Genomic DNA, 288,358 nt, shown 5'->3' on the forward strand with positions numbered 1-288,358 from the left:
TGAGGCTGTGGGAAACAGACATGTTCATTCGTTGCTGGTGGAAATATTAAATGAAGAATGCCCTCAGGAAGGCAACTTAGGCAATATTTAACTGAACTACATAAGTCATCCCACTGCTAGGAATTTATCCTGAAGGTTGCACCTATCATGATATGAAAGTACACAAGCAGAAGATTAATAATTGTGACATTATTTGTAACCGCAAAATATTAGAAACAATATAAATGCCCAAGCATAGAGGACTAGTTTAGTACTGTGATGCTGTAAAAAGATGGAGGATAATCTCTATGGACTGCTATAAATGGATTTCTGGGAGATATTTTTCAGCAAAAAAAAAAGAAATGTTTGAAAGTAAAATGCAATAAAGTACATAGATGACAGATAGATAGATAGATAGATAGATAGATAGATAGATAGGTAGATAATAGATGATAGGACATTCCCTGTAAGGAAAGAAAGATGGGGAATAAGATAACAACACATGTCTTGATTATTTTTACCAAAAGAAACACAGGAAGGATAAGAACATAAAACAAGGATAGGAGGGGATCAAGTGGAAGGGATAAAGAAGACAGGGGTGCTTATAACTGTATCTCTCTGTATAGTTTTGAATTTAGAACAGCAAAACGTGCTACTGCTCTAGATGCTAAAAAAAATCAAAGCAACAAAGATTAAAAAAAAAGATTAAAAAATGTAAAACCTAAAACTATTGTAAAAGCAAAACAAAATCATAAATCCAATTATATTTCAAATGAATACAATATTCATAGTGAACAGGGAAAGGAAAAGGACAACAAACTAATCTAAGAAACATGTGAGTGGAGTGTTTGACTTCAAATATACGGCGTCAGTCTTGGGCAACATTGTGGAATGGGGGAAACCTGCCCACAAACCCTAAACCCTTTTTCTGCAGGTTTTCTTAGTGTAGTACCAGGGGTAAAGTCATTCTAAAGCTATCTTGGAAAAACTATGGCAATAAAAAAATAAATGTGTCAATAGTTGGGAGCCTCACTATGAAAGGAAACTATAAATGTGGAATGGCAGAAGGTAAGAACTTCATGGAGATAGAGTGAATTTGAAAGAACTGGTGAATTCATGGTTTTGAAAATATGGATTTGTATATGCATGCATGTATGCATGTATTTATGCATACAAATGCACACATGTATACATATGTGTATCTATACATGTAGGTTTATTTTTTTGTATATGCGTACATAATGCATATATGTATTACCTTTGTCTGCTGAAGGGCCCTAAAAGGAAAGATACCATGGTAGCAATTAACTCTCCTAGCACACAGCTTTTCACTTTTAACACCATTCCCCACCTATCAGGAAACTCTGTACTCTTCTTATTCTTATAACATTTCCGTATGTAAAATTATTTCCAAATAACATTTATTTTAAAACAAAAGTGTGCTATCAACTTAATTTTAACAAATGGTTTAGGTTAGATCAAAATAGTATAGGTTGTATCAAAATAAGCTAGAAATTCATTTTAATCCAGATCTGATGAATGTTACAAACTAATTTTGATTAAATGACTTCATTATTTACATTTGTATGCCATTTGCAAAAATAGCTTTAATGCAATAGCTTACAAACTATAAAACAATCAAGAGTGTATTTTAATAAATAGCTATGATTTAGCAATGTGTCATTGCTTAGCATGGTATCTTCCTGAGAGCCTTACAAGGAAGACCAGCTTAGTGATCAGAAAAATATTGGGGCAGAAAAGAAAACTAAATATGGGACATCTCATCAGCTTTTATAGGTTTGAAATAAGCGCTTAGTTGCATTCATTATAAAATTATATCACTTTTTCCCCTTATTTCAAAGTGATGTCTTGAGACCCAATGGTACTATCTTTTCGATTTCACATCTTTAGGGCTTACCTCTCCTTAGATATTAATGTTGCGATTCCGAGGGAAAAGAATACAGAATCAAATATTTTAGGCCCTGTAAAAACTTAGTGTCCTTTAGCTCACATGGAGCTACAAAGCTGACATCAGAACATTTTTATTTCAATATTTGCTTCTTAAAGACTAAAGTAAATAGAATATAACCTATTGCTTACTCAGTGTTCAGACCGCTTACATTTGTGGGCCAGATACACCTTTTCTCAATTATCTGAGGTTGTTAGACCAGATGGATCCTAGGGGCTGGTTTGCATAGCATGACCACAGGCCTTATTTTTCTGTGGATTTTTGTTGTTGTTTGTTTGTTTTAAAGGAAACAAATTTGCTGTAAATCTGAGATACTGCCACTTTAAAAGCTTCCTGTTACTATGCCAATAGCAAGAGAGTAAAATTTACTTATTGATGCACTATCTGCTATTTATACTTGAAACAAATAAGCTAATTGTTGAATCCAATGAGCTAATTGTTGGCTTGTTTATTCACTAGGCGAAGTCTAAATAGCCATTAGTAGCCAATAGTATATAAAATAGTACTTGATGTTTTTAAATTTTATTTAAATTCCACTCTGTATTTTATTTGGGGTGGTTTTATGTAAATACACTTCAAATGAAGGCATGACTCTTACAAGTTAACAGTTAATTTCTGGTTATTGCCTGTATAAATAAAGGGAAAATTCATAATTTATAAATTTTCTGTGGTGCATATCAGACCCTGTCCTTGAAGTTACAATTTACTTGGCTCTACTAGCCTACAACGATTTCAACATTGGAAGGGAGACAAGAGTGAGAAGTGAAAGAATGGAGGGAAGAAAGAAAAGGCAAGGAGGGAGAAAAAGAATAAAAGGGAAACAACAGAGGAAGGAGAGCATGTCAACAGGAAAGAAAACAGAACAGATGTTAAGAAAGGGGAAAACAGGGGGAAACAGAATGAGGCAGAGAAGGAACAATAGAATATGAACAGTTCTCTCTCATCTGGAGCATTGTGGAAAAGATCCTGAGCTGGAACCACCTTTTTTTACATGTTGGTACCAAAGGAATACTGAGTTCTCAAGCAGAGAAGGCAGTTGCCTGTGCTACCCATTTCTTCTGTTTGTTTAATATAAATTTATTTTTTAAAATATATTTTCATTGATTTCAGAGAAGAAGGGAGAGGGAGAAAGAGATAGAAACATCAATGATGAGAGGGAATCATTGATTGGCTGCCTCCTGCATGCCCCACACTGAGATCAAGCCCGCAACCTGGGCATGTGTCCTGACCGAGAATCGAACTGTGACTTCCTAGTTCATAGGTCCGTGCTCAACCATTGAGCCACACCAGTCGGGCTAAATTTATTTTGTGTAAGTTAACACTTAGCTTGCATGAAAGTATTGTATTTCTTCAGACTTGAACAAACTTGAAGCATTTAAGAGATGGCGGTTAACTATAATAGATGGGCTGAGCAGAGACTATGAAACCTGCCTGGAATTGGTAAGAATTGGCAACTATTAATAAAGCAATTGTCTGCCAGTTGTCGCTGTGTGCCATTCTCCGAAGCATTCCCTGAGGAATATTTTTAAACCAGCTTAGAGAGAATGTAACTGCTGTTGAACTGCTCTGAGCTTTGAATCAGCCATGTATCCTTTGTGTGAAAAAGAAAAACAATCTGTCATGAAAGTGCATGAGAGTTGACAAGACTTTCTCTAATAGCTCTATCCTGGGAATACATATTTATGAAGGTTTCTAAACACGAGCTTGGTAAACACATACTGCATTCTCAGATGGTTTAAAATATGAACCACTGACCTTAACAATCGCTGCAACTTACTTTGCAGATAAACCTGTGGTCTTCTGACTATCGAGCAGCCTATAATGTCCTACATTAAAGAACATTTTTCCTCTCAATATTTTAATGGATGATTAAGTAGAGACATTATTCAAAATAACTGTCTCAACTTGTCTTAATGTTTATCTAATTTCCTTCCAGTATTTTAATTTATGATTAGATATGGACATTAGTCAAAATAACTGTCCTTGCTTGTCTTAATGTTTATAGAATTTTCCAGACGATATCATCTCTTCTCTAATATTCTGTGTACAATGAAATCTATGGGGTTATTTAAAGCTACAATAGATTAAGAGGTCAAATGAAGAGATCATTGTCCCCTCTCATCTAAAAATTACTTTTTTAGATTTTTCAAATCTCACAATTAATCCATATAATTTTTAAGTGGAAATTTGTCCTTGTTTCAAAAGTATTAAAGGATTGAATGGCAAAGCTGCCATGGAGTGATATATGAATGTTCTTAGGACACTTAAATTTTTAAATGAGAACAAATGAGAAATATATTTGGTTTTACAGAAGCCCATAGAATAAATGGTATTCTTGCTTTTAATTCATGATGGAGTTTATTTCCAGGATTCCCAGAATAAGCACACATAGACTTCTAGTAAAACACCTCACTGTGTTTTACCCTTAACAAGAGGCAGTTTGGTTCCAAGAATGGTCTTCACATAATAGTCCATCACAAATGTTACCTCTGTCCTTTCAAAATGTGTTTGTATTACATTCATAATTATGTCTCTCGCTATTCTTTCTTTGACCTCCAAATATTGTTGTCTGCTTTTTAAAGAGAAGTCATCTGAAGCAAAATGATATAAAGGTAAGTTTGTCACCAGTTAATTTAAGGTTCATTATCATTCATGAGTTTCTAATGCCTGTACTTAAGACACAAAAATTATATTTCCTCCCATCTCTGCTTGTAACATTACTCTTGAACAAGAGCTAAATACCAAGACTTGCTTAAAAATTAAGACCAGAGTCAAATGCATTAAAACACAGAAGCATAGATAAAGAACTACAGGCTTTCTGAGCTGATGAAGATTTGAAAGATAATGTACCATACATTTCTAGAGAAACGGAAGTCCAAGAGTGTGAAAAGCCCTTCTACATCTTGCATTAGCTACTTGAGGCATGAAGCTCATGTGAGAATAAGTAGAAAGGAGGCCAAGTACATTTGATAAGTACATAAGAAAGAGTGAGAAGAATTAACAAAGTCTTGGCAGCACAAGTAACTACGAGTATTTCACAATATTCCCACTGGGGCAGAATGGCTTGGGGAACACTGACCAGGAACCCCCTCCACCGGGACTGAGAGCTGTAAAGCTCTTCTGCTCAGGGTTTCTTCACCACAAGCAAGAGCCAACAGCCTTTCGCCATCACTCTGAATACATCTGCAATCCCATTCTTCTGGGAACACTTCCCCCAATAAACCATTCAGACAAGAATCCCCATCCCAGGCTTTGCTTCTAACCAACCTGACTTTAGGACGTAAGCAAGAAATTTCTCAAAAACAAAACAAAACAAAAACAAAAAACCTACATAACTGGGTCACCTGTGTGAAACCTCAAAAACAAATGTTATCCTAAGGTATAATTGTCATATAATATCATGTTTGTCTCAGGTGTACAAAATAAGGATTTGTTACTTGTATATGCAACATAAACACCACAATAAGTCTATTTGACATCTGTCACCATATATAGTTATATGACTGCTTTGTTGTGATGAAAACTTTTACGATCTACTCAAATTAGCAACTTCCAAATGTAGCATATAGTATTATTAACTATAGTCAACAAGCTGTACATTATTACACCCCCAGGGCTTGTATTCTGCATGTACTTATTTAATAGCCATAATATTATTTACTATCTATAGTATTGTTTAATATATAAGACATCAGAGGATCACAGAGCAAGAATGAGCTTCTGGAGATACTCTTGCTTTTTACTTTTTTCTTTTTTTTTAAATAGCAAAAGCTTTCACTCATGTATTTAGAAGAAGGCGAGGCAGAAAGGATGCACCTTTTAAAAATGCTCTGCTTTTAGGGAGATCTGGGGTAGATAAGAGATCAACCAAAGGACTTGTATACATGCATATAAGTACAACCAATGGACACAAAATTCTGGGGAGGGGGGGCATGTTTGGGAGGGGGGAGGGGCAATGGTATATGTACAAAGATAATAATTTAATAAAAAAATTTTAAAAATACTCTGCTTTGAGTAGCAGGTACTGTAGACAAGAGCAAGAATTTGGCTGCTAACCAGAGGATCAAAAATACATCTCCACAAAATTTTAAGACGATAGTGGTTTTCTTGGCTGTTCTTCAGTCTGTGTCTTCTAGCTGGATGCTGGCTGTCCAGAACATTTAAAAGTGGTTGTGGTGTCTGGCCAAGCCCAAGAAAACAGGATGATAATTAATCACTTGAAACCTGGACTGAATTCTCAATGTTGTTTTAATGGCTCAGCTCTCCTCTGAGCTATCAAGTCCTTTTACAGAAGGAAAGAAATATGTGTAGCCAACTCTCCATTTCCAGCTTTAATGGAAGAACTATTCATTCCACAAATATTTATTGAGTTCTTGCTGTATGCATAGCACTTTGTTAGGTACCGTGTGGCACCCAGAGGAGTAAATAGGCTCAGAGGACAGCAGGGATACGCACAAAACCAAGAGACTATAGTGTCTTGGGAGGTCATGCTCCAGAGGACCCCAACCCATGTCTGTCTGGGAGGATGTCTACCTTCTCTGCATTCCTCACTTGTCCATTCTCAGTTGTTTTTCTCTCAAAATGTGACATTATTGCTTGTTTTACTCTCTCTCTCTCTGCCAAAGTATAGAGAAATATTGCTTCTTTTTTAAAAATATATATCTTAGTGATTTTTTTACAGAGAGGAAGGGAAGGGGATAGAGAGTTAGAAACATCAATCAGCTGCCTCCTGTACACACCCTACTGGGGATGTGCCCGCAATCAAGGTACATGTCCTTGACCAGAATCGAACCTGGGACCCTTCAGTCCACAGGCCGATGCTTTATCCACTGAGCCAAACTGGTTAGGGTGAGAAATATTGCTTCTTAAAAGAGCTGTGTGACAGCCTGAACTCCTATTTTCCACTCATTCTATGTGTCCTCTCCATGACACCCCATCCCGCTCCCTCTTCCTTTTATGCTGCCTAAGATGAGAGAATAAATAGAAATTATGTTATTTGGTCTAAAAAGACATCATGGTGCTCGCTTCGGCAGCACATATACTAAAAAGTGGAATGATACAGAGAAGATTAGCATGGTCCCTGCGCAAGGATGACACGCAAATTCATGAAGCATTCCATATATTTTTTACCACAATAAATAAAATAATAATAAAAATAAATAAAAATAAAAAGACATCATGGATTCTCTAGCCAGAGATGACAACAGTGATACAATTAAGATTCAGTGAAAATCACCCATCTGCAAGAAATCCAAGTGCTTCTTTTGACATTCCTGAACTTGACAACTGTCAAAGACTGAGCTAGTGCATTTGCAGAATGAATGAGCCTGGGTAATGACCTTTACCTAGTGTTACAGAGTTTACAAGACTCTTTCACTTACATCACTCTATTTAATCTTCACAACAGTCTTGTGGGGTGTAGCCTGCTATGCCAGAGGAAACTGAGGCTCAGGAAGGATAAGTGGCTTTTCCAAAATCAACTTTAACAAGAGAAAATCTAGGGCTTGAACTATTTCAGCATTACCTCCCTGAAGCTTCTGAGAGCCCTAGATTCCTTAAAGGGTTTTCCCTACTATTCCCCTCCCACTTTTCAACTTCCTCCACTACGGAAATTAGTAATATAATCGTCTTCCTAAAAAGCTGGTTTCCGGAATATTACAACATCTGCTACTCTCTCTACCACCCAGTTCTTTAGAAGATTACAAGATTACATAATATATGGACCATCACTATAGGGACACTAATTACAATAACTACCTTTTTTTTTCTCTCTCTCTCTCCACTTGGCAGGTAATGATACTGCAATATATAGTATTTTACTGGCCCAAATCATCTCTAGGAACTACCAAATTTGAGATAGAGAAACTGAGTCTAAGCATATCTTGCTAGGATACATACATTGGTTGTTGTTTTTCTTTAACCACTCAGTACATTATAAGAAGAGGGAAAGACCTTACATAATAAAACATGTTTGGATCTCTGAGTGGGTGCTTTATTTTGGTATTTGTTCCACGACTTAACTGTTTCTCATATGACTAAGGAAGGGGAGAGAGATCAATGTTCTCATCCTTTTTAGTCATTAAAGTCACCTGGGCATCTTTTTTTGGGACAATAGCTTAAAATATTTATTTATAATAATCTTGTACATCGCATCAATATTCTTATGTACTACTCATTGTCTAGATTTATTGCTATTAATAACCATTGCCTATATCTATTGACTCATTAGGAGTTACAGAATGATGATATTCTAATCTGATATTCCTTCTAACATTGTTCAAACTACTGGAATTTTTTTTTTAATACACACACATAAGAAACGGTATGTATAACAACCAAACCCAAAATATTGCTACTCAGTTTTTTATCCTCACCTGATGATATGTTTTTATTAATTTGAAAGAGAGAGAGAGAGAGAGAGAGAGAGAGAGAAGGAAGGAAGGAAGGAAGGAAGGAAGGAAGGAAGGAAGGAAGGAAGGAAGGAAGGAAGATGTGACAGAGAAACATCCATTGGTTGCCTCCCTTACCAAGTATATTCCCCGACTGGAGATCAAAACTGCAACCTAGGTATGTGCCCTGACTAAGAATCAAGCCTACAATCTTTTGATGGACAGGATGACATTCAGCCAACTGAGTCACCCAGCCTGGGCATGAATTTCTTTTTAGGGGACATCTCCTTAGAGTACATGTGCTCTGACCCTAGCAAAGACCTATTAAATCAGAGTCTCCAGGGGTAGGACCTGGATGAGTTTAAATCTTCATGAATGATTCTGAAACATGATCTACAGCCCAGCCATTGAGAATGTCTAGACCAGATGACTGCTAAAGTCCACCCCAGCACTACCTACATATTCCGCAAGTTCATAATGTACAATTAATTATAGATTGCTGATAGCACTACTCCTTGTTCTCCTGTCTCTAATATGGATGGTGAAATGGTGCCAACCAAATGTTCAGAGAACATCCAGACAGTCTCCATAGCTTGGCAGCAAATTCCTTCCTAGAGCTGCACAGTTGGTCAGAGATCATTTCATTTCCCACCCAAAGGGTAGAGGTTGGTATCTGCAGAGCTCAGAATGCCCCTGGTGTTTTCTAGCTCCATACTCCCAGAGAGCACAGGCACATGGATGAATGTCTTACATTCATCTGCAGAGCCAGCTCTTCTTGTCATGAAGTATAGTGAAGACAATACTCAGAGCCAAGCCAACAAGCCATAGGGCACTCTGGTTATCTGCCCATTGAAACAAAGGAAATGCACTTATTGGCATCTAGGGACAAATCCATTCAAATTCTGCCTCTCACGATGTGACTCATGGCAAGCTACCTAATCTCCTGTGTCTTGGATTCATTACCTCTAAAATGGAATAACAATAACTATCTCATTGAGCTAATGTGGGAATTAAGTAAATTTAAAACACAAAATGCTTAAAATAGTGTCTTTCAGTTAGATTGCTAACCACTATTATTTTTTTTAGAGCTTGTATGGTGAATTAAAAATCAATAACAGGATGAATAGATAAAAACTGACCACACATTGTGGCTTTCAAAAAAAAATATGACTAATGTTTTAAAGACTTTGAGATCAAGAACAGAGTATAATATAATTCTCCTTTTCACATTATAGGGGTGATCATATGAATACTGTCACCTGGAACAAGAAGTCACAATATCTACAAATCTTAGTAAAAAGTAGTTTAAACCTCCACTTCTTCCCTAATTCTATAGTTTATGAAAATTCAAGCACTTCTCCTAACCCAACAATACTTCTTACAACTTTCTATGATCACCTCGGACTCCAGCCTCTTCCCTTTGAAGGTCATCCAAAATACCATGTCATATTGACCTAGGTAAGAAATGCAGCACATTCTTCAACTTATACTTCCTCTACAGAGCATTCATGAAAGTAACAGGATTGTGAACAATTTGAGAGAAAAATGAAAGTAAGTTTTACATCAAATGAAAATCACCTCCCACGCTTAGTAGATACAGCCATCCTTGAACTCACTATTCTTTGACTCAGTGTTTACATTTAAATAGCCATGTGTGCACCGAGACCGGTTTGGCTCAGTGGATAGAGCGTCCGCCTGTGGACTAAAAGGACCCTGATTCGATTCCGGTCAAGGGCATGTACCTTGGTTGCGGGCACATCCCCAGTAGGGGGTGGTGCAAGAGGCAGCTGATCGATGATTCTCTCTCATCAATGTTTCTAACTCTCTATCCCTCTCTCTTCCTCTCTGTAAAAAATCAATAAAATTATTTTTAAAAATAAATAAAAAATTAAAAAAAATAGTGACTAGTGGTTATTGTATTTACAGCATAGCTCTACTCTCTTGCCTTAGCCTCTTGGGCTTTTGACCCCAGAGAGTCCCAGACTCTCTCCATCTTTCTCACTCTTCTCATCTTTTCAGACCATCCCTTCATTCATGCCAAATCAGTTTGTTTTTCTACCAGGATGCCTTAGCACCTATTGACAGTCATGTCTTTCGGCCTCTACTTACCATGTAACTCTTGGCAAGTTACTTAATCTCTTCAGACTGTTACCTCTAATATGGGACTGATACTAATAACTATTGGGTTAACTATATTGAGCTAAACTGAGAATTAAATAAGCTAATATATGTAAAGTGAAATACATATCCCACATGGGCCTAACACAGATCACCCCAAAGAAAGACATTTTCGTACCTAAAGGAATTCTGATGATAAATGTTAAGAAATGAAAGTTTCACTCTGTTACACAATTGTAGTTTGCACTGTTTAAAGCAGTAGCCACTGGCCACATTTATCTACTTAAATTTAAATTTTCATTCGTTAAAATTAATATTTTATTTTTCAGTAGCACTAGTCATATTTCAAGTGCTCAATAGGTACACGTGGCTAGTTACTATCATATTGGACATGGCAGATGTAGAAAAGTTCTATTGGACAGTGGTAGAACATTATTATCTTCTTGCACATCAACTTAAGAAAGAATAATTTCCACAGTAGTTCAGAAAAATAATTAAATTGGGAAAAACCAATAAATAGCAGATATGTCCCCTTTATCAATCTTTCCTTCTTGCCAGCCAGTCCAAATTCACTTCAACTCATTTTTCCCTTTTACTGCTTCCTCTCCTATCTCAACAGTACTAATATAATGCATTTAATAAATATCTATAAAATATTGTAGAGCTAATCTTCAATGTTATTAAGAACACTTTCTTCAGGATTTATTTTCTTCTAAAGCTTCACGTCAGAGGAGATTATGTCTTTCTTTTTATTAATACTATGTCATACCTGGCAAAATACCAGGCATAATCCTATTCATTTTCTGAAGCCATAGCAGAGCTAGGCACAATAGATAACTTAATGAACATTTTTTATTTAGTCCTAGTTGCTTATTGGTTGACAGAGGCTAACATGAGATGGTATATGTGTGTGTGTATTAAGCACAGTGTCCTAATCCAGGCAGACCTTTTGTCATTAATTGTAGTCGACAAAAACCTGTCTGAAAAGTTAATGAAAGTTCTCCCATTAAACTGCTATTCTTTTGGGCATCTGCTTCCAAGGGAAATGTTATCATTAGTACATGATGGAAACTTTCTTCCAACTCACAGAAGCTTATCCTAAAAGCACACAGTGTTTCTCTGGCTGTAGTTCTGAGTATTGGCGGCCAGAATATTCCTGTTTTAGTCTTGGTGAGAACACAAATAAAGAAAAGTGTACTTGGTAGAGAAAAGGTTAATATGGTCCGTCACCCTGAAGAGTAGTTAGTACTTGTTTTCATTAGAAGAAAATAAAAATATTAGAAGTAAATAAAGTATTTTAATGTACTATTAAAATAAAAAAACAAAAATTTTAAAAATTCCCTACTGAGCCACATAATTTGAAATTAAAATTGAGCCACATATTTTGTCTGTTTTATGTGCAGATGAAAAGGGAATCCAGATTCATATCCAGGTGGTTTGAGTCACACTGCCAATCCTTACAAGCTATGAGACCTTGGACAAGCCACTCCTCTGAGACTCTTTGTACCTGCTGACATCTCTTAACCTGAGTTCAGGTCCCTCTCTCTGGGTTGAAGGATATCTTGAGTCAGTTTTCCCAGGAAATAGATTCCGACTCTGAAATAGAAATTTACTCACAAAAGTTTTATGGAAGAATGTCCTTAGGAACACCTGCGGGGAGTAAGAAAAGCAGGCATGGGTAGAGGAAAGAATAGGCTTATAAAGAATTGCAACAGGTCCTCAGCCCGCTGATAATTCTGGAATTGGAGTAGCTCTTCAAAGGTACCCCAGATGGTGACAAGGGGGCTTGGCCTTTGAACTCGCACAGTAAACAGCCACGCCATAGGGGCTGTCCTTTGACTAATCGCCATTCACAGAGAAGGATGTGAGCTGCTAGGACTCCCTGCAGTGTGGGATGTGAGGAGCTAGGTCCTGAAGGAGAGATGTGAGCAGGCTCCCCTATAAAAAAGAAAGCCCATCTCATTTCCTGCTCCAGGAGTAGGTAGCACACTTTAGATTCAGGTGTGTGGCTGACCTCCATGATCCAGACAAGGCAATTGCAAGGGTCAACAATGAGCTACATGTCTTAGGAGCGGGTTCCCTGGAAACAGACCTTAAGGTGAAAATTCATGTTAAATGATTTATTAGGAAACATTTCCAGAACAAGCCAATAGAGAAATAGACCAGAAATAGACCAAGGGTGTTAAGCTCAGCTCAATTCCCTAGGGGAGTTTTGGGGACAGTGTAAATACTTCCTCAGAGTTGTCTCCATCAAGGGACAAGGGAGCTGACATATTTACTATTGTAGTATACCCTCACACCCACCAAGCATTGGTTAGGGATTGCCTCGAGGAAAACTTAAATTCCCAGCTCTCTCCACTCCCCACGTGAAGGCAAATTGAATTTCAGCCACGTGGGGCAATGCTTCAACAAAGACACAGAGGCGGGCTTTTCTGGGACTAAAAGCACACAGGTAGCCTGTGTGTATTAAAGCGGTTGGAGAGGTTATGGGTGGAGAACTCATACCCCAAAGTGTGGGCTCATCAGTCTTTAATAAGCCCTCAGTGGGAGCCGAGCCCAACTGTTCCAGTTCCTTGTCACTGTCTGTGCCCCAAAGTGGGAAGAGGAGATAATCAAATTTGCTAATCACTCTTTTTTTTTTTTTTTTTTTTTTTTGCATTTTAACATGATAACACATTTTCCTATAAGTAAATGCCAGCAAAAGAGCACACATATGTACACTTCTTCTAAGGATAAGCAATAATTTTTTTATCAGAGCAATCCCAATGTAGATGAACAAAATACAACATCATTTTCTTAACTAGAACTAATCTTGAATTCATCCATCAGTTTTTTCAGAATACATCATCTTCTTGTCCAGATTGTTGAAATAGAGCACTTTTGAAATCCATGCATGGTACTATTAAAGAATTTATCCTAAATCAGATATGCCTATTTGCATAATATTAGGAAAATTTGTCTTTAGTTCACCCTGTAGCAATTTCCTCAACGCCCTTTCTGAATTGCTTTTCAAAGTGATTTTAAAGAGCTTTTTTACAATGCTATCCAATACAAGTATTTAGGAGGTTATACTCCCACTAATAATAATTATAGCTGTGTTAAATTTCTTTGTCTCCTTTAAAAAAGTTTAACTAATTTCATTGGGTGATTTCTATCAGCATCTAAGACTCATGTTAAGGAGGGTCATTCCAGGCTAATAACTATTCCCAAATAGTACTTTGTTGTTTAAAATTGAAACATTGAGATAGCCCCATAACAAGAGGAACACTGTAGGATTTGAATATTAGGCAACTCCCTCTTTTATGGGGGCAATTTAAGGGTACAACCCTTGCTTTATGATGATAAACAAAACAAAAGGAAGTCAACATTAGCCACCAGTGTTGGTGCCCATGTGCAGGTGGGAAAAGAGGGCTATTAGGCAGGCACATGAGCTTTATTAGATCTGCCGTAAATAGGCTGTTTTCCTCCTCTTTTTTCTTAGGGTCTCTTATAACTTTATTGATCCTTTCCACAAGAGCAATACTAAACGCATTTCTTAAAAGGCTAAACAAAGGGGCTTATTCTCTCTCCCTGTATGACAATTTTAAAGAAATGAGTTAGGTTTGATGGTAGCAACTTTGATGTCATAGTGAAAATTAAACACTCTGTTGATTATTTTACTTAATCCTTTTGACTATTTACATCAAAACATGTAGTATCTATGTATAAGCATGCAATTTTGGAAGTGCCTAGATAAGAAATCTAGTTACATTTTTTTTTTAAAAAGGATTTATAAAAAAAAAAATCATAGACCATTTAAATTAAAGGAAGTATATAAAACATTTTGCAACAACTGTTTTGTGAGGCCACCAGGTAAGAAACTATGAAGGAACTAGCGTTTTGCTTGTGTTGTCAAAGTGTGAAAAATATAAATAGATTTATCTTTGGTCAGGTACAAACAGTTTAATAGAATTCAGGGACTTTAAAAGAAAGATTACAATCTAAATTGCAATTTTGTAATCTGTAATTTGTAAGTTGTAATTTGTGGGGAATTAAATGTTTTGCTCAATTTGCTTGACATTCTATTGTTGGAATACTTGCTTTGTTTCTAAATATCTTATGATTAAATTACTGTGTAACACATGCGAAAAGAAAACCCTTCTAATCCTTAAAAAGCTACAGAGGGCTCGGACTATCTGGCCCTGTTATAACTCAAATTTCTTATCTGCAGAAAGGAGAGACACAATGTCATATTGCCCGTGTTTTATCTGATTTTGATTGGGAATTCGGGCTATGTTTCTTATTCTGTTGAAGGCATACTGAAACCAGACAAAGGATCTCAAGGTAAAGAACAGGAAACGGGTATTGATTTCCTTTATCCACCCCAGTCTCTTCGTATCTTTTTGTATTGTACTATGATGGATTAGGGGGACAGGCCAACAAATGTTTCACATTTGCTACCGATTTGATGGGCTTTGAAAAAAAAGGATTTGAGGGATATTCTAGTAAAGAGAAGAATCCTTAAAACCAGGTCTGGGTCAGTGTGATATGTACGGAGGCATATGTTTCCTTCATCAGAAGGCCCCAAGCTCCTATCTAATATATTTTTTTTTAATATTTTTTTTTATTGATTTCAGAAAGGAAAAGAGAGAATCATTGACCAGCTGCCTCCTGCATACCTCTACTGGGGATAGAGCCCGTAACCCATGCATGTGCCCTTGATCAGAATTGAACCCAGAACCCTTCAGTCTGCAGGCCCACTAAACCAAATAGCTAGGCCATCTAATATCTTACTTAGCTCTCTTACTAAGCACACACACACACACACACACACACACACACACACGCACGCACACACACACACGCACAAGCACACACACAAACACCGCTTACTGAAATAAATACTGATGCTCTTCTTAATCTAATATTTACTTTGGTCTCTTTGTCTTTCCTGTCTCTGGAATGAATAAGGTCATCAAAATGATGTTTTCTCATTCTCACCTATAACCTTCTAAGTGAGTATTTCTCCAAGTCCATAAAGAGAGTGTATCCAAACTATAGAGGGAAAAATGCAGATCCTAAACCCACTGAAGTATAGTCTTAGGAGGGGGCTTAGGTGTCTGCTTTTTGCCACAAGTCTTGCACACATTTAAGTCGGAAAACCATGTTACAGTTTGTTATATAAGATTTAAAGATTAAATTAAATAAGCTAAAGTACAGCCCTTCCTAGGGCTATTTGACGCCTGTACACACACACACACGCGCACACACACACACACACACACACACACACACACACACACACCTACATCATTAAGTCAAGATGGTAGCCCAGCTTCCCTGGCCTTCAAACAGCCCACCCCAACCCCCTTCTCCCTGCTCCACTAAGGGCTTTCCCATTTGTTTTTCTCAGAAGTAAATTATTTACAACATAATCAAGCAGTCATTGTCTGGATGTTTCCAACTCCTGTCCAATTCTACTCTACCTATCTATTTTCTCCTGACATTTTCTTTCTCACTCCCTTTAGGAGAGTGAAGTTCAACAAATTGAAAAACTAAAGACAAAGTAATTATAGTAGAAATGTAACAATAAAATGAATGGCTCTCAAATCGCTACCAAGAGGGGCACTGTACAGTGGGCAGTTTGTTTTAGCCTCCTTCCATGTCCACCCCCCCCCCCCAGCCCCCATCACACTGGCTACTCTCCCTCCAGCCATCAAGTCACCAAAGAATTTCCCCAAAAGAGCAGGTCACCCAAACTTCCTTCTGGAACAATGCATCTCAGAAAATCATACCTTATACTTTTTTTCATCTTCCCATAAAGTCTCTTCTGTTCTGGCATCTAGATGAACAAAAACAAACAATGAATTAATCACCAAGAACAGTTTTGATTTGGGTATTTCCATTATGCATATCATTTTTAAAATCAACTTTTTGGAAATATAATATTCACACAGTAAAATTTATCTATTTTAAGTGCAAGGGGTTTTGACAAAATACACTCATGCAAATATATTCACAATCAAGGAATATAACATCACCAGTCACCCCAAAATTTTATTCCTACACTTTTGTAGTTAATTTCACCCCACACCTGACCTCCCAGCCCCAGCCCACCACTAATGCTATTGGTTATTATAGGTGAATTTTGCCTGCGATATAGTTTCATTTTAATAGAATCATTTTGGTGTCTGGCTTTTTTTTTTTTTTTCCTCCCAATATAATGCTTTTGAGTTTCATTCATATTATTGCATGTATGGATAAGCCCAGTTCGTTTACCCATTCTCTTGTAGATGGACACTGGGACTGTTTACATGTTTATGAACAAAGCTGTTATCTCCATTGTGTCAGCTCTTACTTGGATCTATATTTCCATTTCTCTTGGGTAAATACCTTGGGTCAGAATTACTGCATCACATGGTAAGTTTATATCTAACCTTATGAGAAACTGCCAAATAGTTGTCTAAAGTGGTGGTATCATTTTACATCCCCACCAGCAATGAATGAGCGCTCCAGTTGTTCCGCATCCTCATGAACACTTAGTATTGTCCACCTTTTCCATTTTAGCCATTTGAATAGGTGTGTAGTGGTACCTCAAGATTTTCGTTTGCTTTTCTCCGATGACTAACAATGATCGACATCTTTTTGTGTGCTTTTATTTTTAGCCATACAGTTTCTTTTCTGATGTACCGGTTAAAATCTTTTGCCCATTTCCAATAGGTTATTTGTCTTAGTACATGAACAATACTTTTGATACTGAATTCGAAGGATTGATTCTGACATTAGGCATCAGATATAACGATAAAGGGGGGGGTCTTTTTTTATATATATATGGGAGATGAAACTTTACCCTATATAAGTTGCAAAGTACTGGAACCACTGTTAAGATTGCCTATTCTTCACGTTGGTATAGCACAGTGATTAGGCACACAGACTAGAGTCACTCGGCCTGGGTTCCCATACTGGCTTCACCATTTATTAAGTGCATGGCATTGGGCAAGGTGCCAAATCAATCTGTGCCTCAGTTTCCCCTGCTATAAAATGGGGCAATACTTCCCCCACAGGGTTGCTGTAATATTTAAATGAGATCATTTGAAACACCTTGAATAGTCCAAAGACAGAGTGAGCACTCAGTAAATGTTTGCTGTTATCAGGATAAAGAATCTGAGTTCATTAAAATGCTCACTCAGCCACATTCTTGCCAGACTCCTTATCTGTACAGTATCATCTCTTTCCTCCAGACCTCTATTCTACTTCTTTAACTTTTTTTCTAGATAAGGAGTATCTGGAGACATATTTCTTGCTTTCAGGTGATTCGAAGAAACAATCATAGAGAAGGAGGTAATTTGATGGTAGGTTTTACCTGATTGGGTTTAAATATTGTATCAATTCAATTTATACACATTTGTTCCTTAAAAGTCTAATGTCTAAATTTTTTGTTTTTAATTCTCACCTGAGGATACTTTTTGCATTGATTTTTAGAGAAAATGAGAGAAGAAACAGAGAGAGAGAGAGAGAGAGAGAGAGAGAGAGAGAGAGAGAGAGAGAGAGAGAGAGAGAGAGAGAAACATCAACATGAGAAGACACATCAATTGGTTGCCTCCTACACACACTTAGACTGGGGCTGGGGAACAAACCCAAAACTGAGGTAAGTGCCCTTGGGTGGGAATCCAACCCATGACCTCTCGGTCTATGGACTTACACTCTAACCACTGAGCAAAACCAGCCAGGGTAGACGTCTAATTTTTAAAAATATATATATTTTAACAAAGTTCTGAGACTAGTTAAAGCTCAAGAAATGGAAGAGAAAATAGAATCATGCCACTAAGAGGCTGGGAGTAACATTTGATGATCACATTATTTTATTTCAACCCAGAAAATTAGTTGCCTCCAAAAAAAAACAGAGGAAGTGAAACTTTAAAAATCTGGTCTTTGAACTTCAGCAAGCCCTAAAATTTCCTGAAAGCACACTTTAAATGACAAAAAGACTGAAAGAAAGAAAGGGGGAAGAGGGGAGGGAGGAAGGAAAGAAGGAAGGAAGGAAAGAAAGAAGGAAGGATTAGATAGTAGAATAAAAGAAAAACTGTCTCAATAGATAATCTCATTAGGCATAAAATACATTTGGAAAATCCAACCTTCATTCATAATAAAAACTCTAACTAAGAATAGAACTTCCTCAATCTGATAAAGGGCATCTATAGGAAACCACAGTTAACCTCATACTTAATGCTAAAAGACTGAGTGCTCTGAGTGCTTGTCTTCTAAAATCAGCAATAAGGCAAGGATGTCTGCTTTCCCCAATTTTATTCAACCTTGCACTGGAGTTTCTATAGTTAGTACAATCCAAAACAAAATTTCTTTTTAAATTAAGGGCATTCAGATTGGGGGGAGGGGGAGAGTAAAATTTATTTGCAGGATACATGGTCCTATATGAAAATCCAAAGAAATCCACAAAAATTCTACCAGAACTAATAAAGGATGTTAGCAAGATTACAAGATCAACATACAAAAATTAATTGTATCTCTGTCTGCTAGCAATGAATTATGAGAAAGTTAAATCAAGAAAACAATTCCTTCACAATAACAACAAAGAGAATAAAATGCTTAGGAATACATTTAACAGAAGAGATGTAAGACTTGTACAGTGAAAACTGTAACACATCATTGAAAGAAATTAAAGACCTACATTCATGGGAAGACATTTCATGGTCATGGATTGGAAGACTAAATATTGTCAAGATGATCGATAAATTCAATGTAATCCTTATCAAAATCCTTCCAGAGAGACTGGAAAAATGAGTATCTCTGTTAGCTGCTCCCCTCACTGTTGTGGGACCCAGGGACAAGGGTATAAGTGGAAGTCCCAGTCACAGCCTGCTGTCTTCAATTCCCATCCCCCTTCCCCTGTCTCATATTGATGGGGGAGGGAGGGAGAGAGAGAGAGTGTGTGTGTGTGTGTGTGTGTGTGTGTGTGTAGGGAGGGTGTGTGTGTGGGTGTGTGTGTGTGTGTGCGCGTGCGTGTGTGTGTGTGTGTGTGTGTGTGTAGGGAGGGTGTGTGTGTGTGTGTGTGTGTGTGTGTGTAGGGAGGGTGTGTGTGTGTGTGTGTGTCTTAGCCCTGTCACAACTAGCTTCCCCTTGACCACTCCTTTAGCCTAGGGGTGTGCACACTAGACACATAGGTAGTTTGCTTTCAGGAGGACAGACCCAGGACAGAGGTTGAAGCAGTTGCTACTGTGTTTCCCCGAAAATAAGACATCCTCTGAAAATAAGACCTAGCACATGGAAAGATAAGACATCCCCTGAAAATAAGACCTAGCACAACTTTGGGAGAAAAAATTAATATAAGACACTGTCTTATTTTTGGGGAAACAGGGTAGTAAAAAGCTCTCTCAGAGCTATTTGGGCGAGGAATTTTGCAATTCTTTTTACCAGAGGCATGGGCTCCAGATAGTCATATCCCCTTAGCCCCACAGACTACTCAGAAGGGAGCCAGAGGAGTCCTTCAAAGCAATGCTTCTGAAATTTCCCTATGCAAACAAATCACTGGGATCTTGTTACAGTGTAGATGTAGCAGGTCTGAGGTAAGGCCTGATGGTCCGCATTTCTAACAAGCTTCCAGGTAATGCTCTCCTGCTGCTGTGTGGGCCACACTTGAGAGCAAAGCTGTAAGGCAGTGGCCCAGTTCAGGAGCCACACTGAGCTGGTCTAAGGACAGAATTCAGTAAAGGAAGGGGAGTGACATCTAAGGGAGTGAAAGGTTGCTTTAGAATTCCCAACCCTTCGCCACCTAGGACTGAGCACATTGGCAATGGCTGGCTGAGGGCCAACAGTATTTGCAATTCTGGTCATGAGGAGCTCATCGTCTAATGGGAAAGTTAGACATAAATATATAATTGTAAGACATGGTATAAAGAGAATTGTAGGTGAAAATATGAGGCACATAGGTGACACAGCAGAGGTGAGTACTGGCTGAGCAGAGCATTAGTGGGCAGAACAGGACTCCACAGACAACATAGAGAGGAAGGCAAAGGAAATGAGGTATCTGTGACAGACTGTAAATTTCAAAGATGGTTGCAGCAGTATCTACAGTCTCACAGAACCCTATAGAAACTTTTCACTCCTCTATCAAGCGGTGAAGTCTAATTCCCTTCTCCGTGACTCTGGGTGGATTTGTGTTGGCTTCCTTGAATACAATGCGAAGAAATGACACAGTGTGACTTATGGGGCTAGATTAGAAAAGACCATGTAGTTTTGGTCTGGATTTCTTTGGAATCCAGCCACCATACTCTAAAGCCAAGAAGCCCAGGGAGAGTCCTGTTCATGAGAAACTAAGGTCCCTGCTCAGAACTCCCATTGAGTCCCTCTCTGACAGCCAACAGCACCAACACATGCTGGTCTTAGAGGCTCTGGTTAGACCGCTCCAGGTGACACAGGGAAGTAGAGATAAGCCTTCCTACCCAGCCTTGACCAAATTTCAGGTTCATGAGCAAACTAAATGATTACTGTTGTTTAAAATATATTTTATTGATTTTTTACAGAGAGGAGGAGAGAGGGATAGAGAGCTAGAAACGTCGATGAGAGAGAAACATCGACCAGCTGTCTCTTGCACACCTCCTACTGGGGATGTGCCCGCAACCAATGTACATGCCCTTGACCGGAATCGAACCTGGGACCTTTCAGTCCGCAGACCGACGCTCTACCACTGAGCCAAACCGGCTTCAGCTGATTACTGTTGTTTAAACTACCAACTTCTGCAGTGGTGTTAGGGAGCAAAAAGATTCCAGGAATAATACCTAAAGGTAAAGAAGCATGAGACAATCTGGTATTTTAAAATATGAAACAATTAAGGGCATGTTTATGTATAACTAAGCTATTTGAAATTAGAACATAAAAATATGGGAAATATTGGGGAAGTTGACTTTGTGATGTGGAGGATAAAAAGCTTAGTAAACAAACCATCAGTAGTGTAAATGAAATGAAGTTGTATTGTGTTGTCTACCCTGCTTGGATTATTATTCATGCCTCTGCCAGAAATGTTCTAGCTAACAATGTACATGTATTTATATAACAAAGTTTTCTTGCTGAAAAAAGTATTCTTATTGGAAAGAAAATACTAACAATCTGCTACTGTGCATACTTTATAGATTACACCCAGGTTGGCAATTTCTAAAAGGAATCAGTTTATAGTTTTACCACCCAAATGAAAGCAAGATATAATTCCAAAAACAAATTTTAAAATCCCACCTAAATTACTCTTCTACAAGGGATATGAAACAAAAGTACATAATTCTTCCCTAACTGGTTTGTCTCAGTGGATAGAGCATCAGCCTGCGGACTGAAGGGTTCCAGTTTCGATTCCAGTCAAGGGCATGTATCTTGGCTATGGGCACATCCCCTTTAGGGGGTGTGCAGGAGGCAGCTGATCGATATTTCTAAGTCTCTATCCTTCTCCCTTCCTCTAAAATGAATTAAATATTTCTTATAAAACACCTAATTCTTACCTGCCATCAATACCTTTGTTTTTCCCCCTGAACACATTTCTAAGAGAAGTGATTAAGAACTTCTGAAATGGGTAAAACTATTCTTTCATGCTGACAACCTTGTTTTCCATAGGCCCAAAGTGTAGTGGTACATGCTAATTTGAGAGATAAAGATTTACAAAGTCAGAATTGACTTGCCAAGATTGTTTTCTAGGCTGTGGGTCTCCTGAAAACAAATTTTTAAAGTTCTTTTGACCCAAATCTAATGTATAGCTAAAAAGCAATATCCCATGCAGCAAGGGCATTCAAATTACATTTAGGAGTTTGGAACCAGCATTTCTGGGATGGAGATAACAGGTGACAAATAGCTGCCTTCCGTTCTCAGCTAAACTGACTCCTCCTGGAATATTGTGTTCAGCAACTCACGCCAAATTTTAAGAGAAACACAGACAAGTTAAAGAGTGTGAAATAAATGGCGAGGGAACACAAACTTGTGTCACATGAGGGATAAAAGAAGAAAAGGGGATGTTTGCTTCAGGGAGGAGACAACTGGAGGCAGGTGTTAGCCCTTTTTTAAAAAAAAAAATAATGAAAGCCAAAACCGTTTTTGGCTCAGTGGATAGAGCGTCAGCCTGCGGACTGAAGGGTCCCGGGTTCGATTCTGGTCAAGGGCATGTGCCTTGGTTGCGGGCACGTCCCGGTGGAGGGTGTTCAGGAGGCGGCTGATCGATGATTCTCTTTCATCGATGTTTCTGGCTCTCTATCACTCTCTCTTCCTCTCTGTAAAAAATCAATAAAATATATTTTTTTAAATAAAATAAAATAAAATAAAAAAATAATGAAAGAACTTTCTTGCAGTGGAGCTGTTAGCATTATTCTGTATCCCTCAAAAGCATGATGAGAAAGGACCTGGAGGCAATTTAGGGATGGAGGAAATCAAAACTGCCCAAAGAGAGAGTCAGCTATCAGAGGAAGTAGGAGATCTCATCACTGGAGACATTTAAGCAAATTATTTTGAAAGAATTCTAAATCAGAAAGTGGTTGGATTGGGCATCCTACACCTTTTTTTCCATTATAGCCATGAGCTTTGAACGCCTTTGAGTCCCTCATATCGTCACCTCTGAGATGCTCCTACACGTGCTCAGGATCCAGCCCATTCTTTCTACTTCTGGCTCCTGTCAGAGATGACATTTTCTGAAGCCTCCAAAGCCTATGAAATCCCAGAGGTAATTTGCTGTCTACCTGTGATTGCCCCAAATAGCTCTCTGCCAATGCCTCCCTAGGCAAGAGCTGCTCCACTCTGCCAAGCCATTGTGTGCTGGTCCCACCGCCCCTGTCCTGTCAGCTCGCTCATCACAGCAATACCTGACTTCCTTCCCTTGCTTATGTTACACTGTGCATTGGTAAGCCAGGACACCCTAACGTCAGACAGATTTTATGGGCAAGTAGCTATTCATTCTTAGTCATAGATTTTCTTCCCCTTGGACTTAAGTGAAAGTCTGCAGGGATTGACTTGGAATAATCAGGAACCAACAGAGTTTGTGTGCTCAGAAGTGCTTTTATCCAGAGTGATGTGTTCATTGTCCTTTAAGAAATTTTCCAAGCCTCCCCATCTCTTTTTTCCCTTAAGGTCAGTTCTTCTCAGGACACTCATTGGTCCTCATTCAAATATCCCTGCTCCTCCCTAAGAGCTCGCTTTACCACCCTCATAAATACCTCACATTCTGGATTATAGGGTGAGATGGGTTAGACCAGTGGTCAGCAAACTTATTAGTCAACAGAGCCAAATATCAACAGTACAATGATAGAAATTTATTTTGAGAGCCCAATTTTTTAAACTTAAACTTCTTCTAATGCCACTTCTTCAAAATAGACTTGCCCAGGCCGTGGTATTTTGTGGAAGGGCCACATTCAAGGGGCCAAAGAGCTGCATGTGGCTCACGAGCCACAGTTTGCCAACCACGGGGTTAGACTCAGCTGTGGCCCTGTCTTCTTCACTCTCTTCCATCTTCCCTGACCCTATATGATTCTGTGACTGAGGGATGAAAGCAAAGAGTGAAGAAAATAAAGAGAATGTGGAAGGGGAAGGAAAAATAACTAAGTGGTGTGTGTGGCTTAATTACAATTCTTAAGTAGCTTTAAAAATTCTATTATGATGTTTACACTACTAAATTGTGTGACTGAAAGAAATAGTCATGTAATTTAGCAGTAACAATGTGGTTGATTAGTCATATATTCTAAGATTTCACTGATGAAAATCTAATCTATATATTGGGGAAAGGGGGAATCTAGCAGTTGGTTAACAGTATTTGCAAAACAATTTTTATTACTCAATGTTTATTATACATTTTTAGAGTCAATTTAAGAATAAATTGTATATACGCTACATAGAGATATTTATTAGGTGTACCAGTTAATGATGCGGATTTTTTTCAATAGATGGGATTCCACATATGTTGATTAACTGGTCAATAATTAATCTGCATTATGAACCAGTTAATGATTAATCCACATTACTAACCAGTTAATGATTAATACTGGTTCATAATGCAGATTAACCATTAACCATTTAATAAGGATTAACCGCTAACTGGTTAATAATTCGGATTTTGTGATCAAAGAAAACACGGTAATTTCAAGAGAAACATCAAAAGTGCTTTATTCAAAGTAATGTCCATCCCTAGCACTTTTCTTCAAAATAATTAATTAAAACTTCCCACAAATGCTCTGTTTTTGGCACAAAATTTGACATTTTTAAGCGTAAAAATATCTATGATGTGCAACACCTTCAGAAAATTTGACATATGAAGTTTTGAAGCTTGTTATCAATACAACAAAATAGCATACATATCAAATCACATACTTATCAACATATGTGTAACTGCATCTATTGAAAAAAATCCGCCTTATTAACCGGTATAACTACCATGTGTCTCCATCTATTAATACTCTACAATCCAGGAGTTAAAAAGCAGCTTGTTGTGTCTTTGGCAAAGTTATGCTGAGGATAGATGGAGGGGTGGGTATATGTCTGCCCTCCACTCTGACCAAATAGGAAAATGACTTTAGCTATTCCATCTTCATCTTCCTTAGCAGTGTGTAACTCTTTGGTATGCAGTTTTGGAACACATTAGGGGAGAAAAGGAAGCAAATGTTTGAATTCTTATGTATTCTTCAGAGCATACTTCAGTGGGCCTCTTTCTATTACTTTGATGAGAGAGAGAACAATCTTAGGCATTAATAAGAAAGGTAGGCAGTGCCCTCGGAGGTCCCAAATCTGTCTCTTGCTTCAACGTGTTTGGATGGAACAGACCCAGGGATGCCCCTTTTTTCAGCCTCTGGCCACCCTCCTGCATCGTATCCAGTCAACACCTTCAGAAACACCTTGGGTACTTAACTCCTTATTGCCCAATAACCAAATTCGTCAGAATTACTCCACCGAGGTGAAGGCTATAGCCAACCGCCTGGCCAGCCTGCATCTGCGGGCCTTGCACACCTACCTCTCTCTGAGCTTCTTTTTTACCTCAAGGATGTGGTTCTTGAAGGCGTGGGCCATTTCTTCCATCAGTTGGCGGAAAAGCTGAGCACTCCGTGTGTCTCTTACAGATGCAAAACCAGCGCAGTGGCCACATTCTCTTCCAGTGCTGAAACCTCCCAGGATGAGTGGGCAAAACTCAGGCCGCCATGGAAGCCGCCCGGGCCTTGGAGAGGAACCTGAGCCAGGCCCTTGTGGAACTGCAGGCCCTGGGTTCTGCCTGCACTGGCCCTCATCTCTGTGACCTCCTGGAGAACCACTTCCGGGGTGAGCAGATGAGACTCATCAAGAAGATGGGCCACACCTGGCTTACCACAGGCTGGCGGGCCTCCAGGCTGGGCTGGGCGAGTATCTCTTCCAGAGGCTCACCCTCAAGCATGACCAGGAGCCCAGAGGCCTTTGAGGGGCCCCTCTGCATTTCCCTGGTGTCTCTGGCTTTTGCCTGAGCCTCTCTCCAAAACCACTAGCCATTCTTTTAACCACCCTAAAGCCCTCTCCCATGCATTGGACCAAATGAAACAATAAAGCTGTTTGCAGCGATAGATAGATAGATAGATAGATAGATAGATAGATAGATAGATGATAGATAGATAAAAATTAAAAAAGAAAGAAAGCTAATACTCTGCTCTCTCCAAGCCTCCCAAGAAGAACTCAGGCATTTGTTTTGACTCTCTGAGGCCAGTCTGAAGAAAGTTTGGTACAGGATGGACTTGAACATATTCACTATCAAGCACAGGGAAGCATTAGCGGCAGGCTATCAGCCATGATCAAAGCACAAAGTTTATAGCCTGGGTTAAAGTGGGGGTGTTGAACAACATTATGAGCGAAGGAGGTCATTCAAGTTAGCAATTCCGTGGCACATATTCTGGTACACACAGAAGTCTAGTGTCCAACTACATTCCAGAATGTGGAGTTCTGATCACAAATGGTCAAGGGAGTATGCAACTTTGGAGATAACTGGCTTGGACCACTCTTCAAGAAAGAGCTTGTCTATCGGATGCAAGCTTTGTTAGCTGACAGCGGTAAGTGCTTCGGGACCCGTCTTAGCTTTTGAACCAAGGGCATGCTCTTCTTAGTCAGTCTCGGCAAATAGCCAGTCATAATGGAAAAGTAGGATCTGGCCACTTCTGCTCAAGGTGAGACCCCTTTATATAAGGGGAGTCTTTGTGCTGGAGCTTTTTGTTAGGCTAGGCGAGACTTCCTCAGAGTTGTGCTGTAGTCTGAGGTTCTGCCTACCCCATCCTCCTTCCTGCCTCTCTCCTTGCACAGGTGTCAAACCTTCACTGTAGCCTGAAGGATTTTCCTGCCTATGCCTACCCCCTTTCCTTTTTCTTTCATAGGTAAACAGATAAATCTCTTGCACTCCTAACTTCATCTGGGTCTGCTTCCTGGAAGACACAAGGAATACAGGTGGGATACAGTATCCCAGGATGCAACCTGAGGACCAGGCCAATAAGATAAACCACTAACTGGGAGGGCCTCAACCCTGGGTTCTCTGGTGATGCTACCATTTCATCTGACCCTGGTTTGCATATTAATCTCGGAGAGCCCAAATGAATGGTTACCTATAAGTTCTTCATAGTAGACTCTGGTCAATAGAAAAATAAGATGAATAGGCCATCAATGAAAGTAGATGAGTCTTTATTCTTCTTCATTCACAGAAAGTGCGCCTTCCCATGAATATGTGAATTCAGTCAAACCTCACTTCCCGAATGTCTCCCATCGGGAACAACTCAGTTCTCTCGACCAAGTTGTTCACAGAGAAAAATGTCTCCCTTGTGTACTAAAACTTCAGTTTTCTAACCGGGCAACCCTTTCATGCTGGTACCTCAGCATGACAAAAAAAAGTCTGGAAGGAAGCAAGCTAAGGAGAAAATGCTTTTGTTTTCTGGCAAAATGGAACATTAGCACCATTTTAAAACATAAAGAGGCCATCAAGAGTGCTAATGTTGCTAAGGGTATGAAAATGCTCACAAAGCAGCAATCACAGACAATTGAATAGGTAGGAGAACTGATGTTGATTGGGTAAAGGAAAAGCAGTTAGCTGGTGGTAGCATTTCAGAGGCAGTGATATATGAAAAGTCCCTTTAAGGCTAGTAGGGGGTGGTTCTATAAATTTAAGAAAATAAGTGTTTATTTATAAACTGGGCAGTACATTAGACATGAACTGTCTATAAGAAAGGTTGAAACAGGGAGTCACTTGGGGGTCTGGAGCAGATTAATTCAATTCACATTATTTCTAATTTGTTTGAAAATGGAAAAATGATTCCATTTTCAAACAAATCACTTCTCAAACAGCCTTCTGGAATGAATTAAGTTCGAGACATGAGGCTCCACTGTATACTAAAATCATTAAATTATACATTTAAAATTTGCGATTTGTGTTATATCTCAATAAAGCTGTTATAAAAAAAATCTGTACATTTCCAAATATAGACAGGAGTAGTAAGATGACTACTCTCATTCTGAAGTGTGGTCAGAGATAAATAAGCATTGCCTCTATCCCTGAGTAGCTTACAGCAAAGAGGGGGACAGGCTTTTAAACAGTGTAGACATCCTTCCTTCGGTAACTGACAGGAGACTATTTGCAAAAAAAAATAGTGGCAAACTTAAGTGAGAGAATAACTCCTAGGCTTGAGAGTGACATCACCTCCTACCAGAAAGAATAGCAACTCATTCTTCTATGGTACTAGTTTTGTTTCAAGTCCTTTATGTGTATGAACTCATTTAATTATCTCTCATACACTATATAAGTATTGGCTATTAAAATAAGCCTTGTTTGTAGATGAGGAATTTGAGTTACTAAGAAATTAAGTAACTTGTCCATCATCACAGTAAGGACGAAGGAGAGCCAGGATCATGAATCCAGATATCCCAGTTCCACAGCATCTCTGTGCTGCCTAAGAAAGGTGTGAATTAGGGCAAGGCTTTCCCTCTTTCTGTTTTTACTTGTTTCCCTAAGCTTAAGATATTTTTATGCATTATATTAAAAACAACATCTATACTGATAAAAGAGTAAGAAGCAAATTGGCCATACTGTAGTGATGCCCACTAGCCAATCAGGAGTGAGCAGGCTAATTAACCCAACAAAGATGGTGGGTTAATTTGCATACGTAGGTGCAAAGCAGCCGGTGGTGGGGTGGGATGCTTCTGTCACCACAGGGCAGCGTGGGAAGGTGGAAAGGGGGCTCCAAACCTGAGACAAAAGGTGGCTCCAGCCAGAGCGAAGGCAGTGCCGGCAGCCAGGGGAAGGAAGGCCCATTCTTGCATGAATCTTCATGCATCAGGCCTCTAGTAATGACTATAAAAAACAAAACAAAAAAAAAAAACTTATCTACAATCTCACTGCTGAACAAAGGTCTGAACTCTCACAAGTCATTATTCTTTCCTTTGTTCTGAAAAGCATCTTTTTCTGAGCAGATGCTTCCTTTCTTACTCCTTCGGGGCCCAAAATTGGCCTCTCTGAACCATGCTTCTTCTTTTCCATTTCTAGCCTCTGCTTTCTCTTCAGACCCTTTCCCCATAACTAAGCACCTACTTATCGCCTCTGTGCTTCTGGGCGGCTGGACCCAATAGCCCCTTTCAGGAGTAAGACTCTGCTCTACGGAAACATCCTTGATGCCTAGAGGACTCAAGGAGGGAACTTCATCACTAGAGAACAGAAAGCATGTATATTAATTACCTGCTGCGGCGTAACAAATTATCCTTCAAACTCCGCAGCTGGAAATAACAAACATTTATTATCTCAAGGTTCAACGGTGGCTTAGCTGGGCGTTTCTGGCTCAGGGTCTTTCATGAGGTTGCACCGAAGAAGCCGAGCAGGTTTCTATCCTCGGAAGGCCTGGCTGAGGTGGAATGACCTGTTTTCCAAGCTCACTCATGTGGTTGTTAGTGGAGACCTCAGTTCCCACCCACACAGGCCTCTCCGTGTGGCTGCTCACATGATGGTCGCTAGCTTCGGAAGTGCTGTACTATCCCTTTTTAGTATTATGCCAACCCTGGTATGATGTGGGAGGGGACGACACCAGGGTATGAATACCAGGGAGCAAGGATCCTTCGGACCATCCTAGAGACTGACTGCCATGGGCAGAGGTTAGGGGAAAGAGGAGCTGTCGGTTCTGGGTTTGCATCTCAGTTTAAGCCATCGGCGCCCCTGATATTTTGCAGTTTGCAACATATACAATCATACATAACAGCATAGGTAGTCCCTGATCAAGTGCTGGAAGTCTGGGTATTTGTCCTCAGCACTCTTCCATTCCCCATTAGGAATTCATTTATGCATTTTTGCAACAAACCTTTGTTAAGCACCTGGTGCCTGCCTCCCTGTTGGTAGGTAATGGGGATTCTTGGATCTTGGTTCTGACAGAGCTTTAAATTTTCCCACATGGATGTTGCCCTTCTTAGGTTTCCATGACATTCAGAGTAACCACAGGGTTTCCGAAACCGCCCTTCTCAAGCCAGGCTGTAAGCAAGTGATTGTTGTCTTTCATTCTCTTCTCTCAGGGTCTTAGTCTTTGGTACATTGAACCTAATGTGACATTTTCTCCAGGGGGTACAAACCAAATATTTAACAATCCCCGATGATTGGGTGTCTAACAAGAATAAAAGCTGCCTACACAAGCAGCAGCTCTAACAGTATGATGAGTTTTTGCTGAAATCTAGCCCAGTTATCTTCAGAGAAGTCTTTTCTATTGCTCTTCCGGTCAAACTTAACTGACTGTGACTCTACCTCTTCATGAAATTGGCAATAACAAAAGTTATAAGAAGCCCCCTCCCGCGCCCCCCCCCCCAAAAAAAATCCTATTTGCCAATTTTAGGGGAGAAAGTGTAGGCTCTAAATTAAAGCTCAGAAATAAGAAGTACAGGAAAGGAGAGAGTGAACTCATGATGATAGATTGTTGGACCAGAGCAGGAAGTACAAGGAAGGTGAGCTGTTTGCTTTGGAGACTAAATTTGGGTCTCGGGGGAAAGGAACTGAGAAAAAGCAAGTAAAATATATGTTTGTTAGCACTGGCTCATGCTAACGTGTCCTGAAGTTCACAGACTCCCGAGCCAAACTGCTGATTTCAAATCTCAGCTCTGCTATTCTCTAGTTGCGTCCCTGTGGGTAAGGAATTTAATCTCTGCACTCCAGTGTTCTCATCGGTACAGCAGGGCTGATGGAATGAAAGAGACCTTATGGATGTCTGTGAGCTAGTATATGTAAAGTGCTAGAACTCAGCCTGGTACAAATGAAAAGCAAAGTAAATGCTAATTATTATTATTGAAGAATTGAAAACAATGTCTATTATTGCCATCAACTTGAAAGAGATCAATTTCTTTCACTCAGCCAATATTTATTAAATATATATACCAAGGAACCTCAGCCAAAAAAAGACCCTTGCTCTCAACATGCTTATATGTGGAGGCAGGAAAGAGGGAGAAGTCGGGAGAAGGGACAACTATGATAAACAAATAAGGAAGAAATATAGTATATCAGATTTATTTTGATGATCATGAAAAAAAATAAAGCAAAGGAGGGGGACAGGAAGTGCTGTGGGGAGGGGTGGGCGGGAAGAATGTTCTAGAGATAGAAAATTACAAGTCACAAGTCTGGAGGCTGAGCAATGTTTGGTGGGCTCTCTAACAGCAAGGAGGCTAGCTGGCTGGAGGGAGATGAGAACCGGATGAAGCTGTATAGCCATGAGGTCCGAGGAGTCCTGGTGGGGGGTGGTGGGCAGATCAGGCAGGGCCATGCAGCCATTGTCAGGACTTTGGCTGCTGCTCTAGGATAAGAAGCCACTGGAGGTCCTGCTGAGAGACCTATGTTCATAGGATCTCTCAGACTGCTCCATGTGGGGACGAGGGGGCGGGGGCGTGCGGTGGGTGGGGAGTGGATAGGGGAAGAAAGAAAATCAGGCAGGAAATCATTGAGAGCTGGTGGTGGCTTAGGCCAGGGCAGTGGACAGCAAACCGCGGCTCACGAAGCCACATGCGGCTCTTTGGCCCTTGAGTGTGGCTCTTCCACAAAATACCATGTGCCGGCGGGCACGTACATGAGATTGAAACTTCGTGGCCCATGCACAGAAGTCGGTTTTCGGCTCTCAAAAGAAATTTCAATCGTTGTACTATTGATATTTGGCTCTGTTGACTAATGAGTTTGCCGGCCACTGGACCAGGGTATTAACTGAAGGGAGAGGTGGGGGAAGGAAGTGGGTACTTTCAGGATATGTTTTTGAAAGTAGAGTTAACAGCATTTGCTGATGAATTGGATGTCCTGTATAAAACAAAGAAAAGGGTCAAGGACATGGAGTTTCCTCTTTTCCTCAATGCCATATCTCAACCATCTAGTCAGTGTCTGTTACTCAATATATAGTCCTTGAACCAATGAAAAAGGTAGCTCTGATTTGTAGTGTACCTTCTTAAACTCAGTAAAAGAGGTTAATTTCATTCACTCAGGCATATAGCAGTTAAGACGTCTCCAGATAAATGAAGTACTGTAGCAACCACAGCTTCAGTATTGAAGCAGGGAAACCGTTCCAATCCTTCTTCATAAACTTGGAAGCTGACCTCGCTGGCATCCCAGCTGCCAGTGACCAGGACTAAAAAGCAACTTTGATACTTTCTGTAACAGAAGAGAACTTCCTTATGAAATATTCATTGTGAACGAGCAAAAACCAACGGGATATATATACCTAAGCGTATACGTAGAAGCAGTTTATGTGGAGAAAAGCATGGAGACTTAGGAAATGCTGATTCAGTCATTTATCCTTACCATACAGTTGCAAAACATATTGAAACACAATCACTGAAATGAACATATTAATGTGCAAAGGTTTCATGAGGTAAAATAAAGCATGCACACATTTTAGGCAGTCTATGAAATTCTCGATTTTGGACACATTTGAAATATGAAAAAGCAAACTTGGTGTGTTGTGTCATGTTTTCCTACTAATATATGGTACCATGTGAGAGGATAGGGGGCCATACAATTGATGATGATCCCAGGATATGCAAATTTCTAATCCTCCAATATATAATATATGTTAGAATTCAAGGATAACGGGGGCCTGTTCACAACCTTGAGTGATGCATCGAAGTGATGCACAGGAGCGCACCTACTTATTGCTCAGTGTTATTTATGGAGGCTGGAAGCCAATGCTTGTTTTTGGCAATTTCCAGGAATATTATAAAGTGACAGTCAATTCTTGAAGAAGGCATTTGACAAGAGGGTTTTCCGTTCCGGACACTTGCACGGATCTTGACTTGCTCCCGTCCGTCCCTGGGGTGTTGCTGCACTGACTTCAGTAGGCTGCTTGTGCTGAGGTGGACTGTGCGGGGCTGTCCTCAGCCCTTTCTGGGCAGTGCACGCACAGTGACAGCTCTTTCCATCCAGGACAGGGTTGGCAGCAGCCATAGCACTCAGCTGGCAAGGGGAGCTGGGGTGCGGGAACTTTTGTGGAAGCTTAGTTTGCAATGCAGGGGTAGTGTGTGTGTGTGTGTGTGTGTGTGTGTGTGTGTGTGTGTTTAAATGGTTATTTGGGGGTGAAGATTCTAGGGAAACTTAACATTCTCTGGGTCACCCACAGAACTGCTGCTGTTCCCATACTTTTCAACTGGGCATTAGGCAGCTTTCCATTCGCACTGTTAGTGTGCTCTCTCTCCCCACCCCACCCCCACCCCCAATATCCTAAGGCTAAATGGCTACTGTGGTCCATTCTGGGCCAGGCTCAGGCCAAAGGCAGAGGAACCTTCGTGTTGTGCAGTGCAGGGTGCAGAGAGAGAGAGAGGGCTCATCCTGGGCGAACTTCCCAGGCCGGTGCGAAGTTTTCTCTCATCTCGGGTGCATGTGGGCACCACGGGTCCGAGTTCTGCTCAGCGTGTCCACAGAGTCAGACCCTGCAGCCACTCTGGGCCAGTGCTCGGCCGCGGGCTGCAGGGGATCGGGGTGCAAAACTCCCCCCCCCTCCCCCCGCCAGCATTTCCCTTTAATGCGCGTGCCCGTCAAGGTCCCCGCGTCCCCTCCCTCGAGCCGCCCCGTCGGCCTCGGTGTCCCTCACCCCTCCCGGCCCCTGCGGGCCCTTGTACGTGGGGCGCCCCTCGCCCACCCCGGCCGCCCGCCCGCCCGCAGGACTCGGCTGTCACTTTACTTTTCCCTGCCACCTCCCCGCCCCCGCCCCCGCCCCCGCCCCCCCCCGCCCCGCGCGTGCGCGCTCGCCACGCCCCCCGCGCACGCGCACGCGCTGCCCCCGCCCCTCGCGGTCGCGCGCCGGGCAGAGGAGGGCGGGGCGGCCGTGGTGGGGGGGCGGCGGGAGGCGCGCGCGCGGCGCGGCCGACGTGGGGCTCGCGCTCTCGCGGTCTCTCCCGGGCGGGCGCGCGGGCACGCGCACTGGCGGGCGGGCGCGCGCGCGGACGGCCGGGCGGAGGCGGCGGCAGCGGCTCTGTCGGAGGCGGCGGTGGCTTCACTTTCCAGGACTCCGGGGGCGACCACCGCGGCAGCGCGGGGCGGGCGGGCAGCGGCCTCGGGAGCCGGAGGAGCTGGGACGGCTGGCGGCGGCGGCGGCGCGGAGGGTGAGTCCGGGCGGGCGCGACCGCGGCGGGGACAGGCGTGGCCGGGCGGTCCGGTGCGTGGTGCGGGCTCCCGGTGACTGGACGGTCTGCGGGGACACCCCAGGACTCGGGGCCTCCCCTGCCTTCTCCTCCTCCTCCCCACGCCTCCGCCGCGCTCTCTCTCCCCCCACCCCCGCCCCGCGCCTGGGATCGAGCCCGCGACCAGCGCGGCGCCCCCCCCCCTCAGGTATTCGCTCTGGTCGCATCGGAGGGCCCCCCCCCCCATCCCCCGTTGGGCGTCCTCTCTTTGGCGAGCGACCCCCCACCTCCCCTCCACGTCGCAGGTCTCTCCGCTCGCGCCGATCGCGCCCCAGTTCCTTCCCTGCCCGCTCCCCCGCGTGCCCATGCCCCGCGCCCCCTCCCTCCAGCCTCCCTCCTGCCCCGGTTTCTCGCCCTTTCCACCCCTCCCCCCTCCTTCCCTTCCCTTCCACCTCTGCCCCCCCCCCCTTGGGCTCCCCCCCCCCCTCCCTACCCATCTTCTGCCCTCTTCTGTTCTCAGTTCCCCATCCTTCGCCACCCTTCCAGCAGCCCCTTCCCCTCTCTCCCAGCCGCATCCTGGAACTAAGTCTTTGCAGAAAAAAAGTACAGGATAAATGTCACGGTGGAAAGTGCCCGGCTGGCTCTTCTGCTGTTTTCCCCTAATTGCATAATTGCCGCACATGGTGTCCCTCCTGGCCGCCGCCGCACCCCCGAGGGCCGCCCCGGGAGGACCTTGGGGGGTGGGAGCGAGGGGGGGGGGTGGTGGTGGGGGTTGTGTGTGCACTGGTGTGGAGTGTGTGTTGTATCGGTCTTTTGTGAAGCCCAGCGCTTGTCACATTTTGGAGCTGGAGCCCATTCTCTCCCTCCCCCCCCCCTCTTCTCTGCAGCCCCCACTGGCCTGGTTGGAAACTAGAATCCTTCTGCACACCCCCCAACCCGTCCCCACCCCCTCTTCTCCCCCTCTCTTCTCTCATAATGTTTTGATCCTTTTGCCCTTTACCATTTCTAATGAAGATAAAGCGAAGCTTCTTGTGGTTCTCTCCTCTCCCCCTCCCTCTCCCCCACCCCCCAACCCCTTACGACGAACCAGAAATGTCCAATCCATCTTCCCTTAAGGAAATTAAGGCCGCTTTAGAAAGACATCATCTTAGGCTCCGTGGCTGTTAGACTCTTCTTGCACGGTTTCAAGATTCATCGTTTTGTATCGTGTATACTTGAGAGTCTACTCAACAATTTCTACTTAAAAAGTACAAAAGCAAGTGCTGCTATTTACCTTACTTTAAAAAAAAAAAAAAAATCCATGGTTCTTTAAAAAGTACGTTTTTGAATAGGGGATAATTCAGTCTGGACCTTGGGATCTAAATATTTCTGTTTACTCAGACAGTTTGGAAGCTCCTTGGTGTATGGGCAGATGCCCTTGATGGAGGGTTTTCATATAATGTCATACCCCACTCCATCTTCCCCAGAATAGAGCATCTTCCTCAAAAAAATCAGTGTTCCATAATTATTTTCTGTGTATCTTTACACATAAGTTAAAAGCTGCATATTGCTAGATGTTGTGCATGTAATATAAATTATTTTACATTTTAGAAAAGTTTAGAAACGTGAGTAGGGAAGACAAATAGAGGGATATCAACTCACAAAATTAAGCGTTTTCCTGTTTCAAAAGCTCCAAGGAACACTTGCATTTGCAGTTTTATACTGCAAGATACAGTTATAAGGCTTTATCTGGACAGTAATCCGGATTTATGGAGTGAATTTAGTTGCTTTTTTGTTATCAATAATATTTATAACCAAATTATTTCATCTTTATGGAACATAGGAGTTTCATTCACTCTATGTTGCTAATTTCCAGGACTGAATTCCAACATAGATACATAGCTAATACAGGTTTAGGTAATTTGTGTGTTGAAGAAGGGACAATACCACTAATTTAGCACATATTTGAAGAAAGTCTACCTTACTATTTTATGTTTAGAAACCAAGTTTTGCACCAAGTCCAAAGTAAAAATATAAATTGAAATATCTTAATATTTCAAAACTATCATTGATCAGTAGCTCTATTTATAGACCTGGAATTTAAATTTATCTTCCCTCTACATTAGATGTTTGGATCAAAGTAGCTATATAGGAACTAACCTTAAAGAAAAATTTAAAATGATGCTTTTAGAAAACATTTAAAGAGTTTTTAAAATTTACTGATTGATTTTTTGAGAGAGAGCAACATCGATTTGTTGTTCCACTTATTTATGCATTCATTGGTTGATTCTTGCTGGGCTCTGACCTACTATGAAACCTGAAATCTTAGGGGATGAGGAGGCCTAACCAACTGAGCTACTGGGCCAGGGCAAAAGAGTTTTAATTCAGGAATTTTTATTCGTTTGCACTCTAGACAAACACCAACCTTATACTTATAACTAATTAAAATGCTTATAGACTATTGTTTTCATAAAAATAAGTTGCTGCTTGGATGGTGCAGTAGTTTTTTAAAACACTTTTTCTGTAATTAGTAATTCAAAAAACAAAACCAGCAGAAATTTTCCTTGCTCTCAGTATTTAATAAAGATATGAAAACTTTGTTTCTAAAAGGTTCTGTAGTGGTTATCAGTGACCTCAGATGAATTTACCATTCCTAGGTGAAGATTTGGATGAAATAAGTATCTTATGTCAAAAGCGGGAGGATTTTTTCTCTTTTTTCTGAAACTATATGTTATACATCTACTTGGGTATTATAAATAGTATTTTTAATAGTCCTCTGCTATTCTGGAGCAGTTTATGAAATTTGAGTTTCAGTTTATATATAATATACACATGGCATTGTTAGTGTGTAAATGCATATAAATAAGAATATTAAGCATATGTACAATAGCTTTATAGCTAATGAAATATACAAATATAATGAAACTCTAGGCATAGTGTATTAAACCAAAGCTCCAGCTTTAGTAACAAATGCTTTTATTTTATTTAGGTTTCCATATATTTATCATGTAATGAATTGCTTCTGGTTTAAGATGTATAAAGTGATTTCTCACTCATTTCACATTGCTTAAAATATTGCCGGTAGCATTTTGTCATATCCTAGGGCCTTTCCCTGAGAATTTTTCTCTTTCTGACTCCATGCACGTCTGCTCTATCTAATTACTATTATGTACATACTTACAAGATTTTAAACTTCTGATATATTGTAACTGAAAGAAGTAAGCTGAGAACAATCTCGAGTCCAAGGATGAGAATTAAGATGAAATAAAAATGAAGGAAAAAAAAGTGAGAAATGTGTTAGGACTGTTAGAGCTAGACGTGAAACATACTGATCTAAAATTTCAGTATTCTATTAAGTGACTTTAATAGATTAAAGTCTCATATTAAGTGCTCATAAAAGATGTCACAGCTGTGGAGACTGATGCTCTCCATTTACAGACGAGGTAGAAAAGCAGTCAGATTTCCCTGTCAGTGTGTTTCAGAGCTGCTTGGGCAGACCTATTTTGGTTTGGCGTGGGGGGTGAGGTAGGAGAGTCGAGAGGGGTGGTGGTGGTGCATTTGTGTGATATCTCATTCAAAGCATTCAATATTTTCTTTGGATTCTTCACCTCTCTGTGCTTCCTGAATTTTCCATTCTCTTGCAATGCTCTTTGGTTTGTCTTACCATAAAAATTTCAATCCATTAAAGGTCGGTAATATGAAATCTCTTTGATAGAGCAAGCTACAAGTTGAATCTTTGATGATGACGAATTTACATCATTGGCAACTAGCTATACATTTGGACTAATTATAACGATAAAAAACAGTGCTTTATTTGAGGCATCCTTTACATATTAATTATTATCCTTGATCAAATCAAACATAGTTTATTTCAAGTCCTAATTTGGTTAGGAGAAATACAGTATCTTTTGAAAAGGAATTTGTTCCATTTAATTGTGATTTTTAAAGCTACATTTTGTGTTGGTAAGGTCACTTCTTATAGGTATGTAGTTCAGTTTCTTTTTAAAGAAGAGAGCTTGAGAAGGTAGTTATATTGTGCTCAAAGTGGTTATTAAGGGACAGTAATGTGGTGAGCACAGGGCCCTTTTAGAGTCTAGACATCAGCTTTGTCAGTTTAGTTTTGGATTTGTCAGTACACTCTAAGCTAGTTGGGTCTTAAGGGATGTATTCTAGTATTCAGATTCAGGAATTAATTATGATAGAATGACAGATGAGAGGGGATATTCCTTTTCACTTACTGCAGTCTTTTTTTTAATGTCTGCTATTTAGATTATAACAGCTACTTACGTATCAAGGTACTGAGGAAATTGAGTTGGCAATCAGAGCTGCTTGGGGAACGTGAACTCAGAGCAAAGGGAATTTGAAAGCCTTGAGGGATATTTCATTCAGACTGGGGGGGTGGGGGGGGGAAGGAATCCTTCTGTGTCTTAATACAGTCTCCATCTCTTGTGAAACATGGTTGCTGGTATATTGCTGGATCAATGCTGACACCATTATACGGTTCAGTTTTTATTTAGAATCATGCAGGCCTCTGTGTTCTTCTGTTATCACAAAGGTTACTGAAAACCATCTATTAGTTGAAAAGCTTTTAACCTTAGCCCTGTCCTGAGCATGTGTTCATTGTATGTGGATGGGAAAGTGTCCCTCATTTTCCTGTTCCTGTAGCTGTTTTTTACTAACCTGATAGCATTTAGCAAGTTGGTGTACCCATTAGATAAAATTCCTCATGTTTGTGGGACCAAATTGCCTAGCACTGAGCCTAGCGTAAAATGGGCCCTCATTTTTTTTTTATTTTTTATTTTTTATGGTAATAGCTTTATTGAGTACTAGAGGCCCAGTGCACGAATTTGTGCACAGGTGGGGTCCAGGTGGCCCGGATTGGGGCTGGGCCTATTGGGAGGAGGAGATGACAGGAGGTTGGCTGGCCAGCCTGCCCTGATCAGGGCCCAATCAGGGCTGTGTCAGCCAGAGGGGAGGAGCCGTGGGTGATTGGCCGGTGGGCCTTGCTCCCGATTGGTGTGGGAGCCAATCAGGGGAGGGGCCGTGGGCGGTAGCTGCTGGCATTGCCCCTCATCAGAGTTGGGAGTGGTGATGGGGGCAAAACTGGCTGGTGGAAGGGACCAGGGGGGGTGGTGGAGGCTGATTGGGGGTGGGACTAGCCGTGGGGAGGGACTGTGGGTGGTTGGCTGGCTGGCCCTGCTCCCGATTGGTGTATGTGGGGCTGATTGAGTTTGGGGCCAGCTGGGGAGAAGGGCTGTGAGCCGATGAGATGGGGAACTCAATCAGGGGTTTGGGGGGCTGATGGGATGGGGAGCCAGTCAGGGGCAGGGCTGGTCAGGGGGAGGGCCCATGCAGGGGTTGACTGGCTGCCCTGTTCTTGATCTGGTGGGAGAGGCTGATTGGCAGCAGGGCTTGCTTGGGGGAGAGGCTGCGGGAGGTTGGCTGGCCAGCCCCACCCCAAATTAGGCAGGTTCACTGTCCAAAGTGGGCATCGTAGCGACCAGTTGTTCAGTCGTTACAGCGTTCCGGTCGCTGGCTTTTTATATATATATATAGATAATTCACATACTATAAAATTCATCCTTTTAAAATGTATAACTCTGGTTTATAGAGTATGTACAGTTGTGCAAGATCACCATTTTCTAATTTTGGAACATTTTCACCACCACAAAAGGAAATTTTGTATCTTTTAGCAGGTCTTCCCCATTCTTCCCTCACTCTTAGTCACTGGCTTCCACTCATCAATTTTCTGTCTCTGTGGATTTGCTTATTCTGGACATTCATATAGATGGAATCATACAGTTTAGGGTCCTTTGTGACTGGCTTCCTTTACTTAGCATATGTTTTCAAAGTTCATCCATGTTGTAGCATGTGGACACTGTGCTTCATTCCTTTATGTGGCTGAGTAGTTTTTATGATGCAAATATATCCCATTTGGTTTATTCATTCATCAGTTAGTAGACATTTGAATTGTTTTCTCTTTTTGGCTCTATGAATAATGTTGCTGTGAACATTTTGTGTATATATTTTATATGAAAACATATAAAACATTTCTCAGTATATTCAGTGGATGAAAGTTTTGTTAATTCCCAAAGCTGTTTTGTGAATGACCAATTTATTCATTTTATATTAGCTTTACTTTTTTCTACTTTGAGGCTCATTTTTTTCTCTATTTTCGAGGCACCTTGTTAATAGTTTTCCCACAACTAAATAAATGCTTTTTGCTTCTTTAAATTAGGATCTAAAATGTCCACTGAGGCCCAAAGAGTTGATGACAGTCCCAGCACTAGTGGAGGAAGTTCTGATGGAGACCAACGTGAAAGTGTTCAGCAGGAACCAGAAAGAGAACAAGTTCAGCCCAAGAAAAAGGAGGGGAAACTATCCAGCAAAACAGCTGCTAAATTGTCAACTAGTGCTAAAAGGTACCTTAGTCACTGAAACCTTTTCACTTTTAGTATCAGTTTATTGTCTTCACTTCCGTCTTTCTGTTGCACTTAACCATTTTTACTTTTGGGTGTGGACCATGAAGTTCATGATTTTTCTTCTTCAAGATTATTTCTTTTACATGGTTTTAGTTATAGGCAAGGTAAACTTTTTGGTATTTAAAGTCAGTGAAATAACATGGCAAATGTATTTGTGTGTGTTTATGTAGGTGAGTATAAACAGGAAAATGCATGTAAAAGTGTGATGGTTTGCTTTATAGTTACTAGATCATAAATATTTTATTCTGTTCAGTAATACAGAGTAGAGAGTAGGAACCTATTAGTTACTGAATGATTGTATGTTTTCTACTACTCTCTGTTCATAAAGTGGAAAATGCCAGAGTTTACAACAAAAGCATCTTGGTTTCATTAAGTTAGGCAGTAGGTCAGTCTTGATAAAGATTTTCTTTTTCTCCTGAAAATAGATACACTTGAAAGGTAGATATTTGAGTGATTCTCTATTGCCACATCAATTGCTTATGATCATTGGCATGTCAGTGGACTCAGCAGATGGAATCTGCTTTCAACTGTTTCATTATGGAATATCTCTTGGAAAAAAGTTTAAAGAAGAATTAAATTTAGTAGAGTTCTGATCCTGTGATTTAATATTCTTGTTTTGTTTTAATACATTTTCATACTAAAAAGGAAGTATACTAGTATATAAAATTAATCTGTAAATTTTAAGCGGTCTAAAAATACTGAAAGATAGCTTCCCATTTTATTGGAGAGTATGGATTCGGGGTAACTCCTTTCCCAAAGATCAAAAACCATTATGCTCTAATAGACCTTGTTTCCCTCTGGCCTAGTCAATCCTCAGGATTGGGAAGAGCCTTCTCAGGCCTCCTGGTGGAACATGACCATTTTAGGGAGAGAAGTTGGAGTGATGGTGAGGGGTCAGCATTCCACGGACCAGGGTGGTCAGTTTTCCCTTCCCAGAAGTGTATTGCTGATTCCTGACCTCTGTTGAAGGAGTTGTGTGAAAGTCAGACTTGAACTTTAAACCTCTATACTAGAACTTGCTAGTGTAGGGGAAAGGGTTCAGTTTATTTTTGCTATCACACCACAAGTCCAGAGAGCTTCAGTTGGCTGACCCTACCCCTCTGCTACTTGGCCACAACACAAAATGACCTGCTACTGGGAAATAGGGGGTGGAATTAGGATGGATTAGAAAGGTGGGAGTGGAGAAAATGTGAAAATTAGATGAGAGAAAGGAGTTTGGGGGAGGGTGGGTAAGAGATATTCAAGAACAGATTGAGGCCCTGCATAAATGAGGAAACTGTAATCCAGTCCTCAGCTTCTAGTGAGGGTTTTTACAGGCCTCTTCAGCTTGTCAGAAAAGGGAGAGGAGGGGCTGCAGGATCTGGACAGGGCTTCTACCAGGTCTGTGCTCTGCTTGCCCAGGAGTGCTAGTCGGCAAAGACGCCTGTCGGTGTTCATGAGGCCCTGCCTTTTCCCTTGGCTGGCAGCACCACCACAAAATACCTCAGAAATCATATTTCTTGGGTGTTGTAGCAAATACCAAATTCTGCTTAGGAAAGAGAGTAAACTGTATAATGTGTGAAAGTGAAGATTACGTGAGATTTTTCAAGTACATGGGTCATCTTTTACTTCATTTTATTACAGTGTGTACAAAGTGTAGATTATATATTGAAACCTAGTTTTTCTCCTCCTACCCTTTAAATAGGGGATAAAATGGTGTGTGTGTATCTGATTATCATGTAATAAAAATTGGTATTTTTACATTGGTGAAAGTAATACATATAATTGTTTTTATCCTCACTAGAGGATATGCTTATTGATTTTAGAGAGAGGAAGGGAGAGAATGAGAGAGGGGAAGAGAAAGAGAAAAATTCATGTGAGAGAGAAACATAGATCAAACATAGATCAGTTGTCTCCCATAAACTCCCTGATTGGGCACTGAACCCGAAACCTGGAATGTGCCCTGAACAGAAGTTGAATCGGAACCTTTTGGTGTACAGGATGATGCTCCAACCAACTGAGCCACCCGACCAGGACACATATATTTTTTGAGTTGCTTCTTGGCTGAAAGAATCCATTGGCAATTTCATTCTTATGAATCTGTAATTTTCAAATTTGATTCATTACCTTCCTCTAGGTGGTCTCTGGGTAGTTTATGGTGAATAACTAAGTAATTTACCATTTTTTTTAAATATAAAAATGCTGCTTCACTATTAATTTTTTAAGTAAGAAAAAAAAAAAAGCTTAATTCTTCCCTTTTCCCCAGTTTAGTTGGTAGTGAAGTTATTATTTTTTCCTCTGTTTAAGTTCTAAGACCTGAGAAAGAAATTGGGAATCATGAGGATAGGGTCCTACATCTTTATAATTCACTATTGTGTTCACAGGCCTGGTATAGTAGGGTCACAATATTTATTTACTGGTTGCCTTAGACCTTTGAATTTATTGTAGGGATTGGAATGACCATGGATATTAGGAACTGGGTCCTAATGTGTTCAGAAGATTCAAAATTAGCAGTCATTTCAAAATGAAATTCTAATTTATATTTTATTATTGATAATTGATTTTTATTCAGATGAGAATTCTTTTTTAGTTAGTGTCATTTTATGAAAGACAGATAATCAGAAGCAGTGCAGAGCTTGGACTCTAGAGATAGGATCTGGGTTTGAGTCTAGGTTCTGGCATTTAGTAGCCCTGTGATCTTAGAGACATAATTTAACATTTCTAAGCCTCAGTTTCCTCTTCTGTAAAATGGACACAATACACCATCGTCATAGGGCTGTTGTGAGGACTGAATGTGATAAAACATTTATTTGGTATGTAGTAAGGTGTCATATACTGATCCTGTCATTTATAGACTTTGTGCCAGCAATAATAACATTTTTAAGTCCATTTGATAAACCTTAGGAAAATGATAAACTTAATGCTGTTGTTAAACTAGAAACACTCAGATGCTATAATTATATACATTTTATAGTAACTCAAGAAAAGTACTTAGTACAACAGTGCTCAATTGCATGAAATGTACTGTATTTGTAAAATTAATAATTTGGTGTAGAAACATGTCTGTATCACTCTTGTTATATTTGCAGGTATGTAGTGGGACTATGTATGTCTGCGGTGACAAGTTTTGATGATATTAAATTGTTTCATCAATATCATAAAACATCTGCTTTGATCTCTTTATTGAATTGATTGTACTACTTCTTTTACGTATTGACACATCTGTAAATGTGAATTTTAAATCATATTTATTCCAGATTAACTTTGTTCAGACTAGACATTGAGATTGTATTGGACACAATATAATACTGTTCTAAGAATGATACTTGGTTTTAGGCTGTAAATTTTAGTTAGGTTGCAAGGTGGATTTTAGTGTATTCCGTGTGAACTTTTATTATATGGGCTGATCTGAGTTTGTTTTCCACATGAGAATGAAGTAGTATTCTTTATAGACATATTTTTCTAATTATTGTATTTTCTTGATTTTAAATGTACATTTAAAACTTATTAATGTTTCTGAAATCAGGATGCACCTTACAGTTGATGTACACAATCATTTAATTGAGAGTGTCTTAAAAATCAATGGTCTTGCCTGGTCAGCGTGGCTCCGGGGTTGTCAACCTATGAACCCAGAAGGTCACAGTTCAATTTCCTGTTAGGGCACATACCCGGGTTCCGGGCTCGATTCCTATTGGGGTTGTGCTGGAGGCAGCCGATCAATGAGTCTCATCATTGATGTTTCTCTCTCTCTCTCTCTCTCTCTCTCTCTCTCTCTCTCTCTCTCTCTCTCTCTCTCTCTTTCTCTCTTTCTCTCTCTCTCTTTCTCTTTCTCTTTCTCTTTCTCTCTCCCCCTCTGAAATCAATAAAAATATTTTTTTCTTTCATTTTGATATGAGAGTGGTCCTGGAACCAATCTTTTATGATACCAATGGAGGTTAGTTAAATTTTGGGGGAGTTAAAAGTTACACATGGATTTTTGACTGTGAGGTGGTTGGTGCCCCTAACCCCAGTGTTGTTCAGAGGTCACCTGTATATACAGTAGTTTCCTCTTGTTTGTGGTTTCTCTTCCTGCAGTTTCAGTTACCTGAAGTCAACCACAGTCTGAAATAGCAATTGGAAATTTTCAGAAGTAATTCACAAGTTGTAAATTGCACTCTGTTCTGAGTAATACAATGAAATCTGACTCCCATTTGGGACTTTATCATCCCTTTGTCTACCTGTTCTTTGGTCACTTAGTGGCCATCTAGGTTATCAGATAGACTGTTGTGGTATCCCAGTGCTTGTGTTCAAGTTACCCTTATTTTTCTTAATAATGGCTTCACAGTGCAAGAGCAGTGATGCTGGCAATTCCAAATATGCCAAAGATAAGCCATAAAGTGTTACTGTAAGTGAAAAGGTGAAAATTTTCAACTTAAGAAAAAAAATCATATGCTGAAGTTGTTAAGATCTGTGATAAGAACTACTCTTCTACCTATGAAATTGCCTAATTTATAAATTAAACTTTATCATAGGTATATATGTATAGGAAAAAAACTTAGTACATCTACACTTCTGTACAACCTGAAGTTTCAGGCATCCATCCACTGGGGTTCTTAGACAGTATCCCATTTGGATAATGGGGGTGTCTACTGTGTCACCATTCAGGATTCAACTCCAGGTTTATTATTTGCAATGGCTCTGTGTTTTCTAGGTTAATTCAGATGCTCCTATGATATTTAAAAATTTTTAGTAATTAGTTGCATGATGTTTTCTTCTTGAGAGTAAGTTCATTTTGGAAGCTTTGACTAGTTGATTCAATTGGTCAGAATAGGGGTTCTCAAGGGACTGAGAATGCAGTCTGTAGGGGAATATAGAAAGTCATCTGGGTGGGAAGGGTGTTTTTTGTTTTGTTTAACTGTCAAAAAAATCACCTTTGTAAAAATCCCCAGGTCCACATGTTCTACTTGGCCCTGAATGAGTTATTGAAAATATTTTAACCTAAAATATGTGTGTTTTAAACATGTCACTACATCTGCACTGCTTAATTTTTCTGAACTATTAGTCTATTATGTTGGTGTTAAAATGAGTACTTCATATTGTCTCCATTTTGTATAATCTATATATATATATATATAAAAGACTAAGCAACTGTCCTACTGTCTGTTAGGTATGACACCACTGACCACCAGGGGGCAAATGCTCAATTCAGGAGCTGCTGGTGCACCCCAGAACCAGAGAGGAGAGGGCCTGATTCTTCCCAGAGCCTGCAGGATTCCACCTTGGCAATGGGTTATGTTGTTGCTGGGGCACTGTTGTCCTGAATTTGATTTACCTCACACTTGCGTTTGCGTTCCACACCCTGTATGTCAGCAACTTTGCAGAGTGCCCTCTCGCACTCCAGGACTCCTTGGGGATGTCGGAGAGCCAGTTTCAACCTGATCCCCAGAGGCCAGGCTAAGGGATCCCCACCTGCCAGAGGGTCCACACTCAGTCTGCAGATGCCCTTAGAGCTGGTGGCGCCCTGCAGGAGAGGAACCTGGGGAGGTTGGCTTCAGGGCATGTCCAGCCCGTCTTGCCCACTCCCACTCAGCCACCCACCTTCTAATTATTTTCCTTTTAATGGGCATGAGTCCGTGCACCGGGCCACTAGTATTGTTATCTATTCTTCAATTAAGTCTCAATGAATTAAGATTGTTATTTCCCTGTCACTGTCCACTCCCCCTTCTTTTTTAGCAATGACATTCACAAGCAGTACTTTTATGATACCTGGAGTAGTTCACGTTTTAGGTGAAATCTTAGACACTGAAATTTAGTCTGTATTTTGCTTCTGACTTTTTTCAGAAACTACGTGCAGTTGCCGAATTCTGTATCGTAATAACCATATAAGTGGCACTGCCAGGTGGAAATGAGAAATTTAGGCAATTGTCTAGTTAGTTGATTTACATCTAAAGAAATAATTTTGTCCTAAAAGTTCGTTAAGAGAGAGGTCTTTTTGTTTGTTTGATTTAAGAAGATGATTGCCTTTCATCTTAGCAGCTTATAATAACTACCCTTAGTTTCCTTATCTGTTAAATGTGGACTGATAAACCAGTAATACTTAGAGAATTCTGTGAGATTAATTCACTTTTAATGGTCTAAGATCATCATGTGAAAGGTACACTATAAGTGTGAATTATTGATACTTTTTCATTTTTCCTCACTCTAACGGACAATGCCTAAAATAGCTACCTTCTTTACCCCTGAATGTCAAGACTGAGAAACTTATTATATACTATAATCACAACTTTTGAGATAGAATTGAATTGCTGTCGTTGAAAACAGCAGGACATCTTGCAACCATTTACATAGCAATTCTTAGTATAATTTTTTTTTTTTTGTCAAGAGAAATACAACCATTTTTAGGTATAATATATTATCTCATTGCTCAGAGTTGTCAAGTTTATCAGTTAATTGCTTTTTGTATTAAATAATTAGATTTGGAATTATAGAGTCTGGAGGGGTTCAAGTTCCAAAATAGGATTCTATGGCAGAAAATTATATCAATTTTTCTAAACTAAAAGGGACAATGCAAGCATAAAGCAAGATGAGTTATTTGAAAATTCCCAAAGAAGTTCTTTTATGTTACAAATAGTTTCCTTTGACATGCTCTTTTGAATGCCTATTCTTTTGTTCCTCTTAGTTTAAAAACAAATTGTAACAGTAATTCATGTTTCTGGTAACAAATTAAATATTACAGAGACATTTTTAATGGAAAGCAACAGTTTTCTGTCCAAACACCCTTCTATCCTAATTTTATTTCCTTGAAGCAAACTCTTTTTAGCTGTCTCTGGGTGTAATTTTTCTGTTAGTTTTCTGCAGAAATCTAAAAATACACTTATATCTATCTGTTGAATTGTTAACATGAATAATACGTTTTGACTCCTTGCTATGAAATTTGAGGATGTAGCTTGTTTACCTATTCCTCCTTCCTTTTCACTCCTCCTAGTTTAAGATAGTCACTGTTTCTTATTCCTTCAAATTTCAACAATTTCTTGGTTTCCTACTTTGGGAATATTAATATCTGTTCTTCTTTCCATCTACTCACATCCATCCTCCATCCACTTTTAACTGGTTTCTATTAACTATACTTAATTTTACATTATCAAGGTTAGTCACAATTACATTGTATAGTGCAATTACAACCCATCTTCTGTGCTTTATCTATAGTAAAAGACCAATAAATTGTCTGAACATTTATTATAACTAAATATTCAGTGCCAGATCAAACAGAATATTAGGATTAGATTTCCTACATGGCCAATGCCATGATATCTAGGTTACCCAGTGAGTCATAACATTTAAGCAAAATATATAAAACCTCCCCCCTTCCCTTAACACCTATTACTTAATTAAACTTATTTTACATTTTAGATAGCTTTATATTTGATCTGTGATTTTCTTACAGAGGTGTTTTTCTTCTGAGATTTCTGTCTTTTTTCCCTTTGAATAATGTCTCTTTAGTATATCTTCATGCACTCCACAGCCCCCTCTTGCCATCTCAACCTGTTTAATTTACACCATCCACTTTGTCTTCCAGAAATACATTGACATTTCTCATTTATTGTTGATCTCCCCCTTATTTTTTTGCTGATTGTTCTTTTTTTCACTTTCTGTATCTCCTTTTACCAGGCGTGGTCCTGAAGTAGTGGGAGGTAAATGTGTGTGTGCTCAGTTTCCTGTCTTTAACCTGGACTTACCCATTGTTGTATAAGCTTGTGTGTTCTCCTGTATCAGATATTTGAGATGTTGCTTGTTTAATCGTGGGCAATTTGTGCTTTATGTGCATGTAAATACATCATAGAATCCATATTAGGAGAAAATTATGTTTTTTAAAAATATATTTTTATTGATTTCAGAGAGAAAGGGAGAGGGAGAGAGAGAGGTGGAAACATCAATGATGAATGAGAATTATTGATCAGCTGCCTCCTGCACACACCCACTCACCCCCAACTGGGGATGGAGCCCACAACCCCTGGCATGTACTCTTGACCAGAATCGAACCCAGAACCCTTCAGTTAGCAGGCTGACGCTCTATCCACTGAACCAAACCAGCCAGGGCAAAAATAATGTTTTAAAAATAATAAAGATCATGCAATTTGTCCTGGAGAACTTCTTCATTTTATAGGACAGAAAACTGAGGCTGAGAAAGAGAGAGCAGTTTGAGCAGTTTCCCCTCTCCCCTCAAAGAACTCTCAATTAATGGCATGGCAGGATTAAAATGAAAAATGTTTTGACTTTTAATTTATCAGTCTTGCTCTACTTTATAATGCCTTCCCAACATCGAATCACATGGCTTAGAGAAGTGAAAATTATATTAGCAGCATGCGATTTCTTTAGGGAGTTGGTGCCAGTCCTCTTGGAGGAGTCAAATCTATTTTGGTAGCTCCATTTTCTTTGTCTTGAAAAATATGTAGAATGAAATTGAGAGTAAATGTTTTTGTTCACATTTTTGTTTTTTAAGGCACTGGAGTCATCTATCATCCCATATACTATCACAGTAATTACCAGACAGCAAGCATCCAGCAGTAGTGAATCATACTTAAAAAACAGGACAAAGAAGAAGAAATGCTTCTGAGAATTTTTTTTTTTGTATTTGGTTTAATAAAGCCTACGTTTAATAATGCATGAGTAATAGTTGAGAGCTTGTTAAATATAGCACTGTTAGCCTTTGTATATGTATATAGGGGTTAGGTACACTTAAAAAATCTAAGAAAATAACAGTTTTTAAAAAAGTTCACTGTTTTTCTTGCATGAAGTACATGCAGTGACATTAAAATGAAGGCTCACATATTAGTAGGATAGTTCTAGCAGAAGATTGAGTAGTCCCAAACTTGAAAGCCTCACTCAACCTGTTCCAACCTACGTGCTTCCGAGAGGTATACCATATGTATTTTGATAGTAGTTGCAGGTGTTGAAATGTGATCCTGATCATCGTTTCTTCAATTGATTGGATCAACCAGGATGGTCGGATTCAGTTTAATCTGATCATCTTTTCAACCTACATGGGAATGTTCTAGTACAAATCAGAAGCTGGAATGACCCTTATATATATAATACGGCACAAGTTTCCAATTTAAGCTAGAACATTTGGTTAGTGTTATCAGTTCAGTGGTTTGAAGACATTTTAAGTCACAGTGCTGCTTTCCACAGGCTGCATGAAGAGATAGTGGCCAGTCTTGTTACCCTTTTGTAGGTGCATTGTCAAAACTGGTAGAAATTTGTCCTGTTTTGTTATTGTATATAATGATTTATACAGTAGTATTATTTCAAATTAAAAACATACAAATGAAAATCTTAGTGTAAAAGTATAATATTTTTAATGACATGTTAAAAGAGTAAAGACATTTTAACATAACATTTTTGTCTTTATTTTAAAGAATTCAGAAGGAACTTGCAGAAATTACGTTGGATCCTCCTCCCAACTGTAGGTAAGTACTTGTAGATTTTTATTTATTCTCTCCTTTTGCAGAGTTATCATTGAACTGTTGGTCTGATGTGCAAATATTGCATTCTTATTATTAGTAAAAACAGTGGGTTTGGATTTAAGTGACTGTGGAAGACAGTGGTGGTTATTATTTCTGTCATGAATGGAATATTCAGCAAGTATGTCTGTAGTGGTAGAATGGAGTTGCCAAAAAGCATAATGCAATAACAATAAGATAATGAAATTATAGGGTAACAAATACAATTATATTTTACTTGAAGAGGTGTTGGAGCCTTAAATGATTTCTTTAATGATAGAATAATAGTGTAACTAAAATATTTGCGGTTTGATAATTATTCAGTTGTTACCTTGTTGGAAATTGATTTTTTAAAATGGCAAAACATTAAACCGTTTTTCCTGGTTTACATTATTTCTTTTTTTTTATTTTTTTTTATTTTATTGATTTTTCACAGAGAGGAAGGGAGAGAGAGATAGAGAGCTAGAAACGTCGATGAGACAGAAACATCGACCAGCTGCCTCTTGCACACCCCCTACCGGGGATGTGCCCACAACCAAGGTACATGCCCTTGACCGGAATCGAATCTGGGATCTCTCAGACCACAAACCAATGCTCTACCACTGAGCCAAACCGGTTTTGGCTACATTATTTCTTATAGTCATCAGTTGTGACTAAGTAAGAATGGGTGATCTGAAGCAATGATGTTAAATTTAAAACACTCTCCTTTCTGACCACATGTCATCAATTTTCTGGTCAGAATTTATTTATAGGAAGTACAAGTCCTTGCCTGGAAATGATTAATGATTCACAGGTACACAGAGGAAGAGGAGAAAAATAACCTCCAACTTTACGCTGTATCTTCAGTCTGGTGCAGTAGTTGGAAGATGGCTGTTTGGCTATTGTAAGACATTTCTTGCTGTGTGATCTGAGGTCAGTGTTGGAACCAGGCCAACACAGAGTTTTTATAGTTTAAATTGGTAGGTAGTCTTGTGGATTGAAGGTGAGAGGGTAGATTACAGGAAAGTGTTTCCAGTATTGACTGCAGTAGAATTTGGTCTGATTGCCGATTTCACTGGTCTTATTTTTATGTGAAAGTAAAGATAGAAACTATAGATATTAATGAAATGGAAAATTTTGCAGATGGCTATATTGATAGTTTGGCTAGTGGACAACTGTTTTGTGTAGGAAAAATTCTATTATGGCTTATTACGTTGGTGATGAATTTAATTTGGTTCTTTACATGAGAGTCGTATACAGTATATAAACTTGCAACCATGTTCAAAGAATGTTTCACTTAATAGAACATGTTTCTTTGTTAGGTAAGATCATTGAACAATTAAGACGGTTGTCACATTTAAGACATGTTACAGCAAAGCTATTTCAGATTGACAGATCATTATTTAGGCTTTGGTGGTCAATTCATGTAAATGGATTTCAGAAGAAACCTAAAATCTCATTTCTTAGGATGGCATTTGCTTTACTTGTTTGAATTTTTGTTTTTAAATAAGCTGTGTTTTACCACATATATTATTTTTGTAACCTTTTTACAAACAATAGATTTTGATAGGCAACTTATGACCTGCTTAAATTTCGACAACAGATTATTGGCAAAATAAACTACTTTGTTTAAATGAGCTTGTTAAAGACTTATTTTTGATAAATGAAATCCACACAATATATTATGTGATGGTTAGACTGCAACTTTGCTATCAGATATATCATTTTCTAATATTGAATACATTACTCTAACTTAGCCCTGATTTGTTACAGATAATAATTTAACTTTGATTAAACCAACATATTGTAAACATGCCTGAAACTTAAGTCTGAGGAAAGAAATTTCATAATGGTTATTATTTAAATAAAATAATTAAACCATGGTTCTATTTAAAGTAAAAAGAAAAGTTTACAGAGTCATCTTAAATTTGGAGATTTACTTTTTCATTGAGCCTTTTTAGTTAATGATATCATTACTGGTTACATAAGCTTTTTATAAACAGCGTTTTTAAATGTGAAGTTATACATAATAAGCTCTTCAAACAGTTTCAGGAAAGATACCCATTTAGTTGTATTTCCCCCTCTCCCAGTTTTATTGAGATATAATTGTCATATACATCATTGAATGGTACAGGCATACTTTGAAGATAATGTGGGTTCTGTTGCAGACCACGGTAATAAAGGGAGTGTCACAATAAAGCAAGTAATAATCTTTTGCTGGTAGAAGGTCTTGCCTTCAATTTGTAAAAGGCATGTCTGTGACGCTCAGTAAAGTGAAGCAATATAAAATGAGGTGTGTCTGTATCTACTTTGATTAATCTGTTTGCTTATGGGACTTTGCAAGGAAATCCACTTAATGGTATGAAGATTGGATACCAATAAGTTTGCTTTAGAAGTGAGGCTGAAGTTTATGGTGCAGTGGCTTTGGCTCCATTTATTGATCCAAAGTAGTTGATTAGACTGAATCAAGCAGAGGTAAAGATCATCCTGTCCACCACCTTCATGTATGTGGTGCTCCCCTTTGGCAAATAAAGGATCCTCTATGCTGTTGCTGATTGGTAAATGTGTTTAGTTCTACATTCTCTATGTGCTTGTGCTACTTGATACAGATGTGTTCAGTGTGTTTGTTAAGTGGATTACTGTGGTTTTTGTATTACTTGGTGTCAAATATTTGATTGTGGTTTATAGTAAATCTGCCTATCTGTATTTCATTGAGAATGTGGTTACTATCTTCAGGAAGAGAAGTTATATATAGCATACTTTTGGTTTGTTTCATTTTTGGCATAAAGTTTAACAGTGCTTTTGTAGTTGATATTTTTAAAGTTCTGTGCTGAATGCATACCTGACCTAATGGTTATAATGACTTAATTTCTAAAAGTTTAGTAAATTAAAGCTATCTATCTCATAGAAGGAGTCAAAATTCCATTCCCCTAGTCCTCCCTTTTTGTCTTACCTGGTATGCCCCTCAAATCCTTTTGGTTCCTTCGGTAATGGCAATCTTGCTATCACAGATAAAGAAAAGTTTACAGTGTCATCTTAAATTTGGGGATTTATTTTTTCATTGTAAATCTTTGTAAAAGATTATTTGTGAGGGGACATCTGTGGGTTTAGCTGTTTAGGCAATTGGAGTGGAGGAGGATTTTTATCAGTTGTCTCAGTGGGAGAGGGTGGGTGTCACATTCCACTTAAAGTGTGGCTTAGTGTTATTTTCTGGAACCTTAACAGACTAGAACAGCCCAGTTCTGTGTGTATGGCAGGTCCGAGATGGGACTTCTGAATTTTGGTGCACCTCTTACATGATGCCCAGTTAAGCAATTGTTGTAATCACATTGAAAGAACTAACAAGCATGTGTTGAAGTATTGAACTTGTTGTGGATATAAAATCTCCCTGAATTATATCAGTCAGTTTAGGTAGGTAATAATAAGACATTTTTAGAGGAAGTTATTGTTTAATTCTTTTTCAGGTTTTGAAGAAACCTGACCATTATTTTAAAAAAGTATCCTACTTTGCTAATAGATTGAATTATTTGTTTGTATAGGAAACACATGCCTGTACATCTTTCAGGGTTTTTGTTGTTGTTGTGTCTTTGGGGTAAAAATGAAATATAGTTTTTTATAATAAAGCTGAGTTTAATTATGAGTTTTTAAAAAATTACAATGCCCTGGCTGGTTTGGCTCAGTGAATAGAGTGACAGCCTATGGACTAAAGGGTCCCAGGTTCGATCCCAGTCCAGGACATATGCCTGGATTTCAGGCTCAATTCTCTAGTAGGGGGGTGTGCAGGAGGCAGCGAATCAATGATTCTTATCATTGATGTTTCTATCTCTCTCTCCCTTCTTCTCTGAAATCAGTAAAAATATGTTTTAAAAAATTAAAAAATTACAATGTAGAGATGTTTGTAAACCAAACTTTATGATACATCTAAGAAAAAGTTTTATTCATCTGTAGAGCCATACACATAGAAAATTATAGATAATTTGGGTGAAATTTGGTTTTATACTTAAGTATTTCCTATAAATAGTGGATATATTTGCTTGGCCTCAGCTCTTACCATTGATAACATAATTGGCCCATAAGATTTGCAAGGGCTCTGTTTTGAGGACTCTGTAGATTCATAAATGTTTTCATATTACCAGCAGAGTTGGAGGTGCTGAGCTGTTGGTTAGCATGGCTTACTAGCTACTTAGCTTAGCTGGCTTGAGTGGGTGAAAGTCATGCTGCACCTTTACGGAGCTCTAACAGGTGGAATTGCTGCCCCTTGTATATTTTGTATTAGTTTTATGAGCATGCAAATGGGACAGAGATTGTTACTACTTTTTGAAAGTAGAGACTACAATAAAATCATTGGTGTGGGTTTTGATTTTTTATTTAGTACTTGAGCAAGTAAAGGGAGGAAATACTAAAACAGAGGATGTAGTTCAGTTTTACTAGCAGTTTTCACTTTTTATTGCTATGTTTCAGTGATCTACAATTCATTGAACACAGGCTCTGATTTACTTCTTAAAATTATTGAAATAGCTTTATTGAGATGTAAAGTGTAAAATTCAGTGGCTTTTTTTTTTTTTTTTTTTTAGAATGTTCACAGAGTTGTGTAACCATCATAATCAATTTTACAATGTGTTTATCACCCCAAAAAGATACACTGTGTCTCTCAGTAATTACTGATTCCTCGTTTCCTCCCAACTCTCCCACTACCCAGCCCTGAGCAGCCTTCCACTACTTTCTGTCTCTTCTGGACATTTCATTATAAATGGAATCATGCAATATGTGGTCTTTTGTGACTGGCTTCTTTCACAAAGCATAATGTTTTTCAAGGTTCATGCATGTATAACATGCATCAGTGTTTTATTTCTTTTTACTTATATAATATCCTATTGTATGAATATACTGTATTTTACTCACCCATTCATCTGTTTATGGACATTTAGGTTTTCACTCTTTGGCGATTATGAATAACGCTGTGAACATTTTTTTATAGGTTTTATATGGGCATTCGTTTCCCCCCCTCCCCCCCCACATATGTGAGTAGCTAGAGAAATTAACTCAAAATTACATTTGTGATTCAATTAAGAAAAAATAAAATAAAAAATCATATGTTTCATTGGCATTTCAGAGTTTCAAAATTATGTTCTCATTTTCCTCCCTTCTTTTGTGATGTCCTGAAAACTGTATTTTTAGGCATATCCATAGCATATTTTTGTAGTGATTATTACATTTATTGACTTAAATATCTTTTATCAACTAAGCATTATAGGACATAACAAGTAAAACTATTTTTGTTAGTATATTTTATTTTGAAAACAATACAAATTTTGATTTTTAAGTTTATGTCATCAGAGTTTGCTTTTTGACTATGTTTTCTGTAAAAATTCATTTAGAACTGTTTATTTAGAATGTCTCCATACTTTAGGGACTTAATGGGGTGCTTTTAAAGATATATCTAAATCCATATTTGTGCAGAAGCAGCATGTTATTCTAAAGTGTATAATAGAATCAGGCAGAGCCATAAGCTGAAATTGATTCTCTGTTCCATTACGTAGCAGGTAGACTCTCTTTCCACTCTCACTTCTAATGGAAGATGAAGCCTAATAATAATTTGAAATCACCAAAAGGAGAGCCAGAGCCCTCATACTAAGCTAAGACTTCTGCTGTGGCACTTGCTGTTCACTAAAGCCTACTGCTCCTTCTGTCCCACACCACACTGTTTTCAGTTGTCCTGCTGCTTCATATTACAACCATTTTTTTTTTCTATTTTACCCAGTGGGTGAGAGCTCTTTCTTTAATCTCTATATTTCAAATCCAAGTATTCAGTTGATGTTCAATACATCTATGAATAAGTAGTTAATTATGCTAGGGAGCTAACAGCTATGAAAGCTTTCAGTGTTTGAGTGCTTTACCAGCATTATCTCATTTTATCTTCATGGCTATCATTGAGGTAAAGACTAGTTTTAGACAGTATAGAATGTTATAGGTGGGAAGACAGGCTTATAGAGATTCAGTAACTTGTCCAATGTCACATAGAAAGTAGGTAGCAGAACTAAGATTTTAACATTGATGTTTCAGACGTTAGAGCCCAAGTGTTTTGAGTCTTTGCTGTGCTTTCTTCCACTTGCAAGATATAGGTGAATCAATCTGGAATGGCACTGCCCCAGGAGAACTTTCTGTTATAATCAAAGTGTTCTATTTGTTGTCCAATGCAACTACGAGCCATTTGTGGTTATTTTGTACTTGAAAGGAGGCTAGTCCAACTGAGTTAATGAATTTTGAATTTTGAATTTTACTTAATTTTAATTTAGGTAGCCATATGTGACTAGTAACTACTGTATTGCATAGCACATATCTAGAAAAATAATAACTTATCAAGCTTAAATTGGTGCTTAATTTTAATTTGGGGTAAGAGTAAACTGCTAGGTCATTTCGGTCTTTTAACATGGTGCTTGTAGTTATTTAAGAATCATAGCACTATTGAATATAAGACAAATACTTGTTTTTCTCCTCACTCACTTCCCACCAACCAGGATTATCTAAAAGTCAGGGACTCTTAAGTACCATTCTTTTTTAGAGTGTAGAAGATCCTCATTAATATTATGAAGTATTTTTTTAAACTTCTTAACAAAATTAAAGCAATATTGCAAATCATTGTTTTTAGATAGACTCATAGAATATTGAAAGTGGAAAACTTACGAACTGGCACTCTCTTTAGCGCAGAAAAATGGTGTTTTCCCAAGACATATAGTTTTATGACAAAGCCAGAACTAGCATTCAGTTCTGCTAGTTCAGTGTGTTGCTAATTTCATAGAATGGGTACATTTTATACACTTAGGAAATTTAGATACAACTAATCTAGGAAAATTGGGAATTGTTATTTGTGACAGTGAAGTACATTTGAAAGGAATTGGAGTTATTTTATCTGGAGAAGTGAGGGGGCCATAATAGCTGTGTTTTACTGTTTTCAGAGCCATAGAATGGAAGAGAGATTGATTTCATCCTGTGTGATTTCAGGGAGTAGAACTAGCACTGCTGTGTTAAATTAGAAGGAGGTCATTTTCTTCTTGATATAAAGGCTTCACCTTCAGTCAGAACTGTCCAGAGAAATAATGGGCGGCGTCAGGAGGGAATACGTGCCCCTTCTCTGGAGAATTAAAATGAACCTGTTTGCTATTTCAGAGGATTTTAGATGCCAGATGCGAGGTTGTACTAGAATGCTTTTCTCCAGCAGCTGGACCCTAGACAAGTGATATATATTTTAACAGCTTTGTCCTCTTTACCCATGGATTATGACTCATTTTTCCTCTTTTTCTTTGCTCTTTAGGAGCCCGGGGTACATAATTTATATGGTTTAATGGCCTGACAATTTAAAGCAGCCTGTTTGTTATCAGTTCTATGTCTGAATTTATGAGACTTTTATTTCCTTCTATACTTACAACTTCTAAATTTATAAGAAAAGGATGTTACATGAATGACATGAGGAAATCAGAGCCTGGTGTGGTGGGCTTTAGACACATAAGTTAATAGCCATCAATTTGATAGGTCCCAGATTATTAAATATTATTTTATAGATCCCACTTATCTGATTTAGTTGAAAAATATAAATATTACTGTTAATCACATTAACATAAATTAAGTTAATTATCTAATGCAAATCGTTTGAATGTTCATTTGGACAGTTACACATGCCTTCACGTCTATCAAACTATGTAACAAACTGGAAATTTCCTGGTTTCCTCCTTTGCCCTTTGGTCTAGGAAAAAAAACCAAAAACATTGTTTGCATCCTTATGGTTTATTTGGGATGTGTTTCTTCTACATAAGTGTTCCATGACCCAAGAAATCTTAGAATTAGAAGAAAATTCACAGTTTTACAGAAACTACCACTGTTCTTCACATATACACGTGGACTTTATTTCGTTTATGATTTTGCTGATTAAGAGACATTAATTTTAAAACTTTTCTCCAATATTATTAAAACATAGCTGTCATATCGGTAGGCGAGGGTGAAATTCTGTGGCCTAATGCATCAGAGCCTACCGATCTGAGACCTGCATGCAAATGATGAACTGGAAGAAGGTGACATTCAGCTGCACGTGCGGGAGGAAACCCTTGCCTGAAGTTAGCGAAGTTTCTGAAGAGTGGCAAACTGCTTACTGCTGTAAGCAGTTACCGTTTGGTTTTAGGCCCATGGAGCCCACATGTGCAGTCTTTGGATTCCAGGTGGCCTGGCAGTGAGAACGGGGATCTACAGGAGGGAACTGGCACCAGCCCGAGCTTGGCAGGGTAGGGTAGGGTGTTCTAGAATCTAAAACAGAAGTGTAGTGGTTTGGGAGTCAGGCAGCCCCTTGACTAAGGTGGGATAGGACTGGATAGAAGGAGTCTTTCTCAGTTCTTTCTGAGTTAACTATGACATGCTCCAGTATAAGAGAAAAGATTTCCCTTCTTAGCCAAGCCTGTGCATTACTTATGTAAATGCCCTACAACAGCCTGGTTTATAAATGACATTTAGCAGTGTTATGATCCTACTTTGCAAACACCTGGGATTTGAGGTGAGGGAAAGGGCAGCCAAATTTTCAGAGGAGCAAAGGAATTTACTATTGTGTTGTATTGCTGTCAAATCCTTTAAAAATTTTGAGTTCGTGTAATAGATATTTTGTCTCATGTGATTCCTTAATACTGTACATGGAGAGAAATCCTTGTGCATTGTGCTCTAAATTTGTGTCCAAGTGGCTTTAGTTACTGCAGTGCCAAAAGAACCTTACTATAAGTTAGTTTTGCCTAAAAGGTTAAAATTAACCCCAAAGACAATATTAGAAGTAGCCTCCACTTTATGTAGCAGAGATACTTGTTCTTAATTATCTGCATCAATGGGAAATTAATAATTCACTTTGTACTAGAAGGTGAAAGTACATAGTATTTAAAAACCATGGAATAAGAAGTAAAGATAGTATTCTGTATGTATTATAATGGACAAAGTGTTTTAAGTATTAAATTCAGGTAGCCTACTCAAATATGTAGATATAGGTATTATAAAATATTTAATGCTTATAAAAGTTATATAGTTGTTATCTAAAATGGATTTTGTCTCCATCAAATGTGTGGGCCAGATGTGTCCGGTTTCAAGCAGGGAGAAGTTGTTACTAAGTAGTTTTTCCAATTTTTTAGTTCACTTGAGGTGTGGGTTGGGTTGGTTGCTGACAGATTTTTCTTATAGAAAAATAGTGTTATACATAGTGTCATCATTCTTCATACTTGAAATATTCTTTTGTTCCCTGGTTTGCCATCATTTTAAGAAGTTAGGTGTTCGGCCGAAACCGGTTTGGCTCAATGGATAGAGCGTCAGCTTGGGGACTGAAGGGTCCCGGGTTCGATTCCGGTCAAGGGCATGTACCTTGGTTGCGGGCATATCCCCAGTAGGGGGTCTGCAAGAGGCAGCTGATCGATGACTCTCTCTCATCAATGTTTCTAACTTTCTATCTCTCTCCCTTCCTATCTGTATAAAATCAATAAAATATATTAAAAAAAAAAAAAAGAAGTTAGGTGTTCGGACTGGAACATGACCAAATTGAGCACAGTTTTGTAATCAGCCAGCTGGGAATCTGACTGTGGATTTTGGAGATGGTAACTTGTGGTTGAACAGATTTTCAGTTTTTTATGTGAAGGGAGTCAGAGGTGGATATTCAGTTGGACACGTACATGTACATATGCACCTAGTGACCTTCAGCTCCTCCATGGTCAGGCCCACATCTGGGGATCCAGCTGGGAGTTTTGATTGTTCTACAAAGTAGGTACTCTATTTGAGAAAGCACATTTTTCTAGGTAAGAGATTAGGCAGGCTTAAACTGATATTTATGTATTTACATCATCAACTTTATAAGTTAGATATAATCAAGGACTGTTGGGGTTGATGCCCCATATAATCTACAGGCTTGCGACGCAGGGTGTCCACTGACACACTGACTCGTGGCTTAGAATGCATCCTTTCTAAGTGCTTATTAGAATTAGGGTAGGATAGAGCAAATATGCATTTTGCCACATTGTTAAGAGGTAGGAATTTGTCACAGGATGAGACTAGCCTCCATGTTTGATGAAGCAGCTGGGCAGAGATTAATAGAAAGCCTGTGAATAGGCTCAAAATGATATTGGGGCCTGGGAAACAACAAAATAAAATTACATTATTGCATAAGAATGCATAAGGGGCTGGTGTGTTCCGAAAATAACTATTACTAGGTTAAGTAAATAATAAAATAAGCTGAGTAGAGTGTATTTTGAAATTAATATTTACTTAACAACATGAAACAAACATTTTCTAAGGGCCTATTATGTGATCAGCACTGTGCTGGCTACTGGGGATGCAATTATAAACAAGACCAAAGGGATCTTCAACTTTTGTGGAGCTTATGTTTCAGCTGTGAAGACAGACTGGAGCCTGTATTTTTTAAAAAAACCAAACTACTTTACAGGGACGGGGAAGTAAACAGACATAACAATTGCTAAGAAGAAAACAAACAAGGGATGAGCTTTACAGTAGGGAATCTGCTTTTGTTTCAGGCTTGAAAGGCTTTCCAAGATGACATCTAAACTGAGAACTGGCCCAAGTTTGTTTGGCTCAGTGGATAGAGCATTAGCCTAAAGACTGAAGCGTCCCAGGTTCAATTCCCGTCAAAAGCACATGCCTGGGTTGCGGGCTCAATCCCAAGTAGGCAGCATGTAGGAGGCAGCCAATCAATTATTCTCTCACATCATAGATGTTACTATCTACCTCTTCTTCTCCCTTCCTCTCTGAAATCAATAAAAATATATTTTAAAAAAATAAACAGAATTAAATGAAGATAAAGTGATAGCTATATAAGATGTGGAGGACTCGGGGTACAAGCTGCATTTACTTTGACTCTCAAGCAGATACCTGCTCTGGTGTTCAGGTAGCTGAAAGGAGTCTGCATTGAAGGGGGTGGGCAGTGGGCAGGGAAATGTAATGGCACAAGGTAAGATTGCAGATGAGGTTGGGCCAAATATAGCAGTTTGGCTTTTAGGAAGATTGCTCTGGCTGCTAGACTGAAGTAGGGTATACTGGTAAGATTGGAGCTGATAGTCATCCAGGTGAGAGAGGATGGTGTTCTGGATTAGAGAGGTAGCAGTGGAGATGGAAAAGAGGGTAGTTAGAGGTATATATTTTAAAGGAGAATTAACAGGACAGCTCATGGCTGTTGATGGACAGATGACAGAATTGGGGGTTAATGTTAGAGAAAAGGAAGAAATCAGTTGGGTTTGAGTCTGATGGGGAAATGGTGCTGCCTTGGATGAGATGGGAAAGATTTGCAGGGGAAATGATTTGGCTATCAGGATCAAGACGTTTGTTTCGGATATGTTCATTGTAAAATCACTGAGACACTGGAGATATCAGACAGGCAGTTGAACATGAATGGAGAACTAGAAATATCAAATATCAATTTGAAATAGTCATCTTTATAAGCACACATGATGAATGTGTGCTTATAAATGTATGTATGGAAAGGGAAGGTATGTATGGAAAGGGAATAGAAAAAAAACAAACCCAAGACCAAGCCCTCTGCACCCATCACATTTAGAGGTGGGTAAAGAGGAGGAGGCAATACAGGAGACAGAGGAGTTTGCCATCCAGGGAGTAGAAGGAAAACCATAAGTGAGGTTTTATGATGTCGAGAGAAAAGGAGAGTACTTAGTTCTTAGTGAGTGGGTCTAACATTGATCATAAATGAAATTTTCAAGTGAATAAAAAAGTGGAATAAGATTGTAATTACTCACTGTCCTCACCAGGAAAGTAAGAAGTGTATAAAGAACATCTGGTTGCATCGAGATTTCAAGAGTAATATTTTTGTATAATTTCCCAAGATTATCCACGTTACCTATTTAATCAGACTCCATAATTGGGTTCAAGAGGGAAGGCTTTCCCCTTGAAGCAGGGTTCTGCCCATCTGAATGTTGTCCAGTCAGGCTGAGGGCCAACTTAATTAGGAACATTTTGAGAACTCGCAGCTGGACTGTAACTATGAACTGAACACAGCTGGTTGTGCTTGTGTCATTATTTATTGTCTTTTTGTTAATCTAGTGTATTTCTCACTAGAGAAAAAGTTGTTGCTGGTAGCATGTCAGTTTATATATATCTAGTTCCCATCTCTTGAAACACACAATTAAGTGTGGTCAACATATACTCTTCATTTTTGCCACTGGGAAAAAGCTGTCAGAAATGCTATACCTGTAGAATAGCAAAAGGCTCTTCTTAAAGCCAGAGTTGGTTTACACATCTCTCAAACACTTCCTGTGTGTGTGGATTGCATGTCTCTGCCATCACTCCTGCCTGTGTCCTATGTGTGCCGAGGCCAAATAGAAATCTCAGAGTTGGAAAGCCTTTCCCTACATATGTGCAAGAGGCAGCTGATTGATGTTTCTCTCTCATTGATGTTTCTAACTCACTATCCCTCTCCCTTCCTCTCTGTAAAAATCAATAAAATATATTAAAAAAAAATAAGGCTGATCCACTTGAAATAATTAGAATAAAAACATTGGATAGCATACAAAGGAAGTGTGGTATAAGTAGTAAGATAATAAATCCAGCAGTCCTGTTCATGTTTTCACCAAAAACCTGCTGAGCACCTTTTTCTCATTGGGCAAAATTCAGTCAGAATCTCTGAATTTTAATCTGAGATCTGAGAAATTGAACCAAATGCTTTTATCTTCACTGATTTTACTTTAACTACCTCATAGGATGATAAAAGGATCTAATGTAATAATGCAAATGAAAGCTTCTAGAACACTGAAGCATTGTGCAGATTAAATAGAGTTGTATAAAGTTAAATTGCTAGGGACAAACAATATGTATGGTAGCAATGAAAAGAAACAAAATGGTGAGGCTAGTTAGGGGGAGTTAGGTGCTTTTGAACTGAACCTTGAAGGATAGGCAGTATTTTCTCCCTAAAAACATCAGGGTGAAAGGCTGTTTTTAAAAGCCAGTACACAGGATTAATGAAGTAGTTGGAGAAAGAAGACATTTTTCAGTAAGATGGAAAAATTGTCCAGTTGTGTGTTTTTGGAAGATGAAGTGTTCTGCATGAGTGAATTTGTTGAACAACTGAAAGGTATCCCTTCAGGTTCATTTCTTATTTTTATCTTATCGTTTAAGATAAAATGTGTTTCTAAAATGAGTTTTGTGTTTCCCTCACCTCTGAAATAGAGTATACTGAGTTTAACATTTTCTTATTAGTTTAGGTCCTCATTCAGAACTTCAGTTATGATACTCTCATGTAGTGATTGATCATGGAACCGCTGAGTTATTGAGGTGTGTAAAGTTTTTACCTCAGACCTTATAAAGGACCTCAGGCTGCTATCTTTTAAAATAGAGATATAATTAAAATACCATAAAATTCACCCTTTTATTGTGTGCAATTCAGTTGGTTTAGTGTATTCAAAAGTTGTGCAAACTATCACCACTCTTAACTTTCAGAACATTTCATCAACCCCAAAAGAAAACCCTATACCTATTCACAGTCATTCTCCATTCCTCCTCTTTCACTAGCCCTTGGCAAGCACTGATTGACTTTCTGTCTCTATGGATTTGCCTATGCTGGACATTTCATATAAATGGAATTACACAGGTGTGCCCTTTGTATCTGGATGCTTTCACTTGGCATACTGAAAACATTAAGTTTTGTAATTTAAAAAATGCTAGTCAAATAAATTGAGTGGGGGTGCGCAGGTTTAAGAGATTTTGTGAAAGAAGTAAGGAGGGTGGCTGAGATCAGAAGTTCAGATTTAGCAAACATTCAATACCTATAAGCCTGGCAGTATGCTAAGTTATTGGGTGGTAAAGCAGGAGAGTTTCTAAGAGGTGTATGGTGTTTCATCCTTGGTTGATGATAAGCGAGGAATCACTTTGAGTAGAAAGAAAAGTTATGTTTTCTTAATGGGTAGAGTTGCAGAATGAGCTCTTTGGAAAGTAGTTAGAAAGTATATTATTACTTATAATCAACTTTTGACTAGAATGCTTTCAACTTTAGTACTCTTTTAAAGTAAAGTGTAAGATCCATTTCTTCCCAGTTTCCCTATGGCTCTTGCTCCATGGTGACAACCATGACTTTGGTTATAGTTTTCTATTTATCACAGAGCAGGCAGTTGGTTCGGAGAGTAGGCATCTCAGTACTTTCTTTACACATTTATTGTTTAATATTTCAGGTTAAACTAATTGGCTAAACATTCACATTTCATTAACTAGTAATTCCCATTTTTCATTTATTCCACTGACAGGCTTGCATCCCCCCATTTTCAGTTGTTTTAAGTTTTAATTTTTCAAATCAACAATTCTTAGAAGGTTTAATTAATTTGTGTTTTGTTTTAAAACTATGTTGATGCACTAGCCAGTTAAAGCATTTAAAATTTATTAGGTAAACAGCTCACTTGGGTAATACTTGGCATATGGCAGTGTGTACCTGCATAGCAGTATGCTTATTACCTTAAGTACTCAGTTTCAATTTTGCCATGTTATTCTTAGTAAATAGTAGTGATCCGGTTATTTTGTTTAGGGAGAAAACCTGTCATTAAGTAGTTTTGTTTCTGCAGTGCACAACAGCACTATTTATGATGCCATTATGAATCTGTGGGGCTTACTATGTCTGTAGGAAAAGCTACAGATGAAATCTGACAGGATCTTCAGGCATTTTCACCTCTAAGCATTATATACCTAATACAATGTAGGTGAATTGTAGAGCTGTGATTATCTAAGCCTAATAAGTATTTTCTCTGTTTATATTAACTTTAAACTGACTATTGGATCAAATTAGAATTCTATTAGAGTATCTTAGTATTCAGTGAGTTTTTTGGTAGAGATTTGTGACCTTTAATAATGAAGCATTGCATGATATACTAAGTGAAAATTAATAAATGAAAATTTATATTGGTCAGCCAGTCAAATAGATGTTAACAATTAAGGCTTAATTTTATTGTTTGAATTTTATTTCTATTCACTGTCTGTAAAATAAACTCATAATTTAAAATGTAACCTCTATGTCTAGCTCTCTATTCAACACTGTTTGAATATTTAATAGATACCTCAAAAGTAACAAGTTCAAAACTGAACTTTTGTTTCCCTTCCCAAATCTGCTTCACTCACATAACAGATAGCAAATCTACCTTTTCTAGTTAGGCAAAAAATCTTGGAATCATCCTTGATTCCTATCTTTCTCATCTGTAAATGCATCTGTCAGCAAATCCCTTTAGTCCTACCTTCAAAATATACCTCAAGTCAAATGGTTTCTCACTTCCTCCATTGTTACTATTCTGGTCTAGGCCATCTTCATTTCTTGCTTCAATTAATTGCTGTAGCTTCCTAAGAAGTCTCCCTGCTTTCCATCCTTCCTTTTCTATAGTTTATACTTAATATGATAGGGTGATCTTTTTCAAATGAAAATCAGATCATATTACTCTTTGGATTCCCATTACAATGACCTCTGAAATGGTTAGTGATCAAGTTCCTCTTTACCTCTCTGACCCCACCTCATATTGTCTTGATCACAGGCATACCTCATTTTATTGTGCTTCGCTTTATTGCACTTCACAAGTGTTGTGTGTGCTTTTTCTTTCAAATTGAAGATAAAACCCTCCACCAGCCAAAAGATTAAGACTTGCTTTATTGCAATACTTTATTACCGTGGCCTGGAACTGAATCCACTTATCGCCAAGGTACTAGTATGCGTATACTCTGCTCCTCCTACATTGGCTTCTTTCCTGTTCTTTTTAAACATGCCAGACATGCTCCCACCTCTGGGTGTCTATGCTGGCAATTTCCTTTTCTTCGATTGTTCTTCTTTTGAATAGCTTAACGACTTACTACCTTTCAGGCTTTCCCTCAAATGTCATCTCAGCAAAGCCAATCTACTTCCTTCCAAAGGACTTAAACATGTAACTTCTGTTATTTACTTATGATTATGTACATTACCTGTTCTCTTTTACTAGAGTGTTAGTATCTAAACACTACAATGAAGTGTTCAATAAATTGCACTTTATTGGCAACAGGACATGACTGGCACCCTTGAAACTTCCCTCATTTTCCCTTTTGTTAATATTTCTCCCTAAGTCTGATGGTTTTTCAAGTTGCTTTTAACATGATTATATATCACTCTCATATAAATAACGGTTTATTGCAGACTAGTAGTCTATATGTTGAGCTTTTTTCTTCAGGTGAGGTTAGAGTGATGATATCCTTTCACACTGTATTTTCCAGTACGATAATGAGCACTCCACAAAGCTCGGAACAGTAAGACTATTTGTTGAGTTTATGGAAACACATTTTAAATTGTTTCTACAATTTTCTTCACTTCTTACAAATACAAATGTCACAGGGATGACAGTCTTCACAGTCTATAATCTTTATGATTTAGATGATGATCATTTTATTCTGTAGAGCACTTTGCCGGTGAATATCAAGGTTAATTATCATATTGAAAAGTGAAGTAGTAAAATCTAACTAAGTCTTTTCTGTTGAGAAAAATGGAATTATTACCGTTAAAATTATATTAGGTTAATAAATTGGTTAATAAAAGCAATTAAAATCCCCAAATTTCTTATAACTTGCCATTCTTGAAAATAGTCATCACTGAATAGAAATGTAAAGGTAAAATAACTATTGAAGTTTAAACAAAGGGAACTGAAGGAAACTATCCTAGTTGTTTATTATTTTGGCGAAAAAAATTCTTGTCTTTCTGATCAGTTATTTTTGTAAACCTTAGTGAGAGAAGAAAGATGCTCTTTCAGTTCTTGATTGTGTTTTATGGAGCGTGATTTCAGTTTTTTCTGAAGAGGTCAGCTTTTTCATCTAGTGTTCAGCTGAATGGACAGTGGTCTGAACAGAGCTGGAGGAAAACTGCCGCCTAGGCCTTACTGAGGGATGATATTTTACAAGTTGATTTAAGAGGTATTCAAAGGTAATTTTGACTGTGTGCAATTTCTGCCTTTTACAATGAATTTAGAACCCAATTCTGGAATAAGATGTGACTTTTCTGTAATTTTTCATAAATTAAAGATTAACTAAATCAATAGATTTAGTAGCCAAATGGAAGCATTTGAGAGCAAATGGCTTTGAAAAATACTGGACATTCAGTAAGGTATACATAAAAAATAACTCTTTAATCATTTTTCTTTAAAGACAACTTAGTATATTTTCCACCTTTTTAAAATTTAGGCCACAGAGAATAAGTGGGAAGCAAGGGATTGATTCAGGACAGATGTTAAATTAGCCTAGATTAGATTAAGAATTCTAGAGACCTTGATAATAAGTGTCTACATTAAATAAAAATCTGGTCATTTTAATTAACTCTGATAGTTTAAAAGGTTTTTATATTAACCTAAAGTTTAAAAATATATATATTCTTGAATTTCATAATAACTGATGTTATATATATGTCAGATACTAACTCCATATAATCCTCACAATTCTAGGTTTGTCAATAGAGACTGTTCTGGAAGCTTATATAGATGAACTCATTCGATTCTCAACAACTCTATTGAGAGTAAGGACTGATTTAATCAAACCTTACAGATGAGAAACCCTTATCTGTGGTTTGGTGTTCCGTGGTTTCAGTTACCTGCAGTGAACCACAGTCTGAAAATATTAAATGGAAAATTTCAGAATAAACATTTCATTAGTTTTAAATTACAAGCTATTATGATTAGCACGATGAAAATTTATGCCATCTGGATTTTCCCACTCAATATGTAGTATGGATATGCTGGACAACCCCTTTGTCCAGCATATCCACACTACACTGTCTGCCTGTTAGTCACTTAGCAGGCTTAGTTATTGGGTTGACTGTCACGGTAGCACAGTGCTTGTCTTTAAATAACCTTAATTTTACTTAGTAATGGCCCCAAAGCCATTCACATAACTTTTATTGCAGTCTATATATATAAAAGGCTAAGTGACCAACCGTCCGACTGACTGGCAATTTAAAAATCTATGTTGACTCACACAGGCGTGATACATATACAACTCTCACTGGTGCCAATCACACGTGTATTTCAATTTGTCATTGTCAATCATGAATTTGGTTGTTTTTGTTGACATTTCTATTATAGAGAAACAGTGAAGAGCGATATTAAAATATTTCTTCTAATTAATTTCCTTTCCATGTGCACGAATCTGTGCACCAGGCCACTGGTATATTGTTAAAATTGTTCCATTTTATTGTTTATTTATTATTTTTTTGTTAAAATGTTTTTATAGATTTTTTTTGAGAGAGAAACATTGACGAGTTGCCTTTCATATATACCCTGAACAGGAATTGAGCATACAACCTGTGCCCTGACCAAAACTGGTGACCTTTTGGAGTATGAGACCACACTCAATCTACTGAGCCATACCAGCCAGGCCTATATTACTTGTTGATGCTAATTTCTTACTGTGTCTAATTTGTAAATTAAACTTTGTCACAAGTTATGTATGTATAGGACAAAACATAGTTTATGTAGGATTTGGTACTGTCTGCAGTTTCAGGCATCCACTGGGGGTCTTGGAATGTATCCCCTGCAGATAAAGAGGCATACAGCTATTCAGAATTCAAATTCAGAATAACTCCATTTCCTTTACTCTTAATCGGTCTTCTGTGCTGATTCTTAATTCTCTATTACATTATTGTGTCATATAAAATGTTTCAAGTGTTTACTTCAGTTTATAGAAAGTGAATGTTTGAGAATTCTAAGACTAGGTCTATACTCTACAAAAATTTTATCATTTTTGTATCAGAGGATGTACAAGCATGAGATTGGTGAGTGGTGGCATATTAAACTAGATCATCAGAAAGCTAGTTGGTCCTGTTTTTAGTATCATTCCCTCATATTTCATCAAATTTTATAAGATTCAGATATATGAAAAATATTTGTCTCTCCTGTAAGTATACACTGTCTCTATGTTATTCAGTGTTTGATTTATAATTATTAACATGAGAGCCCTGGCCTGGTGGCTCAGTTGGTTGGAGCATTGTCCTATACACCAAAAGGTTGTGGGTTTGGTTCTCTACTTCTTTATCCTTTCTTTTCTCAACTTAGGGCACATACCTAAGTTGAGGGTTTGGTCCCTGGTTGGAGCACATCTAAGAGTCAATTCATGGATGTTTCTCTCTTTCCCTCCCTTCCTCTCTCCCTCTCTCTTACTCTTCCGCTCTCTCTTTCTCTCAAATCAATAAACATATTAAACATATCCTTGGATAAGGGTTAAAAAAATTCACATGACAAATTCTTCAAGTATTTAATTTCAGAAAAAGTTTCCTTATGAACTGGTACACTTATATCAGCTATTGAGAATTACTGTGATTTCTATTTGCTTAGGCTGCAAGGAAGCTTGAAGTTATATTTCAGTTTTAATTATAGTACTTTTATTAGTCTAGGCTTTTGACATAGATAATTTCTTCTTTCGTTCTCTGTGGCAGGAGTTTTTAATTCATCTCTATGTATCAGCTTCAGGGAGTTTATGAACTCCTCTGAAATGATAGGTAAAATTTTCGCACATGGGAATCTGGGGAAGTGTCTTTTATCAAAATTGTCGTGACCTCCATATCACAGCCCCCCTTACCCCCCCCCCCCCCCCCCGCAAAAGATAAACCATTGTTCTCTGGGTTTACTTTTCATTTTATGTTTTAATAGTCTAATTGTATAAAGTCTCTTATTATAAGCTGTTGTTAAACTCCTTTTTGGCAGCAGTTGAGCTATAATTCATACCTTTATATTTAATCATTATCCTATTTCTCAGTTTTGTCAAAGAGTTAAAAAGCAACCTCTCTGTAATTTAGAAAAATAGTTGATGTCTTCATGCAAACTATGTATCTACTACATTTATATGCTATTAAAAGAGTTTGTCTTTTTTTAATTTATTGCCTTAAATAGGCAATAGTAGATTATTTGTAAAGTGATTATTAGCTTATACTTAGAATTAACATATTTAAATAATAAAATTCATACAGTATAAGAAAACAGTATTCCTACTTCTTTATCCTTTCTTTTCTTTCTTTCTTTCTTCTTTTTTTTTTTTTTTTTTTTTGTAAGCAACAAAGGTTATAAAGTCCTAATCATCTTTCTGATTATTTATATGTTAGGAGATATAACTCTTCCAAAATAAATGGGTGGGGTTACTAGCAATTATTTGCCTTGGCCATAACATTTATAGTTAAAAGCTATAACCATTAGAGAAAAATAAAGCTTGTGCTGCCATCCTTACTACTCAGATTAATTTCCACAACTGTCATTTTAACAATTTTATAGATTTTAAAATGCAAATTATATTGACAGGTACTTTACATAAAAGTGCTATAATCCATGGGGTACGTGCATTATGTTTTTTATTATAGTAGGCTTTTTGACCTAGTTGACTCTTTCTCTGCAACAAAATAAAAATGCAATTACTCAAGCTAGAAAAGAGGAATAAAGCTGTCTGCTTTTCACTAAGTGATATCTTGGTTGTTTAAATCTATAAATTGTGTTACACACATATTTTTTTCTGTTAAAGAGTTGATTACTAACAACAAAAAAACTACCAAGGTGTCATTGTAATAAAAGTGGTTGCATCTGTGAATTATTATATTGAAGTGTACATTATGATGTGAATTGTAATAAATTATTCAGTAGTTCTTCATTCTGTCATTATAGAATCCCATGAGTAACAGAGATCTGAGGACTATGCCTTAGGAAAGTGAATAACACACTGCTATCCAGCTTGCTGCTCTATAGGCCGTGTATGAGAAAAAACGAATTTGTATGACTTAATCACAGACACTAAAATTTGGTTTACCAACAAAAACAGATTTTCTTAAACAATTTGATTTGTAATTTCACAAGAGAAAGAAGCAAACCAGATCTGTAACATTGTCTTTTCCTTCATTATAGAGTATATTTTACTTTTTAAAAATCTATTTATTGGTTGAATGGCCAGCAAAGAGACTAGAAAGATTACAATAATGGGTAGTACTTTCTACATTTTATCTCTTAATAAAGAATATTTAAGAAACATTATCTAATGCTTAGCCTGTGAAAGGTACTGAATAGTTTCTGTGGGAGTATGTAGAGATAATATTCCTTATTCAGGTGTGAGAGGGTTAAATGTAAAAGAAAAATAAAATTAGGAGGAAACAGGTTTGGTGACGACTTCTAGAAGTGTAGAAGAAACTATAAAGAAAAAAACCACCAATGTGACTAGATAAATTTACAAACTACAGTGTTTAGAAAAAGTGTGTGTGGTGAAGAGGGAGGAAAAATACCCCAAAAGAGGCAAATAACGAACTGCAAAAACGTATTTACAGTAAATGAGACAGGAACAGGATGACAATCCATTAAGAAAACTATGATGACTGCAGTAGGTAAATGGGCATCATACACGAATAAGGTTCACAAAGGAAATATAGTTAGTAAACAGGCACATGGGAAATGTTTGACCTTGCTAGGAATCTAGGAAGTGTGATTTCAAATAAGAAGCAATCATACACAGGGCTGCTGAAACTACTGTTTCTAGAGAACTGTGAAAGATACAACTAATTGAAAGCATGTTAGCACTGTGTTTCAGTAGTAATAGAAATATTGTTTATAACCTTTAAGTCAATAATTTGACATAAGGGCTCTAGCTTATGGAAAATAATTAAAAACAAAGACTATTACATGTAGCAGTGAAAATGTGAAAGTAAACTGTTATTTGAAGGGAAATAAATGATTTATGGTTAATTCTAATTCTTTCATTGGATGGTTATGTATCTCATAAAGATAAATGAACAAAGAATATAGTAATATGAAAGCATGCATATAAAAATGAGTAGGCTATATCATTTAGTATATAATTATAAACTTATAAAATATAAATATTGAAACATTTGAAGGGAAAAGAAGAAAACAATTTATAATTTTGTGTTAGAGTAATGAGGTTGTAGATGATTTTCCCCTTCTCCTGGTCTCTCTAAAGTAGTGTTATACTACTTTTAAAAGTTACATGTAGATTTATTTTAAAGAAGTTCTAGTTCTTGTTCTCAAGGAACTGCCTGTATGGTGGGGTAAAACTACATAAAAAGAAATATGCTGCTGACATGAAAGAGAGACAAACAAATTATCTGGAGAAGCTTTTGGAATTAAGCTTTCTACATACTATGTTCCTGTAAAGTCAAGTGAACCTTAAAGTTAATGTTCCAATAAAATAAAGTAGATTTTTAAAAGCACTAAAAAATATGTATGAATCTAAAAGTGGCAATGAGATACTATTCCTTTTATTCACATTTCGATGGTAGATTTATTAGTTTACATTCTCTAATATTATGCCACACAATACTTATCTAGGTATTTATTTAAATAAATTTATGGAGTGGCTTATAAATTTTCCAGGCATGTATTTGGGGGTAGGAATGAAAGAAGATAGATAACTTGGTTCTCCCTCCAAAGGAGCCTGACTTTAGTTGAGGACACTCAACTTGGCATGGGATTACACCTGGACACCAGTTGTGCTTTAGTAAATACTTCAACTTCAATTGAAATTATGGGGAAGAGAGGTAATTTTGACTGAGGGATTCTGGGAAGACTCTTCAGAGATTGTGACAGGTGTCTGAGCCTTGAAGGATGACAAAAGATGATGAAAAAAGCAACATTTTTTTCCAGTTGGGCTTTAAAGGCAGAAAATAATTTTGAAGTAAATAAAAAGGAGATGAAATAAGATTCAAGACATAGAGAATAGCATGAGCAAAGCAATGGAGATATTAATCACGGCTTTAGGGAGCATCTGATTGCTCTGTGTTTCTGGAGATGTAAGTAAGTAAGTGTTTGGGGACAGTAGTACTAGAGTCAGTAGCCATTGTTGAGAAGCTGGTCTGTGCTAGTTTGTACAAGTGACTAGAGAAGCCTCTGTTCTCAAGGAACATGTCATCCAGTGTGGGGACATGTTTAAAAAATATATATATATATATATATATATATATATATATATATATATATATATATATATTGATTTTTTACAGAGAGGAAGGGAGAGGATAGAGAGTTAGAAACATCAATGAGCGAGAAACATCAATCAGCAGTATTTTGTGGAAAATTTTATATTAAAAAGGGTGGTATTTGATTTATTTTTCTTCATCTTCCAGAATTATAAAATTAATAATCAGAGATCTCTTATTCTTTTATAATTCCTTATATTCTGTATTTTTGCTTTTTTTCATTTAGATCTACCTGATTGATCTGTTCAGTCATTGCCATTAAAAAAATCTCTAAGAGAATGAGTGTTAGAAATGTGTTTAAAAAGAAAAGGTTAATGAGAAGAGATGACAATACAAATGTAGCAATGTGATTGCATTGTAAGGTATCAATTAGATATGCTGATAATGGAGACTAAGCCTAGCACAGGGATGGCATTGGAATGCTGGCAGGATGGAATGGCAACTGCACATGTAAGATTAGAGCATGTAATTGAACATATTAAAGATAAGACTAAGAAATTACATTTGATTAGAAATGTGGGAGGCAAAAGATTAAATGCCTGACAAGGGAAGCAAAGATGGTGACTAGTGGATGTATTTAGTAGGACAAATACATCACCAGTAGTTTAGAGTAGAATATGGGAGAGGGTGAGTCATGGCATTGGAAATTATTTTGATGTACGTGGGGTAAGGAGTGATGATTAAAAGTAGAAAAACAACTTAAACCTGTTTCTATCAACTGATTTATAGTCTGTTGAAAATGTGACCTTCATTTTTTAATGGGCTGCTTTTAAGTAGTTTGCCTTTCTATATCAGTTTTTGCCTCTCTATTTCAGTTTATTTATAATAACAGTAAAATGAGCTACCAAAAGTCAAATCATTATGTTGTTTAAAACAAACATGTTTCTTTTGGTAATGATCTTCTAAAAATCACTACCTCTAGAAAGAAGAAGGTATTTGTCATAATGTTTTGACTTGTATGAAATAACAGACTTTGTGAAACAGAAAATCCTTGGCAGCTTATTTCTTTAAGGTGACCATTTTTATACAAGTGAAATCTATTTTTTCCTCTTTTGTATCTGTAATATTTTTTTAAATGCACCTTATTTCTTAGAACATTTTAAGTTCCAGGAAAAACTGAGCAGAAGGTACAGATTTCCCACATACCCTTGGCCCACACACATGTTATCAACATCCTCCAACAAGTGGTATATTTATTACAATTAATGAACCTCTGACACATCATTATTACTCAGAGTCCATAGTTTACATGAGAGTTATTCTTGGTGTTATACATTCTTTGGGTATGGACAAATTTATGACATGTATCCACATTATAATAATATCATAAGGAGTAATTTCATTGCCCTAAAAATTCTTTATGCTTTACCTATTCATCCCTTTCTCTTCGTGCTAATGGAGGGTCTTGCCTTGATGTTGATGACTGCTGACTGCTCAGGATGGTGATTGCCAAAAGTTGAGGTAGCAGTGGCTATTTCTTAAAATAAGACAACAATGAAGTTTGCCACTTCTATTGACTCTTCCTTTCACGAACACTTTCTCTGTAGCATGTGAAGCTGTTTAATAGCATTTTACCCACAGAATTCTGCCACAGCTTTATAAGCTTATTTTAGGTGATAGTCTAAATCCTTTATTGCCATTCAACAATCTTCCCAGCATCTTCACCAGGAGTAGATTCTATCTTAAGCAACCACTTTTTTTGCTCATCCATAAGAAGCAGCTCTTCATGTCTTAAAGTTTTATCATGAGATTATAGCAATTCAGTCATACACATTTTCAGGCTCCACTTTTAAGTATGTAGTTACTTCCTTCACTGAAGTCTTGAATCTCTCCAATTCATCCATGAGAGTGGAATCAACTTCTTCCAAACTTCTGGTAATGTTGATATATTGACCTTTTTTTCATGAATCACAGATGCTTTTAATGGCACCTAAAATGATGAATCCTTTCCAGAAGCTTTTCAATTTACTTTGCCCAGATCCATCAGAGGAATCACTATTGAGGGCAGCTATCACTTTATAAAATGTATTTCTTAAATAATAAGACTTGATAGTTGAAATTGCTACTGATCCATGGACCGCAGAATAGATATTGTGTTAGGAGACATGAAAACATTAATCTCATTGTACATCTCCATCAGAGCTCTTGGGTGACCAGGTGAATTGTCAAATGAGCAGTAATATAGCGAAAGGAATCTTTTTTTTTCCTGAGCAGTAGGTCTCAACAGTGGGTTTAAAGTAGTCACTAAACCATACTTTAAACAGATGTGCTGTCATCCAGGTTTTGTTGTTCTATTTATAGAGTATAGGCAGAGTAGATTTAGCATAATTTTTAAAGGCCTATGACTTTCAGAATGGTAAATGAGCATTAGTTTCAACTTAAATTCACCAGCTGCATTAGGCCCTACCAAGAGTTAGCCTATTCTTTGAAGCCAGGCATTGACTTCTTGAGAACTCTCTGGCTATGAAAGACCTAGTTGCCATCTTTTTCTGATATAAGACCATTTTCTACATTAAAAATCTGTTGTTTAGTGTAGCCACCTTCATTATTTACCTTAGCTGGATCTGGGTAACTGCTACAGAGCCTACATCATCATTTGCTACTTCATCTTGCACTTTTTTTTTGTTATAGAGAGGGCTTTTTCATTAAACCTCTTGAAGCAACCTCTGCTAGCCTCAGACTTGTCTTCTGCAGCTTCCTCCCCTCTCTTAGCCTTCATAGAATTAAAGAGGGCCTTGCTCTGAATTAGGCTTTGTCTTAAAGGAATGTTGAGGCTGGTTTGATCCTCTAGTCATACCACTAAAACTTTCTCCATATCAGCATTAAGGCTGTTTCACTTCCTTATAACTTGTGTGTTCACTGGGTAGCACTTTTAATTTTCTTTAAAAACTGTTCTTTTGAATTCACAACTTGGCTAATTGGTGCAAGAGTGCTAAGTTTCAGCTTATCTCAGCTTTTGACATGCCTTTCTCACTAAGCTTAGTCATTTTTAGCTTTTGATTTAAAGTGTTCTTTTCACTCGAACACTTAGAGGCCATTGTAGGATTATTATTTAGCCCAATTTTCAATATTATATCTCAAGGAATGTGTGGGGGAGAACAGGATACTTGGCTGGAAAAGTTTATATGGAGGGAGTTCCCACTTAAAGGAGTGGGCTGAAGGCCACCCTCCCTGTTTATCGGAATTTCGACTTAGGGGAGTTTGGCCGAAGGCGGCTACCCCTAATTGTTCTTTGACCTTTCCAAACAAGTCTGTGCATGTGCAGACCCTGGGTGTTTACTAGAATCCTTATGCTTAATCTTTAGGTGTCCTTGTTTAAAGGACATTGCAGACACATGTGTCCTCCCAAGAATACTTACCCTACTGATTGTACCTAAAGGTAAACTTCATCTCAAATTGCTGTTACAATAAAAGCCTGAAAAGGCAGCCTAAAGAGTAATCATTCATCTGTTGCTCAGGATCTGCTGGTCAGCCCCGGCAGGAATAGGCCCAGAGAAAGGAAGAAAGATGGGGAATGGCAAGTTGGGGGAGTAGTCATAACACAGACAATATTTACTGAATAAGTCTTATAGGGGCATGATTATAATAGTAACATCAAAGATCACTGGTCATCAGATCACCATAACAAATGCTGCTGGAAAGATAGTGCAGATAGACCTGCTTGATACAGGGTGGCCACAAACCCTCAATGTGTAAAACACATCATATCTACGAAGCACAATAATGCAAAGTTACAAATGAGGCATGCCTGTATTTGAAGCAGAATATGTTGCCCAGCAGATCCAGATTCATTAGAAATCTGAATTTGAGCTGCTTTTTGTTCACTCTATCATTTGCCTCCACGCATTTGACCTCCACAGAACACATCAGAGAGGATGTCGCTTAAGGGACTTACAGAAAAATTGAGGTCTTGTAGATTGAAAAGATACTGTATAAAGGAGAAAAGTAGAGGTAAACTAATTTTGATTTTATATTGGTCCATAATTTCTATTTCTTTCTGCCTTGTGATGCCAATGAAAGTAAGACAGCTATGATATGTGCATTAGTTGGTTAGTAAAGAGGCTCCATGATTCTCAATTATTCATTTTTTTAGACAGCTTTTTCAAGAAGTTACCTACCTCCTACCTAAATTTTGTTTTATTTTATTCCATAATTTCTGCCTAAGGAAGAGATAAAGAGGTCTTTTTTTCTTGTATTCTTTAAAACAAAAAAAATAAAACTGAACCAATGTAAGCCATGGCAGTGTTCTAGGAAAAAAAAAAAAAAGATTTTGGTGTACATGCTTTTGATAGTAGACATTGTGACCGTATCACAATGCTTTCTTAATAATGTCTGACATTATCAGATTGATTAACTCAGCATGGGACCTAATCATATTTAACTATGGTTGGCAGCTGTACACCAGAATAGTAATATAGGGGGGATAAATTTAGTTTTTTAATAAGCTATATTAAATACCAAACAAAAAATATATCAAAAGTGCTCATTATTTCACAGCAACATGTATAAAAGTATTATGTTCACACAGCAGCCTTCTCAAATCCATGCTGACTTATATTTTCAGAGACTGGCAACTTTCAGAGGCTAGACATGTTGAAAAGATTTTCATTTGATAATTGATGGTATAGGTTTCAGGTAGTTATAATTTCCTGCAAGCTTTTAAAGATTAACATTTGTATCTATACATTATGTTTACTGTATAAACTTAATAAACTAACCCATCTAAAAACTATAACTAAGATTACCATTTACTTTTCCTAAGATGGTGTAGCTATTTCTCTAAGAAATTAGTCATTATAAAAGTGATTATTTTTCCTCCTTGCTTTTTAAAAATGTGTTATCATGCCAATGAGTGGGCTCTAACTCCTGGCAACTAATGAATGTGCACTATGAACTCTCCTTGGCAGCCCTGCTCGGCTCCTGTGGTTTCTTTTGTGGAGTAATTCCATCTCATATTTGGTCTTACTCTTCCCGCAATGTCTTTTCCAAAGAACCCTACCTTTTCCTGGTGTGTCGGAAGTAGGATAGCTTGTTTTAGTATTTTTGCCTTCCGCGATGTTTCAGGCTTTGTTTGCTCTAGGACTCACTTCTTCATCTTTCTGGAATTTCAGGGTATCCATGGAGCTCTCCTTTAACACCATATTTTAAAGGAATCAATTTTTTCCCATCAGCCTTTTTCACTATCCAACTTTCCCATCCATCCATACGTAATGGGTAATATGAGGGTAGGTATTGAAGATCTTAAGCCTTGGTCTCTAAACTAAGGGGTTGTGCTTACTTCTGATTCTATTATTAACTATAGCCTGGGCCTTAGAGGTTAATGAAATCAATATATGAGGTAGTATTTAGTGAGTGACTACTGTGTGCAGGCCATTGAGAGCTCTATGATTCTTACCAAAATGGCAAAGATCTTGGCCTCAAAAAATTATTTTGTTGTGCTCAGAAGCCCTGATTAGTGTAACAGTCGTTCCTTAAGCTTTGAAGACTCATTTTCAACTACTCTTGAGAAATATTCATGACAAAAACAGCCTGATTTTCTAAATTGTGTTGTATAAAATATATGCACAGAACTTTCTGTTCCACTGGGTGTGGTACCCAGATTTTAGTCAGTGTTCTTAAGCTATTGAACTAATAAAACTTAAAGTGAATATTTAAGTATTATCCAGTCAGATGTTATCATTTGGAATTAAGGTGACAAAATAGCTGATAAATGAGTGGAAAGGTATGCAAATTATAAGGAACAATTTTCACCCTCTGGGAAAAGAGTAACTGCATTTCAGAGAGCAATTTTCCAAATAAACATCCATTAAAATGTGCTTATATGCCTTGTATATTTATACATAATAATGTTATATGCATATGTGAGAAATAATATATATTAAATTGTGCATGTTGTTTAATATTTCTAATTTAATTATTACAGTGTCATGACTAGTTTGAATCTATATAGAAAATGGAATATATTTAATTTAGGAAAAAGAAGCAATTTTTGTCCTTACACAATATAGTAGCCTCTTTATTGTAAGACTAGAGGCCCGGTGCGAAAAATTTGTGCACTCGGCGGCGGTGTCCCTCAGCCCAGCCTGTGCCCTCTTGCAGTCCGGGAGCCCTCAAAGGATGTCCGACTGCTGGCTTAGGCCTGATCTCCATAGGAAGAGGCTCCCGCCACTGCACTTGCCAGGTGTGAGCCTGGCTTCTGGCTGAGTGGCACTCCCACTGTGGGAGCGCACTGACCAACAGGGGGCAGTTCCTGTGTTGTGTGGGATTGGGCCGAAACCGGCTCTCTAACATCCCCTGAGGGGGTCCCAGATTGCAAGATACCTTTGGAGGCCAGACTGAGGGACCCCACTGGTGCACCATCAGGATTGGGGAGGAACACAGGAGGTTGGCCAACTGGGGAGAGACCACAGGAGGGCTCCAGGCCATGTCCAGACTGCTCAGTCCCAATCAGCCAGACCCCAGCAGTAATCTAACCTACAGGTCAGAGTGTCTGTCCCCATGTGGTCAGTGCATGTCATAGCAACTGGTCGTCCTGTCAGCCTTATACCCCCTGGTGGTCAGTGCAACTGGTCAACCAGGTCAACTGTCTTCCCCCTGGTGATCAGTGCATGTCATAGCGAGAGGTTGAGTGGCCTTAGCGTATCATTAGCATATTACGCTTTGATTGGTTGAATGGATGATTGGATGACCGGACATTTAGCATACTATTAGGCTTTTAATAAATTTTTCTCAGATTGGGTAATACAATTTTGAAGGCTTGATAAGTCCCTGAAAATAGGAAACTAGATAACTTACTCATACTTAACTTTAACTATAATCTTGCAAATGAAAATGAGTAAAAATATTTTAGATCCAAGAGTTGTTTTGAGGAGTTTTAGTGCCAGTAAAATGAAGCTTATAATAAACATGTCTAAGTAGCTGTCACTGTAGGTTTATTTTAGTGTAAATGTGTCTAAGACATGTTGTAGGTACCCAGAAACATTTGCTGAATTGAATTAAATGCATGCTTCTTAGATGTAGCTTTCAAAAAATATTGAACAATTATTTAACTATACTAAATTATAAACAGTTAATCAAATGATCAATATTAATTTATGAAATCTGAAACTTACTTAGAATAAAAAGAATTGATTTGTGGTAGAAGTCAGCAATAAATTTTGCACAAATATATTGTTAAAACCTAAATTGCTAAACCCTAGCAGTATAGAACCAGACATAGCAACATTACATATGATTTATGACTTCTTGAGGGTTTATTTAAACTGATATTAACATGTTCATTTTGTGACTTGGGGGGATCATGTAGTGATAAATCATTCAGTATACTAAATTGTCACTTTGTAAGAATTTAATTGTCTAATTGAATGTAAATTAGAATTTACATATGCTTTATTGATCATGCACATGAGTCATTGTGTAATTTTTTACTGTCATTTTTAGTAATTGTACCATTCTTTCATTCTCTAATAATAAATTGACAGATTCTATTCATAGTTATGGTGTGAGTTCAGGAAATTCTTACTTACACTGTCTCTTCAACACCTCTATCACCATTCATTCACTGATGCTTAAAACTAATTAATGGTTGACTGCCTTTTATTCATCTACTAGAGGCCCAGTGCACAAAAATCCATGCACTTGGGGGAGTCCCTCAGCCTGGCCTGCACCTTCTTGCAGCCTTGGATCCCTCAGGGGATGTCCATCTGCTGGTTTAGGCTTGCTCCCTGAGGGATTGGGCCTAAGCTGGCATATTTTGTAATTTAAATATATATGTATTGTTTGGGGGAACCATGGAAGAAAGGTTGATAGGAATAATGGGAGTAAATGTTCTTCAAGCCACTCATTCTGCCACAACTATTGGGAGCTGATTACCTCTTTGTTTTTTAAAACACTACAGTTCAAATAAACATGACTATAAACCTCTACTCTGAATCTTGGAGAGCTTCCTTATTCTTATAGCTTCAATATTTCTAAATAAAAGGTATAAAACTAAATTCTGGATCTCCTGCAAGAAAGTTTTAGCTGGTGATGGGAGTCACAATTCTTTGGCCATCAGTTGGCTGATCTTTGAATCGGAGGCAAGTACGTATCTACCTCAAAGGGATAGTTGGGGCCTACTCAGCTCAGGGCCTTTCCAGTTCTAAAATTCTACATCTCTTTATTTTCTGACCTTATACAGTAGTTCTCATGTTCTATTTCCGACCAATTCTGAAACATTTCACTACTTTAGTTTTTCTTTTCTTTACCAGCTTAAAATTAGCATGTCTCAAATTGAACTTCTCCTTCTTCCCAGTCTGGTTCCTTTCTCAGCTTGACTTTGGTTATTTTCCTGATAATTCAGAGTTGTGAAAAGTTGCTAACTCAAGGTTGCAGGATTTCTTGAGGCTTGACAGCCAAATTTGCTCCCTAGTTTATAAGCAGGACTATTCTATCCATGTCCTAGTCCATTATGTCCCTTCTAGCCATTCCTAGTCTATAAACACAACTCTGATTACTTCACTTCTGGAAAACCCCAGCGGTTCTGATGAGGAGCCTGCTAAGTGTTTCTTTTTCAGATTTTCAGATACCATACATAATCTCACTTTTACCCTACCCAGCCATAATTTCCTACTATGAAGTAGTTATTACTCGAAGTTGGGAAGATGCTTTATTACAAATTACTGTGTCTCCTGTGTTTATTTCTTGTTATTTTCCCACCACTGAAATATCTTTGTCTTTTACTCCTCTAGCAAAAATCCCACACATCCTTACCAGCTCCATTTCTGCCTTCAGGGGTCTTCTCTGGTGAGCCTAGCTCATATCACTGCTTTCTCTGAATTTCTATTACACCTAGTGCATGCCACATGGCTTATCACTTAAACTCTCAGATACTTTTAGAGCTGTAAAGTATTTTAGAGATCAGCTAGTCATTTGCATTTTATTTGTAAATGATAGAACATTTGTGACTTTCCCTTGATCATTCTAGTTAATAGCAGAGCTCAAAACTAGACTTCGCACCTAACTTTCTATGTAGCTTGGCTGAGATAGTGAGAAAGCAGCTATAAACTAAACGAATGAGTGTGACTGTATTCCAATAAAACTTTACCAAAAACAGGCTGCAGGCTTTGTTTGGCTTGTAAGCCATAGTTTGCCTGCTCATTCTAGAGTATTACAACTGTCCTAGCCAGTTTTGCTCCTTGTTTTGATTTTAGAACCAACACATTAACACACAGAGAAGAGAAAGACACACACTTTTATTTAGAAATATTAAATATCTGTGCATTTTTTTTATTAGGTACAAATTTTCACATTTAATTCAACTTCAGAAATAATACAATACTGTTTCTTTTCAATAGAGAAATATTGCTCTTAGGAAGCTTTTAAATGAAATCTAGATAGTAGGCACAGGTTCTGCATGAATGTGAGGTGATGCCTTTTCAGTGATACTGTAGCACTTTAAATCTACAGAATCATTGTATTTCTCATACTTCTGGGACTTAGAATGAAACAAAGATAAAGTTATTGAAGCAGGGTCACAACAAGTTATTACAAGAGCTAGAAGTTGAATTCGGTAGCTTCACTCAAGTCTGTTGAGGTACAATAATTAGATTCTGACCACTCTTGGCCATTAAAAATCCCATGGCTCTCCTCATAGGAATTAGACTGTTAACCCTATATCCTGGCCAGTTCCCACCCAATGTAATTATGCTTTTAGTCTTACCTGAATTCCCTCAATAGAATGTAATTATCTGAGCTGGATTCTAGCCAAGGCACTGGGTTTATTAGCACACCTTCTCTAAAGGGGTCTTCTTATCTTACTCCTTAACTATTGGATAATTTCATTTCTGTTCAACAATGAACTACTATCCTCCGTAGAAGAATTGGCATTTTATATTCAGTGTAGTGTTGTGTTTGATTTCACTGTTTACTTTGTATAAGAATAAAACTGACCTTGGCAGGTCAAAGATATAAGCAAAATGAAATTGTAGTAAAAGAGGGTAAATATTTTCAAATAAAGGTATTGTAATTTAACAGAAATCTTCTAATTTTTGACAGTCAAAACCACTATATTATGCTGCAATATTAAATCAGCAGTTCTCAAACCTTTTGATTTTAGGACTTTTATACTCGTAAATATTTTTTGGATTATATCCACCAATATTTGCTATGCTGGAAATTAAACCCAATTTAAAATATGCTTACTTATTAATTTTTTTAAAACAGCAAACCATTCTTTGTCAACATTAATGTTATGAAAAATATATATTAATTTAAATATATTCTGAAAAATCCTTGGGAAATGGCATTGTTTTACATTTTTGCAAATGTCCGTAGTGTCTGTCTTACTAGACCACAGCTTCTGTAGTCTATTATGATATGTTTGGTTTACTTGAAATATGTGAAGAAAATCCTCACTTATTGGAAAAAGGGAGAATGTTTTAATAGCTTTTTCAAATAATGATGGAAATTTTTCTTTGATAATATACCAAAATGTGACAAGAAGTATTCTTTATAGGTTAATGGCAATGTGGGTCTGAAACTGTATCAATGAACTCTTCATATTTTGTTGCATTAAAGTCCATTGCTATATCTTATACTTTGCATGCATGCATTCTTTCACTTATTCATTGGGATTGTATGTGTGTGTGCATTTAACTTGTATTTTTTTTCCCTTGTACTTTAAATAAATCTTTATCCATGTATGATTTATAACATTAAATATTGGTCATTTGGAAATTATCAGCTCGCTGAGTTTCACAAACCTTCCAAATGTTTATATATTACATTATGCAATATCAAAAAATATAAATTCTCTAATATCATCACCGATCTCATCAAAAAAGGTTTTTAAATATTGGTGGTAGACATAACTTTTCCAAAATTCTGATTTTGGAAAGGGTCAAAGGTCAAATTTTTTCATTGACAACAAATACTTTGAATTGTAGGCTTATTCAGTCACTATTTTTAGAAAATACCTGCTATATACCTAAGACTGAATAAGCATAGTCATTCTTTTAAAAGAAAAATGCATTTCATGTAAAAAGCAGCTAATTCAGCTTGCAATTTTAATAGATACACAGGTGTTTTGCTTCAATACAAACGTCATATTTAGGTATGCAGTGGAAATGCTTTATGTATGTCCAAGGGTCTAAATTTAATGCTACTAATAATATTTACTGTTTTATCAAGAACAAATAAAAAGTTGACTTGTTTTAACTGTGGATAGTACAGTTTGGTACCATTGCATTAAGTCACAACAAAGCATCAGCAGTTTTTACCTATGATGTGTTTACATCCTCAGTATAAATGACAACACATTGAAAAAGGCAATTGAGGTCTTTTTAGGAAAATAATTTTGACTTCATTGACCCTCTGAAAGGATCTCTGGGGTGTTCAGAAGTCTGTGTGCTGCACTTTGAGAACTTCGCTTATAACCATCATAGAAGATAATATTTAATGTTTCCTTTCCTTTTGAGAGTATAAAATCATAGCCATTCTTTATCTTACCCATTTCATTTTCTTTGGTAGTCTCTAAGACTATTACTGTGAAATCTTTGTTCATTTTTCTACCACTAGACTTTCGTTATAGGTTTTTATTATGTTAAGTGATGGTATGATCATATTAGTTACTATTTTTAGATGGACCTTCAGAAATTAATGGTAGATTAAAAAGAAACTGAAAACTAAATGTTTAGGAATTACAGGAAGTGGCACATATGATAAACACTTCGGTTTTATATCTGTTCAACAAACCAAGGTGGAACTGAAATGAGACTATCAATATTTAAACAACATAAATAGCTTCTGCCACCAATCTGGACTAGTCCCTAATGAAAACTGGATCTGCTGATACAAAGTTAATGGGACGCAGGACAGGATAGGTCCTTATTTTGTATAAAGCAGACTTGAGCAGTTTTGTCTTCCAGTCACACATTCATTTTGTTCACTAAGAATACAAATATTAGAGTATTTTTACTTGTTAAGAAGTGAAGAAGCCACAATAGAGCTCTTTTATTTTATTTTCTTTGGGGCAAGGATTTACATTTAATAATAACATATTTTACATGTAGTAAATAATATGAAATGAAACAATATATGGAAAAGCAAATAAAAATATTCAATTTGTATACCTTTTCTACAGTTTCCATACCAGTCGATAAATGGGCAGGAAGATGGACATAAATTCCCCATGTATTCAGCTGCCAGGAATATACCATACTTTCAGAAACTCTTCCTTGAATATGTATTTGTAGTCCCCTCTTACCTTCAGGGACTACATTCCAAGACCCCCAATGGATACCTGAAACTGAGAATAGTACAAAACCCTATACAGGAGTGAGCAAAAGTAGGTTAACAATAATAATAAATTACACAATAGTTGATCTATATATCTATCTATATATATGTGTGTGTGTGTTTATATATATATATATATATATATATAGAGAGAGAGAGAGAGAGAGAGAGAGAGAGAGAGAGAGCGCGAGCGCGAGCCAGCGATCGGCCCTAGCCAGCTAGGCTCAGTGGATAGAGCATCGACCTGCAGACTGAAGGGTCCCAGGTTGGATTCTGGTCAAGGGCACGTGCCCAGTTTGCAGGCTAGATCTCTAGTAAGGGGCGTGCAGGAAGCAGCTAATCGATGATTCTCATTGTTGATGTTTCTATCTCCCTTTCTCTTCCTCTCTGAAATCAATAAAAATCTATTTTAAAAAAATGCCAGTGACCATAATGCCATAATGACTGGTCACTATGATGCCCACTGCAGCCAGTGAACCAGCCCGAACAAGGGTGAGGAAGCCAGCTAATCTTCCCCCTCCACAGCCCCTCCCCCTAGCCAGCTCCACTCCTGACCTGCCCCCCCCAGGCCCAGGCCGGCCAACCACCCATGGCCCCTCCACTAGGCTGTTGGCCCCTGATAGGCACCCCTACCCCATTCAGGGGTGGGGATAGCCAGCCCACCACACACAACCCCTCCCCATGGTCGACCCACCCCCATCAACTCCCACCACCTCGATCAGCCTGTGGCCCCTCCTCCCATCCAGCTCCGCCCTCTATCACCCCCCCACACTGTTCAGGGGTTGGCCCTACCAGCCCACAGCCCCTCCCCACTGCCAGCCCTACCCCAAATCGGACCCCATACCCCAATTGGGGCGGGGCCTGTCAGCCAGTCACCTGTGGCTCCTCCCCCCAGCTGGCCAACCTCCTGCTGTCTCCTCCTCCTGAGAGGCCTAGTCCTGATCTGCCCTAGTTGGGGCTGGGCTGGCCGGACCCCACCTATGCACGAATTTGTTCACTGGGTTTCTAGCAAGTAAATAATAATTCTATCTAATAAAAGGGTGATATGCAAATTGACTGTCACTCCAACACACAAGATTGCTTCCCCCATGTGGACATAAGATGGCCACCACAAGATGGCCAACAGGGGAGGGAAGTTGAGAGGGGCCAGGCCTGAAAGGGAGGACAGTTAGGGGGGACCAGGCCTGCAGGGGAGGGCCATTGGGGGAACTAGGCCTCCAGGGGAGGGCAGTTGGGAGGGACCAGGCCTGAAGGGAAGGGCCATTGGGGGCACCAGGCCTGCAGGGGAGGGTAGTTGGGGGCAACTAGGCTTGCAGGGGAGGGCAGTTGGGGGTCACCAGGCCTGCAGAGGAGGGCAGTTGGGGGTACCAGGCCTGCAGGGGAGGGCAATTAGGGGTGACCAGACTGGCAGGAGAGGGCAGTTAAGGGCAATCAGGCTAGCGGGGGAGCAGTTAGGCATTGATCAGGTTGACAGGGGAATTGTTAGTGGGTGATCAGGCTGGCAGGCAGGCAAGTGGGTGGGAGCCAGTAGTCTTGGATTGTGAGAGTGGAGAGGGTGCAGGCTGGGCTGAGGGACTCTCCCTCTCCCCCCACACACATGAATTTCATGCACCAGGCCTCTATTAGGGCAATAAAAGTTACGAGACTGGTTACTCATTTCAGGGAATCCTTTGCTGATGTCTTCACATAGATTCAATACTTTCTGGTTTAACACATTGCTGTCAATTAAAACATGTTTTCTGTCATGTCTTTCAGCCACAAATTTAATGTCTTTGCTAAACACAGCACTTGTCTCACACTGTGGCTGTAACTTTTGTAGTTTGATATGGTACAGCAAAACTAGCACTAATTTCTTTTTCTTCTTCTCAATCTCATGGGTAGATTTGTTTTTACTGTAGATCTTAGTAACCTCAGCCTATTATTTTTTATTTCCTTCCTGACTTGAGAACTTTACCTTTTCAATTGAAGAAAGCACTTTATATCTTCTCTTTGGCATGTCTAAATTGCCAGCATTACTACTCTTGTGCTTTGGAGCCATTACATGTTAGGTAAAATAAGGGTTACTTGAACGCAAGCACTGCAGTTGATCTGATAACATAGATGGCTACTTGAGTGACCTAATGGGGATTGTGTGTACAATGCATACGCTGAACAAAGGGAAGATTGATTAACAGCCTTGGTGGCACAGCAAGAAATTTCATTACAATACCCAAACAGGCATGCTTTAATAAGTTTAAATTTAATAATAATTATTTATTTATTGTGGGTTTTTTTGGAATTTTTCATTTAATATTTTTGAACCATGCTTGACCATGGGTAACTGAAACTGTGGAAAGGGAAAGTGCAAATAAGGAGGTCAACTACAATGGTAACTATAGTATTAAGATTTTACTGTTAGAATTTTAACACATTTAGATCCTTTTGTATTGTATAGAGGCATTAAACTGTATTTAATGTGATAGCCCGAATTACTTCCATTCCTATCCTTTTTTGGATTTTTAAGCCCAGAGCAGTAGATTTATAAATTAAGTCTTTGTCCAAAGAAAATATTACATTTTCTTATGCTTCCCTAAGCAGCTGTGAAAGTCCTCTTGAGTTTATCGTCCATTCATTTTTCAGCTAGTAAGACTTAAATGCTTAGTTTATGCAAGATAATGTGCTACTGAGAGAAACATAATAATGAATTTCCAATTCCTCCATATCATTGAGCTTCAAGTCTAATATAGGAGAGAGAGAGAATGATGAGAATAACTCAGGAGCCCATATGTCTTACTTTATGCCTCCATCCTGGCATAATTATTAATAGTATCCTCTTTTGCTTTCAGACGTCCTGGTTTGGATAAGTTATATGGCACTGTGAATAACTATAAATATCAGGCGGAGTTTAAGCATTAGGCAACTTCAAATAAAGCTTTATGGAAATTTAGAAGAGAGGGATATTAGCTCCAGTAAGGGTGGTGAAAGAACAGATAAATTTTAACTGTGATACTTTCTCTTAACTCATGTTTAGGTGGCAAGGTAATGAATGCCTTTTGGTTCTTAGAAACTCCCTAATGTGAAAGTAAGAATTTCCTCTCTCATTTCACTTCCTAGAGGTTTATGCTTTGTAAACATAATGTTTAAAAAAGAGAGAGAAAGGTACTAATTCCAGTATTTTTTTGAGGGTTCTGCTTTGAGTAGCTGCTGAGATTTTTATATTTTTTAATTGGTTAGATTAAAAGATAAACATTTAAGATATTTCCATTCCTTAGTTTTTCTAAATTACTTAATCTTAGTAGGAATGCTGATTAAGTGAGAGAAAGGTTAAAACTAGCGTAAGATATCTTCTTTAAAAAGTCTGAGGTTGGCTGTGGCCTGTGTGAGCATCGTCCCATGTACCCAGAGGTAGTTGGTTCAATTCCTGGTTGGGGCACATGCCTGGGTTGTGGGCTGGATCCTCGGTGAGAGGAGTGCAGAAGGCAGCCAACCAATGGTTCTCTCTCATCGATGTTTCTCTCCCTCACCCTTCCTCTCTTTCTGTATAATAAATTAAAATATGTATTTTTAAATGTCTGAGGTTGTATATAATTTTGGCTTCAGAATTTTCTGGAAGTCTTATAATGGCATATAAAGTTGAACTGCAATACAGAATCTAATCAAATACTCCTTTCTCCTACCATTGTCCCCTTCATTCACTAATGAGAAACTCTTTAAAAATTGTATTTATAACAAGTTTGTGTGTGGCTGTGATTAGTGTTGGGGACTGTCAGGAGGTTATTTTGTAATTGCTTTTTCTGTGTGTATGTTTTTTGTGTTGTTGTTTTTTTCAGACAATAAAGGTACATGACTTCATTCTCTATCTATTTTTCTTGTTGGTGAGGCAAATACAAGTGCCTAGTAAAATGCTTGTCTCCTCTTGGCCATACGAACCAGAAAAATAACTAATACTGAAAACTTGGACAAGCAACATTTTTTAGAAAAAAATTTTTAAAAATTACTTTTAAAGAGAGAGAGTAGGAGAAGGAGAAAGAAAAACATCAATGTGAGAGCAAAACATCCATCAGGTGCCTCCTGCATGCCTCCCTACCCAGGATCAGGAACTGAGCCCGAAACCTGGGCATATGCACTGATCAAGAATTGAAGTAGTAACCTCTTGGTTCATGGATCAATGCTCAACCATTGAGCCTTATTGGCCAGGCTGCATATTTTCTTTTTGTAGTTTGCCTTGAATTTGCTAAAAACACTTATTTTGCCAATGTACAAGATAGAATAGTAGACAGAAAATTGGTATATAGGTGGCAAAAGAGCAGATTTTCTGCCAAATGGCTCTACATTAATTGATGCAAGGAATTTAAATATTAGGCTTTGATGAGAGATTGTTTAATTTCTTCATTATTGTTGTTTCCTTTGGTATGCAAGCTAATTAGTCAACAACAATTAATAGGAGCTAGTGGCTCAGACAGCTTGCCTCTGTTGGCACAAATACTGGATGGTGGCACAGTTGGCTTTATTGCTGGCCAGAAAGACTTCCATCAAGGCTTAGCTGTGTTCATGCCTGCAGATTTCTCCTGGCCCTCTCTTGGAGAGCCTTGCCTTAAATAGGTCATTGGTAACAAGGAGTGTTCCAGAAGATCCCAACTACTTTTACTATCTGTGGTATTGGTACTCACCCTTCTTAATGAATTTTAGTAATCTCAAAGCTCTACCCCTGTAGAAAACGAAGAGATCCCCTATTGGGCAAGAATAAAAATTATTACAAAGCATCCTGCTTCTGTATTAAGTGGTAACTTACAAACAGAGCAGCTGATTTTTATCTTAATTGTGCATAAATTTAAACATCCAGGAATCTTGTTAAAAATTTAGATTCTTGTGGCACCACCTCATAAATTCTCATGGAATCGATGTAGGAAGAAACACTTGTAGACATCAGCCTTTCCCAGCTTACCCAGAGTGGAGAATGCCTACTAAAATATTCAGAAGTCAGAAATGATTTTAAAACCAAAGTGTTTATTAACAAATTTTAGCAAATTTGGCCTCTAAATATGTACTTCAGAGTTGAACTTAGTACTCTCTTTCACAGCTATAAATATCATACTTTCAGTTACATGAACTCAATAGTCTCTATTAGTACACTTACAGGCTTTTAGCAGTAGGGCTTTGAAAGAGCTCTTCCCTCATTTTATTGTGTGGAAGTAAATATTATACATAAGGAATCCTCAAAAGTAAATTTACATTGTTGGCTAGGATACATTTATCTTGAAAGGGTAAATGATAACTGTCTTTTAAACTTTGACACATACTAAGTACAAGAGAGGGTATTTAGATAGAGTTCTATATGTATGCATTACATATTGAATAGTGCACAAATTGCAAATAATTGGGTTTGGAGTGTCTCCTAATTGAGCCATTTGAATTTGGAAAAGGTCAAGCGCCTTTATTGGGGGTTAAGGAGAGAATCCAGATGACACCTCCATTGTCCAGCAGCTTTGTGCATTAGGATCGGACCTAGATAAATTCTGGGGTAAATGATCTAGCAATCTAAAATATTTTAAACTATTTAGAAAACTTATTTGAAGTTATAGTTTTTCCCAAAGAGCTTATTTATTCTTCCTCTATAATATATAAAATAAGAAAGGATTTACTGTTACTGAAAAAGGTTAGAACAGCATTGTTATAACAATTATTTCTAATTATACTTTTGTGATTCTGTAATACCTAGGCAGTTTATTCATATAATTGATGTTAGTTGGCCACCTTATAATGCAGTTAGTACTTGTTATTTTTACAGTAGAACATGTTAATTTAACTAAATGTTTGGCAAATATCTTTACACAATTAGTAAATGTTTTTAGATTTTTAAAATCCAATCTATCCTTCAATATTTGGGTATCATACATAGGATTAAACATCATTATGTTTTCATTTTGCATAAAAAATAATAAATCAGTGCAATTTAAAAATCCTTCCAAAACCTATTTAAATAAATAATGTCTGTTTAAAGGAAAAGTCCCTTTAGTTTTCTTCTTTTCAAATAATAGTGATAGGACTTGCTAGCATTTATTGTTTACTTTGTATCAGGCACCATGCTAAATTCTCATTGAATCCTTAATACTGATTTTATTATGAAAGAAGTTAAGATTCCTTCAAATATGTACCTTTATATTTCATTATATTTGCCTTTTAAATTAAACTTTTTAGTTTTAGATAGCTGTAGCCTCAAATGCAGCCATGAGAAAAAATATTGCAATTCCTTGAACCCTTCACTCATTTTCTCCAGTGACAACATCTTGCATAACTATAGTTCAGTATAACAGCTGTGGCAGTGATAAGGTTACAAGCCTTATTTGGAATTTATAAATTTAATATGCACTCATTTGTGTGTATATTTAGCTCTGTGATGTTTTATCACATGTGTAAATTCATATAAATATTACCACAGTCAAGAGACAGAAGTATTCATTATTACAAGAATGCCTTATGATATTTTCATATAAGACATAGCCATTGTCATTTTATCATTTCTAGGATGTTTATGTAGATGAAATTATACAGTATGTTACCTTTTGAGATTGGCACCTTTTTTTTTGTTTTTTTGTTTTTGTTTTTGTTAACTCGGCCTAACTCCCTGAGACTTCCTCTTTGGCACATAGATTATTTATAAATCTATTGTCTGATTTCTAAATGTTGAAGATTTTCCTGTTGTCTGTTTGTTGTTGATTTTTAGATTGAATCCATTATAGTGGGAAATGTACTTTGTAAGATTTCAATCCACTAAAAATTTTCGAGATTTGTCTTATGCCCAGGATATGATGACTATTCCATGGACTCATGAAAAGAATGTGCTGTTGTTTGGTGGAGTGTTTTATATCTTAGTTGTATCCTGATGGTAGATTTCTGTTCACTTCTATGCCCTTCCTGATTTTCTATCCGATAGTTCTATCACTTGCTGATAGTGGTGTATTGAAGTTCCCAATGCCCCACTATCAGCAATTGATAGGGAGATTTGCCCATTTCTCTTCTCAGTTCTATTAGTTTTTACTTGATTTTTTAAAAGTTTTTTTGTTTGTTTGGTGTGTACAGATTTAGGATTATGTCTTCCTGAAACAGTGAACCTTTTATCATTGTGTAGTGTCCCTTTTTATCTCTAGTACCTATTTTGCTTTGAAATCTACTTTATCTGATATTAATATAGTTATCTTTGCTTTTTAAAAAGTTAATGTTTGCATAGTATATCTTTTTCTGTTCTTTCATTTTCAACCTATTTATGTATTACATTAGATTTCTAAGGTAAGTTTAAATGTTCTAATGAAGTTCTTTTGAATTCTTTCAATTTAGTAGATTGAGGGTACCTACCTATATGGGTAAATGGCACAAATCACAGTAAAAAGCTATAAAGCGGGATATTGGAACAAAGCATAATAAAGAGAGCCTTCCTTATTCATTAAGTCAGTTTTTTGGTCATCAAACGAATGTCTGTTGAAAACTTCATATGTGCCAGGAATTGTTTAGGTGCTAGAAATAGTAATGAACAAAACAGAAGAAAAACAAAACAAAAGCATATTCTAGGGGAGGAAGAAGAAAGTGAACAAATAAACTATATTGTATGTCAGAGGTAATAAATGCTTTAGAACAAAGTCAAGGTGGGAAGGGGGCAGAGATAAGTACTACTAGTGATGGTGGTGGTGATGGATGGTGAGGTTGTGATTCAGAGGGGGTGATTAGAAAGAAGACCTCTTTGATAAGTTGACATTTGGCCAAAGATCTCAAGATGATGAGGAAACCAGCTATGTTAATTTAATTTCTCTGGCAGAAAAGTATCTCATGCTTGGCATGTCAGGGAGCCAGTGGGAGACCAATGTGACCGGAGCAGAGTGATCCAAGAGAAGAGGGCAGAGGGCGAGCAGAGAGGTCAGAGAGGAAGCAGGGGCCTCAGTTGTGAATCCTGAGGGCTCTGTAAGGACCTTAGCTTATGCGAGATGAGAAGTCACTGGAGAGTTTTGAACAAAGTAATGGCATTATTTAGTTTTCATTTCAAAAGGAACATTTGATAATTTGTGTATACTTGCCTAGTCTGTTTGATAAAAGACAGTAAAAAGGTGGGAATTAAATGCATTTGATTTTTAAAATATTTTTTAAAGAGGAAGGTGGACTAAATAATTTCAAAGAGTATTTTTTCTTCTAAAGCCCTTTCATTTCTTTACCTTTAATGGATATAAAGTGTTTAATTTAAAGTATGTGGAATAATTTTAGATCTGACTTTACTAGTACTGGTAGTAGCATAAGGTCGGGAGGTGGGGGACTCTAATTTCTGTAGAGCTGTTTGACAGGCCATTTTAAAGGTCTAGAAGAATTCATTAGAGGCACAGATGGTACCATATCAAGAATAACAAAGACTGGAACCTCTGCCACAACTGTAATTTATCTTGGTTTATTTTTAATGGACTGTCAGGCATTTCATATCCACTACAACAGCTGAGTGCTTAAAACAATATACCTAACAGCAAGAGCAAACACAAATAGCTAGGAATGGTAAAGAATTAAGAAACACGAACCATGGATAACATGGACTAACTTTACACAACTTTCAAATTGCCAGGCCATTGTTATATGTTTTCTGATAAGTTATTTCACTTAAAAATTTTTCGTGAAGATGAAAGACAAACATGAGACAATCCTGTCTGATATATATAAAGAAGGAAATCACAGTACTTAAAGGATATGTAACATGCACAATTGTCTTTTACAGATACAATAAAAAAAAGTAGAATTTGCAAAGGTGGAAAGTAAAGGATTTATCTGAAATATAATTAAAACCCATTTCAGTTACTCTTTGAAAATACTAAAGAATAAATACAAAGAACAAAATAGTACCTTGTGCTTTATGTGAAGATGATTTCACAGCCTGAACCAAAGTATTCTATAACCACAATCTACTTAAAACGTCATGAATACTACACTGAAATTTCCCGATAATTATAAAAAAGTTATTTCTGCATATGCATGACTTATACATTGCTTCATTTTATTTCTTATTTTATAATTGATATTAGAGGAAGGGAGGGAAAGAGAAAAAAACATTGATGTGAAAAACAGAGACCACTGCCGCCTGCACATGTCCCTCCCAGACTCAAGCTTGAAACCTGGGTATATGCCCTAACCAGGAGTTGAACCCACCACTTACACTTCAAGTCAAAGATGTGCTTGCTCTCTTTGCAACCTTTGACACAAAAGATAATCTTTTAAGGTTGTTTGGGTCACCATTCAAGCCATCTCTTGTTCCACAAAGTTTGTTTTGTGACTTTAGTTTGTTACTGATTATATACTTTTTTTTTTTTTTTTTCATGAAAATGAATACCAAAACCTCACTTACATAAAACTAAGTGATTTGGGAAAGTTGGATTGGATTATCTGCTATTTATTAAAGAATAATAGACCCTGTAATCTCTGGAAAAACACAAGTTTATTTTGGTCTGTTTTTCCCAAAGTAACCATTTGAGTAACAATTTTGGATTATAATTCTTCACCCAAGTTATGAAAGCAGTTAATGAAATGACTGTGGCAGCATGTTTTAATGAACTGCTTTCATCTATATTAGAAAGGTAGCAATGAGAAACACTTAGTAAGTGAATGGGTCAATTTGGTAATAATCTTGATGTTAACCTAAAGGTAGGAATCATTTAAGGATAGAATCAACTCTCAAATATTCAGGGCAAGCAGCTATTACTTGTAGATGATCCAGTGTCTTGGTTTTCTTCTTATCCTCTTTGTTGACAGCTTGTGCTACCTGCCTCAATAAAGTACAGATAACATTCATATTGGATCAGCTTGCTTCAGGTTAGAGTGCTTACAAAAAGTTTTATAGATTTCACTAAGTGAAAGGCAAGACCTTCTTTGTTCAATTGTTTATAATGCTATTCCAAATATAATGGATAAGTATTGGCTAAATACTGATAGTAACCAAAATCAAGCCACAGTTCTATAATCATTAAAACTATGATTATGGCGTCTTGAATAGTTTTGTAAATTGAAGTAACACATTGAGAGACTTTATGGCTTTTTTTTCAGCACTTCGAGATGTTTGTATCAATTTTGTAAGCATAGCTTAAGGCAACAATTTTTAAATCCCTGTTCCCATCAATATTGGTTAGGGTGCCAGGCAGAAACCAGTATGACTGACAGATAAACTGACTACAATGTTGAGAATTTTTTGTAGCTTTTAAAGGTCACTTCTATACATTTTGATATATAATAATGATATATGCTGATAGTGCAGAGTGTGTGTTAAATCATAGATCATATGTCAGTTAAATTCACCCCAATACAGATCAATAACTATATCCAGGAATCAAAAATATGAATGGACTGATGAATGAAAAAGATATATTAGACATTAAAAAACGATGCAGTTTTCTGAAATAGTGTATTTGTCCTGAACTTGATCAAAACAGAACCTTACCCTGCACATAAAAGTGAGATTTGGCTCTGCTAAAGATCATATCTGATTTCTTAAGCAATTTCATTAGTTCACCTGTAAGAAACACTTAACGTTAAATGACAAGGCAGGATTACAGTGCAAGCCTGGAGTCCAGCCAATTTATCATCCTGGAAGCTATGTGTGGGGTGCTACATAACGCTATTGAAAATAGATGAAAGAAGGCTATCCAAGCAGCTGCTACACGGTGATCTAAAATAGACCACAAACCAAGCGAACAGAAGAAATGCTTTAAGGGCACACTGAATCATGGTATCAGTGAATGATAAAACCCAGCTCAGGGCAGCCAGGAAACAGTTGTTTCTGTGAATGTAACAATCAGAATGTGATTCCTTTACATTAGAGCTACTGAAAATAATACGATTCTAAAACATTTGTTTGCAGAAAGGGACAGAATATACAAATAATAGTTGCAACTCAGATCAAAGGACAATGTAATACAAATATGAAAAGGATTACTTAGATCTTTTCTTTGAAGCAATTTCAAATCATTAAAAATATCTCTCAATATTAAGATGTCAGTAACCTTAATGACTTGTCTAAGACAGAATTGACATTGAAAAAGGGAGGTAACCACTATAAGTACATACCAGTAATTTAACACAATGAAAAAAATAATTGAAATAAGGGGATAAAATAATTAAAAATAAAGGGATCCTCTTTTGGCAAAGCCATAAAAAAAGAACTTGGTTCTAAAACAGTTGCTTGCAAACAAAGGGTATAAATAATGACTGCAACAAAAATCAAAGGATAATCCTATATAATAAATGCCTAATATGCTAAGTGTCTGGTCCTCTGTGCAACGAATCAAAGTGTAATATGATAATGATATGCTAAGTCTGCTCAACCACTTGCTTTGATGTGCACTGACCACCAGGGGAAAGACAGTCACCTGGTTGACCAGTCCTTATGACATGCACTGACAACCAGGAGGCAGACGCTCTGACCAATAGGTTAGCTTGCTGCTGGGGTCCAGCCAGTTGGGACTGAGTGAGACAGACCGGATATGCTCTGGAGCCCTCTGGCAGTCCCTCCCCACCTGGCCAACCTCCTGCATCCCTTCCTGCACCAGTGGGGTCCCTTGGCCTGGCTGCACCATCTCGCAATCCAGGATTTCTTGGGGGATGTCGGAGAGCTGATTTTGGCCTTGATTTCACAATCCAGGACCCCTTGGGGGATGTCGGAGAGCTCTTGTGTTCAGCAGCTGCCCTGCCCCCAAACTTTCAGTCTGCATCTTCCAGATCATAATGCACTAAAACTCTGGGAAATTGGCATCTAAAAAAAAAAAAAAAAAAAAAAAAAATGTGGACACAATCAACAACATACCAAAGAAAATCCCTTTATTTCCATCTAAACCTAAATTACATAGATGAAACAGAACTCTGAAATAATGCTCCTACTGACAATAAATTGACTGAAAACTTAATTCTCATCAATAGAAAAAAAAAATATTGGCAGATACTAAGTGATACTTATAAGAACGTATGTGGTTTCTTTTCATAAGTAATTTGCCCCACTGATACTAGTGTAATTCAGGAGGGTCAGAGATGCTCTATCTACCAGACTTTCAGTTAGCCAGGGGTTCTGGCAGGAAGGCCCTGTGGAGAAGTCCAGGACTCTGAAAGAATGACTAATACACACAGATCACCTTTAAAGATTTTCTCTACACAAAACTAATCCTATTCTTGAAAAAAAATACCCATAGCCTATCTTTTTTTAAGACAAATGCATAAACCAATAACATAATCATTTCACATTTCTATTTATTGACAATGAGATATATAGATTTATTGAAATATTGGATAGTTTTTTTTCATTTTGCTAAAGGATATATTTATACACATTTATTTTACATTTACTTAGAAAGAAATCCTATCTGGCCATCTGATTTGAATGCAGTGCCAATCTACACCTTACCTTACTTACTCTGAACCTATAAAAGTACCCTGAAAATACAACCTTCTGGTTGTTTTTAATGTGGAAAAACAAAAACAAGAGATCCAACAGGCAGTTTTATAGGGATATTACCTAAAGGTCTTCATTAGAAAAGGAGAATTAAATAAAATGCTCTTTTTCTAGTTAGGAAAACAGGAAGCATGAAAGCTCTAGTCACTAATCAATGACAACTCTATGGATTCTCAAAATGAATCATGGGACAGGATTATTAAAAATGAAAACACAGTTGAGTTCAAGCAGTTCCCAACTTCTCAACTAATTATATTTTGAAACTTGGTCTATCTATCTTAGTGCTTAGACCTTGGAATTCACTTACCCAATTAAATTATTTTTATACAATTCTTAAAATCCTGTGGTTATTCATATAAAAATATTAATGTAAGTCAAAATCTACCTGAAATACAGAATATTATTAGCAATACCTATTCTGAACCAAGGGAAAGCACACTCAAAAGTGTAATACAAGAATGATATCTACACCATTTATGTGGGCTGAGAACTCTCAAGATTAAAGTAACTGATAGTAGGTGAATAAACACCTTATAACAGAGCTGAGCAGGAAATAAGAAATGAGAAAATGGGACTACAGAGGATAAAGGTCAGGGAGACCAATTATTAGGAAGATTTCTTCTGACCCTAGAGCCTATGCATTAAATATAAAGAGAAGGCATAAAGCAGGGAGCCCTGCTAAGAAATGGGAGGCGCACAGTGTCTTCCTTCCTGTTTCTCTTCCTCCCTCTTTATACTCTCACCATCATGGGTCCTGCTACTCTAGACCCCGTTCTCTATTTCCCTCCTAGATTCAAGGGAAACACAGATGTGGCACTATGGCTTCAAGTAGCAGCTGGCAAAACCGAGAAGAGAGAAATTCAAAAGCTAGGTTAAATACTGAAGGGAACTCCTGTGGCACTTCCCACATGGCCATTTGCCTATAGTAACCCAGGGAGTTGAGCAGATACCCGGTTTACAGAAATTTCAACAAGGTGATATTTTGATGGTATTTTTTATTTATTTATTCCTAGTAGAGAATTTTAGCAATTTTATGGATTTTTAAATGATTTCTCAGTTCTCTTAGTATTTCTCCCTTTATATTCAAGGTAAGTAACAACTTTAGCTCTGTTGTGGTTCCAGTCAGTTAATACTAGATAATAAAAGCCTAATATGCAAATCAACCAAATGGCAGAGTGACCGGTTGCTATGACACGCACTGACCACCAGGGGGCAGGCGCTCAATGCAGAAGCCGGGATCATGGCTAGCGAGCACAGCGGCAGTGGCAGTGGTGGGAGTCTTTCCCACCACCTCCACTGTGCTAAGGAGCAGCAAGCCGAGCAGTAAGGAACAGCAAGCAGGTGGGCAGTAAGGAGGTAGGGGTCCCAGACTGCAAGAGGGATGTCTGTCAGACATTCCCTGAAAAGGTCCTGAACTGCGAGAGGGCACAGGCTGGGCTAAGGGACATCCCCCAACCCCCGTGTGCATAAATTATGTGCACTGAGGGACCCCCCCTCCCCCACACACACACACACATGCACACTTTCCCCAAGTGCATGAATTTTGTGCACAGGCCTCTAATTTTTTATAAAATGTCAATACCTAGGATAAAGACTGCTTCAGTGACTCCTGCCTACCTTTCCAAGCTCATCTCTCACTATACAATGTTCCCCTCCATCATTAAGTTCCTGCTGCATAAGCTTATTTTGAGTTTGTCTATGGACCAAACTCCTTTCTGTCCCCAGGTCTTTGCATATTTTCCTTTTGCTTGTACTTTACCTGCCCCACCCTTTCAGGTTTTCATCTTCAATGTCATCACTTCGGAGAGGGGTGTTTAGTTGGTTAATGTCTGGCTCTTACTAGCTGACTGGTTAAGGATGATGGGAACCATGTCTATTTTGTTTACTACTCAGAGCTTAGATGTAATTAGAATTTGATAAATTTACAATCATGAAGAAACAAGGGGGAGTTACCTGTGTGGAACATTTCTTTAGGTGTGAAAAGCTACTTTACATTATGTATTTTAAAATTTACAATGCTTTGCTTTACTGATCCACAGATATTAGTTCTCATAACAAAGATAGTCAATACACTTTTGAAAGAGAGCCCCTCTCCCAAAGATCTATAATATAAAAATGTAATATGTTAATGAGACCAGAGGTCCTTCTGGACAACCTTCCAGATGAAGCCAGGGCTGTGAGGAAGCCTGGGTGCCCGAGCGAAGCCGATGCTGGCAGCTGGGGGAGGAAAGCCTACTCTTGCACAAATTTTGTACATCAGGCCTCTAGTATATACATAAAAAGATAGTGTAAATTTTGAAGAAAACACTTTGTCTGAGAACTATCTAGTGTTGTTTTTTAAATGAATAAAGACAACTTGAATATAATACTGGATCATTAAAAGTACTGGTCTTGTAAAGGTTTGGAAGGACCAAACAGTACCTCCAGGTCAGCTTCAGCATCAAGTATATGCTTTAGAGCAGGGGTCCTCAAACTTTTTAAAGTAGGGGCCAGATCACGGTCCCTCAGAGAGCTGGAGGGCCAGACTATATGAACTACTGATTCCTACTGTAACACCTTGGCTGCGCTCACTGCCCAAAAAACCTGGCGGGCCGGATCAGACTCCTCTGCGGGCCGCATGTGGCCCGCGGGCCGTAGTTTGAAGACCCCTGCTTTAGAGTATAATCAGTATCACAGAAGAATTCAGGTGGGGCACGTATAGCTTTGAAATTAAAAAAAAAAAAAATTACAATGAAATTTCTATATACAGCATTAAAACTAAGATGTGTGCAATTTTAAAGTAAACTGTTTTGTGGGGTTTTTTTACTCCTCATTTGTGGTTAACTTTAGGCATATTCTGCTTATTGATTGTATTTCCTTTTTACATAGGAACATAAGCATCATGTATCTGAGCTTGCTTTGTATTCTTATTTTAAGAAACTTGTGTGGTTTCCTGTTTTGGTTTTAATCTGTAGTTATATATCTTACATTATAGCAGATTAAGGAAATATCATGGGAGGAATAATTAACTTTAGGACACCAAAAATTTATATAGTTATGTGCATAGTTGTTTCTAGGAAGAAAAAGTAAATCAGCTAACTACGTGTCTTCATCTTATACAAGTGTAAATATAAGGTTTGAAAGTTGTTGAAAACTTAAAATTCCAAATATCACCCTTATAATAAAAGTCTAATATGCAAATTGTCCCCTCGCCCGGGAGTTCAACTGCTCACTATGATGTGCATTGACCACCAGGGGGCGGTGTGAAACATGGCAGGCGTTGGTGACACAGCACTGGCAGCAGGTGGGAGTGCTGGCCCCGATGGGCCCCAACAAGAGCAGGACTGTGGTGGAATGGCGGAGCAGTTGAGCAGGCGGTGCCAGGCCAAAGTGGATGTGAGGGTGCCCGATCGCCACACAGACAGCTACCAGTGGCGGCAACGGGGGCCCTATGACCCAGGTGCTACCTAGGCCCAGGTGCTGCCCAGGGCCCAGAGGTCAGCTGGGACCTGCCCTTCCATGCCAGATGCTCACGTTTTGATTGCTGGCCAGGCCTAGGGACCGCACCCATTCATAAATTTTGTGCACCGGGCCTCTTGTTATTAAAGAAAAAAAGAAAAGAAAGAAAGAAACCCAAATAATATTTATTAAGCTCTAATCCTATACCAGGTACTATGCCAAACATTTTATCTTTTAATTTATTTAATTGTCTCAAAAACCCTAAGGTAGATAAGGAACTAAGGCCTGAAAAGTTTAAAGTAACTTGCTGGAGGTTACCCAGCCAGTAAATAGAATAGGTAAAACGCACACACAACTGTTGGACTCCAGAACCTGAGCTCTACACACTTTCAATGCCAGATTTTTAAAAAATACATATTTTACCAAGTCCTCCCAATATCCTGCATAATGACTTAATAAAGGGACCACTGACTTACCTAGTCAATGGAAGAAACCATTGTCCTGGCTGTGCCACTTGCTTTCAAATCAAGGCTTTTGTAAATTTTTGAACCCCCTAAAGGTAGAAATAATGTTGATTTCACTGTAAAAATAAGCAGGCAACAATTAGGACCATCAACAGTATTATTAATATTACTTAAAATTACTATTAAAATGAGCAAAGTCACATACTCACACACTTTCAATGCAGGTTGAAATATATGTACACAGCTACTTCTGCTTCACTGTGCTTGCTAAATGAAACTACTTTTTTCATTTTAGGTGGATGAGTACTGAGGCTTAGCTGATTGAGTACAGTGCAAATACATCAAGGTCAGGGATAGGATTTCCTTATATGCTAGTTGTTATTCATGTTCAGAGGCAGAACTTGGGCTCAATGCCAGCCACTTGCATGGAATGTTCAGGTGAATATAGAGAGTACAGAAAAGCATGACCAACTTTCAAATCTAGGAGATATGCATGAGATTTAAGTGGATAAGAAACCCCATAAAATGTCTAAAATAAGCGGCTTTAGAAAAGCTCCTTAAAAGCAGCACTTGTGATTTAAAAGACGAATATCTCAATACATACTTAAAATCAATTCAGTGAAGAAATCTATAAATATGGGTATTTGACCTAGGACAGGCATGTTATATATTTAATTTAAATAGGTATACTTAATTTGGTAAGTACAAATTTAATTTGTATAAATTTCTTTATGTAAGTACTTTTAAATTAAAACACTTTAATTTTGTGTTCAGATGAAATATTTTTTATTACCATGTTTTAATAAAGAGTATGTACTTATAGTCTCAAATACTGTTTTACAAAACCCATGTATACTCTAATAAATAGGCTAGTAGATTAATGGAATTTTTTAGGGCATGCTGTCTATAATGTTTGGCTTTTGTATTTAATTTTTGAATCATTCTACAAGTTAGTTGTGACTTTAGAGGACAGAAATAAAAGAGACTGATAGCCCTAGCTGTTTGACTTAGTAGATAAAGTGTTGGCCTGTGGACTGAAGGGTCCTGGGTTCAATTCCCATCAAGGGCACATAACTGGGTTGTGGGCTCGATCCCCAGTATGGGGCTTGCAGGAGACAGCCGATCAATGATTCTCTCTCATCATTTATGTTTCTATCTTTCCCTTTCTGAAATCAATAATCAGAACCTAATCTGGGGGAGTGCAAGGAGCCAATGGCTGCCTAACAGGCAGAGCTTTTAATGCTGACTGGCATAGAAACTGACCAATCAGAACCTAATCTGGGTGGACTGGGAAGGCAGAACTTAAGGTGGGGGCTGAGGGGATATTTTAAGGGCAACAGCTGTTTGGTATAAGGTGTAAAAAAGCAGTTCAATTTTTTAATGACTGGTTTGGCAACATAGTGCATATGACTGGCTATCAGTCCAGGTATAGGGATTATGTATTTTTGTCTGCCAAGAACATCTCCTCCTGCTGAAAAAGGCTCCCCACTCCCTACTTTAAGCAATCCTATCCTATATAATCTATACTAATAAAAGGGTAATATGCTAATTAGCCCAGGTCGACTGGACATCCAACTTCTTTCAGGACAAAGCCATGGTGGTGGGGGCTAAGGCAGAGGCGGTTAGGGGTGATCAGGCCTGCAGGGGAGGGCCGTTGGGGGCGAGATCAGGCCTGCAGGGGAGGGCCGTTGGGGGCAAGATCAGACCAGCAGGGGAGGGCAGTTGGGGATGACCAGGTTGGCAGGGTAGGGCAGTTGGGGACAAGGTCAGGCCAGAAGGGGAGGGCAGTTAGGGGCGATCAGGCAGACAGGCAGGCAGAGGGGTTAGGGACAATTAGGCAGGCAGGCAGAGGCAGTTAAGAGCGATCAGGCAGGCAGGTGAGCGGTTAGGATCCAGTGATCCCAGATTGTGAGAGGGATGTTCAACTAGCAGTTTAAGCCCGATCCCAAAACTGGCAGTTAGATATCAGAGGTCCCTAATTAGAGAGGATGCAGGCTGGGCTGAGGGAACCCCCACCCCTCCCGCCCCCTGTGCATGAATTTCATGCACCGGGCCATTAGTCTGAAGTATAATTGGTTTCCTAACAATGAAGGAGTCTTTGTAGCAGAGAAGGACCTCCTCTATACATCAGCCACTACATAACATTCATGTATTTGTAGTCTGGTTTGTATTTTATGTATTGTTGTACAAACCCTAATACCAGATTATGAACTCATTGAGAACTAAGTGTTTTCACATTTGTATTCATTGCAGTGCCTTCACTGAGAGTAGTGGGAACTCAAAAACATCAGGTGAATTCTTCTGGTTCTTGAATCAGGTAGCATTCCATGGTAAATTAAAAAGGGATTTTAATAGTTTATAAGTAAATCTCTGGTGAGTTTGGTTAGCATGAATTAATTTCCCAGAGTTTGATTCCCATGGGAACTGATAAAATTATATTTCAGTAGAATGGTACATATATCAGGAGGGTACAGGGGACAAAGTTTCTAATAAATTCCTATAAATGGAACTGCACATTTCTCCAGTGCATATATATGGGATTTTATAATAAATTAAGCCTTTTACTGTACCACATTCTGTAATTTTTTTTTTTTACATCTAATGATATCCAAATAGGAATAGGTATAGATGTCTTCTTATTTTTGCCTTTTTAAAATCAAAGAATAAATAACATAGCTCTCTACCTCTTAAATGATTTTTAAAGTATATAAATATATTAAAGAAAATATAATCTAGAGATTTTAAATATTGAATGATAAATGGACAAAATAATAATTTCATTTACCATTCCCTAAAGGCAGGAGACAGCAAGTTTCATCTTGAAAAATCCCAGCAGATTGGTGATCTGCGGACTGTGGATGTAGTTACAGACTGGTGTTTTGAGAAGGAAGATAATGGTTTTTAATTAGTTCATCACTGAAGTCTCATCCTGAAAGGAAAGAAATGAACTTAGAGCCAATGTTAACAGGTGATAATTAAATGATGGGTTCTGAATGCTTAATGTCTTAAACCAGTGGTTGGCAAACTGTGGCTCCTGCTCTGTTGACTAATGAGTTTGCCCACCACTGTCCTAGACAAAGGCAAAATTAGGCAACTGGAGGCCATAAACTTTAACAATTGGAGTCAGTATCTCTCTTAAGTAGGATTTTATAGCACATTAGCAATGGTTGATCAATATTAAATCAGAAAATAAACTGTTTTCTTACTAAAGCATGTTTTACTAATTCAACTTCAAAACTATACTTTTAAATGTGCAGAATAATTTAAATGAATACAAATATAATACAAGTAAAATATATAAATACAAATAAAGAAATAAAAGTAAAATATAAAATCTTAAATCAACCACTGTTTCTAAACATCATTTGCTTTCTGCATTTGATTGAGTTAAAAACAAATGTTCCAAATGAAGCCCAAGGATGGTTGGTTATAATACAATTTGGTTTAATAATAAAGAAGTGGGAGGCCAAGGAAGGTGGAGGTAGAGGTGCATGGAGGTGAGCAAAGGGGGCGGGGAGAGGGGCACCTGCAATACTGTCAAAATGAAAAATTTTTAATTAAAAAAACAACAACTGTCACCCTGGTCAATGTGGCTCATTTTGTTGAGTGTTGTCCCATGCACCAAGAGGTCACCAGTTGGATTCCAGATCAGGGCACATGCCCAGGTTGTGGGCTCAGTGGGGCATGCAGGAGACAACTGATCTATATTTCTCTCTCATTGGTATTTCTTTCCCTCTCCCTCCCTCTCCTCTTCCCTTATCCTTTCTCCCTTCCCTTCCCCCTCCTTTTCCCTCTCCTCCTTCCCCCTCTTTCTTTCCTTTCCTCCTTTCCCTTCCCCTCCCTCTTCCTTGTTCTCTCTCCTAAATCAGTGAAAATATATTTTTTAAAAAAGAACTGGGAACAAATAAAATGTAAAGATTTTATGCCATTATGTTTGACTTAGGTGTTTATTTCACATTGATAGTGTGAGTGATAAAATTGTATTTTGTAAAAATTGTATCATAGTAATGATAATCCTCTTTCCAAGTAATCTTTGTTTTGTTTTGAAGAACATGTAGCGAACATTTGCCTTTATGATATTTTTAAACTTCAGTGCTACAACATTACTTGTAATACTATTGAAATACTATTTAAAATGTTTTATGTATATACTAGAGGCCTGGTGCACAAAATTCGTGCACGGGGGTGGGGAGTTGCCCCTCAGTTCAGCCTGCACCCTCTAAAGTCTAGGACCCCTTCAGGGATTTCCGACTGCCCGTTTAGGCCCGATCCCACCAGGCAGTCAACATCCCTCTCACAATCCAGGACTGCTGGCTCCCAACTGCTCACCTGCCTGCCTTCCTGATTTCCCCTAACTGCTTCTGTCTGCCAGCCTGATAATCCCCTAACCACTCACATGCCAGCCTGATTGATGCCTAACTACTCCCCTGCCAGCCTGTTTGCCCCCAACTTCCCTCCTCTGCTGACATGGTCACCCCTAACTGCCCTCCCCTGCAGGGTTGATCGCCTCCACTGCCCTTCCTTGCAGGCCTGGTCCCTCCCAACTGCCCTTCCCTGCTTTTCATCTTGTGGTGACCATCTTGTGTCCACATGGGGGCAGGATCTTTGACCACATAGGGGCAGCTTTCTTGATCTTGTGTGTTGGAGTGATTGTTAATCTGCATATTATTCTTTTAGGATAGTGTACAGGTGGGGGCTGGCCTGGTGTACAGGTGGGGGCTGGTTGGTTAGCCCTGAAGGATGTCCCAGATCAGGGTGGGGGTTCCCTTGGGGCTTGGGGCAGCCTGAGGGAGGGGTCTGTGGTGGTTTGCAGGCCAGCCACGCCCCCTGGCAACCCAAGCAGAGGCCCTGGTATCTCGGATTTATTTACCTTCTACAATTGAAACTTCGTAGCCTAGAGCAGAGCCAAGCCTCCTGCTCCATCCTTGGCTGCTGCCATTTCTATAAATGAAACTTTGTATCCTTGAGTGGAGGCCTGGGCCTGCCAGAGTGTGTGGAAAGCTTGGCTTCCTCTGTTGCCGAGGAAACCCAAGCCTCCCTTCTAGTAGCCATCTTGGTTGGGTTTATTTGCATACTCTCTCTGATTGGCTGGTGGGAGTGCCTTGTGAGTGTAGCAGAGTGATGATTAATTTGCATATTACTCTTTTATTAGGTAGGATTTTGGGATTTTGTTAATCTCTACCCCTTCCCCTCTCCCAGACATGTCTATTTTTGTTACAATTACAGTGACCATATAATTTAGCATTCAAACATTTGGAGAGTGAAAGGGGATAGTGTTATTAAAAATAAATATACCAGGAAAATAGTTGTAAACCAGGATGTATATCATCCTAATAGAATAGTAGACTACTATAATGTTATAGTATAATACTTGGGTTATTATACTCCCTAACCACCAGAGCAGTTCGTCTCTGGAGAAATGCTTTCAGAATCCCTACTTGGATAACAAGAATGCATGTCTCCTGCTACATACAGTGAGACCTGCGTTTCCTTCAACTCCAAGCCACCAGAGGTGTTTTTGCTATTGTTTTTACTTTGTTGTCTTCAGCACCTCGCAGGGTGCCCAGCATGTGAAGATGAAACTAGTGGAATCTCGGACTCCACACTAGGAGAAGAGTGTATTGGAGTTTGACAGACCAATGGTTAGAAATGAAGAGAATTAGGGGCTTAGAAGCAGGGAAGCTGGGCTCCTTTTCCTGTTTAAACTCCACAGGAATATTGAGCATGTCTCAATATTCCTGTTCTTACGGGTTCGCCATAATTTGAGTCAGCCCTCCTGCCTTTCCATTTCCACCAATCTGGTGTTTTACTCAGTAGTGATTCTTTAAGTTTACCGTGATTCTGTGGGCTGTAGGGGGGAAGAGAGGGGATAGATCTGAGGTTTAGGCACCCTCTTCAGTTCTCCCATTTTTCCTTATCCTGCTGTGTTTTGAAATAGAAGGGCTCAGCCCTAGCCAGTTTGGCTCAGTGGATAGAGCATAGGCCCTCAAATTGAAAGGTCCCAGGTTCAATTCCAGTCAAGGCCATGTACCTCAGTTGTGATCATGGGCAGGAGGCAGCTGATCGATGATGTTCCTCTCTCGTCGATGTTTCTCTCTATTCCCTCTCCCTTCCTCTCTCAAAATCAATAACAACATTAAGAAAAAGAAATAGAAGGGCTCAGAATTTATAAGATTATAGGTGGGAGAGGGAGGGCGCTGTTGGGAAGCTGGGAGGGGGAAGGGGCTGTTGGGATAGTAGTGGATGTGATCCCAGGTCAGAATAGATTTTATACTTTTAATCTGAGGGAGGGCAAAAAAGTGCTCTAGTGAAATGCCTCTGTCCATGGCTAGCTGAAGGTAGAACAGTCGCAGAATAACATACAACATATAGACTTACATGTTTTAAACAGGGCTATTATCTTTTCAGAAAAATAACAGCATGAGTAGGCTTACTCTGTTTTTTCTTTTGTTCCAGTGATTTTCACAGCAATCCTTCTGTGCTGGGGGGAACGGGGGGGAGGGGGGGGAGGAGACGATGACGACACGATCCTTGTAACTTCACATTATCTGTAAATGTGCTTTTGTTGTGTGCTTATCTGCACTACAGTCTTTCAAAGTACGGATCCTATGGTGCATGCATGGTCTTTAAAATGGAGAATCCATGTAAAGAAGTTAAATGAGGAAAAAATTTCAAAACTGAATACAAGCAGCAAGGTTAAATTGAGTGCTATTAACCCCCTACTGACACCAACGAATAGTGCAGAAGCAGCAGCAGGAATCTGAAACCCAGGCTAGTGTTGGGGAATTTCAGCTCATGGCAGTTATAAATGAAACATATTGGCAAGTTTTTCTCCCCGGGTTATTACTTTAAAGGACATTTTAAAATTAACATCAACAATGATACTAAGTGTATATCAAATAATAAAAAGTAAATAATATAAAGTAAAATTATATTAGTCTGAAGCACCCATTTTTAGTCTGAAGCACTCATTAGAAGTGTTTTTCATCTTTAAAAATTAAGATATAATTTACATACATCAAAATTTATAAATACTGTTTTACTGATACATTACACAGCTCAATGACTTTTAATATAGAAATAAACCCATGTAATCAGCATTCTGCTCAAAGTACTGAGCATTATCACCACCCCAGAAAGTTCCCTTGTGCCTCTAAAAACCATGTCTGTTATTATTCAGAAGTTTTGTTTCTCTACTTAATCTCAATTCACCTCCAATTCTTTATAAACTATCATATTGGTTTCAAAATTACAGGCTTGTTGATTGTTTCTCACTGCCCTCTCTTTCCAATATAGTTTCAAGAGCAATTCTCTTCTGCTTTTGGCTTTATTCCTCATATGGAAAGCAGTTCTTATTTATGGATAAGTAAATAATTAAATAACAATGATATAGTTGCCTTGACAGAAAACTTGCTACTTTGAGAATATATATAATTAAGAAACTACAAGGAACCAATTAATGACATTGAATGAAAAATGTAAAATATTTCTAATGTTGTATGTAAGGTATAGGTATGTAAGAACTCAAAAAATCCATGAAAAATATGTTCACAACTGGTTGCAGATTTCATTATGTATAAAAAATGCTAGTCACGCTCTAATTATTAGTCCATCTTTAAAAAAAAAAAAAAAAGCTTTTAAAGTTTAATTTAGATGCTGACTTCCTTAACTATTTCTTTGTGTCTCTTCTGGCTGTGGGGTGGCTCAGTGGGATCTGTTTTGTTAATACTAACAGTTAGTTGTCTCATGCCCAGTGTGTAAGGCAGTGGCGCATGCTCATGGGTCTGCCCGTTCTTGGAGGTGCCTGTTTCAAATTCATCAACACCAGCAGCAGCAACAATCCTGGGCAGCACAGTCAGCCCGAGATGTACCTATAAACATGTTTTTTATAGTTTCTGTGACAATGATGACCTCATAATTTTCACAGGGAGATGTCAGTGGTCTTGAATTTTTACATAGCGGTATCAGTGATTATACCGTACTCACATTTAACTTTCAGTGTATCCAAGATCCAGGCATATGTGAAGTAGCCCTTTCCCATCTGAGCAGCCTCTTCAAGTTTTTGATGGTTCTTTGGTCAATTCAACCTTATTTATAGATCAGATGGCCAGTAGTGGTATACTTGCCCAAATCTATCTTTTCTATTAAGATGTTTTGATATGAGTCTTTTTCCTTTCCCATTTTGGCTTAGATTGAGTGGAGGTTTTCATGTTCTGGCAGTAAACCTGTTGCAGAGAAGCAAGAGGATTAAAAAAAAGATTATATAAAAGTAACCTAAAATTGATCTAAAATTCCCAGTGTAAAAGCTTGGTTTAGGGATTAGGAACCTATGTAATTATGACTATACCTGCAATTACACTTAGCAGGTTTGGTAGTTTTGAGACATGCTGAGTGAGAAATAGCAATAGAGCAAGTCTCTGGAGACTTGTGCCAAAAATATGATAATATGTATGTGAAACAATAATTTGAAAAAAACTGGCAGCTTTAAAAAGCGTAATCTCATTTTTCTTAGGAGAGACTGTAAGAAATCAAAAGATCTAAGCCTGAAAGACATCTCAGTGGCTATACATAAGAAATGTATCATTATTTAATTACAAATTTAAGCTTATAATTTTATTTAAATAAATAAATATTTATTTAATTATAAATGCTAGAGGACAACAGTAAAATACAAGCAAACAAAAAATAACTAAGGCAATAAAAGCAATAGCTTCTGACTTTTACTAATCGTAAGAGGCATTTTTCCAGGAAGGCTATCATTCTTGGGACCACAGAGTTCTGTGTGCCTGACTAATGGGCTAATTTTATTCTCCTTCCTCCTAAACTGTTTGATGTTGAAGAGATTTTTGTCTTAATAGTACAAATACCATCTTTGACCAAGGGCCATAATCAAAGCTGCTCCTGGAATGAGAAATGAAATTTTCAAACAACTGCAAATTCACCACAGGATGAATCAAGACTAATATCTGAAATTCCAGATACTATAGTTATAAAACACTATAAAATATCTATATATCCTCCAACTCATGCATGTATCAAAGCTGAATTGTGAATTCTAGAATAATGGGTTATAGAAAAATACACACTGTAAAATAGATACAATTTTATTTGCAACCACAGTTTTCCATTAAATAGACATTTGGAAATGGTGCATCATTCTCTTTGAAAATAATAATGAGCTGTTAGAATTGGATGTACGTCATGATGTCAAACAATTTTTTTAAAACAGTACTATATTTTATGAGGTTTATTTTAAAAATCTCATTTCATTAATTCTACATCTTCCATTTCATTTTGACTCTTGAATCTGTAGAAACAAGGTTATGTATGTATTAATGGAATGCTCTAATAAAATGGTAATATGCAAATTAACCATCACTCCGTGACAAAGATGGTGGCACCCATAGCCACAATGTGGCAGTACCCAGTCTCTCAGCCCCACCAGAGCTCCCCAGTCCCGGGGAGGTGGCCGCTGAGAGCAGGCAGCGTGAGTGGCCTGGCAGAATGCTTGCCCAGCTGTGTATGGGCCTCTGGTCAGGCTGGGGCGCAGATGGGCCCCTGGGCCATGGAGAGTCTGTGGGCAGCGGGCGCGGAGCAGCCAGGCCCCGCAGAGAGCTACTGGAGCACAGATTTGTGCGCAGGGCTACTAGTCTCTCAATAACAAACAAGAGGAAGAAACATTTTTACAATAGTCTTAATAGCTAATGTGTCAAAACCTAGAAATGTATATGTACAGCTATCTGGCCTAAGCAAATTTTTATTTTAAAGTATATACACACAAAACATATTTTAATTTATAAGAGCAAACTTTTTAAATTTTATTTTTCAATTACAGTTGATATTCAGTATTGTTTTGTATCAGTTTCAGGTGTACAGCATAGTAGTTCATATACTTTACAAAGTGTTCCCTCAGGTTATTTCCAGTGTCCACGTGGCACCATACATGGTTATTACACCTCCTTTACCTGACACCACTGGGAAGCTCCCCATGATTCTGAAGCTGGTCCTGGTAGGTCTCTCCCATGATGTTCCTTTGTCAGGAAAATTTCATTATTTTTTCTTCCTTGTTTGTGCATTCTAGAGTAATGGGTTGTAGAAAAATATGCACTGTAAAAATAGATACAGTTTTATTGGCAATCATAGATTGCGTTCTAGTAGTATTTAGAACACAACCAATAAAATACTGTATTAACTATGAATTACTTGCTTATACTTGCACCATTGCATAGCAAACTCTTTGAGGGGAAAAAAACAAACCACGTGTTTTATTCATCTTTGTATCTACAGCATTCAGCATACATAGGTCTGGCACACAGTAGAAATGCAATTTATCTTTGTCACATAAAGGAAGGAAGGAGGTGGGGAGGAAGGACTTAGACTTTTTTTTTTTTTAAACATTTACAACTTTTTTTAATAGAAAGCTTTCTACATCATACCACTCTCTTTTTATTTTTTCTTACTCTACAGAGTGAACTACTCATGGTTGTTACACTTTTTTGAACTAAGGGTCATAGTTTGGAACATTAATCACCACCATGTACTATAATAATATTGCCTTTACAAATAAAAATGCTTTTTACGAATGCTTAAGTTGATCTTCCTAAGAATCCATTATTGTGGGGCTTATCCAGGTGGAGGTACCTCTTCTAATCTGCAGGAAGAACTGAAGGTTGGTGAAAAAAAACAATTAAACAAGCAGGGTAAATTAGTAAGTGATCTTAGCACTGAGAACAGTCCTGGACCCAAGTCAGGGCCCTGGCTTTGTGACAGCTCAGAAGTATTCTCCATAATCCTAAGTAACAGGGACTTGTTCTTACATTCAGATTTTAGAAAGCTAATTCATATTTAACTTCATTATTTATGCATCTTAAGTGTCCCCTCTAAGTAGAGAATCACCCAGGTACACAGTATATATATATATATTTGTCACCATATATATCACAAAAAAAGTTTATTTGTCACTAGTGACAAATAAACTTTTTTTGTGTGATGATGTTTGTTACACAGCATAACTTAGCCTATCTCAAGTGATAACAGAAATGTAGTTTGTTTTTCTGCTAAGGGTTAGTTCCCAAAGCTATTTGAAGTTTATATGCAGTTTTCTGAAAGCAGAGAATAATCTTGGGCAAAATTTTAAAGAGCAAAAGGTACTGATGAGGAGTAAAGAAGAACTTTTAAAAACAAAGATGATATAGACCACATGTGTCAAACACAAGGCCCGCGGGCCAAATCCAGCCCTCCAGGCCTTGCAATGTGGCCCGCACCGCGATGTCATCACTGCACTCCGCTGTCAGTTTATGACATTGTCAGTTTATGACTGTTCAGTAAACCATTCGGCCTGCGATTTAGGCTGGATTTTAGATTTTGGCCCCTTCTCTGATTGAGTTCGACACCCCTAATATAGACTGTGGAATCTCAGAGGGGAGGCGGAGGGGGGTTGGGTGGGTGGGAAGAGATCAACCAAAGAACTTGTATGCATATATATGCATAACCCATGGACACAGACAATAGGATGGTGAAGGCCTGGGGTAGGGATGGGGGTAGACTAGAAGAGGTGGAAGGGGCGGGGGTAAGGGAATATATGTAATACTTTCAACAATAAAGATAATGAATAAATAAATAAATAAACAAACAAATAAATGTTAAAAAAAAAAAAAAGATGAGGGGAAATCAAGCAACATAAGAAAGGTAAATTCTGGAGAAGAGTTTTCAGGAAACATGAAAGAGAAGCATTTATCTGCAGTTAGCGTCAGAATGTACTGCCATAGGCTGACATCATGGTGTAGCCTTAGTCCTAACCTTACTTCCCTTTTTCACTTACCTATCAGCACCTAAGTGCAGGGTGAGCCTGTGCAATTCTAGCCTTTTGTTTTGGGGCAAGAATGAAATACTTGTCTACTTCCCAATCAAGAACTATTTATTACCCAGTGACTCTTTCTTGCTTTGTAGGTACCTGTCTGGGTTAAACTCTTGATTATCTGATTACACTTGGTGTATACCATCTGTTTCCTGACCCTCTTCCTAGTTTCTGACTCACCAGTTTCCCCTGGTGGTCAGGACAGTCCAGAGACTACCTCTGCTACTCATATACTCAGAACTGACAACTTCATGTGTAAAATAAAAACTTTAAGACATGGCAGAATATCTAATAAAATTTAGAAAATCCTAAATCATTTACATGAAAGCTAACTTTTTCTTAATGTGGTTATATAGGAATTTTACACACTGCATACATACACTGCTTTATATGATCAGTAAACAGAAACATGGATGATAGCATGGTATTTTGTGTCCTTCAAGGGTAATGCTGTAAAAAAAAAAAAAAAAAGGAGTCAGAGTTTTATTCAAGCAATATAGGTTATGTAGATAAAAAGTTTTAATTTCTATGGGGATTGTGAGTTTTAACTGGCCAATCCCCAATCTAGGGTGTTTAAAAAAAGTTACTTTATTTTCTAAACTGATGTCTTTCTAGTTACAGGCTGCTATTTCAAATCATGGCATAAAAATACTCAGCCGTATTTTTTAAAGAGGTATCTCAATATCTTCTCATTTAAAACACTTTATTTTGACAAATTATTCAGTATATAAAAATTTATCTTTTCTCCAGGGTTCTCACCTCTCTTCGTAATAAAGTTGGCATTGAAGTGCAGGGGGTGGTGGGGAGGGGGGTACTGCTCCTCTGTTGTCCTTCTGGGGAGGGAGGTGTTTCATGGTCTTGACTTCCTGGCCTCCGGGCTTGTCCGCACTGCCTCCGCTTGGTTAGTAGGAGAGCTGTGCCAGGAGGTGCAGAGGTGTGTGGTTCTCTCTGGTCACAGAAATCTACACTCAGCTGCACTCCCACTGTTGAAACCAAGTCAGTTTTAGTCCCGCAGGCTTCTCAGTGCTTCCAAACTCTTAAGGGGCACCTTGAACTCTTGGTTACTTTCTCCGCACTATCCTGAACTAAATGGAACATGATGGACCCAGCACTTTGTTCCAAACACAAGTTTCTGAAAGGCTTGTTGGTTTTGCATGCTGTTCCCCCAGAGATGCCAGGCATTAGCCTGAAAGCTTGGGAATTACGCATTAGCTTTTCTGAGGGTTCTATCTTATTTCACCTCGAGTGTGAAAGCCAGGGAAGATGAGGGGAACTTGATCTCTCCTCAGGACCCAGGCAGCCTCCTCACCTTCGGCTCACCCACCTCTTATAACCTAAAAGAAATGGGATTACTTTGCAAGGTGTCTGGAATTATTCGTCTCACTATGATTATAATATAGTTAATCCTCCTAATTTGTTTTTTTTTCTTTCTTATGTAAAACCACAGCTTTGGAAGTTCTCAGAAAATCTTTTAACCACTTGAAAGTCAGGTTTACAAGTTTTAGACTTAAAAATAATCTACTTTCAAACTTGACTGACGTTAAGCTTCCTTGTAGTAGGTGGTGTCCCTTGCCATAAGTTTCAGCCTCATTCCTCAATTAAGAATAGTCCTAAAAGGGGGTGGGGTGAAGGGTTTGGCAAAGCGGGGAGGGGAATGGGGGACATCTGTAATACTATCAACAATGAAAAATGTATCAAAAATACAGAAAAAGAATAGTACTAATGGCAGGAGGGGGTGGGGTTGACAGTAAAGTAAAGAGAAGGAATAGCATGATTAAAAAAAGAAAAGGGCACTGTATTATATTTAAGAAGCTACTGTGCCAAGACCGATTTGGCTCAGTGGATAGAGCATCTGCCTGTGGAATGAAAGGTCCCAGGTTCGATTCCGGTCAAAGGGCATGTACCTTGGTTGCGGGCACGTCCCCACTGGAGGTTGTGCAGGAGGCAGCTGATCGGTGACTCTCTCTCATCGATGTTTCTAACTCTCTATCCCTCTCTCTTACTCTCTGTAAAAAATCAATAAAATATATTTTTTAAAAAGAAGCTACTATATTATTATTAATACTAATTGACCACCAGAGAATAGTGCCACTCTTGTCAAATAGGCTTCCTCCAATCACGAACCTTATTGTTACTGACGTCAGCTAATACCGTAATTGGAGGTGGAGGTGGAGAATGCACAGATGCCACAGGGACTGGAGTGTTCTGAGCCCATAAAGATGTCAAAAAATCAAAAGGTAAATACTGGTAAGCGATTGTCTTACTCAGCAGAATACAAACTGAAGGTAATCAGCTATGCAAAAGAGCATGGAAATAGAGTGTGGTTCTCTCTGGTCACAGAAAGGCAATTTGGACCTCCTCCCACTGAGTGTATGGTCAGACAGTGGAGAAAACAGGAAGTACTCCAAGATGCCAAAAAAGAAGACCTAAAAAGGAAAACCAGCAAAATGTTTAAAGTATTCATTTCTTAATTTGAGGTTGGAAAAGCGGGGAGGGGGGCGGGGGGTCTTATACACGAAAAATATAGTATTTTAATTAAAAAAATATTTTTCTGTGTCTAACAGGCTGCCAGTTTTCTCTCACTATTAATTATTAGTTTTAAAAGAAACACATTGTTAGAAAGTACATATTAAGGAAAGGGAAACCCAGAATCTTAAAAATCACAAGGAATGAAATGTGTTCCAGTAGAACAATATATGAATCACACAGAACTTTTTTCTCTTATAGTACTGTAATCAATTAATCATCAATGGCTGAGATATGATTAGTTGCTTCAGGATGCTGTTGGTAAAATATTTTTCTTCCTCCTTGGTATTCTATTGTCAGTTTATCACTTTCCTATCCAAACAATGACTGAGACTCTATTAACCTTAATTAAATACAGAACTGAAAAGAATGAAAAATTATTTTAGTAATCAAAATGAGAATATCTGTATCTTGTTTATATACTTACAAACAGACAGCAGCAATTGCTCAAAAATTGATTGTGAAGAATATTTTATAAAGGTAATTTAATGCTTAACATGACAATAAACAAAATTAATCTAATGGCTTTTAATTTTTGATGTCTGTAATTATATTTTTTAGATTTCAGTGCATTATTCTTCCTATATCCATTTTCTTCCATGACTGAATTTTTTGAGTAGTTAAAATGGAATTCAAGTTCATTTGCAGTTACATTATGACAAAAATGTGTTGTTTTTGTGATGATTATTGTGATAAAATTCTGAAGAATGTTTTACCAGTTATTTTTTTAGCTATTTATAGTAAATGATAGGTAACAGAGTGATAAAGACAAACAATGTTCACTCTGTAAAATTTTTTAATAGTTTAATCCAAGGTATCCATAGGATGAACAATTCCCAGTCATCAAAAGTGCACTGACCTACTACTCCTTCCCAGTGTGTAGCTGTAAAATTCAATTTGCTATTTGCTACAGCCACAGTTATACTCAATTTACAAAGGTTATTTGCACTTGTAGGCAGGTAGTCTCCAAATTCAAATTAATCACAGTTGATTAAATCCCCATTCAGAGGTAAAACTAGACCTGTGCAAATGGGTGCAGCTATACTGAAACACACACACACACACACACACACACACACACACACACACACCTACCTGTTTAAGGGCAAAGCTTTTCTTCTTCTCTACCAGTATCTCATGGGAATGTGTCCATCATTCAAGATTACAGACTTTGGGGAGGGTCTACAGTTGAATTCAGAACAAAGATACCTTACATATGCAATGTTTTGAAACTTTTTATTTTTCAAAAAAATTTTTCTCAATTAATTTATTCTCTCATTCCTCAAACACTTATTGATCATTTAAGTGCTAGATGTTAGGTTTGCAAAATTTAATATTATAGTCTGCACCCTCAATAGAGCTCAGTCCAGAGGAAGCTGTATCGACAAAGTATTGCAGAACAATGTAATACGTTTACAAGACAAAAGAGAATTAGTTTTTTTCTTTAAAGAGATATCTTTGAAAAAGTATTTTTTAATATGCTTAAGTCACTTTTTAATAATTTGCTTAGAAGACTGCTGTGAAGACTATCTCCAAAAAAAAAAAAAGGGTGTATAAGTAGTTCTTTGCATTTCTTTACACTTTATCATTAACTCACTCCATGCTATCTCATTAACATCCATACTTTAATTCTTGATTCTTCATCCATTCATTCATTTCTCTTAACGGAATCTGCAGGAAAGCAAGAGAGACAGTGGGAAAAGATTACAGCTGTGGAGGTGATTATACTCATTTATACTTATATTAAGACAAACAAAAAGAGTTCTAAGGCATTGACTTACTTCATAAAATCTGCCCAAAATTATGTTAATTACTAAGGTACAAGGAGTTTTGTGGCTCTGAGGCTTTTTATATGAGCTTTTAGTTTATTACAGACAGCAGGAGGTGCCCAGTATGTGACCTCTGGGAAAGTTTTTTGGAATGTTTTCGACAAGGTTTTTTAAGTATCTCTGCGGTTGGAAAAAGGAGAGTGAGCCTACTGCCTCTATAGTGAAATGACAACCATTAAGAGGTAATGGAAATCTCTGAATCAAATAAATCAAAGTATGTTTGAAGAAAAATAAGTTGAATATCATGATGTGGTTAGACATACCCAAATTGCAGATTCCTGATAAATCAGCCTCATGAAGAAATCTAATCTGTCGGGATACTCATGGGAGGCAATAATTGATGTTTCTCACATTAGCATTTCTTCTCTCTCTCTCTCTCTCTCTCTCTCTCTCTCTCTCTCTCTCTCTCTCAAAATCATTGAAAACATATCCTCGGGTAAGGATTTAAAAAGTATGTTAGGTAGATTCTGGAACTATATCATGATTAATAACTACCAACAATACATAAAAACTAACCTTTGGAAAATTTTTATGGATGTAGAGACTTCTATATCCTTTCTACTGCCTTATATTTCCTTACAATATTGAAAGTATTACTAAGAAGCTCTATTCTTGCTGAAACCGGTTTGGCTCAGTGGTAGAGCATCGGTCTGTGGACTGAAAGGTCCCGGGTTCCATTCCGGTCAAGGGCATGTACATTGGTTGTGGGCACATCCCCGGTGGGGGGTGTGCAGGAGGCAGCTGGTCGATGTCTCTCTCTCATCGACGTTTCTGGCTATCTCTCTCCCTTCCTCCCTGTAAAAAATCAATAAAATATATTTTTTTAAAAAGAAGCAACTCTATTCTTAACTAGCAAATGTAGAATGTTAAATGGTTTATAGAGTCCAGAGCCATAAAAATAAATTTTTTAAAAAGCCTAAAATCCAAACATAAAAATATCCTCATCAACTCTTTCTCCTTCAAAAGATCTTTATTAGATTTTGCTAACCATCACTATTTTAAATCTAGCTGCTTCAAGATAGTCAATATCTATGTTAGCCTGCTGTGTACTTGCTACAATTTTACATTCAAGATGATTTATGTTGACATAAACACTAATACAAAGACCAATCCGTTTAAATAAGATAGTGATTGAAAAATCCAAAATGTTTTGTCATTGCCATTGATTTTGTATTCCCAGTTCAGTAGGCTCTGATACAAGTTTTACTATGATTGAAGAAAACTGTTACCAGACATAAATGGATCTTTAAATGCATTTTTCCCATCAAAATAATTTGTCTATAGGACTTTGAGAAAGATTACCCTTGGGTATAATTAAGTCAGAATCCCTTTTTTATTTCTCAGGTAGCATACAAGATGATATACTTTATTGCAATTGCTTTTTTTCTTCCCTTCTTTTTTCTTCTTTCTTTTTCCTCTTTAATAAAATTATTATTTACCTGTACCTTGTGATGCCTAAACCAACATATTAGCAAACTAATGATATAAAAACCATAATATTAAAGCTAAACAGTATTATTTTTTATGGAAATTTTAAAAATATGCATCTCTCACTTTTACTAAGTGTAAATGAGACAGTCTACTCTGCAGTGTATCGTAAGAGGATGAACCAACTTTGCTTTAATCACTGGTGATTGAGAATGATGAAAACAATGTTTGATATTTGAGGCATCAGGGAGGCTTATACTTCTTACTGTGTTAGAGGAAAGAGGGGGTAGAGAAAAAGAGAGAGACATTGTTTTGTTGTTCTACTTATTTATGTCATAATCATTAATTGACTCTTGTATTTTCCCTGATGGGAGATCGAACCCACAACCTTGGCATATGGGATTGATGCTCTAAACAACTGATCTACCTGACCAGAGTTTCTGTTCACCAGTATTTTGAACAAGCAACATTGAAGTCCAACTATATCATTTACCCTGTTCATAATAATTATGAAATTTGAATAAAACAATCATGTATTAAATTTAATATCACTAAATGGTAACTACATTGCATAAAATTAAAAATGCATTAATATATGTTTTGCTTTATTAGAAATAAGAAAACTACATGCTCACTTTTATTTCTCCAAGATGTAAACAAAATAAAATAATGAGCTTCAAGTGACAGTTTTACTATTCTTGATATTATTAATATACATATTTACTGTGATTAAACCCAAGTATAAAATATAAGTTCAAGGAAAGCCAAACGAACTCTACATATTTTTTTAAAAGCTGTAGAGATTTTTTTTAATTTAATAAATCTTTATTGTTCAGATTATTACAATTGTTCCTCTTTTTTCCCCCCTATAGTTCGCCTCCACCTGATTCCCTCCCCACCCTCTATCCTTACCTCCCCCCCACTGTCCTCATCCATAGGTGTACGCTTTTTGTCCAGTTTCTTCCCACACTCCACTCCGCTTCCCCCTCCCCGAGAATTGTCAGTCCACTCCCTTTCTATGCCCCTGATTCTATTATATTCACCAGTTTATTCTGTTCCTCAGATTTTTTATTCACTTGATTTTTAGATTCACTTGATAGACATGTATTTGTTGTTTATAATTTTTATCTTTACCTTTTTCTTTTTCTTCCTCTTCTTTACCTATGTCACCATCTTGGTTTCTCTCCTGGAGAGATTATTTTAAATGTATAAAATATATGTAAAATCATTAAGACAAGTAAAATTAAAACTAGATACACCAGATTGTTCAAAATGTTTTTTTTTCTATAGTTTCTTACCATTTAAGTCTTCTATAATAAAAATATACTTAAAAATTTTTTTTTTTAGTTATGGTAAAATACACAAAACATAACATTCGCCATTTTCATGATTTTTAAGTATACAACTCAGTGGCATTAGGACATTTACTTTGTTCTGCAATTACAACTACCATCTATCTCCAGAATCAGATAATTTTTTTAGTAGGCATTATTTTCTTTCTAAAGTATCTGAGAAAGTTTTTTTAAAAAACTAATTACGTTTTCTATATAGCCACAATATACATAGGACAAAACTGACTTGGTTTTTATTAATAAAATGAAATATAAAATTATAACAGTATTTAAAATACTTAAATGATCCATAAACAAAATTTAACTTTATTGCTTTATAAAGAAGCTTTATTGGAAATACATATGACTACCACTGCATGTGGACATTTATTAAAAGAAAAAAGAAAAATAACAAATTTTCATTTTGTTTAAAATAATTTACTTTCCAAGCCAATGTATTGAATACAATTATTAGTTTATTCATCTCATTTAAAACAAAAATATTTCCTATGTAAATGATTTTTTTTTATTCATAAAAAGTTTCTACTTTTCCTACCACTTAATTCATTAAAACCTCACAAATATAATCTGGGGGCAGTGGGGTTTCCCTTTTATGATTTTTGTTTAATTTTATTGATTATAAGTCATGGGCAGATGATTAATGCATTTTTAACAAAGCATTGTATGAAATACATTTATTTAAGCCTTATTTATGAACTTCACCTCAAACTTTAAAAAAAATATTTAGATTCATTCTATCTGCCAATTTACCAGTGAGCTACCTGACTTGCAGGTTGGCTTGTACAAACATTTTATTCATGCAGTCTGTTGGGATTTAATAGCATACTAGAGGCCCTGTGCACGAATTTGTACAACAGTGGGGTCCCTTGGCCTGGCCTTTGGGATTGGGCCAAAACTGGAACTCAAAGAGTTCCAGAATGCAAGAGGGTGCCGGCCAGACCAAGGGACCCTACTGGTGCATGAACGGGGCCAGGGAGGGACTCGGGAGGTTGGCCGGCCAGGGAAGAACCCCAGGAGGGCTCCAGTGCATGTCCAGCCCTCTTGCTCATTCGATCAGCCGGATCCCAGCAATAAGCTAACCTACCAGTTGGAACATCTGCACCCTAGTGGACAGCACACATCATAGCAAGTGGTTGAGTGGCCTTAGCATATTACGCTTTTGATTGGTTGAATGGACAACCAGACATTTAGCATATTAGGCTTTTATTATATAGGATTGCTTTTAAAATTGGTTTAAAAGGCAGCAGTTTCCTAATCTGTGAGAGGCTAATAGGTATTCCATGAAAAAGGACTCCCAGGTGAAGTGAATTTTTAAAAAAATCCTTTATACCATATCCCTTTCAATGGGCATTAACATCTGTTTCTATAAAGTCCAGTAGTAAAGACATCTGTTTCCATTTAACTCCCTGAGTCTCAGCTTTTCTAAAATGGAGCCCTATTTGTTTTTGGCATCCAGTTTGAAATCCCTAGCCTCAGCGAGTCTTTCAAGGCTGTTGCCTACTTCAGAAGGTTAAGGCTGAAACAATGATCTATTCAGTATTCAAGAACACCAACCCAGAGGTAATGGTGGAACCTGCAGATGGGGGTGGGAAAGAAACAGGAATAAATCACCAGCATCACACTTTTCCTAATTTTCCCCCCCACAAACCTCTGCTTAGAATAAACGCTTTTATCACCTGTATAATGAAATGCATAGCTGTATTTTCCAGAGCTAACAGCATGTACACCTGTCATCACTTTTTAAAAGTGCCAAAGGAGACTTTGTAAATGTTGGTTTTCTTTAAAATTTTCAAAGTGATTTGAAGCTTTAGTGAAATACATTTGGTTGGCACCTAGAGTGTTCCCCGTGGATACCTAAATACTAATATTTCCTGCAAGTAAAAACATCACTTGATAGAATTCCTAGAAAGAGATAGTCATATTTGCAAAACAAAACAAAACAACAACAAAAACTGTCTTCCAGGAAGCTCAAAGCTAAATTTTGTGTCCAAATGCAAACATTTCCCTTAGTCCAGTTTTCTCTCAGAACTGTTCTTCCTTTCCTTACCTAGGCCCTGTTTACTTTTCTTTCTTTAATGGTATTATTATATATAGTTTTCAGACTATAATGGTCACATGATTTAATGTGTTTTTTAATGATTTATCTGAATTTTAATAACTGTTATATACACATTTCCATTTCAAAAGTAACAAACTATAAATAATAAATTCCAGAACAGACATTTGGACAAAATAAGCATATATTTCCTTTAGAATAACTACTCCCTGGAGGAATAGTTAATAAAGGAGAAAAAATAGTTGAAATCCTGAAAATCTGAAACTGAGCTTCAAATGAATGGAATGTAACCTATGTGCAATTATTCTAAACCACCTGGTAATCCTCAGAAACTTAAGAAAAATTACCAGATATTTTTTCAAAGAAATTAAGGCTGTACAAGTCTGTGCTTTGTTACCATTCTATACAATCGTGATTCATAATCATTTATGAAGTAAACATTATAAAACTATTAGTAAAAAAGACTACTTACACAGTTTACACAGTATTTCTCAATATTTCCCTGCTTTTACAATTATATTGAAACTATTTTTTATTGCTCACAGTAAAATATGTGGCATATTTCATAGGTAGAATTCCCACTGTTGGTCTATTTTAAAATATTGGTGTTTGGGAGATACTCTGTATGTTAATTAACATTGTTTGTCCTGCCGAAACTGGTTTGGCTCAGTGGATAGAGCGTCGACCTGCGGACTGGAGGGTCCCGGGTTCGATTCCAGTCAAGGGCATGTACCTTGGTTGCGGGCACATCCCCAGTAGGAGGTGTGCAGGAGGCAGCTGATCGATGTTTCTCTCTTATTGATGTTTCTAACTCTTTATCCCTCTCTCTTCCTCTCTGTAAAAAATAATCTATCTACCTATCTATCTATACATGAAGAGCCAAAATCCGTAACGTCCAAAATGACCAAAGGGATGACTGAACACTAGGATGCAGCAGGCTCAGGTGGGTGGGGGCTGGTGAGCAGGCTAAACTGCTGACCTCTCAGAGAGAGGAGCCAATGGTTGCCCAGGAAGCGGAGCTTTTGACACTGACTGGCATAAAAACTGGCCAATCAGAACCTAATCTGGGTGAACTACGAAGGCAGAAGCTAAGGTGGGAGTTTAGGAGGAGTTTTAAGGGCAATAGCTGTTTGGTGTAAGAAAGCAGTTCAAAAAAAAATTTTTTTTAATTTTTTGAGTTTATTTGAACCAAACTGTTGACATATGCCAGAAAGCAGAACCTCAAGGAATTAAGATAATGCTCTAGAGCACATGTGTCAAACACAAGGCCCGCGGGCCAAATCCAGCCCGCCAGGCCTTGCAATGTGGCCCGCACCGCGCTGTCATCACTGCACTCCGCTGTCAGTTTATGACATTGTCAGTTTATGACTGTTCAGTAAACCATTCGGCCCGCGATTTAGGCTGGATTTTAGATTTTGGCCCCTTCTCTGATTGAGTTCGACACCCCTACTCTAGAGAGTAGCAGTTACATTTGTATGTATACATTGCAGTCAAAGGCGGGACAAGATAAGTTTCATGAAATTCATTGGTGATAGATTAAGGAAGTGGGAGAAAGCAAAGAGGGGAAACCCCTGGGATTGAATAAAAAGTAAATTGATGGACACATACTTAGGTGGGTGCAGGAACAATTAGTATGATAATGAAGGAATTTGTGGTATCTGTTCTGGTGCCCAGCACATTTGGTTGTGTCCCAGGGGGTCCAGAAAAAGGGAAAGTTACAAGTTACCCAGACATTTTAAGGGCATGTTATCATAGATGCAAAAAGACAGATAGGCTCAATTAAGGTAAAGATTGACCTTGTCAATGAAGATACCGGCCTAGGACGTAACTGCCCACCATAACTGCTTTTAGTTAAAGTTTAATTTCAGACCATTCTTTGTGGTGACTTTAGGTCTCTGAGTTTGCAAGGCTGCCATGCAGGCCTCCCCTGAGCTGGTCAGGTCAGCATGTGGCCCCTTTCTTTCACACATCCCCCTTTTGGTCATAAATCAATCCATAGGATGCATTGATGACCAACCTATTGGTTGGATAATGGAGTCTCACAGTGCTAGGAAGTCTCTTTCCTAAGATGTCTAAGTGTCAGCATGACTTGCTGAACAGGTGGACCACTGGGGATGGGGCAAGACCATAACCTTAGATGGCATTTAAGATCAAATTATTATTATTCAAAAAGGGCAGGTAAATAGGAGGCAGTCAGATCTATATGTCCTTGTTAAAAAGTATTCTTGATCCTTTCTAGTTTTCGAGCCACCATGATCCGAGTCTTTTTGCTATTTGTCAAGTTTTGTTTTTCTGTGTCTAGTATAACATTTACATATCAGGAACAAAAGTAACAATACTAAACCAATAACACTGATTAGGAACAGAAAACGTCTAATACTGGACAAGGAAAAGTCTAAGGGGAACAAGCATCCCAGCCAACAGAAAAACTCTTTACATGTATTATCATAATTTTTTATTATGCTAATTGTATGTTTTCCTCCTTTATCCACTGTCATTTGTACCTTATGATATATTTGGCCAGATGAATTTAGACTCTCTACTGTTTCATTATCTAGAAACTCTAATTTTTTTTCTGGCCAATACAGTCCAATTTTTTAATAACCAGCTTGCTAGTATGGTGATATGGCTGGCTATAAGTCCAGATATAGGGATTATGTATTTTTGTCTGCCAAGAGCATCTCCTCCTGCTGAAAAAGGCTTTTCCCCCCATTTAAATAATCTAATCCTGTATAACCTATCTATATTAATTAGATCAGATTGACAGGCCATCTTCCAGATGTCTGACTTCCTTCTAGACAAAGCCATGATGGTGGGGGCTTAGGCAGAGGCAGTTAGGGGCAATCAGGCCAGCAGGAGAGGGCAGTTGGGGGTGAGATCAGGCCTGCAGGGGAGAGCAGTTGGGGGTGAGATCAGGCCTGCAGGGGAGGGCAGTTGGGGGCAAAATCAGGCCAGCAGGGGAGAGCAGTTAGGGGCAATCTGGCAGGCAGGCAGAGATAGTTAGGGGTGATCAGGCAGGCAGGCAGGTGAGCAGTTAGGAGCCAATGGTTCCAGATTGTGAAAGAGATGTCCGATTGGAGAGGGTGCAGTCTGGGCTGAGGGAACCAATCCCCCACCCCCACCCCCACCTCACACAAATTTTCGTGCACTGGACCGTTAGTTTTAGTATATTAGAGGAGAAAGGATAACTCACTTGCAAACCTTTGGCACTATGATGATGCTTATTTACAAATGCATTTTTGCTTAAAAAATATGTCTGAAGAATTTCAAAGTTTTTCTTCAGTTTTACTTTTCTGGGATCTAGTAAAAGGAGTCCTGTGCCATTAATTGCCAAAGCCTTGTTTTTAAATCCAACCATGTGTTTTGTTTAGTTTTTCATAAAATCATCAGAGTGTGTAATACTATAGTAGGATAGTAGTGACTCTAAAAATAGAACAAACACGAAGCTCTTTCTACCTCCAGCCAAGAGGAAGAATCAACCCTGTCAGTAACAAGAGTGGACCATTATTGCATGTATCATTGTGTTTCCCTCTGCATCTCTTTCTTCCTGCTTTCTTTTACTGCCATATCATTTTCTCTGTAGTCATGAACAGGGAACTAGATGCAGGTACTGACTGTACTCAAAAAACAGACCCCCCGCCTTTATTCTCTGGATTATGCTCCTTTGACATTACTTTCTAAGAGTATGGTATTGGGTCCTTCCCTTCCTTCCTCCTCCCCTCCTTCTCTATCTCTGTCTCTCTCTCACACACACTGATAAATTTGTTTATTATAAACTCAATAGTAATGGAATTCTACAAGTTGGAATAGCATATAATGAGGGATAGCTATATTTTTTAAATCAAATATTGTCTTTTTATATGTCTGAAGTAAGATGTGATGCCAGTATTTTGAACTATTCCTCCTGCCTTCTCTCCCCATTTAGCTCTGCAACTTGACATCTATTCATCAAAAATAAATGCCCATATAAATGAAGTGTTTCTATAAAGGTAGTAATTACCTTAGACTTATTACCCATAACCCACGGAGGCTTATCATCATTCTTTATCAGATAATCTAATTGTTCCTGCATTAATAGAGATTGAGCTGTGAGTCCATTTTTCTTATTATTTGATGAATAGATCACTTGGACAGCTATTAAAAATACAGCATTTGGAATTGAACAAGTAATGGGCATGACTTTCTATTGGTTTTAATTTTTTATTGCTTAATGAGTTTGTTTATAGCAGCCCCAAGTACCTTCTTTTGCATAGATTTTTGTTGAAATGAGCATTTTTTGCAATTTAATAAGCACCTTTATGCTTAACAGTGAGACTATATGCTCTGAGAAGTACATAATTAGGCTATTTGTCTTGTGAACATCACAGAGTAAGTACGCTTACACAAACCTAAATGGTGCTGGTATAACCCACTATACACTTAGGCTATAAGGTAGAGTCTGATGCTCCTAGGCTGCAAACCTGTACAGCATGTGTCTGTACTGAATACTATAGGCAATTATAACACAATGGTAAGTATTTGTGTATTTAAACATAGAAAGGTACAAACCTGGCTGGTGTGGCTTGGTTGAAGCATCATCCTGTACACTGAAAGGGTTCGATTCCTGGTCAGGGCACATACCTTGGTTGTGAGTTCATTCCCAGTCGGGGTGCATACAGTAAGCAACTAGTAATCAATGTTTCTCTCTCTCTCTCCCTCTCTCTTTTTCTTCTTCTCTCTCTCCATCCTTCTTTCCTGCTCTTTAAAAATCAATAAATAAGTCCTTGAGTGAGGATTAAATTTTTTTTTAAATAAATAAACATAGAAAGGTACAATAAAAATAAGGTATAAAATATAAAAAATGGTACACCTGTATAGAATACTACTTTCCATGAATGGAGCTTACAGGATTGGAAGTTGCTCTTGGTGTGTCAGTGAGTAAGTCAGTGAGTGGTGAATGACTGTACACTATTATAGACTTTATAAATTCTGTTTTTTTTGGCTACACTAAATTTATTTAAAACTATTTTTTTCAATAATAAACAAGTTACTGTAACATTTTTACTTTACCAACTTTTTAAATTTTTAATGTTTTTACTCATTTGTAATAATGCTTAGCTTAAAATACAAACACATTGTACAACCATACAAAAATAAATATTCTTTATTTGCTTTTTCTACAAGATTTTCTCTGTAATTTTTTTTTTTTTTACCTTTAAAATTTTTTTATTAAAACTAAAACACAAGCACACACATTAGCCTAGGCCTGTAAAGCATCAGGAGCATGAATGTCACTGTTTCTCACCTTCACATCTTGTCCCACTGGATGATCTTCATGGACAGTAGCACACATGGAGCTGTCAGCTCCTATAACAACAGTGTCTTCTTCTGGACCACCTCCTGAAGGGCCTGCCTCAGGCTCTTCTTGAGGTAGTATCACTCTTTCCAGAAATACGTCCTTAGTGATTTGCTTGTTGTTGTTGTTGTTTTATCTTTATTATTGAAAGTATTACAGATGTCCCCTCATTGACCCCTCCATCCTGCCCACTCCTGCCCCCAGGCCTTCACCACGCTATTGTCTGTGTATATAGATTATGCATAACTTATTTAAGAAAAGAGTAATATGCAAATTGATGGTCACTCCAACACACAAAATGGCTGCCCCCTTGTGGTCAAAGATGGCTGCCATAAGATGGCCAGCAGAGGAGGGCAGTTGTGGGCAATCAGGCCAGCAGGGGAGGGCAGTTGTGGGCGGTTCAGCCAGTAGGAAAGGGCAGTTGGGAGGGACCAGGCCTGCAAGGAGGGCAGTTGGGGGAAATCAAGCCTGCGGGGGAGGACAGTTAGGGGTGACCAGACTGGCAGAGAAGGGAAGTTGGGGGCAACTGGGCCTGCAGGGAAGGGCAGTTGGGGGGATCCCAGGCCTACAGTGGAGATCAGTTGGTGGGGACCAGACCTGCAGGGGAGGGCATTTAGGAGTTACCAGGCCTGCAGGGGAGAGCAGTTAGGGAAAATCAGACTGTCAGAGGAGCAGTTCAGCATCAATCAGGCTGTCAGGGGAGTGGTTAGGGCAGGGGTCTTCAAACTTTTTAAAGTGGGGGCCAGATCACGGTCCCTCAGAGAGCTGGAGGGCCGGACTATATGAACTACTAATCCCTACTGTAACACCTTGGCTGTGCTCACTGCCCAAAAAACCTGGCGGGCAGGATCAGACTCCCCTGGGGGCTGCATGTGGCCCTCGGGCCGTAGTTTGAAGGCCCCTGGGTTAGGGGGTGATCAGGCTAGCAGGCAGGTGAGCAGTTGGGAGCCAGCAGTCCTGAATTGTGAGAGGGATGTCCAACTGCCCATTCCTACCTGGATCGGGCCTAAATGGGCAGTCGGACATCCCGTGAGGGGTCCCAGATTGGAGAGGATGCAGGCTGGGCTGAGGGATTAACACCCCCTCCCCCCCCAATGCACAAATTTTGTGCACTGGGCCTCTAGTATGCATATAAATTCTTTTATAATCTCTTCCCACTCCCCACCCCCACCTTCCCTCTGATATTCTTCAGTCTGTTCCATGTTTCTGTATCTCTGGATCTAGTTTTTTCATCAGTTTATTTTGTTCATTATATTCCACATGTGAATATCATGTGATACTTGTCTTTCTTGTTTTGTTTTTTTAATCATAGATTTGCTTGTAAGGCGACAATACACTATGAACATTCTTCTCTATTAATGAAAATCTTTTGGTGTAGGGGTCCATGTTTTCACACTTTTAAGGAGCTTGTTGAAGTCTGCAAGAACTGCTGCTAAGCCAGTGGTGCCCAACCTTCTTTTGGCCATGCCCCACCTAAGCATCTCTAAAATCCTGATGCCTCCCCTGTGACATATAATTCTTATTATTAAAAAAGTGAACTCCTATTCGTGTGGAGGAAGCCTAAAAGGCCATTAACTTGATCTAAAAAAGCTTCCAAAAAACATGGCATCCATGAGAGAAAAAAATAAAAGAGCAAAAGGACAGTTGAAGTACTGAGGAAGAAATCACTAAGAAATTGTTAAAAAATAATAATAATAATATGAAGTGATATGAAAAATAGCAGTTTCAAAACATATAATAGAGAACTGAAATGCATAAATATATCACAATACATATTTAATATATACTACTATATATGAGCCCCTAGAACCATAGGAAATGCAAAAAAATCACTGTTAACAATTCATTCTCGAATTGCCCCCCTTAAAAATCAAATTGCCCCATTGGGACATGTGTCCCATGTTGGGAACCACTGTGCTAAGCCCTTTACTGTGAATTTTCTTGGGAATTCTTTTTATGGGACCACCATCATGGATGTGGTTTATCATTGGCCAAAACGACCATGCTACCTCTGACTGCCAGTCACTCAAAAGAATAATTGCAACACGTGACTATAATTGCCAACTCTAGTATTCAAATATTTGCCACGCCTAATATATCTATTTGCTCATACTTCTATGGCAACAGATAGAGAGAATTTGCGTATAAATTTCCATCACTTTTCTTCTTTGTCAGATTATAGTATGCAGTTTTGGATGTATTGGGTACAGGAAAATCTAAGATGCAAGTAGTTTACCACAATTTATTTTATCACTATATTTATGGAGTTCAGTGACTTTTTAGCATTATGAAAATTGACTGTGACTCAGTGTTTAGGTGTTTTTCTGATGCTAAAATAAAGTGTGTGACAAAGCTGGCACTTATTTACAGTTGATGCTACAATAATCCGTGCATTTACAGCAACAGTTTCCTAAATAATATCCTTGGGCATTTTTATAAAATGTTTTATAGATGGGAAGTCACATGGAATAGTGGCAGACAGATTTAGGTATGAATTCCAAATCTCTTTGCTTTGTAAACTGGGGCCAGGCATCTTAATCTTAACCCTTTGGGCCTTTGTATTCTTTTAAAAAAAAGTGTATGATATCTGCCTCATTGTGATCTGCTTCATTGGCTTGTAAGAATGAAACAAAATTATTATGTAAAACACCTAACACAAAGTCTACTGCCTTTCTTTATTACTGAAGTCCCAGAGCTTGTTAGTGGCCAAGTAGCAATCAAAAGCTGGGCCTTCTGACACACAGAGTGATTTTCACTCACAGTACCTTATTTATTTTTATTGTTTAGTAGGGAATCTGGTTAGTGGAAAATGGTTATGCAGAGTTATGTTTTCCCTGTGAAATTCTGTTAAGGACTTTCCCTAGGAATTCTAAAAAGTTAGTAAGAATTAGGTGAAAAGAAAGCGAAAGAGTTGAGAGATGTGCAGGCTTTCGAGTGGGTGACTGTTGATGATGGGACCATCTTCTAATATGGATGCATAGGAAAAAGAAAAGCAGGTCCCAGTGAGACTTAGGTGAGTTCATTTATCAGACCTTTAGTATTTTATTTCATTTTTATCTTTAGTTAGGGACTTTATAGTCCTTAATATTACTCATTTTAGGGCATTCATAAATTTGTGTAACTCGCCTATTGGAAACTCCTTGGCCGTGCTACTGCCAGTCACTAAAAGAATAATTGACTTTTCTATTGAGTTTTCTGTAACTAGGACCAAGTTAAAATCTCAGCCTCTTTTAATGATACTTTTCTTCATGAAAATCATCTTAGTAAGAATCTAGTATTATTTTTTAAATGAATAAAGACAACTTGAATATAAAACTGGATCACTTAAAAGTACTGGTTTTATGATAACTGATTGGAAAGCAGAACTGTTAGTGATAGGCAGTCTTTCCAAAGTCATCAGTTCACAAAGATTTACTAAAGTGTATGCCAGTCCCCTTCTGTCTTTTTTTTCCACTGCCTTTCTGTTTAATTCCTTTTTTGTTTTTTTCTTTCTTCTTTGTAGAAATGATGAAATACAGTGAAAAGGTTCAGATCCTGGCTCTGTCACTATTTGTGTGACCTCAGACTGATTTACTTAAGTCTTTGAGCAAGCCTCCATTTCCCTAACTGTAAAATGATGACAAAAATAGCTAATTTTATGAGGTTATTGGGAAAACAGATTTAAAGAACTCATGGCGCAAGTAGAAGTTTTTAATATTATTATCATGCATCTAATTAAAACTACAGAGTAACAAGGTATAATACAGCTTAAATAAATCTGATGATTTATGGGTTGCGTGGTTAAAAGTTTTTAGTTAAAGGGAGATTGAAACTAACAGATAAAATGTTTTCTAAAAATATTTCTTGAGATTATCTTTGCTAACCTTCTCCTCTATGATTATGATAATTGAGTTGGCCGTAAGAAAGATGGAATGAGGAAACGATTCTCTTGCCAACCTAGAGAAAAATTGTATGCCCGGAGGCATGCATGTCCAGTCTTATTGGAGAAAGTGCTTTAAAATTCAGCCAGCAGTACTTGATACTTCTCTGATGATGGATTGCCTGCTAAACTGTGCTATGGAGTATTCTATTCAATTCACTTATCTCTTTTGGTATAGTTTCTTTATAAAGTCATTGTCCTATCTAGGGGGGAAAGGTTAGAAGGAAAGCCTATTCCATATCTTAAAGTAACCATACTTAGTGATATTTTGAATTTGTGGGCTGTTTTCTTTCCAAATTCTCCAATTGTTTTAGAGACTTTTTTTTTCTCTTCAGCTTCACATATTGAAGAGATTACTAATAATACAGAAACATGTAAAAATTTTGTTTTCCATAGATTTCTGATTCTATAGAAGCCACTTTAGTAATTCTTATTTGAACTTTATATAGAACCCGTGGTGGGTATGGGAATGTTCTGAAATTAATGCAGATATCTGCATGTATGTGTATTTGTGCTTTGTTTGGTAGAGAGATTTAGTGATATTTATTAAAGTTTCAAAGGAGTCCCTGACCCAAGCAGTCTGAGCCTCAGCAAAGAGTATGTAGGGCTTCCACATGATTCTGGTGTCGTGCATAAACTAAAGGCACTATTTTTAAGAGAGAGTACAACTTTGAGAAAAAAAATATTTAAAATATACTAGCACATCATGATAATGTCTTTGCAGCATTAACCTGAGCTAATTATGCTTATAATTCTATGATTAATGAATCAAGGTTATTTAAAAACAAACTATAAGTAAATATTTTACACTTTTGGGAAAGGATTATTTAAGCTAGAAATGATATACATTTATGGCCTTATGACTATGCTGTCAGTTTCACAATGTCTGTAATAAAAAAAAAAAAGTCTATTTTTAAAGTAATGTCTCATCTTAATCCACATTTTAATGTTATGAAGAATGCATCTGTTTTATGTTATAAAAGAAATATTAAACTCTGACTTGACAAATTGGAAGCTATTTAGGACTAAAATTTATTATATTTCCCATTGAGATTTATTTTTATTTTTTTCCCCTTGATAGAATCAGCTTTTCCTGACTCTTTCAATATGGATATTTTCTTTCATTCTTTTTTACTCTTCTGTATGCCAAATTTTAGTTCAGTACAGCATCTTATATCTGTATTTTGAAAAACAAAATTATATTAGAATATAGTAAAATCATTCATGAAATGAAACTGAGATAGTAGTTATTTTAGGGCCTGAAGAGCTATTTGCTAATGATGTCTCTCTATAATTCACAACATGTTTTAAAGAAGTGGTGTTTGATGATATAATGCTGATTTGTGTATTACATGAGAACTATATTGACAACAAATAAAGTAGACCTTCTCGTTGAAAATTTACCCCAGCTAATTTGATTCATATTTTTTTAGATTCTTTTGGTATCTGTCATAGCCTTGCTTCAAACGAACTTAAACCTCAGACCAAATTTTGTCCCACCCACAAACTTCTATTAGCAAGCAGAAACAAAAATAATCATTGAACCCTATTTCATAAGCCAGTAAATTCCTGGCGTTGCTTCTTGGACCAAGACTAAGCATAAATAAATAAATAAATAAATAAATAAATAAATAAATAAATAAATAACATTTTGATGGTAGGATCAGCTAACTTTCTAGTCTGATTAGGCATCTGAATCTTTTAGTTCAGGGAATGGTGTTTGGTGCAGGAATGAAACAAGAACTTTTCTGACCTTGGATACAACTCAAAAGGTGTTCAGCTGCTGGACCCACTCATACAAGGGTGCAGGAGCTTCTGTGATATTTCTAACCAGGCACATATTTTGAACACTCTTTATTTTACACTCATAGATAAAGCCTCTGTTGGAGATGTAGGTAAAGATATTGGTGCAGGTAAAGACTTTGGATCAAGCTGCCTTGGAGCTGAAATCCTGAATAAAGTTTTTCACCAGCTAACCAACCACACTCTCAGTGCCAAACCCATAAGCCCTTCAAATACTAACTTGAACATACAGATATAGCATATGGTCGGTGTTATCTTTATCAAATTTAAAATCTCATCAATTAGTGGTTTGTGAAGTCAAATCAATAGGACCAACATCTTTTGCTTACCATAGTTTAGGATGGGATGGTATCGGTATACATTGCATCTAATAAGTAATGTTTATGAACCTTTTCTTTTCTTTTAAATATATTTTTATTGATTTCAGAGAGGGAGAGAGAGATGGAAACATCAATGATGGGAGAGAATCATTGATTGGCTACCTCCTGCACACCCCCTACTGGGGATCGAGCCTGCAACCCTGGAACGGGCCCTTGACCGGAATCGAACCTGGGACCCTTTAATCTGCAAGCTGACACTCTATCCTCTGAGGCAAACCACGTAGGGCTGTGAACCTTTTCTTTCAGTTACATATGTATATATCATTGGGTAATGATGTAAAATGTGAGTCACAGACAAAAATGATTGAAATCAGCAGTTAGTATTTTAAAGAAAATTACAGATGAGATACAACCATAAATTTAGTCAGTCCTAAATTTATGATGGTATAGAATTTACTGGCTTCTCGAGGGTCATTTTAGTACAGGCATACCTCAGAGATAAGTGCGGGTTCAGTTCCAGACCACCATAATAAAGCAAGTATCATAATAAAATGAGTCATAATCTTTTTGCTGGTAGAGGGTCTTGCCTTCAACTTGTAAACACCATCTGTGAAGTGCAGTAGAGTGAAGCACAATAAAACAAGGTATTCCTATAAATACAAATGTAAGCCTTTTCTATGTTTCTGAAGTCACATTATTCTTGTACAGAATTGTCAGCTAAGATAGTAACTGAGAAAGACAGTGTTGTTTGTTGACAAGCAGGTTTTAAGCGAAGTATTCTGTCAACAACTGTTTTTGTGGCAGTGTTAAAAATAACTGTTATGATAGATCTTTCATGTTAGCATGTAGACAGACTTCCTGAATCTTCACAACAACAGTAGAGGAAGATGGGATGTGATGATTACAGCTGTAATGATTCTAACTGCCAGATTTAGCAGTATTTAAGTTATGCTGTGACTTTGCAAATGATACTTTAATATGGTTAAAATTCCCTTGGCAGTTAGGATGTTAAATTAAAGGTCTGAACACCTGTTCTAGTCATTCTGATGTTCACTCTCACAAATGTTACTTTTCTTTTTTTCTTTTTTTTAAAATATATTTTATTGACTTTTTACAGAGAGGAAGAGAGAGGGATAGAGAGTCAGAAACATCGATGAGAGAGAATCATCGATCAGCTGCCTCTTGCACACCCCCTACTGGGGATGTGCCCGCAACCAAGGTACATGCCCTTGACCGGAATTGAACCCGGGACCTTTCAGTGCGCAGACTGACTTGACGCTCTATCCACTGAGCCAAACCGGTTTCGGCACAAATGTTACTTTTCAAATGTACCTGTCCTAACTCTTGAGCTTTACTATCTCTGGCTGTGCAGATGTTTCAATGTAGAAGCACCTTCAGAATGTGCTTTCCGTTTTCCTACCTGGATAGTGGCAGGTTGTCAGGATGTGACACACTTCCTTCTGCCAGATCTGCCTTAGATCCAGAAGGTCAATGCCTCGAATGGAAGCCACTCAAGACTTGAGATAACATGGGGAAGTGCCTGGTCAGGATTCCTGGGAAGTTGTGGGAATTGCTTGAGAATCTGTTTTGTTTTGTAGTGAGTTTTCAGATTGTTCTCACTCACCTGCAGTTACCATGTTAGGGTACAAATGATTTCCTAACTGAACTCATTTATCTACAATCAGGCACTGAGAAGCAGTCAACTGAGATCTCTAAAAGGGGAGTGTGTCTTCTTTGGTGTAGAGGAAATATTAGCTGACTTGAATACTTTTGATTTTCCTGTATTTGCCTTAATACTGAATTTGATGGCTTTTTCTTCTAGTTTATAAGGGTGAAATAAATAAAATTTGATCCTATTGTTTGAATTACTATTCTTCTTAGGATCTTGTGCAAATTGTACTATTAATGAAAGTTTCTCTACTGCAGACAAAATATTTCATTTGAGAATGGAAAAGCAAATCGAGTTAATATATTGTTTAAGAGATTTGTAATCAAGTGTGTAAAGTGCTGTCAGTTTGCTCTCTGCTGGAGCTAAACTACTCTGATAGCTATGGATGTTAAAATAATAGAGAGGTTTAGAGCAGTATGACTGTGAGCTTTAAATACACAAAGCCATTTGATTTACAATTGGTAGGGTTTATGTTAGCTCAATGATTTGGTTCATGCATTAAGCCAAATAATTTTTAACTCAGCACCAACTTTCAATGCATGTTTACTTACAAGCCTTCTAATAATAGCACTGATTCTTACAATAATATAAATGGATAATTAAAGTTAAAATAAGTACTTGTTTCATTCTTTTCCATTTTACTATGTTTTTACCCGTTGACTATGGAAATTTTTAGTCATATACAAAGTAAGAGGCTAGTATAACACAGCCTATTTTCCAATCACATTTATCAACAGATCATGTTTTAACTATACTCCTTCCAAAACCCATCTCACCTCAGATTATAAAGCAAGTCCCAGGCATCACATCATTTCCTGTTAAGTATTTCTATATGTGTCTCTATAAGTAAGAACACCTTTTTGTTTTTGTGTTTTGTTTTTGTTTTTTTACTTTAAACGTAACTATAAAACTGTTAAAGTAGCTGGGTTTTAGTTGCAAATCGGAAGTAGGGAACACTAGGATCTAAACAAGTTCTGAAAACTTTAAGTAGCTATAGGTTCCTAAACCAAGTCATTTAACTTTTCTCTCTCCATGCTTTCTTGTCTTTTAAAAGAGGAGATCCAACCAGGATGGTCTCTAAAAATCACATCTTTCTCTAAAATGAGGAGACTTCGTTTCTTGTCCAGCACGTAAAGCATTTGCAAGTCATCGCTCCATTCTAGCAAGGTAAAAGCTGAAGAAATGGAAAAATCGAACAACTCTATTTAGATTTGTCTGAGAAGTGAAGGTCACAGTGCAAATCGCTGCCCCTAAAATTAGAGGGACAGACAGGTAGATACAGAGAATCACAACTTACCAAAGCAGAAACCTGTAGGAATCAGTACTGGTGGGAAAATCTGAACTGTATTCAGTGAATTGCTAGAGGTTCAGAACAGACAAATCTGAGAGTTAAAAACTTCATGGGAACCCAGCCTTTGACCCACACTTGTGTAGTTTTACCTCCAGGAGCTCAACTAGGTTCTTACAGTGAACCTGCATGCTTCTGGCACGGAGTGGGGGGGGGGGGGGGGGGGGGTATAGGTGCCATTTTTAAATACTCTAGACCATTCTGTTCTTCATAACAAGGGCTGTCCTGAAGAGAAACTATTTTACCAGAGCACATCATTCACCTAGTACCTCAAATCAGTGAAGGCTAGAATCAGTTTTCACCTCTCATTCATCCCCAATGCTATTTACCATTGAGTTCTCTCCTTTGTGCCTACAAAATAAATCACCAGTTTGTCTCCTCTCATGGCATCTTTTTCTGTTTGCTTTCATTCTTGCCCCCTGCCCTAGTCCAGTCTCTACAGACTAGTCTAAGAAATCTTCATAAAATATAAGTGAGATTTTATCTCTTGATTTCTCATAATGCTTGAAATTAAATCTTAACTGTACACTCCTTACCATACCCTCAAAGACCCTCTCAGCCCTCATCTTCTTATTCTTCTTCTTATTCGATTTGAAGGACCTCTTTCAGGTCCTTCCCATCTTAGTGATCTTGTGCATTTTGATTTCCTTCTTCTCTACTTCCCACTTTTGCATGGTTCCTTCTCATTTATAGATCTCAGCTTAAATATCACTTTTTTTTTTTTACTATTACATAGCTAAATACCTCCCTCTCCAAATCCTATTTGTATCTCTTATTACTAGAGCCTCACAAGTATTGACATGATATTGATATTTACATATGACTCTTGAAAACAAATTTTGTTAATATAAAGTCATACCTCTTAATTTGCTCAAGCTTACTTAACTTGGATAGGATGATAACATTCAACATGATTTTGATAGCACTGCCATCTCTTCTTTCTTCAACCCTTTCTCACCTCCTATCAATAGACTTTCATTTACTGTGTTGTTGTTAGTTATCTGAAGTATAGGAAATGTCTGTAATGTAAGGAAATAAATCAAGGGGAAAACAAAAGAAAGGAGAAAATCATCAGTTTGCAGATTGTTCGCAGTGTTTTCTGGTGTATTCTTTTTTAGCTATGAAATCCTTTTAACAAAATTTGAACCCTAACTCCAAATGCAGACTTATATATTTAGATCTTATATCTTATTGGCTATAATTTGCCAGAGTATGTGATATCTGAATGTTGAAAACACCATGTAATATTAAGAAATCAAGAAAATGACTCGATTGCTGGGCTTTTTAAAAAAGAGTCTTAAACACTGAGCTAAGTTACGTGTTGTTGTTTTTTTTTTGTTTGTTTGTTTTTTTTAAATACTTCCAAATGATTCAGCCAAAGGGAAAGATAAACTTAACAAAATGAGGATAAATGAAAAACGTGGCCCATGAGTGGTCTCCTTTTATAAATTTGTATCCCTTAAGAAAAGTTAATTAGAGAAACACATCCTATCTTGCTTTTCCCCCCAAGATATAAAATATGAGCATATATAGAGACTAGGAATGATAAAAATTTTTAAAGCAAATTTTGAGGATACAAAATGAGGATAAATGAAAAATGTGGCCCATGAGTGGTCTTCTTTTATAAATTTGTATCCCTTAAGAAAAGTTAATTAGAGAAACACATCCTATCTTGCTTTTCCCCCCAAGATATAAAATATGAGGATATATAGAGACTAGGAATGATAAAATTTTTTAAAGCTATTTTGTAAAGATAAAAGAGAGATTCCCCCCTCATTTACATTTAAGATTAATCCTCAATGTTATATTTAACTATTTTTAATATAGTGCAACCATTGTCTTTGAGCATACAAACATAAAGATTTCCAATAGGCTATAGCTTATATGCACTGTCTGAGCTAATAGATTGGCCAAAATATTGCTCCTGCTTGAATCAAAATTAATGCTTTTGAGCCAGCTAATAGACTTAACAATAGTGTATGAATAGTGAGTGTTCTGCTTATTTTTATCACAAGTTTTATTAGCTGTTCAGTTTTCTTAAATGTTAACAGTAATCCACTTTAAACTTATGCTTAAATATTTATTGAATGTGGGAGCCAAGGAATCTTGTTTAAAAGGTACATTAGAGATATCTCACTATGGAATTCAGTTGCTTCCTAGGAAATGTAACCTAGATTGTGGGTTTATCATCACCAAAGTGAAACAGTTATGCATTAGCTCTACTAAACTAGCCAAAATCTTATGTCAAAAACTCTTACTACAAAAATGATACTCTGAAATGATTACCCCATGTATGTTCAGAAGGATCTCTACTGCATTGTCTCATCCTCTTTTACAGTTCCAAATTTTACTTTATATTTGTAAGATCTGTATTTTCTAATTTCTCTCTTCAAATACATAAATCCACAAACATAAATTATATCATTACATAAAAATTGAAAGGCATAAGGATGTGCAACTAAATTCATGAAACATGGGTGCCTTGTGGTGCATGTTTAAACAAGTTGAGATGTGACAAGGAAGAAAAACCTGAAGGAAAGGAAACCCTGGCCGAGTAAAGCCATAATAACTTCATTTTTACCCTTGTCTCTTATCTGGAGCAACCGGTTTTTTCATGTGTTTAAAACTAGAGCATTTGCACACAGAATGTTAGCTTATTAAAAGGCCTTTATCACTATAAATTGCTACATTATTTGCATATTTGAAGTCACATAATCAAAGTACAGTTAAGCCTACTAATCATTATTTTAAAAGCAGTCTTAGTTTCATGGCTACTTTCATTATTTGCCTAAAACTCTTGTATATTCTCCTTATAGTTCTTTTGGTGGTAGCTGGAATTGAAATGGTATTATTTTTTATGAGCCAGATTGCTTTATAAACCAAATCTGGGTAGTCTGTCATTTATATCTCTACCTATTCCTTTAAACTCAATTATTATTAACCTTAATTTTTATAGGGTTTAAATCAGTAGAGGAGGTGACAGGGTGGGGGTGGTATGTGTTAACAGTAATAACTGCTAGACACAATGCTCACAATAACCTGCAAGGTAAATATTGTTAATCCTATTGTACAGATAACAAGGCTTGGAGATGAAAGTTAAGTGACTTGGCCTGAGGCCTGAGTCACACATCCACTAAGTGGTTGTTTTGAAGCCTCTTCTCCACTTTGAGGAGGAAAGGATTCCTGCCATGAGGTTGTGGGAAGGCTGAACATTATCAGATTCGATTGGCATCTGTTTATTAATCACATACACTCAGCTCCAGGGAGGAAGACGAATGCGAATGCGGGGTCACTTGGGAAGAGAGTGAACAGCCAGAGGCTGTGGGAGGCAGGCTTTGTAGTATTGAGGGTGCGATATCTCCTGGTTCCCACAGAAGGATGCGATTGGCTTGTTTGAAGAATTCTGCAAGCTGGCAGGGAATGGACACCTGTTACGCAGGGATAAGCAGGAACTATACCTGAGCCCTTTGATAAGGAGTGTTAGGGGCTCTTATCCACAGGAAGAGTGGAGAAGGCAACTTGCAGGTAGGCTTTTGAAGGCCTTCCTGATTTTACCTGATACCAAGAAGTCATATAATATTGAAGTTTAATTTTAGGTTTCGTACCACAGGCTAACTAGGGTTCTTATTGTGGACTTCCTGAATGCAGTCCATGTTCATTCCATGGCTCCATAGTATTTAAATCAGTAGAGGAGGTGACAGGGTGGGATGTTAGCATCCCTTGATAGCATCACATGTTAACATTTTATTAGGGACTCAGTCCTTTCTCTGGGCCTTTTTAGTCTTGTTTTCTTATGAATTCATACACTGTAGTAACTATTGTATTCTCATTTAAATAAAAAAACTGAAGCACTCTCATAAAAAAAAAATACTACAGCACTCATTTGGGGAAGAATTTGAAAGCTTGTTTTCCTTTCAGAGGAAATCTGAGCTGGCTGGCATGGCTCATTGATTGAGTGTGGACTTATGAACCAAGAGATCACGATTTGATTCCCAGTCAGGGCACATGCCTGGATTGCAGGCTTGATCCCCAGTAGAAGGCATGTGGGAGGCAGCCAATCAATGATTCTTGTTCATCATTGATGTTTCTATCTCTCTCTCCCTCACCCTTCCCTTTGAAATTAATAAAAATATTTATGTTAAAAAAAAAAGTAAAGGAAACCTGAGTATAAATCCTAATTGTATCTTGATTTAGAGTTTTCCTCCTTGAAAGAAAAAAACTTTTTCTTTCAAGAATTCTACCTTTTTCCCCCAAAACAAGATCTTGTTTCCTCATATTCCATGTTGTTAGTATTAGAACTTTGTACTTTCCCTTCACAGCCATGGAACTGGCATACCACAGTCTGGAATGCCCCCTTTCTCCAACTGCATCTCTACATTAGACCTTTCAACCACTGCTGTACACAGTGGCACCCACCCCGTTCTTCATCTCAGTTAGGACATTCTTCACAGGATACTTTGCATAATACTGTGGGCTGGATGCTGCGAGAGATATTTAAACCTAAGATGTGGCTTCTGCCACTGAGGCTCTTAGGGAGAAAAGAGATAAGGACTGCGCACTGTAAAGGTAAATCCGTCTGATAGAACTCCTTACTCAGGCCCACAAGCTGGCCTCTGCCTACTTGTGCAGCCTCATCTTCTGCTCTTCTCCCAGTCTTCCACTTGGCTCTGGCCACTCTGTCCTTACTACTTCTCAACTGTACTAGTTTTTTTCCATTTTGGGGCTTTCCTCCTTGCTCTCTATTTTGTCTGAAACACTCTTCCTTACGTGTGTCTCTTCCTCTTCTTTCAGGTCCCTTCTCAAGTGTCCCCTAGAAGGAAAGTGTTACCTTTCCTTGACTGTGCTGTCTAATTGAGTGTGGAGTCTTTTTTGACTGTTCCATGTATAGTAGTTTTTTGACTGTTCCATGCATAGTAGTTTCCAGGTCAACCTCTTAGAAAATACCCACAGTGTGATTTTTCAAGATATTTTTTAGTGCCACAGTTTGTTATGTTAAATAGGAGGAATTTTTAATAGATTAGGCTGATGTGAGAGTTAAATGTATCTATATATAAAGTGTTCATTATAATAAAAGTCTCTGGCATATAGTGAGTGCTCAGTAAACACAGTCAGTTTCTAATCATCATCATCATCATCAAAACTAAAAGAAGGTAGTGTAAACCATCAATGCTATAGGAGTTCAGAATGGGAAGAAATCCTTAAGGCCCTGAACCATTGCAAAAATCTTCCTCATGAGGACAGAACTGAACATCATTGTCTTTATGTAGTATCTTGATTGTTTCCCTCAGACAGGCACACCATCCTCCTCCTCCACATTTCCATGGCTCTTTTGATTCTTCTCCTGTGATACTGACTTTGTACTTCCTTGTATCATAAACTGTGTGTATGTGTTCTCACGCAAGGGGTAGTCCTATATCTCTATGTCCTGGCAGCATTGTGCCCTTCAAACTGGACCGGTGACCACTTACTTGATTAATATAGGAAAGCCTCAGATGCCATCAAGTCACAAGTTTAAAAACTCTCAGCATGGCAGTGGATGCAGTATGAGTACAGTGACTCCACAGACCAGTTACTGAAAAATTTCCTCTTCGAACAGTAAGGGGACAGACTATTTATGTGTCTTCAGTTGGTTCAAGGGTCAGTTTAATTCAACAGACATTTGATGTGTATCATTTCATGCCAATCTCTGAGCTAAGATGTGGGAGCACCAACATGAATTGATACAGATTCCCTTAAAGCATTTAGAATTCACATGGGACTTGAGTGAAGAGAAGCAAGAAGGGTGTTCAGGCAAGCTTCAGAATGAGCACAAGTAGAGGCAGAGTTGGGAAGGTTCAGGAATTCAAATTATCTAGGAAAAAAAATTTCCTTGTTCTAGAGCAGAGTGGGGAACCTTTTTTCTGCCAGGGGCCATCTGGATATTTATAACATCATTCATGGGCCATAATTTAAAAATTAGCCTGCTATGTTTGGTCACACATTTAATTGACTCACCCTTAATGTCTTGGCAGGGCCAGACCAAATGATTTTACGGGCCTTATACGGCCCATGGTCTGGATGTTCCCCATTCCTATCTAGAGGAAGAGAAGTAAGATTGAAGTGAGGGCGGGGCTTCACTTTACAGAGTACTTCGGGTACCAGAACTAGAACTTCATTTCAGGTTTTATTCTGTAGACAGTTAGGAGCCTGTGGAAAGTTTGAATGAAAGATTGACAGAAGTAGTAACAAAATTAGATAATATACTCTGTCTTTTCCCTGGCATTACACATTTCTTGAATCTAAGTTTGAAAAGGTTTGAATTAAAAGGGACAAATCTTCTCAACGTATGTGTCAGACAATTTTAGTAGTTGTACAATATTGAGTTTTTATTAGTTGGTACCAAGTAAATTTTATCAAGTGATAGGCAGTTGTTGGCAGGCAGCCATTCAGCTCTTAGTCATGTACTCTTCATTTGAGTAATGTTTAAAGTATTAAAATTTTTCTTTTCATTCTATTTTGTGCATCATGAACTTGATATATTTTTAAAATATTTATGAAATTAGCTATTGCTACATGTGACCCATGTACATGGAAATGGAAATAGAAACTTAACATAATGCATAAGTTGAAATATTTGGTTTCAACTGTACTCAGATTGAAACCATAAAATAACCATTATGGCTTGTCTCAGTTTCAGTTCTTACAGGGTATTTCTTGGATCATATGATCTCATACATCTAGTGGAAATAATGAACATCATAAACTGATGAACAAAAACAGACCCAGAGTAAGAGAAGCAGCGATGAGACTCTCAAACCTCAGAGGGAAAGTAGGGGAGGGTGGGGGTAAAGGGGAGAGATCAACCAAAGGACTTGTGTGCATGCATATGGGCCTAGCCAGTGGCCATGGACAACAGGGGGGTGGGAGCATATGTGGGAGGGGTTTGGGATGGGAATGGGGGATGAGGACAATTATGTGATACCATAATCAATAAAATTAAAAAATTAAAATAATAAATAATAAGAGTACAATGCTTTAAAAAAAATCAGAATGACTATAGGTTTATGATTGACAGATTTAGCACCATAGCTACAAATTTTCTGACAATCATATTCTCTCAATATTGTTGTAAGGTTTGAAGCTTTTTTGAAAGCATGTTTGACTACTCTCCATACCTCATCATGGTTAACTGTTCCTGTCTACATTTTAAGGAAAACATGAATATTGTTATATTTGTCCCCAAATAATTATCAGATTATTTTCATCAGCATAGAAATCAGAGTATGAGATTTGGAATAGAAACTCAATAACACTTATGACTTATCAAAATAAGTATTTTCTGTTTCTTGACATTGTGTTTGTGATGTTTTGCTTTTTATGTGGTTAAAAAAAAACCACACAACCAACCTAATACTTCTGTCTACCTCATGAAGGTAGACATGTGACTGAATTCCTCACTGGCTGGCTATCATATATTGTTACTTAGCAGATGCCAGGAACCCAAGGACTAAACGGATACAGAAGGACTAAACGGATAGCACCCGTGCCAGGAGATGTTGCCAAATTGGAGGAACCCTTCCCTTTCAGGTCTAAACCCTGGAATTGTACCAGGGATTCTCATGGATAAATGCTTGGATTAAAGTAGATCTGGAAAATGGAATTAGTGAGCCCTAGCGCTGAATAGCTGTCCAAAGCCTCTAAGGCCCCAGAGATTATGAGAGGGAATCTCGGGAGATCTGAAATAAATTATACTTATTTTCACAATGAATGTTCTCTAGCCGCTCCTGTAGCAAGTGTCTCTACCGCTCCCCTCAAGCAGTGTGAAACCCACATCATATGACACCAGGTTTTGGAAATGGAAAGATACACTTTTGCTTTAATGTGTTTTAGTAATTAATACCTTCAACCAAAATGCATTGCACCCAATTCATCTCCCAACGCAGAACTACTGGTATAACATAAAGTACCGTAACACTCAATGATTAGCCTGATTTATGATTAACCTGTCCACTCTGAGCTTCCACAGTCTTGAAATCTACCTGATCACAGCAGTTTATCTGGATGAGCCATCAGCGGGGCCAGAAAAGCTATAGGTATTAGCTGTAGACATTCCTAAGAATAAACACCTAATAAGATGTGAAATGATGTCCTGCATTCTCTCCATGTTAACATTTCCACCTCAAAGTCTAAACAGACCAAGGTTCATACTGTGTGAACAGAAATATTTTAGCATCAAAAAAACTGCTTCTTTATAGAAAAGAAGAAGTCACAGATCACCCCAGACAAGCAATCTATTAGAGCTTTGAAATACAGTCATTAAGTGAGGTGCTAAGATAAAGGATAAAATAAAATCAGCTTAAATGTTTCAGTTTAGTGAGGTTGATTCTTCTACTACATATAAATTTTGCCTTTAGGAGAATAATTTTTAGATTTTAAATAACTAAAGAGTTGAGTTAAGGTATTTTTTCTACTATTTTGTCCCCCCAAGTTCCTTTCCTGCTCTTCCTGTTGATACCCAGCACTGTAGCTGCATATTTCAATCCTGAGAGCCTTGCTATTGTTGGGCAGGTTGGTAGTCTGCTGAAACAAGTATAGGAAATTTGAAACACCTAAAGGCTATTTAAAAAAAAAAAAAAAAAAAAAGCTCTTGCTGCTGACATTTTAGTTAGAATTCTAAAGAGAGAATGGACTGTTTGAGTACAGCATTCTAGTTAAAATACTGGGATTTTTATGATGACTTTTAAACCTCTGGAATCATTTGACCTGGTGTTTCGGATTCTAAAACATCAAATAAAAACTAAGTCCACTGTGGTGTTGGCAGGCAGTCGTTGTGCCTGTCAGTGAATTAGAATTGTTGGAATACAATTTATCTACCTGAACATGAATCAGAAATTTGGAGAAAGAAAGCTTGATGTGTGGAGGATATGCCACCATCTCTGAATGTGGAGATAAACGGTTGTATTATTGCGAGGAAGCAAAGACTTTATTAGAGGAGCCCATTAAGTGGGTCCTAACTCATGTGAACAGATTCTACCCCCACCATTACTGATGGATATTGCTGATTCTATTTTTAAATGATAGGGTATTCAGTATAGCAATATGCTATTAATTTTTTATGCTATTGATTTTGAAAAGCAGTTGTTAATTGTACAACACGAGGCTAAACACTTTAAATATGCCATATTTTTAATTACCAAAAGCAGTGACAGAAAACTCTCCACTTGGGTCCTTTGTGACACTTATGTTTACCATTGCTGTGACCCTTATGTTCAAAATTTTTGCACTGGGCAGGGGTGGGGTTGGCGTGGGGGGCAAGGAGGTTCCCTCAGCCCAGCCTGCACCCTTTCCAATCTGGGACCCCTCAGGTGATGTCTGACTGCCAGACATCCCTCTCACAATCCAGGACTGCTGGTTCCTAACTGCTCACCTGCCTGATTGCTCCTAACTGCTCCCCTGTCGGTCTGATTGACACCTAAACACTCCCCTGTCAGCCTGGTTGACACTTAACCGCGCCCCTGCTGGCTCGATCACTCCCAACTGCCCTCCCCTGCATGCCTGGTCTCCCCCCCCAACTGCCCTCCCCTGCAGTTCTGGGTCCCCCCCCCCCAACTGTCCTCCCCTGCAGACTATCTTGTGACAATGTGGGGGCGGCTATCTTGTTACAGCCATCTTGTGACAACATGGTGGCAGCCATCTTGTGATGCGAGGGTGTGAGGGTTAATTTGCATATTACATCTTTATTATATAGTATGCATTTCATATTTATTTATAAACTTTAAGAATGTTATTACAAAGCATTGCTTTGTGATTTGAATTGAAGTTATCCAATGTTCACATTGTTGAAAATTTAGATTTTAATTCCCTGACTTTTATATTGCTAATTATAACTTTAAACTCAAATGTGGCCTACTGCAATACATACTATGAAAATAAAACATGTCTGGAACTTAAAAAACAATATAAGTGCATTTTAATAAAGACCTGACGTATTGTTAAAATAACAACAGAACTAGGAATATTGACGGAAACCAAGAGGAAATTAGCGTGAAAACTAGGCAGAACTGATTTTTTACAATGAACTAACAAAGAGAAGTTTTAGTGAACTAAAGAATACTAAAACATTTCTAAATTTATAAAAATTAAATTTTGTAACTGATATATAGAATTAAAAATTTTTAAGTGCTATATAGCTTCTTGTAACACAGGATGACATTTTATATCTTTTAGCCTTGTGATAAATTAGAAGCATTAAGGAATATTTTCTTTCTTATCCTGAGTGTTCATAAAGGCACATAAAGCATTTTTATGAACTCTCATGCCTCCTGTGTGTAAGGAAGAAAATCTTGCTATGAAATATAGTTTTAAGTATACTAATATTTCCTACTCAGAATACTGAGTTTTTTGTGTGTTTGTTTTTTTTCTTTCTGTAACATCTCCTAGTAAAAGTTTGTTTTATGAGCCTTTTTTCTTTTTTACATATAAGTTTTTTTAAATCAAAAACAATTTTTAAAAGGTAAAATTTTGTAAACTAATAATTTGGCTGCCAGATTGTTATCTACCACCAGTTTGCCCACCTCAGAGGCACAAAGGGTCTGGTTACTGGTTACTGGTTACTGATTCCTCCACTCTTGCACAGTTTGATAGGGGTTTCCCCACAGAGGTATGTGGTTTGAAAAAACCTCCTCCACCACACTTTTATTTGCATATTATTTCATTGCCTTTGATAATGCATCATATCAAATATCCATAGCAGTCAGAATCTAACCAAATGTAGTAATTAAAATACAACTCCTGAGATATACATTAAGTCCTTACCTAGCATCATAGGTAGGTCCTATGTATAAAGAAACCAGTTTATCATAGGCCAATTAATATAAACAAGGGTTACACTTCTATGGCATCTCTTCAATGTTGTAGCAAAATGATGTTGAACGAAATGAGGTTATTAGAGGACCTGCAGATATCTGTGAGTACTAAACTCCTTCACAATTATAATAGTATTTTCCAGTTTTCTACCCCTCTCTCTGGCCAGTTTGCAGTCTTCTTTCCTAGCTATTATCCTCCTCGTGGTCTTAATGGGCCAAGTGTTAGGTCCTCTTCTCACTGTATCTCTCTATCTGAGGGATCTTATCTCTGCCTGTGGTTTCACTACTGCCTCTGAGTACCAGAGCAATTATCTCTTAGATATTATAAAAACACATACTATGGGGTCTCTCTTCTTCAGGGAGAAGAGCCTGAAGCAGAGGGCTAGGGGTGTTTCTTCTTTAGGGGATATAATCCCAGGAAGTAGAGAGAGGGACAAGGAAAATGTTTGTAGGAGAATGAAGCCAATACATGGATAACCTATTGAATTGTTTGCCACTGCCGAATCCTATAGAATCATGCCCCATAAATCTTATACACTATATCTTACAACTGTGAGAGGAAAAGGAGGAAGAATTTTTTTTTCTCTAGTTCCTATCTTTAGTTGGTAAAAGATTTTCCCTACAATGCATTACCTCCTCCATCCACACTCCCAGGTAGTTAATAGGTGGTGTGCAAGTGGGGATCCAAAGCTGTGTCCACACAGACACTGTGGAGTGAGAGGCAAGAGCTGCCCGTTGGGCATGAGTCAAGGTGCTATCAGATTATACTGTATTTTTTTATGTATAAGACATACACCACTGCTTTTCCAAGCCGAAATTAAGAAATCAATATTTTAAACATTTTGCTGGTTTTCCTCTTAAGGTCTTCTTTTTTGGCATCTTAAGGAATTGTTCTTCCTGTTTTCGACTTGAGGAATGAATTGTTACATGGATGAAAGAAAGTGAGAGGAAGAAGCATTTTGCTCTGACATCCGGAGCCTTGTTGCTCTAGCTCATTAATTCTAAGAAGCCTTTTTTTTTCTTCAATATATTAACATTTCTATTATCAATTGCTTTTGGCCATGTAGCTATTGAGAGCTAGTTGCTATTGCCTGTGCATGCACACAAAATAACTTCAAAAGAGTGCCAGTAGCTTGGAAGAAAATTCCAGGGTCAGTAGTGGAGTAACATTTCAAGATACACTGCATCCATAATGCTCTTGATGACACAAAGGACTATATTTTATAGAAAAACACTCATCATAGGACTCAGAATGTGAAGAATTTTGGATAATAATCAATTTTTTGCCCACATAATCTTTAATTGGTGGTCAAGAGTGATATTATCATATCACAGTGCACTTATGAGAGCCAGTTCAGTAAGTATAAAATAATTTTTGTCATAAGAAATCGCTTAGTTTAATTTGGCAAGTTTTTTTCTTAGTAATTTATAAAAATAATGCAGTATCATTTTATAATCAATAAAATGAAGTATTATGCATTTGTCTTCAGGGCCTCTGTTAACATATGTAGCATATTGAGAGAATCAGAAAGAGGCATTCTTTTCTTTAGGCCAAAACAGCTTTACAACTGGTTGTAAGGTGTGATGAGGAGAGCACAGACTAGATCAGTCCCTCTCCACCAGATGCCTTTGGGTGGGGGAGAACAGCTCTACCATGTGGGACAGCTTCGCTATCCCTATGGTAATGTAACTTTAATAAAGAATACTTTTTTTCTTAGGATTTAGAAGTGAGCATTATATATAGTTTTAATCATTGTTGTCTAGCAGGATTTAATTTGGATTGAGTCTGTCCAGGTCAGTGACCTCATAATCTTTTCAGAATGAAGCTCTGGCCATGAGCATTCCAATCCCACTCCTAGGAACTTTGGTCAACTCCTGAAAGGAATGCCTGCCTTTGATGGTTGATGTAGATCTTCACATTTATGTTTTGGTAGTATTTTTATTTGACCATATACCCTGAGACTTCTTTTCACAGATTGTGTTAAAATTTTAATTTTTACAACCTTACTTTGTCCAGCAGCAGCTGAACCTAATTTACCCACTATAATTAAGATTATGAATACAATTAAGAATAATCTAAATTAATACTTTTTATGCATGACCTACCATAAGGAAACTAATTGGGAACTATATTAGTTCCTGTTGTGGGAAACATTTAGGCTTATAGTACTTGGATTTCTAGATACCTTCTATATAATGAACTGAAATGCATTTCTATTATGAATTGCAAGATTTATCATTTATATTCAAATGTATCTAATTTTGAGTCAAATATCTCTTGCTGCTTATGATTCTTTTCTTCATTCCCATCCTCATTGTTTTATAGACAGAAGTGCAGTTTGTAAGTAACCTGATCTCTAAATTGCTGTCTGGGAGCACAGGTAATTATAAGAGATTAGAGGGGAAAGCTGCAACTCAAGAGATTAGGAGAGGAAGTCAGGCAGAACCAGGATCTAGGTACCTGGTGGGAAAAATAATGTCTTTCAGTGCACACCTCCTTCTGTTTACTTCCTCCTGCAGCTTCTCAGCGTTTACCACAAACTTAATTTTCTAATGTTTTCTTAGAAGTGTGAAGTGTTATCCATCATCCAGAAGAATCCATAGTGTTCTATTACCTCTTACCTTACTACCTAAATAAAATACAAACAAAAGGAGTTTAAACTGGAAGAATTTAGGGTAACTTATCACAGAGTCCCAAAATGTCAGAACTATTCCACTGTAATTGGGTATGTTGCATAAAACAATGTACAAGTAGAAAACATTTTGTAAATGAAAGGATTCGTTGGGGATTTTTATTGTTAGCCACATTTTTAGATATCAACAAACTGCTTACATGGATTTCTTAAAATTTGGAAAAAACAAACGAACAAGATTGCTGTTTCTTTTGACCATTTCATCACCATTAATTAGTTATCAAATCACACAATGGTCAGGAGAAGTAAGTAGATGGAGTGCAATCATTTGCTTCTCATTGTCAAATCTAATTTTAAAAGCTTGGAGGGATGAGAATGAGCAGCAGTGGAACCTTGTGCAGTTTTAAAATATCTGATTAAATTTGCTCTTTCAACTACTGCCCATTACTGATAATTAAAAGACAGTTATCCTTTTTTTTTTCCCCCCTTGATTGGGAAAACCGTTACCTGGTTCAATCTAATCTTTTCAGATGATCTGAGATTCTAACAGTTCCTATAATGCTGCAGGTTATTTTCCTGGGACACTGAGGGGCAAGTAGAATCAGTCACACATCATGGTTAATCATTTCTAAAAGTTTATCTCATATAACCCTGTTTTGAATTAACGAAATAATCCAGTAAGCAGTGTTTTTAATATCTCAGACAGGGAAAGATTCAAAGCTGGCTAACAATGAAATTTCCCGTTTTTCACTGGCAGGAACCCCAGCCCCATAATGGGGAAGTTCCCACCAGTGCGAAGGCCCCACATGGGGACTCCTCCCCTAGTGAGGAAATGTTTCTCAGAAGAGGAGTCCTCCTGGCCATTGGGCCCACTGCCGCCCTGCCACGTGAGTACAGCAATGGCTCTGAGGACCTCAGCAATTTTTTTCATTTCTTGGTGGCCATTTGTCTGATGTGAGAATTAGCCACACCCTCTCCCTTTTCACCCCCTTAAACATTTCAGAAAAGGATAGCTAAACCTCCTTTTATCCCTTTGCTTCTTTTTTGCAAGTTTAATAAAAAGAATTTAGATAAGAGGTTGGTTAAGACTCAATCAAGTGTAATTAGTGCAACATTCCATTGCTACCTGGAGCAGTACAACCTTCTGCAGTGATGGAAGTGGTATACTAGTATGTCTATGCTTTCCCGTACAGTAATTACTGACCACATGTGACTATTGAGTACATGAAATGTAGTGCAACCAAGGAATTTAATTTTTAATTTTGTTCATTTTAATTAATTTAAATTTAATTCTCCACATGACTAGTACCGACGGAACTGGAGATTTAGTGTTGCATGCCTGAGATATCCAGCCCCTTTGAACAGTTCTACAAATGTACCTCTTTACCTCTATTTCTTTAATAACCCAGAAAAAAATCTCTTTGTATTGTATTATTATATTATAAATATGATTCTCTAATAATAAGGAGATACTTAAGTTAAAAATACTCATTTCAAAATTTATTCACCCATATTGCCCTTATGTAGTTTTAATTACTTTATGATATTAAGAAAATTTATTCAATCTTAAAATTATGAAGTAATATCTATTTAAATAATTTCAACTTTATTTCCTCTTTACATGCTTTAATTTGCAGCTTTAATATATACGTAGAAGTAATTACACACATTAAAATAGCTTTTCCACTTTATTATTCCTTTTTAATGAGACTATAAAATATCCAACATGAGTACAGTATGTGCAGTGCTATTACCAAACATTAAAATTTAGCATTTACACATTACAATACAGTACTTATATGTTCCTGAGTTTGTTTCTGATAGGTGGGTTACTGAAATTATAGATTTATAGTTTTAACTGCTGAGAGTAAATGCCCTTCCACTATTGGTCTATCATTAGAAATTGCCTACATCGTTGGGCTGTTATTAATTGCTTAACCACAGGATGTTAATCAGGAAAATTATAGGGGGGTGGATATGGGAACTCTACTATTTTCAAATTTTCTGTAAATCCTAAAACTATTCTAAAATTTATTTTTTTAACTTATCTCAAATTTTGTCATGTTCTCCATTTATTTTTTAAATTATTTATTTATTTTAAGAGAGAGAAACAAAACAAATTTGTTGTTCCGCTTATTTACATTCATTGTTTGATGCCTATACTGTATGTGCCCTGAGCAGAAATTGAACGGTTCCCTTGGCGTATAGAGAGGATGCTCTAAGCAACTGAGCTACTTGGCCAGGGCTTCCATGCTCTCCGTTTGTATTTCTTAACTTACCTGTGTGTGCATCCAAAATAAAAATTGGATTAGTAATGGACAGTATTTACATGAGTATTATTACATGGCATCTTCAAAATATCCCTGACAGACATTATTATAATTGTACAGATGAGGAAGCTGAGCCAGGGAATAAGAGTAATTTAGCCAGGGTTACCTAGCTAGTAGAACTAGGACTTGAATCCAGGAAGTTAGTGTTATTAACCACTACAGTATGTCACCTCTTAAGGAGTCTTGATCACACTATCAGTGTAGCAGGACTAACTTTCCACTATAAGAAATTCGAAATAGAGTAATACCCTGGTTATAAATCACTTTTACAACTTGAAAAATATGGAATTATGCTTTATTTCTGTTAGTGGTTCAAACTTTATTCTCATACAATGGTTAATTATTTTTATGAGTGAAGAATATGTATTCTCTTGACAAATGTCTATATTAGTGGTATTTTTCAAAATTTATGGCTTCATTAACACACACAATACAATACACAGATGATATATTTTAGAATTGTATACCTGAAGCCTGTATAATTTTATTAACTAACTGCTCCCCTGCCTTTCTGATTGCCCCTAACCGCTTCTGCCTGCCAGCTGATCACCACCTAACCACTCCCTGAAAGCCTGATTGATGCCTAACTACTCCCCTGCCAGCCTAATTGCCCTTAACTTCCCTCCTCTGCTTCCATGGTCACCTCTCACTCCCCTCTTCTGAAGGCTTGGTCACTCCTAACTGCCTTACCCTGCAGGCCTGGTCACCCCTAAATGTTCTCCCTGCAGGACTGGATCCCCCCCCAACTGCCCTTCCCTGCAGGCCTGGTTGTCCCTAACGTTCCTCCTCTGCCAGCCTGATCACCCCTAACTGCCTTCCCCTGCAGGCTTGATCGCCCCCAACTGCCCTCCCTTGCAGGCTTGGGCCCTCCCAACAGCCCTCCTCTGCTGACCATCTTGTGTCCACATGGGGCCAGCCATCTTTGACTACATGGGTGCAGCCATCTTGTATTTGGAGTAATGGTCAATTTGCATATTACTCTTTTATTAGATAGTATAGAGGCCTGATGCACAGGTGGGGGCCAGCTGGTTTGCCCTGAAGGGTGTCCCGGATCATGGTGGGGTTCCCTTGGGGCATGGGTTGCCTGGATGAGGGGCTGGCCACACACCCCAGCAACCCAAGTGGAGTCCCTAGTATCTGGGATTTATTTATCTTCTATAATTAAAACTTTGTAGCCTTGAGCGGAGCCAAGCCTTCTGCTTATTTTGTGGCTGCAGCCATTTTTGTTGGGATTTATTTATTTTCTATAATTGAAACTTTATAGTGGAGGCCAAGGAAGGTCAGGGCTGTGGTACCTTGGCTTCCTCCACCACCGGGGGCAACTAAGCCTCTTGCTCTCTCCAGCTCCGTGGCTGCCGCCATTTTTGTTGGGATTTATTTATCTTCTATAATTGAAACTTTGTAGCCTTGAGTGTAGGCCTGGGCTAGCCAGGATGGCAGGGAAGCTTGGCTTCCTCCATTTCCAGGGAAACCCAAGCCTCCTGCTTGCTGCAGTTTTGTGACTGTAACCATCTTGGTTGGGTTAATTTGCATACTTGCTCCTGATTGGCTGGTGGGTGTAGCAGAGGCATGGTCAATTTGCATATTATTCTTTTATTAGATAGGATGTCATTCCAATAAATTCAGTTTTTAAAAAGGATAGTAACAAAGACTGAATAAAGAGGAATACTTAAAGAGTAGGGAAAATTGATGTGGTTGGTTATCTCATAAAGATAGGATTTTTTATGGAGACTTAGGTTTATAAAGAGCTTAAATGTCTGGCATATTGTTTTCTTAAATTATTGTGGTGTTGTTTTACCATATGCCTATTACAGTATTTATTTTTTTTTTACCATGTGCCTGTTATTGTTATTCTTTCTGGATATTACATTATAGATTTTAATTGTTAAAATTTAAATTTGGGAAAAGTTGATGTGAGTTTTCTACATTTCTTTGAAATGTTTTCATCGAGCTTGAAAAGTTTTTGTTTTTGTTTTTGTTTTTGTTTTGTTTTGCCTGAAAATGGGAGAGAAAAAAGATGGAGTTTGTTGCAAAATTTAAAAATTGTTGCAGATGGACTATATTGGTTCATCTACTCATTTAATGAATACTATATGCCCATTGGTGTATTAACAGATTCAAAACATAATGTAACTACTGCTACATGGATTTAACATTCATGCGTTTACATGTCAACTAGAGACGTACTGCTAAATTCTCTAAGGGAACTTGAGTTTAAAGTAGGTGTAGACTATTGAATCTCAGAGGGAAGGCACAGAGGAGGTGGTGTGGATGGGTGGGAAGAGATTAACCAAAGAATTTATATGCATATATTCCTAACCCGTGGACACAGACAATAGTGTAGTGAAGGCCTGAGGGGTGGGGGTTGGGCTAGAAGGGGTCAATGTGGAGTAAAGGGAGACATATGTAATACTTTCAACAATAAAGATAATTTTTTTAAAAACTAGGTCATTTTTTACTGTTGTGCACCTTTTCTGTTGTGCACCAACAACAGAAAAGGAAGTGTTGGTTTATACTTGCAAACCAACTGACAATTCTCTGTTGACTCTTGAAAATTATTTGAATTTGGAGGACGGTGCTTTCTTGCTAAGAATGTATCCCATAATTAAGTAATTAAGATGTTATTAATACCTTCAATAGAGCGGAATTCCCTCCTGAGCTTATTACAGAGTTGCTGATTATCTCTTAAAGATAAACATCTGAGTAAATAGATGTCAGCTACAAAATAACCTAGAAGTACAGTTTTCTGTCTTTTTAGTTTCACATTTCTGATACATTTGCAAATTGTCCAGGTACTTCTTAGAATTATGAGCTACTAGAACTTTAAGGAGAGAATAAGAGAGACTTTTCTCAGTTTTGTGTTCTGTTTGGGTTTTTTATAAGCAAATAAAAATTTTAAATGCTCATTAGCAATTCTTAAATTTGATTGATTTTAATATTTTTAAACTAAATTTTATAATTTTCATAATATTTATATATAAAACTTACTTATACCATATATTTGTTATTAATTTATAGCAGAATTTCTATTATAGCTTATTAATTATAGAAGAATAAAGCTTTGATAAAGAACTGTTTATTTTAAATGGTGCTACCCACAAGGGAGTCCCTATTTTAAAAGGTGGGAGCTGAGTTAGACTTTAAGGGCATCTCATATCTGAATGCTTTCCATTTGCCTTCTGAAATCTGATTTAAACCTCAAGGTCTACTTGTGACTTCTGTAGTTCCATAAGGAACTTCAAGACGAGTTATGGAATAAATTGCCAGAAAACCTAAGACAATAGAATTATAAGCTAGAGGAAGTTAGCAAGCAGATGTAATGGGAATAACCATTCCTCATAGTGACTTCACTTACATACAGTACAATAGGAACTGCCACCTCATAAACTAGAAAACAGACTTTGCCCCAGCCTGCTATCAGGATAATCTGACAGCTCTCTTTCATGTATGGGTAATGCGTGGGTGTGTTTACATGAGAAATGATTCTGTGTAAATACACATGAACAACAACTTTTTTAAAGCTATATTTGAACTATGTGAAAGTCTTTAGATACTACACATTTTAAACTGCATACAAATGCAAACACTAAAATAAAGCACTACCTCCCTTTAAGTTGTACAGTATACTTTCTAACTGAGCTGCAATTAGACTGATTCTGAACATTGCATAGAAAATATTAGAAACTTTTTTTTTTTTGTCTGAAGAGCGGAAAAAGCTATTGCTTACATTTTGCAGTGTGCTTTGCTCTCTTATGAGTGTCAGATTCTGAGAAGTCATTGAGGCCAAGTATGAAGACTTGGTTCCAAAGAAGTAGAACTCATTGAGATGGACCTGTATTTTTGCCATACCAAGGCCTATCCTTGCCAGGAACAGTTCAATGCAGGTTTTACTCTCTCCTCTTTCTGAGAGAAGACCAGAAAAATTAGGTTTCCAAAGGCTTCCTAGCATGCAAAGTAATGGAGAACTGTCAACTGAAATATAATTAAGCTTTCGACTCCCCAACTTAACTGTCAGTACCTAAATGCCCTACTAACTCCCAAAAGGAAATGCCCTTTGTGTCTACCAAGCAAGCAAAAATAATGTCAGTAAATAAAAAAATAAGATAATTATGAGGTGTCTGTGGCTTATGTGCATTATCATTTGACTATTCTGATTCCATCTCAATTTTTGCAAATGGTGATCTCCCTTTGGATTCAGTTTTCCACCTTAATTATGTGTTCACACTCCTTTTTGTTTTTTAGATTAGCAAATCACCCATGGGAAATTTCATAAGAGCCAACCTTGCCTCCCGATAGTCTTGTTCTTGAAATTTATTTTTATTTGTTCAGTTAGATTGTTCAGCTAATAGAACAAAATAATTTTTTTCTTTCATAACATTCTTTTAATAAGCTTCGACAAGGCAGTGTAGTTAAGATGAGAGGTACTAAGAGCAAAATTTATGATACACAGTAGAAATACACCTAAAAGTATTTCCTTAGGCATTAAACACTCCTTAATGATAAATTTTAGTTCAACTTCTAATCATGTGAAAATAAGTTAGTGGTAGAAGAACCATAACGTTTTCACAAATGCAGACATGTTTGAAACATATGAAACATTTAAACCAAAATATGAAGAGGAGAAAAAACTATTGCTATTTTTATAGCAGGAGAGCTATGTAAACACCTCCAGGTACTCTGCAATAACCCTTGTATTGCTCTGAGTTCTGCTATGCAAACTCAGCGTGTGAGCAAATTATTCGTGCCTCGGGCCATTTTAAGTTGTATGGGAAGTTTCTGGAGAAGGTCCACCAGCTGGTGCAGAGAGCTATTTTGCCTGTTTTAGTTGCATATTCCTTAGAATTTTTGTGGTCTATAAAAACCACAGACCAGAATGAAGTCCCCTTTGTCAGCATACTTTCTATATAATGAATTTAAGTATTTGTATTAGTTTTTGGTTTTAACTGTTGAAAAGGAAAAGAAAAAATTTACTTTGTGCTAAACAGTTTTATTCTGAATAACTACGAGTTTTAATTGCCCTATAATTTCAAATCCTGTGAGTTTGGGTAGGGGCCGAGTGCTTATCTACATTTTCCAGATGAATCCCTGGCAGGGGGGTTAAATGACTAAGCTGGCTGTCACAGTACATGGTGGTGCTAGGTAGCTGCAACTCACTAGATGACACTTCGGGAGCTATTTTTATTATTTGGACTAGATGTGACTGGTTAACACTCTTAGCCATTGAGCTACCTCTCGGAAGTCCTTTGACACACAGTTAGAGTTAGTGTGGAAGCCAGCTCTACAAGATAAAGCACTTCAGAAAACATTGGAGTTCAATTCAGAAGACCTGAGTTCAAGTCTCTGCTAAGTCACTACTACTACAGCCAGGCAACATATAACGGGCCACATATACCATGGTGATGCCATAAAATCCTAAAGGAGCTGAAAATTTCCTGTCACCTAGTTATGTTATAGCCATTGTAATGTCATAGTACAACACATTACTCACGTGTTTGCGATGATACTGGTATAAGCAAAGTGCTGCTACTGTGCTGCTAGTCATATAAAAGTATAGAACATACAGTTAGGGTAGTAGGCTGCACCCTCTAGAATCTAGATCTATGTTAAGTGCAATCTGTAATGTTTGCACAATCATGGAATTGCTTAATGACTCATTTCTCAGCACGTATCCCTGTTGTTAAGCAGCACATCACTGTACCTCAGTGACCTTGTAGAAGTTGTTCCTTTTTGGCCTGCCATACAGAATGCTATTGCAGAGGTGGTTTATTTAGCTTAATGCTCAGGCTCAAATCCTGGCTCTTGCAGCTCTGTTTCCTGCTTCCTGAAGGCTCTCAAAAATCTATAGTAACCCCCGGGGGACATGTTCTAAGACCACTAGTAGATGCCTGAAACTGTGGATAGTACAAAACCCTATATATCATTGTTTTTTCTATACACACATATCTATAAAGTAAGCAGAGTAAGAGATTAACAACTAATAATAAAATAGAACAATTATAATAATTTGCTGTAATAAAAGTTTTGTGAATAAGGTCTCACAAAATACCTTAATTTTACTGTACTTAGTCTTCTTGTGATTTGATAAAATGCCCATGTGGTGAGATGAAGGAGATGCATGACATCGGCTTGTGATACAGTGTTAGGCTATGATTGATTACCTTCTGACAGTGGAAGATGATCTGCTTCGGCTCATCCTGGATCATCCAGTCATAATGATGTCAGTGGCTGGATGTCAAGAGCAGATGATGTTGATGGTTGGAGAAATATAATATTTTTGGACTCTAGTTGACCATAGATAACTGAAACCACGGAAAGTGAAACCATAGATAAGCGGGGACTACCGTCTGATTTTTGGTGTATGATAAGCCCCGGTCGCTGAGAGCAGCAACAGTAGCAGTAGCAGCAGGTAATGGTGCTTATTGTTGTTATTACGATCAATTAGATGTGTTTGAGAGCATGCTGTAAACTGTATTGCTATGTAATCGGGAGATAAAATATGTAGATAAACACCTTAGTATAAAGTAGATGAGCATAAATTAAAGTTCTTTGATACTGCAGGGTCCCTTATGGGCTGGACATTAAAGAAATGAGATTCTGGGGGGAGGGAAGGAGAAGTTCTTTGATAATTATAGAAAGGAGAGATTATTTCCATCTGAGTTGTCATAGGAGTGTTCTTGGAAGAGGTAGGTGGTTTTTGAGCTTGGCCTTAAAGGATATTTAAAATATGGACATGCCAAAGCTGAATTGAAAGTGTGAAGGCCATTTCAAGGAGCAGCAAAAGCATGAACAAAATTAAATGTTTTATTACTAAGTTACTATATTGATATCAAGGAATCATTAAATTTCATTCATCATTTGGTCATATACCTGTGTCTATATGACTATAGCCTACTGTTTTAGATACTGCCAATTCTTACAATATTATGTAATTCATAAAATACTCTTAATTTCCACAGACAATCAGTAAGATAGATTTTGTTATCCCATGTTATGGTAAGGAAACTGAGGCTATCTGAGCAGTGATTGATAGCAGAGGAGAACCAGTTTTTAAGCACTAAATTTCATGTATTTCACAGCAATACATTGCCTCTGTTACGGTAGAAACATTTTCAAGCCCATCAACCATATGGCCCAAGATGGCTTCTTAAAATGTGCCATGTTCATAAGGGCTAGAGAAACAGTTTAAGTACCCCATGTAAATCCCGCATCACTACTCTAAATGTAACCCTGAACCCACAAGTCGCTAGTGATAGTAGACAGCCACAAAGCAAGTGTCCTTATTATCACCATGTGTGGTCCCTGCTCTATTTGCCACACTGAGTTGAAGTTTGCTAGGTAGCTTTGATTATAGAGGAATCCGGTTCTTGATTCTTGACTCAGATATATTTGAAAAAAGAAGAAATAAGAATTTTTAATATATTGAAATTAGGATATTTTTAATTTATAGTCATTAAATAAGTAAAATAGGCATCTATTTATAGACCTTAGTACTCTGAAAGCAATTTTCTACTTACCCATTAGTATGATTTCCTTTTTAAATGACTTTTTTTATAATAAATCTTTATTGTTCAGATTATTACAGGTGTTCCTCTTTCCCCTCTCTTCCCCCATAGCTCCCCTCCACCTGATCCCCAACTCCACCCCATGCCCTTACCCCCCGCCCCTGTCTTCATCCGTAGGTGTAAGATTCTTGTCCAGTCTCTTCCCTCATCCCCTGAGAATTGTTAGTCCAATCTCTTTCTATGTCCCTAATTCTATTATATTCACTAGTCCATTTTGTTCTTCAGATTTTTTATTCACTTGATTTTTAGGTTCGCTTGTTGGTAAGTATGTATTTTATGTCTTTTTGTTGTTCATAATTTTTACCTTTACTTTTTTCTTCTTCTTCCTCTCTTTAAAGAATACCCTTCCTCTCCTTAAAGAATTGCATTTCATGTAATTCTGGTTTGGTGTTGATGAACTCCTTTAACTTTTTCTTGTCTGTGAAGCTCTTTATCTGACCTTCAATTCTGAATAACTTTGCTGGATACGGTAATCTTGGTTGTAGGTTCTTGTTCATCATTTTGAATATTTCTTGCCACTGCTTTCTGGCCTGCATTGTTTCTGTTGAGAAATCAGCTGACAGTCATATGGGTACTCCCTTGTAGGTAACTAACTGTTTTTCTCTTGCTGTTTGTAAGATTCTCTCTTTGTCTTTTGCCCTTGGCATTTTAATTATGATGTTTCTTGGTATGTCCCTCCTTGGATTCCTCTTGTTTGGGGTTCTGTATGCTTCCTGAAATTGTAAGTCTATTTCTTTTACCAGGTAGGGAAAGTTTTCTGTCATTATTTCTTCCATTAAGCCTTCAATATCCTGCTCACTCTCCTCTGGCACCCCAAAAATCTGGATGTTGGTATGCTTTAAGCCGTCCCAGAGGCTCCTTACACTATCCTCACACTTTTGGATTCTTTCTTTCTTTCTTTCTGCCTCTCTGGTTGGGTGATTTTTTCTTCCTTATATTCCAGATCTTTGGTTTGATTCTTGGGGTACGTTGATCTACAGTTGAGTTTCTATATATTCTTTATTTCAGATATTGTATGCTTAATTTCTGACTGGTACTTTTCCATTTTTTTGGTATTCTCTTTAAGGTCCTTGAAGGTCTCACCAAGCTTCTTGGTGGTCTCATCAAGTTTCTCAAAGGTTTTTAGAAGATTCTTGAGTAATCTTATAAATGTGACTCTGAACTCTGTGTCGTCCAGTAGTTTACTTTTCTTCATCTTTCGCATTTGTGACATGTTTCTGTGCCTCCTCATTTTGGCTGATGGAGTGGCTTTGTGTGGTAGGTGACCTATAGGGTCCAATAGTTCAGCCTCCCCAGTCACCTGAGGTGGTCGCTTTTGGAATATCCTTTTGTGGGCTGAGTGCAAAGTCTTGGTGTAATTAAGCCTTGATTGCTGTTGGTACACTGGGAGGAATTGATCTCCAGGCCAAATTATCTGTGAGGACCCGCTCTGTCTATAAAGGAAGAACTGCTGCGCTGGAGACACGGTTTGTTTCAGTGGGGCTTTGGTGCTCACTGAGTCCATTTCCCGAATGTGTCACTTATGGGTGTGAGGGGTTGAAATTGACCACTAGGAACACGGGCTTCAGGATCACCAATAGAGTACAGTTCATTTGCTTGGGACTTGTCTGTTTTGTTGCTGGAGCTGCAGTTTATTTGTTAAGCTGCCACAATACCAGCCATTCATATGTAAAAGCAGCTGTGTGGTGCCTAGAAGGGTCTGTAGAATCTGCTGGCGGGGCCTCAGGGCAGGGCCTCAGGATGGGGCAGGGTCTCAGGACCTCACTAGGTTGGGGCGTGGCTAACAGCAATGGCTGTCCCAGCCCCGTGTTTCTAAGTCCCTCTTCCCTGCGATCCAGCACAGTAAGCAATGATTGCTGCGCGCACCTCTGCAAGAGTCGCCATCACTTCAGACTGCTGGCGGACAGACTAGCTTCTCCCCTAGGCATCTGGGTCTCCCACGTGACCCCAGAAACTTGATTTCAAAGTGATAGGGAGCTTGTTTCCTTTCGGGTTGAAAAGAAAAGCCTAGCGCACAGTCGCCTGCCACCAGCCCGATTCGTGTGCCTCGGTACCTAGGCTCCTCAGCTTTTCAGCGCTTGTGCTCCTTTCTCTTTCAGCCAACCTTCCCATGGTTTTGGATGATAGATGTCCTTTATATTAGTTTTAATTTTTAAGTTGTTGTGGGAGCGGCAGACCAGTTGCTCACCTACGCCGCCATCTTGGTTTCTCCTAAATTATTTTTAATGTAGATAAAATATTATGACTTGATGTATTATTTATTTTAGTTGATGTAATAAGCCACAAAAGTTTGGGGTATGTGTTTTTTTTTTAACCAAATCTCCAAAATTAATATTTCTAATAGAAGAATAAAGTCTATTTCCTATGATTGTGCTATTGCATATTTGTTACATTTTAAATGTGAGGCTAACATGTTTCTGCTTGAAATGTCTTGATTACACTGCATATTCTGAAAACCCATACTTCTCCAATAAAACTGTTACTTCAAGAGTAATATGACTATAAGAAGTGACATTTATATTAAATGTAATTTTCATGTACTGCATAGGGTTTTCTGAAATTATAACAAACTGTAATTCCATCCAGTCTGGTTGTATTGTAAACTTGGGAGTGAAGTGAAATGATTTGTCATAAATATACCACTATGGGATTTATTTGGAATACATTGTAACATATTTTTCACTTTTAATAATACAAGATTAGCATCATTCAATATGAAGTATTATAGCATTATACACCATAATTCAAAAATGACTCCCTGGTGCTGTCACTGTATTTTATTGATTTTTAACTTGATGTCTTCATTGCCTAATACTTTCTCTGCTTTTTATGCTGCTTATCTTAATAGGGCTAAGAATTATAGGTGAATATATGCTTTTGTTTCTAATGTGTAGCTAGTCTCAAGAACATCTGTTACCATTTTGGAAATGATGTAGTACATTCAAGCTGCCAGTCTTAGAGTGCAAGCTTAAAATGCTAATTCTCATTATGTGGTAACAAATTTCAGAGATTAAGTTTTTACTTTAAAAGACCAATGAAGCCCTGGCCAATTGGCTCAGTTAGAGCATCGAATCATACAACCAAAGGGTTGCAGGTTCAATCCGGGACAGGGCACTTACCTAGGTTGTGCGTTCAATCCCTAGTCGGGGTGTGTTTCTTTCTCACATCAATGTTTCTCTTTTCCTCTCTAATAATCTATAAAAATATGTTCTCTGATGAGGAATTAAAAATGAGTAAAAGTAAAACACCAATGCATTTTCACCTTGACCTCTATTGATATGTCTACACACGTAAATGAATGATATAGTATGACTCAAAAAATACAGCTTCTCACAACTTTTATTTGCTATGTATGACCAACCTTGAGTCCTCAGGTTTCTCCACTCCAGCTCGTGAGACATTCTGTTCTTTACCTATTCCTATTTGCTAAGCACACACCAGTCTAGGGAGGCATGAGTGAGTGAGTGGGATTAGGGAGAGGACAAGAGTTAAGCGATACCTGGATATTCCTACATTAAGGAAAGGACCAGACCAATTCTTAGCCAAATATCAACATGGAAAAATTGCTTTTCATGCCTTGCCACCTCATCTTTTGCATCCCCCATTATCTCTTACTAGAGGCCCGGTGCACGAAAATTCTTGCACTGAGGAGGGGGGATGTCCCTTAGCCCAGCCTGTCCCCTTTCACAGTCTGGGGGCCCTCAGGGGATGTCCTACTGACAGCTTAGCAGGGAGCGGGCCTAAGCTGAAGTCTGGCCTCTCTCTGCAGGAGGCAACTGGGCTAATCAGGGGATCACTCCACCCCATCACCCCATTGCTGCTGCCACTGCAGGCCTCAGCAGCTGCAAGGCCTGAGCCCCAGGCCTCACAGCTGCCAGGGCTCATGGCTGTCTGAACCCTAGGCCTCACAGCTGCCTGCGCCCATGGCTGCTGTAAGCCCCAGGCCTCACAGCCACTGTGGCTTTGTCCGGATGGATGTCCACCCTTTTATTAGTATAGATACTCTTGCTTATCTCTCCATATCAAAAATGAGTTCTTTTATAGCATAGAATAATTGTCACGATCAGGGACTCTGAAGCAATTTAGCAGTGTGACCTTGAGCAGGTTACTTAACCCATCAGTTTCCTGGTTTGTAAAAGTGGGATGGCATTTAAATGTACCCCATCACAATTAGGATGTAAAGTACATGTAACAATTCTTAGCATATAAAAGACACATTAAAAATATTAGTAGTAGTGCCCTGGCAGGATGGCTCAGTTTGTTGGAGTGTCTGTCTTCCCATACACCACAAAGGTTGTAGGTAGGGCACATACCTATCAATAGATTGCAGGTTTTATCCGCAGTAGGGGCAAATACAGGAGGCAACCAAGTGATGTGCCTTTCTTTTTCTCCTCTCTCCCCCACTCCCCCTTACACTGTCTCTAAAATCAATAAACATATCCCCAGGTGAGCATTAAAAAATGAAATAAAATAAAATATAAAATGTTACTAGTAGTGATATTATAATAAAATATTCTTATTGAAAGTTAGATGGTTGTAGCTGTTTATGGGGGAGACTTGACATACATACCTAGAAGGGGCTTAATAAATGTTGCATTTACTGAATGTTCTTTTACTAAAAGACTTGTCTTTGTTTACAAGTGCATCTTGTTCATAATTACCTCTCAGTCTTTTTTCCCCTTAAAACTTGAATTCTTTCAGTATACACCCTCATAAGGATGCTAAGAGAGAAAAGATGATAAACAACTAAACCAAACCACACTAAGGCAGGAATGACTAGTGACCCTAGGAATGCTTTCTATTAAATCATAATAATTGGCAGAATCCTAGGCAACTGGGAACTAGAAAGGAAAATCTGAGCCTGAAATCTGGAAGCCCAAACCAGTTTACCTTCTCACATCAGAGGAGGGATTGCCATACTGTAAGCCATGAGATTTCCAAGACTCAATTTATACCCTGTATTGATTCTTTTTAATGGAAGAGTAAATTTATTTTATTGACTGATGAAAAACTAAAGTGATAAGATGTATGGATAGTAAACAATAATCATTGTGCTCTGCTGGAATTCTGCTTTTCTTCTTTTCACTTAAAGCCAAAGGACAAAAAATTATAGACTGCTAGTAAGCTAATTGTTTTACATATTTCTTCAACAAAAACTACATAGGTGAGCAGTTGTTAGGAATAGTCGTAGTCTTCATGCCAGGTCTCATGAACGTTTCGGCCATGACCTTCTGGGTCTCTAGATGCCAGATATCTATAGAGAGGGCCCCAGAGTAGCTTCTTGATTTGATGAGTTGCTTTACTATTGCTCATTGTTTCTCTAAAATTTTGAGGTGGCTTTTTAAAAATAGTAAAACTGCTTATTATTTCTCTTTAGTTAAAACCCAGCATGATAGAGTAACCATTGGCTGTAGCATTGTGTTTCAGATTTAACCCATTTTAAGTTTATTCCAATATCCTTCCTATATAATAAAAGCCTAAAATGAAAATTGTCCCCTCAACTGGGAATTTGACTGGGACCCTACCCATGCATGAATTTCGTGCACTGGGACTCTAGTAGTTATATAAACCCCTTCGTGTGTAGTGATTGTCATTTATTGTAAAATAGTATGGTCCTCTCCTTTCAACTCGAGAGAATCAGAGGAATTAATGTTAGCCATTTTCATTAAGCCAGTTTTAATTAATATGTTAAAGATCATGCTGTTCTCAATAAATTAAAATGTACAGAACATGCAAACTGTGACACTGAGCTGTTAGATACCTCTGTAAGTCATAAAACCCTGACTTACATTTAGTAGAAAATCAACAACTCTTGTGAGGAGCTTAGCCTGGTAACAGCACAAGTGAACAATCACCTATGATAGTAATGAGGACAGTTATTGAAGGGAAAGCCAGAACCCTACTGGTGAAATCAACAATTCTGTCAAAGTATTTTGTATCATTTATGGTAGAGTGGCTGTTTAATCTGTTATTTTAAAGTACTTACAATTTATTTCAAGGAGACAAAATAAAGCCAATATTTTACCTTTAGCAAAAACACCTAAGTTACCCTGTTGTATAACTGTAGTGACCTAGAAAAATTCTGCAGTAGAATATAGTAAGCCAGCCAAGAAAGGACATCTGTTTAACATCTGAATAACATCGACATATTGACATAAGTTTTTGCATTATTTTTAGGCCCTTCCAACCATAAGAAACTATTCTAGAGCCTAATAAGATGGAGATATAGATATAGGCATATATCTTTAGTAAAAGAACTAACTTAGAATTTTATTTTATTATGCTAAAAAATACTCTGTAAATTCTACTTAAATCCAAACCAAAACAAACTAATGATAGCCTCAAATCAAAATTTAATTACATAATATCCATGTCTTTATCTTAAAGTGTGAAAAAAAATTATAAGAGGTGGAGTTGCTGTCTTGATTATACTACTCCAGTTACTCTAATTGTGGGAAAACTAAATAATCTTTTTGAACTTCAGTTTCCTCATCCACAAAATGTGAATAATACTTGTACTGCTTATTTCTTAGAGTTTGTGGTGAGAATCAAATGAGATAATGTGTGAGAAAATGCTTTGTTAATTACCAAGTGTTGTTTAAATGTATGTGAAGTCTCATATACAAATTATACAATTAGCAACATAGACTCTAAGACTGCAGCTATGTATCTGTGTCTTAGAAAATCACTTATAGAAAGCAAGTAACCTGAACTTTCATTAACACTGAAATTTTCATCTTAATTTTTCTCAAAGGGATACTGCTTCAACTGATAGCTAACATTTGTTGACTTCATGCTATTATTTCTACATATCTTATCATTTAATTCTCATAACAATCCTGTGACATAAGTAATGTTATCCCCATTGAAGGAACTGAAACAGAATTGTTTCAGTCACACAGCCAATGAAGGGCAATGCCAAGGTAGAGTCCAGGCAGTTCTACTGGCCCTGCAATAGGTGGTTTGAATCACACTAAGTATAGTATAGTTTATTGCATATTAAAACTCCCCAAAAGCCGCCAAAACCAGTTTGGCTCAGTGGATAAAACGTTGGACTGCGGACTGAGGGTCCCAGGTTCGATTCCGGTCAAGGGCATGTACCTTGATTGCAGGCACATCCCCAGTAGCGGGTGTGCAGGAGGCAGCTGATTGATGACTCTTTCTCATCGATGTTTCTAACTCTCTATCCCTCTCTCTTTCTCTCTGTAAAAATCAATAAAATACATTAAATTAAAAAAAAAAAAAAAACTCCCCAAAAGCCAATAATTTCTAGAAGACCTATTGTCATGAAATAACTGTAGAACTGATGAAACTGTAACTTTTATACAAAAAGACCCATTAGCTTTTACTAATTAATGGTGCCCAATAAATACATTACCTGACTTTTGCATGAAAGTGGATGTCTCTGGCCTCTCAGAGACCACCAGTGGATATGCAGGGGCCAAACCGGAAAGCCTTTAGCCAGAACCAGAAATGTCAACAAAAGGAACCGGCTAACTCCTACCTTCACTTTTGCTGCTCTGCAGGCCAGGCCTGTAGAACTCTTTCCGTCCTTTTCATCTTCAGATCCTACTCATCCTCAGCTTTCCAGCTGAAACACAACTGGCTTTTTCCCTTAACTGATGGCAAGAGTCATCACATATTTAAAGAATTACTTTAGCCATTTTAATTGAACACCTATAAAAGCCCTCCTATCAAAGGAAAACATGTACTTGTTCATGAGGCATACTACATAATTGATATTTATGTAGTATGCCTCACTTTATAAAATTTTTAGTTTGACTGTTTCTAATCTCAGAGCAATGGTGTGCATTAATGAATAGGAGCACACATTCTTTAGAGTCAGGTAAGTTCATATAACAATTTACATAGTTAAAGAGGATTACTTTTTAACTATTCTCTTATTAGGAGTGTTTTACCATCAGAGGTATGCAGAATCATTACTGGTAGTACAGGGGGGAAAATTAATTTATGATTACATATATTAATTTTAATTTATATTGAGAAAAATGTTTAACTTTTATATCAAAGCCATGATTTTGTGATTTTTTAATTGAGGCTAACTTAGGTGTGTGTTTTTTTTAAAGGGCTAAAGTGTAGATATTTTGTTGTGTGTTGTTGTTTTTTTAAAGTTAATTTATAGGAAACATTAAATGAAGGATACTACAGACATTCAGTACCTGAATAAGCAGATGTATATATAAATGATATGTGGGAAATATTGGCCTATAATATATTCTATACATATAATTAGCTCACAACCCACTTTCTACAGTGAAGTACTCTATAAGCAAAGTCTTGATGATTTCTACCTTTGTGACAGTCAATAATAAAAACTATTCTTTGTGTTATAATAAGCTTTTTACAGAATATTTTATCCTGTTTCAAAATAATAGTTAATCTTTGAATCTTGTTTTCTTATTTCTCTTACAACAATGTACTTATTATCTGCTAGCTCTTTTTTAAAAGGAGAGGCTCCATATAGTTTACTATGATGTATTTTCAAAATGAGTGCAAAGCAGCAATTATTTTTCTTGATAATTTAAATAAGATCTTACTATAGAAAAGCTTAAGGAAAAAATAGCAGTCACTAGGGAGTAGTCATTAAAGCCTATTTAATGAAGGGGGTACCTAACTACCCAGAATGGAAATGCAATGGAGAAGAAGAAATATACAAAATCTCTGATGACAGAAGACCTGGATTCAAATGTTATTTCTCTAGTTGCATGATTGTGGGCAAGTCAGATAACATTAGGTGTGAAATTAGGGAGATGAAAGGCAATGGGGAGCCAAACCAAACAACTAACAAAAAATTAAAACAGACTTGGGCTGTAAAGATTTAACTCTTGTCTCTGGGATTAACTGTATATGTGCTGTGTTGATAAAGTCATGTATCACTTGATTTCCTCTTCTCTAAATGATCATCAAGAAATCCATCTCATAGGGCTATTAGAACATATGTATGTGTATGATGCCTGGTATGTTGTGGCCCAGAGTAAGTGTTGTATTTATTTTTAAATAAACCTTTATGCATCTATATTGCTTCATTAATAAAATGGACAACTTGAATTAGACAATCACCAAAATCACTTTGAGCTCTAACATTCTATATTAGTTACCTCTGAGAGAAGATAATAGGTGAAGGATGGATATTGTTATTTTTAAGCTCATTGGGGATTCCAAACTTACCTGTAAGAAACAGTTGCAGCTAATAAAAAGAAAAAATGGATACATTGAAATTGCATAAGGCACTGATAAAAAATATTTTCTTTATGGCTTTAGCTTTATAGTCATACCAGTGGATATTCTGCCTATTAAGAACTACTGTGCACTCATAGGATGATCAAGCACGTCAGTAATAACTTAAAGCAAAGTTGAACCTGTCAAGTTGACAGGCAATTCACTGGTAGAAGAAGAGCTATATTTTATAATACATATGTCAAGTTTGACTTCTCCTTAATATTATACATTATTAAACAGGTTCCAAGAGAATGTAACATTGATTCACTCCATTTTTCAGTGAAGAATTCTGCCGATTGGAAAAATATACTCTGAGTGGCCAGATTATTATGATCTTTGAATGCATAATAATCTGGCCACTCAGTGTACATCCTATATAATAAAAGGTTAATATGCAAATTATTCCCTTGACCAGGGGTTCAACCAGCAGGCAGGCAGGCCAACCACCCATGTCCCCTCCCCCTGGCCAGGCTAGCCGGACCCTACCCATGCACAAATTCATGCACTGAGTTTCTAACGCGCGCGCACACACACACACACACACACACACACACACTGAGTGGCCAGATTATTATGCATTCAGAGATTATAATAATCTGGCCACTCAGTGTATATAATCTGTGGGCAGTTCATGTTGTTGTTGTTGTTGTTTTTTACCTCAAATTCTCTGATTGCTGAAATAAACCCAAAATCAGTTTTCTTTTCCTTCAGTATCATAACTTTTCTACACACACAAATCTTTGAATATTATCTCTTCTGGCAAGTTTCTGAATACAGTGCCTATTTGTCTGACATGCAACCATGAAGCAAATGCTGCTAGACTTCAGTAGTACTAACCTGAACCCTCAGGTACAAAAGCTGGTATCTAGCAGGCAGGTTGGAAACTTAAGAGCATTACAGTAATAAGTGGTTTCCTGGGAAGGCCATATTTACCAGCAATCAGATGTAGAGATCCCAACTAACAGATTAGAACCCACCATATACCAGGATCTTAAAATAGTACATCTTTAAATGAGTTTTTGTTTCTGTGCTCCACCCTGTCTTTTTCTGGTTTGCCAGTATTCCATTATAATAATGGAATAAGCCGTCCATGCTTCCTGAGGGACTCACCATCTAGGGCACATGTGTCAAACACAAGGCCCGCGGGCCAAATCCAGCCCTCCAGGCCTTGCAATGTGGCCCGCACCGCACTGTCATCACTGCACTCCGCTGTCAGTTTATGACATTGTCAGTTTATGACTGTTCAGTAAACCATTCGGCCCGCGATTTAGGCTGGATTTTAGATTTTGGCCCCTTCTCTGATTGAGTTCGACACCCCTAATCTAGGGGAATGAAAATCTCTCTGCTTGCACAGAGTTACAGATGCTGATGCTGGTCTCTTGATCCAGGAGACTGAAAGGCAGGTCCATGGCTCTGACTTCATAGGTGTGTGGAATGCTGTGGTGTATACCAGAATGCCTGTCCTACCCAGGAGTCATGTCTTCCTCTACAAACACTAATATTTAGGGAGTTGCTTTTATTTTTTCTAAAGTTATTCTGTAAATATCTTATTTATAATATCTCTAAGGGAAATTGAAATTCTAAATAGGTAAAACAAAGTGGAAAAATCTAATTTGGTTGATGATTTCTGGTATTACTTTAAGCATGAGTAATTTTAGTTTAAATTTTCACATTTGTTCTAAGTAAATAGTTGGAAAACTTAAGGACCACATTTGATAATGTAGGTGAAATTTTGGCAGTGGATAGTGAATGGGAGAGAATGAAAACTAGTTAAACACCGTTAATAGAAATATTAAGTAATATAATATAGTCATGTCCTAGTACTTAAAAATGGGATACGTTCTGAGAAATGTGTCCTTAGGCAATTTCATCTTTGTGTGAGCATCATTGAGTGCACTTACATAAACTAGATTTTAGCATCAACTACACACCCATGGTATAACGTATGCTCCTGGGCTATAAGCCTGTTTGGTATATTACTGTACAAAAGATGAGATTAAATCAGATGCAAGAGAAAATGATGCAATTAAGAGACATGGTAAACATGGCATACTGTTTTACAGCAAACTTTTTTAGTAAGTAAAAATAGTATACTCTAAAATAATGATTAAAAAGTATAATATAGTAAATATATAAGCCAGTTGCAATTACCTACTATCATTATCAAGTATTATGTAGTGTACATAATTGTATGTGCTATGCTGTTTTATGATTGCCAGCACAGTGGGTTTGTTTATCCCAGCAACAACACAAACACATAAGTAATATATTGCTCTATGACATCGTTACAGTTACAATATGACTAGGCAATAGGAATTTTCCAGCTCCATTATAATCTATGGCAGCACCATTGTATATGTATTATAGTTCTTCATTGACTAACTATTGTTATACAGGGCATGACTGTAAATGTATAGTTTCTTCTAAAGCCTTTGAAAAACATGATTTTAAAACATATATATTTTAAAAATATATATTTTATTGATTTTTTACAGAGAGAAAGGGAGAGAGATAGAGAGTTATTGGGTCGGCAGCTAAGTAATTGCGGATTTTTTAAAGAAAAAGACAATTTTTTCATGGAACTAAATAACTTTATTCTGTAATGTATTGCCCATTTTGATCAATGACCTTTTGCCATCTTTCAGGCAGCATCATAATCCCACGTTCAAAAAACTTCTGGTTTTTATTAGCAAAAAACTGAATCAGGTACAATTTGACATCATCATCATTATTGAAATTTTTACCATTCAAGGAGTTTTGTAAAGATCGAAACAAAAAGTAATCAGATGGTGCAAGGTCAGGACTATATGGTGGATGTGGCAAAACATCCCAACCAAGCTCCATTAATTTTTGCCGAGTGACCAAAGATGTGTGTGGCCTTGCATTGTCATGATGGAATACAACACCTTTTCGATTTGTCAATTCGGGCCGCTTTTCTTCAACTGCATTGTTTAATTTCGTTAGTTGTTCAATGTAGACATCAGAATTGATCGTTCGGTTGGGTGGTAAGAGTTCAAAGTAGACAATTCCTTTGTAATCCCACCAAACTGATAACAAAACCTTCTTTTGATGAATATCAGCTTTTGATGTTGTTTGAGTTGGTTCACCTGGCCTGCTCCACGATCTTTTCCGCTTGATATTGTTGTAAACAACCCATTTTTCATCGCCAGTTATCAGTCGTTTTAAAAATGGATCATTTTCATTACGTTTCTTTAGCAAATCGCAGCTGCTAATGCGTTGCGTTAACTGTGATTCTTTCAGTTCGTGAGGAACCCATGTATCGAGTTTTTGAACATAGCCAAGTTGTTTTAAGTGATTTTCAATGCATGTATGTGATACATGAAGCTTCTCTGCAATCTCACGTGTTGTACTGTGACAGTCCGAATTGATTATTGCTTTGATTAGGGCGTCATCAACTTCAACTGGACGACCAGAGCGTTTTTCATCTTTGAGTGAAAAATCACCAGAACGAAATTTGGCAAACCAATTTTGACACTGCCGTTCTTTTAAGGCTTCGTCACCATAAACAGCACATAACTTTTTATGAGCTTGCGATGTGTTTTTCCCTTTGCAGAAATAAAAAAGCAAAATATGACGAAAATGTTCCTTTTGATTTTCCATTTTTCAACGAACACCAAACGAAACCTACAAAACAGATCAAAAAACTTTTTTTACTGATTAACAGCTGAATAGCCAACTATCAAATAACATAATGTGTTTTACATTTGTATTACGTCTGCAAACCTAAAAATTCAACTGAAGCCATATATGTGTGAAACACGCAATTACTTAGTTGCCGACCTAATAGAAACATCAGTGAGAGAGAAACTGATCAGCTGCCTCCTCCTGCACATACTGGGGATGTGCCTGCAACAAAGGTACATGCCTTGACTGGAATTGAACCTGGGACCCATAGGTCGACACTTTATCCACTGAGCCAAACCGGTTAGGGCAACATGCGATTATTTTTATAAAGATAGGGTTTTTTTTGCCTGAACTTCGATTATGGTTCTTGGCCCAAATTATCTTTCTGAATACTAAGTCGGTTTTATTGAAAGTCAGTTCACTTCACTTTGGTTTTACCAGTTTCAAAATACTGATTTTTAATGGAAGTACAGTGTCTATAGTAGATGCGCTTTGTTTAAAGTGGGGTGAAGAAAGGAAGACAGAAGTGCATGCACACACAGAGACCCACATACATATACACATTAGTCTTCCATGCTTCCAAGAACTGCCATTTGGAAATCACTGGTATTTTACTACCTTCTTGTTCGAATGACTAGAGCCCCAATTTACACTATTCTGAAGTAGACCTGGGGCAATAATTAGTTTAAAATAAAAAATACAAACTTTAGGAAGATTACTGAAAGATGGTGGCAGCCATGGCATTGTTCTTTAATCTCTCTATATAAAACAGAGCAACTATTGTAGTATATGAAAATACAAAACCTACAGATAACAACTACATCAAAACCAGGTATCCCCTACAAACACCCAAATATTAGCAGGTAAGGACAGACTACCAACAACTATCTGATTTATGTGGGATCAGTAACTGTGGGTGGAAGCAAGGGAAGGAAGCAGGGCAGCTGAAGAGGAAATTCCTCAAATTGCCAGCAAATGCTCAAGGAAGAGCACCAGCCAGTCAGGAGCAGCCATAAGACTAGGTGGGTATGTCTGGAAGCTCTAATTTATAGCTGAACACAAGAGGCCTGGGAAGTGATTCAGATTCATGGTGCTGGAGTAATCTGTCTTTATAACAAAGCAAGCAAACTAAACCTTCCTTAAAAAATAAATCCTCTCATGAGGAAAGCTGCTTGAAGTAGAATCCAAATTCAGCACAATATGGGAGGAGAAAGAAAATGTTCCAGTAAAAAGCAGTGGCAGTCCCACAAACTAGAAGGCCATTAAAAAAAAAAAATCTTTTTTGAAACAACAGAAGAAAGATTTCTGGAATCATGAATCAATCAAAAACTATTCCTGAGCTCTCCCTTTTATAATACAGGAAAACATGTTTCATTCAAACTTTAAAAAAAAATTTATCAAAATTTTATAAGGAAAAGAGGAGCAAAAAGAATGCCTTATAGTGAAAACATGCTCCCCCCCCAAATCTATAAAATAGATGAAAACTATAAACTATTACTTCAAAACAAGGTACAAAAATTCTTTTTAAATGACAGGATAGCACAAATTAGAAAAAACTCAAAAATTGGATGATTAGAGAAAAATTTATGAAGTAGCATATTAAAGATACTCATGGAAGGAAAGCGTGAGCTACCAATTTCTACCCAGTCAAATTTACCTTCAATTATAACTATCACAGACAAATAATTATAAACACTCCAGTAATCGAAATATTGTTCTCATGTGCCCTTGCTAAGGAATCTACTAGAGAATGAGCTTTAGTTATCACCCTCCCCCCGCTGTCCCCCCTTCCCCCCGAAAAAAAAAAAAAAAAAAACCCTAAACTGGAGAGACCTCAGAGTAAGAGCTGATGAAATGTTTTTTCCTAGCACTTAGATAGTGGTCGAAGGCAGCATTCTCCAACCGGTAGTCCTCGGGCTCCTGGTGGTCCGTGAGGTCCAGAAGGTTGGTGACCGCTGGTCTATGGGACTGCATTCTGGCCCCTGCCATGAGGTGGCAGGGATACAGGTTACTTCCTGGTACTGTTCTCTATACTTTCTTCACTAATTGGCCAGCTGGGTACAGAGGGTCCAAGAAAGTATTCTTTGACACTAACAGAAATCACATTACTGTTATTCTAGGTACTGCAAAATACTTGACTGCCTACTGCTTCAAAATTACAATAATTATTGGCTTTATCAGATTAGATTAAAATTTGCCATTTAATCCAATAAGTAAGCTAATCTGTAACACAAATTTTTAATACTTTGATAACTATATTTCTATATTAATGGCTTACAAAGAATAAACCTTTGTTGTGTTTAAATGAAAATTATTTTTTTTTAAAGGAAAGGAAAAAACTTAGTATGGAGGAAAGTCCTTACTTGGTTTTACTCAAATGCTTTTGTAGCAAGAACATTGCTTTTTTCTGAATGTTTTAGTAGCTTTCTATTATTCAGAATTACTTTTGAATAGTATTATTCCCAGGGGTCAAAAGAAGAGCCAACCTGTCTTTATGATTAGGCAGACTAGGCCAGAGAGAACCTTTCTGTTACATGCCTGAGCCACACAGTGATTCTAGTTCTCACTTTAAAATGCAAATTTGGTTCTAAGTGCTCTTTACCAAAGGGACTGTGTTATATCAGACACAAGTAAGAACATCCTGTACATTTTAGTACATTTTTAACAGTCTCATCACGAAAATACATCATGAGATTATAACAAAATTATAATAGTAGACTTTATTGCTGAAGGAGACTTTACTGGTAAAGGGTATCTAATCCACTGTTCTCATCTTCATGAGCATAAACTGAAGACTAGAAAAGTTTAAATTTACACATTTCCCCATGATCACACAACCAAGGTGGCAGTTTAGTCTTGAACTAGACTGTTTCAAATATGTGATATTAACATTGTATCATCCCAACTACAGTTTCCATCCTATATAATAAAAGCATAATATGCAAATCGACCAAACAATGGAATAATTGGTCACTATGATGCACACTGACCACCAGGGGGCAGATGCTCAACACTGGAGCTGCCTCCTGCTGGTCAGTGTGCTTCCTCAGGGGAAGCGCAGTCAGTCGGACATCCCCTGATGGCTCCCGGACTGCAAAAGTGTACAGGCTGGGCTGAAGGACTCCCATCCCCTCAGTGCATGAATATTGTGCACCGGGCCTCTAATATATACACTGAGTAGCCAGATTATTATGATCTCTGAACAAATAATAATCTGGCCACAAAGAGAGAGAGAGTATTAGAGGCCCGGTGCATAAATTTGTGCATGGGTGGGGTCTGGCCAGCCTGGCCAGGGGGAGGGGACATGGGCTGTTGGCCAGCCTGCCTGCTGGCCAAACTCCTGGTCAAGGGAACAATTTGCATATTTGTCTTTTATTATATAGGATATATACTGAGTGGCCAGATTATTATACATTCAGAGGTCATAATAATCTGGCCACTCAGTGTGTGTGTGTGTGTGTGTGTGTGTGTGTGTGTGTGTGTATACACACACACATATACATATATAGTAGAGGCCCGGTGCATGAAAATTCATGCACTGGAGAGGGGGGTTCCCTCAGCCTGGCTTGCCCCCTCTCACAGTCCAGGAGCCCTCACGCCTGCCACCACAGTGGAGCTGGGGGGGCAGGGTGACGCCATCTTTGAGGGCATGGTAGTCAATTAGCATACTCCCTCCTTATTGGCTTTGGGTGCTGCCGTCTTTGAGGTTGGGGCAATCAGTTAGCATATTCCCTCCTCCTTATTTCCTGTGGGCTCCACCATCTTTACAACAGTGTGGTCAATTAGCATATTCCCTCTTTATTAGGTAGGATATACATGACTTTCCAATCTGGGACCCCTCAGGGAATGTTCAACTGCCTCTTGAAATCCGGGACCACTGGCTCCTAACTGCTCACCTGCCTGCCTGCCTGATCTCCCTTAACCTCTCTGGCTGCCTGATCACCCCTAATCACCTCTGCCTGCCTGCCTGATCACCCCTATCTGCTCTCCTGCTGGCCTGATCACCCCTAACTGCCTCTGCCTTGCCCCACTACCAGGACCCAGAATTTCCTCTTCTGGCCGGCCACAGACACCCAGGATGCAGGTCAGTTTCTCCCAGGCCAGCCGCAGCCACGGGGGACTGTGGGCTGGCAGCTTCACCCAGGCCGCAGCTGCAGGGACCTGGAGCTGCGGGCAGGTGGCTTGTCCCTCTTCTGGGCCACGGACACAGCCACTGGTGCCCAGGACCGCGTGGTGGGTGGCTTGTCCCTCTCCCAGGCTATAGCCCCAGCCTCTGGCGCCCAGGAACACGGGGTGGGCAGCTTGTCCCTCTCCTGGGCCACAGCCTGGCTGGTCCCCTTCCTCTCTCCCCAGTGTTGAGCATCTGAGACTATACAACGTGACAGCATGATGACCATTTGCATATTAGCTCTTTATTATATAGGATATACACAAAAATACATATATTATTGATTTCAGAAAGAAAAAAAAAAGGGAGAAGGGAGATAGAAACATCAATGATGAGAAAGAATCATTGATTGGCTGCCTCCCACATGCCCCCCTACTAAGGATCAAGCCTGCAAACTGAGTATGTGCCCTGACCGGAAATCGACCCATGACCTCCTGGTTCATAGGTCTATGCTCAACCACTGAGCCATACCAGCTGGGCCACAGTCTTCCGTCTTCCTCCTCTGTCCTCATTGTTTCACAATTGAAGAGGTGTCCATGCTTCCCTGTATTTGAACCTCCTTCTTGCCATGTACTTTCTATTACATCCCTCTTGCCTCCTCCTCCAGCCACTTTCCTTGCTGCCCTTTCACATCCGGACTTCCAGAAAGAGAAGCACACTGTCTCCTTTGATCTCTTTATTTTGCTTGCATTCCTTAACCCACAACCCATGCCAGGAATTTCACTTAAACTGCTTTTTTCAGTCACTAACATTGATTTTTGCTGAAACTGATGGACTATTCTCAATTTTCTCTTTCTTCACCACTCTGCCATTTATGAGATGGTTGACCTCTTTCTTCCTCTTGAGGTGCTCTTCTTTTCCTTCTGTGAGGCCAGACCCTCCTGAATTGCCTGTCCTCTTGTCGCTCTTTCTCAGTCTCCTCATCTTATGCTCATAGTTCTTAGTATAGTGAGTGAGTTTCCCACAAGAACTCTCCCCGAACTTCTCTCTTTTTGCACTGCTGGTTCTCTGTAAACCACAACCACTCCTGGAGCTCTAAGCTTTAGAGCCTAAAGAGAACCACTGAGTACTGTCTCACAAATCTGCTCCACAACACCTCTCTTTCACCTGAATTTCATAACCAGCTGGGCATCTGCGCTTACATATCTGCAGGCTCCTAACCCTTGATTACTGGCCTCATGTCCCAAGTCTCAGACCCTTCCTCACAGCTTGTCGGAGTGATCTCTCTAAAATGAAAGTATGTTCATGTTCACTTCTCTCTCTGAAACCTGTCAGTCCCTTTGCCCCCATAAGTCCACCTCACCACTGCCTAAAAGGTGGTTTGGCCTCACTTCCTGGTCAGCATCACACAGAGCTTAGTTTTCTGAAAGGGACTTCCTCTTCTCTATTGCCTCCTGGGTTTTGTCTGTGCTCTTCCCCTGCCTGCCTGCCCTTCTCTCTCCACCCGCCTTCCACTTCCCCCTCCTCTTGGGTAACTTCTCCGAATCTTTCAGATCTCATCTCTCAGGACTTGGTTGAGGAGCCTTTCTCCTGCTCCCATAAGCACTCTGTATTTATTCCTATTACAGGTAACACTTAGCATAGGCATTGCAAGTCTCCCTTATCTCGCCTGGCTTCCCTCAGTAGATAGTAAACATCTTGAGAGGAGCCACCTGTATTTTACCATCATGTTCCCAGGATCTAGCATCTCATTTTCTTTTAATGGATGAAATAAGGTACTCTATTTGGCTTTAATAATGACACTTTATTCTCTTTACTATTGTGGAACTAAAGCTAGTACACAAGTAGTCTTTTGGGATCCATAAACTCTCTTGGACCTAACAAGTGAATAGAATAGTTGTTTTCCAGTGCACTGACTTCCTACTTTCTGGCGTAAGCTTATCTCAGAGCTTAAGTCTCTGAAATCATTTTTGTAACTGAAGTCCTTTAGCAGCATTCTTAGGAAGAATATGTAGTTCTCTTCTCAGTTCTTAATGCGTTTTTTGGTATTTATATTTTTTTAATATGCAGCATAAGTTGAATAAAAAATCATATTTTTATTGATTTGGGGGCCGGGAGAGATAGAAGATAGACAGACAGACAGACAGACAGACACACTTATTTATGCATTCATTGGTTGATTCTTGTAAGTGCCCTTGACTGGGGATTGAATCCACCACCTTGGTGTATCAGGACAATGCTCTAACAGTCTAATAACCAATCAAGCTATCTAGCCAGGGCCAATAAAATGCATTTCTTAAAATTCTAATTGATAAACAATCTGATGATTTTTCAAGAGTTTATTTTTAAGCATGATTAACTATAAAAGGGAAACAGGTCTCAAAATTTTTTTTCTGGATTTCTATGTGTAACATGCAACCTCTCTTTAAAATCCATGAGCCAAGTTTGCACATTAGCAAGTCTTTAGTTTTACCTCCCATTGAAACTGTCCCAGTAAAAGGAAGAATACACTTATGTCTCTTTATTCTAAGAGAAATATACTAATATGTGATAATATCATAACTGAAACATAAAATCTTTTTTTCTCTACTGCTAACTTCCCTTAATTTCCATACAAGATCACCAAATTGGCAAGCCAAGTGTTAAGGGTGAACCTGTGAATAATCATAGTCACAGAAGTTAAAAGGCATTGATCTGTCATTTGCCATCTGAATAAGAGTCTAAATTGAAAATTAGAGGAGTCAGACTGTGCTGGTGTAAGACAAGAAAATATTAAGAATATAATCTGTGAGAACAAAAAGTAGGATTTCTTTTCTTCTGTACTAGAAGCTGGTCTTTACTAAAATAGCAAATCCAGTTCTGTTCTCACTTAGTCATCCATTTACCCATGATGTGCAAAGAATCATCTCTAGGTTAGATATACAAAAAATTAGAGAAGATTTGGAGAACCAAAAGAAACACAAAAATAGGAATTAAGTGGCCATTTAAAAAATAATAAAATTGCTTAGTAGAGAAAAAAAGATTTCCACCTCCCTGACTTTCCAGTAACTGAAATGTAAACATTTGAAGGGCACTGACAAATGTTTAAATGGCAGTGTGTTTTATTTTAATAAACGTAAAGGAAAAGGCCTTAAATTTAGCAAAATAAGTTAAAGCATACTAAAAAATAAAATATATTCCTGGATTAAGGGAAATTAACCATAAATAATTTGAAATCAGCAAGAGGGGGGGAAGAACTGCCTTCTTTGATTTGGGGGGTGTCCTGCCCTTGGTTTGAGGTCTAGAAATAGAGATAATTGTTTCCAACTATTCAGATAAACAGGATACTCTCTGATTTGCATACAATATTAGATACTGACCACCTTGAATCAAGTATATAAAATATCAATGACCGTTTTGTGATCTTAACACATAAATACATCAGCTACATTTGGTTTGGGGTTTCCAAAGGAAAATTAAATTCATCAAAAGCAGAGAATTATCCCAGCTGCGCTGGCATGGCACTTGACAGATTCAAAGAAGATAGGGCTTTCCTGTAATATATTCTATTCTCAGCCTTTTGTTCTGGCTTTAACATTTCTATCCCTTCCAGTGGTACTCCAGCCAGTCCACCTGCATCAAGCGAATAATAGCTTTTTATAAGTAGTAGCCGTTTTTTTCTGTATGTAGACAATCAAAGGGCCCATCTTTAGAAGTACTTTTTTTCTTTAGAATCAAGACTACTCTTACTTTTTTTTTATTTGAACTAATTACTGGGTGCTTTCAGAGCTTTGCTTTTCATATATTACACATATTGTAGTCACACTATGTCCTTAGCATTTGTTTCACTTTATAAAGAACACAATTAGCCTTTTAATGCTTAGTTCAGTCACAATTAAAGCTCTCCTAATGGTTAGGGATTGGTCTTTCCAAGGCTGAGAAGGTGTTTTTAATTATTCATTCCTCGGTTTGTTTCTTACAGCAGCCTCAGCTGTGCTTTATTATTCAAAGGTTAATGCAAACGGAGAAGTGGGTAAATTAAATCTGCTTGGCAGCCAACAAGCCTGCCTATTTGCACATGCTGGAAGATGGGCTGGGTATTGCAGGTTATTTCCACTATTGCAGCACTGCCAAAAACAAAAACCACCACAACCCTCAAAGGTAGCCTCCATTGACAAAAATTATTAAGGGATGCTACAAATTGGTGATTCTTAAATAGCAGATCTTCGGTAAAAATCTGTCTGTTTTGCTTACAAAGGGAGAAGACAGTGGCTGAAATCTGGAAGGTAGTAATTGCTCCTGTAGAAAATCAATGTGGATACCATGACTAATGAACTTTGTATAATATTAAGTCCTTCTTTTCACAGCGCTCTCGTAGCATTTTGCCTGTGAATCCCATGGAGCATATACATCTCACCTTTGCTCGTGCTGCCCAGCAGGGAAGCCCCTTGGGGATCAGGACTGTTGTGGTTTTTCTCTCTTGTCCAGATCACAGTACATTGCCCACACATAATAGGCACTGCAGGAACTACTGAAATAAGTCTCAGCACCTATAGCCAATATTTTGCTCTTAAGTCCACTAAACACCACCTCTTACTGACAAACAATGTCTTTTAGTGCTGAGTTATGTACAGGGTCTGTTTTAGCCACATAGCATCTTTCTTCCCTCCTACAAGCCTGCTATTTAGCTTCTCTTCTCCTAAACTTGTGGGGAGAAAGTGTCTCTCTATGCTTAGCTGTCTTCATTGATGTGTGTGTATCACGGAGGTGTGAGCACAAATTTTAAAACTACTTAATAGTAGCTTAGAGCATATGGTAATTTTGGCCTGATAGTGTTTCAGATAGAGACAGAGAGAGACAAGACAGTAGCATGCAAGATGTCAAACAGCAGGTACAGAGAAGGGAAATTAGAGCCCTAAAGAGAAACTCTTCCTATTTTTCTGTCTTGAGTCCAGGCCTAAAGGGTGGGGTTTGCTTTAGGATCTGATTCACCCCCACTGTCTTCTCACTTACCTGATGATAACCATAAATGGACTAGGCACTGTTTTAAGCCCTTTACATACATTAACTCGTATAATGGCCACATAGTTCTATAATAGCCACTCTTTCAGAGATGAAGGAACTGAGACAGCAAGAGGTTAAATAACTTGTGTTAAGTTACACAGTTAAAGGCAGAGCCAGTATTCAGACCCTGGCTCTCTGGATCTATAGTCCACTTTCTTTATCACTATCCTACGTTAAAGATGCTTCTTTATTATTCTTCAACAGACTTTACTTAGTATCTGTGTGTGTAGTTTGCTTTTGCCATTAGTCCTCCAGTTGACTTGTTTCCTCTTCCTCCTCTGTGCTAACCTTGGCCGCTAGGAAGAGGACAGTGACGAGCCAGATAGCTGGGCCAGGGATACAGAGAAAAACATGCAGGTTGTAGGGTATCACAGCTGACCTTTTGGGAATAAATTAGGCAGGTGTATGAAGAAATTGTTGTTTAACATACTCCTATCCAATGAACAAGAGGTGTTCTCAGCCAATGGAAAGTGTATTAAGTATATCATATTGAAGGTATTTAGCTTGCTTGGAAAGCAACCGCCTTAACTCGGTATACAAATAAATAAATCTTAACTATCCTGTCTAAGAATACTTAAATGTCCCTAAGATCTGCTCCATCCTAACTCTGAAATGGAATGTTGACTTTGTATCATATAAATGTTAGAGAGTAAGAAAGCTGCATTTGGAATGCTACCAAAGCACTTTGCATTCTGTCCTCAATGAGGGGTAACATTTTCGAGAACTGAAACGTTTTGAGAAAGGTTTGGCGTCCTGAAAACTGGAGGGGCAGCAGTGGCTGGCACTCTTGTCAAAAGCTTGTTTAACCTGCAGGTAACATCAGCAGGCACATTAAAGCTCTGCCTCACACATGGGTGGGGGAGTTTTTAAATAATAAGGAAACACCACCTGCTCCAACACGCCCAATTGTCCTTTGAGTACAGCTGAGAGAGGCTAATTCTGGAAGCTGTGTGTGCCTGGAGATGTTTGTTTTATTTCTCTCCCGAAAGAGAGGAAAATGCCTAAGGGCTGGGGTGGGAGGTGGACAACAAAAGCAGTGTTGCAAGAAGTGGTAGATTTGCTAAAGAAATGAAGAAAATAGTCAAAGATCACTATTTCTAAAAAACGAAACAAAAAGAATTTGATAGCCGAAATAGAAATGGCTATTTGCCACCTCTGAATCTAGTCTTGAAACAGGCCCAAGATGAAAGGGTAAAAGGAAATCCAGATGTTGATCTTGGTCTTAGGTCTCCTATCTTAAGCAGGGCAGTTTATCATAATGGTAACCACACAGTTTTTCCTGTTGAGTCTTCTATCCACTGAGCCAAACCGGCCTCTCTTGTTGAGTCTTCTAAATTGGCAGCAATTGTGACAAAGAAAGGCTTTTCCTTAGGATCAGAGGGCTTAGGTTTTCTTCTCTGGGTGTGGACTTAGGCAAAGCATTTCACTTTACGGACCCTTAATTTTATCGCTTTTGAAATGAAGGCTTTGGACAGAAGCGATTCTCAATGGGAGCTTTTTCATTTTTTCAAATTATTTCTTTGTTTTTCCTACCCCACCCTCCATACTGTGAAAGTGGCTCATTTATTCCTGCAAGGAGGAGGTATGCTAGAAAGAAGGCAAAAGGCTAAGAATAACTCAGTTAACTTATTTCTAGAGTCCTTCAGCTAACTAACGGATTAAAAATTCTATGATTCGGCATTTTAAGTAATTCTGATTGACTATTTTTTTAAAATATTTTTTATTTATTTCAGAGAGGAAGGGAGAGGGAAAGAGAAATTAGAAACATCAATGTTGAGAGAGAATCATTGATTGGCTGCCTCCGCATGACCCATATTGAGGATTGAGCCTGCAACCCCGGGCATGTGCCCTTGACTGGAATCGAACCCGGGGCCCTTCAGTCCACAGGCTGATGCTCTCTATCCACTGAGCAAAACCAGCTAGGGCCTGATTGACTTCATGCCTGCTGTCCGACTCAATGGAATTATAGTCCAGTTCTAACCTTGCTTCTGTGTTAGGAAAAAGTTGAACTAGATGATTTCCAAAGTCTTTCTAATTGTAACCTTACTTTTAACAACCCACACATATGAAAATACTGGTTTCTTTTTGAATCCTGGACTTATCTGTGCTTACAAGTGAATGTGTCTTATAAAAATGTGAGTTAGAAGGAATAGAAAGAATATCGTTTTCCCATGCAGTTTTCCTTTCTGCTTCCAGTTTCTCTACTTCTCCTTGCTCACTGTTTAAAATAGTTGTATCTCTTAAATTTTTGTTATAAAGTTATGCGCTCAATGCAACATATCACATGTTGAGAAAATTAAATACACACAGAGAGACATCCTTATACAAAATATAGAAAGGAACAAGGAAGTCTAAGGTGTCATGAATTTTTACTAAGAACCTTCTGTCTTTAATAACTTATAGAAAGCTAGTTTAATCACTAACGACACTATCTTGCTAGCTACTACCTTCCCTGGGAAAGATTATTTTCTTAAAATTTTCTTTTCGTCTATCTTTGCTATGTTGTTAACACTGTTAACAAAAAATACAATCGCCCTGCCAGTCAGCCCTGATCACCAGCCAGGCCTAGGAATACTACCTGTGCACGAATTTCATGTACTGGGCCTCTAGTTTTATTATAAATGTATAAATATTTTATGCATAAGGCTCATCCATTGTAGGCAGCAGCATGGAAAGTTAGACACAATTTATAAAGTTGATTCCCTAACAGAATTTCTCCAAGCACCAACTTTGGGCATTTAACCAATTTGTAATTTGTTAACTGATATTTGCATTTTAACAAATTCATCTAATTGCATTTTATTTTGAAATTTAACTGTTATTGTGTTTATTTTTCTTCTTTAAAAAATAAACCCTAAAAGAGTAAGAATATTGCTTATTAAGAATACTGTAAATAGTAAAACATTGCTATGTTTTACTGATATTAAATAAAAAATCCTGATATTAAATAAACATTGTAGTCTGAAAAATTGGACTTCTTGGGAGGAGCATGAATTCTGGTAGGTTCCAAAGTTCTGCTGTATCTAAATAACATTAGCTTGCAGGGTTATGATGGTGATGGTGACAGTGAAGAAGATGATAATTTATATACAGTCTTGGTGGCCTGTTTTCAAGCCCTAGAATCTTGAAACCATTCTTATAAAATCACCAGGTAATTAAACTTTTGAATGTGTTAGTTATATATTATCCACAAGGCATGACAACAAACACAAAAACAGCGAACATTTGGAGGCTTACTAATTGGGCCCTTATAGAGCCCATTATCCAAACTCTGTGAGTACAGTTCTACTAAAATTTTACAGTTGCTCCCATAATTGCCCCATTTTACAAATGAGGGAACTAAGACGAAGAGAGATTAGTTCAAGAAGCACTGCTATAAGCTTTGGGATTCCAAGTGGTGTGGCTATGCCATTTCTAAGATGATAGAGGAGGCCAGAAAATATTTTCTTAAAGAGATATATTTTTGCCACATAAACCAACTTAGAGTAATAATATTGTTTGCATTATTTAACTTGCTGTTAACTGCATAGACAGTTGACTGACTTCAAAGAGCCAATAAAATTTGGAGTTCTGACTGAGAGCCAGATAAAACTTAGGTTAGGCAAAAATTGAATGTAAGTTATCTACAAACACTACTCACTTTTTGTGAGGTATCTCCAGCCTTCTTCTGAGTCTCTTCCTTGATTGCACTATTTGGTGACTCCTTATTTAGCCTAAATTATATAGCTGAGATAAATTATATCTTTGTTTTGGGGAAATGTGTCTTTGCACATTGTTTTGTGTCCATTGGTTGTACTTATATGCATGTATACAAGTCCTTAGGTTGATCTCTTATCTCCCCCAGATCTTCCTACCCTCCCTGCTGTAATTTGACAGTCTGCTTGTTGCTTTACTGTCTCTATATCTATCTTTTGGTTCATCAGTGAATAATTATTAATCCTAATGGGTTAAATCTGAAAAGAAAGAAACATTAATGGAGCTATCAGAAAAAAAGGTGTGTATACATTTTTGGGGGACATTCAACTTAAGTAGGTAGGTCCACATTTTTATCCAAAGTGATTGAACACATTCATCAGCAGTGTATAGGAGTTCTTGTTTTTTTATATCCTCATCAACACTTGGTTTTGTCAGGCATTAATTTTTGCCTATATGTTTAAAATAATATCAAATTATATTTTCCTTCATTTTTCTGATTTTAATGAGATTGAGCATTTTTATATGAATACTTAGAAGCCCAGTGCACAAATTCAGGCATAGGTGGGATACCTCAGCCCAGCCAGCGATCAGGGCCATCTTGCCCAGTCCAGATCGTGGACAATGGAGGTTGGCTGGCCAGGTGGGGAGGGACCAGGGGGAGGCTCCAGGGCATGTCCAGCCCTCTCGCCCAGTCCTGATCCGCCAGATCCCAGCAGTAAGCTAACCTACTAGTCAGAGCATCTGTCCCCTGGTGGTCAGTGTGCATCATAGCGACTGGTCAAGTGGTTGACCTAACGGACAGACACTTAGTATATTACATTTTTATTATATAGGATCAGTCGTTCATGTTTCTTCACTTTGAAAATGCCTATTTATGTCTTTTCTAATGGATTATTAGTCTTTTTCTTATTGGTTCACAGGATTTTATATTTTCTGAACACTAGAATTTGGGCAATTTTATATGATCCAAATCTCTTTTCTCAGTGTGTGGGTTTGTCTCATCAGTCTCTTTAGTCAAACTCTAAAACTTTTGACTTTTGCATTTAAGTACTTAATCTGTCTGCAATTGAGGTTTGTATATTTTTTGAGGTAGAAACCAATTTCTCTGTTTTCAAAATAAAACAAAACAAAACTGTTTTCCTAGCTTTATTAGTTCTGATATATATCCGATTTCCATATGTGCATGGAAAAGTTTGAGGAGTTTTGTTTTTTTCTTTGAACTTCTAAACAGGTTTTAGGATAAGCTTGTCAAGTTTAATTTTGTTTTTAAATTGTTGGAGTTTGTTTATTAGAATTGTATTGGGTCAATTTGGAGGAAATTGACATTTAGTATATTGGGCCTCCCTAATTATAAAGATTGTATCTCTCTATATTTAATTCTCTTGAATGTATTTCAGTAAGTATTATAATTTTCTTCATAATAATCTTATATTTTTATGAAAATTATTTCTAGGTTCTTTATATTTTTAATACTACTATAAAAGGCATTTTAAATACATTTTCTAATTTTGTTGGAATATTAAAATGCAATTGATTTTTGCATATTGATCTTATATTTAGCTATTTTGCCATATTCTTATATTAAGTTTAATAAATTATCTAAAGATTTGGGGAGTTTTTTTCTGTGTACATAAATACTGCTACTAAGTTTTATTTCTTCCACCTCAGTCCATATACATTTTTCCCTTGCCTTGATGAATATGATCTCTAATACAGTAATGATTCAAATTGGATGTAGTGAGCATCCTTGTCTTGTTTCTCAATTTTAAAAGGTGTGTTTTTAATATTTTACCATTGAATATATTAATTGCTCTAAGGTTTTTATAGATGCCCTATATCAGGTTAGGTTAAAGAGTTTCTTTCTATTCTACTTTTGCTATGAGTTTTTATCATGAAGGGCTATTAAAACCTATTGGGTATTTTTTCTGCATCTATTAAAATTATGAGGGTTTTTTCTATTTAATCTGTTAATAAGGTAAATTAAATTAATAATTTTCTGTTATTAAACTATCCTTGCATTCCCAGAATAATTCTGACTTGGTTAAGGTGCATGCTTTTCTGATATACTGCTCAAAAATACAATTTTTGTGGATATAAATTAATTTCAAAATAGAAGCTAAATCTCTGTTGTCAGTAAAATCTTTCCCAAACACCTTAATGGGGTTGTCCATTTTGCTACAGGGTGTGAGTTTAATTTCTGGCAGTTACATGTTGGTATTGGCTTGATATGGCAAAAACAACACTGGAAAGCTAAGTTATTTTTGCCCTTCTGTTCACCTGAGAAAATTAATACAGTTCAGTTGATTCATATGGGCCTGATCTCCCTCAATGAGTTTCTCTGAGACCCAGGGACATATATTTGTTGCTTGCAGCCATGTGGCTTCACTTGTTTTGCTGTTAGTCCATCATCATCCAACAAACATTTACTTACTAGGCCCTGAGGATAAGGCAAAATCTATTTCTTAAGGAACAACTGTTCTATTGAGGAACAGAAAAAATAAACAGTTACAAAACACAGTGATAAAATGAAGTGATACATCTTATCTTCTACCAACCACACTAGTGGGGATGTGTGGGGATGGAGGGTATGGATAAAGAGTCTTTGGGTACAGAAAGAGAAATGAAGCATCAGATGAGCTATGATACTTGAGCTAAGTTTTATGGATGATGGACATTTACTGATCTCCAAGAACCTCGTTTGTTTTCTAAGTTGTTAACAAATGATAGTAGCCTTTTTTTTTCTAGCTGCTCTTTTAGCTTTGAAATTTCATCTCTTTGGCCGTATGACCTTATTATCCTTTTCAGGACCTCATAAGTAATTTCATGCTTTATTAAATGTTTGTGTTCTCACCTGTGTCTGTGGTCCTTGAATCTTTTTCCCCCCGTAGATTTAGGATTGTGAATGACAAAGAGAATCTTCTTTGTTCTGTTTTACTAAGTAATACCAATATACTTCATATATAGAATACTGATGATATTGACAAATGAATCATCATATAAAATTAACCTATTAACTAGTTGTGTATTTATGAAAATGCTCGATTTATTGTCACCATATATAGATATTTTAAATTCCAGGCTTTTATATAATCTCTAAGCCCATTTCATTTGTATGTCTTATTTCAGTGCTGGACCCAAAGGAGACAACATTTATGAATGGAGATCAACGATATTGGGACCCCCAGGATCTGTCTATGAAGGAGGGGTGTTCTTTCTTGACATCACCTTTTCACCAGACTATCCGTTTAAACCCCCTAAGGTTAGTATGAAGTATTGATTCCTCTTTAGCAATATATCTTGTTGTAGCTGTGTACACATGTAAATATTCTTAAATATACGTATCTAAGAATGCTCATCTATCCTGTTAGCATAGACAATGTCCAGGGGCTGATTGTATGTAAAAGTAGAAACAGAATGCACAAAAGTATAGGTTATTTCTCCACTTCAGCCCTGTATTTCATATCTCATTGTTTTTTGCCATCCATTCTCAGTATCTCCTTTTTTTTGTTAAATATAACATTAGAAAGCATGTTATCGCTGAAATAAAGGAGTAGAATTGGGCTCATGCCAGCCTTTGAGCCTGAAGCTGGAGCCAGAGCCACACCCACACTGGAAGCCGGACTGGAAGTCCACCAAGGCAGGACTTACGGCACCAGCTGTGGACTCCGGGTTCTGGAGCCTCCATGGTTCAGCTGCTCACATGCAGTACACACATGCACTAGAATGGAAAGTGTGACCCACAAGGCTTAAAAAATCACACCAAGAAATTCAGTAAAGAAGTGTTTTCATATTAGTACAAATGAATAATTAATGAAACTCATATATAAATGACTAGAGCAAGTGCAGGAATGCAGTGTCATGAGAATGGGATAGAATTTTCATTTATTTAAATCAAGATTGTGTACTCTAAGAATTCTTCACATTCCTTTCTGTTGCCTATAAGCCAGTCGTTTGACGAGTGTAAGTTTGTTCTCTGCTTTGGAAAGGAAAAGACCCTGAGAACACTGTGTGTATTAACTATCATGAAAGAATTCTCATTTGATAAGACTTACCTCTTACTGCAGAGGGAAATAAAACTTATTTCACTTGTAAGTTGGAGTAAATTTTAAAAAGCAATAAGTCTACACCTTCACCATGACTTTTTATAATTCCCCTATCTTTCTTCTCTTTCTTTCTCTCTCTTCCTTTCTTCCTTCCATTCCATTGATGATTGCATGTTGTTTTTATTTCAAAGCAAAGACTAACAACTATTAATTTTTCCAAAGAAGAAACCAAGACGTAGAGAAACTAAATAACTTGCTCAGCATTATGCAGCAAACAATTAATGGTGTCAGGGCTTGAACCCATGTTTTTTATTATATTACACAATACATTGTATCCAAGCTGAGAGACTTGGTGGCATTAGTGAACAGCAAAAAGGCCAGTTAGCCGGTGTGTGGGCAGCACCAGGCCAGCCAAGGCGAGTGCCAGCGGGCAGAGTGAAGGGACAATAATTGGGAGGGCAGCAGCAACCAGTGATGGAAGGGCAATCGGGGGCAGGGGGCAGGGTAGGCGGCTTACCGTCTGGCGCCATCCCCTGATTGGCCCACTGGTTGCCTCCCACAGAGGGAGGCCAGATTGTGGCTTAGGCCCACTTCCCTTGCCTAAGCAGTCAGTCGAACATCCCCTGAGGGCTCCTGGACTGTGAGATGGTGCAGGCCAGTCTGAGGACACCCTGCCCCTGACGAGTTCATGAAACTTTGTGCACCAAGCCTCTAGTATCTAATAATTATTTTATCCATTTACTGAATTAGAACCTTATGTCTTTCTTTCTACCTTGGACCAGCCCATAAATCACCTGGAATACCTGTTATACCTCCAGTGATGGAGTACCTTTCTCTGACAGCCTCCTCAGTAAAGGAAGTTCAGAGCAGGGGAGAGGAGGGAAAGCTCAAGTTGGGCACTTGTGCTACTTGTATGTCTGTCTACATCTTAGAAAATGTATGGACTTATCCAAGTTCTGCATGACAGAAATGTATAGATTAAACAAAACTAGAAGGGAAAGCTAATAAGATAAACTACAATAGTTCCCTTTCCAAAAAGACATCAATGAACTGGAAGGATAGGCCAAAACTAACAAGATGGAATTTAACCTGGCTACATGTGTAGTATTTCATTGAGAATCAGAACAAAATCATGATATAGATAGAAAAGAGAGACCTGCTTTATGTTCATATAAATAAAATTTGTGGGCTGTTGGCTGCCTAAAATTCTATGAGGATATGGGGTTCTTGAAAGCTTAAGGAGACATTCTTAGGAGTATAATATTCAGGACTTGGAACTGGTTGCGTCACATTTCAAGTGCCTCATTCACTTTTAAGCTCCTCATTTTAAGGACAAATGAATAAGCTTGGGGAAAAGGAGAGTTATTGGCAGTCTTGAGTTTCTTCACTGGGTCGGCATTGTACTGAGCATGAGCTGTGCCTACTTCTCCTCCAGAATACCCAAGGAAGGCTAGGATGTTTCCTTTCACAGATGATGAAGCTTAGAGAGGTTTCCCAATAATGTACAACCACAAATCTACCTGAACCTCTGACTCCAGGGACCATGCACTTTCCACTGAATTATACACAGTTACCCTGAAGATGTTTACTAGTAAAAATAGGACATAGAAGGAATGTGATATCTGGCCTCAGATGTTTCAGGAACTCTGAGGTGTGAGTTGGGGTTAGACTTTATCCTGGATGGCTGCAGAGGACAAAAATAGAAGCAGGAAGGTGTCAGTGACAGGAAAGTAGATTTCAATTCTATTATACATGAGAAAAATCTGACCCATAGTTGGACAGTCTGGTTTTGAAAAGCTTTGCCTCTGAAATATTAGACTCCCCCCCCCCCCCGCTTTTTTTTCTACTACTAGGCTTCCCTTTACTGGAAGTGTGTTTATTTGTTTAAAGAATATTGCCAGAAAAAATTAAATCTCTCCACTGAATAAATTTGATTTGACGATTTCTTAGGACAAAGAAAAATCAAACTTTGGTAATGCTAATCATAATTTAAATGCACATTTATTAAAAACCGGTGGGAAGTTTTTCAAAGCATATTATTACCACCTAATTATCAGTTTTAGAAATCAAATTTTGTAGACAGATAATGTTACTCTAAAGGGGGAAAGTTTGTAGGTGTCTTGAAAACGATTAACTAAAACTATTACTTATTAATAGTTTTGAAGTATTGCTCATGCCTTCCTAGTCTTCTGTTACTCTGAGTAATCTATATTTGGGCTTAAACTTTGTTGTTTTCTCTGCTGCCCTCATCCAATGCTCTATTCCAATAATCTTTCCTCACACTTCGATTCATTCAACATTTCCCAATTCTCTGAAGAATGAACCCAGAGTAGGGTAGGTGTCAGGTAGAATTGTTGGTGAGAGCAGAGGCTCACAAATAAATCTGATTGGCTATCTACTGGTTATCAAATAGCCATACATAAAATTAGTCTGTAGCATGATTGGATCCATGAAATGAACTTTTCCTAAACTTTTCCTCTTGGAATGTTTACGTACTATAGTGCTCAAATATATCGCTTAATGGTCAGTAGAGCAATTTGGATGACTTGTCTTGCCACAGGAACTTTGTGGGAGTAGGGCTTCATCAATTCCACAGCCCCACACTTGAGCACCTAAATCCTAATAAGGCAAGAAAAACAATTTTTATAAGTAGGTTCTGCTTATTATACTTATTATACTAGTTTTAAATGGGTCAAGTACTAGTTGCACTTTCAAATTATCTCAGTACAGCTTTTGGCACATTGCTTTTCTTATGCATGGAATCAGTATGTTTCTGCATCTTTTACTAAATCTATAGCAATTTTGTTTGTATAACATTGTTAGTTGTATCTAAAATATCTGATGCCAAGTCTTCAGTTGAATTGTTGTTAACCACTAATAATATTAATTACCTGGGAAAATATTTGTTTAATGAAAATTTAGAAATGACATATGGACAAAAAGAAAAGCATATTATTATACTAGTAAGTATCAAAGTTTTTTAATACCTTTTTTTCTTTTTCACTGTAGGCATACATTTTAATGTTATAATTCAGATATCTATTTTTAAAGTAGATATTGCTTTATATCTTATTGAAGATTACATTTTCTTATTCATTTTATAGAATAAGATTTTATATTTTCTTATTCATTTTATAGAATAATTTATGCTCAAAATATGCACTTTTTATTTTAAAAGTCTAATGCATATTGTAATATTTTAACTTTGCAAAGTCTATATGCTTGTAATGGAATAAAAAATAATTACAGATAAACAGAAGGAAAAAAATTAAATAACCTGTAATCTTAATCCAAAAAGTAATTACTCATACCATTGCTTTTGAGATTTTTGTTCTCTGCATGCCTACATATAAATATGTTTTTATGCATATACAAATACACACACACACACACACAAAAAAAAAAAAAAAAAAATTGGGTCATATTCCTTCCCATGATTTTAGGATTAATTTTTTACCTAACATTATATATTCACCCACCACTACATATATTTCCAATAAGCATATAACTACATTACAATTATAGAGGCTATGAAGTATTCAATTATATCAATATGTCAAACTTAACTAATTTTCTGTGATTGGACATTTAAATTCTTGTCAAAATTTCTCTTATAACCAGTGATATATGATTGTGTGATGAACATCTTTATAATTACATATTTTATATACTTGCATTATTATTTCCTAAGGCATATTTGTTGACATGGAACTTCTGGGCAAATGGGATTATACCCATTTGTAGAATTTTGATAAAGGTTGGCAAATTGCCCTCCAGAAAAACATTATATTCATTTACTTCATTGTCATCTACATATGATGGTATAGAATTCCCAACACTCTCATCAGCTCTGAGAGTCCCTAGTCTTTTTTAATCTCTGCCATCCCAGTGGATGAAAACTGATATCTTCACGGTTACTTTAATTTTTATTTGACTACCAGTGAAATATGGAATCGTTTTTCTTTGTCCAATTATTTCTTTTTTTATGAATAATATGCAAGATTTTTTTGAAGTCCCACATCAAATAAAATTAACAAGTGTACTTGAAAAATTTAGAAGCAAAATCATGAAATATGTTTTATTCCTATATTCTTTTTATTTGACTGAAAATATTGTGACATCGTGTCTAATGTTTCACATCTCAGAGTTCTAATGACATATGTCAGATAACATGTCAGATCTGTGTTTTTACAGTAGAAATACACAGAAGAGCCTATTCTTTTCTGTCTCCTGTGGATCTGGATATTTTATTTGACAAATAATAATAAGGTTGCATTCTATAAAGATTTAAGGGTAGGTAAGAAGGAGGATCAAACATGTTTGTTATTTATTTGTTATATCTCAGACAGCCTATGCACAAGTTAAACATGCTGTCTCAATGTTCAAATCTATTACTGGAAAGAATTGTATTCTTTGGTAATGGAAGACAGTATCTACCAGTTGGTATTTTCCAAAAAGGAATGATAAACTTTATACCTAAGATCTTTAAAAATAACAACTACATGTATACATAGAAATATTCATGTGAGAAATAAAGCTCTTTAATGTTAACATCTAAAAGCTTTTTAATATAGTTTGTTCTTTCATTACAAATTTCATCAAACACATTTGAAAATAAATCTTAACTTGGAGGTCATTTCAGAGAGTATTATATGTTATATGGGGGTAATAAAATCAAACTATGAATCACTTACTGATTAAATGTCAGCTAATAGGAAAGGTCTCTTCAGCTTTCAGATGATGAAGTAGATAATTTAGGTTCGTCAGATTTTCATTTTGTTATCTTCATTAGATTTTAAACTTAAATTGACAACTAAGGCTAATAGTGAATAAAATAGCTAGTTAGTTATAATAAGAAGCATTGATATCCAGAATTTAAAAGCTAGAGACGGATCTATAACTAAAGTTCAACAAGGATCTCCACGATTTTATTCTAACTAGGTTATTATCATTGGCTTGTATTGGGTTTTTTTTACTTCTACTACTGTTCAAAAAAAAAGTAGACCTTGTTTGTCCCCCAGGATTTTTGGAAAGAGCCATAGTCCACATGTAAAAACCCAACTGCCTACATTTGCTCTGGCCTTGAGGAAAGAACACACTCAGCATGGAATAACATGAATTAACTTGTTTTTAACCTGAGTTCATATATTCATATAAAGCCTTGGCCACAAATCAAGTGCTTTCATACACATTGAATTGCCTATTTTACATCTCTAGTTGAACATCCAACAGTCACCTCAGATTTAACTGTTCCAAAGTAAACTATTGGTTACACAACCTTACCTCATTCCTGCCAAAGCAGTTCCTCTAATCTTCCCCATCTCATTGAATGGAAACTAGTTTTCTAGTTGCTAAAGTTAAAAACCTTGCCGTCATCCTTGACTCCTCTCACACAGCCTAGGTAGACTCAGGCTTACTGGCTCAAAGTAAATATTCAAAATAAATCCAGAATTCAACCATTTCTCATCATTTCTCTAGTAACACTCTGGCCTGAGCCACTATCGACTGCTCCCCTCCCCCCAATTGTATTAGAAGACTCCTATCTGGTCTCCTTGCTTCTGCCTTATTCCCCCTGCAGTGTCTACCCCTACCCATATGATTTTTTTATAATTAAGTCAGATTACGTCAATTCTTTGCCTAAAACCCCTCAATGATTCCCAATTCACTGAATAAAAGCACACAAAACTGTAAAGAATCACCCTGTTCACAATATACTTTTCAAAATCATTAATTCACTCTTGATTCAATACTCTAAGCATGCTCCTTCCACAGAGCCTTTGCATTTGCTCTTTGGTCTGCCTTTATTGTCTTCCCCCACAAATTCACCTGGCTCACTCCGTTTCTCCCGTCATGTGTCGGCTCAAATGTCCCATTTTCAGAGAGGCTCTTGTGTGATAGCTCCCAACCACCTATGCTCCCTATGAGCTACCCTCCGCCCCCCACCACACTTGACTTTTCTCAATAGCATCTCACCCTCCTGCATTATACATTTCTTCATTTATGAATTTATTGTTTCCCTTTCTCCCGGTATCATGTAAGCTCTAAGATCACAGGGACTTTGTCTATTTTGATGTCACTCCTGTATTACCAGCCCCGGCACACCCAACCCTATGCCCCTAGATGACATCACGGCCCTGACGTGATGCTTGGCCCTGCCACCATGACCCAACACCCCCAGACATATGGACCCGCCTGGTGATTCAGTAGGCATTCAGTAAAAATGTGTTTAATTAATTTAATCCATACAACTTTGCCATAAGACAGTATTCATTACCTCCCTCTCCACTTCATATATCAGAAGACTGAGGTCCAACAGAGTTTTAAGTGGCACACGGTCAAATAGGAAGGAGGTAGCAGAACTGGAATTCAAACCCAGTTCTCAGATCTTTCATTTACCAATTACAGAGAAGACTTAAATTGCTAAAATCTCTGAAAGAAGGAACACTGGTTCTTAGATTTTACATGCTGGTGTAAGATAATTATTTAGCATATCTTTCTCTAAAGCAGGTATGTTCAGCAGGAGACGAAAGAGAGAGGCGATGCAAGGAGGACAGAATGTTGGGAGGAGATTTTGAGTGCTTATCTTTCCGTTTTGCCAAGGGGCCCTCTTTCCAGAGGCACCTGGGGCTTTTCTCAAATGTGTCCCTAATTCACTAAGTATTCGTTCTGTGTCATGCAGTAAAGACAGATTTCTGGATTTTGCTCTCAGTAAGCTAGAGGATAAGTAGTTTCACACTTTACAGTTAATGAGGGCAAAGCCAGCCTTGTGTCCCCAGTATTGACTGGGCTATAGTATTGCTTACATAGCTTAAGTCAATTATTTTTCTTTTTAGTGCATTCTTCTTTGTGATAAAAACGCCATGCTACATCTTAATGTTGTGTGAAATTTTAAAATGAATGTGATGAATAAAAGTAGATCAAAACAGGGGTATTGTTTTCCTGCTTTTAAAATAACCTATTATATCCATTTATGTGTCCAGCTACCACTCCCAGCCACCACCAATTTAAGAATTACTAAGAAGTAGGATTGGATTTTGTTTTGTTTTTTCATTTTCAGGACAAGGCATACCAACTTTATTTGTTCTAAACCAAATTAAATTTCTATTAGTTATAAGCTAATAGAAAATCAGACATTAGGATAAAAGGAAGTTCTCCCTCTCCACTGCTTTCTATAGTCTGATGCAGTTCCAGATTTGGAAGAAAGGCCTTTATTTATCATTGTCTCCTTTGAAATGCTTATTGCCCAAGCCAACTTAATCTATTCAGGTTGAAGTAACCCCACCACCTGCACCTTTACCCAAGCTCTGATGGAGTAAGTGTGTAGTTAACCCCTCTGATATATGCTCCCACTCCCCCATCAGAGTCTTGCCATCCAGGTGGAGATTTCAGACACATATTTTTATCACGACCCTCTATGCTCTTGAGTTCCTTTCTCTGTAGCATGTGATCTCACTCCAAATATGAGTTGGTGTTTGTTGATATTACTGTCGGATATTACTGTGGGAGGAATGGACAGGTCTAAATTCCTTCACAAAGGGTCTTTTTAACAGGGAGGTTAGATGAACAAAAGAAACTGGAGTGAGACGTTGAGATGTTTGGAAAATGAGGAGCTCTCTAGCTGTTGGGGCCAGGGAAAAATGGCAACTCACTTATCAGAGGTGATTTTTCCAAAGAAAGATTCTCAGATCTAGACAAGTGGCACTCCCCCTCACAAAGGTTTTTTGAAGAGAACAAGGTGGGGTAACTTCAAGATGAAGTTGTCAGGATCCCAAACATCAAAGGGTAGGGACCCACTAGTACCAGAAAACAGCGAACACTGGAAACCCCGAAACACCGCAACTCACAGAAAGGTCAGGGACAATAAGGTGATGTTGAAGGAATAGTTTTGTAAAGAAGAAAACTTTGTGCGCTGCTGAGCTGGGAAAAGCTTCAAATTTGTCATTTTCCTAACCTTGTAGGAACGAGCCCCTGATGGTCCCACATCAAAACATGGAACAGACCCCTGTGTTCATTAAGTGTCTGTAAATTTGAAACAAATTTTGTCATCTACTTGAGAAATGAGATGGGGAAATGGTATTCTACATGTAAGAAAAGATTGTAGTATTCTCTATTTAAATGCATTACTTGTTTGGGTAGCTATATATAATGTTATTTTGTTCAAGCTTGGATATAGTAGGAAGGTCTGAGTTAATTTTTAAGACTACCAGCCAAATATTAATTCCTTTATGGAAATGATCAAGTTTCTTTGATTTTTTTTTTCCTTAGAGTTAATGCTGGATTTCTTGATAAGATAGCAGCCTCTTAGAGATTTGCTCACACAGGGCCAAGGAAAACTAGAAAAAGGAATGTTCTTAGTTCCCAGTTGACCAAGATCAGATTCAGTTTGTAATCACAGCTTGCCACTGAATTCGGGGAAAGATATGCTAGACTGGTCTATGCAAGTATTATGCAGATCTTGCCCTGCAGGAAGTAAAGAGAAACAAAGTTAGACAGAAGTTAAAGATTATAAATAAAATAGATCTAGAATCAGATAGCTACACGGATTTATACAGGTGTAGCTGTTCTAAGCAATTGTGTACATTTTTTGTATGATACCAGTATGTTAGCAGAACTTACCAAAAATTCTTGTAAGTTGGTTGCTCTTCGAAATGCATTTCAAGGATGATTTATAAAGCAGAGATTTATTGAGCCCTTGATACTCTGAAGTTCCTCTCTGTGTAAAGATGAATAAGATACAATCCGAGGGAGCATGAGGAAAACGGGAATAATAGGAGCTAACACTATAATCCAGGCTAGAAAAGTATGAAGTTTGAGTATTGGGGATAAAGACAAGAATAACAATATATGAATTTTTTTTATTTCTTTATTCAGTAAATATGTGTGACTGACATGCAAGTCCAGATACTGAATGTACAGAAGTGAGTCTTGTATAGAGTTTACATTCCAGATATCATAAAACATTCCTCAACTTCAGCGTGATTGACACTTTGGACAAGATAGACTTTTGTCATGGAGGGCTATTGTTTTCATTGTAGGATGTATCCCTGGCCTCCAAACACTGATGCCAATAGCAGTCTCTCTCCCCTGCTCCAATTTGTAACAGAAATGTCTCCAGATGTTGCTAAATGTTCCCTGGAGCACTATTTTAGAAGTATCATTCCTATCCAGTGGAGACTGATTTGAGACATCTGTGAGGGCTCTCTGGCTTCTCATCTGAATGACCTGGTAGAAACATGGGTGGAAAATGTTTGTTAGGCAGCTTCATATATCTGGAGTTCAAGTGAGTGATAGGAGCTAGAGATACAGGTTTGGGAGTTAAAATTCTAGAATAAATGACCTCACCTATAGAAATGGTCAAATTTTCAACACAAACTAGGTTTTGGAACTGTAAATTTCCAGAGGGGATTTCTTAAAAGAAAGACTGATCATTGAAAAGATTAACAAAATTTACCTTTTCTCTTTTTCATTCATTATGTCCTCAGTGTTTGGGGATTGGGGAGTTATTTTCTACATAGAATACAGAATAATGCACATTCTCATTTTTTAAATATATTTTTATTGGTTTTTTTACAGAGAGGAAGGGAGAGAGAGAGCTAGAAACATCGATGAGAGAGAAACACTGACCAGCTGCCTCTTGCACACCCCCTACCGGGGATTTGCCCGCAACCAATGTACATGCCCCTGACCGGAATAGAACCTGTGACCTTTCAGTCCCCAAACCGACGCTCTACCACTGAGCCAAACCGGTTTCGGCCACCAGCCATACTTTAGATAGCCTTGCATTCTTTTCTGCAGTTATTTGCAAATCATCCTTTTTACTTTTCTCTTTGTGGGGAATTAGGTTAAATGACGTTTTTGGTTTTAACATTTGCCAAATTTAAAGCCTGTTTATGTACAATACATTGCATATTTGTTTCCCCTATACTTGTCCACTAATTTATTTTAATGTCTATCCCTATACACCGAGTGGCCAGATTATTATAATCTCTGAACGCATAATAATCTTGCCACTCAGTGTATATCCTATATAATAAAAGGCTATTATGCAAATTGTCCCCTTTACCAGGAGTTCGACCAACAGGCAAGCCGGCTAACCACCCATGTCCCCTCTCCCTGGCCAGACTGGCCGGACCCCACCCATGCACAAATTCATGCACTGGGCCCCTAATATATATATGCGTGTGTGTGTGTATTATATATATATATATTATACACACACACACACACATACTAAGTGGCCAGATTATTATGCGTTCAGAGATCATAATAATATGGCCACTCAGTGTAGGTTATATAAAGCAATAGTTTATACAATAATGAAATAACATGCAACACAGAAAGCATAATATATATGTTTAATTCAGGTTACTTCCAGTTATTTTCTTCATTTTCTGACTTTTTTTTCTCATCTTCTCACTTTAAAACATCACCTGTTCTTTGGTGATTTGCTTTTAAAACCAGATTACACAGTATAATGTTCAAACAGCACAAAGATATACAGAAAAATTAAGTCTTCCTCCCTGTTGCTCAGCATTTTCATTCCCCTCCCAAGGTCTTTTTTCCTGCATTTGCTTTTTTCATTTATCATCTTCAGGTTTGTCCCATATTCATGTAAATAAATTAGTTCCATTATACAGGGTTGGGAAAAAGTAGGTTTACAGTTGTTGGTGTAGAAAATAACACAATAATGAACAAATAATAATACAAGAATAAACTTTTGTATACCCAAAACTGTAAACCTACTTTTGCCACCATCCTGTAGTTCACTGAATAAATGTAACAATCTATTCAACAGGTTCCCTACAATAGATACATAGATTGCTTCTAATATCTTGCTATCACAAATGTTTCACTGAGTATCTTTGTACATATGGTCTTTGTGGGTTTGTGCAAATATATTTGTAGGATCAATTCCTTTAATTGGAATTATTACAACAAAGGATATATGAAATGTTCAGTATTGCCAGATTGCTCTTCAGAAGTTATACCAAATTATACTCCAATTTTAGATGCACCTGCCTTTTCCCTAAATTCTCACCAATGCTTTGTGATACCACCGAATATTTGACTTTTTGCAATCTAATAGATAAGAATGTTTAATTATAAGTGCATTTTTCTTATGAGTAAGAATATCTTTCTATGTGTCTGAAGGTTGGCCTTTTTCCTATTGAAAGGAAAACTTACAGTAACTTATACTCTTAACAATTTCAAACTAGTAACTTTTGATGACACTGAATTCTAGAATTTGATATTTTCCTCTGCAAAAGAGAAAGTTTTAACAATCTCTATGAGAACATTAATCTCTAACTGTCAGTGGTTTGTAACTGCCCGGCTTAAAACTCCTTATTTGCTTTTTGTTGCATTTAGAATAAAATTACAACTTCTTACATTGGCCCATAAGGCTTCATGACCTCTCCACCTGCCTCACTCAGCCTCCTTTCTGCTCATCAAGGCCTTGGGATTTGATCCATCCTTCACATGAGCAGCACCTTGTCATTCTTCAGGCCTCATCTTTAGTGTTATCTAATGAGAGCTACATTTCCTGACCACCTTATACAAATAGTTCCACACTGGTTCTTCTCTATTACATCAACCTGGTAACTTCTTTCATGAAACTTTTCAGTCTGACATTTATACTTTACCTACTTGTCAGTTGGTTTTCTTTTCTGCCTACTGACATCAGACTAAGCTGAGAACAAAGCCTTTTTTCAGTCTTGTAATACCAGGCAAATAGTACTTTTGATAAGCAGATAGTCATTTTGCTTGTCACATCTTTGTAACACTTCAAAAATCTGTTTGCTATGTTGGTGTGTAGTATTGATATGTTCAGTAAGAGCATGTGTGTGCTTGTGCATGGGCGCACATTCTCATTCTTTCCACAGAATTAGATATATTGGACAACAGGGTCTTCCTTTTCCATGAAGAGGTTTGCCTGCCCTGGACGGGTGGCTCAGTTGGATGGAGCCTTGTCCCATAAAACAAAAGGTTTCTGGTTCAATTCCTGGTCAGGGCACATACAGAAATACAACTGATAGACATTTCTCTCTTTTCTCTCTCTTTCCTTCTCCCTTCTCTCTCCCCTATCCCCTTCCTCTTTCTCCCACTCTTTAAACATATCCTAAGATGAGGATTAAAAAAGGAGAAAAAAAAATGTTTGTCATAAGGGCATCTGTAGACCCAGGAGAAAGCAATGCATATAATTTTAAAGCACTAATAATAAAAGACTACTATGCAAATCAACCAAACACTGGAACGACCGGTAGCTATGACAAGCACTGACCACCAGGGAGCAGATGCTCAACTTAGTCAGTGCACTTCCAAAAGCCGGGCTTACTGCTGCTAGTGAGTGCAGCAACGGTGGCAGGAGCCTCTTTAGCCTCCGAGGCAGCACTAAGGATATTCCTGAGGGCTCCCGGACTGCAAGAGGGCACAGGCCAGGCTGAGGGACCCACTCCCAAGTGCACGATTTTGGTGCACCAGGTCTCTAGATGAAAAGTAATGGAAAACTGGTTCATATAGGGTTTGAAGAAAAGTGCATTCTTCTAATATTATTAGAACAAAGTACATGAATCTTCTTATGAGATGGGGAGTGGAGGGGAGAGGGCAATTTGTTAGTCATTTTTATCTAAACTCAAAATTTTTTAATTTTGTACTGTTTATTTGAAATAGATAAAATATAGTGGTATATTTTATACTTCTATAGTATCTGTCAGTTTTATTTTCTAATATAAAGGATTTATGAAATATTCTTAAACCTAAGTCTGTAGTCAGTATTTGAGACTGTTATAATCTCTACTGACCAAAATATTAATCAAAAATCTTTGAAAAGTGCTCCAATCAAAATTTGAATAACTAACAATACATTTTTCTTTATACATGTCATACATTTGTTAATATATTACCCTTCCCTTTAATGATAGCTAGTGCAAACCTAAGTGATATAACATCAGAAGTTCTCCATCAGTTGTTTTTAGTCATGGTATGTATGGTCTCTTTTCAAATGTAAATATTCTATATTTTTTTTCATTTGTTTATTGAACAAATACATGTTGACACCCTCCTTTTCCCTACAGTGGGTAAATATCAGTATCATAAAATCCCTACCTTTGAGGACCTTATATAAATGTGTTCTCTTTATAGATAACATTCATTATAGCCTGTCTACAATATTCATTTTTTACATTTTCATTTAGCTGTACATACAGCCATTAGTTTTGTAAAGTGAAGTTGGCACTATTTATTTTAAAAGCCACATGTGGTGCAGTTGTTTGCTTTTAAAAGATAACATTTGTTTTTATGCCACAGCATCCAATTTTCTACAATACAGAGTTGAATGCTGCAAATTATAGGGAAAGAAAAAAGCAGCCTGTAGTTTTTAAGATACTACTTCATTTTATTTATTTATTTATTTATTTATTATGGACTGGTATTTAGGCAGCATGAATAGAACATTGGAAAATGAGAGTGTATTTTTTCCACACAATTCTGAATCATTGCTATTTCACTCCTTTTTTAGAAACAGATACATTTCCACATAGCCTTAGGGAAAATTAGCCTATTGGTTTTTTTTAGGAAAGTAGTCTTACAGAAAATACTGGAGGGAAAAGATAACCTTAAAACAGCAGGCTTCAGAAGTCCTGAGGTGTGAATGAAGCAAGGTAATTAGGAGATTGAAACAGACACTAGAGGAAAAAACTGTCAGAAATCACAGAATGATAACAGAGATTAAGTTGTAAGTGGATAAAAAATAGGAGAGAAACAAAAGAGAAGGAAACAGATTGCCTGATATAAAATACCTAGTGGCCCAGTGCATGAAATTCCTGCACTTTAAAAAGGGATTAATTAGAGGAAATAATTTAATATTGCTATTTGCCCTTTCTCTATAATAAAAGTGTCAGAGATGAAAGAAAATTAGTAAAATGTATATGAAAACCTTCCTCCTGTCAGAGTCTGGGGCGCACCACGGGATCCAGAGTCAAATCCCTGCCCACCCACATGCACCTCAAAATCGTGTGACACCCAGACCCAGCCATCCCACTCCTCCATTGGGCTAGATCAAGACTTGACCGGCCCCACCCTTGTCAAGCCCCACGGGGCAGAGGGGCAGAGGACATAGCCTCAGGTCCCCTGGCCTGGTGCCAGGATTGGGGGGGGAGGGGTTGGCGTGGCTTGAGATCCCCTGTCAAGCCTCACTTACTACTGGAATTGCCTCAACTAAAGCATTTGAATTCCTCTGAACTTGTCTCAGATGCTTTATCCATGAAATGAGTATAGTAATAGCATCTACCTCACAGGGCAATTGTGAAGATTAAATTATGTAATACATGCAAATTGCATAGAACAGTGCCTGGCACATAAACATTGCATATTTGTTACCCATTTTTAACTTATTTCTTTATTTGGTTACAAGTTTCTGGGGTACACATGCCTGATTTTTTTAATTTCATGATATAAAATATAGGGAACCGGTACCATTACCCTCCCTAGTATATATGCAAAGTGTGGAAAGTTATATTTATAAACACTCTGCCACTTACAAAGAATGTCTCTTTTGTGTTTTATATAGCACTCATTGAGAGAGTGGGCATTCAGCCAACTCTATAATTGCTGTTAATTTATTGTATCATTAGGAGAATTAGACATTGTTTCATTTTAGATTGTGTTAAAATATAGTTTACACTGTTGTGGACTATATGAAAAAGCAAATTGCCATTTCTAGCTAGTCATAATGAATACTTTGTATTGTGTCGTATGTATATTAAATTATTAAAGTCTTAAGATAAATTTAACTGTCATTGCGTATGTTTACAAACATAAAATGTATTACTTCTTCCTCAAGCATTAAAAGAAGTCTGTTTATTATTTCCATTTTACATTTGGCAAATCTGTAAATATGCTGTGTCTTATTGAATTGCCTTGAGTAGTGTGAAAAATATAAACAAAATAAGGGCATTCTCCTTATGTTTGTGTTTATGTCACTATCTTTAATTTAACAGCAAGTGTCATGTGGTCAGTCATTTATTATACCCTTTACATGGAATCCATTAAGAACCTCAGCTGTTGTGTTTTGTAATTAATCGTTGTTATGTATGAGACACTTCTGCAGTTATAAATCAGAACTGAATCATCTTGTCTTAGGAATATAGGTTCATTGGACATCTATTAAATTATGTCTTTTCTGTGCAGTAGTAATTGATAAATAAGTGTTGTCAGATCACCATAGCCCCACATAATGGTTTTAAGTTCAGTGTTCAAGAGCAACTGTGCTGATACCTGATTTGGGGATGGGAGATGATGCCGATGGTAGGAATGTTAAACTCAGAGACCTTTGGGTTCTCTCAGGCATTGAGGAAGCACCTGTTGTGTATATGCTCAATAAAGTAAAACAGCAAGAACGTTTAGTTGATATTTTGTGTATATGTTTAAGTTTAGATACCAGACCATCTTCTTTGCCCACTCAATTGTATAGGATTTGGCTATTTTGAATCTGTATGTGATTATGTTACTGGAAAATTTTTTTCAAACCATCAAAACCCATTTGTAAAAAACACATACAGCCACCCTTTTTAAAAATTGCTTAATTATTTTAAAATACTGTATTGCTTTTTAAAATTACCTTTAAAAGGCTGGCAAGCCCTGGCCGTGTGGCTCAGTTATTTGGAGCTTCATCCTGTACACCAACCAGTGTTTCCCACAGTGTGGTACGCATACCCCCAGGGGTACGGGAAGAGTTTGGTGGGGGTACGTGTTGCACCGGAGTTTGGTGGGGATATGCACTGTACCATGCTTAGCTGCGCCTAATTCTACGTTCTCATGAGTACGAGGGGTACTCAGCGTTACGAAAATTATAGAAGGGGTACACATATGTCAGAAGTTTGGGAAACACTGCAGTGTACACGAAGAGGTTGGGGGCTGATTTCCCAGTCAGGGCACATACGTAAGTTGCAGGCTTGAGTCCCTGGTTGCCGCGCATATGGGAGATAACAAATCAGTGTTTCTCTCTCACATCGATGTTTCTCTTTCTCTCTCTTTTCCTCTCTCTAAAATCAAATTTAAATATATATATATCCTCTGATGAAGATGAAAAGAAAAAACACTGCTAAAATCTTAGCTTCAAATGGTGAAGTTGTACTCCTAGGAATGTCCTACTCCTAGAGCTCTGTTAAATTTCTGCATTTTTGGTCGATGTTTCTCTCTCATCGACGTTTCTAGCTCTCTATCTCTCTCCCTTCCTCTCTGTAAAAAATCAATAAAATATATATTTTTTTTTAAAGCCGAAGCCGGTTTGGCTCAGTGGTAGAGCATCCGTCTACGGACTGAAAGGTCCCGGGTTTGATTCTGATCAGGGGCATGTACATTGGTTGCGGGCACATCCCCGATAGGGGGTGTGCAAGAGGCAGCTGGTCGATGTTTCTCTCTCATCGATGTTTCTAGCTCTCTATCCTTCTCTCTTCCTCTCTGTAAAAAATCAATAAAATATATATATATTTTTTTTAATAAATAAATTTCTGCATTTTCCTTTGTTAACTTTGTTAACGGTTTGAGGAAAGAAACTGTATATGCATGCCAAAACTAGCATTGATTGGGCTGGTTTCTGGCAATGGTACCTGTACCAAATAGTATCTTATTCAAAATAAAGTAATTGATACATCATCTATGAGATTTTTATAAAGATTTTAATGTCAGTGTGCTCTTCCTAACAGATGATTTTTATTGCCCTATATATTTGCATATATAAGGCTGCTATCAAACTAGTGTAGTCCTCAAGAACCATGAAGAAGCAAATGCAAAACACTCCATAATCCAAGGCACTTCTGCAGAATAATAAGTAACGTACACTGGGATTGAACTCACATTCAAAGATCACAGACCACACTGTGAGGTGATTACCTGAAGGGATAGTCCGCTAGAGTACCATTTCTGACAGTAGAACAAGTTAAAAGAGACAAGATAATCGTTAAAGAGAAAAAGGTGGAATAGAGAGCAATAAAAGAACTACTTAATAAAACAAACACACATTTGAAAAGAACCAAATTAAGCCTTATTCAATATAGACACCTTTAAAAAAAAAAAAAAAACTCTATGTGAATTGAATTTTTATAAATTGGATAAGAAGGAATCTAGTTATTGGTTCCTAGCCAAGTCATACCAAGTAGCCACAAGAGTTGGGAGCCATCTGCTGCTGCCTGGCAGGAAGGGACCCTGGGCATTGACTGAGATGCTCCTAAGAGACTCACTGCTCAGGGTGGGAGAATTTTCTAGTTGCCTGTGTTTCTATATCTGTTCTTAAAGGGAGCTGAGAATGGTATTAAATTTAAATGTGTGTGCTGTAAAGGTCTTTTATTTGTGATCATTTGAGTTTTACTTGAAAGGTGTTGAAAAGCTGTAGCCTGCAGTGAAATGCAGCATGCCCTGGTCTCACGCCCAGCCTGGTGGGCATTATCTCTGCACACTGTGCTCTCACTGGTGTCTCATTCTCATTGCTTTCCTGCCAGTTATCCGAGGGCAAGTGTAACTCCAGGTTCGTTTGTTATTTTTTTGTTAGTTTTACTTTGGGAGAGGTTGTTTTGTTAGAGTTTCTTTGAGATTTGTGATTTCCTCACTTATATTGGTTTTCCTAGTTTTTATTTTGTCACTTGTACTTTAATCTTACAAGCAGATGACATGATACTGTATATAGAGAACTCTAAATATTCCTCCAAAAGAACTACTAGAACTGATAAAATGAATTTAGTAAAGGATCAGGAGGATAAATGGTGATGGAAGGGGACTTGACATAGGATGGTGAACGTTCAATACAATATGTAGAAGATGTATTATAGAATTCTACACCTGAAACCTATATAATTTTATTAACCCGTTTCACCCCAATAAATTCTGTAGAAAAAAAGAAGCAATTAAAAGGGAACACACAAAAACTAATAAAATAATCTTAGGGTGTGCTAGGTGTTGGTACAGTGCTCTTAAGTCGGTTTTAAGAACAGAACACTTGAAATCTCAAGGAGGGTGGAAGCACTGACATTTCTGAAATGTGTACTAGCAGCCTGTTCAAATAAACTACCGTTTCATAATGAGCCTGAGGCCAAGAATAATTTGAATGATGTTAACCCTGCTATTTTTAGACCTTTGTAACATGATATACTGATTGTTGTACGGGGGCTCTAAATATTTCCTCTCTTGGGCCTTCATGGAAAAGTATTTTTTAGAGGAGTGTATTTCTCACTGCTCTCACACCTCCTTGGTAGAATCACAATGCTATTTATTTCCTGAGCAAAAGTTTCTCAAAACATGGAAGCTATGTTTGAAAAATAAAGGTTATTGTTGAAATGTTATTTTAAATGATCATTTTTAATGTCATTAGCAGCTTTCCAGCTTGGAGATATTTATTTTAAAAGAGTTTTCTAAATTATGTGTAGAATCCGTTTGTCAACTACTTTATTAAAATACTCGTGACCCGGTGCACGGATTCATACACATTGAAAGGAAATTAATTAGAAGGTTGCCGGGCCGGGCAAAACTGGGCGAGATGGGCCAGACATGCCCTGGAGCCATCCTCTCAGGGTCCCTCCCCTGCATCTGCAGAGTGGGTCCCCGGGCCTGGCCTGCAGGGATCGGGCCAAACGGCTCTCCAACATCCCCCAAGGGGTCCCAGAGTGTGAGAGGGCACTCTGCATAGTCGCTGTCTTACAGGGTGTGGAACACAACTGCAAGTGTACAGGCCCCCAGCAACAACGTAACCCACGGCTGAAGGTGGAATCATGCGGGGCCCGCGAGGAATCGGGCTCTCTCCTCTCTGGTTTCAGGGTGGGTCGTCCGAGAACCACCACTGCCAAGTCACTGCAGCTGGGCAGCTCCTGCGTTGAGCATCTGCCCCCTGGTGGTTACCGCGCATCATAGCGACGGGTCGGGTGGTTGGACACTTAGCATATTAGCCCTACATGATCTCTCTTCCCTTACTAAGCCACTCTTTGTATATGAAATGTATATTCTTCAGAGCAAGGGAATAGTAAAACACATATATATACATTTAAAATCCAGGTACTGGGGGAATTATTACATGAACACATGCATTCTTAAATAATCTTGTAAAACTAGGAAATGTGAAGAATAAGGGAAGACTAACACTACTTGAATTCCCGCTGGGTGCCAGGCATGGTATTTGGACTTTTCCTGTACTTCAGTCTTTACAGCCACTAAGAGTATAGTTATCTCCCTATTTTACAGATGAAGAAACTGAATCTCAGAGATGTTGCCCAAAGTCGGATTCCAGCCCAAATCTATCTAACTCCCAAAATCATATATTCTTTTCACAGTACAACTCACAGATCTTGAAACTAGAATGGGTCTTAGAAATAATCTAGTTTAAGTCTCTCATCTTGTCAGGAAATAGAAGCTCAGAGTAGCAAAGTGACTGACTTACCATTCACTACTTAGTAGCATTTCTCTTTGCTGCAATCAACATAAAGAATTTTATTGTTAACTCTAAAGTTATTTTTAAGGAGCAGTGACTTCTAATGAGAAATAACACAGCTTTATTTTAAGGTACCTTTTGAGATAAAGTAATAAGATGACTGGGAAATACATATATGTTGGATCCATTTCCTGTTGGTTGTAACAAATTGACACAAACTTGATGGCTTAAAGCAATATGAACTTGTCTTACATTTTGGAAACTAAAATCCAGGTGTCAGCAATTCTTCTGGAGGTTTTAGGAGAAATCCATTTCCAGTTCGGGAGAACACTCCCTTCCTCAGCTGATGGTCTCTTCTCACATTTACATCACATTCCGTCATCGCATCATATCGCCTGCTTCCCCGATATAAGGCCCTCGTGATTATATGGAGCTCACCCAGATGGCTCAGGATATAATCACTCCTTCTCAAGATCCTTGACTCAATCACACCTACAAAGTCCCTTTTACTATGTAAGGTAACATGTTCACAAGTTTCAGGGATTAGGACATGGACATCTTTGGGGGATAGCGCATTATTCTGTCTGCCACACACACACACATGCCTGTGTGGGTGTTATGTATCACACATAAATTAAAAACCCTTCCCATTCAGAGTTATCTGGGAATTAGCCATTCTGGATAAATAAGTTTTCAGTATCACTATATCCAAATCATGTTTTTAAATTTTCCTTAATAGAAACTTGAAATGTTCTGAAATGTGCTATTTTCCCTGCCTTTGAAAACAGTATTCTCAGTATAATTTTACCTCTCCTTGAGGAATGATAGCTATCTTTGTAAACATCATTATTGAGCTGTGCTTCAAATACAGCAAAAAATGCACATGCAAGTGTAGGCTGTGGAAGAAAGGGAACCCAGTGAGTATTAACCCTGCAATGGAACTAGAATTTTCTTTCCAGTCATTTTTTATTATCTGTTTACTTGTCAGGAGGGTGAAGTGAAGAATGTCCTGCTGCCCAGCCCCTGAATAAGATATAACATGATGGGCTTCTGGAAAATGGAATCAGACATCAGAGCAGTCTTCTGTAGGGTGAGGGTGGGAGGAGGGGGTGCTTTCTAGGCCTCTAAAAAGTCCTTCCTAACAGTCACAAATCTGTTGATATTTGTCGGTATTCAGAACATCATTTTCTGTTTCTGCATCACTAATGTCAGGACTGCCAGCAATATCTTACCAGTTTGCATGTATTCTTTCTGCTCTATTGATGGGGTCTGGAAAAGATGCTGCCTGTTTCAAGAGCTTTTGTCAGTAAGTTTTTCCCTTGATTGTGAAACCCTTTTGCTCATGTGACCAGTCCATATACATTTTTAAAGCTCTCTTGAATATTTAAATAGGCAATGGCAATAACAACAAAAACAATTGTGTTGGAGTCCTTGGCACATAAATATCTTTTATTATTGGTTACCTTGTATGAAATGAGTTCTGACATATCTGAATTTATAGGACAACTTGGTGAAGTAACATTATGGTATAGAAAGATATTAAAAATATTTCCAGCTTCCTCAGGGTATTCTCCACAGTTTTCCAGCTTTCCATCTACGATAGTTGTGGTTCTAAACTGTTGCGTGTGTTTTTTTACCTAAAGAGCAATAATGTCACAGCTCCTCAGAGAAGCACTTTTCTATTTGAACACTAGCCTGTGATGTGTTAGCGTTTGTTCAGTGAACAGCGGGCTCTTTCTATGTGCCAAGACTGCATTGGACATCGCTTGAAAGAACATATTTTCATGAGTAACTCATGGTTTGCTGAGGAGGTTCTGTGGCAAGTTTGGTAACAGAGGTAGGAATATGATGCGGGAACTCCAAAGAGGTCAAGCGTACATTACAGTAGGTAAATGCATGCCACTTCTTAAAATTCTGGGATCATGAATGTTTTTCTGGCTTCAAAAGATGGTTGTTTGTGGGATCTATAGCATCAGAACATATAGGAACAATCAACCAACCTGTATAAGTCAGTGTCTTTTATTTATTAATACTTCTCAGGACAGAGGTTGACAAACATCACCCAAGTACACATTTTATCAGTATTATAAAACATTAAAATCTAAAACATTCTCTGTCTTTAAAAAAAATTCACAAGATTCTTTGTAAACTCATGCTTTATTATTTTTTTTTATCTAACTATACTTCTAATTAAATATCTCCACTTAAAGCACCAGGAAGTCAACAGTAAAAAACAATCTAATTAGAAAATGAGCAAAAGATAGGAACATTCTCACTGAAGAGGGTATCCATAGAGCAAATAAGCACATGAAAAAGTGTTCAACATCATTAACAATTAGGGAAATGCAGATTAAAACCCCAGTGAGGTGTCACTGCACCCTGGTAGAATGGCTAAATAAACCATAGTAATAACACTGAGTATCAACAAGGTCGCAGAGAAACTGGATGACACTGCCGGTGGGAATGTGAAAGTCTACAACTGCTCTAAAAAAAAATGTATGGCCGTTTCTTACAAAACTAAATAGAAGTATATCCTATAGTCCAATAATTGCACTCATGGGCATTCAGCACAGAGAAATAAAAACATGTGCACACAAAAGCACAAATGTTCATAGCAGCTTAATTTGTAATAAATAAAAACTGGAAACATTCCATTTGTCCTTTGGTGCATACATGGTTAAACATGACCATAACACGAAACTTTACTCAGCGTAACAAGGAACAAAAACTACAGATACTTGCAACAACTTCGATGGCTCTCAAGAGCATTATGCAGCGTGAAAAGAGCCAATTTCAAAAACCTTACATCCAGTTTGATTCCATTTATAGCATTCTTAAAGTGACAAAATTCTAGAGATTAGGAGCAGAATAGTGATTGTCAAGAATTAAGAAGGGAGGAAGGTGACTGGCTGCTAAAGGGCAGCACACAGGATGTTTATAATGAACTGTTCTGTCTTGACTGTGGTGGTGATCACAAATCTCCATGCAATAAAAATTGCATAGAAACACTAGTATATACACAAGTGCATATAAAACTGAAGATACATGGAAAAGGTCAAAAGACTGTATCAGTGTCAATTTCCTGTGATAAAATACTGCTTCTAAGCAAGATGTCACCATTGGGAAAAACTGAGTGAAGAATATATGTGATCTGTCTATTGTTTCTTGCAACCTCATGTGAATCTATAATTATCTCACAAATTAACAGTTAAAAAGAAAGCAGGCATTGAGACTGAGTAGAAGAACATAGGTTTTTGAATCAACAAAATTGTGTTCAAATTTTAGATCTACCACTTACTTCCCTGCTGTGGGACCATAAGCCAATTCTTTCATCTTTCTGTGCATTTTCTTTTTCTTTTTTTCAGTTTTATCGAGATATGATTATTGACATATAATGTATTAGTTTTAGTTGTAAGACATATGATATATACATATATTGTGAAATAAGTTTAATTAACATCCATCACCCCAGAGAGTAACAGTTTCTTTATTTTTAAAGTGAGTATAATATAGGGGTCCTCAAACTTTTTAAAGTGGGGGCCAGATCACGGTCCCTCAGAGAGCTGGAGGGCCGGACTATATGAACTACTAATTCCTACTGTAACACCTCGGCTGCGCTCACTGCCCAAAAAACCTGGCGTGCCGGATCAGACTCCTATGCGGTCTGCATGTGGCCCGCGGGCCGTAGTTTGAAGACCCCTGGATAATAATACTACTTCCCTCAGTAAGTTGTTTTGAGGATTAACTGGCTTGGAGTAGCCTACCAATATCTGATAAATTTTAAAATGTCATTATTATATATAAAAGCCATTTATCACTTACATTGAATCATAAAAATATTTTATCTTTTCATCTAGCCCTTAAAGGGATAGGTACTCTGACTTTTCTGCAGAATTTTAATATTGCTAGGTATTCTCTGTTTCGTTAACTTCTGCTTATGTCTTTATTTCTTTCTACTTTCATGGGATTTACTCTATTCCAGCGATATTCAACCTTGTTCATCTCATGGCACATGTAAACTAATTAATAAAATTTTGCAGCAGGCCAAAAAATGTATTTTTTGTTGATCTGACAAAAAAAACAGGTATAATTTTAATTCATTCACACCAGATGGCTGTTGTGTTGAATGTTGTCATAAAGAGGTCAATGCCTCTGATGAAATAGTCATATATTGCATGTTTTAAAAATTCCTGTGGCACACCAGTTGCAAATCACTGTTTTATTCTTTTTCCTTCCTTGTGTGGACACTTAACTCATTAAATATCTTTCTTTCTAATATATATATATGCTTTTGAAACTGTAAAATTTTCTTTTATAAATGTTTTTTTCAAATCACAAATTTTGGTGATGGCAAGCCAACATTTTCATTGTCATTCAGTTATAAATATAGCTGTTTATTTTTAGTTAATCTAATAGTTAACTTGAAAATGTGTTTTTCAGTTTCCAAATATGTGATAGGGAATCTTTATGGTCTTAATAATTATTTGAAATATGTTAAGCTTCCCTTGTGGCTTAGCATATGATCAATTATTATGTTTATTATGTGCTTAGAAAAGAATATGTGTTCTCTGTTGAGTGTGGAATTCATCTTCATTTAGTACATTGATTTGGTTAATTTGGTGGTTCAGATTTTCAGTATCCTTACTATATTTTTATCTGATTGACCTATTACTTACCGCAGTACAGATGTTTCTCTTTGCCAATTTTTACTTTTTATATTTTTTTACTATATTGTTAGATATAATATTTGGAATTGTTATATCTCCCTGAGGAATTGTTTATTGCATCACAATGCAGTGATTTTTTTTAATTTTAATTTTTTATTTATGTATTGTCTTTTACATATGTCTCCTTCCCCTCACCTCCCACTTGACCCTCCCCCCTGTCCCCCTAGACATTCTCACCCCGGGCAAGCCCCAACTGCCCCAGTGTCTGTGTCCATTAGTTATACTAATATGCATGCATACAAGTCCTTTGATTGCTCTCTAACCACCCCTCCCCTACCATTTATCTCTATTTTTATTCATTTTAGCTTTAAATGGGTTTTGCCTTAAAACATATGTTAAATCTGAGAATGAAATAGTCATTTAAGCTATCTTTTAGTTAGTCTTTGCATGGAATTCTTAGGGGAAACAGTTTTTTCTTCAGGCCAGAGCCCAGGCTTTCTCTGGCAAGTGTATTTGCTATTTTACATAAGGCATTATCTTTCCAAATCCACCCACTTACTGAAAGCTGCGCAAGTGTCCAAATTTAATGTAAAGGCTCTCAATTTAATCCCTTTGCCACATACAGTCCTAAGGTTTCATCTTCCTTTTCCACCAGGGCATCACAAATCGCTCTTCAATTTTTAAGACTGACTTCCATCCTTCATTCCCTCCCTCTTCCCCAAGCCTCAGTCTTGGCAAATCAGCTCATGTGCTTACTGTAACTTCTGGTTTTCAATTCTCAACTTTCAAGATTGCTCTTGCAAATTCGCCTATTCATTTAAAAGAATGTTATATTTTCTTCAACATTTCTAGATGATTGGGGGGGAGGGCGCTGTGTGTGGAGGAAGGGATATTGAGGTTATCTGGTGTAACATGAAGGTCAGTTCTTAATAGGAGTACTGATCTCACCTGAGAATGGCACCATGCTATTCAGCAGATGTAGAATACTGGATCTATACTCTCTGAGACTCAACATCCAATGAATTAAGTACAGTCTCATGTTTGAGTGTATGCTGGATGCCCTGGAGGGATGGCAACACCTATAAAAATCTGCGATGTGTGTATTTCTTGGTTCAAGCCATTTCAAAATTAGGGTACAAGAAAACTAGTCTTTAGAAGCCCAAGATTCTTTTACATTTCAACTTCTAAATTTGAGAACATTAATAAACGATGATAGCATGAAAATCTTTTGCATACATAAGACTTTTGTAAAACAGTTTTTTCTGAGTTACAAAACTGATTTAGACTTAACTTTTCAATTGAAGTTCTTTAAAAATGTTATGCACATGTTTCAAAATGACCTAAGCAAAGTACAGTCGTGATCTAGCTATAATAGGCTGCACTAATACTATATTCAAAATAGACAATTTAAGGAAAAAAAGGTTTCCAAGTTGTAATTAATACAGTTTTTCTATAAGCTAGGTGTATTGTTTATATACATGCCCAAATTTATGTCTTTAAATTTATGTATTTAATTCCTTTTTAGAGTATTCCTATGCTTTTTTTGTGAATTTTATGTACACAATCCTTAAAACAACTGGAATCCAACAAAAGTTTCCTTTGAAATACTTTTGAAATCATTTTTTCTTTGTAAAATTTTTAGAGGTCAAAGTTAATTTTCCTCTTATGAACACTCCTACAATTGCACCAAAAGTAAACTCATTCCCCAGAACATTTGTTAAATGATAAGACACTTCGTCAAAAGCAGAATGTCATGATTTTGCTGTTGAAGTTTAGTTCTCTGTGCCCAGAAGGACAAGTTGTAAAATAGTAATTTTTTTGTTTATTGATTCTTCTCATGTGTCTAAGGAAAAGTTAAATATGTGGTTGAGCCAATGACTCTTAGATTATTTTGTCTAATAAAAGGTGTATCTCTTTATAACAACTTTATATTTTCTTCTAGGTTACCTTCCGAACAAGAATCTATCACTGTAATATTAACAGCCAAGGCGTGATCTGTCTGGACATCCTAAAGGACAACTGGAGTCCGGCCCTCACCATTTCTAAGGTTCTCCTCTCCATCTGCTCGCTTCTTACAGATTGCAACCCTGGTGAGAGACTTTAAATCCAGTCTTAAAATTGTTCATCTAAATTAGCCACTACTTTCCTGCCATCACCACTACTTCCACTGTTACTATTGTTTTTATTTTAAATTTCCACAGTATGTAACTCTTTATAAATTGGGTCTTGTCATTAGTCTTTTTAAGACCTGTTATTTGCCAAGAAGTAAAAAGCACAGTATGATAAAAATTAATTAAAAGTCATTTTAGATTAAGAAGTGCATTTGAAGAATGTATTACGTTCTGTTACCAAAAAATAATAAAAATGTTAATTGAATAGTTTAATCTTTAATTAGATGCCTAGCAGAAGATGTTAATTTGAGAAATATGGGCTGTTTAAATTTGATAATAACCAGGCAGCACCGCACAGGCGTGACCTTTGTGGCATCTTAATAACTGTGCACCCTTTTAAACTGTTAGAACAAAAAAGGGGAATGGTCTGAACTAGGATATACCCAAAAGGTAATAAGGAGAAGCAAATACAACTTTGCAGGAAAACTAAAGAGAGTTTATGGCCAGTCCTTCATGGATTGCTGGTGTGTTTAATGCTTGAAAGCTTTTACTTCCTGTGTGTGATTGTATGGATTAAACCAGCTTCTTTTATCTAAAAGACAGAACAACTGCCAACTTTTTACATATTTGCATTTATTTTGGAAAATCCAAAGATAGTTATAGAGTTTTCATTGATGTTCTCAGTGAGAAATTCTTTTGAATATTTAATTGGTGTCTTAATATTTCATAAGATTCCATCTTTTATGTGCAGAAATAAATATTGTTTGCTAGATAAATGAATTTTTAGACAAGAGTAATTACAAATGGAATTGGGGTCTCTCAGAGGCTCCTGGCTGACTTATAAAACATGGAAAAATTATAATTTTTTCAAGTGTTATGTTGCTTATTTTTCAGTAATAAAGACTTTTTAATGAAGAAATATAAAAACAATTAAATTGTCATATATTTAGAATGCATGACAAATTAATGCTTTTAACACCAAAAAGAAAAGAAAATATAATTGTATAAGATAATTATTATAAAGTATTTTTAATCTATTCAGACTTCATTCCAGATAGTGAAATTTAATAATGCTGCGCTAATTTAAAATGGAATGACAGACATTTTGTTCTTGCAGTCTCATTATTCCTATTTCAATTTCACTTGTCTCTATGACTGAGTATAACTTCATTTGGAGGCAGTGTCACAAACAGGCATTTATTGATGACACGAGGCATAGACCCAAGTGGTCCTCTGGAAGATTGGAGCCTGGGACTGCATCTGTTTCCCCACTCCCAAAACATACTTATGGGATTTGCTGAAATTTGGAGGCCAGGGTTGTTTTATGTTTTATTTTTATTTTTTTAAGAGAAAATTTATTTTGACAGGTAACTTATTTAAGAAACTTTTGATACCAAGTCATTACGCTGTGCTATATGTCACTTATATACAGTGTTGTATGTCACTTATATCTCAGTGAAGCTGAGGGAGGGAAATTTCTGATACCCTACTGTTTATGAGGTACTTCTGGGCACTAAGTGAATTTAAACTCCTGTGAGTTTAAAATGAGATATTGTATAAGAAAACCCTCTATCACAGTAATGGATTCTTGTGTTATTTCCCAGAGTATTTAGGACTCTGAATGGGCATACATTAGACAACTTACAAATACCTACGTGGTTGAGTTTAATAGTGAGAAGATAGTATTGGGTAATCTTTTGACTCCACTACCTTGCACTGACACTCTTGGATTTTATAATTTGAAAAACCCTAACCCTGAATTGATAGTGCCTATTGCATTATCTCTTGCGGAGAATTATCTCTCAGAAGGAAATGTCCAGCATTTACCACAGGAGTCCTGTGGTTTAGGCAGGGTTGATGATATAATCTTTGTTTTATATTAGAAATGAGGGCTGAGGAAAGTTAAGAGACCAGTACAAGTCACACAACTAATTAAACAGTGGAGCTTGTTTTAAAGTCTACATCTCCTGACTATCAATATCACGCAATAAGGATGGACAGCCCCACCCTGAAACCAATAGATGGGTGTACCTGGCATTATTTTACTAATCTTAGTTCTACTTTCCTACTCTACTGCTGTTGCTTTCTAAAGTGTTGTGGGCTTGTTTCATTCTAAATGTAATTCTGATATTATATTATTATAAATATATAATTCTGCCCTGATCGGTTTGGCTCGGTGGATAGAGTATTGACCTACAGACTCAAGGGTCCCAGGTTCGGTTCCCGTCAGGGGCATGTACCTTGGTTGCGGGCACATCCCCAGTAGGGAGTGTGCAGGAGGCAGCTGATTGATGTTTCTCTCTCATCAATGTTTCTAATTATCTATCCCTCTCCCTTCCTCTCTGTAAAAAAAAAAAATCAATAAAATGAGGTCATTGGAAATTTGAAAACCAAACATTTGATATTGAAGAATTATTGCCAGAAATTTTTAAGCATAATAAAATTGTGATAATGAATTTATATATGTCCTTGCCATTTAGAAATACATATGACCTATTTGCAAATAAAATTCTTTGACATCTAGAATTTGCTTCAAAATAATCCAGAAAGATTGGAAGTGGGTAGCAATATGGAAATACCTGATCAGAGCCAAGAATGAAGCATGCAACCAACGTGCATGTCCTTGACTGGAATTGAACTTGGGACCCTTCAGTCCACAGACAATGCTTTATATGTTTAGATACTTTTTAATTGCCAAAGATTACACATATCTATAATCTATAAAAGGTGTGTGATTTGGCTCTTTTGTTTTGTGAAGGAATTATTTGGGCTCTGACCTTCACCCAGCATATTTCATTCCTCTATCATCTACCTTCAAACTATAGGCTGCCTTGTAACAGGCAGGGTTCTACATTCCGAAACAACCATAAAGTCTTTGTCCACCACTCTTCAAACAGGCAGAGCAATACAGACTCTAAGCGTACCCCCAAACATCAACACTCAGGATGGATGAGCTTGCCCCTCTCTTCCTGTCATCTTCCAAATAAAAATCAAGTGTCAGTTACTCCCAGTCTTAGATTTATGTAAAACTTTATTAGAACAACAAATAGAGCTGACAATGGTGGCTAAATAACCCTCAGCCTCACACTGATTACTAGTAAGCCAGGGATGAGCTCAGCTGCAGCTTCACTGTTAAGAGCGTTCTTATCAAATGGACTGAGCAACTGGAAGAGGAATTTGCTCCCAGTGACTCCTTTCCAGTGTATGTAAACCATCAGAGAATGGCTCCTTCCTCATTCTCCCGCATCATAGCCCTTTGTTTCAGATCTCTATGGCCCTTTAAAAAAAAAAAAAAAAAAAAAAAAAAAACACACAGCGAATGCAATTCTTATCCACAAATTCTCTTTAACTTTGGTTATCAGCTGATTGTTTTTAACCTGACTATGATTAGATAGTAAATTGTGTTACTAAATATTAAAATTGTATAATTGGTAGTGATTACTAAGGAATGTGGAACATAAAGTAAGGTTAATTATTTCAACACAGATATGTTTATGTAGATTATTTATACTGTTTGTGACCTGTTAAACTAATGAGAGGTACAGAAATAGAATTTAAGAGGATTCTGTTGCTTACTACTACTGCAGCATGAATCTTGTCTGCATGTATCCCATTCTACTACACTTGAGAACTAGCAAAGAACAATTTCTTTAACTGGGAAAATGATGTGCCTGCCTGTTTTCAAAGCAAGCTATGTTAGCAGGAATACAAATATATTAGACACCTGTAATTCAGACATTACAGGTGGCTACATAGATATCAGGTTGCTTCTGATGTAACAAGTGAAAAGGTTCCCTCTTTGAGTCGGAGTTCCCAGGAAAGGCGGTTAAAAGTTGCGGTGATTGCAACGAGGCCAAGAAGTCTTTGATTTCTTTTTGGGATGTGTTTTTGAGAATTCTGGCATTGTGCATATTCATAGTTTCGGAGGGAAGGTAGCTTAAGGTGAAAAAGTGGGGGTTGGGAGGGATTCTGGATGTACTCCTTTAATAATGCATACGTGTGGGCTTTTTCTCATAAAAATAACGCATGCTTCTTATATTTTTTCTAAACCAATTATCCTCTAAAGATAAGCATTTAATTTTTGCTTGAGGCTCTTTGCTCTGTAGACTCAAATTTGGTGGGACTAAGCCGAAACCGGTTTGGCTCAGTGGATAGAGCGTCTGCCTGCGGACTGAGGGGTCCCAGGTTCGATTCCTTGATTGCGGGCACATCCCTAGTGGGGGATGGCAGCTGATCAATGTTTCTCTCTCATCAATGTTTCTCTCTCATCAATGTTTCTAACTCTCTATCCCTCTCCCTTCCTCTCTGTAAAAAAATCAATAAAATATATATATATATATATATATATATATATATATATATATATATATATTTAATTTTGGTGGGACTAGGCAAAATATATTTGTCAGTTAAGTCTGTCTCATTGTATTCTTAGTGTAAATTTAGACACACTAACCTCAACTTTTAGCCTTGGCTTTTACCTACTTTGGCTAGCCTTTGCCTTGTTTTGTTGCCCCTTAATTAATATAAATTTAGACATAGTTAGCTGTTGCTACAATTTTTGTTATAAATCTGTTGCTAACCCTGCAATAATAACCTAATTTATTGGTTTGTAAGTTTAAAAATTGCTGTTTTTACTTATTATGAATAAGTTTGTCACTCTTTAAAATTAGTCCTCTTTCCTTCTGGAGTCACATTTTTTGTTTTATTTTGGGCACCGGGTAAGGACAGTACTAAGTTAATACTCGGCCACAATAACTATTTTAGCCCTTATAGTTAGTATATATGCTAACTATACATGCTTCTCTCCTGTACTTCTGTTCATGCTTTTTATTATGGCTATTGCTGATCATTTTATTGAGGATATGTATTTTATTACAGATCATTTGACTCTTGTTTGGCAAAGAGCCATATAAATAAGAGATTAGGTTTTCTGCTTTGGGTAGGGTCGAGGAGCACATTTCCTAACTACCCGGCTTATTTACAGCTTCTGTCAGGAAAGACATAGTGTGTCCGGCTTTGCTAAGCAGCTTCTTCCCCATAAGAGTTAGTTTCGTGTGGCTGTGGTCCAGCTGTGCTGCAGTCTCTCGGTCTTCACACAAATGGAAAGGTTTTAGACCATATCCCTGGGCAGGAATCTGCCACTGGTATCTTTTCTACCCTTTAAAGCGCAGAAATCATGAGATTATTAAGCAGCTGATGATGGTCTGTGTAATTCTCTTAGCTCGTCACCATATGCCACTTTGGAAACTCTTAAGTGCTGTGCTGTTTTTTTGTTGGTTAATTTATTTTGCAATTTAGACTTTTGTCCCTAAGCAGTCTACATCTACGATGTGTGGTTTGTTAATACTGCAGGCTTGTTAAATAGAATCATTCTAATGATATTTGTTGTCAGAAACACCTGTACCTGGTTTATACATGACATAGTATGGGACTTGCTTTATGTAAGTTTAAAAAGTAAACACATTTTTAAAATTCGGTAACAGCTCACCCTGCACTTGGAAGGGTCCCTGAGCTCTTTCTGTCTCGGTACAGTGCCCCACGTGGCTGTCACACTTCCCTTTGTGGGAGTTCTGCCTCCGGAGACCACCGACCACTCATATAGCACTGAGGAGACCCTCTGTGACCGCGCGGACTTTTTAAAGGGGTTTATGCCCAGAGGACTTGTTAATGAAACTGTGGGCACTTTGTTAGTAGTTATCTAATGTCCTCAGGGGCCAGGTGTGAAAACTGAAGAGAAGAGTGACGCTTTTAAGGTGGAGCATTAGACACTCTCCGCCTGCAAACAGAAATGGCAAACACGGTGTGAACCACTGGGTCTCTGCTCACATTCTCACATCGCTTGTTCATTGCTGCCTTCTGGAGACTAGCTCTTTGAGGAATCCTACTAGAAAAAGCAATTGAGAAAAAGAGGATGGACCATATCAGAGGTTATCCAAAAAGTACTCTAACCCACGTCATTTTTTGAAAGAGGACTTCGTATAAAGCTGTGTTTTTCAGCCTTTTGTGATCCTGGAGTACCTTCCTACTCATTTTTCTCTGTCCCTATCAGCCCGGGGACTTTGTGTACTGTATTTCCGGTAGCTTGTAATAGCGTAAACACAAATGGTGTTTTATATGTGTTTTCAGAGTGCATATGCACACCTCCACCTTCACCCAGGCTCTGTTGAAGAATATCCCTGGCCTCTATAAGAATCACTGAGCTGGAGCCAGTGCAAAGTGACGTGCACCAGCACTTACTTCTGACTTCAGGACAGAGCTTGGTGGTGTGGCTCCTTGGTTACTCCTTCACCTCGCTCCCTTTTCTTGTTGCTGGGCTCTTCTGTTTTATCTGTATTTCAGCCACTTGGTTTTTGTGCTGCTGTTATCTTTTTCTTCTCCTTTTTTTAAAAATCCTTATTTTAAAAAGTCACCTGCTACTCTTCTTTTAACCTTTCTTTCACCCAGTAAAATCTGTGTTGTTGTTTTTTAAAGGAAATCCAAGCTATCTCTTTTCAAGAGTTTTATTATTATCTCTATAACCAAAAGACTTAGCTTGTCGTGTCTGTTGGCCTAGTATAACCTTGGAATATTCCATTTCACTGCCGGTGCCAAGTGCAGCTCTTGTTCTCCTGGTGTGCCGGGGCGGGGATGGCCCCATAACTCTCAATAGGGCATGGTGTCAATTCTGAAAATGCAGCTGAAACTGTAATGTCAGAGCTGTGCCATTCTCAGCCAATACATATCTTCCTAATGCCATGGCCTCTTTCTCCAGTTAAACAGTTTCTTTTTTTAGTCAAGTTTGGAAAATATGTTGCATACAAAGTCCTATACTCTGGAAGTAATATTGCCAATGCAGAATCAGGAGCATAACACAATAATCTCATTTTGCTATTCTGAACTTCTTTGTCCTGTGTCTGAGCGGCAGTGTTTTAAATGAAACAAGTTAGGTCCTGGTGTAGGGTGGTTTGTGTATTTAGCTCTAAGCTGTTGTCCTGATCTTCACTAGGTTTATGCCTGACTTCTCTAAGTCACAGTGACATACCTTTGCATGCATCTTTCCAGCAAGCCTTGTTTCCCCTTGCTAGACTCGCCGGTGTCAGATAGAGCATGCACATGATGGTTATACCTTGCCATGTTAAAAAGATTAAGACAAAAGAGCCCATTTTACTGAGTGTTGAAGATGTCAGGAAAACCAAAATGTTGCCCAACTCTCTAAGAACTCAAGTATTACTTGATAAAAGGGCAAGTTAAGTTAGATTCTGAAGCGTTATTACAGTTCTTATTTAATATTTAAAATTCACCTCTTCATGAAATAAATGCTTAAGAATCAATTATTATGTCTTTTGCTTAATTAGAACAAAAATGTTGCATGTTAAACTGGGCACTCAAGTTGGCTGGAGCAGAAATGTGCAAATAGCTACACTAATCAACTTGTAGTAAGTTGTTGTTACCAGAACTGCACTTTGTAAACATCCTCTGGACCCCCTTATGGTTTGAAAGCATCAACTATTTCCATTTACTCTAGTCCTTCCTAAAACTATGAAGTTTCTTTTTCTGGAGGAATTACTTTTTTATGAATAATTAGTAATGTGTGTTTACTACCTTCTTGTACTATGCTAAATTTACAGAGAATTAGAAACTCGTTACTAAGTAAAAATAGTAACACATTTCACAATTAAATGAGAATTGATTTTTACTTTTTTCAAGGAGTTTTAGGAAAGAATTATTGCTTCAGCAAGTCCTTGCTGTAAGCGAGGTTCCTAGAGATACTAGGAGGCACAGGAACAGGCAGAATGTAACCTTCTGTTTCCTTTAAGGTCTTCCGAATAGATAATCAGAATGCTTTTTCAGTTTTCATTTTTAATTTTAAAAAATGGGTACTATATATTACCCCAATTACTTATATTGCCATTGTAGTAATAAATAAGAACATAGGCTGTAAAAAAATTTTTGAACACCACGAAGGAAATTATTACATGACTGTGATGCTTTCTTCCTAAATGTTCTCTAGTCTAATATTCTTTAAATAGTCATGCAGGCAGTATGTGTATGCATTTTAAGTAGTCAAATTATCTCCATGCTGTCATCCCACCTCCTGAAAATTTATTCGCAGGGTAGATTTTCTGTTTGTGGTCTGGGGGTGAAAATTAGGTCTGACTTCATGTCTTAATTATGCATGCACATGGCCACAGTTGGGTTCTCACCAGCCACCGTTTGATGGCTGCCCGTGAAAATAAATGTTTTTATGAAGAAACTTAGACCAAGATCCTAGTAATCTTGGTTAGTACCAAGGTGTGGAAGGTACATGTGGTGTGTAGTACTTGAACTGAAGCAGATCCTTAGGCATCACCCTGGAGATCCTTGTCACTCTCGGTGTCATGGCTGAATTTGAGGGGGGAAAAGAAATGTCCTGCAAGTTGTTCCTGGAGAAGCCAGAAAACATTGCCCTTTAAGAACTCACCACCCAACAGCAATTTGAACGTACTTAATGCTACTGAATTGTCTACTCAAAAATGGGTAAAACGATAAGTTCTCTGCTATGTATATTTTATCACAATGAATAAAATTTTTAAAGAATTGACATCCACTTTCTAAAAACAGCTCACTAGAGATACCAAACAGCCTGGCCTACAGGTTAACCCGCTGAGTGACAGTTTGACCCAGAGGGGCAGGGAAGGAAAGCGGGGAAGCAGCCCTCTGCACTGAAGCGAAGCAGCCCGAGTCCCTCAGCGTCAGCACCCAGGCGGCAGGCGGGTGGGCACTGCCTGTTGATATCTCTTCTCTTCTTTTGCCAGGTTTGCGATGATAATGATAATGATAATGAATGTGGCAACAACAGCAACAGCTGGCGACTTTGAGCCTACTGAGTAGCAGACACTGTTCAGTGCCTCTCATTAGTTTTCTCATTTAACCCTATGGGTGGGCACTGGTGTTATTATCTAATTTTTGCGGGTGAGGGGCACAGGCTCAGAGAGGTTAGATTTGTTCAGGTAAGGGTCAAAAGTAGGATTTAGATTCATGGAGTTTGTCTCCAGAGCTATTACCCTTAACATCTGGGTCATAACACCCCAGCCCTGGTCTCTGTGTGACTCAGCTCAGATGTCACTTCTGTGCACAGGCACCACACTGATGCCACAAGTTCAGTGCTTGGCTGTTCAACAGACATTTACCAAGCTCTGGCTCAGACCTAAGGCCAGGCCAGGAAGGAAGGAGTCATTAAAATACTTAGGTTAAAGTCCTTGCTCTTGAGATTAAAGTACAAGATTCTGACTGCATGTGAATCATCGCATAAAACCAGGGCTTGCGTTCACCATGAGGACCATGGTGACCAGTGACAGAAGCCCTCTGCCTCAGGGTGCCTGCTCTGCCTGTGTGTCCTGCGTTAGAACCACCACCCGCAGCCCCTGGCTAGGATTCAAGGTGCTCCCGTTCAGGGAGCCCAGAATGCTTTTATCAGCATATCAGCAATGCCTGCAATCCTTTGGCTGGGTAGAGGACTCTCAGCGTTAATCGGGGAAGATGGGGGCTCTTTCTCAGTCCTCAGACTCCCTCACCAGGGTAGATTTGTAATAGCCAAATACATTAGACCCAAGAGGTAAAATTTCCTCCAAACAGACTAAGCCAAGGTGTATATAAAGTTTCTGTCAGAATGTTGGTAAAATAGTCTTCATCATGTACCAATCCTAGGGACTGTGGGTATTCACTAGACCTGTATTTCCTCAATTTATCCCATATTTTAGGCAGAGCAGGAATTGATCTTCCTCCTTCCTCGTCTTGCTTACTGCTAGCAAAATATCCAGCATTATAAAAGGCTCATGGTAAACATCTATTTAAATGAATTAATAGTCACTATTTTTGAGGCACCATGTAAAGAGGGCCTAGTTAAGGAAAGTAACCAAAGAGAGGATTTTGAGTTTGAACATTTCTACAATTCCAAAAGCTAAGTAGTCAGGAGTTCTCACAAGGAAAACTGCGTGTGTGTGTGTGTGTGTGTGTGTGTGTGTCCACTGCTGAGCTCAGTCTGCACAATCTGCAGCCCCAGCTCCTTCATTGTGAACAGAATCTGGACCACTGTTTGTTTTATAAATGTGAAATTTTGAACTTTTAAAAATGTGAGGTTTTGTGGCATTTCTATTAGCTGCCCTCATCTCTCCCTCAGCTTTCACCCGTGAATGCAAGCACAGTCTGAAATGCTCTTCAACTACCATTCAAGGCCATGGCTGTGAATCATCCAGAAAACATTGATCTCTAGTTTGACTAAAACCTAGCAGCCTGTTTTCCCTCATCCCCTGCTGTTTCCAGCCAGTCTTTTAGCTTCCCAAATATAGGATATCTTGCTTTAGCATTACTTACGTGTTGCCATAGAGTTGATCGTACTATAGCAAAATGAATTTTTCAAACTGTATTAACAGTATTTTTCATATAAAATTTTTAAATATAAAGAGAAAGTTCTTTATCAATTTTAATAAACATTTCCCTATTGATTTATGAACACCTTTATTATATCTGCCTGAGGGTCTTACAGATCATAGTTGAAGATGATTTCAGGAGTGTTCTTTTGTGTATTAGTCATAAAGTTAGCCTATGGCCTATAAGTAAGATAAAATCAATAAATCACTTGAGATGTTTCCATTATTAACATAGCCCAAAATATTCTACATTTTCTTTTTATGGAATGATATAAAAAAAAAAAAAACTTTTGGTCATACTTCCATAAAACACAATTCTATATCAAGAACCAATGATATTATAAACTTTATACTTGTAAATTTTTTAGGGTGGATAAGGGATAAACTTTATACTTGTAAATTTTTTAGGGTGGATAAGACATACAACTTGTGGACTTGGAATAAAGCAGTTTTCCAGTTTTTTGGAAAGCAGTTTTTTTAGTTCTTTATCGGCGTATGGGTATGCTGGTAGCCATAATCATGGGACCTTTGTTTTGGTTAATGATTTTTAATCTACCATTTACATGAATGAACTGATACAGCTTGTGAAATGGATTGTAAATTAACCATTTAAAATTGGACATTTGTTTCTGAAGAAAATGGTTTGATTTTCTAAATGTCTCTTCCGTTCCTGTTTTGTTTTGTTTTGTTTTGTTTTGTTTTGTTTTTTCTAAATCATTAATAGATTTTAGACATGAGGCAACTTTCTCAAAAGCTGTACCCAAAAATACTGAAAAATAAACATGAAAGTAGATTAGCGTTTTTTCAATTGGTGTGTTAAAAACCAGCTAATCCTAAAATTAAGATAAAATAGTGTGATGTGCATTACTTAAGTTATGTTATTACTTAAGTAATAAAATAATGTTACTTAAGTTATTATGAAGTCAAGGATTACCCTTGAATGTGTCATAAAAACTTATGGTTTAGAATTTTATCCTTTATGTCACTTGCATGGCTTAAGCATGTATATCTCAGGAATCCAACATTTCTTCTATACCGTCAAAACATATATTTTAAATTAACACATAAAAGTCCTGCATGATTTTAAAACATGCTAACATTCTATGATTCTGAAATAGTGCATACAGAATTTGTATGTTATGTGAAATTATTCCTTTCTTTACTTATCAGTAATATGCTTTATGCAATTGATGAGATTCAGCTTCCTAATCATTTACTCAATTTTTCAAAGATAAAGAGCATAGCAGACCTCATCCATAGTTATCAATTCTTTATTAGCAAGTTGTTCTGACACTGTATTTTTCTACCCCCTTGTCCACAAACGAGGCTTAAGTAGCCTTCCTTGGAGTTTATAGGAATCTGACAAATTCCATTAGAAAGTCAGTCTAGCTTTTTGTTTCACTTGACATCAACACACTAGGTCAATCTGTGTCTTGAGAGGAGCGTGTCAAAATGGTTGTCTTACTGCATTTCTCATTGTTATTCTCTGGGGTGATATCTCTTGAAGGTCATATTATAGATCATTTTATCAAAGGAATGTCAACAATAGTAGCTGGGCAAGGGTTGGTTCCACCTAATCAGATATGTCTTCAAAGCCACTAGCAGCTTGATGCCCTAACAAAACCTGGTTGTCAAAGTATTTCACCATGACTTTGGGCTAGTCTCAGACTTACCATGTCTGATCTGCACATTCGTTCTCAGACCTCAGAAGTACATTGGTTAATGTCTTTCATTCTGTAAGATTGGTGTGAAAGCCCAGATCAATGCAAGTATGCAAACGGTATTTTATTTTCTATTGCTCCTCTTCTGCCCCACACTTTTATGCACCTAAGTAGACACACACACACACACACACACACACACACACACACAATTTACCTATCAGCATCTATTGTACATAAATGTTTTCAGTTTGAAGCTTGAGTCTCAGAGTTACTTAAAAACAAGTCTAGTAATGAGTTCAGATGATGTTTGGACCAACCTGAAATCAGTCTTCAAGAAAAGGAGGTTCAATGTAACAGCTCATCAGCAGATTTGCCCTAAAGTTGGGCTCACTTGTGGTTAATTTATAGAATTTCATCCTTAATCTAACTTGTAGTAAATTGTAGGAGGGATGGGTCGGATGGTGTGTAGCAACTTTCTGAATATGACAGTGACCAAGCATCGGTCTGCTGGATATTGCCCATCTAGTATGAGCTCCCTGGTTTGCATGTTTTAGCATTTATTTTCACTAAAATCTGCTCATCTAAATGTTATTTATTGACCAGTTCAAGTGCTAAAACTAAATTTTTATAGACAACCTTTACTCTCATGATAGGTTATTAAGTACCATTTCCTAATGAGATCAGCCAAATAAATTAGATCAGTCAAATAAATCATCAGAAAAATGAAGTCTCGAAAGAGCATAATGTAATAATTTGCTGTAAGTATGGGATGAATATATTGAACTCCATGGACTTTAGTTTTGACAGATTAAAAATAACCAGCTAATGAAATTTAGCACTAAAGTTTTATTCTTCTGTTGTCTCTAGAGAAACAATTAATTTGTTTTTATTTTGGTTTATAACTTGATTATAAATTGAGGGCTGGCTTTAAATTTTGTTTTTACTGCCTTGTAATGAGCCTTAACTATGACCTGTCACCCTTACACTAGATTACCCGGGGGTCTTTCTGTGTCAGATATCATGTGTGACTAGACTAGAGACTTGAACTTAACACAAATGAGAATTGGGTTTAAATTACTAAGCTAATATTCATTTCCTGTTTTTAAATTTAATTACTTGCTTCCAGAAATAAGAGATAGTTGTGTTTAATACCAGCAGGCCCCATCTGTCTGTCCTGCTATAAGCACTTTATACATCCTTCCCCTTTTTTTCTTTCTCCCCCCCCCCCTTTTTTTTAGTATAATATGAGTAAATAGCACAATATCTACTCTTCATTCCAATAAGAATTTTAAAGTCTGGATAAAATATTTACCATGAGTTAACACCACAGTAGTTTGGCAGCATGTACATTAGAAATAACCTCTAATGAAGTTAAACGCTGATGCTTAATTCTTTTGTTATCTTTATAGGAATAGTTCTCCCATATTATTTTTATTTATTTATGATTTTTATGATTTTATACTGAGCAATTTATGTTTTGGGGTTTTTTTTTTAGAGAGGAAGGAAGGGAAAGGTAGAAATATCAATGATGAGAAAGAATCATTGATCAGCTGCCTCCTGCATGCCCCACAATGGGGATCAACCCACAACCCAGGCATATGCCTGACCGGGAATCGAACCATCACCTTCTGGTTCAGAGGTTGACACTTAAGCACTGACCCGGCTAGACTAGGTAATTTAAATATGTCCAGATCTATAGGTACCTGTTGGTCCTAACTTGAAAATGAAAATATAGTCATTGCTCATGCAAATAGTGGGTGTGGTGTCATTTACACATTGCGAACAGATCACGAGAATTCTCGTGTTTTCTGTTCTAAAGCTTGTGGCCAATCACGATAATTCTTCAAAAAGTTATTAGTTTGTAAGAACATGTAATAAATAACTTCAAAATGCAATGTGTATTTAATTTTAAAGCGTGCCTTTAACATTTATGTAAAATATTTTTTGTACTCGTTCAATAGAAACTAACCTGGCCACTGGGTAAAGCTAGTAATAAAACTATTGGCCCACAATGTTAAAATGTCATTTGAGCCTGGCTGGTGTGGCTCATTGATTGAGCATCAACCCATGAACCAAGAGGCCACCGGTTCAGTTTTGGGCACATGCCCAGGTTTCAGACTCAGTTCCCAATAAGGGGTGTGCAGGAGGTAGCCGATCAAAGTTTCTCTTACTGATGTTTCTATCCTTCTCCCTTCCTCTCTCTCTAAAAGTCAATAAAAACATTTTTAAAATGTCATTTGAAAGGCTAAATCATCAGTGAGGGCCAAATTTCCATGAAGAATGGCCTAGCATGGCCAGCTACATGGGCAGTAATCAAAACCAGGCTTAGCAGTAAGGGATGGAAAAGATACCATTGTACATCACAATGTACTGGGTATCGTAGCAGAGTGCAAGGTGGTTTTCAGCCATGTGATTTGAAGAACCCAGAATTTCTCCTAGTCACAAGACACAACTAAATTATATACATACTCTTGCCGAAACTGGTTTGGCTCAGTGGATAGAGCGTCAACCTGCGGACTGAAAGGTCCCAGGTTCGATTTCGGTCAAGGGCATGTACATTGGTTGTGGACACATCCCTGGCAGGGGGTGTACAGGAGGCAGCTGGTCGATGTTTCTCTCTCATCGACGTTTCTAGCTCTCTATCCCTCTTCCTTCCTTTCTGTGGAAAATCAATAAAATATATTTAAATAAATAAATAAATAAATAAACTATATACATACTCTTTCATTCCAATTACTTTGGTAGTTTATTTGTGCTAAGTGTGGTCTCTATAGTTCTCTTTGGAAATGTACATATCTCACCCTCTGGCAGTGGGCAAGGAGACACCTGATCGGTGGTGTCGCTATGATATCAATCTGGGGCAAAGCAGATATACAGCCCTTAGTTCATCCTAGCTTGATGCCTGTGCCACATAAAAGGAAGGAAGGAAGGAAGGAAGGAAGGAAGGAAGGAAGGAAGGAAGGGAGGGAGGGAGGGAGGGAGGGAGGGAGGGAGGGAGGGAGGGAGGGAGGGAGGGAAGGGAAGGGAAGGGAAGGGAAGGGAAGGGAAGGGAGGGAGGGAGGGAGGGAGGGAGGGAGGGAGGGAGGGAGGGAGGAAGGAAGGAAGGAAGGAAGGAAGGAAGGAAGGAAGGAAGGAAGGAAGGAAGGAAGGAAGGAAGAGGGGGGGAGATGGAGAGAGAGAGAAAGAAAGAAAGAAAGAAAGAAAGAAAGAAAGAAAGAAAGAAAGAAAGAAAGAAAGAAAGAAAGAAAGAAAGAAAGAAAGAAAGAAAGAAAGAAGAAAATGTACACACCTTTGCAAAAGATGGCACATTAGGTATATGAAACTGATCTCTCTTCTTTTGGGAGAGAAGATCTGTGTCGGGAAGGGAAATACGCCAGAGAATTAGCTTAATGGCGAGGGAAGCACCCAGATACAAGCTAGATTTCCCCTACTTCACACAATTGCTGTGCAATCAGAGAGAAGGCAACTTTGAATTACTATAGTCTTGTGATGAGTGAGAAAGTTGAAGAGTTTTGATGTATGTCCTTGTCCCCAAATAGACCTGGCTTTTTTCTTTTCTTTCTTCTTAAGTGAAATTGAGAGGCTTGCAGCTGAGCTGAGCAGTATAAGGGTAAGAAAGGTCAACAGGTTACACAGGCAAGTGCAACAAGGCTTGTTAAGAGTCATCAAAGGCCTACTTAGGGAAGCAGCAGGAAGCGGAAGATTGGGCTTTCCACCCTAGGAGGTTACAGGGGCCATCTGCCAGAGAGAAGTTGGCTTAACTCTGAAACGGTTTAAAATCCAGTTTAAAATGCCGATTAGGAAAATCCCACAATAAGCAGTTTGATCCTCCTCCCCCCTCACATACAAGATGAGATGATTCTGCCTAAGTGGTCCAGCATCATTTTAAAGGAGTTAGTAATGTGTATGAAGATTACTTTGGCAGGGGCTTCAGCCACCTCTTTTCTTTCCTCCTTTTGTGTTTTAAGAACCCCCTCATGAGATCAGTGGTTTCATTTTCTTCTTCCGCAGAGATTGCCTCCCTAGGGAAGCCTGGAATGACCATGTGGGCTGCCTAGCTTCTCGTCAGGAGTTATTGCTCATGAGGCTATTAAAATGGAAACCAGTTCGTATTGAGGCATTATTTTCATGTCGACACCTGACACTTAGTGAGCATCAAGAATCTTTGTTTCTGAACAATGATTTCACACTAGTCTATGTTATAGTGTTCACTCACTTTAACATGTTTGCCTCTTTTGAAAATTTCTATTTCCTCCATTAATAGTAAGAACTAAAGAGGACTTTAGAATAGCCTCTATTGTAGAAAAATGTTTGATTAAGGGTATTGAGAAGTAATGTAATGGGTAAAAAGCATCTGAAGCATAGGCAGGGTATTGGCAAAAATGTATCTGTATTCATAATTGGCCTTTGCCACTGAGGATCTGGGGTGGGGTTGGGGGAATGGAAGGTTTTGAGAGAGGGGCTTGGACCTTGCATGACCAGGTTTATGTCTTTAAAGACTAAAAAGCTTAGTTCATCTGAGTGTGGAGAGCATGGAGACAGGAGACATTCAGGAAGGTGTTCTGATGGTCTGGGTAAGAGTGACAGAGCCCATGAAGAGGAAGAAGAGCAGAAGGGCCTAGGACTGTTTGGGAGTCTGAACCCCAGGACTGGTTTCCTAACCTGTGACAGCATCACTAGGAACTGTGTGAGTCTGACTGTGCCTGGTCCCCCACAAAGATCCAGGCCAGTTGAGGTGAACAAGAAGGATACATTTCAAGACCAGGGCATATTGTTTAGTCAGTTCATGGAACCCAGTCGGTTAACGGTCCTGTCAGCCCACTAAGCCATCTCCCATTTTTTGCTTACAGAAAAAATTGTCAAACAAGGTCCATAATTTACCACCTATGACATATTAGAATTTATTTGCACATGGTTCTTCACCTATATCAGAAGGATACAGGAAGAGTTCAAATCCTAGAAATCAATCTGCCCACGTTGCTGAAGCAGAAGTAGGGGAGAAGCAGTGTATATGGACCAAGTGTGGTCTGGTGGTGGATCATGTTGCCCAAGAGGTTAAAACAACAGTAGGTTCAAGTTTAGGTGTGAAGTCTGAACTAAAACAGGAAACTACCAAATATATACTAAATATATATACTAAATATAGCAATCTTTATAAATTATAAGGATTGAACCTTCAAGCACTAAAAGAAGATAGCAGTGAAGGTTGAAGACAAAGCAAGACATCACTTTTAGAAAATCGCTCATATTCTCTTCTTTAGCAGATATAACTCAATATTAAAACACAAGAAATGGGCACTGGGAGACAGTGACTAGGAGCCCTGCTGATCCTACACGATCGTTGTAAATGTCCTTTAGGCTCAAGCATGGGAAAGAGGAAGGATGTCCATCCCAGGAACCTGATACCTCCTACAAACTAAACTCCATCCCTGACCAGTGGGTCTGATGACTCATTAATTCATTTATTAAACACTTACTGAATGTCCATCCACAATGCCACAGACACAGCTGGGTTTGTGCTGCCCTCAGGAGAGGGGAGAGTCAGCAGGCAGAGCGCTCAGTGCCCTCCTCAGTAACCATCAGGTTCAGCAGAGGATTCAGCAACTCCCTTTTGGAAGAGGGGAGAAGAGCAAGGCCTTGGCCCAAATCAGAGCCCACACCTTCAGTGGAAAGTCATTCCTCAGCGTGGACAGCATCCGTATGACTCAACAGGCAGCCTCACCACAGATTTTCAGCACCAGAGGCAGCGGAGTGATCTGGTAAACTGAAACCACTGAGATTCTTGTCCAACTCTGGCTCTGACCTGGGTATTTACTAGTATATCTCTGGACTTACGTCCAGATTCAGAGTGTGGACACATGTGATATCTAAGGCATGACTGCGGTATGCACCTCCCCTCTCAAAACATCTCTTGTCCCACTCCTAGCTACTGAATAAGAGTGTGGGCAAAAGAAAAGACTATTTGGGGGAGAATTTAATAAATTAGATAGCAGTTTATAGTGGATGGATTACAGTTGAGAACTGTAAAATAATTTTTTTTTAATTTTGAAGAAAAGGTGTGCATTACAAACAAGTCTTCTTAGATTATTGTTCTCATTTTTATTTCAATCAGGGCTGAAAGTACAGGAAAGAGGATCAGGATAATTTCTGGTCTCATAGCCAGACACCATGAGAAAAATACTCCAATAAGAGAATTATTTTCCATGGTTGGCAGGAACAAATGTTGTAGAGAATACCTTATATTGATATTTAAAAAACAAAAACCTGGATACCTGGTCAGTATAGCCAATGGGACATAAACTATTCTTTCTTTAAAAATCTTGTGTCATTAGATAACGTGTAGGTGAAGATGTGGAGAGTTGGAACCCTAACACATTGCTAGTGGGGATATAAACAGGTGCAGCCTCTTTGGACAGCACTTTGGCAGTTCCTTTAATGGTTAAGTATGGTTACCATATGGTCAAGTAACTCCACTCCTAGGTGTGTATATATATATATCTCCAAGAGAAGTGAAAACATGTCCATGCAAACCTTGTACACAAATGTTCCTGGCAGCATTACTCTTAATAGCCAGGAAGAGAGAACAAACCACATGTCACCAGCTGGTGAATGGGTTAACATGTGGTGTATCCATGCTATAGAATATTATTTTGCAAAAAAAAAGGGGGGGGTGAAATTAAGGCCCTACCACAGTTTGGCTCAGTGAATAGAGCATTGGCCTGCGGACTGAAGGGTCCCAGGTTCAATTCTGGTCAAGGGCACATGCCCAGATTGTAGGCTCGACACCTGGTGGGGACCTGTAGGAGGCAGCCAATCAATAATTCTCTCTCATCATTGATGTGTCTATCTCTTCCTCTCTCTTCTTTTCTGAACTCAATTAAAAATATATATATTTTTTTTTAAATAAAAATTCTTTAAAAGGGGGGGAAATGACATATGAAGTATGCTACAACATGGGTGAGCCTTGAAAACATTGTGTTCAGTGAAAGAAGCTAGTCTCAAAAGACCACATGTTGTTTGGGTCCATTTATGTGAAATGTTCAGAATAGACAAATATACAGAGACAGAAAGTAAATAAGTGCATTTCTGGATACCCAGGGTGGAGGATTTGGAGAGCTGGAGAGTAACTGCTAATAGGTGCAAGGTTTCTTTTGGGGATGATGAAAACATTCCAAAATGGATTATGCAGATGTTTGCATAACTGTGAATGTACCAAAAACCACTGCAGAATATGCATTATTGAATAGATAAATTGTATGGTATGTGAATTATATCTCAATATAGCTGCTTTTATTTTTTTTAAATATATTTTTATTGATTTTTAGAGAGGAAGGGAGAAGGAGAGAGAGAAACATCAGTGATGAGAGAGAATCATTGATCAGGTGCCTCCTGCACACCCCATGGGGATCAAGCCTGCAACCTGACCTGTAATCAAACCTTGACCTCCTAGTTCATAGGTTTATGCTCAACCACTGAGCCACACCAGCCAGGCAAAGATGCTTTCTAAAAAATATATATTTTATTGATTTTTTACAGTGAGGAAAAGAGAAGGATAGAAAGTTAGAAACATCGATGAGAGAGAAACATCGATTAGCTGCCTCCTGCACACCCCCCACTGTGGATGTGCCCGCAACCAAGGTACATGCCCTTGACTGGAATCGAACCCAGGACCCTTCTGTCCACAGACCAACATTCTTTCCACTGAGCCAAACCGTTTTTGGCTGGGCAAAGCTGCTGTAAAATATATATATATATATAGCCGAAACCGGTTTGGCTCAGTGGATAGAGCGTTGGTCTGCGGACTGAAAGGTCCCAGGTTCGATTCCAGTCAGGAGTATGTACATTGGTTGCAGGCACATCCCCGGTAGGGGGCGTGCAGGAGGCAGCTGGTCGATGTTTCTCTCTCATCGATGTTTCTAGCTCTCTATCGCTCTTCCTTCCTCTCTGTAAAAAATCAATAAAATATATATTTTTTTAAAATATCTAGCTTTGATGTCTTGGCATCTTTGACTCTTTTCTACTTCCTGCAGCCACAGCTTTTTGCAGTGGTATTTCGGGGAAAGTAATCTGTGAATCTCTGGTATCTCAAGTCCTCCAATGTAAGGATATTTTCTAAGTTCATTAGGAATTATTGCTTAACTAAGCCTAGAATCACAATCCAATGGCTTCTCAATAGGAATGCACCATCTATGCTGTTCTTTAGATGAATCTATTCTAATAGATCCCTTTATGTTTAAAAATACATTGATTTAATGTACATAGCATGCTATGTAGGTTTATAGGATGAGTTTTTGAGTTTTAAAAATAATTGATCAACAGTATACTTGTAAGTTGTAGCCAGTGTATTTTTATTGTTTATTGAGTGATCTTGACTCCAAAGGCATTAATATGGAATGGTTTTCATTTTCTCCAGTCACTGCCTTAGGCCATGTTTTGTTGACTCTTGCTTTTCTGTCCTTAACAATATTTAGCAGATCTCATAGCGTTCAGGCCACTTACAGTTATTAGAAGATCAGTGCGGTTTATTTTTAAACTCCTATTTTATACCTGATTTTAATATAATTTCCTTATATTAGGTGCTAGATGCTGGATAAGAACAGAGTTCCTTTACCTAGTTCCCCTGCCATCCATGCCATCTTTACCATGCCATCTATGCCTTCTGGGTGACAGGTGTCAAAATGCCGCTTCATATTGGGGAGTGTGGAGAGTTCCCGTTCCAGTTTCCTGATGTGGGAGACACAACCTCCTGAACTAACTAACCCCTTGCCCACTGATATACTAGTAAAATGCTTAATACTATCTGGGGGCAGGTATGGCGTGGTGATGTGTGAATATGTACATACATAAATTTATTAAATGTTTTTGATGTGTAGTACCCAAATAAAAAATATAATACTCTAATGCAACTCCCACAATAGCCATTTAGTTATCCCAGAAGACTTTCAATGACTTTTGCTAAAACTTACATGAATCCATCTTGTTGCAGCGAACAAATGAGTGGTGTGGTTTTAACATGAATGTTGGGTGGTATTTTCATTTAAATTAAGAACTAAGACAAAAGTGAAACAAAGAAGAAAAATGTTGGAACTTCACTTGTTAGGCAATGTCATGAACAAATTCTTTGCTGAATAACATAATAGTTCCAAATACTGGATGAATATATTCTTCAATTTTTATGCTATTCAAAATGTAAAAACTCTCAACATGATACATTTTTTTTTTTAGTTTAATCTGCTTTATTAGCATTTTTCCATCACTTTCTTAACTGCAGGCAACAAAAATAAATTAAATCCTAATTTGTAGCATTTGCCAGTTCCAGCTACGTACATGACATTACTGAATGCATAATTGGGCCAAGATGCACAGTAGCACGCTGTTCTTTTCTACCATGCAGATAATAGTAAAATGATTAAGGAATGAAGCTTAAGTACTTGTTACCTTTTTATAAGTTATTTCACAGTAACTTTATATAACTACATTTTAATAATGGCTGTGTTTAAATTCCTAAAAATTTTAAAATTGGCTAACCAGCTGGCTCAAGAAAACCACTGTCCCCTCACATAGCATGTTCCTAAGCCTCATAGCTACTGGGGTCCCTTCCACTGTAAGCTGCCTTCTTGCTAGGACACTGAAGAGATAGCAGGATAGATAGCAAGATAGACTGCTTCTTTGGACTCTCTCTCTCTCTCTCTCTCTCTCTCTCTCTCTCTCTCTCTCTCCCTCCCTCCCTCCCTCCCTCCCTCCCTCCCTCCCTCCCTCCCTCTCTCTGTCTTTCTCTTTCTCTCTCCCCCTCAGTGTCAAGGGTTAAATCAGCAGGTCAGCTGCCTAAGCAGATCTGGTTTAAGTCTCCAGCCAGGAAAGACACTGGATTCTCCTTGCAGGGAGTCTCCATGCCCTCCTCACATCGCTTAGAGAGGAAAAAGTTCTCTCCCCATTTTAGTGTTGGTGGGAGGAGGGAAGACAGGGAAGCTGCACCCCACACTGCACTCTGTGTTCCCACAAAGCTTTCTCTCCTTTTCCATATCTTAGAGCAGGCATCTGGGGCTGTCAGAGCCAGCTCATCTTCTCTTAATAAGTCCTGAGGAGGTATTAATGTCTTTTTAGAATTTGGGGTACTTGATGCCTTTTTTAGCCTCACCAGTTATTCTTGAGTAATAGCAAATCTTGCTAGACTTATATGCAGTTTTATTTAGCACTTTCAAATTTAAATCCAGTTTCAGAATGCCAATCATTTGACTTAAAATCATAGAAATAACTTTCTCCCTAAATTACTATATAGATATAGATATAGATATAGATATAGATATAGATATAGATATAGATATAGATATAGATATAGATAGATACACACACACACACACACATACATACATATAGTATTTTACATATATATGTACTGTGTTTGTGTGTGTCTTTTCAGGGTACTTAATCTTTCTGGTTTGGATTAGGCCTATAATTAGAAGTCAGGTTTCCCTACATTCCAAAATGCAAAAACCTTAACTTTGTCCTACTCACTTGATTTTTAATTAGTAGACCCAGAGGAATTCAGATCTTCTAAATCTTGATAATGTTCTTCAAAGAGACATGAGATTCCTGTAACCCTGGGGTGAAACAGCTTTAATTGTTCCAAGTCTTAATTAACCTCATCAAGATTAGGGTTCTCCAAATAAAATTGTAGTGAACGAAAGGAATTGGAAAGAGCAAGAACTTACTCTACCAGATAGCAAAACAAACTATAAAACTATAGGGGGAAAACAGGAGGAATACAATGCAAAAGACAAATTAACCTATTGAAAGAATATCAAGTGAAGAATCAAGTCCAGATACATATAGGAACCTTGTGTATGATAAAGCTAACATTGCACATAAAAGCTACTATATATTACTAAAGAGGAGTAGTTCTAAAATACTAGCTTGGATGGAGAGGGCCTTTATAAATAAGCATGATATCAAAGCAGAAAATATAACAAATCCCTCCCTTCTACTCTCTCTGAAAAAAAGCAATGGAAAAAAAGGACCTCAGGCCCTAGCCAGTTTGGCTCAGTAAATAGAGCATCATATTGGGGACTGAAGGGTCTCAGGCTTGATTCTGATCAAAGCACGTGCCTGGGTTGTGGGCAGACTTTTCATGGAGGCCTGGGCACCTTTGGGAGGCTGAGCCAGAGCTGCAGTTTAAGCAGTGGCCTTGGACTCTGGCCAACAGAGCCTGAGGACCTTGGCAATGTGGGCATGCACATGTTTCTCAAGCTTGAGGTGAGCAGTGTAGGCAAGTTGATTGAGCTTTTGGCTGCTGCCCTCTGGGATCTTGGGCTTGACCTCCTTGGGCTTTACCAGGCCCTTGATAACCTAGGCATGTGCGCTCATGGTCTTGGCAGAAATTGTAGGAGACGTAAGTATCCATTTGCGCTGATGAACTTTCTGGATTTTCTGTAGTAAAAAGGAAGAAGATTGATTGGTGATAATCTCAAAGATTAATTATTGGGGAAGAAAGTAATAATCTAGAAACCCAAAATAATGGGAAATTTTCCCTTCTTTCTTAGGAAGAAATTGTAAAAGGAATAAGGAGTATTAATATGTTTAGAGACTATTATTTCATATAACATGTATGTAGCCATGAAATATGAAATCTCATAACAAGATTCCACCTTAGGTTTATAATTATAAATACACTACACAAAAAGCTTCTTACTCCATTAAATTCACTGTGATAGTTATTGGGTATACATATATTGCATAGGTTCAGCTATTATTTGCAGTCTTAACTTATATTCAGTAAAAAAAAATTAGCATTAAGAACTATTTGATTAATAACACATGATTTTCAAATACCTTCATTTTATACTTTTATTTCTTCATTTATACTTTATACCGATGTAAGAGTTGCATAAATTTGCCAAGATTCATGCATAATAGTGTTCTTCACAGTAGGGTTTATAAAGCAACATGATTGGAAAGAACCCAAATGTCTAAATAGGAAATTGGCTGATAATTCAGATAAATATTAAATGATGAGCTAGGACTATAATTATTGATATAAAGTTATTCACCATGTAGTGATTTTTAATCAAAAGATTATAAAAGCAAACTATAAGGTGATCTTTATTAAATTGTATATTTAGAAAAGAAGTCTAGAAAGATATGTCAAAATGTTAACAATACTTTTTTTTTTTTTTTTTTAATCAGGGAAAGAGTAAAACTAAAGAATGGAGGTAAAAGGGTGGACTCTGGAATCTCCAGAAACCTAAATTACTTCTTTTTCTTTGATTTTTTTTTTTTTTAATGTTGATTCTGTCTGTGTAGTAAGCTCTCTCCCAAGAATCCTGAAGTTAAGGGCCCTACTCACTGCTTGCTCTGCCTGGGCAAGTGACTTACTCTCCTGGTGCTTCCACCGCTCCTGTGTCAGCTCCCTCGCGTTTTATAGAGTTCATATGTTACAGTGTTGGGTGGGGTCAAGCAGTGAGTGTTAGCTAGTATTAACATCTATTAGTGTTTTTTGTAGTAAAGAGCTGTGTGGATTTTGATATTCCCGTATGTGGAGAAAGAAGTAGACTATCTACACACACACACACACACACACACACACACACACACACTCCATTGGGCCTCACTGGCTCCTTCAGGGCAGATGGCCAGGGGCATAACTGCTGCCACCGCCAGGGTTGGAACCCCAGGGAAAGAAGCTGCCAAGGTATCCAAACCTCCCAAGAGTTATCTCACCAAGGTCCCTGGAGTCTCCCCTTCACAGCCCACCTGTACTTTCTCAGTGAAATGTCCACTTGAAATCAAGAGGAAGAGAACCACGTGGTAGGGGCGGGGGGAATTAGAGTTGTACAGAAACGTGACAGGAGGTGACAGTGAAAGCACAGGTAGGTGATTCTTGGAGCGGCCGGTGTGCAGTGTGGTCTGTCAGTGGCAAGTCATTTGCAGGTCGCTGTTCCAGGCTCAGCTCCTCCCTGCTGGTCCCCTCCACCTCCCCACCGCCTACCCCAGACACCCCTCCTCTTCCCCGACTGGGAAAGCAGAAGAGGTGCTGGCACTTACTGACCCTGCTTCTGCTTCCTTTGCAGCTGACCCTCTGGTAGGCAGCATTGCCACGCAGTACATGACCAACAGAGCGGAGCACGACCGGATGGCCCGACAGTGGACCAAGCGGTACGCCACATAGGGCCTGCTGCCGCCCGCCGGACCTGTGCAAGCACATTCACCAAGTGCATCAATAGCCCCCTCCCCTCCGGACCTCCGTTCCTATTTTCTTATTTTTATTAAACTCTGAACCGTTTTCTGGTGGTATGTCACCCTTCCCCCCTCCTCCCTCTTTCCTTTTCCTGCTTTTCCTTTGCTTTCCCTCCCTCCACCCCTTCTCTTCCCCACCCCACCCCCCCCAGTTGTGTTCCCTTTTTAATTTCTGTTAACTTGAAAGATTTGGGTTCTCTTTCCCACCTCCTCGTGGATGGGAACTTTATTTTCAGTGCAAACAATGTTGATATCTGTAATAGTAAGAGCTTTCTTACAAAGCTTTGTATTACTGTGTGGTTTTGTTTTTTTGTTGTTCGTTTTATTTTAATTTTTTTTTTCTTTTATGTGATCTTCGGGAAAACACATTCAGAATTATATCTCGTTTCTACTTAAATGTAGTGCTTAGGGTTAATTTTTTTGTACTGAAGTCTTTATTGGTGGGTGCATGCTACTGGGAACAAGTTTTTGTACAAAAGCTTCAATCAGAATCACTGTGCATTACTGAGACTCTGTTTATCACTAGCCTTCTGTCCCCCACGCAGAAGACTGTTGGATTGAACAAAATAATAAGTATTTTGATTTACTTAAAGTGCTTGTAAATTTCTTAGGGACCTGCCACTTTGGACTGTGGATCAGTTGATGTACACTTGTATTATTAAAGCACTCAATAAATCACTGTGGCTGAGACACGCTCTCGCGGTGGCCTGGCATCTGCTGTCTCCTGGTGACCAGCACAGCCCCACACGCAGCAAGGCTTATCTAACTCAATTACAGGTCCGAGTGTACTTTTCATCTCACACCCCTAATATTTCTTTGTAATTGAGTCGCTCTGCATGTGGAATTCCTCCAGCTGTCAGTAGCCTGATGATTTTATGGTTGTTTCCGATCACTATCGCTTTACATATTGGCTGGGCATCACTTCCTCGTGGACATCCTTTCTGTTAAAACCTTCTTTACCCAAGAATTAAAATATGTGACTCCAAAAATAGCCGTCTGGTGAGAGGGAAGTCAGAACTGGTCCTTGTGTTTGAACTTATTTATCTCTCTTTTTTCTCCTAAGGTTCTTATAGTGATTGCCCTTGTGTTTTTTTTTTTTTTTTCTCTCTTAATTCTAGTGAAGGAAGTAAACGCCACTGTATTAGTCATGGCCAGCACATTCAGTGATCAGAGTGTGTATGGCTTTGACCTTGAGGCTATTTTAGGTATGCTGCTATAGGAGGCAGAGGAAACGAGTGTGGTTACGGTTTGAAAAACACACTAACCTGCTGATTGACTCTCAGCATTCTTTGTGTTACAAGCCTGGCGGAAACTCCTGCTTCTGCTAATTACAGTGACAAGGCCACCTACAGCGTGGTCTCACATCAGGAGCATCTTTACTGCTAAATAGTAAGATTTACAAATTAAGTCATTCACCCTAAATAGTTCCAATTTAGATTTTAATATCTTTACCTGAAGCACTTTAAAAACTGAGTCAAAACATGCAGTTTTTGTTCTTTTTTAATGGTAAAAGAAAAAAAAATCCTAAAGAAAATAGTTTAATATTGAAAATGTTACTTTTAAACCAGAGAACGTAGAGATATTTTTTTTTTCTTTTTAGCAATATTATTACCGTTAATTTCACTTGGAACATTTTCCAAATTTTATGACCAAATACTACTAAACTTTTCAAGCCAATTATTGCTAATTATAGTATTTTTGTAGCTTTGTTGCATAAAATGTTGGCAGATCATTGACTAAGGAAGGACCACTGGTCATTGAGAAAGTTTGAAATATGTTTAGATCTTAAATCGTTTAGTCCTGGCCAGTGTGACTCAGTAGATTGAGCGTTGTCCCAGGCATCAAGTGGTCTCAGGTTCAGTTCCCAGTCAGGCACATGCCCGGGTTGTGGGCTCCATCTACAGGAGGGGGTATGCAGGAGGCAGCTGATTGATGTAATCTCTCCATCTCCTTTCCTCTTTCTCTAAAATCAATAAAAATATACTTTTAAAAATTAAATAATCCAGAAAGTTGCAGGCTTAATTTATCATAAAACAACAAATAAATAGAACATTCTTCATGTGTTTTTCTACAGGAAACCATTGAAGATAGCAAATGCAGAAGTAGTCCATCTTTTCTTATTCCAGCATTAGAGAGGAGACCTAGAGGGTCATCCTGGATTAATGGTTTGGGAATTAGGAAGAAAGGAAGTATTTATTTAAAATGTACTGTATACCTGACCCTAAGTTACCTAATAAAACCTTAGCCTAGCCCTTTAGCTAGAGTTGGCTGCCATAATCAAAACATTTGTATATTTCCCCACAGTTCATGTTGAAATCCTAATTCCCAAGGTGACGGTGCTAGGAGGTGGGGATGTGATCAGGCCATGAGGGCAGAGCCCTTATGATTGGGATCGGTGCTCTCAGAAAAGGGATCCCAGAGGGTTCCCTCCCCCTCCACCACAGGAGGATGCGGTGAGAAGCTGGCAGTCTGCAACCAGGAAGAAGGCCCTTACCAGAACACAACCATGCCGCATGGATCTTGGACCTGAGCCCCCAGAACTGTGAGAAATAAATTTCTGTTGTTTGTAAGCCGCCTCGTCTGTGGTATAGTTTGTTACAGTAGCTTTTGAAGGCAGTGGCCCTCAGTCATGCACAGCTATCAAGTACCAAGGTGAGATTCCCAGCCTCACCCGGGACCCCAGAGCCCTTGCCATCAGCTACAAGACCATAAATATACCTTCCTTCTAACTACGAGGTCACGCAGTGAAAATTCCCTGGCCCAGTTCGGCCTCAGAGTCTGCACTTGAAGCCACATCAGACCTGGAATCTCTTGAAGTTGACGCCTGCGAGGGGCTCGAGGCAGCTTGGCCTCTGAAGAGCTCCATAGTCGCCATGCATTTCCTCACGTCCACGCTCATCCCACCATGCGCACTGGTAACGTGGGTTAGGGTGACCAACTTGTCCCTGTTCGGCCGGGACTTTCCCTGTGCTAAGACAGCAAGTCCCATGTGCCAGGAAGCCCCTCAGACTGGGACAAACCAGGACTACAGGGCATGTGAGCGTTCTTACTAAAACTAAATTTCCACGAAAGGGCTTAGGCATTGCACTGGCCCGGTTTGGCCCATGGAAATATTTCACCTAAACGGGCTCCCTCACAGTACGTTTATCCTTTTAATAGAAGAGATGTGTTTACAGCTGGAAGAATTCCATCACTCCCCGTGGCATTCACAGCCAGCCTCAACCCATGTTCTGCTTCTGCAGGCATGTGAGCTATTTCATCACTGCACCCTTCCTTATGTCTTCACACGTGACTTACGGTCTGTATGCCTTTCTGTAGCTTTAAGCACAGTATGCTTTTGGACAGGATGATTTAAAAGGGAAATTCCTGAAGTTTACTGTAAATCTCTTATGTATGGGACCCACACAGAAAACTGGAGGAGATGATTCAACCACCTTTCTCTCTCACCTGTTGACATATCCACATAAGTGGGGGACCAATCCCAACGGTTGGAACCCCCAGTGTTCTGGTAATGATAAAACCTTACCCAATGGCCTTGGCATCTTTTGGAGCTGGTGGGACCCCAAATGCCACTCTCATGTCATCATCCCTTCCTCCCATGCAGTATTGCCCTCTCATCCATCTTTAAAAAAAAAAAAAAAAAAAAATTAGATGAGAGGTCGGAGGCCACCTGGAAGCAAGGCACTAACATTCCTCATCTCTCAGTCTCCAGCACGGAGCTCCCCACAAACTAATGAAGATGGCCACCACCAGGGGCTTTAGCAGGTTTAGTCTCCATCCCTGAGTCCAGGAGTGGGGAACCTTTTTCTGCCAAAGGGCCCTTTGAATATTTATAACCTCATTCAAGGGCCACACAAAATTATCAACTTAAAGATGAGCCTGCCCTAGCTGGTTTGCCTCCATGGATAGAGCTCAGCCTGCTGACTGAAGGATCCCAGGTTCCATCAGGTCAAGGACACATGCCCAGGTTGTGGGCTCGATCCCCAGTAGGGAGCATACAGGAGGCAGCCAATCAATGTTTCCCTCTCATCATTGATGTTTTTTATCTCTCCCTTCTCCATTCCTCTGAAATCAATAGAACTTTTTTAAATGAGCCTGCTATATTTGAACATTTAATTGACTCACCTCTAACGCCCTGGCAGGGCCAGACCACATGATACCATGGGCCTTACATGGCCCATGGGCTGGACATTCCCCACCCCTGCTTTAGACCAGCTGTTGGTTGGCTTAATGTTCACCACCAGATGACTTCCAAGTTCTGTGATTTAAAAATCAAAGCAGTTTGTGGACACTGATTCAAAACCTATGATGAGAAATTCCAGAAGCTGTTGTTCATCCCCAAGAGACCCCATTCACTTGAAGCAATAATGAAGAAATTATTTTTAAATTCAAGCGTGACTGTGCATTTTTATTTAAATGTAAAACATCTGTCCATATTAAAGCATCCCCAAGTTCTCATGTGTTCTTAATGGTGTGTAATAAAATACCAGGATGTCCTTGTCATTCCAGATTTGGACTGTTGGATTTTGGAGGAATGGAAATGTTTCATATTGTTTGGGATTTTTTTTTTTTTGGGGGGGGGGGGGAGTTTTTACAATAGTTGAATGAGAAAAAATGAGTTTATATAAGAAATATTTTTAACATAAAAATAAAATTTCTATAAAATGAGTATATATTAAAAATGGGTCTGCATAATAATGCTACTCTCCTGGGCATTGCAAAATAATACAAAGACAATACATATTAAACTCTCAAAATGTTTTAAGCAATTTGCCTTATGGATTAAGAGATCAAAGAGTAATTGCTGGGTCTGAGGAGTCAAAGGAAATAAAAAATGTGCACTATAATAGTTAAGAAGAAGAGAACCTTTGTCGGAATGGTATTATTATTTATACTTATAGCAAGAGATTGAGAGTGTTACCCCCATTTAGGGAAGATGAATAGGGAACTATAATTCCTTCTGAGGTAGAGTCTATAAATTACCCCTAATATGCCTTCTCCCTTTCTTCCTTCTATAAGTAGAACTATTGGAGTTTTAGCTGGGCATGTGGCCACATAGCTGGAAACTAAGTTCCCCAGGCTCCCTGTGGTAGGTTGATTACAAAATAATGGTCCCAATTCTCAATCTTTCCAGTACCACATCCTTTGCAGCTTTTTCCATGGAAAGGTGGAGTTCTTTTTTCCCCACCCATCAAATCAGGGCTGGCCTGATGACTTGCTTTGGCCAGTGGACTGTGGTGGAAGTGATCATGTGCCAGTTTCAAGCTGGGCCTCTGGAGGCCTCATGCACTTCCCAGTTCTCTTGACGCCCTGCCTTGAGAATAAACCCTGAAGTAGCCTGCACGGAGATGAGCTACCTTGTGCAGAAGAACTGAGACTAACCTACACGAGCCCATCACCCAGTGTCCCTGAGATGGCACGGCCAAGATCAGCAGATGCACAGCTGGTGGGAGACGCATGCATCAACTCCACCAATGATCCTTACATTGGTGAGCAGTTATAAGGGGGTTGATGGGAGCCACTAAGTTTTGCAGTGCTTTGTTACACAGCAATAATGCCATTCCTTACAGCTAGGCAGAGCCATGGAGCTAAATCCTAGCAAAGAAAGTGAACAGAAATGATGGGAGCAAACTTCAGGCCTGGGAGATGCTGTAGCTACAAGATAATAGGGGCCCAGGTCCCTGACACCGCCATCCCACTAAACTTTCATGTGAAGAAAAGTCTATTTTTATCTTCGTCGAGCCACTGCCAGGTTGGGTTTTCTGACACTTGCCACTGACCAGAGCCTAACACAGTTATGCACCAGGGGACTCACACAAGAATTTCCGTTTTACCGCTTATGTTTTACTTGTTTTTTTGACAGGTACAAAGCCAATAACTATGATAAATGTTAACACATATTGGGTGGTTAAAGATATGGGATGTTATATCATCATCTGTACTTTTTTATATGCATTTTCCCAATATAAAAGAAATCTAACAAAAAGTGTTGTGCCAGACTGTCATAAGCGGGGCTGAGCGTGTAGTTTCTGTGTGAAATATTTCGGTAAGCTGACATGTTTATATTGACTATTACAGGTGCCCTGAGAAGAGGAAGGGAAGAATCACCGAAGTACTGGCTCCAGGCCAGGCTCCTTACAGAGCTCCCAGGCCCTGGGACAAACCTTGTAGACAAGGCATAGCCGCCCCACCCTCCCTTACCCTCCCCCTACAGGTGAGGAAACAGACAGAAAGGTTAAGTAACTTGCCCACAGTTGCCCAGCTGAAAGTGACCTTGTCGGGATTCAGACCCTTGAGAATTCGAACCCTTCCTCCTGCACCTTCCTGCCGCTCACCGTGAGAGACTGACTTCGGTGATGATCATCTGAGCCAGTGGTCTGCAAACTCATTAGTCAGCAGAGCCAAATATCAACAGTACAACGATTGAAATTTCTTTTGAGAGCCAAATTTTTTAAACTTAAACTTTTTCTAACGCCACTTCTTCAAAATAGACTCGCCCAGGCCATGGTACTTTGTGGAAGAGCCACACACAAGGGGCCAAAGAGTCACATGTGGCTCGAGAGCTGCAGTTTGCCGACCATGGATCTGAGCAAACAGGTGGGCTTGGGCCAGCGCACACATTCCATAGTTCTGGTCACGTTGTGTTTGCTTAACAAAACCCTAGGCAGCATGGGGGGGGGGGGAGGGGCGGGGGGGCGGGACGGGGCAAATGACTTGCTCAAGGGGCGGGCTCTCAAGGATGTGGAGCATTTCTTACCTGTAGACTTTATTTTTTATCTTGGCCTTCCAGTTGGGGATAAAAATCCTTTTAGAAGTACAAATGTAGAAGGTTTGAGGTGCTAGGAAGCTGTGGAAATTGCCTGTGGGCAACAAAAGTAGATTTTTCTGTGGCAGAACGTTTAGGGCTTGTTTTCCTTTGTTTATTCATTTTTGTTTTCCATTCAGTGAATGAGAAGGGTAATCTACTGAGACAAGACTGGGTTATCGTCATTATTATCACCATAATTACTACCCCCTCTACTAGTAAATATTAAACAAGCACAGGACATGGAAAACATTATGTAAGTGTGTGTGTGTGTGTGTGTGTAATCTCATTTAACTCTTTCTATAATCCCCTAAGATGTGTATAATCCTCATACAGATGTGGACACTGAGACCCAGAGATTTTAATAGGCCTCAGTGCATTTTTCTGCTAAGTGGCAGAGCTGGCTGAGTCTCAGACCCACATGCTCAGAAGCACGGTATGGTACCGCCTCACAGTCCGAGGAACTTGATGCAGGTAATCGCGAATATACCAATTGATGAAATGGGAAATTACTGGGTTTGTACAACCGGAGCCCTTGAACCTGTGTTAAATGGACCGCAGGTAAAGCAAAATGGTGCAGGCAGCTCCACTGGGTGTAATAGCTCGTCAAAAGGAGAACAGGGAGAGCAAAGCAGACGGAGATGAGGTGACCCTTACAGGGTGGAAGGAAGCAGCAAGTCAGTCACAAGCCAGCTCTGCACATCAGAAGTCTGGCCTTTCTTCTCTTCCCTTACAGTACATTTCTGCCTTTTTCTTTTCCTTCCCCCCGACCCACCCCCCCCCCCCCTCCAATCCACATGGGAAGATTCCTAGTCATTTTATAGCTGAATTCAGTAGAAAAATAATGTTTATTCACTTCACAGCCAATTTGGGCAGAATGTCTCTATTCCATAAAGCAACGCATTGATACATTCATGGTTCAGAATTGCAGGCACATTCCTTGCCTATGGCTGTGTTACAGGCTGGATAAAATTAAAATATCACTTTCCTTTTTCTTTCCTGTGGATTCACTTGAATTGCCCTCATTAGGCCAAATTTGTACTCTTGGGAGAAATGCCAGCATTCAGAATAAAGACCTTGTAAATCTAACCTCATAAGATTGTAGTAGCCCAAAACAAGACAAGAGGGGAACATACTCTGCCCCCACCTCTCTCTCTCTCTCTCTCTCTCTCTCTCTCTATATATATATATATATATATATATATATAGAGAGAGAGAGAGAGAGAGAGAGAGAGAGAGAGAGAGAGAGGTGGGGGCAGAGTATGTTCTATATATATATATATATATATATATATATAGAGAGAGAGAGAGAGAGAGAGAGAGAGATCTCCTTCTTTCCTCTACCACCCCCCCCCCCCCCAACACACACACACACACACACACACACACACACACAATCTGGCTTCCTTTCTGCCACTTTACTGAATCCACCATTCAAATGTCACTAATCACCAAGCCAATAGCATGTTCTAGAAGCTCATCCTCAGGCCTCTCCAGCACTCATGCTGTAACCGTCTTCCCTAAACTTTTCTCCCTGGACTCAGGTTTAAACCCCACAGGTCCCCAGAGCAGCCTTTCACACCCCTGAATGTTCCTCATCCCTGACTTTCTGTCCTTCTTACCTCTCTCTCTCTCTCTCTGATGATCTCATCTTACGGTTTCTGGTGACTTCTAAATCACTCACCCAGCTTCTAACAAATCTCAGCTCTGAATGTCCAACTTCCCACCACAGATGGTTGCCCGGAAGCCCCAAGGGCACAGCAAACTCTGCACTTCTTTTCTTTTTTTTTAATATATTTTTATTGATTTCAAAGAGGAAGGGAGAGAGAGAGAGAAATAGAAACACCAATGATGAGTCACTAATCAGCTGCCTTCTGCACACCCCATACTGGGGATCGAGCCTGCAACCCAAGCAAGTGCCCTTGACTGGAACCGAACCCGGGACCCTTCAGTCTGCAGGCCAATACTCTATCCACTGAGCCAAACCAGCTAGGGCAAACTCTGCATTTCTTTAACTTGAACTCACACTCAATATGCATTTGTTGTATCCCGTACAGTTGCAGGAGAACCACAGAGATGTAGGCAAAGCTCATCTTATAAGGAATCAAATTGGCCTGATACCATTTGTTGCCCAACAGAAGTCATCATGGGACTGACCTGCCATAGTTCCCCTGCCATAGGAAGCAGCCGAGAGGGACTTAGGCAAGTGACAGACCCTCTCTCACCCCCTCTGCCGGTCTACAAACTGGAAATAAGAGCATTGCCTTATGGGTTATATTTTAAAGTGCCTGTCAGATAGTGGTGCTGATCATCTCTTCCCAGATCATCATCCCGCCAAAAAGTACCCATCACCTGAGCCAGCCAAAGGCCCCTTAGAGCCAGTGGTAGTGGCTGAAGCTGCCGGCCTTGTTCCTATGCTACATTCTCAACCAGAAATATTAAAGGGTTGAAATTTAATTAAAAGAGGAAGAGAAAAGAAGGGGGCGGGAGAGAAACTCTGGATCAGTGGAGACTGAGGGGACTTTCCCACAATTCATTCTGGTGAACGTCTCAAGTATTTCATAGGTGCTTATGGTTAAGCAGCCACTCCCTCTTCACATCTCTGGAAGAACACACAGGAAGCAGTCATGGAGGCTGCCTGCAGGGAGGGGCTGGGGGTAATGTAGGTTAGAGCCCGGAAGACAACTTTTGATCGCATACCTTAGCATTGCGTGAATTTTAACCACATGCAACTACTCTAATTTCAAAAACTTAAAAGCTACCCACAAACCAACACTGAATTCTTTCCAGTAAACAGTTTGAGGGCGATTAAGAAAACTGTCTTCACCCAAAGCATACCTTTCTCTGTTGATAACAACAAACCACAATGAGCTCATAGAGCTGCGTGAGGGCCCGGAGTCTGAGGGCGCCTGGTGTGTCCTCAGCCCCCACAGGAGGGAGGCCAGGGGAGTGCAAACCTCTGGCCCCGGCGCTGGGGACTCCAGAGCGTGAGGGGTTAACTGAACTGCAGTGGGACTGGGAAGAGAGTCAGGGGCTCCGCTGCCAGCCTCCGCCCTGGTACTGACTTGCCTTTACCGCCCTGTGCCTCATTTTTCTCTCCTGTAGAATGTGATCTGTAAGGTCGCTCAGATCCTCTGATCTCAGATACGTGTGGGCACAGTGTCCTCCCACACCCCAGCCCCCTGGCGCCAGGCCACAGCCCACCTCTGCTCCCAGCCTATCAGAGAGCCTCTCCCTCCTGCCCAGAGTGCCTTCTTGGTTTCCAGTGTTCTTTCTAGAAATTCCTCCCAGCCCCCATCGAGAGTAGGTGTCTGTTCTCCAGAGGGCGTTCTAGCCGGAGGGGAAAGGAAAATGATTTGGGATAGTACACTCGCATTTTACTAGGTATGTGTTTATGCATTTTATGTATTCTATTTACCATTGACTTCCTTATGCCATGTGATACGGGGTGCAGACAAGGGAGCAGTCCCTGCGGGCTGGAGGGTCAAGGGGGCTGCCTAGGCCTTGAGACTTGGAAGGAATGGGAAAAGAGCCCATTTCACCTCCAGAAACTACTGTGCACAAAACTGTAAGGCTGGGTGTCGCCAGGCTTGAGCCAGAACCCCAAGACTCTCAGGTGAGCATGACAGGGAAGTAACCAGATTGGGCAGAAGCCAGGGTGCCAGCAGGAGAGATCTATTCACAGCAGATTTGGAGGCAGCGGTTAGGCTGTAGGCAACAAAACCTGCAGGCAGAGGGACGCAATGTTAAACCACCAAGGACATTCAGGCAAGGGCCAGCAGGGCCTGAGGCAGCAGTGCCGAGAGAGATGCAGACCCACAGAATAGAGAGGCCCAGAGGCAGGGGGCGTCTGAGCAGAGGGCACAGGCTGGAGGCAGTCACGGGAAACGGAATGGTGACCACATGCCATGGATGAGTGTCCTCACAGTTACTCAGGGAGAAAGGAGCATAGTGCTTTCCCATCAGTCACTGAGAGCTGTGCAGGCATCAGCCATCTCAGTTAACAGACCCTGTGAGCTGAGTACTGCTTTCATCACTGGCTTACAGGTGAGAACACCAAGGCTAAGGCAGGCTAACGAGGTTGTGGAACTGGAATCAAACCAGGGCCGCCTCCTAACCCCAAAGATATAAAGTTTGCTTAAAGACATTATTTAGCCCGGCCAGCGTGGCTCAGTGGTTGAGTGTCACCTATGAACCAGGAGGTCATGGTTCAATACCTGGTCAGGGCACATGCTTGGGTTGCAGGCTCAATCCCCTTTGGGGTGGGGTGTGTGTGTGTATGCAAGAGGCAGCTGATCAATGATTCTCTCTTATGAATGTTTCTATCTCTCCCTCTCCCTTCCTCTCTGAAATCAATAAAAATATATTTTTTAAAAAGACATTAATAGCAATGTAATGTAAGGGACTTGAAATTCTTTTTTTGTTTATTTCACACTTGTTAAACACACAAGAAAATGCACCATGCAAAGACTGATGCCTTTTGGCAATTGCATACATCTGTGTCACCACCACCACCCAAAACAAGACAGAACATCTCATTCTCCCCAGAAAATCCCTTTATGCTTCTTTCCTGTCACTTCCCTTCCCCAGCCCCCGGGCGCACATTCTGATTTCCATCTCCATGATCAGTTTGCCTGCCCCGAATTCCATGGAAAGGCGGCATGCGTTCCGTGGTATCTGGCTTCTTTCGCTTGACATGTTTGGGGATTCATCCATGTTATTGCGTGTATCAATAATTCAATGCACCACTTAACTCTGACCCCCTGAGAAGCAGGTGCAATATACGTTGGCAGTGCTTTTTAACAGTGTCTGCAGGTCGTTCTCTGTGGCTTTCTGAGACCTTACTACAGTCCATGCGGAGCCACCGCTGGCCTGAGAGGGAATTGGCGCCGGCTGCAGAAGAAAAGCCAGGAGAAAGACTGAGGTACTCGGAGATGCTCCTCACGTAGTGACTGTTGCATTAACTTTCCAACATAATGGCCCTTGCACCGCATTTTGGACAATAGCTTGTTTTTCCAGTACAATGACCTTTACCCAAACGCACGCTGAGTAAATATGGGAAGAGCAGTGATATTCGGCACCCAGGCAAGGAGGAGTCCCTCAACAATTTAGTCAGCTCCGCGGCGTCTTGTCCAGGGCTCTCACATGAAACACATCTGAACTGTGCCTTGTGTTTGCATGAACAGGGGGCCCCGTAACTAGCCCAGATTTGGGGGGGGGGGGGGCAGTGAGAGAGGGAAGAAACCAAGATGTGACAGCTGGGCATTGGCCACATAGAGCAGAGCCAGGCAAGGCCAGAATTGGGGGGCGGGGGGAGGCATGGGTTGGGGGAATGGAGGGTGGGGGGTTGCTAACAATTAAAAGCAGTTTAGGAGAGCACTGTGCCTATAGTTGGGTGAATTCTGGGAGCCCCCCAAGCGCAGGGAGAGGTTTGGAGCTGAGCAGCTATCCATCGTGCAACTAGAGCAGCTGTACAGGGATGGTGTGGGGGGTCAGCAGTCTGGTATGAGCTGTCCACACGTTACCTGCCCCTGCTGGCGCCACCGAGTAAAACAGATGCAGTCAAAGGAGTAAAACAGAGATAGAGGCTTACAGGCCTGGGGGAAAGTAGGTGCGCCTACAAAGGGTCTGTGGCCTGGAGAGGCTTGGGGAGGGCAGGAAGGCAGGGAGAGGAGAGGAAAGGGGCCTAATTTTGCTCCTTGGCTAACAAACTGGACACAGAGCCCAGAAGTCCCGGTGGGTGTTGGAATCTCCCAAGTGGAAATCCTATGTCTGGCTTCTGTGTGGCACTCCAATGGGGGCTGGGGGAGAGAGGTGCGGAGAGGGGGGAGGTTTGTCCTGTTTTCGTTTCTACTATTTATATACTTAGGCTCATGCATTACCTATTTGGGGGGGCAAGATATGGGGGAGGACATGGGGACTCTGCTAATATTCATTTGCAGATTTTCCTGGGAAATATTTAGCCCTTGAAAAAATAACTTACTATGGGCCAGTTCACAAATACCGAACCATTCAGGTTCTCGGGTGTTTGTGAAATGCCAAGATGAGAGAGAAAAAGAAATGAAGGAAGAATTTGTTTTTCCACCTACATTTTACAGGGGCCTGAGACTGTCCGGCCCCAGAACTCGAGGCTGATGGCGGGAGGACATAGGTTTGGGAAAGGTCTTCCCTACAGAGATGTCAAAGGTGTCTGCTCAGCACAGAGTCCTGGCGAGAAGGGGGTTCAAGTTCCTAATTCACGAACTGCATGGCTTTCCTGCTGATGTTTGGGAGAGGATGGCATTCCCTTCAGTCTCCGCCTGGAAGCGGTGGACTCGTGGCTTTGCCGCCTTTCTGGGCACAAGCCCTCAGCCCTTCCAGGACACTGAGGCCTCCGGAGCCCGGGGGCTACGGCCTTTAGCAGCTCAGGCCTCCGGGGATTCAAACACGCAGCCTTTGTTTTTTGTTTTTCCCCAAGGTCCCAAACCTTACAAAAGAGAGAGTCCTCTATGGGCTCTGGATTCAGACAAAGCCGCCTAACTGGCATGAATTTAGGGAGGTTATTTCACCTCCATGAGTTTATGAGGATTCAATGAGAAAATATAGGTTCAATATTTAGCCAGACCACTGGGCACAGGCTCAGGGCTGAGGAAATGAGCTCCACGGTTATGATCACTCTCTGTTATTTTACTAGCGTTATTATTTTATGGGCATAACAAATGAGCTGGCAGTGCTAGTGCAAACCCTAGCCAGGCCTTGACAAGGCCCAAGTAAAACCAGACCCGCATCCCAGCGAAGCTGAAGCGCAAGAGGCCTAAGGAATCCACTGGCCGCAGCCCCAGGCCAGCCACCTCCCCGCCCCTCCCAGCTCTCCTGGGAACCGGCTTAGATAAAAGTTCCTTTGAAGCTGGCAACTCCCTGTCATCCCTAAGCCCAGGGACAGCCCCCAATGATGGTGCGTGTTTTTTTTTGTTGTTGTTGTTTGATTTAAATATATTTTTGTTGATTTCAGAGAGGAAAGGAGAGGGAGAGAGATAGAAATATCAATGAGGAGAGAGAATCATTGATCAACTGCCTCCTGCACGCTCCGCACTGGGGATCGAGCCCACAACCCACCCGGGCATGTGCCCTGGCCGGGAATTGAACTGTTGACCTCCGGGTTCATAGGTCCACACTCAACCATCAGGCCACACCTGCTGGGCAAAGGAGGTGTTTTTTAAGATGTGGACGGACAGTCTGCAATATGTGCATCAGCCCAATGAGGGGCTTTCCTTTGAGGTCCCGCCTGGTAAGAGTTCCCGAACACCAGGTGGTCCTGTGTTTGAGAAAGGAAGAGCCTACTTCAAGGTCAGACGAAAGAGGGCGAAACTTCCCTCGAAGGCCTGGGGACTGGGGTGGGGGGAAGGGGAGGTGGCAGTTTCTGTAGGTTCATCACATGCTGTCATTTTGTAACACAAAAACTTCTTGCCTTCCCATTATAAAGAATCGGAATCTGGTGATTTTGCTTCCCATGAGGCAACGCAGGGCAAACGCATCGGGGGGGGGGGGGGGGGGGGAGGCTGGGGAGATGGTGCAGCTGCATCAGGAAAGGAAAGCTGACTCGACCTCACAGCCAGGGTGCGTGCACAGCCGCTGTGGACAGTGATGCTGCCGGGCGGGCGTACAGGGTAACTGGGGAGTCCGAGGTCCTAGGGGATGTGGGGGGCGGGGAGAGGGTCTGCATGGAGCCCATGCAAGGACCCCTACACAGGGAGACTCCTGTGTCCCTCAGGGAGCATCATCTCGGGGGTTTGTTTCTGACAACCCAGCCCTGGAGGGAAGCCTGCTCCAAGCTGGTTCTTGCTCAGAGAAACTTCCAGGGCCCTGAACCCAGCACTGGCTGAGCATCGGAGCCAGAGGGAGCGGCCATGGCCCTGTCTTTCTGTTCCCACGTGTTTTAAGAAACCATGTTTCCGCCTAAACAGGTTTGGCTCAGTGGATAGAGCATCGGCCTGCGGACTGAGAGGTCCAGGTTCGATTCTGGTCAAGGGCATGTATCTTGGTTGTGGGCACATCCCCAATAGGGGGTGTGCAGGAGGCAGCTGATCAATGTTTCTCTCTCATCGATGTTTCTGGCTCTCTGTTCCTCTCTCTTTCTCTCTGTAAAAAAATCAATAAAATAAAAATAAAAAATAAAAAGAAACCAGGTTCCCAATCATCGGGTTCTATTAGAGAGAGAGGAGAAGGGGGAGGAAGCAGAAGACAGAGAGGAGCCTGAACACAACTCCTGCTGTAAAAACATGCTCCTACTTCGCCTGTTCAAAACTTTGTAAATAAACCTCTCGAGCAGAAACGTTGCATGAAAGAAATAAAATGAAAAAGAGCAGTGAGCTGCTGGCTGCAGAGGCGGAGTGAGCGGAGGGAGCCACGTCAGATGGCGCGTGCGGTGTAACTAACGGTATCGGCTTTCCCGGCTCAGACAATCCTTCTCCTAAGACCTGACAGCTCGTCACCTCCGGACTGCGAGGGGAGTCCGTTCCGTTTCAGGCTCTCGCAAATGAAAAGAAACAGGCCTATCGCTCTTTGATGGAGTGAGCGGGGAATGTTTTGTGTAGGTAATTTGAGCTCAAAGTAGAATTCACCAGGTGGCTTTATATCATCTCATAAACTTTTATTGAATGAAGATCATGGTGTTTTGAATTTTTATGTCACATTTCTTTCTAGGGAACAAAGCAGATACGCTTTCTTAATTGCCCCGAATCCCTCTGAAGTGAGATCTAGCAGGCACTATCATTCCTATAAAATAAAACCCACAAGCAGAGCGGTCCTGCTTTTCTCTTTAGTCCACCGAGGCCTGTGGGAGCCCCGTAGAAATTCTTCTCGTCACAAGAGAACCCCCTTGTAATTGCTCAAAAACACTTCGGATTCACTACGTGGTTCTGCTTTATGCCTTCTGTACAGCTTTGTGCATTCCAGCTTTGAAAGCTGCAACTTCTAAAATCCTACCTTCTCCATTTAAACACAGGTTTCAAAAACAATCTTTTTGAATATGTAGAAGATGAGAGGAACTGTTCAAACCCCTCTTTAAGATAAGGACCTGATGAAGTGGCGATCCCTTTCTGCAACAGATGTCCCAAAAGTTAAAAAAAAAAAAAAAAAAAAAAAAAATTAAAAAAATCTTGCCTTTCCTTTATAAAGAAGAATGTATTATACACCATTCCGGGGGCGGGTGGAGGGAACGTTGTTAACAGAAGCTGCTGCCATCAAAGAGTATGGGGGTGGGGCGGGGGGTGAGTTGCAGTGCAAATGTGTTTTTAAAGAGACTGAGCATGTGCCCTGGTGGTGTGGCTCAGTGGTTGAGCACTGACCCATGAACCAAGGGGTCACTGGCTCGGTTCCAGGTCAGGGCACATGCTCAGGGTTCCAGGTCAGGGCACATGCTCAATTACAATTGAGATGTAATTCACATACCATAAAATTCACCTTTTTAAAGCATGAATCAGTGGTGTTCAGTATGAAGCTGTGCGACTGTTACCACTGATTCCAGAACATCTCATTACCCCCCAAATAACCCACATCCATTAGCAGTCACTGCCTACCCACCCTTCCCCCCAGATCCCGGCAACCGTTAGTCTCTTTTCCATCTCTCTGGCTTTGCTTACTATGGCCATTTCGTAGAAGTGAGTGATCCAACACGCAGCCTTTTTTGTTTGGCTTCTTTCTCTTAGCATGTCCAGGCTGTAGCATGTATCAGTACTTAATTCCTTTCTGTGCTGAGCAATGTCTCCTTGTATGGACATACCACACTGGGTTTTTCCACCCATCGGCTGAGTTGTCTCCACTTTGGCTGTTAGGAATAACGCAATGACATTCGTGTGCAGGTTTCTGTGTGGACATATGTTTTCAGGTTTCTCGGGTAGAAATGGGATCGCTGGGTCATAGGGTAAGCATGTTTAACTGTTCTGAGGAACTTCCAGACTGTCTTCCGTAGTGGCCGCACCATCTTACATGCCCATCAGCAATGTATAAAGGCACCAATTCCTCCACATCCAATTTTTAAAATATATTTTATTGGTTTTCCACAGAGAAGAAGGGAGAGGGATAGAGAGCCAGAAACATCAATGAGAGAGAAACATCAATCAGCTGCCTCCTGCACACCCCCTACTAAGGATGTGCCCTCAACCAAGGTACGTGTCCTTGACTGGAATTGAACCTGGGACCTTTCAGTCTGCAGACCGATGCTCTATCTACTGAGCCAAACCAGCTTTGGCTCTCCATATCTATTTTGATTATAGTCGTGCTAGTGATTGGAAGGGGGTGTCTCGTTTTGTAAAAAGGGAGCCCATACAGATCACCCCTAAAGGTTTGCAAATAGCATGAAATTGTCTTCCCCCCGGAGACCAAACATCCACCACTGAATTACTGCATAGCCTGCAACTTATTCCTAAATCCTTCGTTTTGGCAGAGCAGGCTGTGTCTTCTGTGTGTTACAATAGAGATCATGGCTGAGTGATGATGACTCGAACCCAAAGGTGACTGTCCTCAGCCTCAGGCCCCCCACTCTGCCCAGTCTCTCATCCCCTGTGGCCCTTCCACCCACCCCCAGGGTAGAAACTGCTTTCTTACCTCGGCTTTTTCCTGTTCTGGTTCCTCTTCTGATGCCCCGAAGTCCGACTGAACCTCCCAGCCTCCAGCCCCTCCCGGAGATGCACTGGGCTCTCAGCCACAGCAGTGCCGCCCCAGTTCCTGTCCGCCCCTCCAGCGTCCAACAGCCCTGAAGTCAGAACTCCAGGGAACAGTGGCGGGACTCTCCTGGTCTCCTGCTGACATTAACTTAGCTCCTGAGACCCCGTGTCTGCTGAGATGGAGGTGTTACTCCTGCCAATTCAGAGCAAAAATCATGGTTTAAAAATCATGTCCTTTGCCCGGGTGGTGTGGCTCAGTGGTTGAGCACTGACCCATGAACCAAGGGGTCACTGGCTCGGTTCCAGGTCAGGGCACATGCTCAGGGTTCAGACTCTATCCCCGGTAGGAGGTTTGCAGGAGGCAGCTGATAGATGTTGCACTCCGACCGGAATTGAACCTGGGACCCCTCAGTCTGCAGGATGACGCTCTATCCACTGAGCCAAACTGGCTAGCGCTTGCTTCTGGTTTCGATGGGTTTCTCCTTCCCGTGTTCGTGGGGAAGGCAGCAGGCAGGACGGAAAGGGAGCAGCTGCCAGGAAAGAAAGTCCTCTGGTGGCCCTTCAAAGCATCACCTCAGGACCACGTCACCGGCCCCTGCCGGCCCGGAGGGAAGCGTGGCAGCGGTGCACACGCAGACACCGGCCCTGATCCCCGCAGTCCAGGAGGAATCCCGCCTTTGCTAGGACTGGGCGCAGGCAGGAGGGAGCAGTGGGGAGCCAGCCACCCGGCCATCTGGAAGCTGCGGAGGGAGGACGGCATGTAAAGCCAGCCCTGGAGGCCGGTGTGAGCGGGGCCCAGTGACCTCCAGGCAGAGGGCACAGCCCCTGGGAGCCGAGGCCTGGCCCCTGGGCCCGCCTCCCCCCTCCCTCCCTTTCCCTCCCCCCCCCCCCCCCCAGCACTTCCTCCCTTGGGAACCACTGGGGCAGCTTTGCCCCTTCTGCTCCATCGCTGATCTGTAGGGCGCCGACCGAAGTTTCTAACACCTACCTCTGCTCCTTCCAGTCCAGACTGTGGGCTCTGGAGCACCAACTCCACCACTCGCTGTGAAACAGGACAGATATGCGTGTCCCTAAATTAAACTGACTCAGCTTGGAGTCCCAGCCCCCTTACTGCCGAAACTCAACCTAGGTTTCAGGGGGGACCGTCTCTGCTACCCCCGCCCCGGGGTCCCGTGAAGGTGCTGAGAGTCTTCCTCCATCTAGGACACGCAGAGCCCTCACTGCGATGGCTGGATACTGGGCACCCCACCCCCCCCATTCCTGTGCTGACATCCTGGCCCCTGTGGCGGTTAGGAGGTGGGCCTTTGGGGAAGGGGGCGGGGGGGGGGTGATTAGGGATTAGCGGTCTTATAAAGACATGCAGAGAGCTCTGTCTTTCTCCCAGGCCCTTCCCTCCCCGGGAGGACCCAGTGAGAACCCGGTGGTCTGCCGCCAGGAAGTGGGTTCTCACCAGACGCCGACGCTGCTGGCGCCTCATCTGGCTCCCAGCCCGCGGAGCCGTGAGAACAAGCACTTGTTCGCAGCGGAGAGGCTGGCTGACCCTGAGCCAAGGCCAGGGTCAAGGTGGCCCTTGAAGTGTGGGAGGGGTCTGCCGCTCAGGGCCAAGCTTGAAACGGAGGTCTTTGCTGAGACTGGAGCCCCAGGGCCTTGGATCTGGTCTCCTGGGAGAGAAGAGGTATTACCTGTGGGTGCCTCCAAAATCTTGGCTGCTTCCCAGGCTCTCTGCCTCCGACCCAGGCTGGTCCCTTCCTCCGTCCTCCCCTCCCCTCTCCATCTCACCTTCTCCCCGCGCTGGCTGAGGTGGGGAGGGTGTGCTGTCAGCACCTCCTGAGGCGCCCCCTGCCCCGGGGAGCATGCTCTCCGTCCCCCTGCATCCCTCCAGGGAATGGGGAGGAGGGGGCATTGAACCCGGTTCCCAGGCTCTGTCCCAGGCTGCTTCCTCTGGACAGTAACTCCCAGGCCGGGAGATAGGCTCTGGAGGTGCCGCCCACAGGAGCCGGGGTCTCCCCGAGAGGTTCTGGGATGCCCTGGACCCTCCCGAGGCCTCCACGGGGGCCCCGGGCCCAGCTCCCCACTTCCCGTCCCCATCCACCCGCTGCTGCCGGGGCCCTCACAGCCCTGCAGGGTGTGAGCCCAAAGCGTCTCATGCCCATGGGAGTCAGAGGGTGTTGGTGGCCTTGAAACCAGTCTCTGACTTTTATTCAGAGCCTGCTTCCATTTTCCTACAAACCGAAACCCCAGGGGATGTGTTTTTAAAGAGAGAAAACTGCCAGTGTGGGGCTCCCCGCCCACGGGCCCTGCGCTCCCAGCTCAATGGTCCCTCTCCCTCCGCCTCTCTCTCTCTCTCTCTCTCTCTCTCTTTCTCTCTCTCTCTCTCTCTGAAACACCCCCGTTTGCTCTAACTCATCGCCTTCCTATGCACCCCGCCCCTCACACCCACCACCCACTCACTCGCTAAAGGTTATTTCCAAGCACCCTGACCCTCAGGAACTCACAGCGACACAAACCAGCAGCGACAGAAACCCGCCTGCCTCTCCCTGCCACTCACTGGGGCCTTGCAGATCTCCCGGTTCCTGCCTCCCATGTACCAGAGGAAGAGGGCGCAGGAGGGCGCAGCGTGTCCTGCCTGGCAAGGGGCTGAGTCAGGAGCAGTGAGGCTGGGACCAGGGACCAGGGACTCACCCCACACGGGCTCCCGGGAGCTGCTGGAGGGGCGAGGGGAGCAGGACAGGGCAGGGAGGGAGCTGCACACGGGGCCAGCTCAGCAGAGGTCACCGCCGTGGCATGATCCCCAGGGGAGCAGTGGAGTAAGTGACCCCCAGTATGTCGCACCCCATTGAGGGAGCCAGCCCCCCTGCTCCCATCCTGTCAGTTACTGGGACAGGCTACTGGGGACAGCAGCACCCATGACACATGCCTGGAGGCACGGATGGGGTCATCCGTTTGCTGTGTGGTGGGTATGATGCGAACAGAAAAGCAGCACCTTAGCTCTCTGTGTGTATGTGAGGAGGTCCCGTGGCTTTGGGACAGTCCCCTGATGGAGGTTGCAAATGTCCCCTCTTAGCAGCAGCGCACACAGAACCTGGACACGGGCCCATCTCCAGTTACAGGGACGGAGGGGCCTGGGCAAGGCGCTGGCCAGATCGCCATGGTCAAGCCCCCTCCTCCACCCTCCCCCTGGCCAGCCCTGACCCAGGGGCTTCAGGCATCGCCCAGTTAAGCCACACAGCAAACCATGATCTCGGGACTGGTAGTATCGTCCCCATGCTACGAAAGAGGAACCGGCACAGAGAACTTCAATCACTCGCCTAAGGTTGCTGAGTGTCAGGAGGGTTCCCACCCCGACACTCAGTTCCTGGCGGCTCAGGAGCCTGGGGACGGGGCAGAGCGGGGCCAGGCGAAAAGGAAGCACACTGACCTCTTTCGTCATGTCTGTGTGTGGGTGGGGGAGGTGACCAAAAACTCCTCTGGTACACAAGAGCGTGTGTGTGTGTGTGTGTGTGTGTGTGTGTGTGTGTGTGTAATTTCATTTCTAGGAGATGTCTGTATGAATGGCATTTGTATAAGAGATCAGAGGAGGAAACCACTGGCTACTGGAGATGCATGAAAATAAACATCATTGTTTGGAAGCCAAAACCCGGGGAGGACTGCTCTGGGGGCTCTGTGGGAAGGGGTTCTTCGTTCTCCCCCCACAGAGGAAATTGGCCATCACCTCTGCTCCCACACGATCGCCCGTCCCAGGTGGCTCTCCCACCAGGGCCGGCACCAGGACCTGTGTTATCAGAAAACCAACAACCCTGCTCACTTGCTGCCTGACACTCCCTGCTTCCCGGGGACGGTGGCAGGATTGAGTAGCGACGACAGAAACCTCCCGGTCTGTAAAGCCCAGAACATTTACACTCCGGCCATGACCGGGAAAGTCTGCCAACTGCTGCTCTACTCATCTATCTGCCTCTCTTCTGGCACCATCAGCCCTGAGCTTGTGTTTTGAGTGTATTTTGCAAACATTCCCGTGGCCACAGTGCTGACCCCAGCCCATTAGGAGCAGGCAGGGTGGGCAGGGGGTAGCAAGGGCCTCCTGAGATAAACAGCAGACCACGAGTCAGGGCCTCACATCGTGCTTCTGAACTTCAGCCCCTGCGTCCTGTGGTCTTGATTCTGTGCACCACCCGTCTATGATTACACGTTTCAGAACGGACTGACGCTTATACATGTTTTACAGGGGAAACTCGGTTCAAAACCACTACCTGTCCCTAACATGTTTGATGCTCTTGTCTTCAAGACAGGGATCCTAATCACCTTCCCCCTCGAGGGACTCGCTGCTGGAGAATGGAGGGAGGCAAACGAGACAGTGTGAGACTTCGGAAACTAGGTCACACCAGGCACTGTGACTTCCTCCTGAATCACACGCTCTGGGGTAAGCCAGCAGCCACAACCAAGGTGTGAGAAGCCCTCCGGTGGGACTCATGTGGTGAGGAACTGAGGTCCCCAGCCAACAGCCCTGGGAGAGGCCATCCTAGGAGAGGATGCTCCCGCCCCGATCGAGCCTTCAAATGAACCGCAGCTCTCCCTCATGTCTCACCTGCAACCTCATGAGACCACATCCCATCGTGCAGCTGGGTCCCTCCCAGGCTTCTGACATGCTGAAACAGAGGGAGGCAACAAACGTTGCCTTGTGTTCTACGGGTCCATACTACCCTGTTTCCCCGAAAACAAGACAGTGTCTTATATTAATTTTTGCTCCCAAAGATGCGCTAGGTCTTATTTTCAGGGGATGTCTTATTTTTCCATGAAGAAGAATACGGTACACATTTATTGTTAAATGAAAATAAAGGAAATGTATTACTTGTATACGGTACGGTAGTACGGTAGTTGTCAACACAAACCAGACAAACTGTGAATCCTACAGTGTCAAGAATTTACTCATTTATTCAACGACAATCATGTCATCATCTCCTGGAACATGATCATAACAATCCAATTCCTGAGTTTCCTGGTGAATTTCTTGTGACTCCATTTTTTTCAGAATCAGTGGACCAAATCTCTCATGTTTAGCCTAGGGGGGGGGGCCTTATTTTTGGGAGGATGCCTTATATTTCACTCAGAAGGAAACCTGGAAATAGGTCTTATTTTGGGAGGATGTCTTATTTTCGGGGAAACACGGTAGCTGGCACTTCAGTAGGATCAAGTCTACCAATTGCGAATCCCCCAAAACAGATATATTTTTATCATCTCCTAGGATCTTGGTATTTGAAGACTTTATTCCAGAAAGCGGCATGTACAGTTCAGATGGCTTTTTGAAGGTTTTCTGGGCCTTTTATACTAAATGATAAGTGCTCTAATGAAGCTTTAAAGGCTGTAAAATTAATTAGGACCTGCATGGAAACACACAGTGGCTTTTTAAATTCCTCTGGCCCTCAGAGCCAATGACTAAACGGTAAAAGCTTTATTAGGGTCATTAGCATTAGGGCAATCTTTGGGGGTTTTTAAGAGTTCATAAAAACATTGCATTGTTTTTCACAATATACTAAATAGTCCCCAAATTACACAAAATCTGGCAGGGTGCTGGCACTTACTAACGAATAAATGGATGCAGGTGGTGGTGGAGCATGACTAACAATGCTCTTTCAGAGAGCATTTCTTTTGCACGAAAAATGCCCTCAGAACTCTTAGACTCGTTGGCTTTTGTCTTCTGTGCCTCTTGTTATAGTTAAGATGCCCAAGGAAAGCTACTCCAATGGGCTTCGTTGGGTGTGAGGGTATGAGTCTGTGGAGACTCCTAGGAAAACTTTCGCACTCCTGATAAAAAGGTCGGATGCAATGGCCCTCTTTTCTTCATGCCTCCTTCTAGTCTAGGAGGTGGACCGGGTGGCAGGAGCTCTGGCCACCTTTTTGCAACCATGGGAGAAAGCTCAAAGAAATCTCAGAGTGATCCGTTGTGTTAGTCTAGATCAGTGGTTCTCAACCTTTCTAATGCCGTGACCCTTTAATACAGTTCCTCATGGTGTGGTCACCCTCAACCGCACAATTATTTTTGCTGCTACTTCATAACTGTAACTCTGCTACTGCTAATGAATCGTCATGTAAACATCTGTGTTTTCTGGTGGTCTTAGGAGACCCACAGGTGAAGAACCATTGGCTAGATCCTTAAGGAAGCAGATGCCTACATGGGGTGAGCGTGCACGGATTGTAGTAGGGGGAGATAAGGAGGGAGCTGAAGAAGCTGGGGAGAGCCATCAGAGTGCGATCCAGTCTGACCCCAGTGAAGAAGGAAGGAGAACAGAAAGTCCAGCAAACCCGCTGGGAAGTCTCCGGAGCTGGCTCTCCCAGGAGCCCATCTCCCAGGAGCTGGTCCGCGTTGGTAACCCTGCTGCACCGACCGTCTCGTTGGCTGGGAGCCGCCCCTGGAAGGTATGGCTTCGGCACAAACATTGCGATGGATTTTGAAGCGCAAGAGCTGAAGTTCTTGGTCATTTGTGCTCCCTGTAGCGGGAGGGCCATGGGGCCTATTCCCCTGGCCATGAGGCCACCTTTGCGTTACTGATCCATTGCCAAGAACTAACTTCCTCTGGGATGCTTGCTGTCAGAGGAAAACAAGCTCCGATTGGTCTGTGATGGCCTTGGCCCATTGTTTATCACTTGCTGCCAAATATGTTCCTCACAGATGCATCCTTCACCCCCCCCCCCCCCACCCTGCTGCCTTCAGAGCTCGCTTCTTCCCGCCTCCTTGTTCCTGCCCTGTCCCTTCAGCTCCCCTTCCTCCCTTTACTTTCTCAGGCACAGCAGCTGAGTTCTGTCACTTTCACACTTGAACTAGTGCCAGCACCCAGGCCGCAAGGTCCCACCTTCAACCCCGAGTTGAAAGGGCTTATCAAGTTGTTTTAGCAAAACAAACAACTGTTCTCTCCCTAAAAGGAATTCTGGAGCCAGGTGGCAAGATAAAAATTTCGGCTCATTCACACACACACACACACACACACACACACAGCGGCTGTTCTCTAGGGCAGTTTAAATAAAAATCTCTCCCTAACTACTCTAAAACTGAGAACATAAAGAATATATTCTTTTAACGTGTAACTCATTTCTACAAATTATTTTAAAATATAGGAAAGTATCAAAAATAACACCCACACTCAAAATCACATGGATTTAACAAATGTTAACTCTGAGTCTTTAACACTTGCTTTGAGTCTTATTTAAAGAAACAAATGATTACAGATGATAATTACAATAATACAACCACTTATATGGGCTATGTGCCAGGCCCTGTTTGAAACACCTCACATGTGCTCACCCCTTTAAACCTCATTAAAAATCTGTGAAGTAGATATTAATATTGCCCCTATCTGCAGACAAGGGACCTGGAGCACAGAGATGTTTATAGTTGAAAAAAAAAAGAGCAAGAGCAAAAATTCGAACCCAGGAAGAGGACTAGATGCAGGTTATTAAAATCATATTTGATTTATTCTTATGGTTAGACTATAATAATTACCCAACAGATAGTTATTGGGAGACTTAATAAATAAAAATTCACTCGTCGTCTCCTCAGTAAACTCCTGTAACTCGGAGCAGATTGGACACAGGCCCGGGGCTGCGACATCAGTCCTGCACCCACGGAGAAAGAACTACGGTCTGTCTGGCTTACATTCCTGGGAAGGAGCAGATGTAACTCGGACCTTGAAGGGGGCAAAGGCAACATCCTATTTGACAGTCAGAAGACTCATTCTCCCCGTCCCGATAGAAAACGTCTCCTCCAGGGACTGAGCGAGAAAACGTAATAGAGTGGAAAAGCCGCCCAGAAAGAGGTAACGGCCTCTTTGCCCCTAAAGAGAACGGCAGGCACTGCTAATGGTCACCGCACACGTGGCTCCTCTCCTCAAGGCGGGTGGGAGGTGGGGAAACCCTTCAAGGGTTCTTCAACTGTCACAGAGACGGTGCTCAGTGTGCGGAGTCCACGGGCAGCTCCGCTGAAGGCTTTTGGCCCCCGTGTGCACACAAAACACCCAGGCTCTTTCTTGGCAATTTCCATGTCAACTGGAATGTCCCAGAGTGAGAGAGGAGATGTGAGGTCTAGAGCTCATCACTGTTTCTTCTTCTTTTTTTTCTTTCATTTTTAATATATTTTATTGATTTTTTTACAGAGAGGAAGGGAGAGGAATAGTTAGAAACATGGATGAGAGAGAAACATCGATCAGCTGCCTCTTGCACACCTTCCATTGGGGATGTGCCCGAAACCAAGGTACATGCCCTTGACCGGAATCAAACCTGGGACCATTCGGTCCGCAGACCGACGCTCTATCCACTGAGCCAAACCGATTTTGGCTTCTTCTTCCTTTTTTTTTTTTTTTTTTAATATAGTTTTATTCATTTCGGAGAGAAAAGGAGAGGAAGAGAGAGATAGAAACATCAATGATGAGAGAATCATTGATCAGATGCCTGATCAGCTGCCTCCTGTATGCCCCACACTGAGGATGGAGCCCCCAACCCACACATGTGCCCTGCTGGGAAATGAACCATGACTTCCTGGTTCATAGGTCAACACTCAACCACTGCGTCACACCAGCCAGGCCCTGTGTCTTTTTTATTATTAAAGAAAATCACCCTTTTCCCTTCCTGTGACCACTCAATCCCACTGTCACTACAGAAATAGCTTTGTGATTTGGGCCATGCTTTTTCACAGGAATGAGTGAAGTTCTCTAACTTAATCACCCTCAGATTATCTTCCTACATTGATTTAATAAAGGAGCTCACCATGTGTTTTCTTTTTGTTGGGATCCTCAGCCACCATCTGCTGGAAAAATGTGGATATAATCAGCCACTGGAAAGTATGAGAAACAGATCATGTTTACGAAGAAGGTTCGTTCTTTTTAGAAAGCATGTGAATAAAATTTTGAAATCCCCACAAGGAATAAAAAAAAATCTGCCAGGATTTTTTAGTTGAAAGAGATTTCCATTTCATAGCAAGAGCTGGTAATGTAAAATGATCCCTCCAAATATAAACCCACGGCATCCTGGAGATGGAGACAAATAGGGTATTTTCTTCTAATTTATTGTTTTCCAGAAATCCTTTCTGCAGCCTGCATGGTAGCACCGGTGGGACTAAATTCGGGCCGCCCGTTCCCACCGGTTTTCAGTGCAATGCATCGGGTTCTCTCGGCTGTACTTTCCAGAGGAGAGAGCATGTGCCACATGGGGCTGGGGCAGGAGCCTGCCCCTCCCAGGCTGAACCCATCGCCTCAGAACGGGAGGTGGGGCAAGAGGGAGCCCCCACTTTATTGGCTGCCTCTGCCCAGAGCAGCACATACTTCAGAGATGGGGGTGCGTGGTGAGAAATTGATATGGGGCTCAAATGCCACAGACGCTCACTGTTCTTACTAAGGCTCAATAGATTATCTTGAAGAACTTTTTTCTCCATTTGCAGTGTGTATGTCAAACAATTTCCAGAGACTCTAAATTATTGTTTTATGGTGTGTGTGTGTGTGTGTGTGTGTGTGTGTGTGTTTAATTCCCCAGCCCTAACCAGTTTAGCTCAGTGGATAGAGCATCGGCCTTCGGACTTAAGGGTCCCAGGTTCGATTCCAGTCAGGGGCATGTATCTTGGTTGCGGGCACATCCTCAGTGGGGGGGGGGGGGGGGGGGGTGTGTGCAGGAGGCAGCTGATTGATGTTTCTCTCTCATCGATGTTTCTGGCTCTCCCTTCCTCTCTGTAAAAAATCAATAAAATAATTTTTAAATAATAATAATAATAATTTCCCAGTTACGTTGTTTTGCCGGAGAGAGGGTCTGCTGGGCTCCTTAGGGCACCATTCTGGAATCCTGCCCTACTTGGCCTTTTTCTTTTTACATCTCCGCCAAATGGAAGAGATGAGCTCTTGACCACTCCACTCAGGAGGAGCAAGAGTAAGAAAGCCATCAAGGTCTGAGAGGATGGGAAATAATGAGTTGTGGATGGTACCTGAAAACAACAGTTGCTTAATGCAAACTCTGGCTGAGCCTTATTTCAAATGACGTCATCTATTTCCTCCTCCTCCCCTCCCCTCCACCCCACATAAAGTTATCATCACAGCATGCTGGCGGCTCACTCTCATTGTACACTATGAATCCGTGGCATGTGGCATTTTCAAGTTCGAAGGAGACATCACACAAATGAGGATATAAGTCCCAAGAGAACAGGCTCGCTATTCTAGTTTTCCAATTTTTGTCTGAAATGGGAAATAGTAGTCCAACAACAAATGATATCTTTAAAATGGTATTTTCAAATCAGCCCCGTTGCTGGATAGCACAAATTACTCTAACTCAGCAGGGTCACAGCGAGCTTTCTGGTCTCAAAATAATGCCTCTCTTCCCCCGGACACAGGCCCAACAGACAAGGAATTGAATGAAGACATCCCCTCACATCAGCAACCATTCTGAAGTTTCAATTTGAGGGAAAATACCATTTGAAATCGAAAGGCACTCAAATGTAACATGTGAAAATAGAAAGATGATTTCCTGTTTAAACAGTTCTGTCAGATCTGATTTTAAAAACTAATCATATTAGTTTTATATTAGGAGATATTTCTTTGGAGAAAACAAAACCGAAATATTTAATAATCTATGGCATACTTGTTCCACGGGGATGGTAGTGCTTGATACGTTGTGAATTAATTATTTAAAATATCGATATAACTGAAGTGGTGCGCCTCAGTAAATTTCCATTTGCAGAGCTCCCAAATATGTATTTTTTTTTACCTATAGGAGATTGTGTTATGAAGATATAACCATTAATAATTTTATGTCATTTCCATGGCCACGTGCATCTCAGCCACAGGTAATGGGGTAGCTGTTCCACATGCCCAGCAGCTGCTCTATAAAACATTTAGAAATAGCAATATTGTAGAAAATCGTAGAATGCTACATTTTTAACCTCTGGGGAAAGTGAGACACAGGAAAATTAAGTGATTTTTCCCCAAACCCTGAGTCAATAACTAGAAATAAATGAAAATCCAAGTCTCTCCATTTCCCTTCCCCTGTGTTACGGAAAGAACATTATTACATCCTGCAATGATAAGGAGACGGCAAGATAGGCAGGACATCTATAATAATAAAAGCGTAATATGCTAATTAGACCAGACGTCCTTCCGGACCACCTTCCAGATGAAGCCATGGCAGCTGGAAGCTGAGGCAGAGGTGGCTGCTGCAGCAGCGGGGGCCAAGCCCCTTGCAAGGATTTCATGCATCGGGCCTCTAGTCCTATATAATAAAAGGCTAATAATGCAAATTGTCCCCACGGGCAGGAGTTTGACTGATTGGGAGTTAGACGTGCGCTGACCACCAGGAAGCAGTGCAGAACATGGCGGGTATTGGCGACCTCGTGCTGGCAATGGTGACAGTGGAGGCACTGCCGGCCCCAAGGGGCCTGATGAAAGCGGGACAATGACAGGATGGTAGAGCAAGTGAGTGGGCGGTGCCAGGCCAAGACGGTGGGAAGGGAGGCCCTGGCCAGCAGCTGGCAGTCGATAGGGACTCTACCAGTGCATGAATTTTGTATACTGAACCTCTAGTTTAATAAGAATGTTGTATTTGGACTTTACACGTTTCTTTTCTAAATTTTATCTTAACACAATCCCTTGAAGTAGAAAGTGGTAGTTGCTGAAACCGGTTTGGCTCAGTGGATAGAGCGTCAGCCTGCGGACTGAAAGGTCCCGGGTTCGATTCCGGTCGGCATGTACCTTGGTTGCAGGCACATCCCTGGTGGGGGGTATGCGGAGGCGGCTGATCGGTGTTTCTCTCTCATCGATATTTCTGGCTTTCTAGCCCTCTCTCTTCCTCTCTGTAAAAAATCAATAAAATATATTTTTTTTAAAAAAAAAAAGAAAGAAAGAAAGTGGTAGTCATTAGGAGGCATGGCTGTAATGTAGTAGCAAGGGTATAAATAGTCTCATTTTGAAGATGAGGAAATTGAGGCTTTGTTTACTGGTTTGACCAGCATCGCACAGCCCGGGGGGAGGAGAACCAGGGCCCCAATCCAGGTCTCTCCTTCCAAATCCCTGCTTTAGGCACAGAGTAAAGTCAGTGGCATTAACACACCCCGATTCCCTAGGTGCTGCAGGAGCCGCAAAGGTGAACGTCGGGGTCACTGAATCCTAGGGGTGAAAACTCAGTCCCAGAGGCGGGCAAGGAGGCTGCCTCCCTGATGGCAGAAGTGGGGGCCCAGGCGGGCGGGAGGGGTTGATGGTGCCTTCTTCCCAGGCAGCTGCCACAGAGGTGCCAGGAAATAGGAGCCTTAGGGCTTCTGTTTGGAAATCGTGGGCCTGCAGAGGCGGCCAGGGGGCTGGGAGAGGCCGTGTGGAGTGGTCTGAGGGTTCCAGAGAGTTCTGGAGAGAGTTCAGGGCTCCAGGTTTAGGGAGGGCGTGACCTGGTTGTAGGTGTTCTAAAAGCCGCCTCCCCTGGAAATTCAATGTTCCCAGCCCCTCACCTCCAGGGAGACACTGAGACCTGGGACACGGCTAACTGAGGAAGAGAGTGGTAAGGGCTGAATTGTGCCTTCACCCCAAGATTCACGGCCTTCATCCCCAGGAGCTCGGAATGTGACTGTATTGGGAGGAAGAGCCTTTAGCGAGGCCATTAGATTAAAATGAGGCCCTTGGGGTGGGTACTCCCCTCCCCGAGCCTGACTGGTGTCCCACCAGGAGAGGAGATGGGGACACCCGGAGACTCCGGGGTACCATGCACAGCGGGGAGACTGTGTGACAGGGCAGGAGAGGAATCGGCCGGCCAAGGAGACACCCCCTCTGTGGACGCCTGGGTCTGGAGTCCCAGCCTCCGGCGCTGCAGTTACCAGTAGAAGCTTCCCTGTTGCTCAAACCGCCAGGTGTGGGCGGTCTGTAAGGACAGCCCGAGCACATCAACTGCAAAGCGGGCAAACCTGAGGCCTGCGGGCCGGCGAACCGAATCCACAGAAGGAGGGGAAGGCCTCAAAGGCTGGAGAAGCATGGGAGGCCCGTGGGTCTCCCCGGAGCCGGGCTGGGACGTGGCCATGAGTCCCAGGGAGCAGGAAGGTGGGAGGACCAGAACCAGAACCAGACAGAAGCTGCAAAGGCCACTCCCTGGACACTCCGCCCCAGGTACGTCTTGTTGAGCCCACTATCATTTTATAGAACTTGTATTATGTCCCGCCCTTTAAACATCGGGAGAGTTTACTCCTTAAGAAAACACAAAGGGATTTCCAGCTTCTTTGGGACGATTGGAAGACCTCGCTGCGCCGGGCGTCTGGCGGAGAGCAGGAGGGGAAAGGCAGATTCTGGACCTGGGGCACTGGTGTCTTTATGTCTGTCTTGTCGATACTGCTAAGGATGTGATACTGCTCAGCTCTGTGCCTGTGCCTTAGGTTGGAAGAAGTGTATATAACTGACTGTGTCCAGAAGATTGCTGCTAATGCCCCAGGGAGCTCCCTTAAGGGGTTTTTGTGAGATCTGAACTGGGTTTTTATGGGTGTTTCTGTTTCCGGAAGCTGGGGAAAGGGCTTTGGGTGTGTGCCACTGCGTCTCACTCCACACCCTCAGATGGGCACTGGCAGCGTGTGCGTCCCTCCAAAGCTCCTTGCAGTGTGCACCGAGAGCAGGGGGCCGGCCTCTGCCCCTGGCTGCTCTGTGGACCGGCTGGGCTTTGGAGAAACTTGCACCGCCCAGTGGTTCGTCTTCTCCGTACGTAATCCTCGGGACAGAACTAGCAGCAGAACCACCGAGGAGACCTAGGCTGCTGTTCTTTCCTCCAAGGCCCTGGGCACGTTTTAAAGAGGATTTTCCCCCTGCCCGGCTCGGTGAGGCCTGGGAGAGGCTGCGGCCTCTGTCCTGGGCGCTGGGCGCTCCCTCCACCTGGGCAGCTGGTTCCAGAAGAGGGAGGCGCTGGCTTTCAGACCTGCGGCCCATCAGTGTGTCCAGTGGTAGGGCCTTTTCCAAGGTGACTGGATGTTTCCTAATGGCCCAGCCTGGCGAGATACACCATAGGAAGGAAACTGTTTGTTCATTGTCTGCCTCCCAGGAAAGACCTGAGCCTGTACCTGAAGGGAAAGAGCTTCTGTGGTTGGCCCCCAGCCCTGGTGCTTTCACGTGTCCTCTGTTTCCTCCTTCCTGGGACCTGTGTGTCGGGTAGGTTCCAGGCGTTGGGCCTCTTCTCCCGCTGCTGTCCTTCTGGCCTGTGGCAGCTACAGAGACTGAGACGTGGATGCTGGATGTGTTATCAGGGGAAGTGGCCTTCTTGGGGTGCCTTGGGGAAATGAATTTGCTGAGGGAAGCTAAAGCCATGCGGAAGCTTTGTTATGATGTCACATGGAGGGGGTTCCCCTCCAGGGTCCCATCGCTGTCCCTCTCGCCATGAAACGAAGCCAGGATCAAGGCCACTGCCCAGAATGTCTGCTCCACAATGAAGTCCAGTCCGGCCCAGCATCTGGCTGCAAGCGTCGTGTGTGTTCCCAGGCGCAGTCCATTGCCCGTGGGGTCTGCATGGCTGTGGGTCATAGGCGGGCAAGTGCAGGTCACGGAAGGAGCAAGAGAGTGCCGGGGGGGGGGGGGGGGGGGGGGGGGGGACGACAACTCTTGTCTAGGGATTTCACCTTTCCAAGGTTCTGCTTACAGTGGCTCCACCCTACTGACCAATGATCTTCCTCCCCAGGCTAGACTGACAGGCAAGCACCGCCCCTACATCACTCAGACTTCACAGCGCATGCGCCCATCTCCCCTTTGCTCCATCCCTTCCCCAGTGATCCGTAGGGAATGGACCTCCGGTTCCCTGGGAGAGCGAGGCTGCCCCATGACCATGCTTATGGTGCCTGGCCTCCCCTTAGCTCTCTTCCTATTATTAATATTAACACTAATTATGACGATAACAGATCCACTGGGAGGTCCTGATTGATCTCAGCCACTCAGATGAATTTTGCCCCCTGGGCAGAGATTGGTTCAGAAATGGGCTTATGACCAGTTTGGCTCCCTGAGATGCAGGAGAAGGTTACTGGAGCAGAGCCACAGGCAAAGCTAGTTCCTGTCCTCAGTTGGGCGTAAACAAGGAAACTTAACACATTGCTCACAGATCACGAGAATTGGCGTGTGTTTTCTGTTCTAAGGCTTATTTATGGCCAATCACGATGCTAAAAAAGATATTAGCTTGTAAGAACATGTAGTAAATAACTTCAAAGTGCAATGGGTATTTAATTTTAAAACGTGCCTTTAACATTTATGCAAGACGTTTTTTGTACTTGTTTCATAGAGACTTACCTGGCCGCTGGGTAAAGCTAGCAATAAGACTCCTGGTCCACAATGTGCTCAGGTCTCCTCTTCATCCTGTGACCCTGAGGAGAGCCTATTAGAATGAAGCCAACACTGTGGACAGCAGTGTGGAGTCAGGAAGAACCTGGGTCCCTGAGGGCGTCCCTGAGAGGCTGGTGTGCACCCCTCCTGGTCTATAGACTCGCAGGTAGATGGGCCCGTCCATTCCCTTCGTGTGGAAGCTAGTGTGGTTGGACTTTCTGTTGTGCGGGAAGCATCCTGACTGCTCTGGTGATTGTACCCATGTCAGAGATGACGAAATGGATACCCACAGGGGTTAGTAACTCACCCAAGGTTGTACAGCCAGGGTGGCAGAGCCGGACTTGGCACCGAGGCCTGACTCCTGGCTCCACACCCTGCCATTAATCTTGCCTTTTCAGTGGGAGAGCTGATTCATGTAACTCAAAGGTTATAAGAACAGCTCAGACATGCTGCACTTGCTCAAAAACTTGTCTTTGACTTTTCGTGCCCCCTCGAAGAGTTCAGAGCTGGGCCATTTCCTGCGTGACAGAGATCTCCGGAACATCAAAAGGCTTCAGCAAATCACAGTGATGCCAAACCAGGCAGATGTACTACCCGTGTTCAGGGTGACACGGGTGCTTCCCTTTTGTGTGTGTGTGTGTGTGTGTGTGTGTGTGTGTGTGTTTTAAATAGGCGGTAATGGTGATAGATCATAAAACAAATACATACCGGGTGGTGGCTTCCAGTTTTCTCTTATCACTCTTGACAAATGTCCCTACTGGTGGGAAGGGTGGAGGTGGGGCACGGGCACCAAATCCTCAATGGATTTTCATACTGTGGGTAAGAGGATTGTGAATGCAGCAATAAAATCAACAAAAATCTAAGGCCCTTTTCTAGAGCAGCTTAAAATCGTAGAATTGGACGGGAAGAGGACGGCAATGGATCTAGTCTCCCTCCTGTGGTCAGCAGGGAAGGTGCTCTTCTCCATTCTCCCTGCCAGGAAGTTCCTGATGTTGCACTGACTTCATCCTGACATTCCGTTACAAACAAAGTCACTGTTTTTCAGGTCAGAATGGAGAGAAGCTTGCTAAAAGATAAGTGGTGACAAATTATCTTTGCTTCTGTGTTCTACTAGTACCCCCAAGAGTAATATATAACCCCAGAAGGAGGACCAACCCACACCTCTTCTCTTCCCAGCCCCTACCCCCCACCCCACCCCAGGTCTTCACCGCCCTATTGCCCGTGTCAATGGGCTATGCATATCTATCTATATGTATAAAAGCCTAAGTGACAATTACAACTGGTTGACTGTTCAACCAGCCATCATCAGTCGCTATGATGAGCACTGCCCCCTGGTGGTCAGTGCACTCCCACAGCAGGAGTGCCCCTCAGCCAGTAGCTGGGCTCATGGCTGGCGAGCACAGCTGTGGAGGCGGGAGTGGTGGAGGTGGCAGGAGCAGCAGGGCCGGGATGAGTGGGAGCAGCGGGCGCCTGGCCCAGCTCGGGCTCCTCCCCAGCCACCTGCTGCTGCTTGCATTGCTCCATCCTTTGGGGCAGGGGTCCTCAAACTTTTTAAAGTGGGGGCCAGATCACGGTCCCTCAGAGAGCTGGAGGGCCGGACTATATGAACTACTAATCCCTACTGTAACACCTTGGCTGCGCTCACTGACCAAAAAACCTGGCGGGCAGGATCAGACTCCCCTGGGGGCTGCATGTGGCCCGCGGGCCGTAGTTTGAAGACCCCTGCTTTGGGGGATGGCGGACTGCCAGTTTCAGCCAGATCCCGCAGGCCAGGCAGCCTGACATCCCCCAAGGGGTCCCGGATAGCAAGAGGGCTCAGGGCAGGCTGAGGGGCCTCTAGTAAGCATATAAGTTCTTTGGTTTACCTCTTCTCATCCTCCAACCCCACGTTGCGATATGTCAGTCTGTTCCATACCTCCCTACTCTGGGTCTTATTTTGTCAGACAGTTCATTTTGTTCATTAGATTCCACAAATAAGTGAGATCGTGTGATATTTGTCTTTCTGCTTTTGTTTTTAAAATAAGCGTTGCAGCCGAAACCAGTTCGGCTCAGTGGAGAGAGTGTCGGCCTGCGGACTCAGGGGTCCCAGGTTCGATTCCAGTCATGGGCATGTACCTTGGTTGCAGGCACATCTCCAGTAGGGGATGTGCAAGAGGCAGCTGATCGATGACTCTCTCTCATCGATGTTTCTAACTCTCTATCCCTGTCTCTTCCTCTCTGTAAAAAAAAAAAAAAAAAATCAATAAAATATATTAAAAAATAAAATAAAATAAGTGTTGCTACTCTTCCAAGGATTAGGAATTAAAACTCAAAGAAGTTTCTCAAATTTGTCCCCAATACTGTACAATGCAACCACTCTGTAAGTTCCCACTGCATACATCTCCCCACGCGTGTGTATAGGGTGAGACAGAGTCTGTGCGTCTGTCACTTTCATTTCTGCCCAAAGAAATCCTCTGTTGTTACTGAGTTTTCAGTTCGCCATCCCTTGATGGAGAAATATAAATCTATCGGGGTTTAATTATAAATTCTATTCCAAGGCTTCCTCTCTAGAGAGGAACAGGGCCCAGGCAAACCTCCCTGCCTCTGCGCCCCCCCCCCACCCCGCCCCTTCTATTAATGGAAATGTTCAAATTACCTAAAACAAACGAGAAAGCCACAGCGCCTGACTGTCCCTTCATGCTTTCAAATGTTCGGCTTCCGTCTCTAATCAGGGCCGGTCCTCGCCTCAGACGCTCTCACAGTTACTCTTCTGAGCACCTTCGTCTGAATGGTTCCCTTTCAGCTGCTTTCTCTTTTTGTGTGGGTCTGTAAACTTTTGAAGATTCGGTTATGCAAAGGAGGTTGGTTACTGTCGTCAAAGGAGGGGAAAGCCCCAGATGGGTGTGAAAGAAGCCATTGGCACCAGAGGGGCTGTTTCCTGAGCGGGCTGCCCTGCCCCTGCTCTTCTTTAGAGATGAATATACCTCCACTTAAGTCACGATCTCTCTGCCTGGTTGACAGCTCGTCCCTTGCAATGAATAGTATCCACCAAAGCTCAGCTGGCGGCAGAGGTGACCAAAGAGTCGCTTTCTGGTGCAAGTGCAGGCCACGTGACAGTCAGAGCGAGCAATGGAACTTTGTAGCCTGCAGGAGGGCTTTCACGAACTTTGCAAAACCTGATCTTTGGAACAGCTGAGTGGTGACAATAGTCTCAGACGGCTCTCTCTGGGTCCGGTCCTGGTTCACCAGCCTGACCTGTGATGACCCATCTGCTTCACACAACTCATCCTCTGAAGCTGGTATTGTCCCCTTTTATTCCCACAGATAAGGAAACGGGGGTCACTTGGCTCATAAGGAACCGAGCTGGGATTTGAACCCAGGGACAAGGGTTTATGCTATCCTGTCCCCTCCGCTCCCAGGGGTGGTCATCCTGCCCACTTTACAGTTAGGGAAGCGGGATCCACAGCTTATTTCAGAGACGCTCACATGAGAGGCAGTCCTGCACGTTACACCGCCCACCTCTCTCGCTGCCCTCCGTAGCCAGGCCACACGGGATGAGTGGTCTGACCTCTGGCGGGCCAGGACTCGGGGGCACTCACCTCAGGCACAGAAATGTACAGGTCTCCAAAAAACTCAGTAATCAAGATAAATAACGAATATGAAATGTTTTTAAAAATGAAATTAATTCAAAATCCATAATGATCAAGATGCTGAAAATTTAACTAAAGACAAGCTCAGTTGAGTCCCAGATTTCTTTTCCAGCCCTTTCCCCAATTCTGGGCATTTTTTCCAAAATATATTTTTATTGATTTCAGAGAAGAAGGGAGAGGGATAGAGAAATAGAAACATCAATGATGAGAGAGAGTCGTTGATTAGCTGCCTCCTGCACGCCCCATGCTGGGGATTGAGCCTGCAACCCGGGCATGTGCTGTGCCCAGGAATTGAACTGTGACCTCCTGGTTCATAAGTCCACACTCAACCACTGAGCCACACCGGCTGGGCTCTGGTCATTCTTATTGACTCTAATTCCTTCCAACCTTGCTCTTGAAGAACTAATGGAAAAATCTTAGGATATCACTAATTTATTCCAAAGGCATTTATTTATTTACTTTTCTTGAATTTATTGGGGTGACTTCAGCTAATAAAACCATACAGGTTTCAAGTGTACAACTCAATAAAACATCATCTGCACACCCAAGGTTATTTCCATTTAATACCTCGGGTGTGACGGAATTCCACTCCATAGAATTGCCAGAATTGGGGCGATGGCTTAAAAAGGACTTGAGGTGGAACTAAGGCTGTCTTTATGTAAATATTTGACATCTCGTTTCATCATAATTTTTTACATTAATTTTCATTTTTAAAAATATTATTTATTTTGATTAATGAGCATTTTGGCAACCTTGGGTGTTTTGTTCACATTGAATATAATGGAGACCAGCGAAGAAGGAACCATTTTCAACATCAGAGGAATGACCCCAAAGCGAAGTTTCAGATGGAGCAACAGGAAGGTAGCAGGGACACTGGGGACAGGTGCCTAAGGTTGGGGCACCCGCCTTGGCTCTGGCAATGGACAGTTGACCTTGGCACTGTTCCCAAGATGAACAGTTGACCTTGGCACATGACTAAAGCCTGCCCAGCTCCAGCCAAGCTAACACAGCCAACTGAAGGACAGGTTTGGCAGTGCAGAGTAGAGTCTGGAGTCAGGTTTCTTGGTCTGGGACCTGAGGCAAAGTCAGTGAACCCTCTCAGGCCTTGATTCTCCAAGTGTGAAGTAGGGGTGATCTATCCAAGCAGAGGGAAAACCTGATGTGGCATGTAAATGAGGGCTTGTCCCAGCCTCTCTTGATACCCCCCACCCCCCAGGTGACATCTAAGGCACAGCCATGTGGGGCCTGTGGTGTGGATAAGAGGGGCATGAGAGATGGTATCCTGACTTCCCTAAGAAGCCGTATTGGCACGATGCTGTTATCGAAGGAAGCCCTACTCTCTGTTCAATATATTTTCCTGTTAATCCTTACCCAAGGACATTTTCCCACTGATTTTTAGAGAGAGTGAGTGGGGGAGAGACACAAAGAGAGCAACAGCGATGTGAGAGAGACATGTGCCCAAACTGGGACTGGGGATCCAGCCTGCAGCCAAGGTGCGTGCCATTGACTAGAATCAAACCTGTGACCTTTCAGTCCTGGGGCCGACACTCTATCCCTGAGCCACATCAGCTAGAACTGTAGGCTATATCTTTTTAAGGATGCCTTGTGCAAACCTCACGTCTCCAACTAGTATTCTTGCTAAGAAAATGCTTGTGAGAAACCTACAGGCTCAAGACTCTCCGAGACTGAGAGCTACTTAATCCCAACTCGTGTCCGCTGAAGAGTTTTTGTCTTCTGATTAGACTTCTCTCACAAAGAATTCAGGAGTCGTGGCTGGGCCAGGCAGCGGAGGCCCTCACATCCCATGAGGACATGCCCATTTCTGCAGAAGAGGCACCTTTCCGGGTGGGAGGGAGCATTCTGTCAGCCAGAGGCCCCAACTCTCTGCTCTGGTGGGGCCCCAACCTGGGGCAGAGGAGCTGAGGAAGTCTATTACAATTAGCCACAAAATGCCTTGCAAATATGAGCATTAAGCTGTAGCCACATTATAGAATATTAAATAGAATATGAAACTGCTGCCTTTGTACTAATTCTATCACTTAACATATTCCAGGGAAAAGAGTGGTATTTCCCTAACTGTTGATGTTTCTTGCCCTGTACTTCCTTGTTTGTTTAATTGGTTTTTATCAAGCCTTGAGTATGAGCAAGAAGATAGATGCAACAAAAATACATACTTTAAGTAAAGTTTCATCCTTGTAAATAAATAAACTGGACTTTTTTTTTTTCATATTCATATATTGAACTCTGCTAAAAGCTAGGGGGTAGGAAAAAGTATACAGCCATAGCACTGTTTTGTTTGTTTTTTGTTTTTGTTTGTTTGGTTGGCTGGTTTTTTTCAGGGAGAAAAGATAGAAAAAGAAGAGGGTTGGGTTGTTTATGTTAAATCATCGGGGGGGAAATTGTGAGAAACTAAAAGTAGGCATCACCTCCTCCCCGCAAAACAGACTCCACTCTGAACTATCTGTATGTTAGAACTAAAGATTATTTAATTATGTGATAAAGGTAATAGTCTTTGGATTTTATTATTGGGTATTATACCCCATAGAAACAATCATTGGTCAGCTATAAAGACATTGAAGCATAAACTACTAAGGTTGTGATTATTCAAAGTGTGGTTTCCAAAGATTCCCGAACCTTTAGTTCCATTCTCCATGGCGCTTCTAAGCTATGCGTGTAGTTAGCATGTGCACATACTTAGTAACAAGTCACTGCATCCCTTCTACACGTCAGCTCTTGGCTATGACCGTGTATTAGGTCCCGGGTCCTTTAAAGGAAAACTTCATCATATAAATAGAGAGAAAGCAACAGAAGTGCATCTGGGGGCCTGCTGGTGTATTTCACACCCGCACACCCACCCTGATACCCAGAGGGCCTTGCAGGGTGCTGGTGCTGATGATGAGGCAACTATAGGATTCACCCAACCACACTGCAAGTCAGCAAAGAGGGATAGGTATAAATGGAGGAAATTTCACAGAACTCTGAGGTAAAATAAAGAACAGGATACTTTTATGTGAGCTGTTGTAAAAGCCCTGGTCACAAACTCCTAGGGGCACGGAAAAGCGTGTTTAGGCCTAGACTCCATCACTAGATGGAGACGAAGGAAGAGAGAGAAACTCGGTGGAATCTCTGGCTGACAGCAAAACACAGGGAGCGGAGTTCACAGCTACCTGGTATAAATACGCATCCGTGAATTCGCAAGCTTGTGGCTGACCACGCACCTGCTGGAGGAGAAGCAGAGAAGTGGCCTCCTGGCCCCCAGCCATGGTGCTGTCACTCCTGGGCCCACTTCATCCCGCGTCTGAACTTCTTTCCCCTCTCCCTTCTCCTTCCTTCCTTTGTTCCCACCCCCGGACAAGTTTTCAATAATTTAAAAGCCTTTGTCTATTCTCGGTGAGTTCCACCAGGCAAGCCTCAAATCTGACTTTCAAAGTTCCATAGCTAAGTAAATGTTTTCTATTTTAAAACTTTTTAAATAGTAAAAGCACTAGCATACCCTCCCCGTAGAATGAACAAAGAAATGTTAACATTTTGTCATTAAAATAAGAAAGAAAGAAAAAATCGACAGCCCTAGCTGGTTTGGCTCAGTGTATAGAGCGTCGCCCATAGACTGGAGGGTCCTGGGTTCAATTCCAGTCAAGGGCATGTGGAGGCAACTAAGCAATGTGTGTCTCTCACATCAATGTGTCTCTCTGTGTCTCCCCCGTCTCTTCCACTCTCTCCAAAAAATCAATGGGAAAATACCCCCAGGTAAGGAGTAACAAAAACAAAACATAGAACAGAAGCTGCACTGCAGCTGGCACACGGGCCTCCCAGCCCTGCCTCCTGGGCCTGCATGCCCGGGAACTTGGCCTTCTCCTGGTGGTGTCACGCGTTCGCTGCCCTGATCCGGGCACAGTTTTGCTGTGTCATCATCTTCCCAGAACATGCAGCCTTAGGCTCCATGGCTGCTTTCCCCGCAGCCCTGAGCCCGAGCCACGTGAGCACAGCCTCCCTCCCTTCCTGGAACGGCCCCGCTGTGTCTCACCCGGGACATTCCTCCACGTGTGCACTCCCAGTTTGTTTTCCATCCGTTGCTATTTTCTGTTTCAAACAGCGCTGGGACTGCAGCGAGTACACGTGGCCTCGGCTTTCCCGGGGATTGCCAAACTGCTCTGCGTGGATTTGCACTCCCACTGCTGGTTTCCCGTCCTCTCCCTCCGTTTTGTCAGACTTTCTGATTTCTGCTCATCAGGGGGCTCTTGGTGGTTTTAACCTTCATTTCCCTGCTGATTAGGAAGGTCAGCACGTGCTCAACCAGGGATGTGAGCCACCCAGCTGTCCTCTCCCGGCACTGTCTGTCCCTGTCCTTGGATAGGCTTCCGTTGGGCTGTAAAGTCTGTTTCTTACTCGTTCATTGTTCTTTGCACATTCTGAGTAGAGTCCTTCCTCCGTTTTATTTGTTGCATATAATCTTTCATTGGTCTTATTTGTTGCAAATATTTTCTCCTAGCCTGCCGTCAGTCTTTGAGCGCTTTGATGATGTCACTATAGGACAGATGTTTTTCATTTTGGGGAGCGCAGATGTATCCACTTTTTATTTTTTATTTATTTTATTTATTTTTTAATATATTTTATTGATTTTTTTACAGAGAGGAAGGGAGAGAGATAGAGAGCTAGAAACGTCGATGAGAAACATCGACCAGTTGCCTCTTGCACACCCCCTACCGGGGATATGCCCGCAACCAAGGTACATGCCCTTGACCAGAATCGAACCTGGGACCTTTCAGTCCGTAGACCGATGCTCTACCACTGAGCCAAACCGGTTTTGGCTGTATCCACTTTTTGAATTCTGCTTCTTTGTGTCATCTCTAAGAAATCCTCGCCTGCCCTGAAGGTCATACAAATGTTTTAAGGTTTTGTTTTTCCCATATAGTTGTTCAGTTCCATCAGGATGCATGAGGGGAAATTCCAATTTTATTTTTTCCATTTCTGTTTTTCCCAAAAGCCAAAATGTCTAAAATGTCTAGGGTGGTGTCTGGGCTCTTTATTCAGAACCATTTTTTTATCTTCATCCTACCTTTTCTACCTAGTTCATCTGCATAAGTTTATGGAGTTTATTTTATTTAACTGAAATTTACATAGGAAGTTGCAAGTAATTTTTATGGCTTAAGGAAAGAGCACTGACTGAACTTCCTTTTGGATGCAGTTTGGTAAATGTTAAATTCAACAAACAATTAGACTAGGAGGGTTGGGGAGTAGGACAAAAGAACTTAAGTTGCTGAGCACCCGATATTGTTCTCAAATGATCGTGTTTAATAGCTGAATGAAGCAAAGAACAAAATAATGCCCGGGTGAGGATTAATAACAACAACAACAAAAAAAAAAAGAATTGCAAGTCTGGGCTTAGCTTATTAACTCATTTAATCTTCCCAGTAGCACTTTGAAATAAGTTTTACCTCATACTCGCTTTACAGATGAGGAAATGGGAGACTCAGAGTTCTGTTACTTGCTCCAAATGACAGAGTGAGTGAAGTGATCGGCAGAATCGGGACTGACCCTGTAGCCTGTCTCCAAAGACCTTGGCCTCTCCACCCAGCCACCAACATTAAAGAATGTACACGGGCCCCTAGATGGTTTGGCTCAATGAACAAAGTGTTGGCCTGCAGACTGAAGGGTCCCGGGTTCAATTCCAGTCAAGGGCACATGCCTGGGTTTCAGGCTCCATCCCCAGTGGGGGGCATGCAGGAGGTGGCCAATCAATGATTGTCTCTCATCATTGATGTTTCTATATCTCCCTCCCTCTCCTTTTCTCTCTGAAATCAATAAAAGATATATTTTAAAGAACATGCGGGGGACCAGGCTATTCAGCTGGGACAGGCCGCTTCACCCAGTGCCCACAACCATCTGAGCCCAGCGATGGAACCAGATCATACCTGTCACCGAGCATCTGTCCCTCTCTCCCAGGCAGTTTACACACATGATCTCATTACCTTTGCTGACCTTTAGCAAATATTTCTCTAGCAAAATGGCTTTATTTGGGAACTACAAAGGACTGAAATTTGGGCCCTGGAGGGGTAGCTCAGTGGTAGAGCTTCTGCCAGGGCACCAAAGGGTCATGGGTTTGATTCCAATCCAAGTGGGGATGGGAGGCAACTAGACGATGTGTCTCTCTCACATCAATATTCCTCTCTCTCTCCACCTCCTTCCCTTCCAAAATCATGGGGGGCGAAATATCCCTGTGTGAGGATTAACAACAATAACAAAAAGGAATGGCAGTTTAGGACAGGCGGTCTAATGGGGAACCAAGTCCAGAGAAACAAAGGCGAGGAACACTCTTTCACTGACTTGGCAGGAGTTGTTGTAAAGGAAGAGTCCATTGGAGGAAAGTGAAAGTGTGAAGTATAGTGGCTTCTCATTGGCTAAGTATGGCAGTTTCCCATTGGCTGAGCTGTTCCCAGAGGTAGCAGTAGAGTATCACTTCCCGTTGGAGATACCTGTCTTCCTCTTGGGGTCAGCAGTGTGCTTTTAGTGACATGTTAGTGGGATCTCTCCCCTGGCCTCCTGATTCCATTTTAAATGAGGCTTCTGTTTATTAATTTTCAAACCTTGCACCAATCCTGCAAAGTAGGAGTTTTTGTTCTGCAACTGCAGACGAGAAGTCTGAGCTGCAGAGAAAGTAAGCATTTTCCTAAAGTCACTCTGCTACTAAAGAGGGAGCACCAGGGTAGCAGGTATGCCTTCACGTACATTTGATTTAAAAAAGGCTCCTGCCCTGGCCAATTAGTTAGCTCACTTGGTTAGAGTGTTATCCTGATACTCACAAGGTTGTGGGTTCAGTCCCCAGTTGGGGCACATACAAGAATCAACCAATGAATGCATAAATAAGTAGAACAGTGCTTCCCAAACTTTTGCATATATGTACCCCTTCTATAATTTACGTAACGCTGAGTATCCCTCATACCCATGAGAACGTAGAATTAGGTGCAGCTAAGCACGGTGCAGTGCATATCCCCACCAAACTCCGGTGCAACGCGTACCCCCACCAAACTCTTCCCGTACCTCTAGGGGTACGCATACCACACTTTGGGAAATACTGAAGTAGAATAACAAATCACTGTCTCTTTCTTTTCCTCTCTCTTCCCTCCTTCCCCCCTCCCTCTCTAAAAATAAGAAAAATCAATTTTTTAAAAAAGAAGAATAAATTAAAAAATAAGAGAGGACTCTGCCATTTCCCCTGCCCCTGGGTAGACAAGCCAGCTGTACTGGGCTCGGCAGACAGAGTGCAGGCTGGATCTTGGTCCCCAGAACCCCTCCACCATATGCCCTTGTGTAACCACAGCCTGGAGCATGGAGGTCCTGGTAGGTTGACCTTAAGTTGGTCAGACTCCAAACACTTGTTCTATTTCTCCACCTCCCATTGTTTCAGAGAGAACCTCACACACTCTTCTGGTTCCAGACTCTTTGGCCAAAACAAAGGACTCCCGGTGGAGCAGCAACTAAGGGAGCAGCAGGGAATTATTTAGGTAATTTGTTCATCTGAAGTTGTGGTCAACTTATAGTTGAACCACAGTGCATACTGGGTCATAAAGTCTATTTATTAAGGAAAAAGGTAAGTCAAAGTCATGATGCCAGGTATTGCTGTAGCCAGACTTTGTAGAAGAGACAAAGTAGAGTTATCTGCATTCTCCAGTATGATCTAATTCATTATGAATATGCTGCTAATATATTATTAGTAAGTGCTTGGGAGGGACAAATAAAAATGCAAGTCACTGAAAGGGTTGCATTTTGGGATTAGCTCACAGCTGCTAGAGACCTCATTTTGAGAACCACTTCCTTAAAAGTTAGACTACATTGTGCTTCTCCAAATTCCCAATAGAAATCCTAGTTTGGGAATATTCCAGAGCATTTGTTACCTACTGCATACCTGAAGAGTTCCCCATTCTTTCTACTAGTGGATGTGGACAATTCTCAGAACCGTGTCCACATGACAGTGGCTTATCCAGGCCCCAAACAGCAGACATGTCTGCAGGGACAGCAGCGGCCTCACACATCCAGAAAGAGATCATCCAAATGGAGACCTGGGAAGGCCTCTGAGGACCGGATTCAGACGATCCTGGAAGGAAGGATGAAACAGTGGTGATAACTGTGCCAGGACTATGATAAGTGGGGACAAATGACTTTATTGAAGTTCTAGGTGTGTGTGTGTGGGGGGGGGGGGGGGAATGGATTCCACGTGTCCTAAATCCAGATATTATTCTCAAAAGACCATGTTTAATAGCTGAATGAAGCAAAGAACAAAATAATGCCCATCAGGGGAAAACAGGTACTGCAACCAATCCCTGCCTACTCCACATTTACGACCTTCCCTGACCAGGCAGCTGTTGGCTCCCACTTCATTGCATTAAGAATCTTGTTCCTGCATTTGCTCTTTACCTGGCCTCATGTCAGCCTCCTTAACTAATGCCTTCCATTCAGGCGATCTTTTAATGAAAAAGGCAGCGAAATGACACACTTTGCCTTAGCCTTCTGGGCAGAGGAAGATGGCTTTCTTTGCTTTCGGATAGGGGGTCCTCTGCTTCTCCTGTGGTCCCCACTGTGGCCCCCGAGGAAAGCATGCCGCCCTGGGCGTGGGAACTCAGCTGTTCCAGGCCGCCAGATTCAGTCCCCAAGGATTCCTTGCTGTTTGGACTGAGGGCCACCGACATCTTCCTCGGGAACAAATGCCCTCTTCTGTGGCTCCCTGTTCGCTGCTGCTGGTTCTTCTCCGGTTGCCTTTTCTAACCCAGTCTGTGTCCCAGCGACACCTTCGGCTAGGTGGGACTTGGAGCTTGTGTCTTTCAGTCACTGGTGTGCTATGAATCAAGAGCATTCTGCCTGGCCAGCATGGCTCAGTGGTTGAGCATGGATCTACTAGTTGTTCCGGTTAATCATGCGGATTTTTTTCAATTAAAGGAATTACACATATGTTTATATACACTGAGTAGCCAGGTTATTATGATCTCTGAACGCATTATCTGGTAAGTCAGTATATATAATGCTCAAATGCAGGGAAAATTGGATCTCTGAATGGTTTGCCTCAAAACAAGAAAAGTTCTATTGGGATGGTAGCCACAAATTACCTGAAAGGTGGGGGAAATGTGTAGCGAGTGGTGGACATTACTTTGAATAGAGCACTTTTGATATTTCTCTTGAAATTATTGTGTTTGCTTTGATTACAAAATCCACGTTATTAAGCGGTACACCTGGTATGAACCAGGTGGTCACGGTTTGATTCCCAGTCAGAGCACATGCCTGGGGCTGTGCAGGGGACAGCCAATCAATGGTTCTCTCTCGTCATTGATGTTTCTATCTCTCTCTTTCCCTCCCTTCCTCTCTGAAATCAGTAAAAACTTTTTTTAATACATATATACAAAAACTTTATATATATATATATATATATATATATATATATATATATATATATATATATATATATATAGAGAGAGAGAGAGAGAGAGAGAGAGAGAGAGAGAGAGAGACAGCTTCCTTGGAAATGAACACAGTCTCATTCCACAGACATGACCTTGCAGCCCTGTGCTAGTCTCATCTGTAGTGAAGCAACCTAAACCTCTTTGCTGGCTCTTTAGAAAAAAACCCAGAGTTGTTGGTCCCCCCACAAGGAATGCTAACATTTGGCATTTGCCGATGAGAACATATTTCTTCTTTAACCTTGACCCTGCCCCCCACCCGCCCCCCCCCCCCCCCCCCGATCCACCCAAGGTATAAAATAAAAGAAGTGGAAACTAATTCATCTCGATGAATGTGGGCAACACACAGTTTTACTGTTTTGGCATACACAAAAAAGAGATCCTCCCATGCAATAAGAAGCAGGCCAAGTAAGAAAACGACTTATCTGGCCAAGTCCTCGTGCCATCATTTTGTTGGCACGCCTTCCCTGACGCGGGATCCTAGAATTTCAACATTGGAAGAAGTTTGGAAAGTCTCACGGCCCAGCCTTCCAACAGGCTCTCGGGTGTCCCCGTGCACGTGGCTCCCAAACCTGGCTGCACGCCAGCGGCCCGGAGCCACTGGTTCAAAATAAAAGTCGTTTGGCCTCCCCGCTGCGAAGCTCTGCCTCCGTCGACCTGTTCAGTTTGGATAACACCCAGGTGATCTTGATGTGGTGTCACCGTGTCTGGGCACTCGGCCAAGGTCAGGAGCCTTTGCTTGGTCGTCTTCAGCATCTGGTCCTCACTGCCATGCGGCTGGGCAGCTCTGACTTACAAAAGTTTGTCCTCAGTCTCAACAGAAGTAGCTCTGCCCTGGCCAGTTTGGCTCCGTGGCCTTGAAGGGGTCCCGGGTTCGATTCTGGTCAAGGACACGACCCTCAGTTGCAGGCTCCTCCCCAGCCGGGGCCCTGGTCAGAGCGGTGCAGGAGGCAACAATCGATATGTTTCTCTCACATCAATATTTCTCTC

At 39.5% G+C, this 288,358-nt stretch overlaps 1 protein-coding gene across 1 annotated transcript; it reads left to right on the forward strand.

Moving 5' to 3' along the window:
- Positions 1-33,741: 33,741 nt before the first annotated feature.
- On the forward strand, positions 33,742-242,256 carry LOC311632025 (ubiquitin-conjugating enzyme E2 E2). The gene is made up of 6 exons (XM_084902981.1): positions 33,742-33,999; positions 40,235-40,418; positions 49,853-49,903; positions 189,168-189,300; positions 216,105-216,252; positions 241,396-242,256. Exons 2-6 carry the CDS (start codon positions 40,243-40,245, stop codon positions 241,491-241,493), a joined length of 606 nt encoding a protein of 201 aa, XP_084759107.1. The 5' UTR covers positions 33,742-33,999; positions 40,235-40,242; the 3' UTR covers positions 241,494-242,256.
- Positions 242,257-288,358: the final 46,102 nt, after the last annotated feature.

Source organism: Pipistrellus hanaki (assembly GCF_964339955.1).
Source record: "Pipistrellus hanaki genome assembly, chromosome: 13".
Taxonomy (NCBI): Eukaryota; Metazoa; Chordata; class Mammalia; order Chiroptera; family Vespertilionidae; genus Pipistrellus; species Pipistrellus hanaki.

Bases quoted from the DNA above. Each gene is read 5' to 3' on its own strand.
- LOC311632025 (XM_084902981.1), top strand. From the start codon at position 40,243: ATGTCCACTGAGGCCCAAAGAGTTGATGACAGTCCCAGCACTAGTGGA. The intron at 40,419-49,852 runs GTACCTTAGTCA...TTTATTTTAAAG, and splicing joins TTGTCAACTAGTGCTAAAAG to AATTCAGAAGGAACTTGCAG. The intron at 216,253-241,395 runs GTGAGAGACTTT...CTTCCTTTGCAG, and splicing joins TCTTACAGATTGCAACCCTG to CTGACCCTCTGGTAGGCAGC.